General features: G+C 37.0%; 7 protein-coding genes and 1 long non-coding RNA gene across 12 annotated transcripts; 5 read left to right on the forward strand and 3 right to left on the reverse strand.

Moving 5' to 3' along the window:
- Nucleotides 1–10,954: 10,954 nt before the first annotated feature.
- LOC121378443 lies at nt 10,955–16,216 on the forward strand. 3 transcript variants are annotated; one of them, XM_041506614.1, is made up of 4 exons: nt 10,965–11,415; nt 12,677–12,754; nt 13,866–14,138; nt 14,822–16,216. In XM_041506614.1, exons 1-4 carry the CDS (start codon nt 11,193–11,195, stop codon nt 15,004–15,006), a joined length of 759 nt encoding a protein of 252 aa, XP_041362548.1. In that variant the 5' UTR covers nt 10,965–11,192; the 3' UTR covers nt 15,007–16,216. The 3 variants fall into 3 exon arrangements, with proteins under 3 accessions (XP_041362549.1, XP_041362548.1, XP_041362550.1); XM_041506616.1 differs by having other exon boundaries at nt 10,966–11,415; nt 14,010–14,138; XM_041506615.1 differs by lacking the exon at nt 12,677–12,754 and having other exon boundaries at nt 10,955–11,415.
- Nucleotides 16,217–17,228: 1,012 nt separating this feature from the next.
- LOC121378445 lies at nt 17,229–24,088 on the forward strand. Of its 2 annotated transcripts, none has more exons than XM_041506618.1 (4): nt 17,229–18,573; nt 19,537–19,614; nt 20,600–20,728; nt 21,907–24,088. In XM_041506618.1, the coding sequence occupies exons 1-4, from the start codon at nt 18,351–18,353 to the stop codon at nt 22,089–22,091; spliced, it is 615 nt and encodes a 204-aa protein (XP_041362552.1). In that variant the 5' UTR covers nt 17,229–18,350; the 3' UTR covers nt 22,092–24,088. The 2 variants fall into 2 exon arrangements, with proteins under 2 accessions (XP_041362552.1, XP_041362551.1); XM_041506617.1 differs by having other exon boundaries at nt 17,230–18,573; nt 20,456–20,728.
- Nucleotides 24,089–26,705: 2,617 nt separating this feature from the next.
- Nucleotides 26,706–30,054, reverse strand: LOC121379104. The gene is made up of 2 exons (XR_005958805.1): nt 29,113–30,054; nt 26,706–28,300 (listed from the first exon to the last, which is right to left on the reverse strand). It is a non-coding gene; the product is annotated as an uncharacterized LOC121379104 (long non-coding RNA).
- A 5,500-nt stretch (nt 30,055–35,554) lies between these two features.
- LOC121378852 (BUB3-interacting and GLEBS motif-containing protein ZNF207-like) lies at nt 35,555–49,599 on the reverse strand. The gene is made up of 10 exons (XM_041507194.1): nt 49,457–49,599; nt 45,929–46,055; nt 44,438–44,576; nt 42,562–42,747; nt 41,617–41,635; nt 41,181–41,307; nt 39,316–39,531; nt 37,972–38,026; nt 36,715–36,756; nt 35,555–35,971 (listed from the first exon to the last, which is right to left on the reverse strand). Exons 1-10 carry the CDS (start codon nt 49,495–49,497, stop codon nt 35,853–35,855), a joined length of 1,071 nt encoding a protein of 356 aa, XP_041363128.1. The 5' UTR covers nt 49,498–49,599; the 3' UTR covers nt 35,555–35,852.
- Nucleotides 49,600–51,878: 2,279 nt separating this feature from the next.
- Nucleotides 51,879–127,832, forward strand: LOC121379112 (myosin-2 heavy chain-like). 2 transcript variants are annotated; one of them, XM_041507587.1, is made up of 23 exons: nt 51,879–52,091; nt 58,344–58,529; nt 59,713–59,841; nt 61,557–61,702; nt 62,632–62,734; nt 71,204–71,362; nt 71,974–72,059; nt 73,298–73,447; nt 77,069–77,194; nt 79,750–79,905; nt 81,124–81,208; nt 85,915–86,196; nt 90,942–91,071; nt 91,756–91,811; nt 94,202–94,253; nt 94,843–95,013; nt 95,981–96,069; nt 98,087–98,119; nt 106,522–106,626; nt 107,846–107,883; nt 111,456–111,571; nt 115,408–115,514; nt 117,254–127,832. In XM_041507587.1, the coding sequence occupies exons 2-23, from the start codon at nt 58,358–58,360 to the stop codon at nt 117,370–117,372; spliced, it is 2,610 nt and encodes an 869-aa protein (XP_041363521.1). In that variant the 5' UTR covers nt 51,879–52,091; nt 58,344–58,357; the 3' UTR covers nt 117,373–127,832. The 2 variants fall into 2 exon arrangements, with proteins under 2 accessions (XP_041363521.1, XP_041363522.1); XM_041507588.1 differs by lacking the exon at nt 85,915–86,196.
- Nucleotides 127,833–132,234: 4,402 nt separating this feature from the next.
- LOC121379068 (retinoid-inducible serine carboxypeptidase-like) lies at nt 132,235–158,537 on the reverse strand. The gene is made up of 12 exons (XM_041507532.1): nt 158,342–158,537; nt 156,200–156,348; nt 146,368–146,457; nt 145,588–145,743; nt 142,784–142,858; nt 141,766–141,876; nt 139,251–139,470; nt 137,152–137,265; nt 135,809–135,871; nt 135,159–135,236; nt 132,713–132,861; nt 132,235–132,493 (listed from the first exon to the last, which is right to left on the reverse strand). The coding sequence occupies exons 1-12, from the start codon at nt 158,409–158,411 to the stop codon at nt 132,431–132,433; spliced, it is 1,338 nt and encodes a 445-aa protein (XP_041363466.1). The 5' UTR covers nt 158,412–158,537; the 3' UTR covers nt 132,235–132,430.
- A 6,929-nt stretch (nt 158,538–165,466) lies between these two features.
- On the forward strand, nt 165,467–185,063 carry LOC121378968. Its single transcript, XM_041507378.1, has 3 exons — nt 165,467–165,552; nt 176,142–176,215; nt 181,046–185,063. Exons 2-3 carry the CDS (start codon nt 176,200–176,202, stop codon nt 183,973–183,975), a joined length of 2,946 nt encoding a protein of 981 aa, XP_041363312.1. The 5' UTR covers nt 165,467–165,552; nt 176,142–176,199; the 3' UTR covers nt 183,976–185,063.
- An 18,729-nt stretch (nt 185,064–203,792) lies between these two features.
- Nucleotides 203,793–204,899, forward strand: LOC121379784. Its single transcript, XM_041508436.1, has one exon. It carries the CDS (start codon nt 203,793–203,795, stop codon nt 204,897–204,899), a length of 1,107 nt encoding a protein of 368 aa, XP_041364370.1.
- The last annotated feature ends 1,172 nt before the right edge of the window (nt 204,900–206,071 follow it).

Below are 206,071 nucleotides of genomic sequence, written 5' to 3' on the forward strand. Positions count from 1 at the left end.
TATATAATTTGGAGCATTTTAGAAGGACAGTCCAAAAATAAATAAGAGAAAGAAGAGAGGATCGGACTATTTAATAATATTTAAAAAAAAGTAATTTCGACATAAAATTTTGAACGAAGGTCTAAATGTTTAAAGTCCAATCTATATGTCCACGTGAGTGGCCTCGTTAAGGCCGTTAGGGTGTGGAGGTTGGCCTACGGCGAACTGATGCGCGGAGAACCGGCAAAGGCGGGGATGAAGTGCTTCCATCTCTGGTCGGCGAGGATGGTTATACCACTCCGGTAGTCGTTGTCGAAAAGGGCTTTGACGATCCTGTGGATGGTATGGCTATCCATCTCTCTAACTAGGACCGCTTGTCGGTAGACTCCTTCTCGGCGCTGAGTTAGTACCAACCCCGTCTTGCCGGCTGTAGACTTGATGGTGTGTAGCTCGTAAGCGCTTCCATCAGGCAGTTGTTTCAGCTCTGGTTCCACTAGTCCGCCCATCAGTAATGCCGGATCCGAGGTGTCCCCCTGCACGAACTTCAGGAAGCCGGACCTGATTTTCCCGATCTGAACTTTCCAGACGGCTTCTGAGTCGGAGGGGGACGGTGCCTGTGAAGGTGGAGGCCTTGCCTTGTCGGTTGAGCGACGGCCTTCCTCTTCGCAACGGCTTCTGCCCGGACCGCCGCCTTCCGAACTGGCAAGACTGGTGACAGTGGCCAGTTACGTGTAGGCGGTGGCGTAGAGGGAGATGGAGGTCCGTCTGCGGGCGTCTCGCACATCGGCGCGTTGAGAGCATCCCTCGGTGTTGACGGCGGGTCCGGATGAGCTGGTCCTTTCGTCTTAGGCCGCGCCGGGGGCGGCGACGCAGTAGGGACCGCCGCTGGCGGTTGAGCCGCCAGTTTTGTCCCCCCCCCCCCCGAGCCGCTCCTGGCGCACGTTTCTTCTTCCTCCGTCCTCTTCCCTTCGTCTTCTGCGAGTCCGAGTTGCCGTACACCAATGTCAAGGTTGCCCGTGACCCGGTGTATGCGACGCGAAACTCCAGCAGCGATCCAAAGCTTGCAATCAAGCCTCCCAGGTGAGGGGAGGGGGGTGGGGGAGGGGGGGGGGGGGGGGGCAAGTCGAGAGCACAGGCGACAACGTCCAGCTTCATCGAGAGTTAGCTTGGAAGTGAATAACATCCATCCTTTTGAAGGTACAGTCCACTTTCTGTTCTGTCTTTGTATGATCATATTCGCCCAACCATGTTCTTTTATAACAGAGGCTTCGACATTAAAGCAGTGCTTTTTGGAAATAAGGATTATCCTTCTGAATTGAACATAAATATAGTACAACCTGTGCACAATTTAACAAAGCGATTCACTTTATAATTATACATTACCTAGTATATATATATATATATATATATATATATATATATATATATATATATATATATATATATATATTATATTAGTCTGGTGCACCATTTGCATGTTTCGCTTAAAATTTGTATTATATATGGTTTACACACGTACCTCATGTATATTTATGAATGCGAGTTCTATATCTAACACAGTATTTGTAGTTTGTATGCAATGGCTGAAATGTTATTTATGTAATGTTATCTTTCATGTTCATCATTTATTTCAATTAATGTATTATGTCAAATTATATCGTGGAGAGGCATTTACATAGGCCTACAGCCTGTTTGCCGATCCATTTCATTTATTTTAAATGAATAAATATTGTTTGAAAAAACAAAACAAAACAATTAAAGTGCACGTGTATGCACACGCTTACGCACATACACATGCTTTTTTGGAATTGAAAACGCGGTGACGTTGAACTGATACATCCACGGTATCTCAACAAACTATACAGGAGCAGAACACTTGTTAATTTACAAGGGGTAGCCCAATGATAAAGCGCTCGGCTGATGCGCAGTCGGTGTAGGATCGATCCCCGTCGCCGGCTCATTGGACTATTTCTCCATCTAGATAGTCCACCACGACTGATATAATATATATTATCAACGATCGCGTTATTTGCTATCTCGTCTCTGGGGTGGTGCATATAAAAAATCCCTGAAAAAAAATGTAGCGACTTTTCTCTAAGACTGTATTTCAAAATTACCAAATATTTGACACGCAACAGCAGGTGGTAATTAAATCAATGTGCTCTAGTAGTGTCGTTAATCAAAACAAACTTAATTAAAACACTATGTAAACATCCAAGTGAACATTTAGGCGGAGGGTGTGAAGTTATGCAAACTCCTAAACTTCGAAAAAAATGTGGGCCTGCCGATTTTTCGGTTTTTTTCTTCTTTTATTTACATTTCAAAGCAATACCGGTAGTTAAATAATTTTGGTGGAAAGCCACCATAATGCAACTTTACGACTACACCTTTAAGTCAGAGCAACCTGTATTGTAGTGTCTACAAGTAAAATACACAAATTTCCTAAATCTGACGCTTCAACTGTGATAATTCTTTTTTAAATACTTATAAACAGCATACTTACTTGTTGGTGACTACATAATAGTACAAACTCCGAAAGAAGAAACCAACACTCGTTTCTAAAAAAGTCGGTTTCATATAGTGGGTACAGAATATTCTTAACATCTAGCATTTGCAATAAGAAGTTTGTTTAGTATAACCGACACCACTAGAGCACATTGATTTATTAATCATCGACTACTAGATGTGAACTATTTAATTCTGACATATAGTCATTGAGGAAACCAACCACTTTTTTCCATTCAAATAACGTTTTGTTGTACCACCTTGGTGTTTCAAATCACCTAAAATTGTATTTGATCTTGCGCGTCTCTAGAAAGATCGTACAGATGCTCTTGTATACAAACAATTTTTTCATGGAAATTCTAGACAGAAAGAAAAAGAGATGTTTTAACAACGCACTCAACACATTTTATTTACGGTTATATGGCGTCAGACATATGGTAAAGGACCACACAGATATTGAGAGAGGAAACCCACTGTCGCCACTTCATGGGCTACTCTTTTCGATTAGCAGCAAGGGATCTTTTATATAGACAGGGTAGTACATACCAATGGGCCAACCGACGGGGATCGACCCCAGACTGACCGCGCATCAATCTTTAGTGCTGGAATTTGGGCAGTCAGCCAGGGAAGAAATAAAGGATTCTATTGCATCCAAATTTATTATTTTCACGGACTCATTTTTGTGTCTCCAAGCTTTACGAAATGTGAAGCTGGAACACCCGTTACTGATACGAAAGTGTGTCTTTTTATCCATTGCCAATAAATTATTTTGTTGTGTGCCTAGCCATGTTGGCATCAGGGGTAATGAAAAGGTTGATTCAGCTGTCAAGTCTGTTTTGGAATTGCCCCAGGCCAGGGTTGGCATACCTTATATCGATTTTAAACATAGCAGTAACCAATTTATCTTTTCAACTTAACAAGATAATTGGAACAATGCGGTTACGAACAAGCTTCATTCTGTCAAGGCAGTCCTGGGAGGTGCAGTCCTCCTATAGGCGGCGCAGGAAGGATGAAATAGTCTTGTGTCGTTTTCGTACAGTACACCACATTCTGGTGGAGTGCAATCATCTGAAGTAAAGTATCTTTTATCGCGGACCAGGCGAGCGCTTTACCACTGGGCTACGTCCCGCCCCACACGTTTGTACTATACCAACAGGTAAGCTTAATGGGGAGAACAGGGACAGGACGTAGCTCAGTGGTGGCGCAGGAAGGATGAAATAGTCTTGTGTCGTTCTCGTATCGGTCATACATACTTGACCCATTCATTTATTTTGACGAAGGATCCTCCACTCAGTGTTCTCTGACGGTACGCCACATTCTGGTGGAGTGCAATCATCTGAAGTAAAGTATCTTTTATCGCGGATTAGGCGCCCCAGTTCTGGGTCAGGTATAAGATTTAACGTGCGTATATACCACTAAGGTTTCACACACGCTTGTCCTGGGCTTAATCTCTGGCCTTTGCCAGTGACTAAGTCCAGGACAAAGGGCGCGGGGGGGGGGGGGGGGGGGGGGATTGAGTTTGAAATGGTCGGAATTTGGAATAAGTATTTAGTAACGTCCAGCGACTGCGCGGACCAAATAGTAGACACCGAATATGGGCCATGCTCTGATTGGCTGAATTTCGATTCCTTCGGTTTTACCTAAGAAAAATAAAGTCTACGGAGAATAACTGCACCTAACATCATGTCCGGACTAAGAATTTAAACCCAAAAATAAGTTTGACTGCTCGGCCGAAAAGCTTTTAAGGTGATTTGAGCAATTGAACGGGCGCCAAAGTAAAATGCGTTGGACTATTTATAAAAAAATAAACATAAGAATTTTGAAGCTCGATCGAAAACGTTTAAAGTCCAACTAAGCCCAAAAAGGAGGGTACCTGTCCTAGATACGGTTGGCGTCTACGGGGAGGAGATGATGTACTCTTCGTTGAAGTGGGGCACCAACTTCCTGAAGTTGTGGCCCCATAGGCATTGAGCCAGTGGGAGGTACTGGGCGCCGGCGATGATCTTGATGATCCTGTGGACAGTGTGGTTGTCCATCTCTTTGTAGAGGATCCCCTGTCTGTACAAGCCATCCCGACGCGAGGTGATGACCAGGACCTGCCCGATTCCCCGTAGATCTCCAGGATGGATGGCGATCTGGTTGCCGTCCGGGAAGGTCTTAAACTATTCCTCTTGGATCCCGCCTGGCAGTGTGTAGGGATCCGAGACGTCACCAATCAAGTACTTAGCGTACTGACTTTTGATTTTCCTTTTCGCAAGCTACCATTCGTCCCTGGCGGAAGCAGAAGGCCGCGTCTTGGCTGGTTGGTCCCCCCGGGGGGGGGGGGGGGGGGGTCACGGCCTTCCGCTTGGCAACTCCAACATCCAATGTCGCTATCGCGGAGTCCCCCGTGGGTGGGGGTCTCGACGCTGATGAGCGACGGGCGAGAACAGGTGATGCAGGCTGTGGTGCACTGGTTAGTTGCTCCTCTTTCTGCCTCTGTACAGTCGGTGCGGTTGGTTGACGATTCGCCTCCTTCTGCTCCGTCTGGATTGGTCGTGGTGGGGGCAGCGACGCAGACGGGACCGCCGCCGGCGGTTGAGCCACCGGCTTTGTCCCCGCCTGAGCTGTCCCTGGCGCACGTTTCTTCTTTCTTGTCCTCTTCCTCTTGGCTGTAGCCGCGTCACCATACACCAAGGTCACGGTTGCCCGTGACCCGGTGTACGCGACGCGGTATTCTAACAGCAAGCCGTAGCTAGCCATCAATCCCCCCAGGTGGGGGGGGGGGGGGGGGGGCAACTAGAGAGCGCACGTTGACACGTCTACCTTCATCGAGAGACAGATGGAGAAAAAAAGTTCTCCCTATTAAGCTTACCTGTTGGTATAGTACAAACGCGTGGGGCGGGACGTAGCCCAGTGGTAAAGCGCTCGCTCGATGCGCGGTCGGTCTGGGATCGAACCCCATCGGTTGGCCCATTGGGCTATTATGCGTTTCAGCCAGTGCACCACGATTGGTATATCAAAGGCCGTGGTATGTGGGATAGTTCATATAAACGATCCCTTGCTGCTAATCGAAAGAGTAGCCCATGAAGTGGCGACAGCGGGATTCCTCTCTCAATATCTGTGTAGTCTTTAATCATATGGGTGACGCCATATAACCGTAAATAAAATGTGTTGAGTGCGTCGAGGGAAGAGCTGATAAACCACATTCCTGATCCCTGTCAGATTTAGACCTAATTTTTAAAATTACTGAGTTAGTACGCTCTAGTCGTATTCTCGTAATAGTTATAGTATGGTTTTGACGAGTTAAATATTACATAGACATACTTGTGCTATTTTTAAGCATATGTTTTTCCCAAATTTGACAGGCGTGGTTGAATACTGGCACTATGATCATCTCTATTTTAAGACTGGGTTTCTCCAAACAAATACTATTATTAGAGGTATATGATTATCTATACTGAACTCCACTGGAAATATACCACTCAATAGACCTAGTTCACATTCTGCTGTAAATTTCAGTCGGCCGTGTTTCACGGATATTATACCATCTGATACGAAACATGTACACGTTAGTAGCCAAAATTTGACAGACTTTGAGAATCGAAATCCATTGTCAGTTGTCTATTGTTGAAGTTTATTCAAACAAAGCTGCAACTGATGTTCAGCGATACTCAAATCTTAAAAACTGAGTGATGCTGTTACTGACATGTTTTTTGCAAGGTGCTACTTTGAGGCACATCCATGTCTTGAGAGTGGGTTTCAGATAACTTAGATCCCACTCGTACCTCGAACGACCTGCTTTTAAAAAAGAAATTACAGATGAAGTTAGGCATATGACATCTTAGGCTCATGCTCTGGAGGTCTTTCAAAATCCCATACTTCCAGTGGTATCATAAGCTTTGTCCATGTCAAATAAGTTCGATACCAAATGCTGGTTATGGATGAAAGCAATCTAATTAAAATTAGCTCCACATTATCTAATTAAAATTAGCTCCACATTATCTAATTAAAATTAGCTCCACTATTACATGTGGATCTAACAGCAGCCCGTTGGAGCTCATGTCCAGTTGACCTTTCATTCGACCAATCAAAGCCTTACTTGCAAATTCATGCCAGTGATTTGAAAAGAATTTGAAAACATTCGAGATTATGCCGAGGGTATACGAAATAATTCGGGTGAATTATGAAGTATGCCGGAAACTAATTGCAATATAAAATTTTATATAAAATTCGTTTAAAGACAAAAAAATAAACCGTGATGGTATAGCCATAAAATCTGTTTATACTAGTATACAATCCAAAGTTTATTATTGCACTTTTCCCCCGGTTTTTTAAATGTTGAAATAGACCAACAGGTCAGGTCAGGTCATAGGGCTTTACGTGCACATTCAGAGCAAGCTGTTGTAGCGCACGCCTGTCTTGGGCTCCTCCGCCCAGGACAGGAAAGGTGGGGGGGGGGGGGGGGGTGGAGGGATAGACCAACAAGTTCGCCTATTGCATAAATAGTCTCGCCCGATATTTTTAGAATTTGTATGCTCCCGAATAACACTATAAAAGGCGAAGTGTAATTGGTCGATATTTAAATTGTTATTTATAGATGAAATGTCACCTGGACATGGGAGTCCACACGATGCTGTTAGATCTACTGGTTAGACCCAGTAGAGCTAATTTTAATCAGATTGGGATGAAAGAATCCCTACAAAACGTTTAAAATCTAACAAGATTATCGACCGTGCTACGTCAAGACCTGAACCCACATTGAACGTCAGTAAGCAATTTGTTTCAATGCTTTTACACATGCAACTTGTCAAAGCGATAGGGCAATAACTGGCAGGATTTGTTGTATCCTAACCCGGCTTAGGAATAGGACTAATAATTGCTTTTCTCTAGGTTTTGTTAAAGATATTTAATAGAACACCAAGGATGATTCGGGTAAATGTTTTAATCGTCGATTGTGTATTTCATCTGGTTCTACTGAAGTATCAGATAAATTGTCTGCCAGTGCACTGGCAATGTCACGATGAGATGTCACATCTGTGTCATTGACAAAAAGTGTTTTTGTTTAACGACACCACTAGAGCACATTGATTATTAAAGGTAGACTAAACTCCAACAAGAGCCTTATGTGTTGGAAAGATGCATACCTGGACCAAAACATACTGACACTTTAACAAATGAAAAACGCGTAATTTTAGAATTAATAAAAAACCATGATTATTCCTGCTAACTGGGGGCAGCAATTTTGTTTCGTTTTTGTGACGTCCGGTGGTATAGCTTGGGGCGAAGTGACGTCAGCTCAGGTCCAACTTCTCTGTTATGCACAGTGTAAACAAACGCTCTAATTTACGACAAGGCGCTTCGCTTTCATCAACCTGACTTGTAAAACAACATAAATGACTTGATAGTATAATAAACTATTGAACTAATTGCATCAATATAACGAAATGGAGTTATAGTATTTTTTTCTTTTAAAAAATCCAAAGACAAAATGCATATTATTAGGCCTATTGGCATGGGCGTATGGGGACTCTTTGATTTAGGGGGGCTGGACGGGTTGATTTGCCCGAAATGTTACCCAGATAAAAACTGCCAGAATTCCCCCCCCCCCCCCCCCCTGCCCCCCGGGTCGTACGCCCATGCCTATTGGTAGGATACGTTCGAGCAAAAACGACCACTCACGATACCCAAGTGATAATTTTCTTTTCTTTGGGACTGCGTAATTGGTCAGTTTTGTGATTTTAGATGGGAAAGTCTACTTAATCAAGGGTTTTACAGAATTACTTACAGTAATAAAGCTGGACGGCTTATAAAGTCCATTACGATTTGAGGTTATCACACAATACCCTGTGATCTTAATAATAGAGGCGCGTCTTTTTAGTGGGTCTAGACACAGTGTCTGGGGGCCGTCTAAATATACACCTGCCAATCAAGAACCACAGGTACAGGCTACGGAAAGAAAAGACCAATTAACCAAGAAAACACTCCAACTATTATTTCAGTACGTGGGTTAATTTATATACACAATATAATAGTTATATTCAACACTTTGACAATGGTGGTTTATTTTGTATTGAAAAATAAACCACATATACACGTTGCTGTGTTACTGGGATGTATATTATTACAGAACATTGCGATGCATCCGCAAAAATCAGGTATGTTTTGTTTCTTCAGTTCGAAGACTAATTCCTGACGTGACACGTTACAGCTCGCCAGATGGCGTATTCACTGGGATGGTACAAAATGGCTGCGCCCGTTATATATAATAGCCGTCACATTTAACCGTTGTTATTAACTATACGATTATATTTGTTGATATTAAGCAATAATGTGCATTATGTATCGTTGAATATGCATACCAGTACAAAAGCCTTGCTTTAGCATTCCTTTAATCATCGGCTACTGGATGTCAAACACTTGGTAATTTTGACATATAGTCTTAGAGAGGAAACCCGCTACATTTGTCCATTAGTAACAAGGGATATTTTATATGCACAGACAGGATAGCATATACCACGGTCTTTGATATACCAGTCGTGGTGCACCGGCTGGAACAAGAAATAGCCCAATGGGCTCATCGACGAGAATCGATCCCACATCGATCGCGCATAAAGCCAGCGCTTTACCACCTGGCTACATCCCGCCCGTGTCATTGACAAATGGCGAAATGTATTATTGGATTCTTTTCGCTTGATTTTACGTATCTTTAGTAGTGTTGGCTCATCGAGTAAAAAGCTTTGGCGCTTTCCTTCGCTCAACAGCATATTCGCTGAAGAGCAGAATTGAAACAACTTCAAACGACCTACTTGCCCACCTGCGGTGTACAACTGTGTACATCAAATCTGTATGTGTAAATCGCTTCCACAAGCTGCTGTATATTATGTAATCAGTTTTGTATGTGATGTTTATACATGTTCTATGGATCTCTGATCTGAAATAAAAATCTATTATTATTATTATTTACGAGTCTTTGTCCGAGCAAGGCGATAAGTATTCAGGTTATCACCGGTAGTTTTGCGTTTGAACCTCTCGAGGGTCCTGTTCGTTCTTTGATTGCATTTTTGCAAGTTTCATTGAACTATGGTTTATTGGAACGTTTCGATACTGCCGAAGTCTTGGGAATAGTTTCCTCTGCAATATCTTTCAAGATGGAGGTAAACAAAGACATGGGATCACGGCATCAGTAATGGCAGATTGATCCCAATTTTCCTGTGCAAACTTTCATCTTTGAATCCTTTGAAGTGATGGAGGTCCATCATTCTCCAAAATAATTTGAAAGTGGTCACTGCCACAACGGTCTGGACAAGCTTTCCAGGAGAAATCTAGAAAAGTGATTGACTACAAAGGGTTAAGTCAATGGATGTGCAGGATGAACGAACGTGTGGCATAATCAAATAGTACTAAATCAGTTTTGAGAATTACGTCTTCCAATTGTTTACCTCTATTCATTATATTCTCGTATTCCCACATAATGTAGTATGCAGTAAACTCGGTCATGATAACAAAGGGAGTAAGGAGCTGATAAAGATCCCAAGGGTTAACATTATACTTGTTTCCAGGGGTATATAAACTCAACAGAGTAATAGTTTTATGAGCCGTGACTTTTACAACCATAACTTTTAAATTTGTATTTAATGTAACTTTACTCTGGGAAATGGTTTCATTTACAAGTATGGAAACGCCCCCATACACTCTATTTTCAGTTTCTTTGACATTTATGGTAGAGATTAAATCCTCTGATGGTAATATACTGTCAGTATTCTTCAGGAAGGTTTCCTGAAGACACTCTGCAAGAGGATTAAAACTTTTGATTTAGAAGACTTAAGTCTTCAAAAAGTTGGCCTAAGCCCACAACAGTTCCACTGGATGAATTTATTTTCCATCGGGAGGATGTATGGGTTTTATCTTTGGCTTTGCTGGTGGTCTTTTGGATCGGCAATGATCTGGAGATAAAATTTCCACATCATCATCAGTTAGTTTCATAAATATTGTCAGCATGACAACTGTCGGTCCCGCCCCCTAAAGTGGTAAATCGACTGGATGTTGTCCAATTCGGCAAGGGACGTTACTATTCGCGCGCATGTGCGGATTTAATGTAAAATAAGTCTATTATCGCATGTGTGAGGTTGCTATAAAACATGCAATAACCCTAATATAATCCTTTTGGGTTATTCATTGCCTACCAGAATGTATCCAATTATACGAAATCAGTTAAATGTATTTTCACATATCAGTTTTAGAACTACGATCCGTCCTAAGCGTTTTTAGTGGCCTTCAGTATAGTACATGCATGTACTACACGTATGTATATCATCTCGACCGTGTCAAATTGGGAAAACCCATGCTATTAATAGTATATATTTGCGTTACTTATGAATGAAATATAAATATGTTGGACAATATTCTGAGCCGTTCAATTACATTTTAATAACCATATTTTCTTTTCAAAAATAAAATCCAATTATTTAAACCAGTCAAAAGACTCACACTAGTAAATTGTGTTTTATAACGATAGAAGGGCGTGTTGTAAAACGCAGTATACGGTCTATTAATAGATCATAGGGCAACCCCGATTAGTAGAATACTTATTTTTAGACGTGACAGTTGTGCATGTCTAAATTTATTACAAAATCGGGAAAAATTCAAGACGTCAACGATATTCATATCCTTCGGTTTACTAGTTAGCAGTTATTCTTCGCAACAAACACATCAAGGAGTTTAAGAACATGATGACTGGAAGTGGAATAGTGTTCTTTTTTCCCATCGTTTTGTTTGTATCGTGGTTTTCTCAGACTTGTTCGGTTCAGTACAAATGCTACAGAGATATATGCGACTCGTCTCGGCAATTTTGTAACGACGACGAACAGCGGTGTGAAGCTTGTGGGGAGTTTGAGTGCAGCGGACAGAACAGTTACGTCAAACTGGACCAGTGTAACGATGCCTGTAAACGTAAGTTAATTGGTTTATACTCTACGTTTAGTTATAACAGTATTGATAATTTTATCGTAGACCTACATGTTACTTGGACACTGATGGACATGGTTTTATAATGTTTAATACACGAATTGGAAAAATGATCTGGCAAATAAAACAAAAATGTGTCTCAGAAGCCCCCTCCCTCTCTCTCACACATAAGAGTAGAAACACACCTTTAAAAAGTTAAACGTTTGTTTTGTTTCACACCACCACTAGAGCACATTGAATTATTAATCATCAGCTACTGGATGTCAAAACAGTTGGTAATTCTGACAGCCTTCGAGAGGAAACCTTCAACATTTTTATATTAGAAGAAAGGGATTTTTTTTATATGCACCATTCCATATACAGGATAGCACATACCATGCACTTTGATATACCAGTCGAGAAATAGCCCAGTTAACTGACTGTGATCAATCCTAGACTGATCACACAAGTGCTTTACCACTTGCCCCCAGTCCAAAGACATATGCCTTTAATGTATGTACCATGCACTAGATGGTATATGATATCCATCTAATAGTATCAGTTTGACCGTCATTAAAACAAAACCCCTGCGTGTGCTGTAACCTCACCGTGGTGCAGGGGTGTAACATTTTCTTTGAGAATGGCCAATACAGCACAAAATTGAAGTTTTGAGTAAAATTCAGTATCCGTAAAATTCTGTGATATTTGTGTTTTTGCACAGTTCTTTACACTGTTTTTGTTTAAGTCTTGAATTTTTATAATGATGTTGATCATCACTTTATTTATTTGCATTACCATAGTTTGACACCCAATAGCCGATGTATGTTTCGTGCTGAGGTGTCGTTAAACATTCATTCATTCATTCATTCATTCATTAAAACAACAATTTTTAAATGTAAATTTAATTATGAAGCAAAATGTCGTAAATAATGAATGAACATCCAAGATGATTGTTACTAAACAAGCTTTAATAGATTCCTTAGTTAAATCCCTTATTTAATTTATAAAAAAAAAAAAAAAATACAAAACCCCCAAAAAACCCAAACATCACAGGATCTTTTAGGACCAACATCCAATACTTAAAAGGGTAATACATGAAGTTATGAATAACATTTCGAAAATGTAGAACACTTTCTGCCAACAATGATATCCTCATCTCTGGTAGATGTATTTTTAACTAAAACTATTTTAGCACAAGGGGTCAATGTGTGACCTAAAATATACACAAATGATTAATTGAAATGTGTTTTGGGTTTTTTCGATTTAGGTCTGGGTCTTGTGACAACCATCAGTCCAAAGGTGCTGAACGCCACACCACCACCAAAAGAAACCCAATCCACAAACGGTGAGTGTTCACTTGTAAATGACTATTATGTTATTAAATGGGCCTTTTTATATTGGCCTTGTTGGATGTCCGAGGACTGCTGTATTAGTCCTCAGGCCAATACAGCCAGCCTTGGGCCAATACAAGTCCTCAAACCTACAAGACCAATATGAAAAGGCACAGCCTAGTTTCAGAGGTACTTGTACCATTTCTGTTTTATATAAAATAATGCATTTAGATCTTAGTACAAACACATTATGACTAAAAACAATGGATTTGACAAAATTTAATATTTAATTTTAAAACGTTGAAAGTAATATTAAGTCGTCAGTTGAAAATATTTTACACCACTTAAAAACAAAGAACAGCCACTTTAATTACTAGTATGTTAAAAGTTATTTTGAACAATCAAGGGGCAGGACGTAGCACAGTGGTACAGCGCTCGCTCGATGTGCGGTCGGTCTGGGATCGATCCCCGTCGGTGGGCCCGTTGGGCTATTTCTCGTCACAGCCAGTGCACCACGACTGGTATATCAAAGGCCGTGGTATGTGCTATCCTGTCTGTGGGATGGTGCATATAAAAGATCCCTTGCTGCTAATCGAAAAGAGTAGCCCATGAAGTGGCGACAGCGGGTTTCCTCTCTCAATATCTGTGTGGTCCTTAGCCATATGTCTGACGCCATATAACCATAATTAAAATGTGTTGAGTGCGTCGTTAAATAAAACATTTCTTTCTTTCTTTTTTTGAACAATCACCCTTTTTTGTCCACATATGAAAGTCCTTCACTCTTTAACTATATTGGTCACATGTTCATGAAATTACGTGGAAGTCTTTAATATAAAATAAAAAAATAAGGTGCATTCCTTTAAAACTGAAATATATAATAGTGTGATCTTGTCAACTGGTACAATTAGTTCTTTATAAGACAAGTCTTTTTCTTTTCTTTAATGTCCTTCATTCTTTTATTCTTATTTTTAGGCATAATTTTAAATGCTGACATATTATGTATTGGGATTTCTACCTGTACCCCATAGTTGGCATTACATATGCTTCTTGGTCAAATAACTGAATGCACGAGTGTGTAGATTTTATTCCAATTTGTACCATGATGATTTTCTGTTTTTGCTGCAGGAATATCCACAGAATTGATTATTTCCTGTGTAATCCTGTGCTTCGTGATCATAATTTTCGTAGTGCTCATAACTGCTGTAATTTGCTGGTATAGAAAATGCACCAAAATACAATTTGATCGGAAATATATGTTCAAACATCCAGCTGAGGAACCTCTTCTGAAACAACCAAATGGGGATATTGAAATGGGGCCCATTCGACCTCAGAAACTGCCAACGAACTGCACAGAGGACAGGGAAAATCATAAGGACCCTTCAGCTCCACCTTCATATGGTAAGCCAATACTGTTTTGAACAATATTAAATATGAATAATTTAAAATAGTGATTATAAAATATGGGTTAGGTCATCAGTGAATAGTAAATTAAAATATGCAACCTCTATTAAAATATAGTTTTCGGTAATCTAAGCTATTAATCAAAAAGCATTGCTCACTTCATCTCTACCCAATTTTGATTTTTAATATCACACCATTGTTTACCAGTATTAATATATGAAAGTTCTTTCTCTATGCCTGTCTGTCTGTCTGTCTATCCATCCATCCATCCACACAACTTGTAGTTATTAATTACCTAAACCCAGTCACCATACTCTAGAGCTTTATATTAAAGTGTTGACTACAGTGAGTGAATTATCCCAAGCCATTTCTTAATGTGTGTGTGTGTGTGTGAGAGAGAGAGAGAGAGAGAGAGAGAGAGAGAGAGAGAGAGAGAGAGAGAGAGAGAGAGAGAGAGAGAGAGATATTGGAAGAGAAAAAAAAGATTTCACATTAAATACAAAAAGAGTCCTGTATAGTATTGTTTTCAACAGAGTCTAATTCCTATTTACATGCCTTGGGGCAAGAGCACAGACTCCCAAATCTGAAGATTATACTTTGGTTCCTCCTCCCAACTTGAAAGGAGACTTAATATACAAATGCTCCTATGTATGCAATAGCATCTGATACTTTATTTTCAGAATCAGAATCACCGATTTGCCAAGCTACATCATCATTTCATGGGACAACTGAATCACATCCGGCTAATGCTGATTTCCTAGCGGAGGACCAGAGATATGAGCAGGCAGAGAGGGATGAGCGAAACTCACTAAAAGACACTGAACTACACGAGGTCACTCCAAAATCAGTCGTTATTACAATCTGATTTTAGAGAGTACCATCTCGGCAATAATCTCATTCAGATATGTCCTCTGGAATTGTTCTGATGGAATGAATGAATGTTTGTTTAACGACACCCCAGCAAGTGGTGGCAGTCCCTTGTGATAATTGTATTTATATTATTTAAAATGGTCCGTTTCCTCTGCCCACAGCACATACCTGTACTTGACTCTGAATGTGATTCTGAATGGCATTACCGGTATTCAGCAAGTTGATGTTCAGCACGTGGAGTTCAGAGATCATCCCCTCCAATATGACCCAGACAGTTGACCTTAGTAAGGTTGTAATAACAATACTTTTATCCTACCACCCATCAATGAAACTGCCACTCTGGATCAGACATGTTTTGTTCATTGTATTATCATGTGTTTGCTATTTATTGAATATTAACGGTTACAGTCATACAATATTAGTTAAACTAGGGCCCTGCGAATCTCAATTTTCCTATCGAATCGAATTTCGAATCTCGAATACCTTGGAGAATAACCAAGTGTATCAGATGCAGTTCACAAAGGAATATTCAGCTCAGTGAAGGAAATTAGACAGATAATATCAATATCCACTGCATTGGGTGTACGTACGGTGATTAACATGATTACACAAGGTTGAAGTTTAAATAATAAAGCGCCCTAAATAGAAAACCAGTACTAATGTGTACATAGGTTGAACAGTTGAACTAACACGAGATAATATCTTGGAAGTGATCATTTATTGGCTTTTAATTAGATCACAAAATAATTCAAGTAAACATGTGAAAATTAACACTCATCATCAATTTTTATATAAAAAGGTTCATTTAAATAGTCTGTTAATAAAGTAATATTCATCTCGTACTTAAAATAAGAAAAAAGAAAACATCATTCAATTAGAGTATGTAGTAGTGTTGATAGAAAGTGCTCCTACTGGCAGTAGCCAGTGGGAATTTCCCCATAAGCTCAGTTGGTAGAGCCCTGGTCTCTCGTACTGAGAGTATGTGGTTCGAATCCCCTCAGTGGAGGTTGATTTTTCTGTTTCATATATTATTCCAGACAGATTTCACGATGTTTGAGAACTCAACTTGGAAACAGTTTTTCCAAGATGATTTCTTACTGTCCGACAACTTTACTGGATAAAAACATTAAACGACAGTATAGAGCCCTTTGTGTACGTGCAAACATGTTGTTGCGGCGATTTGCAAAATGTTCAGAATCTGTGAAAACACAATTATTTGTGAGTTATTGTAGTAATTTGTACGCGGGTGCATTATGGGTGGAATCTACACAGGATACCATGAAGGATTTTAACATATGTTATAATAATGCATACCGATGGATGATCGGACAACGACGACCATACAGTGCCAGCAAGATGTTTGTCAGTCATCGAGTAAAAAGCTTTGGCGCTTTCCTTCGCTCAACAGCATATTCGCTGAAGAGCAGAATCGAAACAACTTCAAACGACCTACTTGCCCACCTGCGGTGTACAACTGTGTACATCAAATCTGTATGTGTAAATCGCTTCCACAAGCTGCTGTATATTATGTAATCAGTTTTGTATGTGATGTTTATACATGTTCTATGGATCTCTGATCTGAAATAAAAATCTATTATTATTATTATTTACGAGTCTTTGTCCGAGCAAGGCGATAAGTATTCAGGTTATCACCGGTAGTTTTGCGTTTGAACCTCTCGAGGGTCCTGTTCGTTCTTTGATTGCATTTTTGCAAGTTTCATTGAACTATGGTTTATTGGAACGTTTCGATACTGCCGAAGTCTTGGGAATAGTTTCCTCTGCAATATCTTTCAAGATGGAGGTAAACAAAGACATGGGATCACGGCATCAGTAATGGCAGATTGATCCCAATTTTCCTGTGCAAACTTTCATCTTTGAATCCTTTGAAGTGATGGAGGTCCATCATTCTCCAAAATAATTTGAAAGTGGTCACTGCCACAACGGTCTGGACAAGCTTTCCAGGAGAAATCTAGAAAAGTGATCGACTACAAAGGGTTAAGTCAATGGATGTGCAGGATGAACGTACGTATGGCATAATGAAATAGTACTAAATCAGTTTTGAGAATTACGTCTTCTAATTGTTTACCTCTATTCGTTATATTCTTGTATTCCCACATAATGTAGTATGCAGTAAACTCGACCATGATAACAAATGGACTAGAGAGCTGATAAACATCCCAAGGGTTAAAATTATACTTGTTTCGAGGGGTATATAAACTCAACAGAGTAATAGTTTTATGAGCCGTGACTTTTAAATTTGTATTTAATGTAACTTTACTCTGGGGAATGTTTTCATTTACAAGTATGGAAACGCCCCAATACACTCTATTTTCAGTTTCTTTGACATTTATGGTAGAGATTAAATCAGTATTCTTCAGGAAGACACTGCAAGAGGATTAAAACTTTTGATTTAGAAGACTTCAAAAGTGGGCCTAAACCGACAGCAGTTCCATTGGATGAATTTATTTTCCATCGGGGGGATGTATGGGTTTTATCTTTGGCTTTGCTGGTGGTCTTTTGGATCGGCAATGATCTGGAGATAAAATTTCCACATCATCATCACCGAAATCAGTCAGTTTCATAAATATTGTCAGCATGACAACTGTCGGTCCCGCCCCCAAAAGTGGTAAATCGACTGGATGTTGTCCAATTCGGCAAGGGACGTTACTCTTCGCGCGCATGTGCGGATGGAATGTGAGATAAGTCTATTATCGCATGTGTGAGGTTGCTATAAAACATGCAATAACCCTAATATAATCCTTTTGGGTTATTCATTGCCTGCCAGAATGTATCCAATTATACGAAATCAGTTAAATGTATTTTCACATATCAGTTTTAGAACTACGATCCGTCCTAAGCGTTTTAAGTGGTCTTCAGTATAGTACATGTATGTACTACACGTATGTATATCATCTCGACCACGTGTCACATTGGGAAAACCCATGCTATTAATAGTATATATTTTGCGTTACGTATGAATGAAATATAAATATGTCGGACAATATTCTGAGCCGTTCAATTGTGGCCCAAGTACATTTTAATAACCATATTTTCTTTTTAAAGATAAAATCCAATTATTTAAACCAGTCAAGACTCACACTAGTAAATTGTGTTTTATAACGATAGAAGGGCGTGTTGTAAAACGCAGTATACGGTCTATTAATAGATCATAGGGCAACCCCGATTAGTAGAACTTATTTTTAGACGTGACACAGTTGTGCATGTTTCTAAATTTATTACAAAATCGGGAAACATTCAAGACGTCCACGATATTCGTATCCTTCGGTTTACTAGTTAGCAGTTATTCTTCGCAACAAACACATCAAGGAATTTAAGAACATGATGACTGGGAGTGGAATAGTGTTATTTTTTCCCATCCTTTTGTTTGTATCGTGGTTTTCTCAGACTTGTTCGGTTCAGTACAAATGCTACAGAGATATATGCGACTCGTCTCGGCAATTTTGTAACGACGACGAACAGCGGTGTGAAGCTTGTGGGGAGTTTGAGTGCAGCGGGCAGAACAGTTACGTCAAACTGGACCAGTGTAACGATGCCTGTAAACGTAAGTTACTTGGTTTATATTCTACGTTTAGTTATAACAGTATTGATAATTTTATCGTAGGCCTACATGTTACTTGGATACTAATGGACATGGTTTTATAATGGTGTGTGACCTAATATGTTTAATACAGGAATTGGAAAAATGATCTGGCAAATAAAACAAAAAATGTGTCTCAGAACCCCCCTCCCCCAAAAAAGCCAGACAGAGTAGAAAGACACCTTTAAAAAGTTAAACGTCTGTTTTGTTTCACAACAGCACTAGGGCACGTTGAATTATTAATCATCAGCTACTGGATGTCAAAACAGTTGGTAATTCTGACAGTCTTTGAGAGGAAACATCCAACATTTTTATATTAGAAGAAAAGGATTTTTTATATGCACCATTCCATATACAGGATAGCACATGCCCTTTGATATACCAGTCGAGAAATAGCCCAGATGACTGCCTGATCAATCCTAGACTGATCACACAAGTGCTTTACCACTTGCCCCCAGTCCAAAGACATACCTTTAATGTAAGTACCATGTACTAGATGGTACATGATATCCATCTAATAGTATCAGTTTGACTGTTATTAAAACAATTTTTAAATATAAATTTAATTATGAAGCAAATTGTCATAAATAATAAATGAACATCCAAGATGATTGTTGCTAAACAAGCTTTAATAGATTCCTTAGTTAAATCCCTTATTTAATTTATAAAAAAAAACAAAAAAAAAACAAAAAAAACAAAACATCACAGGACCTTTTAGGACCAACATCCAAGACTTAAAAGGGTAATACATGAAGTTATGAATAACATTTCGACAATGTTGTAGAACACTTTCTACCAACAATGATATCCTCATCTCTGGTAGGTGTATTTTTAACTAAAACTATTTTAACACAAGGGGTCAATGTGTGACCTAAAATATACACAAATGATTAATTGAAATGTTTTTTTGTTTTTTTTTCGTTTTAGGTCTGGGTCTTGTGACAACCATCAGTCCAAAGGTGCTGAACTCCACACCACCACCAAATGAAACCCAATCTACAAACGGTGAGTGTTCACTTGTAAATGACTATTATGTTATTAAATGGGCCTTTTTATATTGGCCTTGTTGGATGTCCGAGGACTGCTGTATTAGTCCTCAGGCCAATACAGCCAGCCTTGGGCCAATACAAGTCCTCAGACCTACAAGACCAATATGAAAAGGCACAGCCTAGTTTCAGAGGTACTTGTACCATTTCTGTTTTATATAAAATAATACATTTAGGTCTTAGTACAAACACCATTATGACTAAAAACAATGGATTTGACAAAATTTAATATTTAAAAGTTCAAAGTAATATTAAGTCGTCGTAATAAAAACCCTAACAGTTTAAAATATTTTACACCACTTAAAAAAACAAAGACCAGCAGCTTTAATTACTAGTATGTTAAAAGTTATTTTAAACAATCACCCTTTTTTGTCCACAGCATATGAAAGTCCTTCACTCTTTAACTATATTGGTCGTCACATGTTCATGAAATTACTTGGAAGTCTTTACATTTTGGATACAAATATTTGGTCACTGTTATCAACTCAGTAACGTCTACAACTAATATAAAATTTAAAAAATAAGGTGCATTCCTTTAAAACTGAAATATATAATAGTGTGATCTTGTCAACTGGTACAATTAGTTCTTTATATGACAAGTCTTTTTCTTTTCTTTAATGTCCTTCATTCTTTTATTCTTATTTTTAGGCATAATTTTAAATGCTGACATATTATGTATTGGGATTTCTACCTGTACCCCATAGTTGGCATTACATATGCTTCTTGGTCAAATAACTGAATGCACGAGTGTGTATATTTTATTCCAATTTGTACCATGATGATTTCTGTTTTTGCTGCAGGAATGTCCACAGAATTGATTATTTCCTGTGTAATCCTGTGCTTCGTGATGATAATTTTCGTAGTGCTCATAACTGCTGTAATTTGCTGGTATAGAAAATGCACCAAAATACAATTTGATTGGAAATATATGTTCAAACATCCAGCTGAGGAACCTCTTCTGAAACAACCAAATGGGGATATTGAAATGGGGCCCATTCGACCTCAGAAACTGCCAACGAACTGCACAGAGGACAGGGAAAATCATAAGGACCCTTCAGCTCCACCTTCATATGGTAAGCCAATACTGTTTTGAACAATATTAAATATGAATAATTTAAAATAGTGATTATAAAACATGGGTTAGGTCATCAGTGAATAGTAAATTAAAATATGCAACCTCTATTAAAATATAGTTTTCGGTAATCTAAGCTATTAATCAAAAAGCATTGCTCACTTCATCTCTACCCAATTTTGTTTTCTAATATCACACCATTGTTTTCCAGTATTAATATATGAAAGTTCTCTCTCTATGCCTGTCTGTCTGTCTGTCTGTCTGTCTATCCATCCATCCATCCACACAACTTGTAGTTATTAATTACCTAAACCCAGTCACCATACTCTAGAGCTTTATATTAAAGTGTTGACTGTAGTGAGTGAAAGAAAGAAATGTTTTATTTAACGACGCACTCAACACATTTTATTTACGGTTATATGGCGTCAGACATATGGTTAAGGACCACACAGATTTTGAGAGGAAACCTGCTGTCGCCATTACATGGGCTACTCTTCCGATTGGCAGCAAGGGATCTTTTATTTGCGCTTCCCACAGGCAGGATAGCACAAACCATGGCCTTTGTTGAACCAGTTATGGATCACTGGTCAGTGCAAGTGGTTTACACCTACCCACTGAACCTTGCGGAGCACTCACACAGGGTTTGGAGTCGGTATCTGGATTAAAAATCCCATGCCTCGACTGGGATCCGAACCCAGTACCTACCAGCCTGTAGACCGATGGCCTGCCACGACGCCAGTGCAGTGAGTGAATTATCCCAAGCCATTTGTTAATGTGAGAGAGAGGGTGAGGGTGATAGTGAGAGTGAGAGAGTGTGAGGGAGTGTGAGTGAGTGAGTGTGAGAGTGAGAGTGAGTGAGTGAGAGAGAGATTGGAAGAGGAAAAAAAGATTTCACTTTAAATACAAACAGAAAGAAATGTTTTATTTAACGACGCACTCAACACATTTTATTTACGGTTATATGGCGTCAGACATATGGTTAAGGACCACACATTAAATACAAAAAGAGTCCTGTATAGTATTGTTTTCAACAGAGTCTAATTCCTATTTACATGCCTTGGGGCAAGAGCACAGACTCCCAAATCTGAAGATTATACTTTGGTTCCTCCTCCCAACTTGAAAGGAGACAATATACAACTGCTCCTGTGTGTGCAATAGCATCCGATACTTTATTTTCAGAATCAGAATCACCGATTTGCCAAGCTACATCATCATTTCATGGGACAACTGAATCACATCCGGCTAATGCTGATTTCCTAGCGGAGGACCAGAGATATGAGCAGGCAGAGAGGGCTGAGCGAAACTCACTAAAAGACACTGATCTACACGCGGTCACTCCAAAATCAGTTGTTAATTCAATCTGACTGCAGAGAGTACCATCTCAGCAATAATCTCATTCAGAAATGTCCTCTGGAATTGTTCTGATGGAAATGGTGGCAGTCACTTGTGATAAATGTATTTATATTATTTAAAATGATCCGTTTCCTCTGCCCACAGCACATACATGTACTTGACTCTGAATGTGATTACCGGTATTCAGCAAGTTGATGTTCAGCACGTGGAGTTCAGAGATCATAGCCTCTAATATGACCCAGACAGTTGACCTCAGTAAGGTTGTAATAACAATACATTTATCCTACCACCCATCAATGAAACTGCCACTCTGGATCAGACATGTTTTGTTCATCGTATTATCATGTGTTTGCTATTTATTGAATATTAATGGTTACAGTCATACAATATTAGTTACACCACATGAATTTCTGAAGACCAACATCAGCTGGTGGCTGGTAGTAACAGAAATGATTTAATTTAATAAAATCCAGAGCAAGTTGAATAAGAAGTGTCCATGTTGTAATTAAAAAGAAAAGATGGAACGAAATTCAAAATTAATCAAATTTCCTGCATTAAAATGACAATGTGGCATACATGCAAGAAAAATATGCTCTTTTTTGTTCGTTTTGTTTACCATGTTACTAATACAGTAGTCTGTATCCACTTAGTAGTTAGGTAGTTCTTATAGGTGTTACAATTACATGTACCACTTAAGCAGTTATAGATTAGTCACAAAGAAGTTCAACAGTGTGTAAAAAAACCTCAAATCTTAAAAGGAATAACTAAAACTGAATACCACCAAATCCATTTCATCCTACTGTATGTAATTGTCTTTTACTGCACCACATACTTTACATTAGTGTATATTATCATTGCTTATTGATGTTATTGGCTTTTATTTATTTACAACCCAGAAATATATTATTTTGGCATAATATAGATGTACCTCGGTATGGGTAAAATACATTTGTTTGTTGTATACATATATTGCTACTGAAACATGTTTTTGTGTGTGTTTTGTATGTTTTCCCCCCATATTTGTTTGTAGTGTTCATAAGAAAAAACAGAAGAAAAATTTGAGATCCAAGAACTGTAATTTAACCATACAGTATTTTGTACATATACAGCCGACATTGAAAATACCATTCTGACTAACATGTTGCCATATGGTGTGTATTCAAAACTGTTTTGGTGCAGGGAACATATTCCTAAACGTTTAGTGCAACAAGAATGTGTTATGTAATTTACACCGATGAAGCTGAACCGTTTGTCATTGTGTCACAATCAATTGATTGTAAAAATATTCACTTTGTAGCATGTGACAATTTGAAACAGGTTACCTAGTACACACCTTAGTAGGTATTTCAGCAGGCAATTGAAGAGTTTAGGCGCAAAACGCGATATATCCATTTTTCATTTTCAGTTTTGCGCCTGAACTCTTCAATTGTACCTACCCTCCACAATGGGCATATGCATCATCTGTCCATAGACCATGCAAATTAGGATATTATTTTCTCCCATCCCTAGCCATGCAAGACAGGGTGTATTCCATGACGTCAGCCCATGCGGAATAAATCAGTCTTGCATGACCACGTGACTTCTATTGCTTTAGCTGATATTAACACTGGGTGATGTCACGTAAATGGCAAAATAATGCAAGAAATGCTTTTTACATTTCATAAAAACAAGGAAACCTACTGTCATAATGAAATTATACTATCACTTTCGGTTTATACTTTTGGTATAAACTATTTTTGGGTACAATCTTTTCAATGGTTATGATTATTTTATTGCAAGATAAAAAATAAAAAAATGTAGGTTTTTCACGTTTTCCCCAAATGCTCGTTTTTCATCTACTGGATGGGAGAAAAATAATCCTCGTCCCTAGCAACAAATTATGTACCTTCAGGTGGAATAGCCGTGTGCCACATGGACACACATGAAGGATTCTTTTAATCCACATGGTATTTAATAAATGGTTGTATAAATATTGTATTTGACAGTATCTTTATGTCAAACTACTTTATGAAGACTTGTTTGTTGTGTTTTGTAAACATTGGCTCATCAATGTCTGATATAGCATTGCAAACCAGGAGAAAAAAAAAACCCCAACCTTTGAAACAAAATACATTGTAGTCATTGTATTATGGTTGTGATTTGATGACCTAGTAACCGACTTGATTCAATGTGATCAAGATCAACTGTATGGTGAACACATTTGTTTGCAACAACAAACGTGGCCCAGTGCAGTGGACCTAAGGGAGAAATTGTGGGGACCGGCGACGTCGCTAAGGCTGATTGCGGACTTCGTCCACAATACCTGGACTACCCATCTAACATGGCCGGGATCGCAGAAGAAGAAGAAGTAGTTAATAAATTGTTTGTGAATAAAGTATTGTAACACTACCTTAAAGGGACAGACCCTAGTTTCAACCCGTGAAAATTAACACTAAGTTTAGTTTATCTACAAACCTGTAACACATTTGGATAAAGTTACAATTGAGTAAAACATGAGTCTGCGACTTTGAAATGGTGAAATACCATCTAAAATAGACTAAAACTCGACTCCATAACTGTTACTTCTCAGACGCACGTACATTTTTAAAAATATGAGAAATGCATTTTGTAATATTAAAAACACCAGGATGACCAAAAACACTTTGAATGTATGGAAATGAATAATCTAAACAATAAAATCTAAGTAAAGTATGATTTCAGTTATCAAAAACAGCTCTAATAGTCAAAAATAGACCTTAAAGTTTTTTAAAACTCAGGTATGTCCCTTTAAGTACAATACAAAATTTATTGATCTCATATGAGAATTGTACAGGAGCACACATTGCTTGGAGAATAAAACAATTCCCAAACTCATTCCATAAATTCTGTATAACCCTTGTACTCATGTATACATTTTAGCTCATAAGACACTGCATACTATGGTATATTACTTGGGTGTTATAATTGTAAAACTGCATGGCTTACCATAAATAAATTTAATTAAAAATGTGTGATTTTAAAGCTGACAAGTCTTCTTTTTTATTACTGGTCCAGCAGAAACGGGTGTAAAGCATTCACCTGAGATGCTATGGACCACCTACTATGGCAGACCCACTGGTTTATTTTTTATTCCATTGAGGTGGTATGTACTGTTAAGTCTGTTGGAAAGGTTGAATAAAAGATCTCAAGTTATTTACACAGATCTAAAAGCAGCAGATTTAATCTAAGATCTGCTTTCCATTAACGTTAATGTTTGTGCTAGTTTATCAATATGGCACTTATACACTACCCTTTCCATATACTTTGTCATACGCGAAAAAATAATAATCTATTAACAAATGTTTTTTTGCACAAAAATGCAGATATGAAAATGCACATTTCTACGCAAAGAATTAAATTAATGAAAACCAGTTGTATGTTCTAAACTATTCTGGAGCAGGGAACATATTCTGAAAAGTTATGAAGAGGCACCATTGAGCACCTTCACATTCTTAAATTCCATCGGCTATTGGGTGTCAAACATTTGGTAATTTTGACATAGTCTTGTAAAGGAAACATTCTAAATTTTTTCCATCAGTAGCAAGGGAACTTTTATATGCACCATCCAGACAGAACAGCACATACCATAGCCTTTGATATATACCAGTCGTGGTGGAAAGAGAAATAGCTTAATAGGGCCTCAAAAACGGGGATCGATCCCATACCGACCATGCATCAAGCAAGTGCTTTATGTCCCACCCCAGTGGTGGTGGGATGAGAAAGATTCTCAGCCATACAAAGTAATGATCACAAGAACTATGTTTAACACCCAACAACCCTGCACTTTTAAAACTATAGTTTAGATTCTGAGGCTTTAACAGCTCTTGTTCATAACAGCAGCATGTAGTTTAAAAGTCTGGAAAATTTGCTCAAATCGTAAGTGTGGACTTTATAGTTGTATAAAGACAATATGCTAAGGTATTATTAAAGGCATATTGTCACAGACCACTGACCTATTTACATGACCTAACAAAGTATTACTTAAAAATATATATATTTGATTTGTCCCTAAACATACTTTATTCAACCATCTACGTAACCACCATACTCCACTTATTAATATTTTGTAAAAATAGTTGAATTATGGCAATGGTCCATAATTCAAAAAATGATATTGCTGAGAGGGTTGACATGGATTTCACTCCATCATGGTGTAGTTAAAGTGATGCAATAGCTAGGTTTTGTCTATAAAAATTAATGTATACCTTTAAATGCTTGTTCAGTTTCCAGTAAAAAGTTAGTTTGTCTTGTTTGAAGACATCACTAGAGCAAATTACCAGTAAAGTCTTGTAAAAAAAAAAAAAAAAAAACCCTAAGAAATAACTGAATATATTATTAGTGGTTATCATTTTAATTTGGTTATCAAATGATTAAATTCACCAAATAATTAGGTAGATAAACAAAAGCCAATACACAGAAATTAAGCAGTGACAGCAGCACTTTCTCACATACAGGACAGTACATACCACCTCATTAGATTTGCCAGTCCTGAAGTACTGGTTGGAACAAGTAATTACTCAACAGATCTACAGAAAAGAATCTATCCTATGATTATCACACTAAAGGTAGGTGGCTCTGCCATTCAACAAATAAAAACAACTGTGATACCAATCTGATAGTGGTTTAATTATGTTATGTTATGTTTAACATAAGACATTCACATTAATACTTGGTAAACAATTACATTTAGTACACAATTGGGATAATTTTATACACTACGAATCCCAATGTTTTATTTGTTTAAAAAAAGAAAGAAGAAAATACCCGCCCCTACAAACACACATGAATACAACAATATGCTGTATTTCGGATTTGCACTGTGCAACTTGTGTCCTATAAGTATTAGTAATACTGCTAGCCTAACAGCTGGTATTGTTTTGAAATTACTTCCAAACATTTATCCAGCAAACACTTTTAATCAGAAAATATTCTAACTACAATACACTATGTAAACTATTGTCATCTAATGCAACAACAACCGGACTAATAAATTTTAAAATACATATCCCAGTGAGAACAGCTAAGTCACACACATTTATATTCACTTCATAGTTTAACCCCTGCACTTTCTTTTTCGTAAATGCAGATAGTAGCTGCTTACTATTTGATTTCAGACATTTCTGTTACACTCTAAGTAAATATTAGGTACAGAATATTCTGTAGTCCATCCTATCCTCCTAGAAAAATGTTTTTTGTAAATAATTTTAGTTTATTTGACGTAAGAAGAAAAATAAAAGTGTTTTAGAAATAATAAAAAATTACTATTTTTGTGTGCAATTTAGAAAACAATCGGGCTCAGAAATAAATTACTAGTAGTAAATGCCATAGTAAGAAAAAAGTTGTTGCCTGTGGGATGGACTATAAGTCAAACTGCAGCGGATAAAACAACATAATGAATTTAAAGTACAATGATATGTACAAACACAATCAATAACATAAAAATATTTTTCAATAAAATACATTTTTAACTTTTGAAAAAAAAATTCGGGATGTAGAAGATGACACAAAGAATTTTTCCTCTTCTTTTCTGTAGCTCCAAACAAGTATGGTGATACACATTCCAAGTTTTACTTCATGCCTCAATCTGTGAATCTGGTAAACTGTTCCATCACTTAATGCGTCCAAACATACAATATCCAAGGTCAATAAGAGCAGCTGGGGTCTACATTCACTAGAACATTTATCAGGGGTTGGAACTGGTAAACTGTAAGAAAGAGGAAATCTAGATGGGGTCCCGGAAATTCTTGAAATCCTAGGTTAAAATCTGTGCCATCGGACACATTTTGGAGGAAAGGACGATTAAAATGCGAGGAAACGCAATGTTCCATGAGAAGGAAACAGCTGATCAGAGGAGAATTCCCACCCCTGATTTATTATCAAACATGTACAATATGCACATGAAATACCTCCAAAGCACACAAACAAAACTCTATCGACACATTATTTAATATGTTTGGCTAACCCAAAAATGTCTGCTAAGCCAAAGCTGTTAAAAAAAAAAAAATAATAATAATAACATCCTGCAATAAAGAGCATATGGAAATTAAAAAAAACAAGAAAACAAATTTGTAAAAAAATAGGTGTCACCAACAAATAGTTGGGGGTTATAAGAACCCAACAGCAACATGTTGCTGTGACCAACTTGCCTTTGATTGGCCGCTGATTCCCACTGCCTACCGCTTCATGTTACGTCCTCAACTCACTGGACAAAGTGAAAAAAAAAAAGAGAGAGAAAACTTTGTCAGTTTTTAAATATTTACCTGTCAATGTGAAAATTAAATTATTTTAAAAAATTAAAATTAAACCCATCTTATTTACACAACCATTTTATATTATATTTTAGATTAATAAAATTATCTGGATTTTTCTCTTTCATTTTCCTATGAATTGTCGAATTTCTGAGAAACAAAAATTATATCAAGAGTTGGAGCATTTTACACCTATAAAAAAACATTTTAAAAGCTTTTAGTACTAACATATGAGGCAATATATTGATTTTGCAATGTTTATTTCTTAAAATGCAATTACGAAGAATGTACAAGATGTATTTTGTATACAGGTACCTGCATTGTGTAATGAGGTTAATATGTATGTGTACAACAAGATATGATAAAACTTTCACAAAGACATGGTTCTGACGAGGACATTTTTTTATATTAAAGTTTAAGGTCATCTGTAATAAAATAAGATCAATCTGCCAACATTTAACTGGTATATCAAAGGCCGTGGTATGTGCTATCATGTCTGTGGGAAAGTGCATATAAAAAGACCCCGTGCTTCTAATGGAAAAATGTAGCAGGTTTCCTCTCTTAAGACTACATGTCAGAATTACCAAATGTTTGACATCCAATAACTGATGATTAATAAATCAATGTGCCCTATGGAGTCGTTAAAGAAGTTACACAAGGCTATTCCAATAATAATAAAAAATTAAAAAAATTGCAATAGACAATAGTTAAAAGATCATAATGGTAAAAACAGGATTAAATTTTATAAATATGTGAAAACACTAACATAACAGCTCATAGTGTAGTTAAACTTCACTTTAACACAGTAATCTGTTGGTGTGGCCTGAAATAAAACTTACAAAGGTGAAGAAAAAAAAAGCCATTCACATGCAAGTCTTTACACCATTTTCAGATAATTAAATATATATACATATATTTTTAAAAATTTACAAACCAGTGTATATTTAAAAAAGTCACTCAAAACTTTAAAAGTTTTGTTATCCAGTTGTTAAAAAATGGCAGTACTTTATTCAAATTATGAAACAAGTTTCAAATAGATTATTTCGTAAAATGTTTGCCTAAAAATGGCCTTTTGTTCTTTTTGCCTGCCAGTATAAATTTAGTTTACTTAACGAGTAGAAGACCACAGTTCATGGGTGTTAAGACGACCAGTCAGCACAATTTTTCTCGACGGCCAACACACAGATCACATCAGATGGCTCTACCTCACCTGACCACTCAGCAGATAGTTGGAGATGTTTGTATGTCGATACCCATTCTTCATCATCCCCCACTTTACATAAAAAACACTGCCCTCTATTTGGCAGTAATCAAATTTAAAATGTATGAAAGGCTGGTAAAGTCTAATTAGCATTTTCAGATGCTGCGGTTACTTGCCTGATAATCCAACCAAACAAACCAACAGATTGTACCCTCAAACACACCACACAAAATCGGGAACATGATATGGTTTGTCCGAAAATTATATACCCGTAAGTAAAAAATACATGTACATATATCTATAGTACATATACATATATAGTCAGACCTCGCTATAATGGCCACCTTTGATTCATGGTCTGTCATTACCAAATTTCATGTTTGATGTTGTAACTGATTTATCACCCCTGTGTTAATCGTGTGAAAAATGTATTGTCTATACTACAGTAAAATACCAATCTAATTAAAATTAGCTCCACTATTACATGTGGATCTAACACCAGCCAGTTGGAGCTCATGTCCACCAATCAAAACCTTACTTGCAGAATCCTGCCAGTGATTTAAAAATAATTTGAAAACATTCCGAATTATCCTGAGGGTATACGACATGTTTCGTGTGAATTACGAATGCCGTAAAACATGTTTTATTTTATAAAATAAATAATTTGTAATGTAAAACTGAAGACTGATTTAGTTTTTTTTAATAGTTTTTATAAATAAATAAATAATTTTTAATGTAAAATTGAAGACTGATAACCCACCCTGTACGTATTGGTATGGTTCGCTGTAATGCGGCCACTAAAATAGACTCGCCCGATATTTTTAGAATTTGTATGCTCCCAAATAACGTTATAAAAGGCGAAGTGTGATTGGTCAATATTTAAATTATTATTTACAGACGAAATGTTACCTGGACATTGGGGACTACGCAGTGTTGTTAGTTTTAAATCACTGGCAGGATTCTGCAAGTAAGGTTTTGATTGGTGGACATGAGCTCCATCTGGCTGGTGTTAGATCCACATGTAATAATGGAGCTAATTTTAATTAGATTGAGTAAAATACAGAGGACAATTTGCTCAGTATTGCGTTGTGATTTGCTGTGCAAAATTTAGAAATCGCTACACAATTCTAAAATGTTAAATAGTAGATGCTACTTAATTTTTAACCAATTGCCAATTGCTACTAATCAAAACTTTTAAATGTTCCCTCACATATCCAAAACAAATAAAGAAACATCAAACACTATATGAAAAAATTGAAGTTTTGTTGTTTTGTTTTTAATTGCACGGTCATAAACAATGATTGAAACATATCACGATTAAAAATGCAGTCACACACCAAACATTAAAGTATTAACCAATGAAGAAATACATTTACTGCCAAACGTTGTTAAAAACTGTCATTGTTCACTGGCTTTATCTGCCAAATATCGCAAGTTGCATGACTGGTAATTAATTTGTAGCACAATACCCAACACCGGGTTCAGTACACACAGACAACTTGGAAGTTGTATGACAGCCAAGGTATATAATGGCCACCTGTACCGGCCTTGGTGGTGTCGTGGTTAAACCAATAGACATAAGGCTGGTAGGTACTGGGTTCGCAGCCCGGTACAGGCTTCCACACATAGCAACTCCATGGGTAGGTGTAAGACCACAACACCCTCTTCTTTCTCACTAACCACTAAACCAGTACTGAACAGACAGCCCAGATAGCTAATGTTTGTGCCCAGGACAGTGTGATTGAAATTTAGATACCTTAAGCACTAACATAAGTTGAAATGAAAATGGCCACTTGTGTACATTAGACCATCACCAGACTGCGCCACTAGGAGTAATTAAAGGCTGATCTGCTGATCATTCTTTGATTTTGTTTTGTCATTAACAAGAAACACTTTTAGTGGCTATTTTTACCTTGTTTTTAATTTTTCACTTTTGATGTCAAAAGGTGAATTCAGTTATACGACATTAATGTGTACTTTTTTGTTTGTAAAACTTCAGTCACTCTTTTACATGGTGTAAATATTGTTGCAATGACAGTAAAGTGTAATGAGGTCTGACTGTATATATGGTGAAAACTGGGTAAACATTATGAAAACACATAACAGATGATGTGCATCATATACTGGAAAGGAAAAAAAAAAGAAGAAGAAAAAAAAAAGATGCCTTAAAATCTAAATTACAAAAAGAGAAAAAAACATTGGCAAATACTGAACATCTTTAGTAAACCATTGCCATGAAAACAAAATCTGTCATACCCAAGAGATATAATAATATGACAATACAGTATCGTATTTCGATACCAGGTCTACGAAACAATTCCACGCATATGTGCTGGGGAGTTTTGGAGGTCAGAACCCCCCCTGCCCTTAATTTGTGTTTTTTTCAATACATTCTGCAAGGGAGCACAACTCAACCCCCCACCACCGACTCTGGATTCATGGAATTAGGGCAGCTGAGCTTTCATGTGATATATACGATACATGTTTTATTAAGTATGGAGCAAAATGATGATATAAAAGATTTACTAATTTGCAAACAAGCCTGAGGAATAAAACTAGATTAATATAATGCCACGGTTGAGTTAAGTTGTTTGCATGTATAATAATTTGCTCTCAACGTTGGTTGCAATGTCATGTATAAAAGTATTTCTTTATGAAATGTACAGAAAACCTATCCAAGGATATGTAAAGTTAAGAATCGTGATATGTACTGTATCACAACCCACATATCTGGATATGTGTCGTATTGTGACCCACTTGAATCATTACACCTCTATTGTACACCAAATTCTGAACATAACCGAATAAGAGATGGATCTGGCAGTTTAGGTTATTGTGAACTAAATGTAAATGAAACTGCCAGTGTTTGGTATTGAATGGCCAATATATGGTTTTATGAAGAAAAAAGTTTTATTTAATGATGCACTCCACACATTTTATTGACGGTTATATGGTGTCAGACATATGGTTAAGAACCACACAAATATTGAGAGATACCCACTGCCGCCACTTCATGGGCTACTCTCTTCGATTAGCAGCAAGGGATCTTTTATATGCACCATCCCAGAGACAGGATAGTACATATCACAGCCTTTGTTACACCAGTCGTGGAGCACTGGCTGGAATGAGAAATAGCCCAATGGACGTGTTTGGTACTGAATGGCCAATATATGGTTTTGTGGTACAGGGTGGAGTCTTGTGGCTGATCTAGACTGTTTTCCAAGACCTACTCAAGATACACAGCCGAGTAATTCATGCATTTCAGTTTTGGACCGGGGTGGTGGTGTGTGTGTTTGTGTGTGTGTGGTTATTCAGATTTCACCCTGTGTATGGCCGAATAATCCAATTGCTATTTTTTTATTAAAAGTGGCTACATTTAGTTTTTGGCTAATAAAACGTTGTTTTTTAATTAAACACATTTTAATAATTTTCAAGGAAATACTTAACATGCATGTACATATCTGAAAATTGGGCATACCCAAATTTGAGCCATGGATTTCCTACAATCTAATACATCATTTACTTAACCATAAAACCATTAAAACATAACAATCTGAAAAATTCCATTGCCCAATTTAAGAGTAAGTACCGGAACACAATTCACATGTCAAAATTCAAATGTATTTTTACTATCACTCTATGACAAAGTATCAAAATGACTCTTGCGTGGATGCAATATTATTGAAAACTTTGATCAAAGGAGAAACGAGGAATCTTCTATCAGGAAGCAGAAGACTCAATGGAAGATTTTAAGCCATCCCATTGGCTGTTGGGATATTCGGACCAGACTACTACCATAGGGGGAAACTCATTAGTTTGAGAGGTCAGATTAAGTTGAGAAGAAAGTTTCAGAGAGTTTGACTGAAAATAAACAAGATGCTACCTACACTTCTGAATTGTTTACTGGTATACATTATTCCCAAATCTGGACTTAACATTATAATAAAATATTAAAACTTGTTCCGTGAATGTGAAGGAGTGATCATTTTCTCTTCTTTAAAACCCCCCCCCCCCCCCCCCCCCCCCCACATGCAACACCAAAACGTGCTGACCATACTTAAAACACAAATTAAAACAAATATGTCACCAACACATGTTGGGGGCTAATGTAGCCCAACAGCAACTATAAATGCTGTGACAACTTGCCTGTTTGTCATGTTCCACCGAACAGTCAATTAACATTGATAAAAAAAAAAATGTCACCAACATAAGTTGGGCGCTATACAGCTCAACAGCATTTGTAGATGCTGTGACAACTTGCCTGTTGTTAATTTTATATCAATTTGTTGTCAAGTTTTCACTGTCTGGGACCGACTTCGGATATTGCTACTGTCATAGCAACACATCTTTCCAACACCACTAGAGAAATTCAGTATTAAATGTTGTTTTGCATTTTAAGTTTTTGGAGTCACTTAACAATCTTCTTACAGGTATTTGTAGAAGTTCAAGTAAAACTAGAAAATATTTTACATTTCTTTCCTTGCATTTAAATCTCATCAGTATACAGTGAAATGCTACAAATGTTTTTGGGCTTTTTACAATATTGCTTACTTATTAGCCATTGGATAAATTTGTTTGTCATAAGTCTTAAATATAGGTTATAATTACTAAATTATCAGACAATTTTAAGTTATCTATTAAAACTACTTGGTTTTACCATAATCAAGTTGTGGTACCAAAATATGATGCTACCATAATAGCAACATCTAGGGTCATTCCCAGACAATGACATTTTGCAAACCAAAAAATTTAAAACAAAAAAATAATGTCACCAACATATGTTGGGCGCTGTACAGCTCAACAGCAAGTTTATTTTTGCTGTGACAACTTGCCTTGTTGGGTTTTTTAATCCGACACCAGAGTATTTAAAAAAAAACGAAATAATAAAATACTGTCACCAACACACGTTGGGCGCTATATAGCTCAACAGCATTTTTATAGATGCTGTGACAACTTGCCTGTATCATGTTACACCGTAAGATTAGATTATTTAGATAAAACATTCAATGCAGAAGAATGTTTTTGGGTCTCTTCCCACTGCTGCTAACATACCTTTTTCAGTTTCTAAATTCAAGTGATGGAACCATCAACACAAAAAAAATCTTATTTTAAGCAAGAAAATAGATTTCAGACCCACCAAGTAATTTTAATTTAATATAAATACCAATTTAAAAGTTGTGCTGAATTTTTTTTAAAGGAATGTTTAACAAAATTTTAGTATGATCTGAATAAAAGGACCATTAAGACTATGTATTAGAATGGTCCAGAGGGTTGAATTTAGAATTTGGTACCTAAGCAATTTTGAAAGGTTGTTGCTGTAGGCAAAATGCCCACCTAGAACAATTTGGAGCCTGCTCACAGTAATTTTAAACTAGACACTTTTACAATAAATATAAAATTGAAAACCAAAAGTGATACTTTAACCAGCGTCAAAAATTGCCATCCGTGCCACCCTTAAGTTCAAGCTCTGGGGCTGTCACATCAAGTAAGCAATGATATAACATTTCATTTTATAATTGACAATTCTAGTTTGATATATATCAACAACAAAATGTAGGGTTGTCACATCAAGTAAGCAAAGATGTCACATTTCGTTTCATAATTGACGATTCTAACTTGATAAGAAAAATTTAAAATGTATCCATTGTTACATCACTATATCTTTTGATGCATCTTCTAATTTAAATGTGTCAATTCACACATTGAGTAATAAAAAAATAATGATGTAGCTTTAGTAGTATTAATGACAAGCAAAAAGCTTCATGAGATTGTTATCATCATCATCTCAAATATAAGTGGGTTTTTTTTTATGCAGCCAGTAACTTATGGGGGGGGGGGGGGGGGAGGGGAGAGGAGAAACCCACCACCCAAACAGGTATCACTCCCGTCAAAAATGTATATCACCACTCACTTGCCTTAATAACTGGTCACAGCTAGATCCATATATAAACAAACAAACAAACAAGACTAGGTATTGAAACAGAAATTAAACAAAAAAAACCTGAAGCACACTTGACACATTTTATTCTTATTTTTTGTTTAAACACATCAGTAAAATGACAAACCTTGTTAAATGTCTTCTTGGATGGGTGGGACTGCACTATAACGACAGTAGTTGGGTCGAACATTTAACATCACTTACCGCGAGGTTTTTTTTCCTTTTTAAAAATTACGTGCCAGTTACCTAGCTTACCTTTGCCGAAAAACGGAAACAAGTGAACTGAACACAGCAAAGGCTAGGAGATGAAAATGTACAATGAACAGTTAAAAATGGCTAATTTAAACAGTGATGACTTCCCGCCCACTCAGAAACGACCTCCCTGGGACATGTGTTGTGGCCGCATGCCCGGCTGAAATCCCATGTGATAGCCACCCGGTCCTGTCCGTGGGCCCATGGCCATATTCGACATCCCCATCATCGGACCTGTCAAAAATACAAGAAATATTTCATTTAGGACAGGCATACTATTGTCTGTCACATCCCCTACAAACATTTTTATGTATTATTTTAGTTTGGTTTACATAAGAAGAAAGTAAAAGTGTTTTGGAAATAAAAAAATACTATTTTTGTGTGCAATTTAAAAAACAATCAGTTCAGAAATAAATAATTTGTAGTAAATTCCATGGTATGAAAAATAGGCGTTCCCTGTAGGATGGATTATAGATGGTTTTAAATGTTTGACATTTAATAGTCAATGACTAATAAATGAATGTGTTTTAATGGTGTCATTAAACAAAATAGCTTTAACCAAATGGTTTTACTTTTAAACATTTGAAGGCCATGATTTCTTTCCAAATATACAATGATGTGGAAATTTCTAAAATGTCATATAAAACAAATTACTAATTTGAACCCCCCCCCCCCCCCCCCCCCCCAAAAAAAAAACCCAAACCCTTTATTAATAGGACTTAAGTATTTAAAAACTGTCTGTGACAAAAAACAAAACAGAACATTATAGTAATAATGAGAACCTTTTGTAGACGGATGGATGTAGTTTGAAACTGTTTCTAAACACTATTAAAAAAATTGTGTTTTCTTTATATCTTGAAAAAAAAAAAGCTGGGTTAATAAATAAAGGATAATAAATGAGTTATTAGTTATTATAAAATTTATAAAATAAACATATTTATTATCCTCAATACAGCCATAGATGGATAGTGGCATACCTTGAGTCATTGGACCTGGCATCGTCCTTTGTGGAACATGACCTGAAGATTAAAAATGAAATTATTAATTATTATACTGTTAGCTCGTGTGTAAATAAAAACAAAACATAAGATATATGATAAAATGGCATCAATGACAATGATACTTTATGTGCAGTTATCCGTAAAAAGTAGGTCACAATGACCTAGTTATGGTATGCAACATACCACCCTCCCAAGTTGTACTTGTAAGAAAGGTTTAATGATCTTATTTGAATTGATAAGATATGGCTCACACAAGGATTTCCGTAACCTTCTGAGTACTGCAGACGAGATATCTCGCACGACGTCATGTCAGTCGACATACTGCACACTGTATACAGTGCATTCCTCAATTCATATTTCCTGCCGTTTTACACACGACACTCACCGGAAACGGAAATATAATTTAAAAATTTTTTTTTTTTTTTTTTTTTTTTAAATGATGGCTTTTGTTTTTATTTTTTCAATTGAGAATACCTTGAAATTTTGAGTTAAAAAAGTGGATTTCAGCAAGTATTTTCGCTTGACAACAATGGCGGCACGTCGCGGTCATTTTCAGGGATCGACAGCTAATTTGATAATAAATTTGATCGTTTTACCCACAACGAAAATTACCAAATATTGCAATATGAATCGTAGTTTGGGTCTAAAAAAAAAATTCTGGTCAGGAAACCATTGTTATCGGGAATAATGGACATAAATACTGGACAGCTGGCCACAAATGCCCGTAAGTAAACACAACTTTTTAGATTTTTTGCCTAATTTTAATCACTGTTAGCTGATCTAAAAATAATAAAAATTACAAAACAAACACGAAAATAATACTTACCGATTCATATATGAACTTTATTTCATGTATTTATAAAACATTTAAGTGAATATATGTGAGTAAAAATTATAAACTTGTACCCACTCAATGTGGTTTTTGTTAAAAATTAATCCAGTAGTCTAAAGGTTAAATGTGCAGAAATTAGTGAAATGTGGGTGGTGGGGATCTAGTTATGGTATGCAACACATTGTCATTCCATGTTGTACTTGCATGGAAGATTTGATGATCCTGTATGAATTGATAAGATACGCTCTGGAAACGAAAACTTTTTGGATAGACATACGGACAATGCCATATGACCCATCAAAGACAGCGTATAAAAATATGTAACTTTATTGTTAATCTATTTAAGAATCACAAAAATAAAATTAAAAATCCCAAGAACAAGAACAAAAAAAAAAAAGTACCTGCAGTCATTCCGAAATTTTTCTTGTATTTGGGTAACTGTGCACGCCTTTCTTCCTGTGAAAGAGAATATTAGAAAAATATAATAAATTTAGTTTTATTTTAAATAATATGCATTATGCATTAAACAATGAAACGTGAGTTAGCGCTAAAGTTACGAATCACCCTTTGTCTTCAAGTAAGACCCCCAAAAAAGGAACACAGCATTTAGAACCTGTATGTGATTGTTCAAGTGTACACCAGCACGTTTTCAATATTTTTGTTTTGTTTTAAACATGCTTTGAAAAAGATTTTTTTTTTTTAAAGCAATTTTATGTCAGATGTCAGGAATTAATGTGCTTATGTACTTTTGTGGGGTATGTCTGTTAATACTGAATTTCATATACACCAAATCTTACATCTACAATGATTGCTATCGTCTGTTCCGACAGACTTTATCTATAACTTCATACAAATTTATTAATGGTGACCAAATGCTCATTCAATCTTTCAAAGAGCCTCAAAAAGATGTAAATTAAACATTACATGTGATATCCTGTCTTTAATTAACAAGCATTCAGAGAGTACTGCTAAAGCAATACATGTTCCCTAACGGGCCAAACAAATATTCGTATCTCTTAAGTTAAAAGAAAAAATAAGTAAATCATGATAAAGTTGTACAAAAAATTTCTGCTCAATATCTTGAAGCATTGTAAAAAAAAAAAAAAGTCTAAAAAACTAATTTTCGAATCTCCTAAGTTCAAAAACCATAACTATCAAAAGTAAGAACAGTACATGATAAAGCTATATATAAAATTTCAGCTCAATAAATTGAGGCATTTTGAACAAAAATGTCTGGAAAACTATGTGAGACAAACGGACATGAAATCTTTAGTCCCCTCTGGTTGGACCAGTAGGGGACTAATAATAACTAACTGCACAAATTTGTGAGATATTAAAAAGACAAACATTTCAAGACCTAACAGGACAATAACTACTGTCAGAGATATCAAATTCCAATGATAACATAAACGTGCACAGAAAAGCAATTAAATATCATCAAACAAAAAACAATTCAGGTTACTATTTTGAATATATAGAAATCTGAAGAGAGGTTTTATGTCATTAACCAAAAATTATTATTAATTTTAATTTTTAATTTTTTGACACGCTGTAGCCTGAATGAAGAAACGATTACAGAAAAAGAAACTATTGATTACGAAAAAAATAAAAAGTCGGTCTGGATTACTTCCGCTCAAAATGTCGCCTTCAGTATTCACTTTCTGATGGGCAAAAAGAAGATAACTGACCTGTATAAATAGCACCAGAATGACCAGAGAATCGTTATGAACACGCGGTTCACTTACCAAGGAGATGTCCTCATCAGGGTGCATTAACCTAGAGGTCAAACCTGAGCTAGACTCTGGTTTTTTAATCATGGGCGCGCCAGTGATCGTGGCGTTCGACATGTTGTTGTTTGCCGTGGACACCGCTGCGGCCGCTGGGAATGTGGGTTTCACCTGGCTCACAGACATCACAGGCTTGAAGTCGAGGCCGGAACTCGCTGTGCTCATGGGTTGAGACTATAAAGAAGAGGAAGGAAATGTTTTATTTAACGACACATTCAATACATTTTATTTACAATTATATGGTAATGAATATATGGTTAAGGACCACACAGATATTGAGAGAGGAAACCTGCTGTCGCCACTTTATGGGCTACTCTTTTCGATTAGCAGAAAAGGATCTTTTATATACACCATCCCACAGACAGTATAGTACATACCACGGCCTTTGATATACCAGTTGTGGAGCACTGGCTGGAACATAAAGAGGAATGTCTGGTCAGCATACTGTTTTGTCAGTGGCCATGGTATAAACACAGGGCATAAAATTTGGCACGAACGATTTTGTCGTTCATCTATCGGTTATGCAAAACCAATATCGACATGAACGACGGATCGTTCGTGCAAAAACTATAATCGCTCATCAGAAAATGTAAACTGACGTGTTTTGGCTAATATAACTATTTTTGGAATAAAACAATAAGAGAAAGGGCCTAGCATTGCAGGTGTGAAAAAAAAAAAACCAATGTATCCATTTGAACTCGACATTGCGGTCAATTACAAAGTCGGCACTGTCATTAGAAGTGTCAGTAACATTTAGTAACATAGTTGCACGTTCACTTTGATCATTTCGCTGTGTGTGGAAACCAATACACGGTTTGGAAATTAAAGTGGTTTATGAGTATTTATTAAACGTGACATCACCTTAGCCCGGCATTTAGTACCCTTGCTAAATCAATTTATTAAAACATACACAGCAAAGAAAATAGTACGTTTAATAAGGGACTTTAAAATAACGAAGTGAAAATTAGAACATGAGTTGCAGCATCGATTGGACTGATCAAGGATTCGCAGAACTTCGGGTCTTTCCGTTCAGACCCGGAAGCTCAAAGCTTCTGGGAAATCCCCGTTTTGTTCAGACTATTGTTTGGTGCCAACAAGTACTCCCCTGTAACAGAACCAATGGGGTAGTGTACTGAAATGTAAATGGCAGCTTTCAAGTTAGTCCCAGCATACCAAATAATAATAATTTAGTATTTATGATAAGAATTTGGAGAAAAGCTACGAAAATCGCCCATCTTAGATTCTCATTTGATTACCATTGCCAGTTAACCTTTTCATTTGTATCTGAACCACTGGAGAAAATAGTTTGTGCAAACACTAAAACCACACGAATGACATATCGTTTGTCTGAAAAAAAAATCAAATTTTATGTCCTGTAAACCTATTTTAATTGTGACATGATCCAGTGTTTAAAAATACACACAAAAAAACCCTCAAAGTTTCCCACATATACACTACTTCTTCCAAATAGCAACAACGTAAGATTTTCTACAACACAAAAACCACTCTAAACTGGACACCCACTGTTTGCAATTGGCAAACTTAGCGAGTGCCAAAGCTTGGTTAGATAGATATAAACAGGAAGTGTGAGGGGTACTGTTTTAAACATGTCCCAAGCCATGTTTCATTTGAAGAATGGATAAAAATTATATTGTCTGAAAATACATATATTCATTACTCCGCTGGAGTTGTCATAATGAGGTGGTGCTTCAGGTCCGAGACAAAAACATTAAAATTAACTGTCTTTGTCAAGACAATGAAGCAACATTTTAAAAATGTTTAATATTTTATTATCTCTGTGAGTCTGCTGAAAAAAACCTTACCTGAATTGCTGCCGGAAAAAGCGGTTTTTGTGGCCCCATGTTGCCAACTGGCATCCGGGGAGGCATTCCCATTGGTCCAGGGCCTCTCATGGGACCTCCCATTTGAGGTGGCATGGCTGGCGGCATTCTATCAAATAATGTGTTACATTATTAAAACCGAAATACAGTTAACATATTTCATATAAATTAACATCAGTGTTAAATTTCATTTTATCAAATGTGTTATATCATTTTTTTTTTTAAATAGTTGAAATATATCATCAGTCTTGTTTTAAGAATTAAACAAATAACAAATTGCAAAAGCAATAATTAAAAAAATAAAATTAACAAACAAGACTAACATCCTTTTCTTTTGGCAGGAATTGCACATTTAATTCCTGTAAAAAAATATTTCATACAAGACCATTCCAAATTGTTTGTATAACTTAAAACTTACCCCATCTGTCCCATGTTTTCTGGAAAATAAAAGGGAAAAGAAACATTTATCATTCATATGTTATAAAATATAGAATGACAAAACAATTATATGATAAATTTGAAGCTCCATGGACACATTAATTTTGGAAATGTCTTACATGTCTATAAAATTCACAAAGAGGAAAGATACTCTGATTGAGTACAGCATAAGAACCACAACTATTGCCGTTTTTAAAAGAAAAGTATTTATTTAACATTAACATAAAATTCATGTCAATGAAAATAAATAAAGTGGATTTTCCTGTTAAAGATCAGAGAAGGGCTTCTAGAATACGGTAGCCCGACGCTTGTGGCGAGTGTTTTTGATGATAGGGCTAGTGAAAAGTTTATTCTACCAAGTCCGAAAGGGATTATAAAACAAAAACAAAAACCCAAAAACCCTCAAAAACATCCCCAATGTCCAGCAAAAATGTCACCACTTTTGTTCACCTATTTCAAATCAAAATATAACGCAAGTACCGGTGAGGTACATGATACGCCCGTCAGGAGTTTGATGGAAAACCATAGTTAATGGTATTTACACTTGTAAATAAATATAATACAAACTGCATGTTAACTATTATTAATAGTGATTATAAAGTACTCTGGACATATTTAGGTGTTTTTTTCCCCCTTTCTAGTATCTTTGGTACAAATTTACAATACATACAGGTAGGGCTAGTAGATTTTTAACCATGGCTAGTGGATTTTGAAAATCACTGATCCCATGGCTAATGGATTTCTACAAGCTCTGTCAGAGTAAATATTACTTCATTATTAATGTAAGTGTTATTAGTTTTTCCTCATATTGATATTACAACTCATTTCCTCTTGAAGACCATTTTAAAACTGATGTTAAAAAAAGAAGAAGTTTTAAATCTATCACATTACATTAATCAATGCAGCAAATAACTGCAATACTCACGCATAGGGGGTACTTGCCCCATTTGGCCCATAGGGCCCATTCCCCCAACAGGCCGCATAGGTCCCATTGGTCCTGGTGGGACCGGGGGCATCACTGGAGGAACAAATGGCATGCTTGGGCCAGGAATAAACTGCTGACTCGGCAATGGCGTGTCATCGTCTGAATCCTTGCCTTCGCCACCACCACCTGAAATACATTATTAATTCATTGTCAAAAACAAAAAGAAGATGTTAACAAGTAAAGAAATTAATGTCACCTAAGCTAAAGTTTGTTTTGTTTACTAACACCACTAGAGCACATTGATTTATTAATCAACTGCTATTGGATGTCAAATAGATGATAATTTTTATTAAATGAAGTCTTAGACGAAACCCCCTATATTTTTCAATTAACAGTGGTACTTTCCCAGACAGGACAGCACCATTAATATACCAGTTGTGGAACACTACAGTAGTGTCGGAAGTAGAATAAAACTGATTTTCGTCGATTTTGTCTTTCAAATTAAATTGACAAATAAATATTTTGTAAATATCTATTTAATGATACTCCACCTAATTTAGCATTTACTTGTTTTGGCTCTCATTGATGTACAAGGTGGTGTTTACTCTTGAAATTAAAAGAAAGATGTCAGTAAACGGGTGATTTGTGCTCTTTATTGGAACAGATTATAAAAAGAAAAATGATCGACGTTTTAATTTCATTGCTGTTGCAGTATGTGAGGGACTGTCTCTGATGACAGTTTACCCCTATCCCTCTCCAAAACTAAATATTTGTAGACATTTCTAAGTAACTTTTGAGCAAAACTGTCAAGAACCATTCTGAGTGTGTGATCTATTATACCGCTATTAAAGGTGCTATGTACATGTATTAAATGTGTTATCTCCAGGTTGCATAATCACAGCTATTGCAAATATTTTTTTTTAATTAAATTTTGCTTTAAAATTTAAAGACTACACCTTCAACTATATGCCCACAAATGATTCTAACAATATAATTTTATCTACTTGTAGAAAATACATTTTTACTGGAGAATCTTTATCACAAACAAATGCTCAGATACAACTATGAATATGATATAGCACCTTTAAGTGGTTGCAAGATTGTGTAAATTTCTAATGTACTTATTGAATTTATATTCAATAAATATGCTGATCATAATTAATAATTTATGCTGCAATTCAAAATACTCAGTTAACTTGCAGTTTTAAATTAAAAGATTGTTTAAGGGTAAATGAAATTGACACTTGTCAATCAAAATTAGTTATAGTCTATTCCAATAAAGTACACAAATCACCTGTTCACCGACATTTTTCTTTTAATTTCAAGAGTAAACACCACCTTGTACATCAATGAAAACCCAAACAAGTAAATTAGGTAGAGTATCATTAAATAGATATTTACAAAATATTTACTTGTCAGTTTAATATGAAAGACATAATCGACGAAAATCAGTTTTATTCTATTTCCGACACTACTTTAGTACTGATGTGAAACAAGTGGCCTATGGGCCTAAACAGTCACCTGAGTAAATTATTGATACCACCTGTCAGAATCATGGGAGTCCATAATAGGGGTCAGAATAACCAAATTCATACCTTACTTTCTCCATAGATCAAGGAAGCTACTCACCAAATTTAGTTGAAAATGGTGTAGTAATTGTGAAGAAATTGCAGTTTAAATGCATTTCTGACAATATACAAACAGGGAATCCAACATTAATGAAATTCACAACTTTGATAAACCATCTTTAGAATGACCTTTACACACACACACACACACACACACACACACACACACACACACACACACACACCACATCAAATGCCAAAACAAGCACTCCGTTTCATAATTCTCAGTGCCTGACAAATATACTCACCTCCTGGCCTCCCCGCTCGCATCTTCTCATGTTCCTTTGCATCTTGTTCGGGGATGCCCTCCATACCATATATTTCAATTTCAATGTTATATCGACCTGGTAAAGAATTTGGAACCTTGTCTACCTTTTCTTTGTGTACCTAGAAGAAAAAAACTTAGTATAGAGGTTTATATTTATTTTTAAAAATAAAAATAATAATAATAATTTTTTTAAATGCCCTGACCATTTGAAATTTTATTTGGGACCACAAATACACTGCATCTAGTCAGAATAAATGAATGCTGCACTTTCCTTGCCAACAGTAGTCACCATCCATTCAAAATTCAAGCTTCATTACTGTAATCAGAGTTCCTGCCAGAAATAAATGTTGGGGTATGGTGCTATGAAACTGAATATAAAAATATTACAATGTGTGTGCTGAATGCAACCACAGTCAACAGTATGGGGACCTCCCCCAGAAAGAAAATGGGTTAGGTATAGGGTTAAGTTTAAGAAAATCATACAGTAATGATAAGAGTAATTAATTCTGTCAAAATCTGCAACACATTTGGTTATGGTGGCTTGGTGCCATACCTGTTTTACCCACTGGCAGAAACTATGTTACTCAATAAAAAAAATTAATATTAAGGTGGCACTTTTTTACTTCACAATTACCACAGCTGATGAAACTTGCTTATTTAAACCAACACAAATCAAACAACAAATGGAAGTGTGGTTACAAGTGTAACTATATACAGCCCTTAAAATTCAGACAATTTTACAACGGCACTACAGCTGCAATTTTAAAGAAAAGATGAATGCTGTCAAAATTATTCAAATTATATGATCCACTGCAGTAATAATACGCTATAATATGACATCTCAAAAACAAAAAAGCAGCTCTATATAACAGAAAGTTAACTCATTAATGGAGTTTTATTGAACATAAAGATTCGACTAACATATCAAATGTTTATACCTGTAGTGTTACCTGTAGTTAGAACTTGTCAACCCCATCTACAATAGGATAAAGCACATGTACATCGCTTTTAAGAGTGACCAACACTGGTGTATAAGAGTTTGACAATAACCAGTGTCAAGCTGTCTCCACTTTGAAATATTCATGTAAAATAGTTAGTTTTTTTAAAACCTGTTGATCACCGGCATTGCATTTCTTTATCACAGCAGTTCATGTCACCCATTTTCCCACCTGGGCAGCTTCTATATTGGAATAAGCCAATTTATATTAAATGGAAAAAAATTGAGCCACATTCGATAATAAATGTTTTTATCTGGCATCTGTAATTGAACAGAGTTCAGAGTAAAATGCCAAAGACTTTTCATAACTCTCAGATTTGCAACTGCATTAAAAAATGTCGTCGCAAATCAATTTTGCAATAGCTTTTGCGATAGCAAATTTCAAGGGCTGTATATATATATATATATATATATATATATATATATATATATATATATGTATATTGTCGTTTAGAATGCTGCTGCTAAACTCACCTGCATACAGTGGATTGAAAGACCAGGGCCTGTGTAGAGCTTCTTGTGACATATATGACATTTAAAATGTTTCGCCTTTTGGTGCTGTATGAGAATCTTTTCATCATCAAATTCACGATTACAATACCTAAGATCTGTGTTAAGGAAAAAACTATCATATATATATATTCAGGGGTGCAGAAAGCCCGCTCGCCAAATGCGACTAAAAACCCCAAGTTAAACATGTAAACACCAGTCAATGTGCAATCTCTCTTTTTGTAACAGACTAATTTTATTATTTTTATTTTTTTTTGGAAAGAATTCAACCCGTACCCCTCTATCACAAGCACTTTAGTTTTAGATCCCTACTATATAAAAGATACTATATAGTATATATATAGTATATATCGAAATTTTTGGTATATGTAAATACACGTTAGCATAGTACGCCCTATTATCGCGGGGCTTATTGGAAAATGGGATTCTGAATAAAAACATTTATCTAACATAACAATTTTTTTGTGCTGTTTTGTTATTCATCCTTTCATACATACAGTAAAATAAAAAGATTCCCACCCAAGTTATCGATTTCCAGTTAGAAACACGTACCAGTTTTGATGCAGTGACGTACATACACAAAGGGAAGGAACTCTCAGTTACTGCAGGTGTTATGATAGTTTAGTATGGAGGCCCGTTATGGACAAAATATTACCTTAATATCGAGTGCAAACATCAAGCAAGTCCTGGTGTGACTCACCAGAATTTGTCTTTTTAATGTCCTGTTATTAAGGTTAAAGGTACCTAAAACCAATAACTTCAAAATTCTTGTTACAAATAATCTGAACACAAATCCTGGAATGCAAGACATTTTAAACTGGAACATATCATACACTTCAATATACAGAACAGTAACACTGTAGACATTTGCTGAGTATATTCTGCATGCAGTGAGAAGGCACAGACACGTGCTGTTTCTCTACAACCTTGGTATCACTGGAGAATATAAAATATTTCTAGTGATCACCTTTATCACATTGTACCCACTTGACACTCACAAGGTTTACACATTCTGTGTGTGCTGGTAGAGAAACTGTTTACAAACTATACAGCATTTCAATTCCTCTATATCAGACCTTTCACTTTCCTCATGGGAAATGGAATTACTTTCAATGAGGTGGATGGTCCAGGCTTGAGTGATGAAGGTAAGTTTTTGTGTTCTTTCCAAATATCATCTTTTCAGTGCTTTGTTTATTTTAATTTAATTTATTTATTTTTAAAATATGATCAGTACCCCTTATTATTTATATCTGTGTTCAGTTTATAATTTTTACAAATAATATGTTTAAAGTAACAAATATGTTGACGATCTTGCTCATTCTCTACGTGATTCAGTCAACCAACAATGTGTGACGTCACAGATTTGTGTTAATATTATGTGGCCTTTATGGGCCTCCATACAAGCCGTAACACGCAGGGGTTAAAAAATCCCATCGCCCAACACCCGTGCCAAGTGGAATTTTCATGCCGGGCAAGTAATTATGTTAACTGTATATGCCCGATGACAAGTGACTAATGTAACACCTAAAACCTTTCTAAAATTTTGTTACAAATCTCGGTAAATCCTTTGGAAAGAGTTCCGATCATGCGAGCATTTACATAGCTCTAAGGAAAACTAACCCTCAATGCTGGAACGATCTGAACTCTCTCTTGCCAATGTGTTGACATACCAAAACGGAAAACAATGTGTTGAAAAGTTTGATAACAACTTTTTAGTTATTCGTCCACTGGACAATTCGTCCACTGAAAATTCGTCCACTACACAAAATCAGTTCCGGACGATTCGTCCACTGGGTTTTTATTTCCCTAGTACATTTCGTCCACGGCCTAAATAATGTGTACTACATGTACATGGGGGCTAAATAAATTATTAGATATATTTTACCCCTTATTTTTTTTGCTGTGTCATAAATTTACAAAGGTGAAAATAAATGATATTGCATTAGATTACACTTGGTAGATGTTTTTGTAACAATGCTCTGCAGACATAATTCTTTGGTGTTTCCATTTATTCGGTTATTGTTTGTTTCTATAATGTACGCCTTTCACACTACATGTCGTAGGATGTTTTTAGTACAATATGCCCAGTAAAGATAATCTTTAGCCCTTCCCTTTCAACTTGTTTGGTTTCTGTTTGCTTTACCAATTAAGTGTACAGGTGTACTCTATTGTGATATCGTGAAGTAATTAGCAATGCAGGATCATTACTGCTTAAGCTTGTTTCACCAAGTTGGATCCAGTAGCGTCTAAAACAACACGCCTTATTTCAAAGCAGCACCGCTAACTACCTGTATGGACAGAATGAATGAATGAATGTTTAACGACACCCCAGCACGAAAAATACATCGGCTATTGGGTGTCAAACTATGGTAATGCAAACAAATACGGTGATGACCAACATCAATATAAAAATTCAAGATTTAAATAAAAACACTGTAAAGAATTGTGCAAAAATAAAATATCACAGATACTGAGATAGATACTGACTTACTCAAAATTTCAATTTGTGTTGTATTGGCCATTCTCAAAGAGAATGTTACACCCCTGCACCACAGTGAAGTTACAGCACGCTCAGGGGTGTATGGACGGATGCAACGGCTGAAGCATAGGACCCGGCAGGGAGAATTCTTTGCCATTTGGAGACGCTACACCAATGACGAAATTACTGCCAAAGAATTGATTCGTGCTATTACGAGATTATCCATTCATTAGTCGGCTGACTGTTGGACGTTTCTCTTCCAGTGATATTTGAATGGACAATCTCCTACAGTGATTTGTGCAGTTAACAACGACGAAATGCCATTCATCGATTCTACACTGATTTAATTGACCAAAAACATTCGCTTGTGCATTTCTACTATTGTCAAATATGTTAACTTTTGAATGACATTTGTTGTTTTGTTGAATTGTTTTGTAATGTACATTTAATTAAATTGGAATAGAAGACAAGTTTTAATTTTATTTTGAGGTTATTAGGCATATGGGGATAACGTGACGAGGGAGGGTACAGTGGATAGAATTTACGCCATTGAAGGAGAACATGACGGGAGGGGGGCGGGGGGTAATAAAGTCTTCCGACGCGGAGGCTTGCATTACCTATTTACCACATCGTGTACGAGCGAGTGGACGAATCGTCCGTGGACGAATCATCCGTGGACGAATCATCCGCATGATAATAAATACAAACAGTTAATAAAAACTGGATAGTTACATAGTAATGTTGAATTCTAACTCTATTTTACTTTTTTGGTTATAGTACACCACAAAATAATGTTAAGAAAAGATTACAATGTCAAAGAAATAACTATTAATATGTTTGAAAAAAATGCAGTCGAGTGGACGAATCGTCCGGTTGACGAATTGTCCAGTGGACGAACCGTCTGGAAAGCGCTATGCAACCGAATTGGTTTTGTTTGTCCGATTTTCGCTGGAGCCGTTTTAGTACGGTTATGTTTTCACTATAATCTCATAAATGATTACTTCAAAGGATACCAACACCATGGCTTGCTCTGTTTCTTCTTTTTCCTTCCCATTGTTTGATGTGACTAAACAAACTGAAATAATTTTACCAAATTTCCAATACGTAAAAAAAAAATGGCGCACTTCCTGGCGTTCTTATTTCTTTCTTTTTTAACTTCCCCCATTTGTTATCGCGACCTACAGCGAACTGTTTAACAACACATTAATAGCATATAATATTGTAGTTAGTACTACATAGAACAACAGGATTTTCTAAATAGTGTTTTTGTTGCAATGCGACATGAAAGGACATGGTTCATTCCTAACTTGTGTCAAAACATCTTACTATGCGGTGCGGACAAGGACATGCTTTTTGTGTATCCATTTAAATGTGGTTACCAGTAGGCCTACAATTTTGTACCCACTTTTATGTTTTCAGACACCTTTTCCTATCAAATGGATACAGTACCGTAATAGTAACCGCATAAATGTTTTCGGACACGTTTTTCTATCGAGGGTGGGACGTAGCCCAGTGACTCAGGGGCCAGTGGTAAAGCGCCGCTCGCTTAATGCGCGGTCGGTCTAGGATCGATCCTCATCGGTGGGCCCATTGGGGTTATTTCTCGTTCATGCCAGTGCACCATGACACATTTTATTTACGGTTATATGGCGTCGGACATATGGTTATGGACCATACATATATTGAGAGAGGAAACCCGCTGTCGCCACTTCATGGGCTACTTTTTTCGATAAGCAGCAAGGGATCTTTTATATGCACCATCCCACAGACAGGGTAGCACATACCACGACCTTTGATATACCAGTTCTTGCCTAAAGTGCTTGCGTCGCAGGATCGAACCACCCTGGTGGATCTATTCAACTGATTGGTCTTTTCCTCGTTCCAACCAGTGCACCACAACTGGTCAAAGGCCATATGGTATGTGCTGTCATGTCTGTGGGAAAGTGCATACAAATGATCCCTTGCTACGTACTAATCGAAAAATGTTACCAAATGTTTGACATCCAATAGCCGATGACTGATTAATCAATGTGCTCTAGCGGTGTCGTTAAACAAAACAAACGTTAACTTTTGTTTGACGTAAGAAGAAAAGTAAAAGTGTTTCGGACCTCCCCCCAAAAACAACAACAACAAAAACCCCACAAAAACCCCCAACACAACAACAACAAACAAAAAGAAAGAAAAACCCCAACAAACAAACAAACAAACAAAACCCACACACAAAAAACCTCCACTATTTTTGTGTCCAATTTAAAAAATAATCGGCTCAGAAATAATTAATTTGTAGTAATTTCCATAGCATGAAAAAAAGGCGTTCTCCGTGGGACGATCTCTAAGAGAGCAAACCCGCTACGTTTCCATTAATAGCATTAATATGCACAGACAGGATAGCACATACCACGACATTTCATATATCAGTCGTGGTGCATTGGCAGGGACGATAAATAGCCCAATGTGCCCATCGACGGGGATCGATCCCAGACCGACCACACACCAAGCAAACGCTTTACCACTGGGCTACGACCCGCCCCTGAGCTCCGAATTTGGACAATACCAGCTTTTTGTAAACAATTTTTAATTAATTATACTTTTTTTCTCTCCTCCCTACTTATTTTAAAGCACGTCGATTTATTAATTATCGGCTGTTGGATGTCAAACATTTAGTAATTCTGACACACAGAGAGGAAACCCGTCACAGTTTTCCATTAGTAACAAGGAATATTTTATATGCACCATCCCACAGACAGGATAGCACATACCACGGCCTTTGTTATACCAGTCGTGGTGTACTAGCTGGAAAGAGAAGTAGCCCAATGGGCCCACCCGTGACCGACGAGGATCGATCCCAGACCGACCTCGTATCAAACGAACGCTTTACCACTGAGCTACGACCCGCCCCTGAGGACTGAATATTGACAATACCAGCTTTTTGTTAAAAAAATAAATACATATTTAATTATAATACAGAAATACTTTTTGTTTCACTCCTAGCTCCCTTATTTTAAGCTAGGAATAGTCTGAATCGGACGGGGCTACAAACAAAAATCAGTTAGTTTTACGTTCACCCTAGATTTTGGCTAGGTCCATATATATGGGTGTAAAATCATATTCCAATGAGATTATAAATTATAGACCAAAGTACGGAACAAGGAAAAAAACAGAGGTGGGAAATCTGTGAAGGCTCAAAATCGGGTGTGCCCAGAAATCGCCTACCCATTGAATAGGCTGACCGTTCTATTTCAATACCAAGCTTCTTTCATAAGTCACGGGACTTTTTAAGTGCCCTTATCCCAGGCTACCCGAACAAGGAAGTTTAACTGTCACGAGTAGCACACATTTTTGTTTCTTTTGTTATTGATACACAAAAAGCTATATTCAGTGCTACACGGGATTCTGGGAGCAAAACCAGCCAAATGGATGACTAAACTTAAAAACTTTTCTACTTGTTTTTTTATGACATGCGCAAAAAAGCAGTGTGCGAACGTGCGAATCATCGAATGCAGTTTAAAACTAGTTTCAATGTCAACTTAAATTGAAACAGCGATTTGCCGTGTCACGCGTGTGGAGCCAGTGACAAAATGTGCGAGTTACGGTAAAAAATTGTCATCACCGTTGGAACCTGCTACGAAGTATCATATATTTCATTCTGTAAGTAAAATGCGTTGTGTACAATATCAAGGGCGGGATCGAGCTCAGTCACAACTGTGCTGGCTTGAGGTGCTTCAGTCGGAGGATCGAACCCCCTCAGTTGACCCATTAAGTGATTGTCCAGCCAGTGCACCACAACTGGTATATCAAAGGCCGTGGTATGTGCTATCCTGCCTGTGGGATGGTGTATATAAAAGCAGGTTTCCTCTCAAAGACTCAAAATTACGAAATGTTTGACATCCAATAACTGATTAATAAATTGGTGTGCTCTAGTGGTGTTGTTAAACAAAACACTACTTCCATTCACTGATTGTCCCCTGCTCCATTCCAACTAATGACATGATTGGTATATTAAATACCATGGTATGTGCTGTCCTGTCTGCGAGAAAGTGCATTTTGGGGATCCCATGCTGCTAATGGAAAAATATAGTGGGTGGTACATGTCAGAATTATAAAATGTTTGACATCTAATAGCCGATCAATAATCAATCAAATCGGTTTGACTACTATACAAGATCTGACTTGAGCCACACCATTTTATATAGCCTTTTGCCATGAACTGTTAAGTAGTGGCCTTGGTGTTGTAGTTTTTCCCTTTTCCCAATTAGGTCGACACGACAAAGAGGATGGTATTTGCTGTTCTGTAGGTAAGTACCTATAAGAGATCCCTTGCTGCTAATAGAAGTGTTGGAATTATCAAATGTTTGACATTATGGCCAATGATTAGTAAATCTGTGTTCTCTAGTGGTGACATGAGACAAAACAAACACTTTTGTACAATATCAAAGTCCGTCAAATGCATGTTCTGTAGATAATCTATAGATATGAAATTGTGGTTTTGGTAGAAGACCAAGTATGCAGTGTTTATTTTCGTAAATTGTAACATGTACCAATACTCCACATGTGGCTACCCACCCCTTGCTGGCATCTTCAAACGTCTATGCATTGGGGTCTTTATTATTCTTAAGAATAGATATTTGGGCATAAATATAATTATTTTTCTGCTGGTTCAAACAATGTGCTGGGGTATTGGATGTCAAACGTTTGGTAATTTTAACATAGTCTTTGAGAGGAAACCTGCTCTATTAGTAGATAGGGATCGTTTATATTCACCATCCCACAGATAGGATAGCATGTGCCATAGCCTGACTGGAGGAAGGAAATGTTTTATTTAATGACGCACTGAACACATTTTATTTACATTATATGGCATCAGGCATGGTTAAGGACAACACAGATATTGAGAGAGGAATTCTGCTGTCGCCACTTCATGGGCTACTCTTTTCAGTTAGCAGCAAGGGATCTTTTATTTCCCTTATGCGGGGTGGGGTGGCAGGACGCAGCCCAGTGCTAAAGCTTGATGCGCTGTCGGTCTGGGATCGATTCCTGTCGGTGGGCTCATTGGGCTATTTCTCGCTCCAGCCAGTGCACTACGACTGGTATATTGAAGGCCATGTTATGTGTTATCTTGTCTGTGGGATGGTGCATATAAAAAATCCCTTGCTGCTAATAGAAAAGAGTAACCCATGAAAGTGCCGACAGCAGGTTTCCTCTCTCAATATCTGTGTTGTTCGTAACCATATGTCTGACGCCATATAACTGTAAATAAAATGTGTTGAGTGCCTCGTTAAATAAAACATTTCTTTCCTTCTTTTCCTTACCAGGGTTTCTGCTAGAGGGTATAGGTAGTATTAAACCAAATAACTTCCGGCTGGGTCAAAGTTCGAGGTGCACCCAACTTTTGATAGAGAAGTGAACACCACAATTCCTGTGATTGGTTATAAATGTGAGTGTGTTGGTTGTAAAAAATAATTGTTTCATCTGGGTAAAAAAAAATATGCAATTTTATTTCATCTAGTACCAATGTGTCGAGTAGCCTTGTGCTTGAAACATGTAGCCTACGGGGTACCTGTAAAAAAAAGTACTCTAATTTTGTGCGGAACTAGGGTAGTCATAGACGATACCCGTTATCTCAGAAACAAGCAGCTTGACCCCCAGTTTTTTCTGATTCACTTGTAAGTGTGAGGGGTGGTAGTATTTATATCTGTGGCGTTTATGTTGATTGATACGCTGCAGGTAGGAGTTTTAGCCACATATGTTACTATTGTCGTCTATGGGATTTGATCTGGTAGTATACACCCTAAAACAGGTGTAGCACCATAGCCAAAGATGTTTCGCAGATTTTATTTTTCTAAGTTAACCTTTTGACAAACCCTAACCCTAAATTTAACCCTTTTTTTGGGGGGGGGGGGCGGAAGGCCCCCCATAACCCCTGTTGACTGTGGTTGCATTCAGTTCCATAGCACCATACCCAAAAAATTAATTCTGGCAGAAATACTGCTTACTGCTTACTAAAGTACTAATCAAAATTATACCCAGGTGATTTTCCAGTCTTATATATTAGTTATGAAAATCTCTGGAATAAAAACCATAAAAATGTGTCAGTTTTATAATGACCTGTTACGGTATTCAAACAACCAGTACAAAAAATTACAATAGACAGAAATATGAGATGTATTTGGCCTCAGATTACAGTTATCTTCCCATTTGGTTGTCCAAAATCCGGAAGTTGCACCGCGCAAGTAAGTCTGCTGTTTGACTGTGATTATTTCATGGCAGACAGCTATGAAGTGGCAACTGTTTGACTGAAGTGACAGGGGATAGCATGTAGTTTGTAAACATGTGTAACTTGCTGACATTGAAGACTTGTTTGTGGTAATTCCGGCCCATGCAAAAGTAGTGCTTTTTGTGTAAAATGGGTGTACTCCGGCCTGGTTTAGAGGGTGTGTCTGTTTAAACCAATATGCTGGGAGAAAGAGCTGGACAACAGGGGTTGTCCTTTTCAGGGTATGTGTCCCCCATGCAGGCAAAGGTACATACAAAACTTCACGGGCCTGCTGATATTAATAAAAATGTTATAGCCACTAAGGCTATATAGAAACATATAGCGAAATTAATTGTGGTCTGAGGCCTGATATAGTTCACACATTACACCGGTTAAATGCTTGATTCTGATGAAAGTATTATAACCAGAGAGGTGAAATTACACAGACTGATTGTGAATACCACAAGGAATATGAAAACTAATTTATTTATTTTCTAAATATTTTATTAAATTAAAAATATTTTTTTTGAATTTATTAAAAATTAAAATTAAAATTTTCAACTTTTAAATTTCAATATCCTCCAAAATAGCATAAAATGACCTCTGATGTTACTACAGGTTGTTGCAATATATTTTAACAGTTTTGAGCTAATAATTTGGTAAAAAAGAGCAAAAGTTGGATTTTGTTAGTCAATATTGAGATTTAATTTTTTTTTTACATATTGAATTTTAATGAGTTTCTCAATTATTGCAATTGGACAGAAGATCTAAATATAATGAATATATCACTACTAAATGTAATTAAACACTTTAAATAAATAGTATACAGTTTTTAACAAGATTAAGTACTCTAATAATACATTTCACCTACATTTATGTAAATTACACACTTCAGTCATTTTTCAAAAATGGTCTTTCATCCTTAGAAAATCTAATAGGCTAATATTCTATGCTGTCTGAATGTATTTATTGTGTTCAGTAATCAGATGCTGGTATACTTGTCAAGTTTATTGCAGAAAATGTGCCAAAAAGGTTAACATTTGGCTTGTAATACATATGGCAGAATAATCCATAATGCATATTCAGTGGTCATTACTACAAACATCCTTCCAATCAAGAAATACTACACTGAGGTATCCAATACACTGGCACATGACTACACTTGTTGACAGTTATCACTGGAAACTGAAAAATATGGTGCAAGTACCTCTTGGTAGGATTTATATCAGCATTTTGTGACAAAATCTTCATTTTCAAAGTTGTCGTCAACAAAAAACATATTATGGTGTATACCTAAGTAATATCTGTAGGGCATATTCATATTAATATGCATTTATATGGACTGTTTTGCCTTTTACAAAGTGGCTACATGTCTAATACAGTAAATTAAGTAGATCAAGTAAATATAGCAGGTCAAAATTGAATCTGAGGCCTATCATGTCTAATTTCCCCTGAAATTAGTGTGTAAAAATTTGTTGCAAATGGCCCCAATTTTGTGACTTTCACCATCCCTCTGACACATTTCTAATAATGTATCATGAATTCAGTCACCATATCTTTACTAAGCCTCCACTTATCATATCTAAAATGCAAAATGTTAGTTTTAGATTTTATTTTTTGTCAAAAATTTAAATTTAAGTTTAATATTTCATTAAAAATGAAGTAAAATCTAATGATTGATTTTTTTTCCTTTAAATATTTCAAAATCTTTCCAAGACAACACTGTGCAGATAGAACATATGTAGAAGAAAAAATAGCTGCTCATTGTATGAAGAAATTCCAAAATTTGATAAAGTTATTACATTTTGAAGTTGGTGTCCCTCAAGTTTCCATTGCTAAAATTGGCCATGGCAAGGCACTGTGGTAGGTGTTTTAACACAGCCTCTATATACTCTCAGTTTAAAGGTGACATCCCGGTACTTACTGAGCATTGCTTTAATATGTATATCATTGGAATGCATTAGTGTGGGCCAGTTTATAGGGGGAAAAATGGACTGATAGGCCTCAGATTACAGTTATCTTCCCATTTGGTTGTCCAAAATCCGGAAGTTTCACCGCGCAAGTAGTCTGCTGTTTCACTGTGATTATTTCATGGCAGACAGCTATGAAGTGGCAACTGTTTGACTGAAGTGACAGGGGATAGCATGTAGTTTGTAAACATGTGTAACTTGCTGACATTGAAGACTTGTTTGTGGTAATTCCGGCCCATGCAAAAGTAGTGCTTTTTGTGTAAAATGGGTGTACTCCGGCCTGGTTTAGAGGGTGTGTCTGTTTAAACCAATATGCTGGGAGAAAGAGCTGGACAACAGGGGTTGTCCTTTTCAGGGTATGTGTCCCCCATGCAGGCAAAGGTACATACAAAACTTCACGGGCCTGCTGATATTAATAAAAATGTTATAGCCACTAAGGCTATATAGAAACATATAGCGAAATTAATTGTGGTCTGAGGCCTGATTTACAATTGTACTTCAAAACATATGTAATTTGAAACAGAGTATAGTTTTTTTAGTAGGCAGACAGCTGCCACCACACTGATTTTCAAATCTGTTTGACAGCAGATGTATAGGACAACTTTACTAGAGGTGACTTAAACCACACCATGTCTTGTAGGCCTTTTGACTTGTTTTTTCCCCCTTCCCAACTAGTTCCCCACGACTAGTATATCAACGGCCATAGTATGACCTGTCTGGGAAAGTGCATGTAAAAGATTCTATGCTGCTAAATTAAAAAAATGTGGCGGTTTTTTTCTTTAGGATTCATGATCAAATGTTTGATATACAATAGTCTAGATGATTGATTAATCAATGTACGAAAGTGGTGGTGTTAAACGAAACAAAACTTTAAAAACTTTGCAAGGTGATACATGTACTACTTTTGTGTCCATTAGATACCATTTATCTTGCAACTCATTTAAAACCTGCTTCCACTCATAATTAAGATATGTTTTTAGACAACATGTTATTAATAGCAAAAACAAATAATGATGATACACATTTAACACGTAAGCAAGGGAGTATCAAAAGTGGTCTGTTAAGACAGGTGGTTGCTTAATATAGGTCAGTTTATACTCGGATGATTTGGGATAATACAAATGTAGCCTTTTAAAAAATGTTTCTGCTTAATTAATATGTACAGGTGGCCGCTAGAACAGGTTTATCTGTACATACACCAACCGGCCTCAGTGGTGCAGTGGTTAAGCCATCAGACTACAGGCGGGTAGGTACAGTGTTCGCTGCACGGTACCGCCTCCAACCCAGAGCGAGTTCTTAAAGGCTCAATGCTTAGCTTTAAGACCACTACACCCTCTTCCCTCTCACTAACTAACAACTAACCCACTGTCCTTGGATAGACAGCCCAGATAGCTCAGGTTTGTGAACAGGACAGCGTGCTTGAACCTTAATTGGATATAAGCATGAAAATAAGTTGAAAAAAAAAAGATGTACATAACACCCAGGGCTCGAAACAGCCTGTGGCCAGGTCGCCAAATTCGACCAATGTCCTGTTTTGGCGACTTAATTATTAAAAAATAATGGCGTTAGTCACCCAAATAATATCTTCTTTAGAGCTATAACATATGAGCCACTATTAATATTTATATTTGACATTAAAATCTTGCTCATGGTCCCCTGACACCATTGTTATTATAGATATACAACTAGCCATGGATGAAGAGAAGTATGCAGACATCTTGGAGGAGCATAGGTTCACACTGGTCAGCAAGATTAAGTCTGAGGTTTTCCTCGATTACATGAGGTGTCACCAGTTTCTCGACCAAGAAGACTGCGAAACAATTCGCAATAATTACATCTACCAAACAAGACGACAAAAAGCAGGTAAAATCATTCAAATAAAATTAAGTCTGAGCAGGGAACAATGTTTTGTTTTAAAAATTTAGATTAGCAATGTTTCTAGTCAATTAAAAATGGATTAGCAACTACTGTTTAATGTTTTAAAAATTGTGTAGTAATCTTTGAAACTGTGCCCAGCTGAGGTTTTCCTTGGTTACAAGAGGTATTTAACCAGTTCCTTGACCTAATAATAGGCTGTGAAACCATGTGCATCCGGCCTCGGTGCTGTCGTGGCTAAGCCATGAGACATAAAGCTGGTAGGAACTGGGTTCGCAACCCAATGTTTGCTCCCAACCAGAGTGAGTTTTAACAACTCAATGGGTAGGTGTAAGGCCACTACACCGTCTTCTCTCCGACTAATGATTAACAACTAACCCTCTGTCCTGGACAAATAGCCCAGATAGATGGTGTATGCCCAGGACAGTGATATAAGCACGGAAATAAGTTGAAATGAAATGAATTAACCATATGCAATAATTACATCTACCAAACCAGACATGTTTGACTCTCACGTTTGTGCAGTGAGACTTAAGTGTTTTTGTCAAAAATCATGCTCTCACATTCAAGATGTCAAATCTCATGTCAAAAATTATCTCTACACCAATTTTTGTTTTAGCAAAATATCGGGACCTTAGTACATTCTGAAAATTCTCGTCCAAATGTTTTCATTACATTGTGAAATGAATTCTCATGGATACTTAACTAACGTGTCAAAACATCTAAGAAATGTTGATAAAAAATATCATAAATGTCATTTGAGAAACATTGAACACTACCAGAAGCCTTAAAATGTATTTAATAAATGGTAATAATCGTTATTCGATGGGGTGGAGGTGGAGGCTTTGTTCCCATACAACCACCTGGCACTAATAAAAATGAAACCTTAGGAATGTAATTTGTTTTACAAGTCATTATTACCCCAGTCACTTGATCATGATTCTGGAGTGTAATTTTACCCTCAACATTTCAAATGGATTTCCAACTAGTCTTCTGGATGTTTCAAAAATGAAAGTCTGCATGTATAGTTCTAATAATAATAATTGTAATTAAAATTGGAAGTCTGTACCGACTAACTCATTACTAACATGGTGAATTGGATTGTAGGACATATATGTATTTGCTGTTTAAAAAACAATAACAACTAAACTTTGAATTACATTATTTCCAGGGGCTTTTATTGACATCCTGCTGACAAAAGGACCAGATGCATTCAAGGTGTTTGTGGACCTGCTTCAGTGGGAGTATCCACATGTCTATCAGAAAATCTTCAACGTTCGAGCAAAAGCACCACCTCCAGGTTTGAGACTCTAAATTTACACGTTTTTTTGTCATGATGTTCAAGGGGAGTAACTCTGTAGGGCTGGAAATCGAACAAATAACAATGTTATTCTAAAAGTCAAGAAACCACCTCTAGGTTTGTGTGTCTTCATAGTGGACCATGACTGGTATATCAAAGGTCATGGCATGTGCTGTCCTGTCAGTGGATGGTGTATATAAAAGATCCCTTGCTCCTAATGGAAAAATGTAGTGGGTTTTTTCTCTAGGACTATATATGTAAAAATTACCAAATGTTTGACATCCAATAGCCTATTATTAATAAATGAATGTGTTTTAGTGGTGTTGTATCATTAAACAAAAGAAACAAATCATAGAGTGGAGGGGGAGTTAACTCTGTAATGTTGGAAATCAAACCAATGGCAATGTTCAATGTAAAAGCCAAGAAACCGCCTCCAGGTTTGAATTTCTCCAAATTTACAAGGTTTTCTTCATACCATGCAGGGGAAATAACTGTAAGGTTGGAAATCCAAAATTAATCTTCAATATTAAAGCCAAGGCACCACCTTCATGTTGTGAGTCTTTCCTGGTTCACAGTATTTTCTTAACTGTACAGGATTGGGGGGTGGGAAATGAGTGAAACTCTGCAATTACTAGTTTTGGAAATCGGGCTTATGATTTTCGAAGCTATCTTAGTGCTATGATATCATAAAATTGCCGTAGTCTATGATGCCATTACGACACTTGGCACTAATATAGTTTTGAAAATATGAGCCCAGGTGAATCTGGGGTGGTGTGGGTGGAAAGTAGCCCAATGGTACAGCGCTTGCTCGATGCGCGGTCGGTGTTGGATCGATCCCCGCCGGTGGGCCCATTGGGCTATTTCTTGTTCCAGCCAGTGCACCATGACTGGTATATCAAAGGCCGTGGTATGTACTACCCTGTCTGTGGGATGATGCATATAAAAGATCCCTTGCTGCTAATCGAAAAGAGTAGTTCATGAAGTGGCGACAGCGGGTTTCCTCTCTCAATATCTGTGTGGTCCATAACCATATGTCTGACGCCATATAACCATAAATAAAATGTGTTGAGTGTGTCATTAAATAAAACATTTCTTTCTTTCTTTCTTTTTTCTGAGGAAGGGGGTGGTGGGAAAGTAACTGTAGTTAGTGTTAGAATATCATAAAAGAGATGACAATCTTTAATGTTAAATCCGAAGAATTACCACCAGATTTGAAAATATCTACTAATTTACAAATTTTCTTAACAGTTTGGAGGGGGAGGTAACTCTGTAGTTAATGGTGTTAAAAACTGGATGAATCAAGACAACCTCTCAAGTTTGACATTTTGTCTTAATACCAAGAGAAGTGTGGAGGGGGAGGTAACTCTGCAGTCAGTAATGTTGGAATGCAAACAGCATTCTAAGATTGATCACCAGCTTGTACAAAAATGCAGATCTGTTTGCTACCAAACCCTTTGAAGGTGTATTTTTGTATCCTATATAAAACTTATTTAATATGTTTTAACATAGCGCAATGTGCCCTACCCCCTCACCAATATTTACATAAAACGATATATACATTTTTCTCTGTGTTCTTTGTGAACAAAATATATCATATTCAATACAAAATAAAATAGGAAGGTTTACTACCATTTTCAGTAGATTGGAATACATGTTTTAATGAATATAATTTGTTTTAATTAGTTTTTAAATGTACATACAAAATTAATTTCTAGGCTACAATCGACACAGTGATGGGCGACTTTCCCAGGCACTGCACGACTTTGTGAACATGGGATTCCGAGAGCGAGATCTCATGGAACAAAACGACAGACTTCAGAATGTGCTCGAGTATGCACAAAAAGAACTGAGGGACCTTGAGGTCAGTGTAATTGTTTAATTAACTGGTTCAACGTTAAAGTTTTGTGTTTAGCTACATTTCTCACCAACTATAAGTCCGAGATGAATGACACTTGGTTCATAGTGGCATCTATGGATGTTCATCATCATCATCATCATCATCATCATCATCATCATTTCCTGTCATGCCTAGTGGCATTTAGGGCAGCGACGAAGTTCCTCCACGCCGGTCTATCCCTTGCCAATCTCTCGATGGTGCCCCAACTGTGTCCTGGATATTCATTACCCAATAATTGTGACAAAAGTAAAATGTTACTTAAATTAAAGTTTTAATTGAATTTATATTTAGCTGAATTTTATTTTTTAAATTGAGATGAACATCTTATGGATGCAACTATTAGTGATTCTGAATACCTTTTTAATTTAATTTCGATACATTTAATTCTGCAGAATTCTTGTTTAACATTCTGACTATTGGATTAATTTTTGACAAAAATCATATTGAGGGGGTACAATTATTTTACCTTTACTCACATATTCTTTTATTATTTTAGTCAGTGCCATGTGCAAAATGGTATACATGTATAGTGTGTCAGCTTGCATGATGTTGGGCGAGATATCTGTCCTGCAGTAGTCAGAATGCACCAGCTTCTCTCACTAACCGCTGGCAACTAACAACTAACCCACTGTCGTGGACAAACAGTCCAGATACTTGAGATGTGTGTTTAAACCGTAATTGGATATAACAACGAAAATAACTATAATTAATTCATTTATTCATTCATTCATTCATTCATTCATTCATTCATTCATTCATTCATAATAGTTTTGAATTATTTGTATATATATATATATATATATATATATATATATATATATATATATATATATATATATATATATATATATATATATATATACATACATGTGTATATATCATTTCTTTGACAGAGGGAAAATTTAGTACTTCGAGAGAAGGAAATGGTGGTGCGACAACTTGAGGAAAAGCTGGATGATTCTCAAACTCAAGTTCGAAATCTCAAGGAGGAAAACAGTAAGTGAAACCAGATCTTTGTTAGGTCATCATGATAGCTTTTAAAATGTTTTTCTCAAAGAATATTTCTTAACTGCCATGTTCAGCGATAGAAATAAGCAGAATTTTACATTTGTCCACTGGACAAGTACATCGAGAAATCTACTTATCCAGCAATATTTTCACTTGTCCAAATAAATGTTTTGTGTTATTCACGTACAAGGACCGTATTTTTGATTTCTCAAAATGAAACTGCATTGAACATTTTTACCATTGAGGTACATTTTGCTTGTCTGAGCAGATTTGCATTTGTCAGGACAAAGGAACAAGTGTTTATTTTGAACCCCGATGGCGGTGGATATACCATCATGTTTTAATATATTGGGTAAAGGCTCGTAATTAACGGGGAGCATGATGCGTCTGCCACTCATAATGCACAATATGCTTTCTGATAATCAAGTTTGAATTATTTTTTTTTATTGAATTTTAAATAGTTTATAATATGCATTGAGAGGAACATCTTATGGATGCAGCTATCGGTGACACTGAATAAGTTTATGATAAACAAGACATTTAATTAATGAATTCTTGTCATATGTTGACATTATTTCATTTCAACTTATTTTCATGCATATATCCAGTTAAGGTTCAAGCACAGTATCCTGGGCCCACCCCTCAGCTATCTGGGCTGTCTGTCCAGGACAGTAAGTTAGTTGTTAATTTTTAGTGGTTAGTGAGAGAGAAGAGGGTGTAGTGGTCGTACACCTACCCATTGAGTCATTTCCATGGCTGCCAGTCATGCCAGTCATGCTGGCTTGAGCTCCAGTAAAATGTGGAGATTCACTAGTCATCTGTGGTTCCTGCTTTACAAAACTTGTTCTGTGGAAATTGTTATATTTGGATATTTGATTCTGTGTTAATATGTCAAGAGTTGTTCTAGAATAGAACTTACAGTGAGTATTTTATTGTTATATGTTGTTTTCACAACAAAACTCATCTTTAAACTGTCATGGCCGACTTGTGTGGCAAACTTACAGAGCCAGATTCTGATATATGTAATGACAATTATTCAGGTGATGACAATTCCATTGACCAAATTTCATCTACATTCTCTTCCTTTAATGGTTTTACACAGGCTGACATTGATGAGACATCTACCAATATTGATTTTGCAAGCAGAATCATAACTGATAACCTGCCTGCTTGTGAATTTCAAAATGATTCTGTGTACAATGATTTCTGGCCAAATGGTGATGTAACAATAAAACATAACAGTGGGTGTATTACTGTGCACTTTCATAACCCAGGTATTCTACAAATTTTTTGTGATATTATTTGTGAAAAATATGGAAAATTCAATTTTGTCAGTAATGGAAATGGGAAAATGCTAAAACTAACTCATCATCATGATGGGAGTGTTTACAATCTAACCCTTACAACATATGAATCTACATCCATACTACATCTCCAAGGCAACTCAAATGGATTTCATTCATGGCTCATGGAGGACTTTTCCAAAATGCTAAAGATTGTAAACTTTGATAAAATTCAGTTAACATCTACCCCACAAAAAGAGCAGACAAAAGCAATAACAGATGTGGGAACTGAAACAGAAGCCTGTCTTATGCAACAGAACTGCCATGGATCTTGTGTAAATAAGACCAGCATCAGTGATGTAGAGGTACCACATGACCAAGACCTGGAAACTCAGCAAACAATGCCTAAAACAATAATTATGTCTCAGCAGGCTAATTACATGATCTCAGAAGAGGAACTTATAAAAACAAAGGAGAAATTACACTTTCTGAAACAAAAACACTCAGACCAAGTTAAGATACTCCGTGACACTATTCTTCATCTTGAAGAAGAAAATTCTTGTTTAAAACAAGAGTTCAAAGCCAGTGCAATAAACTCTCAAAAAGAGCAACAAAATAACAAAACTGAAATTGAGAAACTAAATTTCAACAACAGAGAATTGAGTGAATCATTGAGTCATGCAATGAAACAAAATAAAAAATGTGCAGATGAACTCAAAGAGGCCAAATCAAAACTACAGAAAGAATCTGAAGAATCATTATTGCTAAATGCAAAGGTGAAAGCTCTGAAAAACTAAAAGTTAAAAGTTACTGCAAAAAAAGATGAAATAGTAAAAGCAATTCTACAGAAAAATGAGCTGACAACTGATTTGGAAACAAAAATTGATGACATTAAAACATGCTTTGTCAAATTTATTAGTACAACAAAAAATTCATCAGGCATTTCAACAAAAATTGACAATCTCAAAACACATTTCACCAGCTTTTCATGTGCAAACAAAACAAATGAACTAGAAGCAAAAATAGATGACATGAAGTCATGTTTAAATGAACTAACCAACACATATGACAACTGTACCAATGCATCTGAACATTTTTCCACCGATATTAACACAGTGACAAAAATAAACATTGAAAATCAAAATACCAACAATGTCCAGAAAATAAATGAAAGCATGGACCATGAATCAGTCCCAAAAAAAGTATTCATCATCGGCAGCAGCACTGTGAGACATTTAAGTGCAAGAATGATGTCAAGTCAAAATGTTAATGTCAGGGTGAAAACCCTACCTGGTGCCAAAATTGCTGGTGTATACAAGTATTTGGAAACCAATGAAACTGATATACTAGGCAAATATGACAGCATTGTTTTACATGTTGGTACCAATAATATTTCATCATTCAGCAAAGACAGTATCATTGAACAGTTCAAAAATCTACTAACAAGATCTCAAACTTTAGTCAAACCAAATGGTCACGTGTTTTTGTCAACAATACTGCCACGTCCTACAAATGAGTCAGTAACAAACAACATTGAAGAGATCAATGAATCACTAAAACATCTTGCTGACACCATGCATGTTGAGATTATTGACAGCCATGAACAATTTGTAACTCAACATGGAGACATAAAGAGAAACTTGTTCTTTGACCATATTCATCCAAACAGAGAAGGAATTATAATTCTTTCAAACACAATTCTGAGAAGTGTACACGATGTGCTGGGATTACCACTACATAAGAAACATGCTAATTTTCAACAGGAGAGACATATGGGAGGAGAAAGTTAGTAAAACCACTCATCAGTCGACCACAAATGGTACCAATGACACCACCCATCAATCAACCGCAACCGGCACCAATGTTTCTTTCTCGCATGCCACTGTATCAAGGACAGACATTCTCACCAGTGCATCCTTATCATTTCCCTCCTCATACTGGACTGTACGGCCCACGACCCAACCAACCATGGTTTCCCCAGTGGCTACCACCTCCACCACCACCAGGATGGGTCAACAGAGCACCCATAAGATAGTTCTTACACTGGCAAATAGATATTCTGTGTTGGATAGCTTGTGTGGACATTGTGACAGTAATGTGCAAAACTGTTCATGTACGAAACATATTACTAAACAAAATAGGCCTAACCCTATCACAATAAAAAATAGTTTTAATATTGTCCAACCAGTCATTTCTGCTACTACTGATGATTCACAACCCATGAAATGCAACTATTATAATTCCCCTGATAAATATCAAGCAAATTGTTGTACTGAGAAATCTGTTAACAAATGTAAAATATTTTTGTCCACTATAGATTCCCATGTCACTGTAGACAAATGTCTACAAACTGCTCCTGCAGTAGATATACCAGTGAAAAGCTTGGATAAACACTGTATTAATAGCAAGGACACTTTAGGAGTTACAAATACTCCTCTCATGTTTTTATTACCAGTTGGTTTTATGAATGTTAACATGTGTCTTCATTATTTACATATTATTTCATATATTGAAAATGATGCATTTGAAAAGCTAGGAGATAAATATACTCTTCTGCCTGATCCATTCAAGTTTACTCAGATAAATGTTGTTCCTGATGTTTCCTGGATATACAATGACGACACTATATGTTTTGGTTTTGAATCTGCAAAAGGGTTAACAATAGCACATCTTAACATCCAAGGTATAAGATCAAAATTTTATCAAGTTAGTCTACTTGCTCAAGATGTCAGTATTCTAGGTCTAACAGAAAGCAAACTAAACAACATAATGCCAGACAGCATATTAAATATCAATGGGTTTCATAAACCAGAAAGACGCGAGAGAACTCACAAACATGGCGGTGGTGTTATTGCTTATATAGCTATGCATCTTGCCTACACCAGAAGAGTGGATTTAGAAAGCGATGAACTTGAAGTAATATGGTTGGAAATACTTCCATATAAATCTAAATCTATTCTTGTGGCTTTTCTTTATCGACCACCAAATGCCAAGATTATATGGTTTGAACAATTTCATGCCAATATAGAAAAAGCTATCACACTTAACAAAGAACTGATTATAATGGGTGATTTTAATATAGACCTGCTAACATCAAAACATTCTGAATTTATTAATATCTGTAAAGCATATAATCTAGAGCAAATAATTAATGAGCCAACAAGAGTTACGGAAAATTCTTCAACACTTATTGATCATGTTTATGTTACAAGAAAAGCAAAGGTTAATCGCTGCTTTGTACCCAAACTTGGAATAAGTGACCACTTCCCTGTCTGCATTGTTTATAAATCGAAGGCTGCACCTATTAAAAAGAATCATCACATCACGCTTCAATATCGATGCCTGAAGCATTTTGACCAGAGTCACTTTTTGAATGACTTATCAAATACTCTTGAACCAGTAAGTAATGTATCTGACCCCAGTACTGCTCTCAATACTCTCTGTGCCTGTTTAACTGAAGTAGTGAATAACCATGCACCACTCACTGAACATAGGGTTAAGCATACCAAACTTAAACCATGGCATACAGATCAAATTATAGGTGCTATGAAAATGAGAGACCTTTGCAAAAAACAAAAGAACGGCAATTCAAATATTGGCGTAATACAGTCAACTCATTGATTGACAAAGCTAAAACAAACTACCTGCGAAATGCTGTTAAAGAAAACACATCAAACCCAGCTGCCATTCACAAAATTCTTCGAAATCTTAATCCCAAAGATAACACTTCCATAGCCTCCATTAAGGATGACAGCAACCACCAAGTAATAAACAAACAAAACATATGTAATCACTTTAATCATTATTTTATCAATGTAATTGAACAGGCAAAATCAACCATTACACCTTCCAATAACAACACCTTTAAACAATTATCAGATTTTGTTGATAGTAAAATACCAAGTACTGCCAAGTACTGTCAAGTTCACCATTCCACTAGTCTCAAGTGCATTTGTATTTGAACAACTTCAGAACTGTGATGTAAAAAAATCAATGGGATTGGATGACATAGGACCACACTTTGTTAAATTGGCTTCAGCTGTTATAACCCCATCACTTGTAACCATCTTCAACAACAGCATAACATCAGGGATATTTCCTGAGCAATGGAAACATGCAAAAATAACTCCATTATTTAAAACTGGGGATAGACAAAAGTGTGAAAACTTTAGACCAATTTCTATATTGCCATTAATGTCTAAAATAATGGAAAAACATGTGCATAAAGCATTATCTGAATTCTTCGAAGAATACAAACTCCTTTATGAATACCAATCTGGATTTAGAACCAAACATTCCTGTGAAACAGCTCTACTTAGAATTGTTAATAATTGGCAAAAGTCAGTAGATGATGGTAAATTTGTCTCAGCTACATTCATTGATTTTAAAAAAGCATTTGACATGATAGATCATGATATACTCATGAAGAAACTAAGCATCTATCACTTTGATTCAAAATCTCTAAAATGGTTTGAATCATATCTCTCGGGTAGAAAACAAACTGTTGTTCTTGGCAAAGCCCGATCTGATCCTCTTAATCTCTCATATGGCATCCCACAGGGATCAGTACTTGGCCCCACTTTGTTTGCATTATATATCAATGATCTGCCACTCTATGCAAAGCATTGTGTCATGGATCTGTTTGCTGATGATGTAAGCTCCACATCTGTAGCTGATGACATATCTCTGTTAGAAAAACATGTCCAGTTAGATTTGAATGAGGTGAGTCTTTGGTGCAACCATAATAAGATGTCTCTTAACTTAAATAAAACTAAAATCATGCTTATTGGTTCTTCTAAAAAACTGACCTCGATTGCAGAAACCTCAACAGCATTGACTGTATATGTAGATCACATACCAGTGCAATGTTCCACTTCTGAAAAACTTCTTGGTGTACACATTGACCCAACACTGACATGGGCTAACCACATAAATGCCATTATTAAAAAATCTTCTTATTTATTATACATTTTTCGACAAAACAGAAAATATCTTGACCAAAAGACCAGATTAATATTCTACAGCTCTTACATATTACCTCACTTAGACTATTGCTCCACAATTTGGGGAACCTGTTCAAAACATTCTATAGGAAAACTTCAAAAAATCCAAAATCAAGCTGCAAGACTTATTACTGAAAAGAGCAAAGAAATGTCCACTGCAGAAATAATTAGCTCTCTCAAATGGCTTAAAATCAAAGAGAGAATTGACTTTAGAACCTGCCAGTTTGTCTACAAAGTCCTCAACAAACTATCTCCATCATATCTAGAAACAATGTTTCAAACAACTTCAGAAATTCACTCCTTAAATCTGAGGTCAACTCAACATAATCACCTTTATGAATTAAAACCAAGAACAGAATTTTATCGCCATAGTTTTTCATGCAGGGGAGCTAAACTGTGGAACACACTACCTTCAAAGATAAAATATTCTCAATCCCTCGCCTCATTCAAATCCAGTTATTTTAAGCACTATTCAAATAATAATCAATTTTAAGATATACCTTTGTTGTTGATTTTGTGTTTGTTAAAATAATTATGATGTATTGAGTTATCACTGACTCAAGTTTCTTAACAAATTGATTTAAATATTATTTATATATTCATAATATGTGCTATTGTTCCTCATGCTATACATATTACATGTATGTTGATGTTGTTTCTTTGAATGTATGTATGTATAATATCATGTATAGATTAGAGAGGGCCTCATGGGAGACCAGTCACCTTGTACTGAATGTGTTTACCCTCTGAAAATAAAGAATTTTATTATTATTATTATTATTATTATTTAAACTTGCTCTGGGTGGGAGCCAGTACCAGGCTGCGAACACTATCTACCATTTTTATGTCCAGTGTCTTGATTCCTGTTGTGTGCTGGGAACATTTTATAAAAAAACTACGGAAGTAAACAAAAATGGTTTGGATTGGATTGCAAAAATTACAGCTTTCAGTCACGTGACACATTGGGAGGGACTATGTTGAGGCCACGAAAAAGTAATTAAATGGGTACTAACAGAGTTGGAGATCTTATCAAATAAACAGCAAATAAAGAACTGACAGATTATTTGAGAGTGGGTTATAATATCAGAAATTCTGCTTTTAATGTACTGCACCAAAGAAAGAGTATCAGGAGAGATGATCGATTCGTTTGCCCTCACTATAGGTCCAATAGTCAAAACAATGCACACTAAATTACATTTTCCACAGTTGTCACCATTTAAAATTTTATGATGTTTCATTATTCATTGTTTTATGAATTCTACTGTCCTTTTTATCAGTTGGTTAAAAAAAGGAGGTTTTTCAAATACAAAAGAAATGTAATAAAATGGTCCAGAAAGAAAACATTTCTTTTAAGTGACTTCAGTTGAATGTGGCATCATAGACATAAACGCGGTTTACTCTCGACTTTACAATACTCTAACCGGACACCATTGGTTTTAGGGGTAGTGTGTTTTGAACAGTGTTTATTATATTAGCAGTGTTCCAGTGGACTTTTTCATTTGACATTACTATAAACATATTTATGTACAGGTAAGTGACATTTTTATTGTTATTAGTGTTTTCCCTAGCTTGTTTTAGCATGGTGCGGCACCATGCCTCAATAGTCTAGCACCATCTTGCCTTCATCAGCACCATGCTGCCCTGAGATTAAACAAGCCTTTTTCAGTAATTAATTCTAAAATTGCCTTTATAAAACACAAAAAAGGTGTTATTAATTAATAAAATATGTCTTTTATATCTTTTGCCATTCATTTATTAAAGCAAGCACATGAATTACATTAATGTTTATTGCAATTAATTTTTGTGTATTTTGAATGAAATACAAATGCCCCAAAAATGGTGAAAATGCCCGAAAAGTGTTTGGTCTACCATGCCTTGCGAAATTTCTAGGGAAATCACTAGTTATCAATTTCAAAGTATGGTCCTTCCGATCAAATCAAAACTTAGGGTCTCGAAATTACAATACTCAACTGTATATAAAAAATACAAGTAAGCGCCATCTGGCTCCTAGATGGAAAAGTTAATGCAGAGGGCTTATTAGTGATATTTGTTGTCAATTGAAAATTGATTAGCAACTACTGTTTAATGTTTTAAAATTGTGTAGTGATCTCTGAAACTTGCATAGCGAATTGCGATGCGATACTGAACAAAATGTTCACTGGTGTTTGCAGGAGGTTTCATGAAAAAGAATATCCAGCTACTTGAGGAGATTGACGGTCTGAACAAGAAGATGCAGGCGATCGACAAGGAACACGAATCTCTGCTCAAGACAGTTGGAGTGAAAGATGTCGAGATACAGAGAATGAAGGAATCAAAGGATCAGCTTAAAGGTGGGTGTTACTTTTAATTAAAGTGATATTTGTATGCTCTGGTCACACATCCAAAACCATCCACCCAACCCATCACTTTAAAACCGTTTCTCATAAAACCTTCGATGTTCCTCCTGTCCATCATTTGTTTTGAAATGATTGTTATATTGTGCTGAGCCAAGATGGTTTTATCAGTTTGTCAATATATGTGTCGTGCGTTTACAAAGTAAAATGGCGAGATATAAGTATTACTATTCCAACGGTGGTGTTGGTGGTGGCAGTGGTGGTGAAAGCATCAACTTTTTGCATTGAAGTTGTTAAAGTTTCATATTTAGATCGGTTGCTCACAAACTGTAAGTCCATAGTCAATGAAACCAGGCCTGTTGCTTATAAAACCTTTAGAGTGGACACTCGAGACTCTAATAGAGCCTGAGACAGTAATGTCATGATAATGCCATACAAATTGTATGCGTGTGACATCATTAGAGATTGAGTCTGGACTTTTAACTGTTTTATAAGCATGGGGCCCAGGTTGTCAAAGTGCACTGGAACATATTATGGTAGGCGAGACATTTTATTGTTTTAATATTGTGTTTAATTTACTTAATACTTGAAATTTGTATTTTGAACAGAGAGTGTTGAACAGGCGCGAAGAGAATCTCAGAGAATCGTTCGACTTGCAACATTGAAAGATCGCAGCACACGGAAAGTAGAAACAGTAAGTTTATTCCTACAGTCCGACTGGAGGAGATGGTAGATTTCGTCTCTGTCTGTTGGGTGGGCGGGACGTAGCCCAGTGGTAAGGTGCTCGCTCGATGCGCGGTCGGTGTGGGATCGATCCCCGTCGGTGGGCCCATTGGGCTATTTCTTGTTCCAGCCAGTGCACCACGACTGGTATATCAAAGGCTGTGGTATGTACTGCCCTGTCTGGGATGGTGCATATAAAAGATCCCTTGCTGCTAATTGAAAAGAGTAACATATGAAGTGGCGACAGCGGGTTTCCTCTCTCAGTATCTGTGTGGTCCTTAACCATATGTCTGACGCCATATAACCGTAAATAAAATGAGTTGAGTGCGTCATTAAATAAAACATTTCTTTCTTTCTTTCTGTCTATCTGTGTCCCACATACAGTTGTCTGGACTTTTTTTAACAATGCCTCAAGATATTGAGCTGAAATTTTTTATGTAGCTTTATCATATACTGCTACAGATCAAGTTTCATGGTAATTTAACTTTTTTTTTTTTTTTTTTACAGAGTTATTGTCCTTGAACTTGCAGTACTCCCAGAATGTTTATTGCTAGTATAGTACAAATTAAAGTTTACTGTGTTCCTCATGGTAAAAGCTTGTCATTAACTGTTATGTTGTAGTGATTAAGAGATCACAAATAGGTTTTCCAGTTATTGCCGTCACAGGATAAGGAATATAAATATTGGAGTTCTGATCATTTCACAGTATGTTCTACACATTAATACATTATTGGTACTTCAGTGTTACATTTCTTAATGCGAGCTTTTATGGCGGGTGTTTTCTTGGGTCTGTGCAATGGTTCTTTAATATGCAAACGTTTTTCAAAAATGCTTCACATTATATTGTTGTCAAATATTTGCCAGATCATGAAGAATTGAGATGGAATTCAAAGGAGAGAAAGGAAAGGGGGCAGTGGGATAAAAAAAAATATACATGTATATTATTTTCAGTCTTCTCCTGATAAAAATTACCACATGGTCGCCTATCTAGAAATACTGCAGTCAGACCTGGATGCAGATAGGACTAAAACATGTGTTCCTTCTTACTGTATTGAATTTATATAAAAAATAGTTTTTCAGTCTTCTTCTGATCAAAATCAGCACGTGGTCGCCCAGCTGGAAATACTGCGTTCAGACCTAGATGCAGATAGGACTAAAACATGTGTTCCTTCTTACTGTATTGAATTTATATTAAAAATTGTTTTTCAGTCTTCTTCTGATAAAAATCGGCACGTGGTCGCCCAGCTGGAGATACTGCGGTGTGACCTGGAGGCGGAGAGAACGAAGAATGAGGAACTCTGTCAGGAGCTCAGCTGTGTCCAGAATGACCTTTTCACAGAGAGGCGCAAAATAGAAACTGTGAGCTCCATTTTTCTCTCTCCTTTCAGGGGTGCAGAAAGTACTCGCCCGCTCGCCAAATGAGAGTTAAAAAATGCAACTACCAGTCCGACGGGCGATCTGTCTTTTTTATTTTGTTTGCCACATGATGTTGATCACTTACCAGGTGTTCTTAATAATGTTTTGTCAATATATCTATAAATATATATATCTTTTGAAGTGAAGACACTGTATATTATATTATTATTAATAATATATTATTCTATAGACTGGCGGACTAGTAGAAATTATTGCGGGCTAGTAAATTTTAGTTGGTTCTGGTCCGGCGGGCTAGTGAAATATGTTCCATTTCTGCACCCCTGCCTTCACAGAGTAAAAAGGCAAAGATGTAGGTAATACGTTTCCAAAGGCAGTGGCTATAATGGCTTTGAGTTCTGTTTTAAAGTTAATGTTTGTGTTGTTCAACGACACCACTTGAGCACATTAATTAATTAATTATCAGCTATTGGATGTCAAACATTTGGTAATTCTGACATATAGTCTTATATAGAAAACTCGCTACATTTGTTTTCCATTAGTAGCAAGGGATCTTTTATATGCACCATCCCACAGACAGGATAGCACATACCATGGCCTTTCATATACCAGTCGTGGTGTACTGGATGGAACTTTTGTTTTAAAGTTTTAACGTTAAAGATTTGCGTTAAGATCAGTTTCTCACAAACGTTTTAAGTCCTATTAATCAAACTTGGTTTATAGTTGCACGTATAGATGTTTACCACAGTGGACTGAACGCGTTTATGGTAGTCTAGATATTTAATTCTATACAATTCTTGTGTCCTGCTTAATATACTTCAAACACTAGTATAACCAGAAACAGGTTGGCTTTTCCAAACTTGATACTTGAAGTAAAATGCTTTAAGTAATGTATACTACAACAGTAAAATAATACAATATTATAATAGCTGGAAACATCTTACTCTGCCTAATAACTAGCGTCAGTGGGTATTGAGCTAAGTAGCAGTGACAACAGCGTCAACTTTTGCATTAAAAGTTTAACATTAAAGCTTTCCCTTTAGATCAGTTTCTTACGAACTATAAGTCCTAGGTCGATTATCAATGTTCATACGGTGTACTGAGTCGGGTCCATTGAGCTATTTCTCGTCCCAGCCAGTGCACCATGACTGATATACAAAAGGCTGTGGTATGTGCTATCATGTCTGTGGTATGGTGCATATAAAAGAAAAAAAAAGTAGCGGGTTTCCTCTCAAAATTACCAAATGTTTGACGTCCAATAGCTGATGATTAATAAATCAAGGTGCTCTAGTGGTGGTGTTAAGCAAAAACAAACCAACTTTTCACGGTGTACTGAAAACTTTTATGGGAGGCGAGACATTTCAGAATTAATATTACAGATTCAGTGTATAAACTCTGTATTAATTTTGGGTTCTCAATATTTTTCTTTCACATATCATATGGAAACAATACATACAGTCAAATGTCATTAATCCGATTTCTGTTGTCTACCCAGGGTATCTTCTTTAAAAATAACGAGATTTACTTTATTTGTTTTGACTGGTCAACTGGAAAAGAAGCTAATGTTAAAACCGATAGTGTTACTTTTATGAATGTGTTGACGGTGGTGTTGTCACTGAATAGCTATAACATGATAAAACCCTGAAAACGTTAATGAATGAAAGATTACACTGATATTTAGCCAAGTAACTGGAGAACAAGCTAATTTGAAAATTGAGTGTGTCTCTCTAACAAAAGTGGTGATGTATTTCTTTCCATACTATAATCTAACCTCTCAACCTTTGTTCATTTCCCTGTCTCTCTATTTCTGTATTCATAGTCAGACAGTTGTCATATATATCTCTTTTCCATCTCTTTGAGGGAAGAAGGAAGAGGGGATCACATAACCTAAAACAGAATTATCAGGTTACAACAGAATGATTGGCTGTCAGGACGTCTGAACCAGTTCATTGTCATTGGGGGTTGGGTGGGGGGTGGGTGGTGGGGATGGAATGAGAGGAATGCACTAAACTTGAGAAGTCCGGTTAAAAAATTCATGAAAAGAAAAGTAACAAATAAACTTCTGTTGTGTGGGTGTGGGTAATTTTTGGCATGCTTCCATCAGAGAACTGTTCAAGCACGCCTGTCTTGGGCACAACCTCTGACTTCACCAGAGTTCCAGCCAAGACAGGGAGGTGGTGGGGGGGGGGGATTTCAAGCTATGGCTTTAACTTTCTGTTTAGTAATGGCTAATTGATAGATAACAAAATATATATATCTGTATACATACATGTATAACAAAATACATAGATAGAAAAACAATCAAACCCCCACCCAACTAAAAAAACAACCCCAAAAACCAAACCAACAAACAATAGTTCTTAATAATTTAGATGGGCAAGCTGAAAAAGTTAAAGGTAAATTGTGCCATTTTGTGTGGGATGTCAAAATACAAAATACAAGTTTGGATAACCAATGGAGATTTGAAGCCAATTCTAAAAGTGGTATCCAACAAATCGTAATGATAGCTCATAAAGCAAAATAAGAAGAGGAGTGATCTTCATACTCAGCTAGATTGCATGAATGAAGTGTTTGATCTCCATATATGGACTGCCACACCCCCCGTAATAAGGGGAGGGGAGGAATGCAATTGGGGCAACCTATTACAAAAACCTAACTTGCCATGGTCATGGACATAGGGTTTTACATGCACATTCAGAACATGCTGTTGTAATGCACATTCAGAACACGCTGTTGTAGTGCACATCTGTCTTAGGCGCAGGTGCCAGTCTCAGTCAGCTCCTCTACCCAGGACAGGAAAGGATTGGGGGGTGGGGGGTGGGTGGGATAAGGGACCGCCTGCACTGACATGTGCAAGAGAGCACTAACAGCCTGACCAGGGTCGGTAGCGGGCAGGGGCAATTTTGGTGCTGTTGAATTTTGAATGTCCTGTTGGATTAAGTCAAAAGAGAGAGTATTGCACAATTTCTTGAAGGAATTTTGGCGCATTTTGGTTCATCAAAAGGTAAAAGGGAGCTACATGTTATTTTTGAACTTAGTTTGCCAAGAGTAGCTCGTATTGGAACCTGCCTATTGGTGGCTGTCGTCGTAGGCCTCCCGTGGTTACCCTAAGTTTTTAGCCCTTAAAAGGAGTTAATCTGTTGGGATCATGTCGATTCTGTCCTTAAAAGGACATGGCCAGTAGGCAGGGCAACTCATAGGAGACTTGTTTTTAGCCCTTATAAGGGCTTGCAATTTGTGTATACCTAACTTGCCAAAACACCCTACACTTAAGTTTACCGGCCCATTTAACCCATCTCCATCCTCATCCCCAGGCAGCCCCCCCCCCCCCCCAATGTTTTAGAATGATCAGGTTACAAGAGAATGATTGGCTGTTGAAACGTCACAACCAGTTCATTGTTATTGGGGTGGGGTGGGGGTGCACAAAACTTAGAGAGGTCAGTTTAAAAGAATTCAGGAAAGAGAAATTACAAAAAAAAAAATTGTTCATTGTTATTGTGGGGGGAGGGAATGCACACATTTGAGAGAGAGTTCAGGTTAAGGAATTGAAAAAAAGCTGAAAAACACTTAAGTGTTTTGTGTTGTTTTTTTCAACATCCGTTTTAGCTGAACAATGAGATGCTGAAAGTGCAGAGAGACCGAGACCAGCATCAGCTTTGGCTGATACACGCCGAGCGCAAGATAGCCCAGTACTTCAACAACATCCAAGAACTGGAGAGGGAGAAGAAGAAGGTTTATACTTTTTCTACTTATTCGCATACACATTCTTGGTTTGAATCATGAGTTAACGGCATACTGTCATGGATTTAAGGACCTTATTTCTCTAAAAATGGATAATAAATACAAATTACATTAATTGTTGGAAACCAAATCTAGCTATCGCATCACCATAACTGAACCATGATTGAGTGAAATCTATGTCAACCTTCTCGGCAATTTTAGTTTTTGAATTATGGACCATTGCCATTATTAATTATTTTGACAAAATATCAATAATAAATGGAGTATGGTGGTTATGAACATGGTTGAATAAAGTACATTTAGATACAAATCAAATTATTTTTGTTCAGGTAATACTTTGTTAGACCATTAAATAGGTCAGTGGTTTGTGACAATATGCCTTTAAGATGTTTCCAAGTAACAAAGCATTTTTATGAAAAGGCCGTTTATTCCAAACGACAGAGTTAGTTACATGATATGTCAGTATGTAACACTGAGTATACAAAACGTATGTTTATACTCCAATCTTTGTGATGAGTAAAGAATAGTCTTAGGTGGGGTTCAGAACAAACGCCTACCCACAACTAAATTGCATACACACATTATTACCTTCAGACATAATATAACATGGTTAAAACAATATTGCATACACATAGTTACATTCATACATAGATTAACATGCTTTAAGACAATGCATAAATGACCATTACTATACATGTACATCACAAACTTACATCATATAAACTGCAATAGGTTAAAGGCGGTGAAGTGAGGGAAGGTAGTAGGTCAAAAATAAGAATGGTTTGATAAATAACAATGTACCTCGTGTAGCTTGACTTGAATGGTACCAGCGGGATTAATGCACCTTAGGGGCTTTTTACCTCATAACCCATTGTCCCCTTGCTCAATAACCAGGAACATTCTTTTGTGGAAATAGTTCCATTCTGGCCAAATTATTAAATTGTAGCAAAATCGTACCTGTATAAAAGGCATTAAAATAAGTTTTAATTTACATACAATGACTACAAACTTGAAATAATTTCTTTAAAAAATGCTACATTAGACGAAATCACTTTACAGTGGCTATACTTACACAGGGTAATCTCTTTTGAAAAGTATCATTTAGCTAAAAACATATTAAATTAGTTAGACTGAGGAAAGACCCTTTGAAAAAGGCTGAATGTGATTTCTTAAACATCCATTGGTGAGAACACCATTCATTATGATAACACACACCAATAACACACATATGTGTAATATCAATTTAAAGGCTCCTGGCAGTACTAAACCAAATAACATACGGCTGAGTCAAAGTTCGAGGTGCACCTAACATTTGATAGAGCAGTTAATAGCACAAGTCCTGCTATTGTTGATAAATGTGAGTGTTTGTGAGAACTAGGGTAGACACAGACGCTACCTGTTATGTCTGAAATGAGCAGCTTAAACCCAATTGTTTTCTCATTTACTTTAAAGCTGAGAGGTTTGTAGTATTAATATGTCAATGTATACACTGCAGGTATACACCCTCTGAGGTGATAACCTGGTCACCACAGCCATATCATCTAAATACCCCAATTTCAAAATTGCTTGCTTTGTGACATGAAAAAGTTAAGCTAAAATTGACAAGTTAACTGTAGTGTGCAAGTGCCATAAATAAGTTTTAGTTGAAAAAGACATTTATATTTGTTTTAAACTTGTTTTTCCGAGGATATGTAAGAAATGGAATACTACACTGTGACCAAAAGGTACCATATACCTTACAACTCGTTTAAAAATGTATCCAACTCACTTTTGCTTGTTAAATAAATTTTAAAACAACTCATAGTAAGATAAAATGGTATCTTATGGCCATTGTTATAATGGCTACAAACTGAGGCTGGTCCCTGCATTCATTTGGTGCTTGTGAATATCATGAATTCACAAGTTCCAAATCGCAAACACGACTTCACCAAGTCGAGAATGTTCAGGCTGTTTATAGACAAATGCACTTTCACTGCAGTCCCGAATAATTTGAGTTTGTTTCGCCATTTTTTCTATGAATTGTTAGGATTGAGACCAAAAATTCTACCCCTGTTCACAAGTTGTGTTCACGGGTTATTTCGCCAAACGAACGCTCTTCACAACTTGTGAATTTGGGAAATATGATATTCACAACTTCTAATTGATGAATGCAGCATAATCTCCACAGTGATTTGTATTTACCATTCACCATTGTTATTTGCAGGGGCGAGACGTAGCCCAGTGGTAAAGCACTCGCTTGATGCGCAGTCGGTTTGGGATCGATCCCTGTCAGTGGGCCCATTGGTCTATTTCTCGCTCCAGCCAGTACTCCACGACTGGTACATCAAAGGCTGTGGTATGTGCTATCCTGTCTAGGATTGTGCATATAAAAGATCCCTTGCTGCTAATCGAAAAGAGTAGCCCATGAAATGGCGACAGAGGGTTTCCTCCCTCAATATCTGTGTGGTCCTTAACCATATGTCCGGTGCCATATAACTGTAAATAAAATGTGTTGAGTGTGTCGTTAAATAAACCATTTCCTTCCTTCCTTCCATTGTTATTTGCAGTCTGAGGAGGAGAAGATCGTGCTGCAGACCAAGTCCTGGGACGTTCTCGAGCAGAAGCAGCGACTGTTTGCCCAGAAACACGAGATGGAGAGACGCTTCGACAAACTGCAGCAGAACTATGAGAAACTCAAACTCAAATTCGACTTCAACCAAATGGTACCTATCAGATTTATTTTTACTAGTTTATCACCAAGAACCTGTCTTATTTATCTCTTTGAAATCCAGGGGTGGGACATAGCTCAGTGGTACAACGCTCGCTTGCTGAACGGTCGGTCAGTAATCGATCCCCATTGGTGGGCCCATTGGGCTATTTCTCGTTCCAGCAAGTGTACCATGACTGGTATTTCAAAGGCCATGGTATGTGCTATCTTGTCTGTGGAATGGTGCATATAAAAAATCCCTTACTGCTCAACGAAAAGTGGTGACAGCGGGTTTCCTCTCAATATCTGTGTGGTCCTGAACCATATGTCAGACGCCATATAACCGTAAATAAAATGTGTTGAGTGCATCGTTAAACAAAACATTTCCTTTCCTCTTCGAAATCCAAAAAACCCAAAATCAGATTGATTTAAGGATTTAAGGATTTAAGTGTTGTCTGTTATTGTTTTTTACATTCATCTGGGTATGAACAAAACAAATTATTCGCAAACTGTGTGAAACTAAGTTTGCGTATGCTTTTTTCTGTCCATACCAAGATGAACATAAAACAAATAACAGACAATCCTTATAATTAAATTTAAAACATACCTACTAATAATAACGTTAAAAGTGCATATTTTATTTTGAATTATTTTTGGTCCATTAACAATAACGCTCAATAAGACAACTTAACAATATAAAATGACGTCATCAGATATATGATGATTGTCATTCATCGAGAAATGAACAAACTCCCATTGCTACGGCTGAACGGGATGATGTTATATTGTAATGAATGTAAGGGATATTGAATTATTCAATTTTAGATCTCTTGCATCCAGTGTTAAAATCGAAAAACGTTTCCAAAGTAAAATTTGTCATTTTGAACATGTATTTTGCAGCCTCAAGTTCTAAAGAAACAATTATCATGCTTTTGTTTTATTAATATTTTAGAGGTCATCCTTGTAAACCTAATTACCATAATAAAAATTTATATTAAGCTTAGAACTGAATTTTATGTTTAAAAAAGAGCCTACAGCACAAATTTTGACTTTTATTGGTTATGACCAAGTTTATTTCCACTTTCACTCAACGTATTATTCCAGTCATCATCTTCAAAGTCATAAAATTAAATTGATTAAGCTTTTTGCATTGCAGTAAGCATCCTTAAGTGTAGCTTATCAGTTTATGGAAGACGAGATTTGTCATTCCATTTGACATTCTTGGTTTTTTCAGCAGACGATTGTATACCCAGTTGAACAGAAAAGGTTTGCTCAGTACTCCCCAGACACCAGTCTGGCTGACCCATTCCTAGACAAGGGTAAGTCGGTTTCATTTGTTCACGTAGTACCTGCAAAATATTGGAACCTATTTTTGTTGAAAATCTGACCATTTAGTTTTTCCGTTGGTATGGCCCATCTTTTCAAAATACTGCTTGCTGTACCGAGGACTGATTTATAAATTTCATCCTGAATCACGTGTTTTCTGCAATTTACTTACTTTTTCCTTTTGTTTGAGTCTGGGGTTTTCTTTCAAACTTGTGTGTGATGTTTGCCTGAGTGTTAGGATCTGTTGCATGAGGGAGACTTATGGTATCCCTAAAGAATTTAGTCGTCTTCAGGTGTTTAGGGGTGAGATGTAGCCCAGTGGTAAAATGCTCGCTTGATGCACAGTCGGTCTAGGATTGATCCCAGTCAGTGGGCCCATTGGGCTATCTGTAATTCCAGCCAGTGCACCACGTATGTGGTATGTGCTATCGTGCACCATGTATGTGGTATGTGCTATCCTGTCTGTGGAATAGTGCATATACAAGATCCCTTGTTGCTAATAGAAAAGAGTAGTCTATGAAGTGGCGACAGCGGGTTTCCTCTCTCATTATCTGTGTGGTCTTTAACCATATGTCCGACGCCAAATAACCGTAAATAAAATGTGTTGAGTGTGTCGTTAAATAAAACATTTCCTTTCTTCGTTTCAAGTTAAAAAAAAAATATATTTGTTTGTTAAAGGGACATACCCTTGTTTTTAAAAACTAAGGTATATTTTTTACTATTGGAGCTGTTTTTGATAACTGAAAACATACTTTACATAGATTTTATTGTTTAGATTATCCATCTCCATACATTCGAAGTGTTTTTGGTCATCCCGGTGTTTTTAATATCACAAAATGCATTTCTCATATTTTTAAAAACGCACGTGCGTCTTGAGAAGTAACAGTTATGGAGTCGAGTTTTAGTCTATTTGTAGAGGATATTTCACCATGTCAGAATCACACACTCATGTTTAACTCAATTGTAACTTTATTCAAATGTGTTACAGGTTTGTAGATTAACTAAACTTAGTGTTAATTTTCACGAGTTGAAACTAGGGTCTGTCCCTTTAAAGCAAATACTGTGAAACCTGCTTAGTCTCCACCTGCATTACACCACTTTTTGACACTGCACCATAGGTGGATGCTTAACACAGGTTTGACTGTGCTGAATTTAGATCATGTGGGTGTGGGCAAGTTTTGACATGCTTCCAACATACAACTGTTTAAGCATGCCTGTTGTGGACACAACCCCTTAATCTCGTTAACTTGTGGCAAAGCCTTCAGATACATTGTATTTTATGATGTGTTTTATTTCTTGAGTCTCGTTCCAGCCAGTGCATGACTGGTATATCAAAGGCAGTGGTATGTGCTATCCTGTCTGTGGGAAAGTGCATATAAAAGATCCCTTGCTTCATTAGAAAAAATGTAGCGGGTTTCCTCTGATGACTATATGTCAAAATTACCAAATGTTTGGCATCCAATAGTCAATGATTAATGAATCAATGTGCTCTAGTGGTGTTGTTAAACAAACAAAACTTTTTTTCTTGTTTTTTCTTGAGAGGACACATTCTCTGATTGGGTGTATTCCTGTCACAGCTGGTATATCAAAGGCTGTGGTATGTGCTGTTCATTCTGTGCATATTAAAGATCCCTTTCTACTAATGGAAAAATGTAGCACGATTCCGCTGAAGACCGTGTGTCAGAATTAACAAATGTGCTCTAGTGGTGTCATAAAAAGAAACAACTTTATTGCTTTATTGAATATTAAGTGCATGCTACTATATATATGTGAGTGATTATGGAGAAATTAAGGCACCTTTAAAAAAAGTCATGTCAGTTTCTCCAAGTACCAAACCCAGCTTTGGTGTGTGTCAGTGTGGGCGTAATAAATACTGATTAAACATTGTGTTAAATTATCATTAAACCATTCCATACCATTCCATTTAGCTATGCTTTTTAAGGAGTTCTATGAGGTATGTTTTTTTATTTTATCGCGTGGGATTGTGTTTACTGCACTTTGTTTGATGTCATGTCATAGATAGTTGACCATTTAACATTTGTATTGTTTGCCATGGTTACACACTGCTAAATGAACTAGGGTGGTAGTGGGGTGGGGAGAAGAGGAATTGGGGCACAAAGTGTTAGGGTCTAAATTATTGATGATGAAGATTTACAAAGTGGGTACCAAATGCACATAGCTCATTGCAGATAATTGGGGTGGGGTTGGGGGTATGGGAAAGCGTGTTTTCCCTAGAAACTTACAAAAATGTACCTGTTTTGGGGACAGTCTAGCAGTTAAGAGGACAATTCTAAAGAATTGGGATGAGGGCACTTTTTCGTATTTTGTCAATCCGGTCTCCTCCTTCCTTCTAGTTATGACCATGGCTGCATGTGTTACATTTGTCATTGCATGTTATATTTGTTGTTACATGTTACATTTGTCATTGCATGTTATATTTGTTGTTACATGTTACATTTGTCATTGCATGTTACATTTGTTGTTACATGTTAAATTTGTCATTGCATTTTACATTTGTTGTTACATGTTACATTTGTCATTGCATGTTACATTTGTTTTTACATTTGTTGTTGCATGTTATGTTTGTTATGTATATTAATTTTGGTGTACATTGTTACAAATATTTAGCATGTCTGTGAAAGACAAGCAGATTAATAATGGAAGGAAGAAGAAAGAGATTTGCCTTTGTTGATATATCCCTGGCAGGCCACTGTATTTTCTATTCAAACCAATGGCCCACTATAACTATTGCTTTACAGCTAGTATTAAAAGTCACGATAATGTGCTGTCGATCTATGAGAGAAAAAAAAGAAAAAAGAGAGTTTGTTTTGTTTAAATAACACCACTAGAACACAATGATTTATTAATCATCGGCTATTGGATGTCAAACATTGGGTAATTTTGACATAGTCTTACAGGGAAAACCTGTTACATTTTTCCATTAGTAAGTGGTCTTTTATATGCACCCCCCCCCCACAGACAGGATAGCACATACCATGACCTTATATATATATATATATACTCTTCAAAAAAAGAAACGCAAAAGGGTACAAATGGGTTATAACTCCGATTTTATGTTTCCTACTGGTTCATGCTTTGTGAATATAAGGTCATTGCATGTCCCAAACACATTCCCACGGTTACATTCGATAAAACGCAGCTACTGTAAAATAAAGTTTCAAAATGTGAATATTCGCAAAAACACAGCCACGTGCAAACCATGTCACCACTGCACGTGCGTTGTCTGCACGTGCAACATGAACACCGACAGTATAAAAGTGCAGGGTGTTCGCTTGCCTGGCCTCTGTATCTGGCCGACAGTTGACAATCCAGGACATGCCACGTCTCAGTGAACCGCAGAGAAACAATGCCATCGGCCGACTAGACGCAGGCGAATCCAGAACGGCCGTTGCCAGGGCATTCCATGTGTCCCCAAGCACCATCTCCAGACTGTGGGACCGTTACCAGCAACATGGATCAACACGTGACCTCCCTAGATCCGGTCGACCACGGGTCACTACCCCCGGGCAGGACCGCTACATCCGGGTACGCCACCTTCGGGAACGATTGACTACTGCCACCTCCACAGCCGCAGCAATACCAGGTTTGCGCAGGATATCCGACCAGACCGTACGGAACCACCTACGTGAGGTAGGAATTCGTGCCAGACGTCCAGTTCGAGGTGTCATCTTAACACCACAACACCGTCGACTCCGACTGCAGTGGTGCCAGATTCATCGACAATGGCCTCAACTGCGATGGAGACAGGTGTGGTTCAGTGACGAGTCCCGATTTCTGCTCCGACATCATGATGGAAGATGTCGCGTGTATAGGCGTCGTGGTGAACATTATGCGGCAAACTGCGTGCAGGAAGTGGACAGATTCGGCGGGGGTAGTGTCATGGTGTGGGCAGCCATCTCACATACTGGCAGAACTGACCTGGTCCACGTGCAGGGCAACCTGAATGCACAGGGCTACATTGACCAGATCCTCCGGCCACACATCGTTCCAGTTATGGCCAACGCCAACGCAGTGTTCCAACATGACAACGCCAGGCCTCACACAGCACGTCTCACAACGGCTTTCCTACAGAACAACAACATTAATGTCCTTCCTTGGCCATCGATATCACCGGATTTGAACCCAATTGAGCATCTATGGGACGAGTTGGACCGACACCTCCGACAGCGACAACCACAGCCCCAGACCCTGCCCGAGCTGGCAGCAGCCTTGCAGGCCGAGTGGGCCACCATCCCCCGGGACGTCATCCGTACTCTGGTTGCTTCAATGGGCAGGCGGTGCCAGACAGTTGTCAACACACGCGGAGGCCACACCCGGTATTGACTCCAGATGACCTTGACCTTGGTGGTGTGTCCTATCACTTACTCACAATGGACTAGAGTGAATTGTGAACAATCCTGCAACATTTGGTAATTATCGGACTCACCATTCAATAATTAAATCAATTCTCCAAATGTTACGACAATGTGGTTTTGCATTTCTTCTTTTGAAGAGTATATATATATAATATATATATATATATATATATATATATATATATATATATATATATATATATCCCATTATAAATTATTTTTTTCTTCTCATGATTTTTACATCTTCAATTGTGACTTGTGTGTTTTTAGTGGAGGTCAGTATATATATAAAAAAAAAAAACCTGTTTTTTTTATCCTGACAGAATTTCCAGCAGATGGAATATCTATGCCACCAAATTGGCAAACAAAAAATCTGCCTAATAATACGCGACAGAACACAACATCCACGATAAGAAAAGAAAAATTACCACGATCCCCGATACCCACATATCTCAAGCCTCCTTTCAAAAGTATACGTGAATCACATGACAAGTGTCATCAAATGGAAAATCCGGCATCTGAACAGGATGATTCATGGATGATTGTTGACAGAGAGGACACCAAGGATGAAACTCATCCCAATCAAAGTCTGAAGCAAAAATTTGGTACAGCTGTGCAAATCACTTGTATATCACCTAGCACCATATATATATATGTATATATCATGTTTATATCACCTACTCACCCTCCCTGCACGATTCACATTATTGCCATGTTCAGAAAAAATACAGACTATGAGGTATTTTAATTTTACCTTAACATTTCAACATCTGTTTTCTTTATGTAGCACCAGAAGATGCTTGGTTGAGGTGGTAGCTTCAATACCAATAGATTAGCAATAGCAGATACTTGGTTGAGGTGTTAGCTTCATCAACCAATAGATTGGCAACAGCAGATACTTGGTTGAGGTGTTAGCTTCATCAACCAATAGATTAGCAATAGCAGATACTTGGTTGAGGTGTTAGCTTCATCAACCAATATATTAGCAACAGCAGATACTTGGTTGAGGTGTTAGCTTCCTCAACCAATAGATTAGCAACAGCAGATACTTGGTTGAGGTGTTAGCTTCCTCAACCAATAGATTAGCAACAGCAGATACTTGGTTGAGGTGTTAGCTTCCTCAACCAATAGATTAGCAATAGCAGATACTTGGTTGAGGAAGCACCTCAACCAATAGATTAGCAACAGCAGATACTTGGTTGAGGTGTTAGCTTCATCAACCAATAGATTTGCAACAGCAGATACTTGGTTGAGGTGTTAGCTTCCTCAACCAATAGATTAGCAATAGCAGATACTTGGTTGAGGAAGCACCTCAACCAATAGATTAGCAACAGCAGATACTTGGTTGAGGTGTTAGCTTCATCAACCAATAGATTTGCAACAGCAGATACTTGGTTGAGGTGTTAGCTTCATCAACCAATAGATTAGCAACAGCAGATACTTGGTTGAGGTGTTAGCTTCATCAACCAATAGATTAGCAACAGCAGATACTTGGTTGAGGTGTTAGCTTCCTCAACCAATAGATTAGCAATAGCAGATACTTGGTTGAGGTGTTAGCTTTATCAATACTTAAAGGTGCATAATTGCAAGTACTATATTTAGTTATTTTCACATTAGTTTGAGATGAATAACTACAGATGTCCTATACAAATATGTGTATAGTTAACTCAATATCAAGACTGTAATATGCAGTGGCTTAACAGTGGCTTTCTAAACAATTTCGGGTAAAGAAAACTAAAACTAAACATAAAACTCAACATCACATACATAATAAAACAGCAGGCGGATCTTCACCCTGAAACAATTATGGCTGTAAAAAACCCCAGGTAAAAAGTAGAAATAAGCAAAATAAAAAAAACATCTCGTACATACCAACACAGGTTTTTTATGTACAATTTCAAGAAACATGTATTATTTGTTTGTTACAATATTTGTTTAATAAAATTTACATTAGAAATTACTAAAAATTGAATATACCGACAGACTGATTGGTAACTATGCTGTGTTTTTACTTGCTTAACTTGTTACCCTCTAAAAATATCACAATCTCAAAATTTTGTTCTGCTAGTACTTGTTATTCACAGTTTTACTTTTACAATTATTTAATAATCTTTTTTTGCCATTTTGCACCTTTGGTACATCCCCTTTAATAGCTGTGCATTAAACTATACTTATGCTAGACTCAGAGTATGACAAAGAAGTTACCCAACTAGACCGTCGTGTTGTAATTTCCCCAACTCAGACTTATGACAGGTGCACTCAGATTAACCACTAATCGGCTGTAGGAGTTGTATATCATGAGAATAGAGTTGTAACTCCTCAGACTAGCAACTGGACGGTCATAGAAGTTGAGAGATTGACAAGTTTGCCAACTTCGTCATGACAGTTAGTAGTTTGAACCTAGCATTAGTGGATTGTTATTAAACATTCCTTTCCTTGTCCATTTTCCCATTTATCCCCTGTGCTTATAGCTGACCTTTTATTCATGCCATAATAAATCTTTGATTTTCATCACTAACCACCCTGAGGATAAAGGCTTAATGTTTTTTACTGACTCAAAAGAAAATGTATTTTTTTGTCCTTTAAACACTCTTGATGTGTGAATTTTCTATTGTCCTGAAAATATAACATAAAAAATAAAATTCCACACCCCTGCCCCCCATTGAAAAGAAAATTGAATGAAAATCTAGCATTTTTTTATTTTTTATTATAGCCTAATGGAGATTTGCAATATTGGTTTTCCAGAATTTAATTAGTAATTAGTATTAAGTTACAAAAATACAAAATATTTATGCCTGAACCACAAGTTACACAACAAGAACCATTGATGTAGCATCATTATTTCACTGATATTTTCAAATAATTCAATGTATGTTGTTTAGTAATTATTATATTTTTATCATTTTTAATCTTTTGTATTACCGGTAACTGTTCAAGAATAAACAAGGTATAATATGTTATTACCAAGTTATTATTGTTACCATTGGCAGTATGTATCTGCTATATTTTCTTTGCAAATATGTATTGACATAAGCACAATTGTTTAGTTTTTTTTGTTTTGTTTTTTTAGCACAAGGTACCTGTATACAGAATTTTAATCATTTTGATATAAATTAACACATTTTGAACCATTTTAAAAATAAATTTCCTTATACAAAACCTAGTTTAGAGATAAGACCATGTTCTTAATGAAATGAACTGCCATAACTTATAATTTATATATATTTACCTGTAACTAATACAAAGTAAACACCATAAGAAGCAAGTATTTCTTTTCTGAAAAATATAATTAAAATAAATCACTTTCAAATTACAAGGTAAAAGTCTCATTGTTTCATCAAGTTGACATAGTCAGTGAAACAACCCCCAAAAATGAAAAAATAAGTCTGATATAGCTTTTTAACTGTTGTATTAAAATACTTTTTGACGATAGACAAAAATTTGTAATATAATGTAATATTATATTTGTAATATAATGACAAAAAATGTTTTTTTGTGGGGGTTTTTTCACAAATGAAAGCTGTTGGCCAGTCCCAAAACTGATGGTCAGTGCATATTGTTTAATCCAAAACTCATTGACCTGAACAACTACAGTGAATCCCCTCAAGACCGGACCCTCTCTAAATTATCTCAAAACCAGATGTTTTTCATGGTCCCTTTTTAAAAATTGGATACAAAACATAACCTCTCTAAAAAACCAGATACCCCTTAAAACTGGATTTGTTTCTTGGTCCCAAGTAGGGCCTCCACGAGTCAAAAATATTGGACTCAAGTACTCGAGGGTCAAATCCGACCCGGACCCGAGTACCCGACACTAGATGATAATGAGACTTAGGAATAAAGTAAAACATAGTATTATGCATCTTAATTCCAGCACTGAACATGGATGCCAAATCTTGCCATTGTATTGCATTGCAGACATTCTCATAGCCCTCTAATGTAACCGGCTGCAAGCATATGGCAAAAATGATGTATGAATTATGATTAAATGAGAATGCTCTTCCTTACACAGTGCTTGAACCTTAATTGAATATAGGTATGTTCAAATATCATCCTATCCTATTCCTTGCATGGGTACTCGAGTTCTGTAAATGGACTCAAGTCTTGCTAGACTCGACCCGTGCCCGGGTACTCAAGTACTTATGGAGGTCCTAGTCTCACGGTTGTCTGGTTTAGAGGAGTTTCACAGTAGTTTGTAAAATTCCACGTTTTATAAGTACCTTTTAAAAATGTAAGTATATTCTAGCATGTCTGACAATTCAAACCACTGGGACTGATCATAAGCAGTTACTCACCTCTTGATAATTGGGAGAATTTTGGTTTACATTCTGACTATAGATGTGAAGAACTTAAATTCGCAAACCCAATTTTTTTTATACACTACTGCATATTTTGTTCAATATTAGATCCTTTTTATAACTGAAATTAGACATTATACTTACATTTTATTGTTTAGATTATCCATTTTCAAACATCAGATGTGTTTCTGCTCATCTTGGTGTTTGTGATGCTACCAACTGTATTCTTCATAATTCTAAAAATGTACATACCTCTGAGAAGTAATGGTTATGGAGATGAGCTCTAGTCTATTTATAGAGGGTAGTTACCCATTTCAACGTCACACTCTTGTTCCACTCTATTATAACTTTATCCAAATATGTTACAGGTTTGTAGATTAACCAAACTTGGTGTTCATTTTCAGGAGTTAAGACTAGGGTCTGTCACTTTAATAAAAATCAAGAAGCTAATGTTTAGATAAAAATACTATATATCATTGTAAAAGGACCACAAAATTTGTACTGCTCAACTTTTGGTAGAGATATATCAAAAATATGTCATGATAAACAAATTTTGAACTTCATAAAATTACAGACTCCCATTTCTGTGGGAGGGTGGGATGAGCAGGCTGATTTTTGCTCTAAGTATTAATGAAAATGCCAGAATCTGGATAACAGCATTTTATTTTTATTGGTATTACTGCCAAACATCTATATAGGGTTAATGAATCACTACACATTTTGACATGGATTATACTAATATTGTGGTTAGAATGATAGAAATGCATGGTGAAAACATTTCAGGCTAGCTCATTTTGCCTGAATATCTCTATCATTTTTGCTTGAAATGGATAATAACCATTACTTCTCAGATGCTTGTGCGTTTTTAAAAATATGGTATTAAAAAACACTTGATGACCAGAAACACGTCGGTTGTATGGAAATGGATATTCTAAACAATAAAATATAAGTAATGTTTGATTTCAGTGATCATAAACGGCTCTAATAGTGAAAAATACGCCTTAGTGTTTAAAAACTAGGGTCTGTCACTTTAAATGTGTTTATTTGTGTAGGTACTGCTGAAGAAGGAAAGAGCAGTATCAAGTCGACGTCATCGTGTGAATCCCTTGACATAAACCCAGACTTTGAGGTCTTTACCCTGTGTTTAGAAGTCCTAGAAAAGGACTCACCTATTCAACAGTGGTAAGTGGTATCACATTTTGATGTGTCTTTTCTTTATGTGGATTTCCTAGAAAGTACTCGTCTGTTCATCAGTAGTAAGTGATGTGAATAACTGCACAGTTTGACATGTCCTTTTATTGTTTAGATTTCCTAGAAATGACTCACCTGTTCATCATTGGTAAGTAGGGCCTCCACGAGTCCAAAATATAGGGTCAAACTCGACCTGGATCCGAGTACCCGACACTTACACTAGATGATGAGACTAAGGAATAAAGTAAAATAGTATTATGTATTGTAATTCCAGCATTGAACTAAATGCTATTATATTGCATTTGTAAACCAACTGATATGTTCAGTGTTGTGATGAACGGCCAGTTTATAAAGAGAAACTAGTGCATGGTCATATACTAATTGTATAACTTATATTGTTGATTATTTACTGCTGAAATGATTGTCCTACATTGTCCCATTATAGTTGATCATTATATTCCACCTTGTATGGGTACTCGAGTCCTGTGATCAGACTCGAGTCTTGCTAGACTATGCCCGTGCCCGAGTACTCGAGTACTCGAGTACTCTTGGAGATCCTTGTGGTAAGTGGGGTGACATGTCTTTTCTTTGTTTAGATTTCCTAGAAAGGACTCGCGTGTTCATCAGTGGTAAGTAGGGTGTCGTTTAACAAGGATGTGTTTGTTTTTTCCCCAGGATCAGCTCTATACGTTTAGATAACACAACGTCAGAAAACGCAGAGCCTAAAAGTGGTAATGTATTGAAATGATTTGCTATTGTTTTATTGTCACACTATTTTCATAAGAGTTCCATTTCTTTCCACTCTTAACAGCATGCACACTTTGTCATCCAGCTCCACATTAACATATAATGGTACAACGAACAGTCTAAACAAGAATGAATGGGGACTAACAATGTCTAAACAAGGTTTAATGAGGACTGACAATGTCTAAACAAGCTTTAATGGGGACTGACAATGTCTAAACAAGAATGAATGGGGACTAACAATGTCTAAACAAGGTTTAATGGGGACTGATGATGTCTCCTCCAGATTTAATATGGACTGATGTCTCATCCAGATTAATGGGGACTGATGGGTGTCTAAATTGATTTAATGGGGACTGATGATATGTCAACCAGATTTAATAGGAACTGTTGATGACTCAACCAGATTTAATGAAAACTGACAATTTCTAAACCAGATTTAATGGGGACTAATAATATGGCAACTGGGATTTTATAGGGACAGTTAAGGTCTCAACCAGATTTAACTGGGACTGACAATGTCGAATATAATTTAATTGAAACTGATAATGTCTCATCCAGATTTAATGGAGACTGACAATGTCTAAACTGATTTAATGGGGACTGACAATGTCTAAACTGATTTAATGGGGACTGATGATGTCTGAAGTGATTTAATGGGGACTGCATGACAATGTCTAAATCAAATGTAATGGGAACTGACAATATCCAAACTAGATTTACTGGGGATTGACAATGTCTAATGCAGATTTAATGGGGACTGACAGTGCATAAACTGATTTAATTGGCCTGACAGTCTCAACCAGTCATGATTGGGGTGGGGAAACCAAATCAGAGTATGGGTCTACTGATGATGTTTGATGATCCTACGACTCAACTTCAGGTAACTAAGCTAAATCCCACCCCCTATATCCATCAAGCATGTAGGCACAAAATGCAGATGCAATGTTTATTTTTCAAATAGTCTGAATATATCTGACCTAATTCACGAAGATCTCTTAGGCTCTGCTAGACAACAAAGCATCCTCTTTGCAAGTCTTAACATTGCACTGCGAGATCGCAAAGTTACAAGAGTTTAGTGAATTAGGCCCCAGGTCTGCAGAAAAAGAATATAGATGATCGAGGCATGATATTATTCACAGAAAATGTTTGAAATGATGTCATATGAAATATTATTATGGAAGATGTTTGACACCTACTGGCTAGAAATGTTTATCAACACACAAGCATCTGATACATCATGGGGCAGGACGTAGCCCAGTGGTAAGGTGGTCGCTTGATGCATGATCGACAGGGATCAATCCTAGACCGATCATTTAAACAATATTTATTAACGTTTAACGTTTTCGCCTGTTGGTCAATCCCAAACGTTAAACGTTAATAAATATTGTTTAAATGATCGGTCTAGGATTGATCCCTGTCGGTGGACTCATTGGGCTATTTCTTGTTCCAACTAGTGTAACAAAGGCCATGGTATGTACTATCCTGTCTGTTGGATGGTGCATATAAAAGATCCCTTGCTGCTAATCGAAGAGTAGCCCATTAAGTGGCAACAGCAGGTTTCCTCTCTCAATATCTGTGTGGCCCTTAACCCTATGTCTGACGCCATATAACCGTAAATAAAATGTGTTGAGTGCGTCGTTAAATAAACCATTTCCTTACTTCCTTCCTGATGTATGAGATAAAACGTAAAGCATGCTACTGTCAGTTCATCTATTTATTACATTTTAACACTGAAATACTTCCTTTAACCTCTTGGCACTGTGACGTTTTTACAGATGGAGACAACTTCCATCATGATTACATGTTCAAGATTCCAGTTGTGATGTCTATCTTTGAGCTCTGTGGGTGCGATGTAGCCCAGTGGAAAAGCACTCGCTTTATGTGCGGTCGGTTTGGGATCAATCACCGTTAGTGGGCCCATTGGGCTATTTCTTGTTTCAGCCAGTACACCACGACTGGCATATCAAAGGCCGTGGTATGTGCTATCCTGTCTGGGATGGTGCATATAAAAGATCCCTCGCTGCATTAGGAAAAATGTAGCAGGTTTCCTCTATGACTGTGTCAAAATGACCATATGTTTGACATCCAATAGCTGATGATTAACAAATCAATGTGCTCTAGTGGTGTTGTTAAACAAAACAAACTTCTTCTTCCATCTTTGAGCTGAAATATGTCAACATACTTGTATGACCAGTGGCTATCAAAGAATACAAAACAACCCCCACATTTTGCCACATTTGTTTCCTCACCTGTGCCCTTTTTAACAGACATGGTCATATATTAAAAACTAAATTACGATTTTAAAACTATTTGTGCCTGGTTACTTAACGAAATGTCTTCCCTGATGACAGTTGTGACTTTGTTTATTTTATAGACGTCCAGGTGTTTGGGGACGCAGTCACTTCGCTTCAATCCATGTTTATCAGGTTAGTCATGATTGATCTTGGAACCCATATCATTATTTTAGTTTTCTTACCTTCGTATCACCCAATACAGGCCTCTGAAAATTGTGAGAGCGATTGTTTTGTTCGCGCGTTGCTTGCGCAAATCTAATTTTGTGTAACCTATTTTTTGTTCGCGCAAAAATTTGGAGCACAATTTACTTGAATATGACGGGTTACGCAAAAAAGAAATGGGTTACCTGGATTTATTTGTGCGTGACTGATAAATGGGTCACGCAGATTTTCAATTCTCGGAGGCCTGCAATAGCCAATCTATTTTTCATGCTGGAGTGTCGTTAAACATTGATTGATTGATAGATGTTGATAATTAATTCATAGAATAATATGTACTTCCTTTGTTTGCCTATGTATTTTTTGTGCTAGGGTGTCGTTGAACAATTAATTAATTAATTAAATTCATTCGTTCATTCATTCATTCATGCATTAGTTTGTTTGTTTGTTCGTTCGTTTACTTGTTCGTTCGTTCGTTCATTCATTCATTCATTCATTCATTCATTCATTCATTCATTCATTCATTCATTTATTTGTTTCTGTTTGTTTTTTTGACTCTAAGGTCTAAGATATCATGGGAGAACCGGAAGCTGGAGTGCTCAATCCCTGTGAAGGAAGGCGACATCTTGTTTGTGAACGAGGAGATTGATGAACAGATGCTGCGGGTAACCAGGGTGGAACCGTTAAGCGGCCATCGCATGAAAGCTGTGGGAGCAATTCCAAACTACAAAGAGTAAGACATTAAGCATAATGTGTTGTTTTAATGAGCAGTGAGAAATAAAATATCACTTGTAGGTATAGTAAAATTTAGAATAAAAATCAATATCGCTTAAAAACTTCATGATAAGTTCTGGGTGGAATCTGAATGATTCTATGACATATCTTTCTTTGTCGATCCAGAATGATTACACTCCACCAAAATATGGCAGCCAGTGCATCACGGCTGGCATATCAAAGGCTGTGGTATATACTACCCTGTCTGTGGGATGGTGCATATAAAAGATCCCTTGCTGCTAATCGAAAACAGTAGCCCATGAAGTGGTGACAGCGGGTTTCCTCTCTCAATATCTGTGTGGTTCTTAACCATATGTCTGATGCCATATAACCATAAATAAAATGTGTTGAATGCGTTGTTAAATAAAACATTTTCTTCCTTCCACCAAAATATGGTGAACAGTCAGTATACACTGACAATGCTTGTAAAGGTGAGTTAAACAGAAGTACATTTTATTCATACAATAAAACTTGGGGTGAGTTAAAAAAACTTACAACAGTTTTAAACCAGTTTTTTTTTGTTGCAACAAATAAACACAAAAAATTGAAAACCAAAAGTTATCCCTTGGCAATATTTTTTATCCAGTGGCAAAACTCTGCTGTTGGTAAAGTCCCTTTGGCAATTCAATATCCCAGCTGTTTGTGCCACTGCTATGTTTGAGACCTGTATTCTACTCTTGTTCCCTTCTGCAGGTGGAACTCGGCAATTATTCTTGATTTCTGGTTTTCTACATGTGAAATCTCTCTAAACCAGATACCCACTGGACCAAGTTAAATATCTGTTTTTAAAGGGTATCCAGGTTAGAAAGGTATGTTCTGTTCTGATATTTTAAAAGTGACCATGAAAAACATTCTCTTTTGAGAGAATTCCACTATCTACAGAGGGTTTGATTTTAAAGGGATTGCTGTATGTTATGTGTTTGCAGAGCCCGGAAGTTCTTCCACACGCCATGCTACTCGGAGGAGAGGGTCCAGTGTGGATTGTCCAGGAGAGCAGCGATCAGGAGGAATGAAGGTAATGGTCAATTGTATCTTGACCGTCATAATGTTAACAACAGCAGCCATTTTTTTATTAATTTTTTTTTGTGCTTGCCAAAAAATAAACAAACACAAAACAGTAAATGAATTAAACCTTGACCATCATAATAAGAGCAGCAGCAGCAGCAGCAGCAGCAGCAGCCGCCGCCACCGCCGCCGCCATTTTGAATTTTATAGAACCTTTAAAAATTCAATAATAAAACTAAATGAATTATATGGCGACCAGCATCATGTTAACAACAGTATCTATTTTGAATGTTTGGGAACCATACAAGATTCAGTGAAAAACAGAACATTAATTTTATCCTGCACCCATTGTTTCTACTGACCGATTAAAGCAAAGTTGTAAACATATACTAAAAGAATATGACTTGTAAACCGGACTCAGTGGTGTCATGGTTAAGCTATCAGACATAAAGCTGGTAGGTACTGTGTTTGGAGCCCGGTACCAGATCCCACCCAGAGCGAGTTTTAACGACTCAATGGATAGGTGTAAGACCACTACACCCTCTTCTCTCTCACTAACCACTAGCAACTAACTGACTGTCCTGGACAGACAGCCCAGATAGCTAAGGTGTGTGCCTAGGACAGCGTGCTTGAACCTTAATTGGATTATAAGCATCAAAATAAGTTGAAATGAAATGAATGACTGACTTATGATATCATGTTCACGAGGATGTCATATCCACAGATACATCGCAAAACTGTTCAGTTGACTAAAACAGCTGACAATTTACAGAAATGTGCTTTGCATATATTTTATGTAATAATCAAATGCTGACATTTTAATGACATTTTTCAACAAAACAGGTGCCCAAGCATGGCTTCATGAAATTCCGCACATAACATATAATTATACACACACAGACAGACAGACAGACAGACACACACACAGACACAGACACACGGGCACAGACACAGACACAGACACAGACACACACATGCACAGACACAGGCACAGACACAGACAGACACACACAGACACAGACACACACACACGCACAGACACAGACACACACACACACACACACACACACACACACACACACAGACACAGACACACAGACACACACACACACACACACACACACAGACACACACACACACACACACACACACACACACACACACACACACACACACACACACACACAGACACACACACAGACACACACACGCACAGACCGACACACACACACACAGACAGACACACACACACACACACACACACACACACACACACACACACACACACACACACACACACACACACACACACACACACACACACACACACACACACACACACACACACACACACACACACACACACACACACACACACACACACACACACACACACAGACACACACAGACACACACACACAGACACACACAGACACACACACACACACACACACACACAGACACGGACACACACACACACACACACACACACAGACACACAGACACACATGTATATGTATATCATTTTAACTCTTTGGTCACATGGAGTGGGATGTAGCCCAGTGGTAAAGCATTCGCTTGATGTGCGGTCGGTCTGGGATCGATCCCCGTCAGTGGGCCCATTGGGCTATTTCTCACTCCAGCCAGTGCACCACAACTGGTATATCAAAGGCTGTGGTATGTGTTATCCTGTATGTGGGATGGCGCATATAAAAGATCCCTTGCTGCTAATTGGAAAGAGTAGCCCATGAAGTGGCGACGGCGGGTTTTCTCTCTCAATATCTATGTGGTCCTTAATCATATGTCTGACGCCATATAACCGTAAATAAAATGTGTTGAGTGCGTCGTTAAATAAAACAGTTCCTTCCTTCCTTTGGTCACATATAATATGACACTGATATATGTGTGGGATGTGTATACAGTTTCTAAAACTTGTTTGAGAATTATATTAGTAACACCAATCTTCATCTTAAATTGTTTTTTAAATCTGTGACAATCTCTGTATATTGATGTTAATTATGTTTCAGGTATTCCATATGAAATTGTGCTTCCATTGAAAGGTATGTCATTTAGCAATATCATATTTATAATACATATTAACTTCACTCATAATATGTCTACATAAATTCAGTGACATATAGATATACTAAACAACCAAAGCTTGCATCTCTTGGGGCCATTCAACAATTATAAATGCTATGGGGGGGGATGCGGTATCATGAGATAAATTATGAAATGTTATTAGGGAGAGGGGAATGGGGTTGTTTGTCAAGAGTTATGTAACATTTTCAAAACAGTAGTCTCATTTTTATTTGTAAAATAAAACACAACCAGACACTATTTAGTTTTTTAACATATTTTTATATCTAGTTACTTAATTGAGCCTCTTTTATCATAATGATAACAAAGAAAATATCTATGATATAATTACTTTTAGTTGGTAGTTATTATTATTAAGGGAGTAGTACACTTTTCTAATGGAATTTTTTTATTATTATTATTTTTTTAATATATTTTAATCCTGAATCGCAAATTATTTCTTTGGTCAACAAATAAGTTTACATTAGATGAGACATTTAATTCCTTGGAATTCTTGTTAAAAATACCTCAAGAGTTGTTTACCTGGGCCCCGTTCCAAGAAAGAATTGTAGCTAAGGTTAATTGTAGTGACTTACGGTGAACTTTACAATTGGCACCATAAACTTTACAGCTGTTCCACAAAGCAACCTTATGGTAGTCGTAAGTGCCCCTTTAATGATTCAAATATTCTTTACGAAGAAGTACGAATTAGTTAAATAATGAATTGGTTACCGATTTTTCGGAACATCTTATTCATTGGTATCGGACATCCATGAAGTAACTTTGTCAGTTTATTTGCTAAGCGATAATTGCCGAATGCATAAGACATGAGAGTTATCTCCTGTATTTTCGTGTGAAAGTCTATGGCCTAGAATGTTTTTTCATCGAACGCAACGTTTTATAACCTGCTTGGTAGAGGTATGGTAATATGCTAGAGAGATGGAGAGAAAGGAAAGGGAGCAAAGGATTAATTAAAACAAAAATGTATTGAGTAAATGTTCTTGTTTTTATCAAAGCGTCATCCTACCTGCCTGTGTTGCTGTATTGAGTAAAGGATGGGAGAAGCTATACATGTTCTTGTTTTTATAACAGCGTCATCCTACCTGCCTGTGTTGCTGTATTGAGTAAAGGATGGAAGAAGCTATAAATGTTATTGTTTTTATAACAGCGTCATCCTACCTGCCTGTGTTGCTGTATTGAGTAAAGGATGGAAGAAGCTATAAATGTTCTTGTTTTTATAACAGCGTCATCCTACCTGCCTGTGTTGCTGTATTGAGTAAAGGATGGGAGAAGCTATATATGTTCTTGTTTTTATAAAAGCGTCATCCTACCTGCCTGTGTTGCTGTATTGAGTAAAGGATGGGAGAAGCTATAAATGTTCTTGTTTTTATAACAGCGTCATCCTACCTGCCTGTGTTGCTGTATTGCTGTAAAGGATGGAAGAAGCTATAAATGTTCTTGTTTTTATAACAGCGTCATCCTACCTGCCTGTGTTGCTGTATTGCTGTAAAGGATGGAAGAAGCTATAAATGTTCTTGTTTTTATAACAGCGTCATCCTACCTGCCTGTGTTGCTGTATTGAGTAAAGGATGGGAGAAGCTATAAATGTTCTTGTTTTTATAACAGCGTCATCCTACCTGCCTGTGTTGCTGTATTGCTGTAAAGGATGGAAGAAGCTATAAATGTTCTTGTTTTTATAACAGCGTCATCCTACCTGCCTGTGTTGCTGTATTGCTGTAAAGGATGGGAGAAGCTATAAATGTTCTTGTTTTTATAAAAGCGTCATCCTACCTGCCTGTGTTGCTGTATTGAGTAAAGGATGGAAGAAGCTATAAATGTTCTTGTTTTTATAACAGCGTCATCCTACCTGCCTGTGTTGCTGTATTGAGTAAAGGATGGAAGAAGCTATAAATGTTCTTGTTTTTATAACAGCGTCATCCTACCTGCCTGTGTTGCTGTATTGAGTAAAGGATGGAAGAAGCTATAAATGTTCTTGTTTTTATAACAGCGTCATCCTACCTGCCTGTGTTGCTGTATTGCTGTAAAGGATGGAAGAAGCTATAAATGTTCTTGTTTTTATAACAGCGTCATCCTACCTGCCTGTGTTGCTGTATTGCTGTAAAGGATGGAAGAAGCTATAAATGTTCTTGTTTTTATAACAGCGTCATCCTACCTGCCTGTGTTGCTGTATTGAGTAAAGGATGGGAGAAGCTATAAATGTTCTTGTTTTTATAACCGCGTCATCCTACCTGCCTGTGTTGCTGTATTGAGTAAAGGATGGGAGAAGCTATAAATGTTCTTGTTTTTATAAAAGCGTCATCCTACCTGCCTGTGTTGCTGTATTGCTGTAAAGGATGGGAGAAGCTATAAATGTTCTTGTTTTTATAACAGCGTCATCCTACCTGCCTGTGTTGCTGTATTGCTGTAAAGGATGGAAGAAGCTATAAATGTTCTTGTTTTTATAACAGCGTCATCCTACCTGCCTGTGTTGCTGTATTGCTGTAAAGGATGGAAGAAGCTATAAATGTTCTTGTTTTTATAACAGCGTCATCCTACCTGCCTGTGTTGCTGTATTGAGTAAAGGATGGGAGAAGCTATAAATGTTCTTGTTTTTATAACCGCGTCATCCTACCTGCCTGTGTTGCTGTATTGAGTAAAGGATGGGAGAAGCTATAAATGTTCTTGTTTTTATAAAAGCGTCATCCTACCTGCCTGTGTTGCTGTATTGCTGTAAAGGATGGAAGAAGCTATAAATGTTCTTGTTTTTATAACAGCGTCATCCTACCTGCCTGTGTTGCTGTATTGCTGTAAAGGATGGAAGAAGCTATAAATGTTCTTGTTTTTATAACAGCGTCATCCTACCTGCCTGTGTTGCTGTATTGCTGTAAAGGATGGAAGAAGCTATAAATGTTCTTGTTTTTATAACAGCGTCATCCTACCTGCCTGTGTTGCTGTATTGCTGTAAAGGATGGGAGAAGCTATAAATGTTCTTGTTTTTATAAAAGCGTCATCCTACCTGCCTGTGTTGCTGTATTGAGTAAAGGATGGAAGAAGCTATAAATGTTCTTGTTTTTATAACAGCGTCATCCTACCTGCCTGTGTTGCTGTATTGAGTAAAGGATGGAAGAAGCTATAAATGTTCTTGTTTTTATAACAGCGTCATCCTACCTGCCTGTGTTGCTGTATTGCTGTAAAGGATGGAAGAAGCTATAAATGTTCTTGTTTTTATAACAGCGTCATCCTACCTGCCTGTGTTGCTGTATTGCTGTAAAGGATGGAAGAAGCTATAAATGTTCTTGTTTTTATAACAGCGTCATCCTACCTGCCTGTGTTGCTGTATTGCTGTAAAGGATGGAAGAAGCTATAAATGTTCTTGTTTTTATAACAGCGTCATCCTACCTGCCTGTGTTGCTGTATTGAGTAAAGGATGGGAGAAGCTATAAATGTTCTTGTTTTTATAACCGCGTCATCCTACCTGCCTGTGTTGCTGTATTGAGTAAAGGATGGGAGAAGCTATAAATGTTCTTGTTTTTATAAAAGCGTCATCCTACCTGCCTGTGTTGCTGTATTGAGTAAAGGATGGAAGAAGCTATAAATGTTCTTGTTTTTATAACAGCGTCATCCTACCTGCCTGTGTTGCTGTATTGCTGTAAAGGATGGAAGAAGCTATAAATGTTCTTGTTTTTATAACAGCGTCATCCTACCTGCCTGTGTTGCTGTATTGAGTAAAGGATGGGAGAAGCTATAAATGTTCTTGTTTTTATAACAGCGTCATCCTACCTGCCTGTGTTGCTGTATTGAGTAAAGGATGGAAGAAGCTATAAATGTTCTTGTTTTTATAACAGCGTCATCCTACCTGCCTGTGTTGCTGTATTGCTGTAAAGGATGGAAGAAGCTATAAATGTTCTTGTTTTTATAACAGCGTCATCCTACCTGCCTGTGTTGCTGTATTGCTGTAAAGGATGGAAGAAGCTATAAATGTTCTTGTTTTTATAACAGCGTCATCCTACCTGCCTGTGTTGCTGTATTGAGTAAAGGATGGGAGAAGCTATAAATGTTCTTGTTTTTATAACCGCGTCATCCTACCTGCCTGTGTTGCTGTATTGAGTAAAGGATGGGAGAAGCTATAAATGTTCTTGTTTTTATAAAAGCGTCATCCTACCTGCCTGTGTTGCTGTATTGCTGTAAAGGATGGAAGAAGCTATAAATGTTCTTGTTTTTATAACAGCGTCATCCTACCTGCCTGTGTTGCTGTATTGAGTAAAGGATGGGAGAAGCTATAAATGTTCTTGTTTTTATAACCGCGTCATCCTACCTGCCTGTGTTGCTGTATTGAGTAAAGGATGGGAGAAGCTATAAATGTTCTTGTTTTTATAAAAGCGTCATCCTACCTGCCTGTGTTGCTGTATTGCTGTAAAGGATGGAAGAAGCTATAAATGTTCTTGTTTTTATAACAGCGTCATCCTACCTGCCTGTGTTGCTGTATTGCTGTAAAGGATGGAAGAAGCTATAAATGTTCTTGTTTTTATAACAGCGTCATCCTACCTGCCTGTGTTGCTGTATTGCTGTAAAGGATGGGAGAAGCTATAAATGTTCTTGTTTTTATAAAAGCGTCATCCTACCTGCCTGTGTTGCTGTATTGAGTAAAGGATGGAAGAAGCTATAAATGTTCTTGTTTTTATAACAGCGTCATCCTACCTGCCTGTGTTGCTGTATTGAGTAAAGGATGGAAGAAGCTATAAATGTTCTTGTTTTTATAACAGCGTCATCCTACCTGCCTGTGTTGCTGTATTGCTGTAAAGGATGGAAGAAGCTATAAATGTTCTTGTTTTTATAACAGCGTCATCCTACCTGCCTGTGTTGCTGTATTGCTGTAAAGGATGGAAGAAGCTATAAATGTTCTTGTTTTTATAACAGCGTCATCCTACCTGCCTGTGTTGCTGTATTGCTGTAAAGGATGGAAGAAGCTATAAATGTTCTTGTTTTTATAACAGCGTCATCCTACCTGCCTGTGTTGCTGTATTGCTGTAAAGGATGGAAGAAGCTATAAATGTTCTTGTTTTTATAACAGCGTCATCCTACCTGCCTGTGTTGCTGTATTGCTGTAAAGGATGGAAGAAGCTATAAATGTTCTTGTTTTTATAACAGCGTCATCCTACCTGCCTGTGTTGCTGTATTGAGTAAAGGATGGGAGAAGCTATAAATGTTCTTGTTTTTATAACCGCGTCATCCTACCTGCCTGTGTTGCTGTATTGAGTAAAGGATGGGAGAAGCTATAAATGTTCTTGTTTTTATAAAAGCGTCATCCTACCTGCCTGTGTTGCTGTATTGAGTAAAGGATGGAAGAAGCTATAAATGTTCTTGTTTTTATAACAGCGTCATCCTACCTGCCTGTGTTGCTGTATTGCTGTAAAGGATGGAAGAAGCTATAAATGTTCTTGTTTTTATAACAGCGTCATCCTACCTGCCTGTGTTGCTGTATTGAGTAAAGGATGGGAGAAGCTATAAATGTTCTTGTTTTTATAACAGCGTCATCCTACCTGCCTGTGTTGCTGTATTGCTGTAAAGGATGGAAGAAGCTATAAATGTTCTTGTTTTTATAACAGCGTCATCCTACCTGCCTGTGTTGCTGTATTGCTGTAAAGGATGGAAGAAGCTATAAATGTTCTTGTTTTTATAACAGCGTCATCCTACCTGCCTGTGTTGCTGTATTGCTGTAAAGGATGGAAGAAGCTATAAATGTTCTTGTTTTTATAACAGCGTCATCCTACCTGCCTGTGTTGCTGTATTGAGTAAAGGATGGAAGAAGCTATAAATGTTCTTGTTTTTATAACAGCGTCATCCTACCTGCCTGTGTTGCTGTATTGAGTAAAGGATGGAAGAAGCTATAAATGTTCTTGTTTTTATAACAGCGTCATCCTACCTGCCTGTGTTGCTGTATTGAGTAAAGGATGGAAGAAGCTATAAATGTTCTTGTTTTTATAAAAGCGTCATCCTACCTGCCTGTGTTGCTGTATTGAGTAAAGGATGGGAGAAGCTATAAATGTTCTTGTTTTTATAACAGCGTCATCCTACCTGCCTGTGTTGCTGTATTGCTGTAAAGGATGGAAGAAGCTATAAATGTTCTTGTTTTTATAACAGCGTCATCCTACCTGCCTGTGTTGCTGTATTGAGTAAAGGATGGGAGAAGCTATAAATGTTCTTGTTTTTATAACAGCGTCATCCTACCTGCCTGTGTTGCTGTATTGAGTAAAGGATGGAAGAAGCTATAAATGTTCTTGTTTTTATAACAGCGTCATCCTACCTGCCTGTGTTGCTGTATTGCTGTAAAGGATGGGAGAAGCTATAAATGTTCTTGTTTTTATAACAGCGTCATCCTACCTGCCTGTGTTGCTGTATTGAGTAAAGGATGGGAGAAGCTATAAATGTTCTTGTTTTTATAACAGCGTCATCCTACCTGCCTGTGTTGCTGTATTGAGTAAAGGATGGAAGAAGCTATAAATGTTCTTGTTTTTATAACAGCGTCATCCTACCTGCCTGTGTTGCTGTATTGCTGTAAAGGATGGAAGCTGTATTGCTGTAAAGGATGGAAGAAGCTATAAATGTTCTTGTTTTTATAACAGCGTCATCCTACCTGCCTGTGTTGCTGTATTGCTGTAAAGGATGGAAGAAGCTATAAATGTTCTTGTTTTTATAACAGCGTCATCCTACCTGCCTGTGTTGCTGTATTGCTGTAAAGGATGGAAGAAGCTATAAATGTTCTTGTTTTTATAACAGCGTCATCCTACCTGCCTGTGTTGCTGTATTGCTGTAAAGGATGGAAGAAGCTATAAATGTTCTTGTTTTTATAACAGCGTCATCCTACCTGCCTGTGTTGCTGTATTGAGTAAAGGATGGGAGAAGCTATAAATGTTCTTGTTTTTATAACAGCGTCATCCTACCTGCCTGTGTTGCTGTATTGAGTAAAGGATGGAAGAAGCTATAAATGTTCTTGTTTTTATAACAGCGTCATCCTACCTGCCTGTGTTGCTGTATTGCTGTAAAGGATGGGAGAAGCTATAAATGTTCTTGTTTTTATAACAGCGTCATCCTACCTGCCTGTGTTGCTGTATTGAGTAAAGGATGGGAGAAGCTATAAATGTTCTTGTTTTTATAACAGCGTCATCCTACCTGCCTGTGTTGCTGTATTGAGTAAAGGATGGAAGAAGCTATAAATGTTCTTGTTTTTATAACAGCGTCATCCTACCTGCCTGTGTTGCTGTATTGCTGTAAAGGATGGAAGAAGCTATAAATGTTCTTGTTTTTATAACAGCGTCATCCTACCTGCCTGTGTTGCTGTATTGCTGTAAAGGATGGAAGAAGCTATAAATGTTCTTGTTTTTATAACAGCGTCATCCTACCTGCCTGTGTTGCTGTATTGCTGTAAAGGATGGAAGAAGCTATAAATGTTCTTGTTTTTATAACAGCGTCATCCTACCTGCCTGTGTTGCTGTATTGAGTAAAGGATGGAAGAAGCTATAAATGTTCTTGTTTTTATAACAAAGGTATATCAAAGGTCGTGGTATGTACTACCCTGTCTGTGGGATGGTGCATATAAAAGAACCATTTGTCATTAACATCTGTTTATATTAGTCCCCTACTGGTCCAACTGAGTATATAGGTTTCATCTCCGTCCGTCCATCCGTCTGTCTGTCTGTCTGTCCCACATGTAGTTTTCCGGATTTTTGTTTTCAGAATACCTTGAGATAATGAGCTAAACATTTTTTTTTAGCTTTATCAATGTTCTGCTACAGGTAAAAGTTTGACGTTCATGCCAATTTACTCATTGTTCGCAGAGTTATGCCCCTTGAATTTTAGCAGTACTCTCAGAATACTTGTTAAGTAATAAGTGAAGCATGAAAGCAGCTATAAATGTTTTTGTTTTATTTCACAGGGGTGGGAATTCTCCCCGGATCAGCTGTTTTCCTTTCATGGATATTGAGTTTCCTCACTTTTTAATCATGCTTTCCTCCAAAATGTGTCAGATGGCACATATTTTAATCTAGGATTTCAAGAATTTCTGGGGCCCCTCTAGATTTCCTCTTTTTTACAGTTCACCAATTCCCACCCTTGATTTCAGCGACATCCTGCCTACCCATGTTACTGTACCACAATGAACTAAACGTTGTTGTCTGTGTATATATCACTGTTGATTGAAATAGTGAGTGAAGGATGAAAGCAACTATTATTGTGGTGTTTGTTTTATTTCAGCGACATCCTTCCTACCCATGTTACTGTACCATAATGAACTAAACATTGTTGTCTGTGTATATATATCACTGTTGATTGAAATAGTGAGTGAAGGATGAAAGCAACTATTATTGTGGTGTTTGTTTTATTTCAGCGACGTCCTGCCTGCCTGTGTTACTATGTGGGAATGAAGCAATCCTTCTTCCTCTTCTCGATCTACTAGAGACCAGGTGTCAGGACTGGGCCAGAGTTTGTACAGGTAAATCTCACCACCTGGCCTTTTCCACGGTGACCAATGACAATACATTTAAAGTCTGGGTCACACAGTAGGTATACTGATGGATGTATAGCTCAGTCAGTAGAGTGCTCGTCTTAAGAGCTTTGTTCATGTGATCGAAGCCCCTCAGTGGAGTCATTCTCTCATTTATTATTTTTCAAATTTAATTAACAGTTTCTTTGATACTTAGAATAGTGACCTTCAGAACAAGCAATGATTCACCACGTAACTGGTTGACGGGTCAAGTGAATTTACATTTGTGTAACTGATACGCGAACAGAATGATGGTTCATGTGAAATATTGTGCCCTGATTAAGCGCTGTGAATGTACTGTCTATGGGAAAGAGCATATGAAAGATCCCTTGCTGGTATTCTATTAGACATATAGCCTTAGCATGTGACTTTTAAACAAGTATTTATACCCAACAGCCAAGGTGTATTTTTGTGCTGGGGTGTCGATAAACATTTATTCAAACAAGTACAACTACATAACAAGACTGAGTCCGTGTTTATATTGGTGACTTTCATATTTCAAATACTTGATATATATAGAGGTTATTACCAGAGTGTTTTTCGGTATCGTCATTATCATATATTAGGAATAAAAATTGTATTATGTGAGCCTCAGGCGAGCATAATACATTATTTTTATTCCTAATATTTGCTATTGACGATACCGAAATACACAAGGGTAATAATCTCTTTATCATATAAGTTCAAGCTTAATACAACATGTTTTTGTAAACTGTACACGCAACTTTAATTCCAGTCCACCATTACTAGATATTCAAATGACGTAAGAATATGTGGCGCGGTGTGTTTTTGAATGGAAATGACGTCAAACTCGAATGACGTCATTTTGGATGTCCTTACATCAAAATAAAGTTATGCCTAACATTTTTTGTTTTCTGAATGCTGGACAGCTTTCAGTGTCAAATTGCCATTGAAATGTTTTTATTTGATGACTATGAATGCATACGTCAATCATGGAGTATCACCCATGTACCTTTGCTTAAATGTCAATAAACCTAGTGCCGAGACCTCAACTAATTTACATCTAATTTGCAAAGTTATCAAATTCTTAAAGTATGTGATCTGAAAAATATCACATACTTTGATTGCACTGAAAATGTAAGATATTATATATTGTAAAATCATTTACATATGAAGCATTCTATCCTGCTGCATTTCTATGTTCTAGAACCAGAAGCTCCAGAATGGAAAGACATGGTGGATGATGTGAGTATATACATGTATTTTCAAATGTCTCAAGCAAAGATAAGTGGTATACATGAATATACGGTGAAACTGGCTAAAGCAGCCACTTGTCTTATGAGGCCACCCCAGCGGAAAATTCAGGGGGCGGGGGACCAGGGAGACGCATCCCCCCAAGATGTTTTCAAGTTCCCTCAAAATGTTCAAGTGCCCTTTTTGTTTGTATAAAATTGTTTTGCACGTAAGCATTTTTAGTTGCATGAAGTTAAATGTATTGCTTAATAATAAGTATAATCGTATAGTTAATTAATAAAATGCTTAAATGTGATGGCTATTATATATAACAGGCGCAGCCATTTTGTACCATCCCAGTGAATACACCCTCTGGTGTCATGTCAGGAATTAGTCTTCGAACTGAAGAAACAAAACATACCTGATTTTTGTGGATCCATTGCAATGTTCTGTAATAATATCCATCCCAGTAAGTCAGCACCAAGTATATATTATTTTTCAATACAAAATAAACCACCATTGTCAAAGTGTTGAAATAACTATCTTATGTTTTGTGCATAAATTAAGCCCACGTACTGAAATAATAATCGGAATGTTTTCTTGGTTAATTGGTCTTTTCTTTCCATGGCATGTACCTGTGGTTCCTGATTGGCAGGTGTATATTCAGATGGTCCCCAGACACTGTGTCTAGACACACTAAAAAAACGTGCCTCTTTTATTAAGATCACAGGGTATTGTGTGATAACCGCGCAGACACCCCTCAAATCGTAATGTAAATTATCAGCCGTCCTGCTTTATTACTGTAAGTAATTCTGTAAAACCCTTGATTAAGTAGACTTTCCCATCTAAAATCACAAAACTGACCAATCACGTAGTCCCAAAGAAAAGAAAATTATCATTTAGGTATCGTGAGTGGTAGTTTTTGCTCGAACGTACCCTACCAATAGGCCTAATAATATGCATTGTTTTCTTTGGATTTTTTAAGAGTAAAATACTATAACTCCATTTTGTTCTATTGATGCAAATTGAAATATATTTAGTTAAATAGTTTATTATACTATCAAGTCATTTGTTGTTTTACAAGTCAGGTTGATGAAAGCGAAGCGTCTTGTCATAAATTTGAACGTTTGTTTAAACTGTGCATAGAGGCATTGGACGGAGCTGACAAGCTATACCACCGGATGTCACAAAAACGAAACAAAATGGCTGCCCCCAGTTAGCAGGAATAATCATGGGTTTTTTTATTAACTCTAAAATTACGCATTTTTCATTTCTTATAGTGTCAGTATGTGTTAGTCGTCCGGGTATGCATTTTCCAGCACATCAGGCTCATATTTGAGTTGATCCTCCCTTTACGTTTTGCAAGTATGAGCAAACTTGGAGATGTGTGTCTGTGTTACTGATTCTCAATGGAGTTCAGTGTTCACCACATTGTTTAATGTGAATAATGAACAATAGGCTCTGTCATTTTTATGTATATCAACCCTACCTAGACCAAGCCCTCCTGATAATAGTGCCCTTTAAAGCTATAATTTACATGTGTCCCTTTGTATCATTTTTAAAAAATGTATAACTGCCCTACCTAAACCGAGCCATCCCTAGAATAAAGCCCTTTAAAGCTATAATTTACAAGTGCCGCTTTGTATTGTTTTTATGTATAACTGCTCAAGTTAGACTGAGCCATCCCTAGAATAGTACTTTTTAAAGTTTTAAGTTCTTACAAGTGGCCCCTTTGTATCGTTTTTATGTATAACTGCTCAACTTAGACTGAGCCATCCCTAGAATAGTACCTTTTAAAGTTTTAATTTACAAGTTCTTACAAGTGCCCCTTTGTATCGTTTTCATGTATATCTGCCCTCTGCTGTGCGCCCTCTGGCAAGACACATCGTACCATGCTTAACAACGACCCTGCTCATTAGCCCACTCCACTTTAAAAAAAATGCTCCAACGGACCTGCAATCTCATATAATAATATTTATTAATCCCAGCCAGCGGTCCAGAAAACTGCAGCTAGTCATTTAATGTACACGTCCATTCATATATTGTGATATATACACAAACACATTCATATTAACTTCAAATATTAAAGCTTTTATTAAAATGCCCTTTTAGCGAGTCAATGTGCCCCTTTTTTCTTGGTCCCCCCCCCCCCCCCCCCCCCCCCCAAATATATTACCTGGATCTGCCTATGCACAATAAAATAGATTTAAACCATATAGCTCATAGTTCATAATTTTATTATACATGTACACTACGATAGATATAAACCATACAGCTTATGGTTAATTTAGAGAATAACTAATGGGCTATGAGGAATTACGGATTATCTGTCCTGAGTGAATTAATGTTGTAAACACGAGCCTCTGTCGAGGGTTGTACAACATTAATTCACGAGGGACAGATAATCTGTATTTCCTCGTAGTGAGTTGGTTATTCTCTTTATTACCCATTGTTAATCTTTAACAATTTTAAAAGTCTATTTACGTTCCCACTGCTGTAACAAGCTTACCAGCCATAACAGTATATTCATACGTGCACCGTTACCGGTGCACACATAAAAGTATCCACAGAAGAATAGTTCCAAAAACACTCAAAATAAAATAAAAACCTGTTTTTTTTTAATATTGGTACATATATAGTGTTTATTAGTTTTTGAAAATGATCACAGTAATATTGTCATATAAATGCATGAGCACACGAGTACACACACACACACACACACTCACACTCACACTCACACTCACACTCACACTCACACTCACACTCACACTCACACTCACACTCACACTCACACTCACACTCACTCACACAAACTAACCTAAAACCAACTAACCTAAAACCAGTCATTTTGTGACATCAACCAAGAAACCGCCAGTCGTAAGCAGGGCATACAGTGCAAAAACATTTTTAGTTCAAAACATCCAGATTAGTTCTTTTCAAATTGTTATGGACTCTGCGTTATAAAAAAACCGAATACAGAAAATGTGGTAACAACAAAAGAACCATTTAAGTTAGAAAGGTATTGGTCGCAAGAAAAAAAACAGAAACAGCTCGAAAATGACACGTCTTAGTTTGAGCCACTTTGTTGCACATGGCTTACATGTGATTGCATGCTGTACAATTTAATCCGAATCCGAATCGGACAGTATATGTCGCCGTTTAGCCGGATTTTTGGAAGTGTTTTGATGTTCGTGATTGTTTTCATTGTTGCTTTTGGCGTTGATGGTAATGTTGAAATTACATATATATATATCCTCTCCCCCCCCCGTGAATGTTCGTATCGTAACAAAATATGTATAGTTTGTAGTAATAGTTTGACAGATGAATGAAAGCATGAATGAACAAAAAGTAGTCCCTGCAGTACATAATTACGAATCAAATCTTGTCTTTATAAAGCCAGCCAATCAGTGGCTGTAGAAGCAATCTGCACACTATGCAGAGATCGAACAAATATTACCCCGTATATTTGAGCCCATATGGGTAATTATTTGTTATACAGAGTACCAGTAGACAGTGAAATAGATTTATATCATACAAGTTCATGGTTAATAAATTTTATTAAACAGTTAACATTTACATTTCAGAAAAACCACAGCATTGTGTCACGGTGTTGCACTCATTCCAAGGACAGAGACCTTTACAAGTTCATCATCATCGGAGTGAAGCCGCTGGTCTCGGAAAACTACGAAGAATCCATTGAGTTCGTAACATTCAGCCTGTTAACTATTGCATTAAAGTTATAATTATACTGTTCAAACTGCTAATAACAGTTGTGCCATAATGAGAGATGTAAATATATGCCACATGATTTGCATAACCTAGAATTTACATTGGCATCTCTACGGCAGATCCAAGAAATATTTGAGGGAGGGGACCAAGGGCAAAAAGGCACATGTGAACATAGACTAACTACTGAAAAAGGCACCCCGGTAAAAGTTTGTCTGTGTAATGAAAATTGAACCTGTAAATGGGCACCACTCCAGGCATGGATCTGTAAACTTCATACATAAACTAGAAAATGGGTGTGATATACATGTACTTAAAATGTACATAAGATATATGCTTAGTTACAAAATGGGCATGATATACTTAAAATATACGTAAGATATATGCTTAGTTACAAAATGGGTGTGATATACTTAAAATATATGCTTACCGGTAGTTACAAAATAGGCATGATATATACTTAAAATATACATAAGATATATGCTTAGTTACAAAATGGGCATGATATACTTAAATATACATATGATATATGCTTAGTTACGAAATGGAAGTGATATACTAAGATAAACTAACAGGCAAAAGAAACTTATCACTTTTAAAATAAGTTTATCTGAATTAAAGATACTGCAATAAGTTTGAAAGTAATGAGAAAACATTCGCCAAAACACACCCTGTGGTTCCGAAAAGTCACGGTTTCTGGATTTAGTGAATTTCGTGCAGTCATGAAAAATGTGAAAAACAGCATAATTTGAACTTGTTAAAATGCTTGTGTATGATTGTTGCATAAATACCGGTGTGGGACAAAGCAAGGAAGCAGTATCAAAAAGAACATCAGAGAGATGCCGAGACTTACCCAAGCAGAACGCAACAGAGCTATCGGTATGGCCGATATGGGGGCCTCTCAACGGCAGATTGCAAGAACCTGCAACTGCAGTCAAGCTGCCATCAGCAACTTGTTGAGTCGTTATCAGCAGACAGGCCAGACACACGACCATGCAAGATCGGGAAGACCAAGGGTCACAACGCCAGCTGAAGACCGCTACATCCGGACAATCCACCTGAGGAACCGATTGGTGACGGCGATGACACTGGGACACCCCATCAGCAGACGAACAGTCTTACGACGACTCCGCAAGGCTGGTATCAAACTTTCGCCCCTTCCGTGGAATGGCCTTGACACCTCTACACCGTCAACGCAGATTACAATGGGCGCGAACTGTACGTCGGTGGCAGCGGCGTGATTGGAAAATGGTGCTGTTCACAGATGAAAGTCGCTTCAACATGTTCCGAAATGATGGCCGAGTTCGTGTTTATTGACGTAGGGAAGAGCGACTGGCACCGAATTGCATCCAAGATGTGCACCCTTTTGGTGGAGGCGGCATCATGGTATGGGGCGGTATTTGCAGTCAACGGACAACAAGGCTTCTCATCATCCGTGGAAATCTGACTAGTCAAAAATACAGGGATGAAGTGTTGTGACCTGTTGTGACCCTTTTGCAGCATGACAATGCACGACCTCATACAGCCAGACTTGTTCAGGATTATCTCAACAACGTTAACGTCAACGTATTGCCTTGGCCATCATGTTCTCCAGACATGAATCCCATAGAGCATCTCTGGGATCATCCTGATCGACAGTTGAGACAACGCGTGCCTCCCCCAGCAAATCGACAGCAGCTTGAACAGGTTTTGTTGGATGTTTGACGTCATCCGGCGACTGAGGACACACTTGAGGAGACGTGTTTTGGTGTGTATTGATGCCAAGGGGTGGTCACACATGCTACTGAGGACATGTCTTGTCCCATGATTTGACTTTAGTAGCACCTTTTGAAGGGACTCTGATTGTGTAATTTTTAATTTTGACCCCATGTCTCTTTCGCTCGGCCTTATGGCAAGTGCACTATCGATATGGCAATGCTTTATTGTAAAGACTTTGGGAAATGATTCCTTTCAGTAAAATAATCATCATATAGATCACATCTGTCTTGGTTTTTCTTTATGGACCTACTGAACAAAGTGATAAGTTTCTTTTGGCTGTTAGTTTATATGCTTAGTTACAAAATGGGTGTGATTCACTTAAAATATACATATGATATATGCTTAGTTACAAAATAGGTGTAATATACTTAAAATAATACATAAGATATATGTTTAGTTATTCACCAGCAATATTTGTTTGTGATTAGTATATACATTGGCAAGATATGACTACCAGATATATTTCTATATTTTTAGTCACTGACCAAAATATAGGTCACATGATAATAGTCGAGTTAACTTGAGTGTTTCAGACTAGGTTTTCAATAACATACTCTTTAAATCATTTGTTTCAGTACAGTACAGTACAGTATATACATATAACATTTTACAAAAGATACAAAACATATATATTTCTTTATGAATTAAGAGCTTAGAAATGTTTTTTGAATGTGGTAAAATGTAGCTAGGGTCCACCTGACAATGAGGTCATGTATCATGTATGATGTCATACTTCAAATGCCTTGAAAGGATGATGGTACTCAATTTGTGTACCAAAAAACCTGGAATAAATATGATTTTCTGACTATTCTTGTGGGAATGCAGTAGAAATAAAATAACAGGTTCCTACCTTAAGATATTGGCTTTATCCTACTCAGGCCTTGTGCTTATAAAACTTTTAGAATCTAGACTCAAGACTCGAGTCAGAGGGTCCAATGCCAATACAATACCATACAAATTGAAGTGTGTGACATCATTAGATATTGGAGTCTAAAGTTTTATAAGCACTGGCCCAGGTCAAATGGCGAATGCCGCTTGGCAGAGCCTCACAACATTAGCCATTCTAATCTTCGTGCGATAAAGATACATAGTAACACAAAAACAAATATATAAAGAACATAACTGGTTACTGCCTTAAGATATTTAAGGCAGTAACCGGTTATTCTTTCTATATACATAGTTCAGTGGTAAAGCGCTCACTTGAGGCGAGGTCAGTCTAGGGTCGATCCCTGTCAGTGGGCCAACTGGGCTATTTCTCATTCCAGCCAGTGCACCAAAGAAAGACATGTTTTATTTAATGACGCACTCAACACATTTTACTTACGGTTATATGGCATCAGACATATGGTTAAGGACCACACACATATTGAGAGAGGAAACCTGCTGTCGCCACTTCGTGGGCTGCTCTTTCCGATTAGCAACAAGGGATCTTTTATATGCACCATTCCACAGACAGGGTAGTACATACCACGACCTTTGATATACCAGTAGTGGTGCATTGGCTGGAACGAGAAATAGCCGAATGGGCCCACCAACTCCAGTGCATGGTATATCAAAGGCCGTGGTATGTGCTGTCCTATCTATGGGATGGTGCATATAAAAGATCCCTTGCTAAAATTGGAAACATATAGAAGCTTTCCTCTCAAAGACTCAGAATTACCAAATGTTTGACACCCAGTAGCCGATTATAAATAAATCAATGTGCTGTAGTGGTGTCATTAAACAAAACAAACTTTAAACTTTTTACCTCTATATATTAACTTTTATGTTACTATGGACTACAGGTATCTCTCTCTCTCTCTCTCTCTCTCTCTCTCTCTCTCTCTCTCTCTCTCTCTCTCTCTCTCTCTCTCTCTCTCTCTTCCCCCCCCCCCCCCTCCCATTAGCTGGTATTTATTATATATGGCAAGCCTACTATTAGCACATGATTGCGTAACAGCTGCTGTAGTGTACTTCAGTGTATATTATTGTTCATAGTTTGATACTGATCAATATGCTTTAACTGGTTAAGTCTAATTCCATTAATATATTACCATTATCTTGTGCTTTCAGAAAAATCTTTGGTAAAGAGCTGGTAGATAAATACGATTTGTCTCAGAAGAAAAAGGATTGTGTTCAGGAAAAAGAAACATTCTATCATAAACATGGATTTCACTTTGGTGAGAGTCATTCTATAGTAGACTTTCCACAAATCTAAATTTCTCTTTGTTTTGATTCAAAATCAGCATTAGTAGACATTCCACAAATCCCAATATCTTTGTTGTGATTCAAAATCAATGTTAGTAGACATTCCACAAATCTAAATATCTTTGTTGTGATTCAAAGTCAAATGTTTGTAGATATTTGTGAAAATCTAAACATCTGCTTTTTTATTCAAAATCAGCAATAGTAGACATTCCACAAATCTAAATATTTCTTTGTTGTGATTCCACAAATCTAAATATCTCTTTTTGATTTAAAATCAATGTTAGTAAACATTCCACAATTATGTAAATATCTCTTTATGTCAATGTTAGACATTTCACAAATCAAATATCTCTTTGCTTTTTTTTAATTCAAAATTAATGTTGGTAAACATTTCACAAATCTAAAATATTTTTATGTTTTGATTCAAAATCAATGTTGGTAAACTTTCCACAAATATAAATATCTCTTTGTTTTTATTAAAAATCAGCAGTAGTAGACATTCCACAAATCTAAATGTCTCACAATGTTTTGATTCAAAATCAAGGTTAGTAGACATTCCACAAATGTGGATCATTCTTTTGCGTGTTTTAACTCAAAATAAGGTTATTAGACATTGTACAAATTTGGATAACCCTTTGGTATGGTTTCATTCAAAACCAACGTTAATACACATTTCACAAATTTGGATAACATTTTGGTATGTTTTCATTCAAAACTAAGGTTAGTAGACATTCCACAAATCTGAACATCTTTTTGTTATGTTACCCTTCAGAAAGAATGTTAGTTACAGACAAAATTGTAATTGAATACCGTAATACAGTGAAACCCCTCTAAATCGGACACCTGTGGGACCAATAAAAATGTCTGGTATTGAGAGGGATCCGCTTTAGAGAGGTTAAGTTCTGTACTGGTTTTTAAAAAGGGACTCTGTAAAATGTCCAGTTTTGATGGAATTCCAGTTTACAGAGGGTCCGGTCTTGAGAGGTTTCACTGTGTATCTGATGTTACTATATACACACCACAAATATGGATATCTCTATAGTTGCAGTGTAATAACTGTTTTCTCTCTCTCTCTTATTTTCAAACACTCAATAGGCTTAAATGAAGTGAATGTTTCACCTCTTTAAATGACACATACGTTTCTGTGTTGACTATAAAACTCTTTAAATGACACATACGTTTCTGTGTTGACTATAAAACTCTTTAAATGACACATACGTTTCTGTGTTGACTATATTTATAAAACTCTTTAAATGACACATACTTTTCTGTGTTGACTATATTTATAAAACTCATTAAATGCTGTTAAAAAAAAATATTAGCTATATTTAAAAAACATTATTACGATATGAGATTATTTTTCTCAGTATTCCCACAGAAACTTATTAATGATGTATATATATTTTTTTCAGAAACTATTATTACATTGTGTATTTTTGTGTCATATATATATTTTTAAGAAACTAATTAAATGAAGTACTTCTATCATATATTGTAAAATGATGTCATTATTTTTGTAGGGTTTTTCTTCTTCAGAAACTATTAAATTATTATATTATATATTTATATATGTTTTAGAAACTATCATTAAAATATTTAGTTATTTCTGTATGTTTTTTTTTAGAAAACATGATTAAATTATGCATTTATATATTGTCTTAGAAACTATCATTACAATGTTTTTTTCTTCATCTTGTATATAATTTTTCAGACACTCTGGCTCTAAATGACCCCAACATATCGGACACTTCTTCCATGCTGGCAATCTTCAAACAGAAAGTGGACAAGGTGCAAGACAGTATATTCTGGCTGAATGTTCATTTTAAATAAAACCACCAGGTCTGTACCTGGTTATAGCTGTAAACATTATAATATAACTGTCTCAAAGTTCAAGACAGTATATTCTGGCTGAATGTTCATTTTAAATAAAACCACTTGGCACGTATCCTGGGTATAGCTGTCAACAATAGTTATTATATAATTGTCTCTTAAGTGTAAGACAGTATATTCTGGCTGAATGTTCATTTTAAATAAAACCACTTGTCACGTATCCTGGGTATAGCTGTCAACAATAGTTATTATATAACTGTCTCTAAGTGTAAGACAGTATATTCTGGCTGAATGTTCATTTTAAATAAAACCACCAGGGGCCTAATTCACAAAGGTCTTTTAGGCTCTGTTAGATAACAAAGCATTCTCTTTGTAAGTCTTTTAGCATTGCACTGCGAGATCGCAAAGTTGCGAGAGTTTAGTGAATTAGGCCTCTGGTCTGTACCTGGGTATAGCTGTAAACATTATAATATAACCGTCTCAAAGTTCAAGACAGTATATTCTGGCTGAATGTTCATTTTAAATAAAACCACTAGCCATGTATCCTGGGTATAGCTGTAAACAATGATTATTATATAACTGTCTCAAAGATTATTTTAAATCATTTAAAATAAAATCCATACTTAGGACTATTGACATTTGCTATATATACATGAATTTTTTATTTTTTTTTGCAGAAGGTGTATTTTAAATAAAAGCCATATTTGAGAATACTGATATATGCTATACAATGAAACTCCTCAAGACCGGACCCTCTCTAAACCGGAATTCTCTCAAAACTGGACATTTTCCATGGTCCCATGATTTATGCATCTTTTAACACTAAAGTTTACCTCTCTTAACTTCTCTTAAACTGAACACCGGATGAATAATTCAGTCCCAAAACCCTTATTTAGTGCAAATTGCACCTCGGAAAACTGGAAGATCAGACTGTTATCAATCAATATGGTGCCACTAATTGTGGTGTTTATTGTCACTTCACCATGTCTGGCCAGATTATCTAACCGCAAACATAGCTAGTGCAATATGCACACGCTCAGGATGATCATTAGGTGTGTAATCACCGCTACATATGACTGGGTACGGTTGGCAAATAACAATTAATCAATGAAAGATCAAGTGGCAGCTTATGTATTCTTCACAAACATGTTTAAAGTTTGTTTTGAGGATTAACAAAATAACAATGCATTTAATCCACTGTCCTTTGATTTTGTTTTTAAAAAACCTATTTAGTAAAATAAAGAGTAGGCAAAAGTAATGTTGGTTTTGCGGTGTCAAAAAAATGTCAGTAACATTTCATTACCCTCTCAATTTTCAACATGGAACGTCCAGCTAAATGTCACAGTAGGCTACTGAACTATCACTCAATAATAAACTTAGTCATTAAAAGTATATAGGCAAATGTTAAAATATCTTAAGTTTAAGTTTCTTCATTGCAACATTATTTGTTTCATCTTCATTACATATATAAGGCCGAATATGAATAGGACACCTGTGGAAACATACAACAAAGTACAACAAAAGCTTTTGTATCAATACAAACCCCTGAAAACAGGACACCTCTGAACACCGGATAAAAAACTTGGTCCAGAGGATGTCCGGTTTAGTAAAGGGGTTTCACTGTGTATTCAAATATGTGCTAATGTATTCAGTATTATATTGCAACTGATATTTCATTTTAATTAAAACCCATGACATTTGAGAATGCTAACATATGCTGTTTTTACTATTACAATGTTTTTCTAATAATAGAGCAATTCATGACATTTACTGGCAGATTAACATAGCCAATTTAATGACCATTTATCCTAATCTTATAGAAACACACATTTACGTAGCTACCTCAATGCTATTTAATATATATACAAGGCAAATAGAACTATTTTACACTAAACTATATTTTTAGCTCATACGTAAATTTTTCATTGTGAAAAAACCTTTTGTACACTTGTGCTACGTTTGGGCCATGCATGTCTCTGACTGAATTTACAAAAGTGTTTTTCTACATAATGACCACATTAATGTTAAAACCTCTCAGAGTATATGGAAGCACAGATATTAATAAATATTTGTTTAACAACAACAAAGAAGCAATAGCTATCATGTGTTTTCTAGAATACTATACTACAAATTGAATAAGACTTTCATAAAAATTGAAGATTTTGCTGTTCTCTATCTAAAAGTTGGAGGATTTTAGAAATAATGTGCAAGCCTTTTTTCGTGCCCCTGGCTATCCAGGGACAAGACACGGGAGAGAGTCTTGAGAGACATGCCTGAAACCTTAGTGGTATATGGGCATGTTAAAATAATTCAAAGTCTAAAGGCAAGCATTTTTAAGATGTTCTGTACTTGGTACTTGGCTGGAGTAATTTTCAGTTTCTGCAGAAGGAATTGTGTGACCTGTAGATTATTACATGAGTGTCAAAAAAAACATTTAAGGGAGTAAGTTTGGCAATCAGGGGAACGAAAATTCAGGGGCGGATTATGCTTTAGGTAAGTGGTGGGGGGGGGGGGGGGGGGGGGGGTTCCGAAACAATATGTAAATGTTTATAATTTAAAATGATAAATTTTACATGTTCATCAATTTAGATCTACAAGGTGGGGTTGGTATTTTTAGGCGAGGGGGGAGTTTCTGTGCAACTGGGAACCCCCCCCCCCCCCCCCCCCCCCCCCCATAATCCACCCCTGAAATTCTCAAATGAGTTTTACAAATGTTGTATGAAACTTGGCCTTCTCCAGGAAAGGTGAGTGATCACTCCCAACCCCGTCCACACTCGCCTGGAATGTTTTAGGAGAATGGCAAATAAAAAATTTAATAAATTTTATTTGAAACTTCTTGCGATTGTGCTTCTAATGAGAAAAAGTAGACTGCTGCATGGTGGCAGTGGGTTTCCTCTATCATCATCAGTGTGGTCCTTAACCTTACGTCCGACACCATATAACCATAATTAAAGTGTGTTGAGGGCGTCGTTAAATAATACTTTCGTTCGTTCCTTTTTATGACTGCTCATCTAAGCATCATTTCATGAGTGATCTGCAGTTCGTCTTGGCTAAGACCGAAACTAGCAAGAATGTGTTTGTTGATTACATATGAATTTTTTTCTTACAAATAAAGTATAGTATTTTCTTTCTTGTATTGAATTTGCCATCAGAAATACATTGATAACGTTATGTTCACAAAACCATAAGCTTACGATTCTGATATACTAGTGACATCACAAGTATGCCATAACAATATTGCCATACCATGTGTCATAAATATAGTACAGTGGAACCTCGTTAGTCCGGACAGTATGGTTATTTAAAAAAATGTCCGGATTAGCGAATTTCCGGATTACTGAAATGTACGTGATGAGTAACCTCCCTTGATTCACAAACAAAATGAAAATGAAAAACCTTTATTTTTTGTCAGAACTATATACATGTGCCGAACGGCAAACGTTTACATCAATGGTTCACAAAGTACTTCGTAATAGCTTGTTGTCTGATTGAACAGTTTGGTGCAAACGAGTTTTGCATTCTGAGAACTATAGTAGTAACATAATAGTATTTTGTATGTAACTATTTACTGGTGTTATTAACCCTGTGGTTAATAAATATTGTTATAACATAGTGTCGATAAAGACTACATCAAACTCTCAATATCGGGTTTAAACCTCGTCAGCACGGGCAACTACTGGGCACCTTTTTTAGCTGCAATTCAATTCAGGTGGTGTTTAATTTCCAGGTGTATTTAATGGACCACTAATGTTAAGAATTTGTGAACAATAACACATCTGGTTTTTTTTTTTTTTTTACTACTGTTTAATTTTTAGAGTATATGGTTGTTTCAAGTCGTTAAAGATGGTTTTCAGATTAGTGTCCAATGTATACTATAGTTTGCAAACAATATAAAAAATTTCATGTTTTGATGTTAAAACTATTTGTTTTTTTAAAAGGACTGTCCAAAGTGCTTTCCAGATGATTCATCCTCTGGACGTTTCGTCCATTTCATCCACAGACAATTCGTCCACCCACCTCGGACAATTTGTCCATTCAATTACAACATTTAGACCAATAAATCTAAAATGTTATTTCTTAGCCACTGAAATGGTTAATTATTTTCGTTTTGTGGTAAACTTACTAGTATATGAAACAAACTAAATTTTAGTGGCACTATCAACTTATTGTCTGTCTGTGTCCATTAATGTACTTTATTGATATGCTGTCATTCAAATTGCTCCCGTCAATTAGACCTATAATTGTGACATACTATTTAGAAAACAAAACTAGTAACTAAACTCTTGCTAAATTACCAGTTCTACATTGCGATTGCTGTATTACCGTACACATTTCACCCATAGGCGCGTATTTGTCCACACGCTCGTACATAATTTTTGTTGTTTCTACTAGGAAGTTTGCATCGGAAGATAATAGTCAATGCGCACCGGATGAAAATTTTGTCATTTATGTCAAAAATATCATAACGTGACGTCGTTCGAAGTAACCAACCAATAAACAATGATATTATCTCCATTTTGCTGCTGGGTTCCAGCCAAGTTCTATCATCTGTTACATCCATAAAATCACAAGACATCCTTAAGGGGTGCGTATTGCCCCGCCCTCCCCTACATGTATGCATGTGCCTTGTGGCCAAAAATAAACAAATAAAAAATAAAATAAAATAAATTTGTTGTCTTCTATTTCATTTTATTAAGCATCAACATCAAATGTGCATTCAGCTGTAAATGTCATTTATTCCGATTTCATTCCAATCTTGAAATGGCTGGAATCAGCTGCTTTGCGGAGATATCACCCTGGTGGTATTGTTCCCAGATCTGAAACACTTCGCCTTGCCCTGCCTAGTCCTCTGCTTTGCCCTTTGCATCCGACCCAGTCTTCCGTCGCTCACCCTCTCCATGGTTATTTCAACCAACTTGGCTTCCCGCAGAAGCAGAGGTACCAGCAGGTAAAAATGGATACCTTCCCTTGTAGCTCTGGCATTGATGCTTCTGTTACAACCTTCAGTGTTGTTGTTGGTCCGGATCTGAAAAGTGCAAGAAATAAATTTAAAAACACTACCGGGTATGTGGACAATCATATTATAAGCAAGAAACAAGTAAATAATAATTTTAGTAATTATAAATTATGACAATAACTAATTCATAATAGAAACAAGACAGTTATGACACCATGTCCCGATCACCTACGGTTGACAAACAATTGCGGATTTGTTTTTATGAACTTGGTCACACTGTAACTTTAATTCAGCACCCAAAGCGTAATTTTAATTAACATTTTAATTAACGACAACTTCCGTTGATTTTATAAGCTGTGATATATAAAAGAAAATCAAAGATTCAAACCATTACTTAATTATAGCATATTAAACAACTGAAATCATTTCCAGTGACTAATTAACTCTGCCAATGACGGCGACATATCACACGGCAATCGGTAATCTGCTCTAGCTCCGTCAAATATTATAACTATAATAGACTATATCTATCAAATTGTCCCCATCATACTTGGTAACCCCCCTTCTGGCAATGTCAGAGATATTGGCATGGCAAAGCTGGTAGGTTAAGTTGCAATCTGCACTTCTCTGGCAGATATTCCACTAGAATAAAAAGTGTCCGTATATTTATTTAATCAGTGGACGAAATATACGGTAAATAACTAATACCCAAAAAATTATAGTCCAAGAACAATTTGTGGATGTGGAAAGTCGTCTCGAGTTCAACAGTGGACAAATTTGTTTTAGTGGACGAATTGTCTGTGGACAAAACGAATCATCTGCATCCCTCCAAAGTTTGCGATTAATAAAGCCACTTTATTGACTGAAATTGTATATATATATTTAGATATCTGTTCTTGTTTAATTTAGGGCAGGCATTGAATTTGGGAATTTTGAATTAGGAATCTGCTGGAATCGAAAAATGAAGTGTGGTAGTATAGATATCTTTGGATTCCATCTCATAATTTTATGTTTCTGACCCCAAAATAAGAGATTCATGGAGGTGTGTTCATTTTGCTGCTTATATGCATGATACTCACATTTTGAGGGTGTTTTGGCACTTCCATGTTAGTATAATATATTACATGTATAAATATATACTGTATATACATGTGTATTGTTAAAATAGATGATTTATGAGAAAAACTTTTAACTTTTGGTTAGGATCTTCACATTGTTTTTATTTTTGTGAAATATCTTTACATTGTACATGTATTTGTTTTTGTTTGATACGTTCACATTATACATTGATTTCCTGTTGTTTTCACATTGCACATGTATTTTTTATGATATATCTTCACATTTTACATGTATTTGTTTCTGTTATATGCCTTCACATTGTACATCTTGTTATTTTTGTTAAATGTCTTCGCACTGTATGCTTTTGTGAAGTCTTCATAGTGAATTTATTTTTATTATCCCTTCCAATTTTGTTTTAGTTTGCTGTATTAACTTGTTTTTCAATCTGCTAGTTGCCCTCCACACCACTCCTCCCAACTATATTAATATCCAAAACAAACTGTACAAGGCTTGAAATTGTATTATAGAAAACCAACAAACGGTACGGTGGGATATGAAAGTATCATAAAGTTCAATATTTAAACATCACAATGCACTTCGTGATACATGCAAAAGTGTTTGTAAGGTGGTTTTTAAATTTGGTTCTCTTCCATTAGCAACAATATTTATCAAATTAACATTTTATGAATGTAAAGTTTCTTTTGGACGTCGGTGTATATTAACTAGCCACATTGATGCATATTCAGTAGCTTCATTTGTAGCCAGTTAGTTTTTTTGTGTGTGTTTTTTGTGCAGTTTTGAAAAGCTTGATATTTTGAATCTTCTTAACTTGCTAGATGGAACATCAAGCTTTGACAAATGTTGACAAATGTTGACAATCTCAAACCCAGTAGTTCCAAGCCATGTTTACACAGGAATATGGCAGATCTTTATGGGCTGATGGACTGAAAGGGACCTGAGCTTTACCTTTTAATCAGTTTTATTTTTTTCAGTTTGATGGACAAAATTTCACCATCATTTGAAATACCAAAGATTTCTATAAATTGTGAAAAATAAAAAGGGGCTGTTCAAATATTTTTTGTCAAAATTAGACAACCATCCACCCCCTTGTAATGCCCCGTAACGCTAGACCATACACCCCCCAAAATATTACATAACACTCGGAGATACCCTCCCCCCCCCCCCCCCCCCCAACACACAGACAAAGCAACGTGGCAATGTTTATTTATACCCATGTGTACTACGATGATGTCATTAAAGTGACGTATTGCTGTACGATGGGAAAAAAAACCCGCGGGTTTTCATCATGGTTTGACAAAGACAAATTTTGGGTTTTAATTTACCTCTAAAAACCTACATTATATATTGTTGTCATGGCATGGCACGTTTAAGAGAAAACAAAATTGTGTTACGTAATGCTGTTCAATACACCCCCCACCCCTTGTAACACTTGGACTTACACCCCCACCCCCAAGCATTACGTAATATTTGAATGGCCCCAAAATAATGTGACATTAATTTTGTTCCAAAGCTTTAACATTATTCTTTGATTTGAACATTTTATTATTTTTATTTTTATTATTTTTATTATTCTTTATTATTTTATGTAGATTCATATTTAGGACAACAATGTAAGATGTTAAGTTTAAATACATGTAAATATGATAATTATTGAGGGTTTTGCAAACTAACCAAATGTTTGGCAAATTTGTTTTTTGTTAATTAAATTGATATTTGGGATTCCACAGTAATAAGCGCAATTTAAGTACATGTGCATATGACAATTGTGCCTGTAGATTTTATAGCAGACAGCTTGTAATCAAATAATAATATATTTAAGCTTTTTTGCCCATTGTGTTCATGATGGGGATAATTTTTGTCAGTTATCTCCCCCTTTCGAATGTCCAGTCTTGTGATGCCATGTTCCATTGAGCCTAGATCATACGATGCGACTCAACTGGACTGTCACATTGTGTCTTGAGCCACAACTGGTTGACACCATACGACAGCCGTTGACTGCAACCGAACATCTTCGGTTGTGTCAAATGCTGTCGGGCAGACTAAAAATCAGTATGCTGTGTTGTAACTTTTATTTATTCCAAACGATTTACATTGAATTCCACAAGTTATAAAGTAACATCATTTGTAACATACCGTAATATTTTACTTCCTGCTTTACTGGTAGTGGGCATTTATAATGGGGTGACAAAACAAATAGTAAATTAGCACATAACCCATTAGTTGTTAATCTGGAGCACATGACCAAAAATTCACACAAAGCGTGAATAGCACCTGGAATTGACAGAACACCTCTGTCTTACTATTCCTTTCAATATTTCAATCATTTTATGACATTTTCATAACCAGAATTCAATTATATGCAATTATTCATTTGGTGCACATGGACATTTTCCAGTAGTATATTACATATATACTGAAGGTTTTAGGCTATTTGAGTAATCATAATATTAATAAAGTAGATGAAGTAGATGAAATATTAAACTGAACTGATCTACAGACTGCTGATGTTATGTTATATTAGGACTTTTAAAAAAAATTTTTATCACAGATGTTATTTGTAAACAATGAGTAACTTTTAACCAGGAAAAAAGCTTTGTATGCAGTGTAAAACCAAAACCAAAAATATTACATAAAGAGAAATGTTGAAAATATCTACTTACTGACTTAATCAATGTGATTGCCTATAGATGTGCCTGCATAATAATCAAACAAATATGTGTTCACCAAAGGATACAATGCAATTATGTAGACTGTTAATTTCAGTAGATGTAAGTAACCTAAGGGCCAATAGACTTTTTGTTGATTCTTTACTAATAACATATTAAATTAACAAGTTTTGATCACATATGTATTCTATACACTGTTTCAATAAAATGTGACATGTAATGTGTGTAAAAATTGTGCAAACAGGATGGCTTTTTTTTTTTTTTTTGGTGCGTTTAATTTTTCATTACTGAAATGGCATTTCATTAGGATACATTACACACTGGTTCATACCAATACTTGTAATTTTGTTTGTCCTGAAGTGTTGTTTAAACCATTAAGATTAACATGTCACAACATTGACATCTAATACTAGGCTCAGGCTGTCCACGGTCGTTACAAAGTTGGCCGACTGACGGTTGTGTTGTAATTTCCCCAACTCTCGACTTAGACAGGAGCGCTCAGATTAACAACTAATTGGTTACCCAGTATATAACGAGAATCGAGTTGTATGAGTGCTCGCTCGGACTAGCAACTGGACAGTTGTAGAAGTCGTAAGAGCAGAAAGTAGACCAACTTTGTGCTGGGAGTTTGTATTATGAGACTAGCAATATAATAGAAATAGCTGTAAGGTGGTTGGTTTTTTAATTTTTTTAATGAAAAATGCTGAAAAAGTCTACTGGCCCCAATTTGTTTTGCCGAGTACGTTTGGGTTTTAATTTTTTTTTTTATCTTTTGATCATATTCATATAATATACTTTTGTTTGACACCCAATAGCTGATGTGTATTTTTGTATTGGGATGTGTCATTAAACAATCAATCATTCATTGGTACATAGTTTTGAACAAGGTTCGAAGGCTTTCTATGCTCAACTGTTGGAAACAAGGGGAGATAAACCTCACTTATTATCCCCATAGTGATGTATTGTTTTGTGTACTTGTCTTGGTGAAGGCTTTATATAATTTGTGTAGTTTTAAAATTATATTATGTAACATTTTGCAAACCAAATGTTTTTCTCAATCTTTTGAGACTTGCACAAAACTAACAATCATATTAAAAAAGATATATATTTTATAGATGAAACTGTTTTTATTGTTTTATTGAGATTTGTTTTATTGGACTGATTGTGTGGAAAATAATGTGCAACTTGTATACAATTACTTAGTATGTTTTTATAAATGGGTGTGGGTGATTCGCTTGCATTATACTGTAGACATACATGTATATAAAACTTTGAATACCATTTAATTTTAGTGTTTATTTAAAAGGATTCTAAATTTTAAATTCATTCCTGTAGGGTAAAAAGATTATTATAAAATTATTGTCCAATTACAAGTACATACATAGGTTGTTAAAAAACCCCACAAAAATCTCCCCACCAAAACCATAAACACAATTTTTCATTTTTTGTTTGTTTACAATATTTATTTTTGTTGCTACAAAAAAACATTAGTGATGTCAATATTATTTTTATTACAATTATTTTACTTAACACATAATACTGGATCAAGAATTTGTAAGAGTTTAATTGCCTTACTTCAGTAGTAGATCTATAAATAATACATATATTTTACAAATAAACACTTATGAATCAAGAATGTTCAACAGTTTGTTTAATTGCCTTACGTCAGTAATAGATAAAATAATTATACCGGTGTTGTATACATGTATTTTACAGATGAACACTTGTGTTAACGGGTAAATAAAGTTCCACCTGTATCTGTAACATGTTTGTTTTATTTGTATTGATCTAATGTATATTTTTATCCTGCAACCACCGTTTCTGATAACCAATTATGATCACTATTTAAAGTCAATTAGGAAAATCATTGAATTTCGCATATATCATGACTATTCAGTTATAGCATTTCTGGAAGTAGAGAAATTTAAAAATTGGCTTAATTTTCCTCATGCCCTTGGAGTGGGGGGGGGGGGGGGGGGGGGGGGGGGGGGGGGGGGGGGGGGGAGGAGAGAATTCAGAATGACCACATTCAAATATTTGTTTCTCCATGTGCCAAGGAAGCTTACCACACAATTTGGTTAGAATTGGTAAAGTAGTTTTGGAGAAGTTGAAAATGTAAAATATCTATGCATGATGACAGATGAAAACCAATCACAACAGGAAGAATGTTGACAACCAGTCTAGCAAAGGGCGGGATGTAGCCCAGTGGTAAAGCACTGGCTTGATGCGCGGTCGGTCTAGGATTGATCCCAGTCGGTGGGCACATTGAGCTATTTCTCATTCCAGCCAGTGCACCACGACTGGTATATCAAAAGCCGTGATATGTGCTTATCCTGTCTGTGGAATGGTGCATATAAAAAATCCCTTGCTGCTAATGGAAAAATGTTTGGGGTTAAAAGGAGTACCGTATGTTTGACATCCATTAGCCGATTATTAATAAATTGATGTGCTCTAGTGGTGTCGTTAAACAAAACCAAACCAGTCTAGCAAAATCGGTGATGACATCCTTTTAAGTTGAACTAAAAATAATAAACCCACACTGTAGTACAATAATAATTTTTTTATACAAAACAAATACAATGACATTCAAGACTTTTTCAATTACTAAATATAAATAATTGTGAAACATTAACTGGACAATAAGGTCTTCAAAGTAGTAAAAAAAACAAACAAAAACAAATATGTTCAATGACTTATCAATCTCCTCAGGATGTCATAGTGTAGAACATAAAATATAGATTTAAGTACATATGAATCTATATGAATCTATATAAGTACATATGAAGAGTTTCATCGCAAAGCGTGATAAACGCCACTACACACACCCAATCCTAAAAATGTTTTATTCCAAACCACCATAAACACTACACCAGTTTCTCTGCAATCTGAGATATATCCTCAGACAATCGTATCATGTTTTGCTTAAAACTGAATTTGAACTTGTGTTTGTCTACATTTGAACAGTCCGAGTGGTGTTCGCACAATGATTTTTAATATGGCATTTATCTCGTTTTGCACCACAAACTAACACTCATAGTGTGGACTCGTCACAGTCTAATAATAAGTTACCCTATAACTCTAAAGGCCTGGTGTCTAATTCACTAAACTCTCGCAACTTTGCGATCTCGTAGTGCAATGCTAAAAGATTGGCAAAGAGGATGCTTTGTTGTCTAATGGAGCCTAAGAGACATTTGTGAATTAGACCCCAAGTTATACATTTGGAACCAGGAAGCAGAAACACCATCTTAAGACTTTGTTTGAAAATGTGCAATGTGTAACAAAATGCCAGTGTTAAACATTTCATTCCAGTGCCAGGAAGTCCCAGCACTGAGGCCTAATCCACAAAGGTCTCTTAGGCTCTGCTAGACAACAAAGCATCCTCTTTGCCAGTCTTTTAGCATTGCACTGCGAGATCGCAAAGTTGCGAGAGTTTAGTGAATTAGGTCCCAGGGTCACTAATGCACTTTGACAGTTTCCATTCCTATCATGGGCAAAGCACTAGCTAATTCCAGTTTTGTTGGAATAGTAGAGCTTAAAATGTGTTGGCAAAATACTTTGTTTGCTATAAAGAAAGGACGCACTCAACACAATAGCAAACAAAGGACGCACTCAACACAATAGCAAACAAAGGACGCACTCAACAAGGACGCACTCAACACATAAGGCCACACAGATATTGAGGGAGGAAACCCGCCGTTGCTACTTCATGGGCTACTCTTTTCAATTAGCAGCAAGGGATCTTTTATATGCACCATCCCACAGACAGGGTAATACATACCACAGCCGTTGTTATACCAGTCGTGGTGCACTGGCTGGAACGAGAAATAGCCCAATGGGCCCACCGATGGGGATCGATCCCACACTGACAGCACATCAAGTGAGTGCTGTACCACTGGGCTACATCTCGTCCATTGTTTGCTACAACAGATGTATAATGAGAAGGTTCCCACTACAGTATGGTACTTTCTTTGTTGAGCCAATGGGGATTCTTGTATTTCAGGTAGACCATCTGTGTTTACCGCGAAGATGGAAACGGCTAACTAGAACACTGACCACATGACGCTTAAAAACATGATGTAAAATGCTTGAGTGTAAACCGACCTTAAGACTGGTAATTACTGGGTTTGTTGAATTTCCGTACTTGAAGTGCCAGTGGCGGATCCAGAAAATCCATTTAGAGGGGCCCCAATTACGAGGTGGAATGCCAAGGGAACTTTTGGGGAAGTTTGGAGGGGGATCGTAAAAAAATGAAAATTAATAAATAATAAAATTATAACTATCGCAAAATTTAGGGGAGGTCCCCTAGATCAGCCTCTGAGTGCCCACCCAAAGTGAGTTTTTAATTATTGCTCAAGGGAGAGTTTAGGGCCCAGCTGCACTAACTTCTCTCTCAAAACCATTAACCCATCCGAGATAAGCCATGGAACCCTGCATCATCCCATGCTTTTACATCTTTGTCTAAACTCGAATAGAAAGTTTGTTTTGTTTAATGACACTACTAGAGCACACTTATTTATTAATCATCAGCCATTGGATGCCAAACATTTGGCAATTTTGAAGTATAGACTGAAGTTAAGAGTCCAAGACTTTAAAAGTTAAATTTTAACATCATAAGAATGCCATACAGATTGCATGCATGTGATGTCATTAGACATTTGAGTCTAGACTTTAAAGGTTTTATAATGATAGGACCTGATAGCTGAAGTCTGCCAAGGACAGTGTGCTTAAACATTAATTGGATAAAAACCAAATATATCAAGATCAAAGAATGTAATGTCACGGCCATGATTCTTAATATTGGAGGATCACATGTTAAAGTTATATAATTAAATTTCCGTTACATTCATTACAAATTGACGTCATCCCATTGGTCAGACCGTGGCACCGCAAATTTGTTTTTCTCGATGGACGTAAAAAAATAATGTCAGGGAACGTCATACCTGATGACGTCACTTTGCACTGGTATTTTTCTTACTAAGCGTTATTATTTAGAACCAAAAAATAATTCTAAATAAAATAGAAACTTTTAATATCATTATTTGTAAGTATGTTCGAAATTTAATTATAAGGATTGTCAGTTATTTCTTTTACATTCATCTGCGGATGATTTGTTTTTTTAGTTCATACCCTGATGAACGTAAAAGAAATAACAGACAATCCTTAAAAAAAGAAATGTTTTATTTACCGATGCACTCAACACATTTTATTTACGGTTATATGGCGTCAGACATGTGGTTAAGGACCACACAGATTTTGAGAGGAAACCCGCTGTCACCACTACATGGGCTACTCTTTCTGATTAGCAGCAAGGGATCTTTTATTTGCTCTTCCTACAGGCAGGATAGCACAAACCATGGCCTTTGTTGAACCAGTTATGGATCACTGGTTGGTGCAAGTGGTTTACACCTACCCATCGAGCCTTGAGGAGCACTCGGGGTTTGGAGTCGGTATCTGGATTAAAAATCCCATGCCTCGACTGGGATCCGAACCCAGTACCTACCAGCCTGTAAAGCGATGGCCTACCACGACGCCACCGAGGCCAGTTAGACAATCCTTAAATGAATCTTGCTAATGTAATGAGCCAATCTTCAGTCCTATTTATCAAATTATCACAATAATCAGGTGATCTCTTAAAATGTGCTTCTTTAATGCTAGTTCACCTTTTGAAGGGACTATCCTGAGTTTTTAAACACTGTAACATTTCCGAATAGTTGTAATAGCTCAAATTTTATTTCCAAATATAAATTATTTTTTGGTACGACAAAAACTATTTTGAGGTCAAATATAGTTTGAGTTACTAGAAAGATTAGGATAATAAGAAACACACTGCATAAACAGACACCGACATTTTAAACAAGAAAATGTATTTAATATGTAATTTTTATTGTTAAAAATATTTCATTCATTTATTTATACTTATTTTCGTGCTTATATCCAATTAAGGGTTAAACACGCTGTCCTGGGCACACACCTCAGCTATCCGGGCTGTCTGTCCAGGACAGTGAGTTAGTGGTTAGTTGTTAGTGAGAAAGAAGTCGGTGTAGTGACCTTACACCTACCTATTGAGTTGTTAAACTCGCTCTGGGTGGGAGCTGGGGTGCGAACCCAGTACCTAGCAGCCTTGTGCCTGATGGCTTAACCACTACTATACCACTGAGGCTAGTTTAAAAATGTTTTATTAGTTTAAACCTGTCAAAATGACAGCAAACTCTAAATGAAGTCCTTAATAAATTAGATAATAGAGGATAAATATTCAAGATATTTGTTTTTCTTTGAGACAGGCTGTTGCTTGAACTGCTCTGACTTCACCGTGTGGTTGTGGAATAAGTCATGATGAATCACATACAGCAGCTCTTCACTTGCTCTTAGTAATCCTCATCAACATATCCAGAGCTGCCGGTCCATTGTCTGCAGGAACCTGAAATAATAACAAGCATTCTGAGAGTACCGCTAAAGCAATTCATGTCCCCTACAGGCCTGAACACATTTTCATATCACCTAAATTCAAGAGACATTACTCTGTAAACAAGCATTCTGAGTACTGCTAAAGCAATACATGTTCCCTACCTGGCCCAAGAAATTTTGTATTGTTATGTGATAAATAATTTTTAAAAAGCCATTTTGAAATTTCTGTTACCATGTGGCCTGCACTGAGAATCCAGTAGAAGGAGAAGTTCTTCGTCTTCTTCACATAGCCGTTGTTAATAACGCCCACCTTCATATCGTCTCTTTTCGCTTTACGGAATTCATCGGCCACCTTTAGGCGATACACCCAAGCTTCGGTGCCTACAACAAAACAAGAAATAATGTCAACACATTCTCCATTTAGTCAATTGTTACACAAATTGTGAGTTTCAAAATTATTTCCTATATATACTAGTTGGTATGTCTTATTTATTCACAATCTTTAACTCTCTAAATGTCTCTTAAGGTTGACGACAGTCACTTTTTGCACCCTTGTTTTGGCTTCGTACACAATAAATATAGCATATCTTACCGTAATTTCACTTGAAATCCATATTTCGTAAAAGGTACAATTTCTTTTTATTTCAAGATTTTTTCCAAACAGATTCAGGTGCATTAGTAATGTTCAAACAAAATGTTTTCAATAGCAATTTTTTCCGCATTCTTAAAACGGAAACATTGTGTACCCAGTTTATGGTTATTGTAAGGAGATTCAAAGTGATGTCATTGGAATACTGACGTCATTCAAATTCAAAATTAGCTATATTCTTAAAATGCTTTGCCACATTAAAATGAAAATTGGTCTACTAACCTTGACCCCTGTCAAATTTCTATAAAAAGCAGACAACGCTGTTTACAAGTCGGTATTTTAAAATGTTTTATAATTCTGGACAAAATATTAATTTTAAGTTTAAAAAAATTAAAGCAATAAAAAGTACCTTTTGTCAAATATATCATATAAAAAATTACCATTTAATATGTTTTATTTATTGTGAACGAAGCCAAAACAAGGGTCTGAAAAGAAACTGCCGTCGACCGTAATGCATTTTACTTTTCAAATAATGTTACAGGATGTACCAGCTATTTTGTTATATATAATTAACTATAAATGTATAACCCTATTATAACATAAAGTTACTCCCATAGTGATAAACATTTTCAAACACAGTTCACCAAGTTATCTGCACTATTTGTTTTATCCAGTTCAAATCATGTATAATGTATGAGTTGATACTAGGGAGATTACATGGTATACCCCTTTTAATGCCTTTGACACAAACAAAAACATGTCACTGAGCAATATCCAGAACTTAACACACTAAACAGGTCACCTAAACCCTTTCCAAATTCCTGCATACAACCATGTTGGCTATATATTTCTACTTTACTTAGCGTGTCAACAAAATGTATGGTGCATTTACAGAGAGTTATCCAGGCATTATGTGGGTCCCAAAAGAAAATGACACTGAAAGTTCCTAATTTCTGTACTAAAAATGCCCAATATATCTATATATATTTATTTATTTACAGCAATCACTGTATACATTGGCAAGATATGATGACTAGATAAATCTCTATATGTTCGGTCACTGACCAAAAATATAGGTCACGTGACATAAGCCCAACTCGACTCGAATATTTCAGAGTAGATTTTCAATAAACATACTCTTTAAATCATTTGTTGAAGTGCAGTAAATACAAATAACTTTAAGTTTTGCGATAACAACACAAAACTTTAGAAACACTTTTTTAATGTGACAGAATGTAGCTAGCGTCTTACAATAATGACGTCATGCCTCTTGCATGACGTCATACGGCAAAAACCTTGCTAGGTTGACAATACGCGATTTGCGTACACAAAACTGGAATAAATAATGATTTTCCGAATATTCCTGTAGGATTGCAAAATAAAAGAAATAACGGGTTACTGTCTTAAGATATCGGCTTTATCCTGCTCGGCAGAGCCTCGCTGCATTCACCATTCTAACCTTCACAGGATAAAGCTGATATCTTAAGACAGTAACCGGTTATTCCCTATTTAACAGAAGTGTCCTGTATCGTTAAGTGGCCTGAAAACAGATCCCAAGTATGATTTACTTGTGCTAATTTCCCAATCCCATCGGATATGTGACACTGGTGAAAAATCCTGGATAAATCGCCGATTTAAATTTCTAGTATGTGGACAATGTATAGTGTATAAACGTTTTTATCCAGCAATCACTGTATACATTGGCAAGATATGATGACTAGATAAATCTCTATATTTTCGGTCACTGACAAAAAATATAGGTCACGTGACATAAGCCAGACTCGACTCTAATATTTCAGAGTAGATTTTCAATAAACATACTCGTTAAATCATTTGTTGAAGTGCAGTAAATAAAAATAACTTTTAGTTTTGCGATAACAATACAAAACTTGTATATTTATTTATGAATTAGAGTTTAGAAACGCTTTTTTAATGTGACAGAATTATAGCGTCTTGCAAATAATGACGTCATGCTCAGGTCGAATGATGAATGCAGCTCGGCAGAGCCTCGCTGCATTAGCCATTCTAACCTTCACAGGATAAAGCCGATATCTTAAGACAGTAACCAGTTATTCCCTATTTACGTTACCGAATGTGTCGACAATCAGATCAAGCTGCCCGCTGTACACCACTACTGACAGAGGTGTGTTCTCTATCAGATCATTGACTGGAAAATAAAACAAACAAACGTGTACAATATTTACTCCAGGAGTTCAGTTCAATGAGGAATGTTACCCCATAGAACATGTTGAAAATTCAATTGCTTATAGATGCATTCTGAGAGGGAGAGGGAGAGGGAGACAGAGACAGAGACAGAGACAGAGACAGAGAGAGAGAGAGAGAGAGAGAGAGAGAGTGAGTGTGAGTGTGAGTGTGAGAGACAGTGTGAGAGAGAGTGTGAGTGAGTGAGTGAGGGAGAGAGAGAGTGAGTGATTGTGAGTGTTTCTGCCAGAAAGAAATGGAACTGAATGCAACCAGTATGGGCCTCTCTCAGAAAGAAAATGTGTAAAGTTTAGGGTTAGGGTTAAGAAAATCATACAGTAATGATAACAGTAATTAATTTTGTCAAAATGTTAACTTGTACAAAAAAATCTGGAAAAACATTTGGGCATGGCGTCATATCCATTTTACCCTATGGTAGAAACCATCCAATGAAATTAACAAGACTGAAACCAATTGCTGTCTATAAATTAACTGTAAATGCAATGTAAATGTAAAATTACGGTACTCAACACATACCTATTTGTGTGACAGGCTTCATAAAATCCATTTGTTGATGCTGAAAGACTTCGCCTGATTGACCTGGCAATGACAAGATGGTTATTATGAAAGGTAGTGATCTTCCAGTTAATAATTTTTTTTGGACACATATGATCAATTAACTAAGTTACTTCTCTTCAGTTCCATCGGTAAACGAATGATACTAAGTCTTAAAGAAATAAAATAACATTGGAACTGTATATCAAGTTAAAACATGTAATTATTTAAAATAATTAGTCAACAAAAATTATTTTAATAGTTGTAACATAGAAAAATATAGAGAGTAACAGATTTAACACCTCATAGTACAATACATTTGATGTAACTAAGGAAGAAATTGTTTTATTTAACAACGCACTCAACACATTTTATTTATGGTTATATGGCATCAGACATATGGTTAAGGACCACACAAATATAGAGAGAGGAAACCCGCTGTTGCCACTTCATGGGCTACTCTTTTCGATCAGCAGCAAGGGATCTTTTATATGCACCATCCCACAGACAGGATAGTACATATCACAGCCTTTGCTACACCAGTTGTGGAGCACTGGCTGGAACGAGAAATAGCCCAATGAGGCCACCGACAGGGATTGATCCTAAACCGAGCGCGTATCAAGCGAGCACTTTACCACTGGGCTACATCCTGCCCTTTAATGTAATGAAGTAATTTTCTGAGTTTTATCAAAGGATAACATTTTTTCCTTTTTTTAGTGACATTGTTCAATCAGGTAAAGCACTCGCCTCATATGTGGTCAGTCTGGGATCAATCGGTGGGCCCACTGGACTATTTATAATTCCAGACAGTGCACCACGACTGGTATATCAAAGGCCTTGGTATGTACTATCCGATTGTGGGATGGTGCATAAAAAAGATCCCTTGCTACTAATAAAAAAAAATGTAGCGGGTTTCCTCTCCAAGACCATATGTCAAAATTACCAAATAGCCGATGATTAATAAATCAAGGTGCTCTAGTGGTGTCATTAAACAAAATAAACTTTCTTTGTTTTCGAACCCTGTCGGTGGACCCATTGGGCTATTTCTCGTTCCAGTCAGTGCTCCACAACTGGTGTAACAAAGGCTGTGGTATGTACTATCCTGCCTGTGGGATGGTGCATATAAAAGATCCCTTGCTGCTAATCGAAAAGAGTAGCCCATGAAGTAGCAACAGCGGGTTTCCTTTCTCAATATTTGTGTGGTCCTTAACCATATGTCTGACGCCATATAACTGTAAATAAAATGTGTTGAGTGCATCGTTAAATAAAACATTTCCTTCCTTTCCTTTCTCTAAATAACAGTATTTTATCAAATATTATTATACCTCCCCATGTGACATTTTTTGGGATAATCTTTAGCTTTTCTCTGATTGGTCCATTCATCAGTGCAGATAGGTCATCATTCTGGAATGGTGCAACGTGCCGTGCATATAATTTTTCTACAAAAACATAAAACAAAAAGTAACAAAAAAATTACCAACTTCAATGACATACTGGCAATGTTATTAGCCCAAAGATTGGAAAGTTCTTAGTTGTATCTGATGCAGTACGGTGTGTATGTATGTATGCACCTACGTACGCCCAAATGTTACAATCAGATCACATATTAGAATTTAAAGTGTTTATATAAGAATCGTTTGTATAAAATCGCACAGCTTAGCGAAGTGATTTTATACTAAATTTGTGACTGTTATACATCGATAAATTCACAAAAAATGTCAAACAATTTTTATAATTAAAAACAAAATAACTTATTTAGTTAAAAAATACACATAAATCCATTTCTAACGTCTTTTCCATGACCTGTTTTACGTAATGACGCCCCAGTCAAATAATGGTTTATTGAAGAATAACACTCATTTGTTTTAGTGACATCATGCAAGAATTAAGAACAGAGTAAATCGTACAATGGCGGGAAGTTTGTAATTATATCAAATTAATGTTCAGTCATGCTCACTAAGGGTACAGGCACTAAATTATGCCACCAAATGTGCCCCAAATGAGAAAAGACTTGGATAGAAGGTAAAACGATACATCTGAAATTTTGAAAAAAATCATTAATCGGTCTGAAATTTTATAATTAATAGCCAAATGTAAATTGGTTTACATTCACTAAATTTTGTTTGAACGTGTGTGCATTTTAGACAGCTCTCTAAATATAATATAAATTGTAAGCCCTTTTCTACATCTCAAACAAAATTAAATATACATGTAGTCGACATATTTGAACAAAATGTTTAACCTCTAGTCTTTCTTTCCCATCATATATCTTTTTTTAATGCAAAATACCAAAATAACTTCAGTTTTAATAAACTTTTGAGTTCTTGCTATCAGCAGATGTTGTCATTTGCCTATGTGAACCAGAGCCTAATTCACACAGCTCTTGTAAGCAACACTGCTTTGTTTCTGCAAGTCTTTTTTTTACTGCATTGTGAGATAATATAGTTACGAGGCAGTTGTAACCACTAACATAGACGTTAATTAGCAGTTAAATGAAGATTTGATAATTGTTTTAAAGAAGGGTACAATTTTTTAAAAATTTGAATGGGTCTAATATACACATACCTGGTAATACCTTTTGTGAAATTCAGTGTTCAGTGAAAAACATTTTAGGACATTCATTTCATTTCAACTTATTTTCATGTCTGTCCAGGACAGTGAGTTAATAGTTGGTTAGTGAGAGAGAAGAGAGTATAGTGACCTTACACCTACCCACTGAGCCCTTAAGAATTCGCTCTGGGTTGGAGCTGATACCGGGCTGTGAACCCTGTACCTACCAGCCTGTAGTCTGATGGCTTAACCACAACGCCATCGAGGCTGGTTACACCGATATACAATCTTCATACGAAAATATGGGAGATAACTCTTATGCATTCTGCAGTTATTGCTTCACAAATAAACTGGCAAAGTTACTTAATGGATGCCCGATGCCATCAAATACATTTGAGATGTTCCAAATAGTTGGTAACAAATGTATTATTTAAATTATTCATACAGAACATTTTAAATGTTAGAGGGACACTTACGGCTACCATAAGGTTGCTTTGTGGAACGGTTGTAAATCTTACATGTGCCAGCCGTAAATCTCACCGTAAGTCACTACAATTAACCTTAACTATGATTTTTTCGTGAAACGAGGCCCTGGACCGTAAACAAGTTCTAAAAGAAATTGAAGAATGGCTCGTCATGAGAAGAAAACAAAAGTTGATCATCTATTGTAAATGCCTGTTTGCCAATCCACTTCATTTATTTGAATAAACATTGTTTAAAAAAGAAGAAAAAAACCACCTAAATATTAAAATATACAACAGAAGAAAACAGTGGCCTGCATATAATGACAGTTATCTCCAAAATATTTAATTTTCAAATGATCTTCTTGGGACACTTTTGTACTGATTTTAACGTATGTAACATTCTCACTCACCTATTATGCTGAGGTCCTGCCGGTGAGCAAGCCGGACGTTTTCTGGAGCTCCCCACTTGAGAATGTTGTAGAAGTTGACACCATATGTGGTCATCTCGACAACGTCCTCGGTGGTTGCCCACTCGGCAGTGGCCTTGACCCAGTCCTCCTGGTGTACATACATCGCTGTCTTCGAGGCAGATGCATTCACAAGTTCCCGGCCAGCTTGATCGACCAATGACTGGCAAAGGAGTAAGGAAAAATAACATTGTAATGAATTAATAGAATCAATCACTGTTGTGAGGTGTAGATAAGGCAATTCTAACCCGAGGGACAAAATGTTTTTTTGTCCGGGCCAAGGTTTACAGGATGTATACTACCAAATCAAATCCCATAAACGACAATAGTAACATATGTGGCTAAAACTCCTACCTACAACGTATCAATCGACATAAATGCTACGGATATAAATACTACCACCCCTTACCCTTAAAGTGAATCAGAAAAAATTGGGGGTCAAGCTGCTCATTTCTGAGATAACGGGTAGCGTCTATGACTACCCTATTTCCGCACAAAATTCTAGTACTTTTTTTTACAGGTACCCCATACATGTTTCAAGAACAAGGCTACTTGACACAGTGGTACTAGATGAAATAAAATTGCAAATTTTTTTTACCCAGATGAAACTATTTTTTTTTTTACAACCAACACACTCACATTTATCACCAATCACAGGACTTGTGCACCTCGAACTTTGACCCAGCCAGAAGTTATTTGGTTCAGTACTACCTACATAGGCCCTTACAAAAACATTTTGTCCTGAGGGTTGGAATTGCCTTACCTAAACCTCACAACGATGACTGATTCTTTTTCTTGCGCATTTAATTACAGTAGCAAAACATTAATTTTGTAAGCAATGGTTTGTTTATTGTAGAATATTTGTAAACATTTCACCTACAAACTTTTTTAATCATATGCGAAAAAATATAGTCCACATTATGCAATGTCACAGAAATGTAATAACTTAATAATAAATATAAAAGTTAAAAATATTAATGTTTAAATACTTTTAAAACAATGATACAACGTGAAATGGCAAACAGAATTCTGAAAACCATGAGTTATGATGTCAATCGTTGTAAAACATGAGTTATGACGTCATGCGTATGTAGAAATCATCTAGCCCTCGGGTCGGACAGATTTATCTAGCCCTAGGGTCAGATAGATTTTTCTAGGACCGTGCAAAAGCTGGATAACCCTGTTCAGTGGGCAAGAAAGTGCATTATTATCAAATATTATTTAGAAACTATTACCAGAAGTGGGACAATAGCAGGTGCCCTGAGAGCATCCTGGGAATGGCCTGGCCAAGCAGATGATAAGTTTATGTTTCCCAATTTCAAATAAAGCTTCTTTTATTTTCCTTCAAAGTTTATTGAGCCAGAACATTACAAGTATTAACATGCAGATGTCTGTTTTCTATCCAAAAATGTAATCAGATTACAGCTATAATCAACAGTTTATCCCATGTTTTATTATAAAAATGGTTTAAATGTTTAGCTGAATGGTTATATTTTCCAATACCTCAAAAACACCCCAGCTTGTATACCCATGGCAGTAATGCTTTATAAATCAAGTCAACAACCACCTAAATTTATAAAGTTTAATACTATTATTGACTTTTCCCAAGTAGTTACAAGTCTTTCTTACTGTAAAATAATTCTATTACAAAATTAAGAATCTTAAAAAACACATTGTGGCCATCTAAAAATTATGAAATGCCAAAATCTGGCTATTATTAAGCTATATACATGTTTTGTAAGGTGAAGACCACTCATTCTTTTTTAAATTACATAATGCTCTTGTCTACACCTCACTCCACATAATTTGATCAAGATTTCTAACTGTAAATTTTTTGTTTTTTTATTTTAATAAATGAGTGTACTCGATTTAAAAAATCACCAGTAACTGAACAAATGGATTGTGACTGGTTACACTGACTTGATGAATAAAATGGAGACAGTTTTGAACATGTTACACAATTCCTGCAATAGTCCATAGCAATCAGCAAAGATGTGGAGATTGCTGTGGAGTTTTTAATTGTCCATAGCACCTTTTTTTGCTGTGGACTATCTTCAATTTTCTTTCCAAGGCATGTCTTATTTTTTTGCCATAGATATTTTATTAAATGCAAGGGATGGTTATGTAACTTTTGACAAAACCCCCACTCCCAGACCTTCCCTCGATAACATTTTGTAACTCATTCTCTCTGAGCATTTTGTAGCGTCAGGGGTAGTGAAAAACATTTGTGAAATGTTGCGGTTAGTCATTTTGTAAATATGAATATCCACCCCCCCCAGCCAACCCCCCAATGTTAGTGTTTTCTAAGCTCTCTCTCCCTCTTTAGGTGACATATCTGATTATTATTATTATTTAGTAAAATTGTATTAACTTAAAGTAAAGTAGGGCTAGTGAATTTTTAATTTTTTTTAGAAGCCCTCTGAGTGCTGAAAAGCCCCACACTCTTTAACAAGCTTACATTAACATAGAGGTAATGTGACCAGGACAGAGTAGAATCGACAGGAGAAATCCACGAGTCGCCCATTGCCAGTCCTCGGAAATCGCAGTTCAATTCACCACGCTGGATAGCCTGAAAAAACAAGAGTACCCGTGAGGTACATGATACGCTCGCCAGGAATTTGATGGAAGACCATAGTATACATCTGTATGCAAGATATGGTCCAGACAAGGATTTACTGTTATGTGCAGTACACCGTGAAAAATAGGTCACAGTGACCTAGTAATAGTACGCGACACACCACCATTCCAAGTTGTTCCTACATGTGAGGTTTGATGGTCCTATATGTATCTGTATGCAAGATATGGTCCGGACAAGGATTTACTGTTATGTGCAGTACACCATGAAAAATAGGTCACAGTGACCTAGTAATAGTATGCGACACACCGCCATTCCAAGTTGTTCCTACATGTGAGGTTTGATGGTCCTGTATGTATCTGTATGCAAGATATGGTCCGGACAAGGATTTACTGTTATGTGCAGTACACCGTGAAAAATAGGTCACAGTGACCTAGTAATAGTACGCGACACACCGCCATTCCAAGTTGTTCCTACATGTGAGGTTTGATGGTCCTGTATGTATCTGTATGCCAGATGTGGTCTGGACAAGGATTTACTGTTATGTGCAGTACACCACCGTCCCAAGTTGTTTCTATATGTGAGGTCTGATGGTCTTGTATGCATCTATGTGGATTTTCAAGGATTTTATTTTGTCACATTAAGTCGAACATAATCTAATAACAATAAAATGTGTTATTTTAAATGAGAACAATTGTATTATCAACTAATTTTCATTTTCTACATAATATGTCTTTTCAGCCTGAAACTAGCAGTTTGGATTAGATGGCTGAGGTGTGTGCATGCTTTGACCTCAATTGGACTCTTTAAAAGCATAAGCATAAAAATAAAAACATTTAAAAGAGAAAACATACCAAAAGGAGCAAGTTTATTACTCAAATGTGAGATTTTAATAACTTACAGAATAGAGAACTTGAGAAAAAGCAGCTGTCATTTTGCCTCCATACGATTCTGAGAAAATGTAAAAAGGTACTTTCTGCAACAAAAAAACAACAAAATGTAATGTTAATTAAACTTAGTATCAATATAAAAGCACTCTAACATTAACAGGGTAATGGGGCATTCTCACTGTGGGACTTGTATTAACAATTTGTAGCAGGCTTAAATTAAATAATGTTAAATTCAGAAATGTATCCATTATGAGTTAGTGTGTGTGTGTGTGTGTGTGGACTGTGTGTGTGTATGGACTGTGTGTGGGGAATGTGTGTGTGTGCGTGGACTGTGTGAGTGTGTATGTGTGTGGTCTGTGTGAGTGTGTATGTGTGTGTAGACTGTGAGTGTATGTGTGTGGACTGTGTGAGTGTATGTGTGTGTGTGTGTGTCTGGATTGTGAGAGTATGTGTGTGTGTGGACTGTGTGAGTATATTTGTGTGTCTGGACTGTGTGTGTGTCTGGGCTGTATGTGTGTGAGTATATGTGTGAGTATATGTCTGGACTGTGTGTGTGTGTGTCTGGACTGTGTGAGTATATGTGTGGACTGTGTGTGTGTCTGGACTGTGTGAGTATATGTGTGTGTCTGGACTGTGTGTGTGTCTGGACTGTGTGAGTATATGTGCGTGTGTGGACTGTGTGTGTGTGTGGACTGTGAGTATATGTGTGTGTGGACTGTGTGAGTATATGTGTGTGTCTGGACTGTGTGCGTGTGTGGACTGTGTGAGTATATGTGTGGACTGTGTGTGTGTCTGGACTGTGTGAGTATAGGTGTGTGTCTGGACTGTGTGTGTCTGGACTGTGTGAGTATATGTGTGTGTGTGGACTGTGAGTATATGTGCGTGTCTGGACTGTGTGTGTGTGTGTCTGGACTGCGCGAGTATATGTGTGTGTGTGGACTGTGAGTATACATGTGTGTGTGGACTGTGTGGATTGTGTGTGTGTGTGGACTGTGAGTATATGTGTGTGTGTGGACTGAGTATATATGTGTGTGTCTGGACTGTGTGTGTGTGGACTGCGAGTATATGTGTGTGTGTGTGGACTGTGTGTGTGTGTCTGGACTGTGTGAGTATATGTGTGTGTGTGTGTGGACTGTGTGAGTATATGTGTGTGTCTGGACTGTGTGTGTGTGTGTGGACTGAGTATATATGTGTGTGTGTGTGTGGACTGTGTGAGTATATGTGTGTGTCTGGACTGTGTGCGTGTGTGGACTGTGTGAGTATATGTGTGGACTGTGTGTGTGTCTGGACTGTGTGAGTATAGGTGTGTGTCTGGACTGTGTGTGTCTGGACTGTGTGAGTATATGTGTGTGTGTGGACTGTGTGAGTATATGTGCGTGTCTGGACTGTGTGTGTGTGTGTCTGGACTGCGCGAGTATATGTGTGTGTGTGGACTGTGAGTATACATGTGTGTGTGGACTGTGTGGACTGTGTGTGTGTGTGTGGACTGTGAGTATATGTGTGTGTGTGGACTGAGTATATATGTGTGTGTCTGGACTGTGTGTGTGTGGACTGCGAGTATATGTGTGTGTGTGTGGACTGTGTGTGTGTGTCTGGACTGTGTGAGTATATGTGTGTGTGTGTGTGGACTGTGTGAGTATATGTGTGTGTCTGGACTGTGTGTGTGTGTGTGTGGACTGAGTATATATGTGTGTGTGTGTGTGGACTGTGTGAGTATATGTGTGTGTATGTGTGTGGACTGTGAGTATATGTGTGTGTGTGGACTGTGAGTATATGTGTATGTGTGGACTGTGAGTATATGTGTGTGTGTGTGTGTGGACTGTGTGAGTATATGTGTGTGTGGACTGTGTGAGTATATGTGTGTGTGTGGACTGTGTGAGTATATGTGTGTGTGGACTGTGAGTATACGTGTGTGTGTGTGGACTGTGTGAGTATATGTGTGTGTGTGGACTGTGTGAGTATATGTGTGTGGACTGTGTGATTATATGTATGTGTGAGTGGACTGTGAGTATATGTGTGTGTCTGGACTGTGAGTATATGTGTGTACTGTGTGAGTATGTGTGTGTGGAATGTGAGTATATGTGTGTGTCTGGACTGTGTGTGTGTGTGGAATGTGAGAGTATATGTGTGTGTCTGGACTGTGTGTGTGTGTGTGTGTGGACTGTGTGAGTATATGTGTGGACTGTGTGTGTGTGGACTGAGTATGTGTGTGTGTGTGGACTGTGTGAGTATATGTGTGTGTGTGGACTGAGTATATGTGTGTGTGTGGACTGTGAGTATATGTGTGCGTGTGTGTGTGGACTGAGTATATGTGTGTGTCTGGACTGTGTGTGTGTGGACTGTGAGTATATGTGTGTGTCTGGACTGTGTGAGTATATGTGTGTGTCTGGACTGTGTGAGTATATGTGTGTGTCTGGACTGTGAGTATATGTGTGTGCGGACTGTGTGAGTATATGTGTGTGTCTGGACTGTGTGTCGGTGGACTGTGTGTGTATGTGTGTGTGTATGTGTATGTGTGTGCATGTGTATGTGTGTGAGTATGTGTCTGGACTGTGTGTGTGTGTGTGGACTGTGTGTGTGTGGACTGTGTGTGTGTGTGGACTGTGTGTGTGTGTGTCTAGACTGTGTGTGTGTGTGTGTTTGTGTGTGCATGCATGTGCAGATACACCCAGCACATTCGCCCTGGATCTGTATCTGCAAACCAGATATAAATTAAAATCTGTTGGTAAAAGCTTGTGACAATTGAAAATCATTTCACTTGGGACCTAACCATGATACGAAATGGAAGCTTGTTTAACATCCTATAAATATGCACCTGGAAATCCGGGGTATGTTTCATGAATGAGATAAACAGCGTTAGCAGGTCTTTAGCTATCTGGTCAACATTGGAGGTGTAGGCCGATGGTTTGTCAACATAGCTGTAGCCAGCCCCCACTGGGTTGTCAACGAATAACAGACTGGCAACACTCAGCTGTAATCATACAAAACGAAAATAAAATATCAATATTAAGAAATTAGTTTTTTAAAGGTGCACTTTTTTTATATTAGTGTTGTTTTTTGTTTTTTTATTAATGAGAAGACCCTACTTTTAACTTTAAAAATATAGAGCAGGGCCTTGTTCCACAAACGAACTGTAGCAAAGGTTAATTGTAGTGACTTATGACAGCCATTTCATAACGTAACCTTACGGTAGTCGTAAATGCCCCTTTAACAATTAAATCATTCTTTGGAAAGAAGTGCAATTTAGATAAATAATACACTAATTACCAACTATTTGGAACATCTTGGATGTATTCATTGGTATATCCACCAAGTAACTGTTAATTTATTTGCTAAGCGAATACATAACACATGAGAATTATCTCTCATATTCTCATGTGAAAGTCATATAGCCAAGAATTAACAATTTTTTAAATTACTAATTAGTTTTTTTCAATATAGATGCATAAAATTTCATAATCATAAAAAGTCACACAATTAAGACACTGAAAGTTTTCTTTGAAAGTAGGAACGAAAAGATAGAAATGTTTATAAATGATAGAAACGCAATTCACGTACAATGTATCTGTGAGAAAATCTACTGGTACTCACTCACCCATGTGTTATTTCTAGCATTCAATTTGACATCAAGAGGACCAATTTCTCCAAAGTTTCCAAATCCTGTCGACGATCCACCTGGACCACCCTAGAGAAACAACAACAACAAATAGTTGTTTAATATCACTTCAGAACATTTTAATTATACTAACTGGTCTTGCTGGTGTTGTGGTCAAGCCATTGGACAAAAGGCTGGTAGGTACTGGGTTCGCAGCCCAGTATCGGCTCCCACCCAGAGCGAGTTTTAACGACTCAATGGGTTGGTGTAAGACCACTACACACTCTTTGCTCTCACCAATCACTAACCTACTTAGCTGAGGTGTGTGCAAAGGACAGCGTGCTTGAACTTTAATTGGATATAAGCATGAAAATAAGTTGAAATGAAATAAAATTATACAAGACTTTTTCATGTAATTATACACTCAGAAATTCTCAATTAAACAAATGTTTTTAATTATATTTCTATGACAGGTTACAACACACCATGAATGGTAGAGACAGGGTAGCTGAATAAATAATTCTGAATAAAAAATATTATTGGTAGAAAATCTAAGAAAATGTAAATAGCATTTTATTCCATCGCCGAAGAAGTCTGCGTACCACCTGAAAATTCCAAGCTAGACCCCTAAATTGCATTTCAGAAACCCCTTAGAAACTTTGCTTTTCGCCCTCAATCTCGGTCACTCGCAATCAGTGTTTTTGCCCTCAATCTCGGTCACTCGCAATCAGTGTTTCTGCCAGAAAGACATTTTTGGGCAGCGCTCAAAGTTCTCGACCAACTGGTTGCATATTAAGGGCATAGGCTGAAGCAAATAGTCCGCTTTCAGAGCTAAAACATACAGGTTTATACATATGGAGTTTCTGGTAGTGCAAAAACAATATAGAAAAAGGGTACACTTGGTTCATATTCAACACACCCCCCCCCCCCCCCCCCCCGGTCCAGATCACGCTACGCCCCTGCATATGCGACTGGATTTTTCACGAGTTTGTTTTGTCTTTGTTGAGTGCGACCAAAAATTACTACCAAGTCGCACATGTGCGTCCAAACAAAATAACTAAAGTAGTGTCGGAAATAAAGAGCAGAAATCACTTGTTTACTGACATCTTTCTTTTAATTTCAAGAGTAAACACCACCTTGTGCATCATTGAGAGCCAAAACAAGTAAATGCTAAATTAGGTAGACTATCCTTAAATATTTACAAAATATTTACTTGTCTGGTTAATATGTAAGAAATAATTGACGAAAATAATTTTTATTTTATTTCCGACAGTACTTTAGTTTTTCTGGTTGGAAAGTGGCAACTGCATTGGCGCACAGACCTATGAAATTCGTAGTCTTAAGTTATAGCCAAGTGACCCAACGTTTTGTTAATCTGCACATGATTCACAACAGAATCACAATTCTAGGTCTGGCGACGTCATCAATTCTGAGAAAAATAGGTCACTTTGGCCTACTGCGTTATGGCTAAATTGAAACAGCTTTTGCTGAACATATTTTTCAAGCGGCAAGTTTAAAATTTGAGATGCACCTTAAATAGGATATTAACTCAGTTTGAAGAAAATTATAATTATGTATACCGATTTAATCGGTTTTATTAGGATTCTTGTCTAATAATAACTAAAAACAAAATAATGCCAAGCGACCACAAAATCACGGTAACGTGGTTCAAGAAGTTTCTTACAAATAGGCCGTATTTTCTACATGGCTCCATTTGCAAGTTGACTTTTAAACATGTTCACGATTCCAAAGACCTTTAGTTTAAAAGCAAGTGTAAGACAATACAAGTGGCATTGTTACATTTACTTTAATTTTAACACAAAGCCTGGACCGTAAAGTCTACACACGATCTGATTATCACGTCAATGTCTGGAAAGTTCTGACCCAGATACGTGTACTTTTCATCGATTGGCGACTGACGATTGGCCAATATTTATAATTCGGCATCATGTGACCGTCGTAGAAAGTGAAGGAGAGAACTGTTAGTTAGCGTCATTCTGATGGTCATGCAAGCGTTGTTGTTAATAAACTTGTATTTACTCAGATTTGTATTGTGATGTTTTATATCACTGATATCAAATAATAAATTAGCTATTAAGAAGTACTAGTAGAACTATAATCATTACATTCTTCTATAGCCTACAATTAACTACTATAGTATTCAGTGATGATCTGGGGCATCGGGAGTTGGCCTGACATGATTATGTTTCATTCATCATTGCAGGCCCGTACGCAGGACGGGTGCGTATGCACCCACCATAGTCTGCCGTGGTCCGTCCATGGATGTGTAAAAAAAAAAAATCCCTCGGACCCCCGTAGCAACTCCGGTCCTTTGGGCCGTCGATTACGCAATCCCCCATAGCCTATAAATTTCTGCGTACGGGCCTGCATTGATCTAACAATCATTCAGTATTCATTAACATATATTTTATTGTAATGAGATATTTCTTTATTCAGTTGTAAGTTCAAAGTTAATAGAACAATTCTGACATTATCATAATCACATTACCTTTTTCGTGCCTTTTAGTAGTAGCCTTTTCGCACTGTAGTAGCATACGTAGGGGGCATCCATAAAGTACATACGCTCAAAATCTAGGATTTTTGCCCACCCCCCATATATGCATTTTATACATACCACCAGTATCCCCCCCATGTACACCTGTAGTCTGTACATCGATTTGTTCCCATGCACACATGAACATGTACTCTATATAATAATCATCTGTACTATGAAACATAACTACTAATTTTGTACACATGAACATATTATTAAGCTTATACAATATCGATATGGGTACTTTTAAAACAATAAGCTTTATAATCAGGGCCATAGCTAGCAGGGTGGGTGGTGGGGTTGGGGGGGGGCATTTGCCCCCCCCCCCCCCGAAAAAAAACGGAAAGCATTATAGAAACTTAAAAAAGTTCTCTTCTTAACTGTTTAAGGAGTTTTAGACTATTAACTACTCAGTTGACCCCCCAAACAAAAAATCCTAGCTACGGCCCTGATAATGCAATGCATATACCTAACTACTGTTAACAAAACAATTGCAAAACAATCTGGGTATGGCACCATACCCGTTTTACCCTCTGGCAGAAACCCTGCCAGTGTCTACTTGCTTCCGCGGTGCCTGCACGTCAGGTCAGGTCAGGTCATAGGGTTTTACGTGCACATTCAGAGCAAGCTGTTGTAGCACACGCCTGTCCTGGGCACAAGAGCCGGCCTTGGCCAGCTACTCCGTCCAGGACAGGAAAGGTGGGGGTGGGTAGGAGGAGGGACCGCCTGCACTGGCAGGTGCAAGGGAGCACCAGCAGCCCGACCGCGGTCGGTAACAGGCGGGCCTACACGTTGGAGCTTATACTATTTATAGTGCCCCAGTCTTTGGTTAACAGGAACTGCTAACACCATGTGAAGTCTGCTTTGCAGATGCCCCCGCAGAAAAAATCCGGAAAGCATTACAGAAACTTTAAAAAGTTCTCTTCTTAACTGTTTAAGGAGTTTTAGACTATTAACTACTCAGTTGCCCCCCCCCACCCCCCAAACAAAAAATCCTAGCTACGGCCCTGATAATGCAATGTATATACCTAACTACTGTTAACTGTGCGCCTAAAATTAGAATGTTAGGAGCACAGTGCTCCTAAAAAAAGATTTCAAACTTTGAGCCCTGCATTGGGTATGGCGCTATGAAATGGAATGCAACCAGTCAACAGGAGGTATGGGGGGGGGGGGGGAAATCCCCCAAATAGATTACGTTTAGGGTTAGGGTTAAGAAGATCATACAGTAATGATAAGAGTAATTAATTTTGTCAAATGGTTAACTTAAAATAATAAAATCTGCAAAACAATCTGGGTATGGCACCATACCCGTTTTACCCTCAGGCAGAAACCCTGACAGTGTCTACTTGCTTCCGCGGTGCCTGCAGGTCAGGTCAGTTCATAGGGCTTTACGTGCACATTCAGAGCAAGCTGTTGTAGCGCAAGAGCCGGCCTTGGCCAGCTACTCCGTCCAGGACAGGAAAGGTGGGGGTGGGTAGGAGGACGGACCGCCTTCACTGGCAGGTGCAAGGGAGCACCAGCAGCCCGACCGTGGTCGGTAACAGGCGGGCCTGCACATTGGAGCTTATACTATTTATAGTGCCCCAGTCTTTGGTTAACAGGAACTGCTAACACCATGTGAAGTCTGCTGATTGGTGAAAATGATAATGATAGGAGGATGAGGTGTCGCTGATTGTCCGATAAACACAGGGACCAAGGTAAGAAAGCTTTGTTGGGTTTTAATTAGGAATTATAACAGCTGCTTAATTAAAGTCCGACTTAATAGAATAGATCACGGAAGTTAAAGTATCCATGTTGGGTCATACATGTAGCTATGATTTTGTGCAGACTCGAAACCTTCATAAATAGAAGGAATTCTGGATGAGTTTTGGTAAAATTTGTTGGTAACGGTGGCGGTCCAGTTAGAGATTCCACCATCCCACCCACCCCAAACCTGTTCCTGTCCTGGACAGAGGAGCCGATGCAAGCTGGTACCTGAGCCCATGACAGGCGTGTGCTACAACAGCTTATTCTGAATGTGCACGTCAAGCCCTATGACCTGACCTGTTAGAGATTAATTCAAGGACAGTCTGCCGAGCACGTGGCAACAAACTTGTAATTAAAAGAGTTAGTAAAAAAATATGATTATTCCTGCTAACCGGGGACAGCCATTTTGTTTCATTTTTGTGGCGTCCGGTGCTATAGCTTGGGGTGAAGTGACGTCAGCTCCGACCAACTCCTGTATGCACAGTGTAAACAAACGTTCTAATTTACGACAAGGTACTTCGCTTTCATCAACCTGACTTGTAAAACAACTGCAGTGTTCTCGCTGCTCCATTTAAGTGGGGCGGCCCTCCTTTATTTTTTTGCATCCCTCTTTATTTTCCAGCACCCTACTATATTTTACAGCACCTATCTCCACTATTTCCAAATTCATACTTTTTTCCACACATAAACCCCCCAACAAAACAACGAAACATTTACTACAGTTACCATAACGTAATTTAACAGTATTTTTAACAGCCTATATTTTGTTCTATATCTGTATCCATTTGTATGTTTAATACACACAATAAAAGTTATATTTTATTTAAGCAATGAAAATATTTTTATTTTTGGACGCCTCAAAAAGAAAAGAAAATGGCTTCCACCAGTTAGCAGGAATAATCACGGTTTTTTTATTAACACTAAAATTACGCGTTTTTTTATTTGTCAAAGCGGCAGTATCCGGAATATTTTTATTATTTAAGCATATAGAACAGAAAATCCAATTATGTTTGGTGCATATATGACGCCGCACTCCGTATTGGTTTCACTACGCTGGCTTATCCAGGTAAAAAACAAAGCCAGTATTTTGAAAGTGGGACACTTTTGATGGGCTCGTACCGATTTCGGTTTTCATTGGCTTATCACAAGTATAGAATTCCCCAACAAGAGATCATGTGAGATTTCGCAATTTTTAAACAAATTTAACTGTCTTGATTGAGGGGTCATCTCATATCTCCAAAACATATTTATATCCATAGAGGTATGGTACAACGCCTTTCAACGGGTCAGTGGGTGGGGGATTTGCCTTGAAATTTTGACAGTGGCCAGCTGTTGGCATACACGTTACATGTAAGGGGGTGTTACTAATTACGTAACGCTCTAGGGGTAGAGAAAGAGGGTACTGTGTTCGAATTACGTAACATTTTTCAAGACTATATGTTATTTTTATTCATTACTTAGATCTAAAAAGGTGGTTTTTTTAAATGTGCGGTCAGTCTAGGATCGATCCCCATCGGCGGGTATATAAAAGACCATGGTATGTGATACCCTGTCTGTGGGATGGTACATATAAACGATCCCTTGCTAAAAAAATAATGTAGCGGGTTTCCAAGGCGCGTGTGCAGGGATTTCAGCGGGGTTGGGGTTATAGACTGTGTTGAGCAAAGTTTATATGGGGCCATGATCCCCCCAAAAATACATTTCAATTTTTCTTAAGCTTGGGCAAGTAAGGGTTTCGACCTCCAATACCCTCCCCCTGCACATGCACCCGATTCCTCTCTAAGATTGTATGTCAAAATTACCAAATGTTAGACATCCAACAGCAGATGGAAGGAAGGATAGGATACGTTTTATTTAATGACGCACTCAACACATGTTATTTATGGTTGTATTTATGGTTGTATTAAATCAATATGCTTTATCTTTGATGTCGTTAAACCCTCCCCCCCAACTTTACCCTTTCCAAATGAAATAATATTTATTTGAATTTGTCAATTTTAACACGTAAAATTAAGAAGTGAAAACATTCATTGTCTACTTTAGTATATTTTATTTTAAAAATATATACATGATTAATGTGTTACTAGTATACAAACTAAACTTTGAAAGTTCTACTAACACTTTATAAAATATCAATTCTGAAATAGGAAGGTAAGACTGTCGATAATACGCTGTCAAGATCAAACCGGTTTTAACTAAAGACTCTAGTACCGTACCCTCAACCGAACGTTCTTCATACAGCGCAAGATTTCTCTTTTAATTTTTTGAGACGAACCCTACAATTTGAAATTGGCAAACGCATGTATTAACTGAAACTGACAACAGGCTGTCGTTTGTGCTTTGCCGAGCTATGGTGGCACAGGCGATGAATCAAGCGTAAGCCTATACTTTTGACGATCTCCGTTCATAGCGAATACACACAAGTTTTTTAAAAGTGCATTTGAGCTTGTATTTCATATTCGTACATGATGTTATAATATGGTAACCAGACACTGTAACTTTAAAGTGTCAGTATGTGTTGGTGATCCAGATATGCATCTTTCCAACACATAAGGCTCATGTTTTAGATAACTCTCCCTTTAAGTTTTAAACCCATACCAACTCAAATAACATTGTCTGAACAAGAAATTCAGTACAAATAAAAATGTTTCGTTATAAATTGCCATTAAATTATACAGATTAAATCTCATTTTTAATACAGGGGTGAAGACAAAATGCTAGAACAGTCAAGATGCATTATCACTGAAGTAAAAGATAATGCAATACCAAGAGCAAGAGACTAAACGTGGAACTCCGCATGCTTTAGTAAACAAATCTGAGAGTGGTAGTCCTCTTTGTGGCAATGCAAAAGGAATGAAATCGGCAGTAAAGGATTTCCTTGGAAGTGTCTGTCCTCCTATAGATGAGGCACTAGATAAAAATCCATGAAATCATCCACAATTTTGCCAAAAGCTCATTCGACTACATAATGCAGATATACTACCCTGATATTGTATTACGGTTTTGTCGTTCAGATTACCTTGGATGTTCCATCAATTGCATTAAAATCTGTATCAAAAAAGAAGATATAACCTATGCAGTTTGATTGTAATTTGTAAAAATATTTTTCAATTTACACTGAACTCCTCCCCCCCCCCCCCCCCCCCCAAAAAAAAGAAGACAAAAATTTATTTCAGATGGTATGGGTTTAAAACTTAATAATTACATTAATGTTTTTCTATGAATTTAATCTTCATTCAGTATGAAGTTACATGCCAATTCATCGGTTCCCTTTCGACTCAAACGTACAATAGCCTAAAAATGAATATTTTCTGCCTCAGTAAAATGTAACAATGCGTGAGCGTGTGTATACGCACACACGTGTGTTTAATTTAGATATTGTTACTGTAAATGCTACAGTAGTAGGCTACTAATAAAATAAATATTGAAAGAAAAATAACTGTACAAAAAAACACATTTTACCAAAATATACAATGTACTTTGTTATCCATAACCCAATATCCCGGCCCATAACCATATGGCGCTGACAAAATATAGAGCATGTTCTATGTCTTCTGCTGCCAGATTTGTAATTCGCACCAGCACAGACGCGGTGTGTTTTACCACATTCGATTCAGTTTCGGTACTTTTCTTTTTTCAAATGGTACCATACTCACCAGACCCTAAAATCAGTGGTCGCCCAACCTTTGTAAAATTCATAGTCGCCCATAGCCAATAAAGGTCGCCACAGGCAACTGGGTGACTGCTAGTTTTGAACCTTGGGTCAACAGGCATAGCCTAGATTCTATATAAAAAACATTTCCTACATTATACAATTGAAGTAATAATTGGTCAACATGTTGAGAAAAAAAGTATTGCATTTAGTGTTGATAAAAGTAAGACTATTGCAGTTTTAACCTGTCAGATATAAATTAGAACCAGAAAAACATGAAGAATAAAGGAGAAATGTTGCAATGCTTTCAAAAATGGTTGGAGCCAGTACTAGAAAGGAAAGAAGGAAATGTTTTATTTAACAACACACTCAACACATTTTACTTACGGTTATATGGCGTTGGATATATTGTTAAGGACCATACACAGATACTGAAAGAGGAAACCAGCTGTCGCCACTTCATTGGCTACTCTTTCCGATTAGCAGCAAGGGATCTTTTATATGCACCATCCCATCCCACAGACAGAATGGTACATACCACGGCCTTTGATATACCAGTTGTGGTGCACTGGCTGGAACAAGAAATAACCCAATGGGCCCACTGATGGGGATTGTTCCCACACCGACCACGCATCGAGCTGTTCCACTGGGCTACGTCCCGCCCCAGGAGAAAAAGATGAATTTTTTATCAGTCAAAACATTTGCTGTAAGCCATGAAATGTTGCAATGCTTTGAAAATGATTGGAGCCAGTACTAGGATGTGAACCACTAATTTACTAAGGCCGGTACAGTCTTGCTTCTTTAAATGTTAAAGTTTGTTTTGTTTAGCTCCACTACTAGAGCACGATGATTAAGTAATCATCAGCTATTGGATGTCAAACATCTGATAACTGCAACACGTACATGCACGTATAGTCTTCAGAGAAAACCCAATGGTGCATTTTTCCATTTGTAGCAAAGGATATTTTTAATATGCACTTTACAACAGACGGGACAGCACATACCACAGCCTTTAATTTAATATACCGGTTTAGGGGCACTGGTTGGGATGGAGTAAATGGATCCATTTATGTGATTTGATCCTCTGACCTAAGCAGCTCAAGTGAGCAACAGGGATCGAAATTAACGACAGCACAGATGGCAATTGCCATCGTTAAGATAAAAATTGCCGTAGGTAGAGAACAACAATGGCAAAATGTATACAATGAAGCGATCTTAGTGCTATCACCTTAGGTGCATGATGTTAGTTTGCTTTGTTTAACGGCACTACTAGAGCACATTGATTCATTAATCATCAGCTATTGGATGTCAAACATTTAGTAATTCTGCATGATCCAGGTATGCACTTAAGGTGTGTTCATTATGGGGGCTGGATTTTACTCAGTCGGTCGAATGCTCGCCTGAGGTGCTTGCATCACAGGAACGAACCACTTCAGTGGATTCATTAATTGTTTGGGGTTTTTTCTCATTCTAATCAGAGCACCACAACTGGTCAAAGGCCGTGGTATGTGCTTTCCTGTCTGTGGGAAGTACATATAAAAGATCCCTTGCTTCTAATGGAAAAATGTATCGGGTTTCATCTAATGACTACATGTCAAAATCACCAAATGTCTGACATCCAACAGCCGATGATTCATTAATTAATGTGCTCTAGTGGTGTCATTAAACAAAACAAACAAACTTTGGTGTTCATTATCTGCCAGTATTTAACATGAAATATTTGCACATTTGAAATATGTCTACAAAATAAACTTTTTCATGTTTACATGTATTTGTACAAATGTAACTTTTAAAAAATTGCAATAAGCAGGCTCAAAATTGCTGTTATTCATTAAAAAATTTCTGTCATATTGTGGGAAACATTCTCAAGCAAGGTTTACCTGTAGCCACATAACTAGAGGAGCATTCTTGTAGCCTGCAGCAGACGTCGTCTTGTACAGCCAGTAGAACATATGAGCAGACGGACGGACATTCACATACGCCCATTCCTCATCTTGTACGCCGTGTCGTACAGACTCAGCCTTGTGTTCTGAAACATATTTCAATACAGGGAACATTTGTTTTTTATAATAATCATTAGCAACTTTTTTCTCTTTTTTTTATAAAGAGTTTATTCCAGAATCCATGAAAAATAATTGCCACATTTACATTTGCTTTATACTCACATGGTTTCAGTGTGAATCCTCTGAAACACATTTCAATATAGGGAAAATCTTTTTATAAAATTTTCTTTAGCGACAGTTTTTTATTTTTTTAAAGAGCTTATTCCATGAAAAATAATTGCCACATTTATATTTGTTTTATATTCACAAGGTGGCTGGATGTAGCTCAGTGGTACAGTGCTCGCCTGATGCTCTATCGATTCCCATCAGTGGGCCCATTGGGTTATTTCTCATTCCAGCCAGTGTTCCACAGCTTAGACTGTAACAAAGGCTGTGGTATGTACTATCGTGTATGTGGGATGGTGTACATCAGGGTTGAAAAAAATCATGATTTGAAAAAAAAAAAAAAATCAAATTGGATTTTAAAAATTTAAATCAGATTTATTTGATTTTTTTAATTTTTACTTTAATTTGGAGCTTCTGAATTGAATACTTGCTCCCTATTAAATACACGATTTGGAAGCTTCACTGCATTCTGAAAGGAAATACCTCGAACATCTAGAAATGAGCCATCAAAATGCATTTTGGGGATTATTGAGTTAATGTTTAAGTACTTGGTGTTTAGGCAGGATGGCTATATAAGGTGATTTGATACATGAAATCAGTGACTTCAAGTCACATCTGTTAGATCTGACTCTAGAGCATCCCCAAATTCGTCCAATTTACCACATTGAAGCAGAGTGGCTTCACTTGACACCTTCTATTGTGTTGATCTCCCAGGATCATCCCAACCATAGATTTGGGGGAATTGTCACTGATCAGTATGACTTGTTAGACTACATGGTGTTGAAATCTAATTGCAATTCAATTATAAATATATGTAAAAATAATTATCTAGTGTAAGTAACAATTGATTTTAAATAACACTTCATTTTTTGTACTGCAAGTTAACTGATAAATCACATGTTTACAAAATAATCAATAAAAATAAATGCAATAATCATAAAAATCAAATGAAACATAATAAAAAAATAAATAATTGAAATGCATGATTTTTTTGCAGTGATTTAAATCAAACAACTCTGGTGCACATAAAAGAACCTTTGCTGCTAATTGAAAAGAAAAGAGTAGTTCATGAAGTGGCAACAGCGGATTTCCCCTCTCAATATCTATGTGGGTCATAACCGTATGTCCAATGCCATATAACAGTAAATAAAATGTGCTGAGTGCACCATTAAATAAAACATTTACTTCCTTCTTATACTCATGTGGCTAATTGAGTATATTTGGTAACATTGTTTATACAGATTATTTTCTACAAACCTTTATGCCATTACAATGTAGCAACTAAAAATTCATGGAGGATACACACTTTAGTCAGAAGTAAATAGTCAGTTATAACAGGAAAGAGGAAGGGTTTCTTTGGTTTATATTTGTGTTCTAGGTTTGCAATAGCTGAATAATAAAAAAGCACCTATAAAATTAATTTAATGTAATAATCGATATTATAATTGTAAAATACTCCATTTATCTGTGAAGTGATCTTAACAGTGTTTCTACCAGAACGAAATTTTTGGGTATGGCTCTATGAAACTAAATGCAACCAGTCAACAGGGGGTATGGGGAGCCTCCCACAGAAAGAAAATGGCTTTAATTTCGGGTTAGGATTAAGAAAATCGTACAGTAATAATAAGAGACTCTTATCATTACTGTACGATTTTTTTTTTTTTAAAGTAAACCTTTTGACAAAATTAATTACTCTTAAAGACTAATTAATTTTGTCAAAAGGTTAACTTTAAAAAAAAATCTGCCAAAACATTTGTGAGAGAGAGAGAGAGAGAGAGAGAGAGAGAGAGAGAGAGAGAGAGAGAGAGAGAGAGAGAGAGAGGAGGCGGTGATTTTTTGTGATTTAATGTTTACCTGTTTTATAAGTGTGTGACGTAACAATGCCAAAAAGAAAACATAACAGGGAAAATCGATTTGTTGTCATGTTTGATTTCACTTTCAAACCAGCCTCAACATGAACAGCACGAGATGGTGTTTTCCCTCCCACCTATCACGTGAATAACTATTTTTAAAACCGAACGAATTCTAGCAACCAATTCCTAGTAGCCAATTACGCTAGCAGACAATTTCAGCAGACACGCATGGCGACGTTCTAAACACCGGACTCATACGCCTTTCGATTGTTACCTGTATTGCCCACATTTTTAAACACACCGTTATGCTAATTATTAGTATTCACTATAACTTAAGAATTTTAGAGTTTTAAAGAGTATCTTTGTAGTAGTGTTGATATAAAGTGCTCCTACTGGCAGTAGCTAGTGGGAATTTTCCTATTAGCTCAGTTGGTAGAGCACTGGACTCTCGTACTGAGAGTCTCTGGTTCGAATCCTTTCAGTGAAGGTTGATATTTTTCTGTTACATCTTTATATAAAAAAACACAACACAAAAACAAAATAAAAAACAAGACTCATTTTCATAGTCTTCTTTTTACTAATATCCGTATAATTTATACAACATAACCGTTTTATTAAGCATTCTGTAACAAGAATCAAGTAGCGTTTCAAAACCTGTATGTTTATACTAAGATGGGTATCCCTACTACATATCCATATAGGCCACACCCTGTTAAAATCCACATATTTCTCGACAACTCTGTAACAAGAATCAAGTAGCGTTTTAAAAGACTGTATATTCTATACTAATATAGGTATTCCTAACACATACCTACATAGGCCACACCCCGTCAAAACCTTTATAACGGCTAGCAGACACAGGGTGAAGTTTTCCATATCGCAATTTCTATACAAAATACACATATCTATTATATAACATTTAGTGAAATATCTTAAAATATCAGTGAAATAAAATTGTTATCAGTCACTCAGTGATCATAACACATTTTAGAATGAAAATGTCACTATTTCACTCTAAAATGTGTTATCGTCACTGTAGAAAGTGTTATCTTCACTGTAAGAAAGCCGGAACTATTTTGCTGCTGGCATTTTAAAAATAAAGGTAAATTGCCAAAAGTTATATAGTAAATAGGACATTTCATGTTTTTTGTCAAATATGATTTATATCTCATCTCGTGAATTTGCAATCATATCACACTTGTCGCGCAAGCGCGACTCGTAAGATATGATTGCAAACTCGACAACAGATCGATCCACAGGATGCTCAAAGCGGTCTGCGGCCCCGACTATTCCCTGGTGGTCAAACATCTCCAGCAAATCAAGGAACAGCTGCCGTCACTCCGAGACACTCCAAGCTCCCCGAAGTAGAACAACCTTACCTAGGACAGGTATCCTCCTTTTTGGGCTTAGATGGACTTTAAACGTTTTCGATCGAGCTTCAAAATTCTTGTTTATTTTTTTATAAATAGTCCAACGCAATTTACTTTGGCGCCCGTTCAATTGCTCAAATCACCTTAAAACCTTTTCGGCCGAGCAGTCAAACTTATTTTTGGGTTTAAATTATTAGTCCGGACATGATGATAGGTGCAGTTATTCTCTGTAGACATAGGTTTTTCTAGTTAGACCCGAAGGAATCGAAATTCAGCCAGTCAGAACACGGCCCATTTTCGGTGTCTACTAGTCGGTCCGCGCAGCCGCTGGACACAACTAAATACGTATTCCAAATTCCGCCAACTTCAAACTCATTCCCCCCCCCCCCCCTTTCTGTCCTGGACTTAATCACTGGCAAAGGCCAGAGATTATGCCCAGGACAGACATGCTTGAAACCTTCGTGGTATATGAGCATGTAAATAAATATTGGAATGGAATGCAAACTTCACTCGATGAGATATAAATCATATTTGATAATGAAAAAAAAAAAAATATCCTCAATTTCTCGGCCGCTCTGTAATAAGAATCAAGTAGCCCTTTTTTTTTTTTTTTTTTTTTTTTTAGATAGGGTCGATTTCAAGAAAAAAAATTTTTTTACGTCTTAATGGGCACACCACATCTTCACTATTCTATGTCTATATTTTGCATGTATGTTATTTGCATGCCTCGAACAATTTTTCTTCTTCTTCAAATTGTGTATTAGGAGCTGCGGGAGAGTTGAGGGCCGATAGGGCCATGGTCTCCTCTTGTTTTTTCTTGTTACTGTGCTCAAAAGGCTGGAGATGCCATAGGCCCTGTGTCATCTGAAATTTAAACTTGTTTCTTAGCGCGCTCAGAATCTCAAACTTGCATACATATTGCTATTATAAACAAGACTGATTGATGCCAAAAATAAAATAAATAAATTGCAAAAACGATTTAATGAGCATATATCATTTTAAGTCTAGATTTTGCCCCATATTTGACTAAATAAGTTATAGGCCAAATGTTTTCAGTGTGACAGTTGTAAACCAAAAGTATAAATGTAATACAAAAACATGACAATTTGGTACATCTATAATGTGAAAATGAAATACAAGTATGTACTTAAGATATACACTAAATAAAAATGTTGCAATTTGTTCACATGAATATGTATAGTTCACATTCATTTACCTATAATTACCAAATCCACTGGTTACTTACTATTACCTGTCTCCAGTGTTGATTTTTCTGCTTTGGGTACACCGAACTGACCAAACGTTACGCTATTAATTTTGTACTAATCAACATATTGTACGGTAATATTTAAAAACACAAAGTGTCAAGTGTTTTTATTAGGCCATCATAAAATCAAATTATTTTCTGGCATAATGCAGACAAAATGTCAAGTGTTTTTATTAGGTCATCATACTCTCAAATTATTTTCTCACACAAGGCAGACAAAGTGTCAAGTGTTTTTATCAGGTCATCATACTCTCAAATTATTTTCTGGCACACGGCAGACAAAGTGTCAAGTGTTTTTATTAGGTCATCATACTCTCAAATTATTTTCTGGCACACGGCAGACAAAGTGTCAAGTGTTTTTATTAGGTCATCATACTCTCAAATTATGTTCTGGCACAAGGCAGACAAAGTGTCAAGTGTTTTTATTAGGTCATCATACTCTCAAATTATCTTCTGGCACAAGGCAGACAAAGTGTCAAGTGTTTTTATTAGGTCATCATACTCTCAAATTATGTTCTGGCACAAGGCAGACAAAGTGTCAAGTGTTTTTATTAGGTCATCATACTTTCAAATTATTTTCTGGCACAAGGCAGACAAAGTGTCAAGTGTTTTTATTAGGTCATCATACTTTCAAATTATTTTCTGGCACAAGACAGACAAAGTGTCAATTGGCAGGTTTCGAATCTACTGCACAGATATTAATTTTAGTTTAGAATTAACATGTTGATAGTATCTGTAAAATTGTGATATTGCATATCACAATAGTTGCACAAAATTGTTATTTACGTTCCAAATTTTAAATATTCTGAAAATAAATTAAACATTGCTTTGCATTGCATCAATTGTTCAGTTAAATTAAGTGGCTACAGTATTTTATTTATTTGACAAAACAAAAGCAAAATCTACCAATTGACTATACAGATACTTTTTTTGTTTTTTGTTTTTTTGCATTTTACGGATAAGGCCAACCCCCCCCCCCCCCCCCCAACCACGAATTGATGCGGCGATGCGGTTTTTAAAAATATATTTTCAAGCCCTAAATGGTATATTGTTAAAATTACAAACCATTTATATCACTGATCTTTTTACTATAGCCTACAAAATAAATGTAATTTTAAATAATAATAATAATAAGTTAACCGATGAAACGTCTTTATAAGAACAAGTGACTAATCGTCACTATACATAATCACGACTTCTTACTTACACACCCGTTGGGGAGAACATCATTCGTTAATTTTCGATAACACATCATGGGCGGATCCAGGAAATATTTTTAGGGGGGGACCAAAAAAGAAGGGCACATTGACTCGTCAAAAGGGCACCTTACTACAAGTTTTGATATTTACAATTAATATGAATTCCTACAGTTCTACGTCATAATATACTAGCAATAATGAAGTAAATTGGCGTCACTCGAGTTAGAACCTCAATGGGGCCCCATTGAGACTCAATAACACAGACACATATCTGCAAGCTTGCGCATGTACACGAAAATCTTGATTTCATTTATCTACAATATAATTATTGTTTACTTAAAAAAAAAATAATTCTACAAACAAAAAGGGCACTTGGACATTTTGAGGGCACTTGAACAATTTTTTGGGGGGACGCGTCCCCCTGGTCCCCCCCCCCCCCCCCCCCTTGGATCCGCCCATGCCACATACAGTGTTAACACACATACGTGCGATAACATTTTAAAGACATAAGACTAGCTGCTCCTATGTGATGACCAGGTTACCAATGCCATACCATCCAATGACAAAACAAAACAAAAGCAGAAAAAAAGCACGGTCGAATCGATCATTCTGTGATGTACAAAATTGACTTGTCTGTGACGCTCAAGTTAACTATAAGCGCTAGGGCCGTGCATAGGTTTTAGTTGGAAAAGGCGTTTAAATTTATTTTAAAACTGTTTTCTGAAGATATGTAAGAAATAGAATACTACATTCGTGTCCGTTAGAGCCGATCTATCTTACAACTCGTTGTTTAAAAAGTATCCATCTCGCTTTCGCTATATATATATACAGTGCCGTAACAGTAGCAAACATTAATGACATTTGTATTGTTTTGGGGGATTTTTTTTACTATGGCTTGCCAAAACCTATTTACGAAACACCATGTGAGAAGACAGACTGGCCGGACAAGCCTTGATGCATATTCACCGTTCTATAAAGACGTGTTCGTAAGTATTTCTGTTGAACACAAAACATATTGTACATTTTATTTTCTGTAAAAGAAGGAGATTGCACACAATCTGACATAATAGTAATATAAAACTTTATTAACGTCAAAAAATAAAAGAACAATTCGATGACTACTCCACAATTCAGTAGTAACAAAAGGCCTTTGTTGCAAGCAACTGGAGCGTGAACGCGCCAGAAGTCATTTAGTGGCTGATTGGGACTGCTTAGGGCTATGCAAGTCAAGGGCAGATAAGTATGTTTCTATGTTATATCCGTAATACGCATTATTCCCATGCGCAAAAAACTATAGCGTTTTATGAGTTCAGAGTCGGAAAACACATCCAAAGGGTTCTTACGATCCCTGAAAATACATTCCCGTCGCATTGCTTGTCGTAACTCCACCAACTGCAACATTCTACATGCCATCTTGACTGCATTACGTAACACAAACAAGTGACTTAGCAGCTTGCTAATGAGTTAGAGGTACTCCCGATCGACTCTAGACTTAGCAAGAAACTTAGAATCTTGCTATCATTAGAAGGGTTTTATGAATAACACTTAGCAACACACTGGAGTTAGAAGCCAGTTTAGCAAGTAACAGATATCACAATCTACAGCTTCCAGATCGATCCACCGTGTTTCCACTTCCCTAGCACACTAAACAGATGACTTTGTGAAATTTCTAAATAGCCTCTATTATGGGCTTCACGGAGACTCCATCTTGAATCATATCCAGGTACGCAAATTAAGTTCTTTTTTTCTTTTTTTTCAATCTTGTTTTAACATTACCAAAATCGTGGAAACTAAAATAAGACGTTGTCGCCGTGTGTTGTCTTAAGAACAGAGTATGTTGGTGATTGTTAAAGAAAGATTTTAGTTAAATCGGAAACAACTTTTATATGTGTGTGTTCAATTCTTTTTCGGTATGTGTGTTTGGTCGTCCTAAAGCCCGTAGTAGTAGTAGTAGTAGTAGTAGTAGTAGTGGTGGTGGTAGTGGTCGTGGCAGTGGTAGCAGCAGCGACAGTGGTAGCTGTAGCGGTAGCAGTAGCAATAGCAGTAGTAGTAGTAGCAGCAGCAGCAGTAGCAGCAGTAGTAGGAGCAGTGGCAGTAGCAGTAGCAGCAGTAGCAGTAGTAGTAGTAGCAGTAGTGGTAGTAGCAGCAGTAGCAGTAGCAGCAGTAGTAGTAACTGGTTGTAATAGTAGTAGTAGCAGCAGTAGTAGTTCTAGCAGCAGTAACAGTAGCAGTAGCAGTAGCAGCAGTATTAGTAGCAGTATTAGTAGTAGTAGTAGTAGTAGTAGTAGTAGTAGTAGTAGTAGTAGTAGTAGTAGTAGCAGCAGCAGTAGTAGTAGCAGTAGTAGTAGTAGTAGTTTTAGTAGTAGTAGTAGTTATAGTAGTAGCAGTAGTAGTAATATTTTTGTCATGTTCCCAGAAACAAGTCAGAATGTTTTCTCTTCATTTGTTAAAACTTTATATTAAATTTGATTATTCCTTTGTTAATCTGTCTATAGGGGGCCTACTAGTTGAGTATCTGTTTTGTAAGATGTAATATGTATGTAGGATGCATTTTCTTTTTATACTAAGCATATCTGAAATTACTGTCAAAAACACTACCAAAGGATGCTCTGATGGAGGTGTGAACAAATAACTCAAATGAAAGTGAAAATGCTGAAATTAAAGTAATCATGGGTAGGAGTAGCCTGTGTGGTGGTCATGGGTTTACCTTCTCAGTGAGTCAGTATTTAGGCCAAGTGTCAAAATGACCGTGGGCCAAATTTATGAAGGCTGTTTTTCTGAAACACAAATGTTTAGCACCAAATTTAAAATGTGCTGAGATGTTGTAATACTAATATTCATTTTCTTTTCATTGTTGGTTATTCTAAAAAGACTGAAGAGCTTGTTTTGCAATATGAAATTTAATTAAATACTTGAGTCATAACAAAACAAACTGTTTGGTTTTTGCTACTGATCCCCCCCCCCCAAAAAAAAAAAAAAAAAAAAAAAAAAAAAAAAAAAAAAAAAAAAGAAAAAAAAAAGAATTTGACCATAACAATAAAATGCAAAATATAATATAGAATTTATATACATAAACATCATGAAACTGGAAATTTTTATATTTGTTCAGTTTATTTATTACTTTTAAATTAAAAAAACCAAAACGTAATTTTTTTTTTTTGCGTCCCTGTGTAAGCTGCAAGGGTAGGGAAGACCGGGTACAGTGGGACATGGGGCACAGTGAGATAACCCAGTTTTCTCAAAAGTAGGTCGAGGGAATTCCCTGATTACGTCACCTACAATGCATTATGGGATTACCCACATGCTGGCTGAAATCTTAGGAAGCCATTTACATGGGTTTTTGTTTCAGATTTTTACCTCGCAAAGTAAATTTTAGGTAAGATATACAAAATGTGTTTGTACTGAGCACCTGTATGGTGCAAAGTTTAATTATGCATGACGCAATAGGCCTGGTTCTGAGCCTAAAATTTATCGTAGCAATCGGAGTGTATATGTACACAGCATTGTTGGTGAATTGATTTAAAAAAAAAAAACCCAGTTTGTGGCACAGTGGGACATTGCAGCCAGGGCACAGTGGGACATGTATAGTACAGTATAGTGTCCCAACATGATATACACCCTCCTTAGAATGGCATTTTTAACTAATCATTATTATAGTATTGAGCTTAAATTAACCTCCTGTCTGTATACCCGATAGCTTTTACCCCCCGAACATCACTGCTGGATTTAAAGTTTCCGGTATTGTTCCATTTGATTCAAATATATTCAATGATGAGGAATTTGCACCATCTTCTGTGACAGACCGTGAAGATGCAGGTGATGTTCACCCAGCAGCTCCCGATGACCGTGACGATGCAAGTGATTTGCGCCCAGGAAGTTCTGGAGGTAGGCCTACTGCTCCAGCAGAAGTAGGCCCAACACCTTCAACATCAACAGTTACTATCGACGCAGTTTCACCATTGCCAAAGGCACCACCCAGAAAGACAACAGGTGGACGAAAAAAGGGCAAAACACAAATCCTAACGGATACTCCTGTGAAGCAAGCAATTGAAGCTGATATTTTGAAAAGAGGTAGTAAAAATGGTAAGGGCACTGAAACTGGTAGGTCTGCCAAAGGGAAACGAAAATTGCTGACTGACAGTGAAAGTGTTTCAAAAATAAGTAAATTAGATTCTACGGCACATGCTGAAAGTGAGGATCATGATGTGGCAGAAGATCTAGGCCTGCCGAAGCTGACCTTGGGGCACAGTGAGCGCCTTAAGAAAGATGACTTTGCACTTGTCAGGTTCCAAACAGAGAAAAACAGAGAAATTCATTACATTGGTGAGGTCCAGGAAATTATCATTGTTGAAGATGATGTAGAATACGAAATCATGTTTATGAGGCGTTCATCAAAGCGATCTTACATATTCAAGATTCCAGGTTGATCTTTCACCATTCAACAAGTCACTGGCTTAGGCTAGACTGAGGACAAAACTGGTTGTGACAACATGGGACTAGAAGTAGTTTATAGTGTTCACAGTTCATTTGTTCATTCCAGTTCACGTTGATTAAGTACATTTGTTTTAAGTTAAGCATAATACTCAAGAGGTTGGGCAGTATGCCTATTATGTTTCATTATTTTGAACGTTTTATTTATTTACTGTTTCCAATTAATAAAAGCACTTTTTCAGCTATATTTTTGGTTCTGATGTTGTTGTACTGTACTCAGGAAGGTGTCCCACTGTACCCCATATGCTGTCTCACTGTACCCCTGGGTGGGGCAAAATGGGACACCTTGACACCCTCCTTAATATCGCCGTTTATGACATATTACAATAGAGCCCTGCCACTGTTCTTTGCATTATATGTAGCCAGCATCTATAGCTTTCACCACATAGCTTAAACATCTAGAGGATGTAAGAAGATTCAGAACTAGGAGTCATTAAGTGAAAAATGTCCCATTGTGCCCCGGTCTCCCCTACCGCAGGATAATCCTACGGACGGCACGGCAGTCGGACGCATATACACATACATACATACATATATATATATATATATATATATATATATTTTTTAAAATTGATTTTACATTTTATACATATAATATTTATTTGTGATACTGTAACCGTATTAATTTTGTTTGGGTTAGGCTTTTTTATTTTTATTCAAATAATCTATTAAAAATAAAATATTATGTTAAAAAATTTGATTGAATTTACACTACTCTACAAACAAATAATTTGTGGTTTTAAACACGTATATCTGTATATCTTCATATTAAATCACGATAACAAACATTGAATAGAACCCGGAAGTAAACGGCGAAGAATGGAACGTGGCGTTTTACAAATTAAAACTTTATTAAATGGTGTTACCGTTTTTTATTGCAAACACTCAAGTATTATCAGTCAAATATGTACACATTTAATGTTTTTAGCATGATGGATATTTGATAGAAAGTTGTGAGAACTGTAGGGAAACCCACGATTTGATTGAAATTTCTTCTTCTGTTTTTTTCTTCCATTATTATTAAAACATTTTTACCACCAACTGCGTAATTTAGTAGATTTTTATTATTTACTTTAATTTTTAGCCGTTCTACGCTTCAGTCACACACATGCTTATAATTAGGTCGGGAATAATAGAGTGGATATACCGATCGATGCGTTACGACAGTACAAATTTAGAAACCGGAATGGTGTATATTGCACGAGCGCCAGCTGTCGGAAAGTCTCTGACATTTTCCTATCGTGGGCAACTCGTTCGATGGTTTGTCACATGCTCACAATACCGACAGGACATTGATTTCAGATAGCACAATTCATATCTACTTTTAAAAATATTTTATTTATTTTAACACATAATATTAGGATAATCTCGACATATAGAGACATTTTTCCATATAAACGTCTACGTTGGGACCAAAAAAATATATCGACACAAACGTAGCCTAATATCGACTTAAACGTATCGACTCAATCCAGATAAAAAAAGAAGTTAAAGACGCTCTGTCACGGATGGTTGACCTAATTAATGATCTTACAAAATATGATCTGGAAAAATATACATTTGATTTGTCGCTAAACGTACTTTATTTAACCATCTACATAATTATCATAACTCTCTTATTACTGATATTTTGTAAAACTAATTGAATTATGTCAACGGTCCATAATTCGGAGAAAAATAACGGCAATTTGGAGAGCAGAGGTGTGACGTATTATTTTGAGTCACGTGACGGGCATCCCCCGAATAACCGCAGTGTCAAAACGATTTACCAAGTTCGTGTAACGAGAACGCTTTACCGTCCTCTGTGACGTAGGGTAAATAGAAAAAACAAACAAAAAACCCACAATGAAAATAAGTACTGAATGATAATAAGCTTATACATTAATTTATTTTAGTAACAGAGGCATGTTAAATGTCGACAATCCCGACTGGTTTGGCCTTTGCATCTATAGGTAAATTTATCGTTAGTAATACGCAAAAAACCTCTAAACATCATAATTACAAACATCTTCATTTTCCACCTTGTCAAATATATTTTATGCAAAATATGCCATAGCATCTGACTTGGGATAGGAATTGTTACATTTTAAAAGAATACTCTGAACTAGACAGTGTTTATATACGATGTGACTATATATACGACGGCCGCTAACGAGGGCTGGCTATATTCACGGCAAAAATGTATATAGGCGATAAATAAGTATTTGATTGATCCATATTACCGAACCATCTGAAACAGGAGGAATACATACCAAGTACTGTACGAACAGTGCGTTTTCTGAACAGGGAAGACGGGGTGGGGATGGGGGGGGGGGGATTATATGAATCTATGAATAGCGTAATATTGCCCCTACAGTACTAACAAAAAATTAATAATAAATAAATAAATAAATATAAAAATTACAAATGATCATTAGCTGAGGTAGATTATCTGAAAGAGAAACTTCGGACAGTACACAACCTAACAACAGGGCTTGAACTTAATAATTTTTCTCTGATTGCAATTTTGAGGCTCCTTACGTACAAACTTTAAAAAGTTAATTTTACCGCAAATAAATATGACTAAAGGTTATTTTGCTGTATTTAGTCATATTTCAAAAGCGCAAAATTGCAAGGGGCAATAAATCTCAAAATACATATTTTTTATACCAGTAACGCCGAGACCACTCCCGGTTCCTCCTCTAAATTTATGTAATGTTTCTGTACCAACCGCCCCCGCCCACCCCACCGCGACGTGATTTTTCTAACATTATAATACATGTAATAATAATAATAACAACAACAACAATAGTGTATTATTATTATTAGTTTACTACTACCTTTTTGGGGTCGATGGGGCGGTGTTTTATCGGGGGGGGGGGGGGGGGGTGGTCTATAAAAATGCATGATTAACGTGCATGCACACACGCACAAACGGCAGGCTGAACTTGTCCCAGCACGTAGAACTGGATTCAACTGGATTAAGTAATAATTTAGCCAGCCTTTGGACGGCAAAACATGCGACAGTAAGCCCCTATACTGTTTTGTTTTGTTGTTTGTTTGTTTGTTTGTTTGGGGTTTTTTGTTTTGTTTTGTTTGGGGGTTTTTTACGCTGTACATTAAACCGAACAACCACTTTGCAAATCAGTCAAAATAATTTGCAAACGTTTAACGGAAAACGACTGGCTGGTCGTATGCTACATTTATGACGCTGGAAAACATGTTATCCATTTTCGAACCAAGCACTATAGCGTTGTAACCGTCTAGACTCTCCCCTGCCAAATTCCATGCACACGTGTCTGATAATAATAATAATAATAATAATAATAAATGGTGAGTTCATGTTTCGACTGTTTATTATTTTATTTCAGCGTATTCGCAGTTATTTTCGTCATGAAATAATATATATACTACTCAAAAGGATTTAAGGGTCAAAAATTTATAACCAAATAAGTTTCAGAGTGTATTAGATTGATGATGTAAACTACACCACAAATTTAATTTATTGTTCCATATTTACAAAAACCCACAAATAAACGTCACTGTATACAAGAAAGTCACATGACATGCTGTCAAAGTTGAAGGTTGTCAAACATGGATTTTACACATTAGAACATTCGTTTAATAGTGTGTGAATCCACCCCTGGCGCGAATACACGACACATCGTTGCCTCATGCTGTTGATCAGACGTCTGAAGAACTCTTGGGGAATGGCCTGCCACTCTGCCATAAGAAGTTGACCCAGATCATGAAGGTTGGCCGGAGGGGCATGGCTATCCCGAACTCTCCTGCCTAATTCGTCCCAGGCGTACTCTATTGGGGCCAAGTCAGGCGAATATGCTGGCCAATCCATCCTGGCGATACCTTGTTGTCTGAGAAAGTCCGTTACCACCCTGGCGCGGTGGGGTCTGGCATTGTCATCCTGCAGAACTGCCCCGCCGCCAATCTGCTGAAGGCCTGGGAGAACCAACGGCCGGATAATCTCATTCAGATAGCGGATTCCATTCAGATTGCCATCCACCACATAGAGGGGGGTCCTGTGGTGGATAGAGATGCCGCCCCACACCATGACGCTGCCACCACCGAACCGGTGACGTTGTCTAACGTTAACGTCAGCGAAGCGCTCCCCAGGACGTCTGTAGACACGAACCCGACCGTCGTTGAACTGGAGACTAAACCTGGACTCATCAGTGAACATCACTCGACCCCACTGAACACGTTGCCACCGCAGATGAAGCGTGTACCAGTGACGTCTAGCCGTTCTGTGACGTGGTAGGAGTGGTGGTCGAACAGCCTGGCGACGGCAGCGTAGATTATTGGCTCTCAGACGATTGCGTATGGTTTGATCAGACACTCGAGTTCCAGTCGCAGTCCGCAGATTGTCACGTAATCGGCGTGCAGTGGTTGTGCGTTGACGTAGAGCCATATTGGTGATGTAGCGGTCCTCTCTATTTGTAGTGCTTCGGGGTCTTCCCGAACGTGGACGATTTCGAACAGAATTCGTTGCTTGGTACCGTTGCCACAGTCGGCCAAAGACACTCTGACTGACACCAAGTCTCAGAGCAACATTTCTTTGCGTATTGCCTTCCTGAAGCCAAGCAATAGCCCTTCCTCGATCTTCGATAGTCAGTTGACGTCGTACCATTGTCGAATTTGGAGTGTGCACCGTACATGAACGCAAGCTCCAATTATACGGAAATTCAGCATTGGGAACATGGAATACACATGCAAAGCGTGCAAATGAAGCACTTTGTGAAAAAGCAAGTTATGGGCACTTAGCAGACCTTTCGCTTTCGCCCTAAATTACGTGCAAATGTAAGCATGCTTTCGCCATTAGAACTAGTCGACAGTGTCAATGACAGTGGATTTTAATTCATTTATGGGTTGCTTAGACCCACTTTCGTCAAAATGGAACAATACCATGCGTGACATTATGGTCTAGCTAATATAATTGACATTCAGAAAATAATGTCGAAAATATCGTCTGACCCTTAAATTCTTTTGAGTAGTAAAAATATTTTATTATATAGCCGGCCCTCATTTGCCAAGTCTCGGCGGTCGTTTATATAAAATTCTAAAATATATTATACGGTTGTCGTATATACAGCCTCGTCACTACGAGTCTGTTTTGCCGTATTTTTGTGACTTTTCATAAGAAGACTTGCAAATTTTAAAAATTAAGCGTGTCATGGAATAACCTCAATCGTAGTTCAATTAAAATATTTGGATCATACAATAACTAGGTTTGGTATTCCAAATGAATGTAATTTCCATTTATAATCCGTATTTAGAGAAACAAGGCCCACTAAATCCGTGATTGAGCGCCTTTAATACACGTACTTGCCGAGACCAACCAGTCATATTGATACAAGCGATATATCGACTGAAGCAAGTTCGACACAACAGTGCTCGCGCGCGTGTGTGTGTGTGTGTGCGTGTACACACGAGACGTTTCCCGTAATTAGTAAATAATGTATGGTCATTTTTGTAAAATAGCCTCTTTGTAATGAGATTGCAATGCATTATGTTTATATTCTGTTTTTAGCAAACCTGCTGTTAGACTATCGAACCTAATACTGGTTATTAACAGTAGCCCTTAACCGAGTAAACGTTTACTGCGGTAGTAAAATTCAAATATTCTTTTATCAGGCGCGCCGACATCAAAAAATAAAAATAAGTAATAAAATAAAAACCTGTTAATATACCTAATATATCTAATTAAAATTAGCTCCACTATTACAGTGTCTGCGCTTAACTTTTTTTTTGAATTGTCATCCGGGCAAGTGGTGACAGCACTTTCACTTGCCCGGTTCTATTTGTACTTGCCCGGTTCTATTTTCACTTGCCCGAATAATATTTTCTAAAATCCCCCACAATATTGCAACAGATTATAAGAGAAAACACGAAGAAACAAAAAAAATAAAAAAATCGGTCGCCAGGCGGGCAACCTTACTGTGGGTTTTCAGTCGCCCGTCGTCGTTTTCAGTCGCCAGGGCCGATCGGACGACCGTTAAGTTCGAACCCTGCTATTACATGTGACTCTAACAGCAGCCCGTTGGAGCTCATGTCCAGTTGACCTTTCATTCGACCAATCAAAACCTTACTTGCAAAATCATGCCAGTGATTTGAAAAGAATTTGAAAACATTCAGGATTATGCCGAGGGTATACGAAATGATTCGGGTAAATTACGAAGTATGCCGGAAACTAATTCCAATATAACATTTTATATCAAATTCGTTTCAAGACGAAAAAAAAAACCCCGTGATGGTATAGCCATAAAATCTGTTTATACTAGTATACAATCCAGAGTTTATTACTGCACTTTTCCCCCTGTTTTTTAATGTTGAAATAGACCAGCAAATTCGCCTATTGCATAAATAGTCTCGCCCGATATTTTTAGAATTTGTATGCTCCCGAATAACGCTATAAACGGGGAAGTGTAATTGGTCGATATTTGAATTGTTATTTATAGATGAAATGTCACCTGGACATGAGAGTCCACGCAATGCTGTTAGATCTACCAGGGTAGACCTAGTAGAGCTAATTTTAATCAGATTGATATACCTCTTATCGTGTCCGTCCCCCTCCCACCCCACCCCCACTTTCCACAAAACCCCTGAATCCGCACCTGATTGTACTGGAACGGTTAAACACATTAGCACAAGCAGTACAGGTAACCTATGGTATACCCATCACAAATTGCAAAAGTAATTAAATTAAATGTGTTTGCTCAGAATTTAGTCAGGAATAATATATTAAACATGTAGAAAAATATAATTAGTGGAACAGGTAGTAATTTGGTTTTAACTTAGACTGAGCACTGACACATCAATAGTCCATATTTAAAAACAAAAGTACATGTACTTCTCAGGGCATTTTGTGCAACACAACTCATCTTACATAATTTGAGGATGCTCACTTAAAACACAAATGTTACCAACTAATACTTCCATGTAATGTCTACACTTCTAATTGAGGTGCATTCATAATATTAATAGTTATTCCTATATTTTATATGTCTAAGATTTGAAGTGTTTTAATTAGTTATATATGTATATAAAATAAATTTAATATGTCTATCAGTATAACCAACAAACTGTAACGAAATTCTACAAAACATGATTATTTCAGCTTCTAGCTGTCTAGGTGACATTGTTATTTTTAAGTGCACAGATCTCCGTTTCCTTGGATGAAGATATCTTTATTACGAATATGGGATCAATATATCTGTTCGATACAAACCACTCCATGGTACCTGATGAAAACAGACGAAATACTTGTACATGTTTGCTTGCTTCCGATTTCCTCATCCGAATGAATGACACACCAGCACGAAATATACATTGGCTATTAAATGTCAAACTTTGGTTAATGGAAACATGAAGTGATGACCAATATCAATATAAAAATTCAAGAATTAAATAAAAACACAGTGTAAAGAACTGTGCAAAAAATACCAATATCACAGTTAGATAAAAGTAAAATTTAGAATAAAATTGCAACAGAAGTTCAGGTTGGAATGGAAATGATTTCATCACCTTTCTTCATCGAAATGTATCTTTTCCAGTTTCCTTCAGATGATTGCACTCTGGCGTACCGTCAGAGTACACTGATAGTGCTCACACTGAGGTGGAGGATCCGTCTTCAGAATAAATTAAAGTATATATGTATGACCGATGCGAGCACGACTCCTCATCTGTTTCATTTTAATTTCTTACAACCATCGCATCTAAACCCATCTTCATGGTTATGGAAAAAACCCTGCGATGTCCTTGGAGATCACTCCGAGTTAATACACTCGTACACAGCTGTCCGCCTGGTCTGCCTTGATAGACAACCATATGTCTGGAGGACAGACCTTACAGAGTATAGTTGGCCGCAGTCTTCACACTGTTCTGAGTAGTGAGATTTTAAATTTTTTTTTAAATGGAACATACGATTAGACGTCCAACACACTTGGAGCAGACGAAGATGTGCCTTAACTATAAAACAGTTGTTGGATGGATAATTATAAAAGGTCTCTTTGGAAAGTATTTGCTTAATTTAGCTTCCAGGGTGTACAAACGTTCATCGTCACACTTTCCGCAGACATATTGTTGTCTATGACGGCAGACGAGGCGGACTGATATGACGAACAGATCCTTTTTGATGACTAAAATGACATATTAAAAGATAATTTATTGTATAGAATATCGATCAGCAGCTGTATAAACAAGCTGTTGTTGTCCTAATGTTTGTAGTAGCTCAAATCCGATTTCACCTTCCAGTAATGTTGTACGTAAAAAAATAAATATATTACGAAGTAAAATGAGCAACAGAATAGAATAGATGTTTAACGACACCCCAGCATGAAAAATACATAGGCTATTGGGTGTCAAACTATGGTAAATGCAAAACAATAAGTGATGATTAAAATGAGCAATAGAATAGAATAGATGTTTAACGACACCCCAGCATGAAACATACATAGGCTATTGGGTGTCAAACTATGGTAAATGCAAAACAATAAGTGATGATTAAAATGAGCAATAGAATAGAATAGATGTTTAACGACACCCCAGCATGAAACATACATCGGGTATTGGGTGTCGAACTATGGTAAATGCAAAACAATAAGTGATGATTAAAATGAACAATAGAATAGACTAGAATAGATGTTTAACGACACCCCAGCATGAAAAATACATAGGCTATTGGGTGTCAAACTATGGTAAATGCAAAACAATAAGTGATGATTAAAATGAACAATAGAATAGACTAGAATAGATGTTTAACGACACCCCAGCATGAAAAATACATAGGCTATTGGGTGTCAAACTATGGTAAATGCAAAACAATAAGTGATGATTAAAATGAACAATAGAATAGACTAGAATAGATGTTTAACGACACCCCAGCATGAAAAATACATAGGCTATTGGGTGTCAAACTATGGTAAATGCAAAACAATAAGTGATGATTAAAATGAGCAATAGAATATAATAGATGTTTAACGACACCCCAGTCTGAAAAATACATTGGCTATTGGGTGTCAAACTATGGTAAATGCAAAACAATAAGTGATGATTAAAATGAGCAATGACAGCTACAAAAAACATTAGTATACGATCGCAAAAATATTGGATATACAGACGCTGGTATTCTAAACAAGAAATGTATTAAATATGAAATTGTAGTCGCAAAAACGTCTGTCAGTCGGAAACATGTTACAATGGCTGCAAACTCAGGATAGTCCCTTTATATGTTAACTGTAGGATATTCTGTGTTAATAATATTGCATGTTCTTGTCATGTATGTTAAATATTATGTACTTGTATTGGCAATTTGTCTTCTTACACATTATAATGCGCCTGATTCTTTATTATATGCCTTGAAATCATGAACATAAGTACAGATAAACGTATTTCCTGATAGAGATTAAATAGTATCGTAACTTGCTTTTGTGCACTACTTGTTTATGCGCAATTATATTTCCTTCTGTATGTAATTTTTAGGTGTTCTGCAAGATAAAGAAAACAGCGCAATAATACTGGCAGGAAAGAAAATCTAAAGATGACGGAGAAAGACGGTATGTTAAGTGTTTGCAATAAACAACAGGTCTAGTTGACTTGATTGTTAAACCATTGTAAAGCTTATACGTACTGAGGTCGCACCCCAGTGGTACTTGGACCCCCTAGAATACCGATCGGAGGTCACTTTTCAAAGGCAAAAGAATCGGTATTCTCCGTAGAAAAATTACCCTCGGTCGAAAAAAACCCTACGACTTTCCTTTGGCACTGTAACGTATAAATACCATTATAAATACTTATAATAAATAGAGTTAGGGTTAGGGTTAGCGACAGTGCCAAAGGAAAGTCCTCCCAAACTGTACATGGCGTTTTATTGAATAAAGCCACCAAGACATATTGATAGCAAGTTATTAAACATATCCTCCAAATCTATGGTTTGGGATAGTATACTGAACTGCATAAGAAAATAAAGGAACACCATTTTTGTAAGATATACAAATGTATATAGAAAATAATACACGAGTGGCTGTTGTTAGATTCATCTGTCTTGGGCACATCCACCGGGGAATCTCGGAGATGTGACAAGACAGTCGTGCTTGAACCTTCATTGGGTGTAAGCACGAGTCAGATGGTTGATTGATTGACTGTTGGATACATTATCTAACGAGCTGTTTCAAAACGTAACAAGCGAATGGATGGATGAATGACTGTTTAACGATACCCCAGCACACAAATGTACCAATCAGGGGTCTAAATCTCTCTTAGGCTCTGCTAGACAACAAAACATCCTCTTTGCAAGTATTTTAGCATTGCACTGCGATATCGCAAAGTTGCGACAGTTTAGTGAATTGAGCCCCTGCACCAGGGTTCACAGAAAACGAGAACTGAAAGCATGGACCATCTTTTATGCAGTGAAAACGCGATAGCGATAACGACACTGTAATAAATACAACACAATATAATGTCTACTAAATATACACGTATAATAAAATCCAAATATATACACATCATATAAAATTACAATTCATAAAATCTCAAAGGGAAATGACACATATATTACTCAAAATCTATATATTATTCAAAATCATAATAATTACTTAAAATATATTTACTATTTATTAATTAACGTTACTGGCTTTAGAATATATAAAGCGAGATAATATTTAACTTTATAAATTGTTTTTATCCAATAGTCTTAAACATTACTTATAGTTAAAGTATACACGATACATATAAGAATAACGTCTTAATATAATACTAATCTCTTTTCACATACCCTGTGGATTTAACAAAGGCTCGGTTAGTCCAAAGCAACCTAAATACCTAAATAACAAATAAGCTATATAAATAACTTATTACATAACATGTAAAACCTATACATTCTTGTATGCTCTTATTACAACATACATTAACATTAAAGAAAAAGTTACTTATTTAAAATATCCATAGTTCAATGATAAAGAATATGGAAAAAGTAACCATGTGAATATCAGCTAAGTTACCAGCTGATATACATGTAAAAATATACAATATTTCTCCAGCTATACAAATAACCAGACTATCAACATATAATATCTTTCATTCAAACAATCACACCACTATATTATAATACAATTATAAATGGATTGAGTTTTATTTCTAACCTGTAAGAACTTCCAACTCCGACTTCACCCGCAGCTAACTATTGTCTGACTGTTAAATTCTGTGAAAGGAAAACAAATCTGCATGCACGTGCATTTAGTGGTAAGGTCATAAAAGGTTATTGAATGCTAGATTCTAAAGAATAGGACAAAAAGATGAACACATCACGCTGTTGTATATTACACTGTTTTGGGAAAACTTGAACTTTAAACTCAGTACATAGTACCTGCACTGAAATACAATTGATATGTTAAATACAAGAACAGCCTGTATTTTATGTGATCTGAAAACAAATTATTAATTACTTTAAAATATATTTGATCATTTAGCTACCAGTTAGCTTTTAGCACAAACAACCTGAAATAAAACATTAGTTACATAAAATAAATTATTTATATTTAAAACTTATTGATACGCTAAAACCCATGTGTATTACAAAAACACATCGGCTTTTGAGTGTTAAACAAATTTGTGTGTAAGTGTGTACCGGCCTCGGTGGCGCAGTGGTTAAGCCATCGGTCTCCAGGCTGGTAGGTACTGGGTTCAGATCCCAGTCGAGACATGAGCTTTTTAATCCAAATACTGACTCCAAACCCTGAGTGAGTGCTCTGCAAGTAGGTAGGTGTAAACCACTTGCACCGACCAGTGGTCCATAACTGGTTCAACAAAGGCCATGGTTTGTGCTATCCTGCCTGTGGGAAGCGCAAATAAAAGATCCCTTGCTGCCTATCGTAAAAGAGTAGCCTATGTGGCGACAGCGGGTTTACTCTAAAAAAAAAAAAACCCTGTGTCAGAATGACCATATGTTTGACGTCCAATAGATAAAAAATCAGTGTGCTCCAGTGGCGTCGTTAAATAAAACAAACTTTACATGTAAGTGTATGGATATAATTATTTACATTAAAGATACAATTATGTAAAACCACAGTGTAAGGAGATGTGGCGATACAATACAGTATAAATATCAAGGTAAATATGTTGTAATACTTCGGATATTTAAATCAAAATGTCTTTAAAACTTTAAAATTGATTCTGCGTGGAATCTAATACGTTTTACTACATTTCTGTTACCAAATATATCTTTTTCTCGACGGCTTCAGATAATTAAACTCCAGCAAAATATAGCGCACTGTCAATGTACACTGGCAATATTCACACCAAGGAGGCGTGTCCTTCTTTAAAATGAATGGAGAATTAGTTAAATGTGTGTGGCCGATGCAAGCATGTCACAAGACCACCTCATTCTTCCTGCACCGACTATAGGACTGCCACTCTGCCAGAACTGGCTTGACAGAATGAAGCTGATTAGAAAACACTGTATGTGACACCAACATTGGATAACCCGAGTACTTTGCTGTTTTCGAGAGCTAGGCGTATTTGGACGGTTACGGTCATAACCGTCCAAATAGCCATCTAGTCTGTTAAAGTTTATTTTGTTTAACAATGCCAAAACATCAGAGGAAACCAGCTACATGTTTCCTAATGCAACAGACAGGAAAGCACATACCATGGTCTTTGACCAGTTGTGGTACACTGGTTGGAACGAGAAAAAACCCCAATCAGTTGGATGGATGAACCAGGGTTATTTGATCCTACATAAGCACCTCAAGCGAGGACTTAACCAACTGAGCTATAGTCCGTCCCATCCTCCTAGAAAAAAAGTTTTTTTGTAAATAATTTCAGTTTGGTTTGACGTAAGAAGAAAAGTAAAAATGTTTTTGAAATAACAAAAAACAAATAATTTTAAAATGTGTGCAATATAGAAAACAATCGGCTGAGAAATAAATAACTTGTAATAAATTCCATAGTATGAAAAAAGACATACCCTGTGGGAAGGACTATAGCTCTCGAACGGCAGAGTACTCGGGCTACAAAACTGACATGGCTGGGGCTAACTCAAAGCAGACTTGTCAGCAAAAGCTGCCTTTTCATTGTCTTTAATGCCACCATGGCTAGGTACCCAACAAAATATAGCTGATTACCTAGTATATATATATATATATATATATATATATATATATATATATATATATAGAACGTAGACTTGATACAGTCTATTACAAAATTAAATTTGACTTTCATGGCGACTGACCCATTTTTGATGGAGTTATGGTCCTTAACCTTCGGAGATGTGAAAATTTGTTTTCTGGATTTTTGCAATGCCTGGAGATATCAAAATGAATTTTTTAATATTTGTATACAGCTTTACAGATCAAGTTGAAGTTTAATGGTGATTTACCCACTTTTCAGAGTTATGGACCTTGAATTTAAGAGATGGAAAAAATGTATGACGGCAATAGGTATATATGTGAGAGTAATTGTATTCAGTTGGTGGAGTTTTAATTTAATTTTTTTTTTTTTTATTATAAATATTTATTTACTTACTTACTTACAACTGTACTTATTCCAATGAGCCCTGTCCAGTGCTACGTTTGATTTAGTAAAACTAGTCTTGGGGTGGCAGTCCTCTTGGCGGTGCAAGAAGGATGTATTGTCCAGTAAAGGATCTCCTATAGACGAGGCACTAGATAGAGATTCATGAAATACAGGACCGTAGCTAGGATTTCTATAGGTGATTGAGCAGATGAATTCTTGCAACGAACAAGCATGGCAGGTGAAAGAAACTAGGGTGTCTGAAATTACATTTTGCAGCCATTTTAGGAACGTTACATACGAAAAACGTCAATATCAATAACCAGTAAATTGTAAATTGATTTCTGCTTGTTGTTTTTTTTGTTGTTTTTTGTTTTTTTTTTTTTTTTTTGGGGGGGGGGGGGACGACAGTGCTCCCCACCCCCGCTAGCTACGGTCCTGGAACCAACCACTATTTTGCCAGATGCCCATTCGACTGCTCTGAGATCACTTCGTAAAACGCTACTCTGGTCATAAGTTACGATTTCGTCGTTCAGAATTACTTACTGATTTCTTTATTTATATCCCCTGCGTGTGCTGTAACCTCACTGTGGTGCAGGGGTGTAACATTCTCTTTGAGAATGGCCAATACAGCACAAAATTGAAGTTTTGAGTAAAATTCAGTATCCGTAAAATTCTGTGATATTTGTGTTTTTGCACAGTTCTTTACACTGTTTTTGTTTAAGTCTTGAATTTTTATATTGATGTTGATCATCACTTTATTTATTTGCATTACCATAGTTTGACACCCAATAGCCGATGTATTTTTCGTGCTGGGGTGTCGTTAAACATTTATTCATTCATTCATTCATTCATTCTTTATTTATATATTCCAGGCGATGCACCAGGCTTGTCTCTACAGAGAAAGTTAGCAGATATAAAAAGTACATTTCTGTTCACCAATTGGTATGGAGTTGCAAAATGTCACATGGACGATATGGGATGGGTAACAATTTGTGGCGCTCAGAGATCCGGTAAAACTACGCATGCACTGATGCTGGCCGACCAGTACTATCAAGATGGATACGAGGTGCTGGTAGAAGAAAACGCAGACAGCTGTGGCCTCTTACAACCAGAGGAGTGGAGCAAACCGACTTGCCTTGTGCTAGATAATATTCTGCAGTCCGACAATGTGACAGCAGAGAGTCTGCAGAGATATTTCGAGACTCTCCGCAAACTAGAGAGTCGTGTATTCAACGCAGGTGCTTTTACCTCAGATTTCAAATTAGTGTTGACTGTGGGCATTTACGAATTCAATGCCCATGCTAAACAGTTGAGCGAGTTTGACAATACGTTTTTCAAGATACCATCGATTGTAAATTTGTCCGAAATTCATCTTACCGAAAACGAAGAAAAGGAAATGCTGTTTAAGCATTTGACGCATGCTGGAATAATGTATCCAGACCTCCTGCCACTTTACATATTACAGGAATTCCGTTGTGCCCCGTGGTATCCATACCTATGTCGTCGATTTGTTGAACTTTATCATGAGAATGAACGTTTTCGAGATCTATACGTTGCAGCCATGAGGTTAAAAAAAGATATTCATGCTCTTGTTGCAGACATCCGAAGACTGTTTTCTATCGATAACTACGAAACTGATATGAAAAAAGTGGCTCTGATATTCCTCATCCAGAAGGGTGGTCACATTGCTCTATGTGTGGATGAGAGCCAGAAGGAAGAATTTATAACTGGACATGACATGTTGGAGTCCAATACTACTGATGGCGAGGAGACGGCTCCTGAACTGATATATCGTGTGCCCAGATGTCCCGTGCCTAAACCTTCAGTGGATGTTAGCCTGTATGAAAAGGTTAGATTAGACAATGGGATTGAACAACACACCTACGATCCCACATGTGACTGTAATTTACAAAGCACTATGCTAGGACTTTCTGTGAATACATATGCACATGTTCTGCATACAGACACCGATTGGTTCAATAACATGATTGACAAAGACCGCATTAAATTCGCACATGAAGATTTGGACATTGTCCTGAAGGAGGCTGCATCGATTGTAGGGTTAAAGTCATTTAAAGATTCCCTGAAAACAGAAGTGTTAAAGGCATTCTTATTATTTGACGGAACTCTAGTTTCTGTAACAAACAAACACGTGCTATTCAACCACAATGTTTATGACGCCGTTGCTTACGTCATGGGTGAACTTGACCCGAAATTTGCTATCGATCACTGTTCGTTGCGGTTTATCAGTGACAGGCTGGCGATAGATCAGCGTACTGCCCCGTTGTACACACACATGTATAACATTGTACTCGAGGACGATTCTAGGTCCACTTTGATTGACAGACTTATTCGGGAGATAAAACAGGGTCATCTTGCTTCTCCAATGTCCCACCCAAGTTTGCTGAACAAACACATGTCTGATGATTTTCAGTACAAATTGATCGACATTTGTGATGAAGTAGTTCACTGTTGTGACAAGGGTACAGGCTATTACTTCTTGTTCTGGGCGGCACTAAGGCAACATGGGTTGTGTGTAAAGCTACTGCAGTCAGCACTGTTTGGTGAAACTGAACTTCTACAGGGCTGTCTAGCCTGCTGTCTTAACGGTGATATACATATATTGAATTTGTTGCTGGAACGAATCCCTGACGCAGAAACATCTCTGGAAGTCCCAGTCGGTGATTTTGCGACAGTTCATGATGCAGACGAAGTACTCAGTAGCCTGTCTCCAACTGACGTGAATAAGGTATTGTTCCCTATGGAGAATGTCCATTACCATGGATACCCAGGAAGTCGCATGATCCACATCGCCAGTGCATGTGGCCACGTCGATGTCGTCAGTTGCCTCATACAGAAAGGATGCGACGTAGATGCAGTCTGTCTGGAGACGGAGACGACGCCACTTATGTTCGCCAGCAACAGAGGTCACTTAAAGGTTGTAGAGCTGTTGGTAGAGAACGGGGCGGACATACTACGAGTGAACAAAGAAAATGATTATGGTCTCCACCTGGCATGCAGAGCCAACCACGAGCATATCGTGCGCTTCTTCCTAAACAGCGGTATGGACGTAGACTGCAGAGGGGAACATGGAAGAACGCCTATCATGTTTGCGTGTCGTTTCGGGTATGAACGTCTTGTAAGTTACCTGCTCAGCAAAAACCCAGATGTATATGCTATACCAAGAAAGGATTTTTACGAGAACTATAACCACAACTGTCTGCATCTGGCCTGCAAACATGGCAGTGTTACAATCGTACAGGCCTTGTTTGACTATGGCATGGACATCGATGTGATTTCCTATGACTACAGAAGGACTCCGGTAATGTTCGCATGCCGTCATGGACAACTACAAGTGGTTCAATTTCTTATGCACTGTAAAGCTAATATGACAACGGTTGACTTTGGTGGATTTACCTGCCTACATCTTGCAGCGATGAACGGCAATGTTGATTTGATAGAGTTGCTTGTGAGTACGGTAGGGATGCGTATCGACTGCCGATCTCATAGCGGAACCACGGCACTGATGTACGCTGCCAGTAAAGGTTTCGTTGAAGCTTTCTTTTTGCTGATCAAGCACGGGTCAAACCCCTATGCCATTAACCGAAAGAGGCAGACGCTCCTACACATGGCAGCACGAGGAGGCAGTGTTCAGATTAGCGATTGGCTCCTGCACAAAGGAAAAACACTACAAGTGAATGGGAAATGCAGACGTGGTAGCTTACCATTGGATATAGCTATGGAATTTAGTCGTTTGGAGTTGGCCGATTTATTTAAGAGCTGGAGTGGCCACATGTCTTGAATATTCAATTCACCACTTTGCTGTTCTGTAAATACCAAATGTTGGAAATGTTCTTAATATTAACGCATACAGAGTACACCATCGTGTCTTGTCTATAATAACCTTATGAATATATACGGACCTAACGTAGATGATCCTTAGTGTGTTTTTTTTTAATATTCTAGAATACATTGAAGATTCCTGAAACGAAAGTTATATATTATGTATATATTTTAACCTAGTATTAAACCAATCGTTATGATAGTATCAGACTGTCAACTGTTACGACGAAATTAGCCAACTGAACGGTTGCATTGTAATTGCCCCAACTCCCGACTTGGACGATATTCTGATATTTTTATATATAAAACCTTGATATTTTTAACTTTAAGACGTCAATTAAAACTGGATTAAAGCACTGTATAATACTTCCCGATCAAGTATAATACAAAATGCATTTCTCTCTTCACCACTTAAATTAGAAAGAGGTTGTAGGCACGTCGATCATTTATCTCCATATATATTTGTTTTAATGGGGTTTAAAACAGTTTACTTTATTGGGTATCAACTTAACAAAACATTATTAAGAATTATTGAACTAAACTATGAATATTTTTTTTTTTTACTATTGTACCAAATATTAATACCTAAAATGTCATCTATAAATTGTGGGTATTGTTTTTGTTGTATCTGTACCCAGCTGTATAGAGTATCTTTCCAAAATTTATTTAGTATTTGTTTCAGTTTAAAAGTAATGAAATAGTCACCATGTATAATTAAATCGATTGTAGATATACTTATAATAGATTTAAACATATTAGTCCACTTTTGGTTATTCATAAACATTCATCGAATTCATGCATTTTTAAGAGTCATTATAGTTTTGCGTTATTAAACTGCCTGCTAACTTTTCAGTACCACCGTGTCAAATATTTTTTTAATAATGTATTTAAATATTTGAGTAGTCTTTCACTTGGGTTAGGTAAAGCCATGCACAACTTAAAGGGACATTCCCGAGTTTGCTGCATTGTAAGATGTTTCCGACTAATTAAATATTTCTACGATTAAACTTACATATTAAATATATTTTCTTATTTAGAATATCGATGTCTGTATATTCAATGTGTTTCTGGTCATTTTAATATTTGTAAGAAGCCCAAACTGAATTTTATCTTCAAATAATTTCGTACATACGAAAAAAAAAATATTTTAGCAAATAAAATGAAATTTGACCTAGTACAAATATTAGAACGATCAGAAACACGGTTAATATACAGCCACTAATATTTTATGCAGAAAAATATATTTGATATGTAATTACAATTGTTAAAAAGTCTGTTAGTCGATAACATCTTAACAATTGCAGGAAACTCAGGAATGGCCCTTTAACGGATGACATTTTTACGTCATTAAAAAATCCCATTTTCCCATTTAAACTAAGCATGCCATCCTGCTAAAAGAGAAAATTGGCTACAAACATACGTACGATACACTAAATACTCGAATAATAATACCAAAAGTACAAATTAAATATGCAAATGAAGGATGTATATATAATATACAGCAATGGGAAACGTTTTATACTCTTCCTTTCCATAGCATGAAAGATATGCTACATCTTTAGCATGGTTTCAGAACAGAATTTTGTACAGAATCCTGGCGACTAACACATTCTTACATGTGATTCATTATATTGATTCTAATGCTTGTAGTAATTATCCAGAAACGCTACAACATTTATGTTTTAAGTGTGACAAAGTTCATTATTTATTGAACTGCGGTGGAGAAGTGTATGGTTTAGTGACGAGTCTCGTTTTTGGCTTCGTCACACTGATGGAAGATGACAAGTGCACAGACGTCGATGGAAGATGACAAGTGTACAGACGTCGTCATGAACGTTATGCTGCATACTGCATTCGGAAAGTGGATATATTCGTTGGTGGTGGTGTGATGGTGTGGGCAGCAATTCCACACACTGGCCGGACCAACCTGGTTCACATCCAAGACAACTTAACAGCACAGAGATATCGAGGTGAAATTTTGCAGTCACACGTCGTTCTAACGATGAATAACGCCAACGGTGTATTCCAGCGCGACAATGCAAGACCACATACACCTATACTAACAACAGCATACATACACAACATTCAGTTCCTGCTCTGGCGTGCTAGATATCCGGATTTGAACCCTATACAACATTAATGGGATGAGTTGGATAGACGACTGAGACAGCATCAACCACAGCCACATAATCACCCAGTAATCTTGTTACTTACATGGGAAGGAGATATTGGGCAGTTTTGGACTCACATGGTGGGCACACAAGAACTGCATAGAGTTATGACCTTGGACTTTTTAATGTCACGCCACCGACAACTGTCAACTGCGAATATATGTGTAATATGTGAACCTTCTGTTATTTTTCATTTTAACCATTAAATACACCTTTCCAGTGTAAACAAAATCTACTGATGTGTTTCTTTTTTGGGAGAGTATATAAACGAACAAATAATGCCATCACACCCAATGCCCTACTTTATCGATCCTGATAAACAAATATTTATACAAACAAACAAACACTTGCCTCTATTGATATACCCACTAAATATTTGCGGAAAATATTGCAACGAAATAGCACAGCAGTTGGATGTCGTGATTAGGTAGTAGTAATAGTAGTAGACATTTGAAATAAATATGCTTATAACTGTCAAAAAGCGATTCTGTTCGCACATTTCTGAAGTTAAACTATATTCAGTAGCATGCACGTAGTATCGCTTTGACATCAATAAGGATATTAAAACGTTAAAGCATTGTTGACGTCAGATCAAATAGGCGGGTCAATATACCACCTAACCTCAAACAAATTGCAACAAAACGTTTTATGATCGTTTATTGTATTATTCGATGTGGAGAACAACATATCAAAAGTTGGACAATTTTGACACATGGGAAAGTGTTTTAAAAATGACATAAAAAAACAAGATGGCCACCAGCAAAAAAAAAAACCCGTCAAAAATCTGATTGATAACCATCAAATTGCAAGTTTTTTTTAACCTGATGTGATAATGAATGCTATTTTCATTTATGTTTTTCAAATAACAGTAGTTCCTGGAATGGACATTGCATTTGTATTGACGTCATGACGTAATCAAGGCACAAGTCTGGGAATAAGCACTGACGTCATGACACATACTATACTATCTTATTGCTTCTCAGACGCAGTCTTGTTCATCATCCTGTTCTATCATGGCTCATTTGTCATATTGTCAGTTGCCATCTTGGCAATGCCCACTTATCGGCCACGGTGGCACAGTGGTTAAGCCATCGGACAACAAGCTGGTAGGTACAGGGTTTGCAGCCCGGTACCGGCTTCAACCCAGAGCGAGTTCTTAACGGCTCAATGGTTAGGTGTAAGGCCACTACACCCTCTTCTCTCACACTAACCACTAACCCACTGTCCTGGACAGACAGCCCAGATAGCTGAGGTGTGTGCCCAGGACAGTGTGCTTGAACCGTAATTGGATATAAGGAAAACAAATAAGTTGAAATGCCCACATGCACTGGTGCATTCCATCTCATGCTTTCTGCAGGTACACTTTTGAGTAGTGCACCCTCACGAACAGTTGCAGTGAATCATCTTTGGCCTAAGGTTCAGTGTAGGTTCTGGCCTCCCCTCTCCCCCGGCCTCCCGTCTGGTCACACCAAGGTTCGAGATATGATTGGTAATTCTTTTAAACTTTTCTAATATAACTTTTCTGTGGGCTGGGGCCAACCCTCCTACCATTCCTAACCTCTGGAGTATTAATTAATTATATATTTTTAATTTCATTTTATTTTAGACCACCATCTAAAAGTTTGTCAGACTATTTATTAATTAGTTATAGATTAAGTGTATATATGTTTAAGGACGCAGTTAAAATTTATTAACCTCATCTCACCGTTATTATTTGGGTTTTTTTGTCGTAATTTTCGAAATTTTTAAATCGTCCTTATATTTAAGTATTTTCTGTCCCGAGTCAGAACCCCGATTTTATCGGAAGCCGGACTCGAGATAGGCGTGTTCGAAACCATAGAGGTATATGAACACGTTAAAAACCTAGCCAAGTGAATGATCCGAATAAGTGCCTCTGGAGCAGGGCTTTTGTCTGTCATCACCGGAATTAGTTTTTCACCTTCTAACCTCCATCCCCCACTCAGACGGCTCCATTTCATTATTACAGCCCATCCACCCCATAATCTGATAGTAAGTCCACAAGTAGTGAAATATACAGGCCGAGGTGGTTGGTAGCAATCTCTTAGGCGTGACGAAAGACTTCGCTCTTGCAACTTTTTGCACAGCATATCGTCGCTGAACTAAGAAAACCGTGTATGTGCAGTTTTGGCGATTTTCACTTTTTTATTCTTTCAGAAGCAGAAATCTATTATCTTTTTGTTGTCAAAACCTCGTACATGTCCAGACAATGGAAAGTATGGAAAATGTCAAATAAGTAAAACACGTATTTGAAAACCACTGTTTATCTGTTATGAAAACCTCGTATCTTCCAATTGATTATGTTTATCCCTATCATATTTCAACCTTTTCTATCAGGTAAAGGTAAATTGTTAGTGCCAAAGTGTCTATATTGTATATATGTACATATTATGTATTCAATTGGTGGTCAAGAAAAAGCTATCATACCAAAAAAGAAGTGTAGGCTTAACAGGAATTTCCATATTTAAATAAAATACCATCTTGGAGAAGATAAAGGTTTATCTAAAGTTAAGCCTGGGACTCACATTAAGAAGCTGAAAAAAATGTATGCTATACATGGACATATAATAAAGGGGAAAAGTCCAAGTCACGGTAGTAGCAGACTACATACATGTAATATCATTCATTGACAAGGCAACACATGTTTCAATACCATTATGCAGCACAGGAGGAACAGTTATTAATTTTAATTTCATCTGATGAAGGGCAGTGCTTATATATATTCTAGACACCTAGCTGTTTCATAGTTGAGGAAAGGGGAAGAGGTACACCCGACACCTATATATATAACTGTCTGCTTTGGGATTCTTTGGGAAGCCACTGCACAGGTTTCATATTATCGAGTTATTAATTACGCAAAAATGATGTATAGTATAGATTAATATATAGGTTTATTTGTTTATTTTATTTCATTGTTATTGTTATTTATGTAATGAGAGCAAACATGATGATGAATCTTTACTAAATATTTTTTTTAAATCTCTCGTTATAACATTTCCTCCAGTTACACTGTAAATCAGATGTCATTTGTTAGCCCAGGGAACATTTCTATTAAGATATCTGAATTCATGTCAATAGTCTTAAATGCGGCGAATGTTCCTGTTTTTAAACCTTTGGGCTTCATTTCACGTGAATCTCAGTAATCTTGGGATGAAGTAAATGTTGCTGAACCTATGAATCATGTCCAAGATTTTAATTTTTTTAGTTTATTCCTAAAAACGTGAGACAAGTATGTTCAGCTAAAACGAAATGTATTATTTAGAAAATATTTATGAATAATTTCCTAAAAAGTAGCAGACAGCCACCCTATGGGAAACCTGCCATGTAACTTTTAAGGTCTAATATACAAGGTTTATTAAAACGTTGATACACCTAATCTATTGGTGACTAAGGGCCAGTTTCACAAAGGCATTTACTGTAATCATTGTTAAGCAATCGCTAGTGCAAATGTTTTCTTTGGTCATTTTTTGTAAATTCATCATTGTGCTACATTCTTGAATGTAGCAGACAATACCAATGAACATTACAAATTTCCAGAAAATACAATTTTAAAATTTGGCCCTTACATGTTGCAGCCTGGTCAAGAATGTGTGTGGGGTGGGGTGGAGAGGAGGGTTCGTTGAACTGCCCCCGACTTAAACGATTTAAAAACAAAATATTGTCCGGAGAACTGTTCTACTGAACTGAACTGAACTTTATTTACACTCAGGCCGTAGTCTACGGCATATAAACATCGCTTAGCACAGTCTACGCCCCCGCCCCTGTACCATGTCCTGCATACCTGCCTGTCACTTTCATTTTTATTTTTATTTTTGTACCAACAGCAGATTAACAGTCAGTTAAACTAAAGAACCTTTATGTTGTTGGCCCCTGACTGATTGGGCAAGACATGGTTTTTTAAATTAATTTTAATGAGGAATTCCTGGTCCAGCAATGGACACATGGCCATGTGCGAGGCTTAACTGTTGAAAATAAGTTCAAGTACACATGGCAAGTACGCTAACTGATTCAGGGCCTCGTTCCATGAAGCGATCTTAGCGTTAAAATCAACTTAAGTACATAATACATAATGTTACATTTAAAACCTCAAGGTAACGCGTTGGAAACAGTGAAATATAGCAAAATAAGGCACTGGCGGCTATTTGTTTTAACGTCAGATTTTTTGCTTTCCCATGCTCTATTTCTGTCCAACTTTTAATATGTTATTCAGTATGTCTGAAAGTACAAAAAATGGCAATAAAACGTTTTGTTGCAATTTATTTTGATGTATGGGAATTTTGGCGCTATATTGACCCGCCTAAAAGGAATGTTGGTATTTTTATGGTAACGTCTTCGGCAATGTTCGTAACTTAACGGAAAATGGTAAACTACTGTTGAAACACGCAGTCCCCACCCCCTGGATCCGCACCTGAAATATGCAGTTCCAGCTCCCCACCCCCTGCATCCGCTCCTGAAACATGCAGCTCCAGCTCCCCACCCCTGGATCCGCTCCTGAAACATGCAGCTCCAGCTCCCCACCACCTGGCACCACTCCTGAAACATGCAGCTCCAGCTCCCCATCCCCTGGATCCGCACCTGAAACATGCAGCTCCATCTCCCCACCCCCTGGATCCGCGCCTGAAACACGCAGTTCCAGCTCCCCATCCCACTGGATCCGCACCTGAAACATGCAGCTCCAGCTCCCCACCCCCTAGATCCTCGCCTAAAACACGCAGCTCCAGCTCCCCACCCCCTGGACCCGCTCCTGAAACATGCAGCTCCAGCTCTCCATCCCCTAGATCCGCACCTGAAACATGCAGCTCCAGCTCCCCACCCCCTGGATCCGCGCCTGACAAAGAATAAAGGTACCACAGGACTATGCACAGTAATAACCCATTGTTCGTTACCAGCAGGACTGGTGATGTAAAACATATAAAATACACAAAACTATTCATGTGTAATAATAGCAGCCAGTTGTTTGTCAAATCCAAAATGTAACGTCACGTCTTACCTGTGGGGCATCCTTGTTGAATGTTTCAATATGATAAATTTGAAGGGGTAAAAAAGGAGTACATAAAATTATTGGGATGTATTTTTTTTAGTCCCCTACCGGTCCAAATGGAGGGGACTATAGATTCCATATCCTCCTTGTCTGTCTGTCTGTCTGTATGCAATCGACCTAGGAGCAGCCAGTTGGATGTCTTTAAAATGTTAACGCACGTATATGTGTTAACAAGTATGTGGTGTCAAACACATGGAATGATGTTCTCACCAACGGGTGTGTAATGCTAGGCTCAGAATACCAACTGTCAGTACAGAGTTGGCCAACTTTCTGTTCTCACGATTTCTATGTCTGTCCAGTTGCTAGTCTGAGCGCTCTTACAACTCGATTGTCGTCGTATAACCCATTAGCTGTTAATCTGACCGACCGCGCATCAAGCTAACCACTGGGCTACGTCCTGCCCCGATTTAGGGATAAAGTATACATACTCGTATTGCATTGTTTTTCTTTTGAGGGGGGAGGGATTTGGGGTTGCTTTTATATACTCAACCATAAAAAATGTTTGTTTTGTTTAACGACACCACTAGATCACATTAATTAATCATCGGCTATTGGATGTCAAACATTTGGTAATTATGACTCGTAGTCATCAGAGGAAACCTGCTACATTTTTTCCTAATGCAGCAAGGGATATTTTATATGCACATTACCACAGACAGGAAAACACATACCACGACCTTTGTCCAGTTGTGGTGCACTGGTTGGAACGGGGAAAAAACCCAATCAGCTGAATGGATATACCGAGGTGGTTCGATCCTGCGATGCATGCACCTAAAACGAGCACTCAACCGACTGAGCTAAATCCCGCCCCACTCAACCATAAAAACTGGTCCACAGTTTGTGACCTTGCAGCCAACTGGTAACAGGTTTATACGGCTTAACAACTGGTCCACAGTTTGTGACCCTGCAGCCAACTGGTAACAGGTTTATACGGCTTAACAACTGGTCCACAGTTTGTGACCCTGCAGCCAACTGGTAACAGGTTTATACGGCTTAACAACTGATCTACAGTGTGTGACCCTGCAGCCAACTGGTAACAGGTTTATACTGCTTAACAACTGGTCCACAGTTTGTGACCCTGCAGCCAACTGGTAACAGGTTTATACGGCTTAACAACTGATCTACAGTGTGTGACCCTGCAGCCAACTGGTAACAGGTTTATACGGCTTAACAACTGATCTACAGTGTGTGACCCTGCAGCCAACTGGCAACAGGTTTATACGGCTTAACAACTGATCTACAGTGTGTGACCCTGCAGCCAACTGGTAACAGGTTTATACGCCATACCCAAACATTTCTTTCTAGCAGAGCCCCTGATAATGATACGGTCGGTCCAGGAAAAGACGGTCCGTGGGGGTTTTGTTGTTGTGTTTTTCAGCACGCAAAACCAAACAGGCGACAAAGATGCAGATACCGACTCCAAACCCTGAGTGAGTGCTCCACAATGCTCAATAGGTAGGTGTAAACCACTTGCACCGACCAGTGATCCATAACTGGTTCAAGAAAGGCCATGGTTTGTGCTATCCTGACTGTGGGAAGCGGAAATAAAAGATCCCTTGCTGCCTGTCGTAAAAGAGTAGCCTATGTGGCGACAGCGGGTTTCCTCTAAAAACAGTGTCAGAATTACCATATGTTTGACGTCCAATAGCCGATGATAAGATAAAAAATCAATGTGCTCTAGTGGCGTCATTAAATAAAACAAACTTTACTCTTTTTTTGTCCTAATGCAACAAGGGATCTTTTATATGCATTTTCCCACAGACAGGAAAGCACATACCACGACCTTTGACCAGTTGTGGTACACTGGTAGGAACGAGAGAAAACCAATCAGTTGAATGAATCCACTGAGGTGGTTCGATCCTGCGACGTAAGCACCCCAGGCGAGCACTCAACCGACTGAGCTAAATCCCGCCCCGGTTAATTCATTAAACCTATGTTTAAGAAAAGGGTCGGACAAGGGTTTAAATCAAGTCGGGATGTGGGCGACTGGAACAACATATAATTCCATTTTATAATTACTGTTTTGTAATAGGCGTTTGGATTGGTCAAAATGCTATTACGTGATCTAAAAAAACAAAAAAACGTTGATTCTCCCATGAATGTGAAAAATGCACTTTTGCGATAAACAAAAACCCCAACAACCCAACAACAACAGAATGTTATTACCGGAACTACCGTGTATTCTTATCCCAATATCGTCTGCACCGTGAGTGACAGTGACAAACTGACAGACGACAATCACATTGTCGGATTACAATCACGAAAGGTTTTGTGGATACTTTACATTAAGCCACCACAATTCAGGCTTTAAACGACTCCGGTTTTGAACTGAGACACATAATGTATATGACAGGCCACAAAAACGAAGCTTCTATTAGAAGTTATAGCAGAGAATGCTCAACAAATCAAAAGAGAGACATGAGCGCAGCTCTGTCACATTTGACAAAAACACCAAATTGACAACTTACACGCGCGAAAACACATACGCCTTCGCGCACAATTACGCGACCTGTCCTTTCCGAGAATAATATCACACAATCACAAACTTCCTCTGAAATCCACATACATGGTCCCACACACACAGTAACACTGAAACCACTTTATCCCTTTCAAGTCAGTCTTCACATTCACTTTTCACCAATTCAACTTTTGACAACTGCAATTTTAATATATATATTCTTTATTCCTCTTATAGAGAGTTGTAACAACAAAACAACAGATATACAGATATACATACAAAGAAATAATTACAGGACGGAGACAAACAAGTATACATATTAATGATAACTACAGAGAAGAAAGAAAAGAAAACGATTTACAAAATAAACATATAATATTAAATGTATTTTACAATTGTACGTGCACAATAATTTGACGTTCTCCTTTATGTTAAGTACTTCAAAATTCTTCTATAACATCTCTGTCAGACCAGCAACTTCCCATTCTTTGTAATCCAATTTGGAATCTTTTACATTGGTATTGATGGGTTCTTCATCCAGTTTGGCTCGTTTCCTTAAAGGTTGACCCCCATTTTCGGGGCACCAGGTTCTTACATGGCGTTGAAGATCATGGTTGTTCTCAAACAAAATACCGCATTCGTCACAGGAAGGCATGTTGACAACTGTATCAATATCTTCAGTATCACTATAATTAAATTCTCTACCAACTTCAGAAGTTTCTGTCACGTCGTCTAAAGTGTTGTGTTTGATGTTCACAGGAGGAGTGTTACTATTCAACTGAGGCGACTCTTGAATTGATGGTTCTTTTATAGGTTGTTGAGAAACACTGTCACTAGTAGTTATATCATTGGATTTAAGTCTCTCATTCTCAGAGGTAGAAGGTCGTAAATCAAGTCAGATTACCATAAGGTTGTTGAACAGCTGCTTCATACACAGACATAAAACGATCAGTACTGTTGGGATAAATTCTTCTTGCAAACAAGTTCACTTGTTGCCTGTCCACAGGTGAATTGATCAGAGTCACAAAATGTGAATTCAGAGCAATGTCACGTGACTCCTTGCCTCTCGGAAACAAATTTTGTAACAGCAAAAAATTAATGACATTCTTGTGATGTGAAGTACGAGTAAACAGTTGAGAAATACGTTTATCATGCTTGGCCTCGGTCATGTGATCATCCAGAATTAAAACATTATTGTTGCGTGCATCAAAGTAGTTGTCGTCCTGCAGGTTGTAAGGGATACAAACTGAACTTGAGGCATGGTCTCACGAATAGTATCATAAAGGGGTTGCCACTCGTTGTAACACGATACAATGCTGTTAGGTGTTGGCTTGATGAGTCCTTTCTAAAGTATATGATACGTAAACATTGTCTTCCCACATCCACTAGGGCCCACGAAAAGGACATTGGAAGGTATAGTAAAGTAAAACGGTTCTTCATCTGGTACCTGCTGAGCTTGCATTCCTGGTGGTCGTGGTGGTGGTGGTGGTGGTGGTGGTGGTGGTGAATGACTGGTCTGTCTATGTCTGAGCATGGCATCCCTCCTCGAAAACAGTTTCTGATAATCTGGACACGATGTTGGTCCCATGATGTTCAGGTATAAACTAACTCAAATACAACAATCGCTATTATTTATACTAACTGGAGATTTGCTTCTGGAATCCAGCTGTTAAACTTCTTAGGATAGCCCATCCACTTAACAAACACCAGTTTCTCACCTCTCCTCTTTCTTCTCTTAAGCACTTTCTCCACCTTCCAAATGTTATCGTCCGTTTTGAAGACTTGCTGTAACTCATTTTCGTAGAAGCTACCTTCAGTGGGGTCATCTGCATAATGTTTCAGTTGATATATAGGAAAACCATCTCTGTAGTATCTTCTCTTAATTATAAATATTTCTTCAGTCCATTTTTTCTTGATAATCTCGTTGAAAAGTATACCTCAAATGAGAAATTCTGACTTGATCCCCAACCTTAAATTTAAAAAGTTTCTTTTTGGGTTTTGACTTTGTTTTTAACGGATAAATGTACTGTTCTTTCCATACAACAGCTTCATTTTCCTCGTCTATTTCTGAAGGCGACCGCTGATTTAACGACCTGTGTGGTCTATTATTGTAACCATCCACTAGATCTTGCAGAATATCCAAGTAATGATAAGTCTGTTTGAAAGTAAAATATCTGTACATAGCAACCTTTAGAGTTCGTATGACTCTCTCGGCATATGAAGCTTTGGTCTCATTCTGAGTGACGTAATAATCTATGCCCTTGTCTTTCAAATAGGATTTCACTTTATTGTTATTAAATTCACGGTCTTTATCTGATCTAATAATCCCTGGTAAAGGTGCAGTGGTAAATATTTTCTTCAGTGCTTTAAAGACAGATTCTGGTTGTTTGTTTTTCATGGGTTCCACCCATAGATATCTTGTAAACACGTTAATAGCTATCAGCAGGAATTTCACACTGTCGTTGGCTGAAGCAAGATTAGACACATCGGCTAAGTCAATATCCCAGCGTGCATTCAGTCCACTGGCCACAAGCCTGTTTCTTTTGAACTTGTAGCGTAACGCTCGCTGAAGTGAATAAGCATCTTGTGAAGCAAGCCACTGTTTGATATGATTTAAACCAATGTAAAATTTACCTTCCTTTTTCACAGTATAATACAATTTATTTACCCCCGAATAGGAAGCTGGATGTTTTGGATTGAAATAAATATCAGATAAATATTGTGTCCATCCTTCTGTGGGCATGGTTTTAGATTAAATAAAGTAAAAACGAAATGTTGACAATATTTATATTGAATGTAGACTGTCGCCTACAATATAATGTTTTCATATCAACGAGTGACCTTTCAAGTTGTTCATAATACGAAAATACCTATCATTCGTGGGACTTTGTATTTGCGACACGCTTAAATGGGTGTATAAAAAAGTAGGTAGGCTACACGTCTGGGTGTGACCTTATTTTCTGTGAAGCCATTGCCAAACAACATCAATACGATACGCAGGTGCAAGCACCTGTCATCCGATTTAAAAGGGTATCGTGTATTTACAATAAACGACTCTAATAATGAGAAATATGCCTTAGTGTTTAAAAACTAGGATCTGTCCCTTTAACTTTTGTCCTGAGTCAAGTCCCTGGCTATCCAGAAACATGACCAGACATGCCTGAAACTTTAGTGATATATGAGCAGGTTAAAACACTTTAACATGAAGCTCTCGGACTAAGTACGGCCATGCGTACCATCAGCTCGGGTGGAGTTTTACTACAGGCTTCACGAAGACTCCATCTTGAATCATATCCAGGTACGCAAATTAACACTTTATTTATTTCATTTTTTTCAAACTTGTTTTAACATTACCAAAATCGTGGAAACTAAAATTAGACGTTGTCGCCGTGTGATGTCTTAAGAACAGAGTATGTTGGTGATTGTTAAAGAAAGATTTTAGTTAAATCGGAAACAACTTTTATAAGTGTGTGTGCGCGTGTGTGTGTGTAGTTGTGTGTGTGCATGCGTGCGTGCGTGCGTGCGTGCGTGTCTATATGTGTCTGTGTGTGTTTGTGTGTGTGTATGTGTGTGTGTGTGTACGCGTGTGTGTATGTATGTGCATGTAATTGCGTGTATGTGTGTGTGCATGTGTTAGAGCCTCCACGAGTACTCAATGCTCGGGTACGGGCCGAGCCTAACAAGACTCCCGAGTCCGTTCACGGGAGACGAGTACCCGTGCAAGGAAGAGCACTCTCATTTAATTATTATTATTATTGTTTTACGTCATTTTGCCATATGCTTGCCGCCAGTTACATTATAGGTCTATGAGACATGGATGGAAAACAAAGTCGAATATGTGGAATGCAATACAATGGCATGATTTAGCATCCATGTTCAGCGCTGGAATTAAGATGTATAATGCTATTTTACTTTAGTTCTTAGTCTCATTATCATCCAATGTAAGTGTCGGGCATATTTTAAAACAACTCGTAAGATAAATGGTATCTAACGGCCACTAATGTACGTTACATGTTCAATTCTGTGTCGGTATATTTAATGTGTGTTTGGTCGTCCTAAAGCCCGTAGTAGTAGTAGTAGTAGTAATAGTAGTAGTGGTAGTGGTAGTGGTCGTGGCAGTGGTAGCAGCAGCGGCAGTGGTAGCAGTAGCAGTAGTAGTAGAGTAGTAGTAGCAGTAGCAGTAGTAGAGTAGTAGTAGCAGTGTTACTGTAGCCTAACCGTAATATTTTGTTTTGCTTGAGCTTTTTTTTTTATTCAAATAATTTATTAGAAATAAAACATAATATTGAAAAATTTGATTGAATTTACACTACTCTGCAAACAAATAAGTTGTGGTTTTAAACACGTATATCTGTATATCTTCATTTTAAATCACTATAACAAACATTGAATAGAACTCGGAAGTAAACAGCAAAGAATGGAACGTGGCGTTTTTCAAATTAAAGCTTTATTACATGGTGTTAGCGTTATTGCAAACACTCAAGTATTTTATCAGTCAAATATGTACACATTTAATGTTTTTAGCATGATGGATATTTAATAAAAAGTTGTGAGCACTGTAGGGAAACCCACGATTTGACTGACCTTTCTTTCTTTTTTTTCTTCCATTATTATTAATTTTTTGTTTACCACCAACTGCGTAATTTAGTAGATTTTTATTATTTACTTTAATTTTAGCCGTTCTACGCTTCAGTCACATACATGCTCACAATTAGGTCGGGAATAATAGAATGGATATACCGATCGGTGCGTTACGACAATACAAATTTAGAAATCGGAATTGTGTATAGTGCACGAGCGCCACCTGTCGGAAAGTCTCTGATAGTTTCCTATTGTGGGCAACTCGTTCGATGGTTTGTTACATGCTCACGATACCGACAGGACATTGATTTTAAATAGCACAATTCATATCTACTTTTAAAAATATTTTATTTATTTTAACACATAATAGGATAATATCGACATATAGAGACATTTTCCCATATAAACGTCTACGTTGGGACCCAAAAGATATATCGACACAAACGTAGCCTAATATTGACTTAAACGTATCGACTCAATCGAGATAAAAAAAAAAGAAAGAAGCTAGTTAATACACGTACTTGCCGAGACCAAGCAGTCATATTGACACAAGCGATATATCGACTGAAGCAAGTTCGACACAACGGTGTTCGTGTGTGTGTGTGTGTGTGTGTGTGTGTGTGACACACAGGAGACGTTTCCCTTAATTAGTAAATAATGTATGGTCATTTTTGTAAAATAGCCTCTATGTAATGAGATTGCAATGCATTATGTTTATATTCTATTTTAGCAAACCTGCTGTTAGACTATCGAACACAAATAACATCAGTTACTTCCTTTCTGACTTTCCTTCCATCTTTCTCTCTTTCAATAATATTCATTTGTGTTCATATTTAAATTGCATAAATATATTACTGTTGTGATTATGTATGTATTATGAAGAAGGCCTTGTAAGTTGGAAAAAAACTTGTGCCTAATCTATTTGGTTTTTTTTTTAAAGCAATAAAACATGTTTCATTTAATCAATATATTGGCATGGAATTTGAATTTTAAAACATTGAAGTAGGAAACCAGTACTATTAAATCATCTACCTGACAGTTATCCCTAAAGGCCAACCATGTCCTTGAGTTATGTTATATCAAAATGGTACGACCAAAGAAAAACAATCGTGCACTTTTAAATGCAATTTTTGAATGAATATGAATTAATATACTGATTATTAACAGTAGCCCTTAAACGAGTAAAATTTTACTGCGATAGTAAAATTGAAATATTATTTTATCAGGCGCGCCAACATCAAAAAATAAAAATAAGTAATAAAATTAAAATCTGTTTATATACCTCTTATCGTGTCCGTCCCCCCCCCCCCCCCCCCCCGTGGCCCAGGCCCCCCACCCCACCCCAACTTTCCACAAAACCCCTGAATCCGCACCTGATTGTACTGGAACGGTTAAACACATATTAGCACAAGTAGTGCAGATAACCTATGGTATACCCATCACAAATTGCAAAAGTAATTAAATTAAATGTGTTTGCTCAGAATTTAGTAAGGAATAACATTAAAAATGTAGAAAAAATTATAATTAGTGGAACAGGTAGTAATTTGGTTTTAACTTAGTCTGAGCACTGACGCATCAGTAGTCCATATTTAAAAACAAAAGTACTTCCCAGGGCATTTTGTGCCTAAAGTGGCAACTCAACTCATCGTACATAATTTGAGGATGTTCATTTAAAACACAAATGTTACCAACTAATACTTCCATGTAATGTCTAGACTTCTAATTGATGTGCATGCATAATATTAATAGTTATTCCTATATTTTATATGTCTAAGATTTGAAGTGTTTTAGTTAGTTATACATGTATATAAAATAAATTTAATATGTCTATCAGTATAACCAACAAACTGTAACGAAATTCTACAAAACATGATTATTTCAGCTTCTAGCTGTCTAGGTGACATTGTTATTTTTAAGTGCACAAATCTCCGTTTCCTTAGATGAAGATAGCTTTATTACGAATATGCGATCAATATATCTGTTCGATACAAACCACTCCATGTTACCTGATGAAAACAGACAAACTACTTGATGTTTGCTTGCTTCCGATTTCATCATCCGAATGAATGACACCCCAGCACGAAATATACATTGGCTACTGAATGTCAAACTTTGGTTAATGCAAACATGAAGTGATGATCAATATCAATATAAAAATTCAAGAATTAAATAAAAACACAGTGTAAAGAACTGTGCAAGAAATACCAATATCACAGTTAGATAAAATTAAAATTTAGAATAAAATTGCAACAGAAGTTCAGGATGGAATCGAAATGATTTCATCACCTTTCTTCATCGAAATATATCTTTTCCAGTTTCCTTCAGATGATTGCGCTCCAACAAAATATGGCGTACTGTCAGAGTACACTGATAGTGCTCACACTGAGGTGGAGGATCCGTCTTCAGAATAAATTAAAGTATATATGTATGACCGATGCTAGCACGACTCCTCATCTGTTTCATTTTAATTTCTTAACCATCGCATCTAAACCCATCTTCATGGTTATGGAAAAACCCCGCGGTGTCCTTGGAGATGACTCCGAGTTAAAACACTCGTCCACAGCTTTCCGCCTGGTCTTGTTTAATAGACAACCATATGTCTGGAGGACAGACCTTACAGAGTATATTTGGCCGCAGTCTTCACAGATTGTTCTGAGCAGTGAGGCGTTTGTTTGTTTGTTTGTTTTTTGTTTTTTGTGGGGTTTTTTTAATGGAACACACGATTAGACGTCCAACATCCGGGGAGCAGACGAAGATGTGCCTTAGCTATAAAAAAAAGTTGTTGGATGGATAATTATAAAAGGATTCTTCGGAAAGTATTTGCTTAATTTAGCTTCCAGGGTGTAGAAACGTTCATCGTGACAGCATGAATTCAGATAAAATATTGGTTTGTGAATAAACATAGCATCATTTAAAAACACGTTTGAGTATATTTGAAATAAATATTTATTTTTTATTTGTTTTTAAATGTACTCATATGAGTACATGGGGCTGTACTCGTATGAGTACAAAAGTAATTATTACATCAGATTTTAAAAATATTTGTTGCAATCAGAAAAAAACATATCAAATTTATTTAACACACCATAAGAACAATGTAGCAGATCTATAAGTGCAGAGAAAAGACTACAAGATAAACATGTTGCCGTAGGTGCTTATTGTACTCAAACGAGTACACATTTAAATGTTTGGCTCTGTTCAAATATAAGTTTAATCATTCAAGTAAATTGCACTCATTTTGAGAATATTAGACATATATGGAAATTCTCAGTACTTCTTCATTAGAAATATTTCATTTTTGCAAATAGTGTTTGTGCTTATAAAGTATGCATTCATTTGAGTACACTGGGTTTTAAAGGGTTAAAAGATAATTTATTGTATAGAATATCGATCAGCATCTGTATAAACAAGCTGTTGTTGTCCTAATGTCTGTAGGAGCTCATATCCGATTTCATCTTCCAATAATGTTGTACGTACAAAAACAATATATATTACGAAGTAAAATGAGCAACAGAATAGATGTCTAACGACACGAAAAATACATCGGCTATTGGGTGTCAAACTATGGTAAATGCAAAACAATAAGTGATGATTAAAATGAGCAATAAAATAGAATAGAATAGATGTTTAACGACACCCCAGACACTGGTATTCTAAACAAGAAAATGTATTAAATATGAAATTGTAGTCGCAAAAACGTCTGCTGCAAACTCAGGATAGTCCCTTTATATGTTAACTGTAGGATATTCTGTGTTAATAATATTGCATGTTCTTGTCATGAGTAGTAAGGAGGCCTGTTGAGAGTCATGACCTACTTTCCGTGACCTTGACCTTGATGACGTCACGTGACCTCGTCCTACTGGCCCTGACCTACTTAGACTGGCCTTGACCTTGATGACGTCACGGACTACTGTACCGTGTGCAACGTCCTACTGGCCCCGACCTACTTAGACTAACCTTGACCTACTTAGACTGGCCTACTGTGCCGCGTGCAACGTCCTACTGACCCGGCCCTGACCTATTTAGACCGGCCCCTGACCTACTTAGACTAACACGAAAGAGTATAAAAAGGCTAGATACGGTTTCATTGTCATTCGCTCGCCGAAAACGATCAGATCTACGTTCAATCCAGAGATGGCCTGTTCCACAAGTGATGAAGCGAGATGTCGTCTAGAACTTGGAACTAACGTCTACGTGGTGGCCAAGTTATGGAAAGGGGACACTGCTATTCAGATAAGGAAATTTGACAGTGACAAGGGGAAAACTTTCCCCACCAAGCGAGGTATTGTCCTTAGTCTTAAACAGTGGATCGAACTGTCTGGATGTAAAAGCCAAATTGACGAAACGATTTCAGCATTAAACCAGGGGAAAGACGAAACATTGTTCAGACACCTTGGTGTCAACGTCCATGTCAGCGTCGACAAGAACTTTGCTGGGGTGGACCTGCGTCAGTGGTGGTGGTGTGAAGAAACTAAATCCGTGAAACCTTCGAAGAAGGGAATATTCCTTTCTCTACAACAATGGGAGAAACTGAAAGGCTGTTTCACAGTCATGTGTAACTTTGTACCAGAGCTGAACTCGATTGTGCCCTGAGCCATGCAAGACGACCATCAAAACCAGATGGGATTTCTTCAGTGTAACTTCTGCAACCCTAACGAGTGTCACCAGTGGTGAACGAGTTTTGTTTTGGATGAAGGTATAAAAGAATGGATTTATGGTTTACACTTCATTTGCTTTGTGACTGTGCTAGAGAACAGACGTGTTTTATGATTCTGACATTCTTGTGTCTTGTTGCACTCTATCTGGAACGAAGAAGATGGCATCGGGATATTCGAGCAGTCTTAGTATCAGCAGCAGTAGCGACGAGGACGACGTCTTGGTCTGCAAATGTTCAGAAAGACATACAATCAAAAGAGTGGCTACCAAACCAGATGAGAAGAAGAGTACTCATTGTGTGGATCAAACGGATGCTGCCTGTGACACTATGGATGAAGATGGTGAAATCAAAGAAGCCGTGGATCAAACAGATGCAGCCCGTGACACAGACGCTTCCTGGGATCAAGAAGACTGCTGTTCGAGACGTTACCTGTTCTGCCATCGTCCCGAAATGCGCCACATCTACACACGGATGCAGACATTTGGGTGGTGGCCCATACAGTTACGCCAGAAACCGAGGGAGCTCGCCAAGGCCGGTTTCTTCTACTCGGGGGATCACGATGCCGTCGTCTGTTACTGTTGTGGACTACGTGCCTACCGATGGCAGAGAATGGACGACCCAGTGATGGAACATTACAGACTGTCCCCGAGATGTCCCTATGTGAATAACGTGTTCAGACATTAACTGTTTCAAACACGTGTGAGACACTTGAATGTTTTTGACATAACTGTATGTTTTGTCATATATTTTATGTACTACATTTTTGTTGTTTAGTAATAAAATTTTGCGTTGTATCCTTCCGTTATTTATAAATAGCATGACTTTGTGACATGTATGTCAGTTGAGAACCATGTCTCAGTGGGAAAGGTACCTAGAGTCTATTTACTACGATGTAAAACATCCTGGGAGTTATGCAGGTCCTAGTAAACTGTATCAAGCTGTTAAAGCAGAGGGTAAATTTAAAATTCCTCTGACACGTATTAAATCATGGTTGAAAGGTCAAGAGACCTATACCATGACACATCAAGTGAGGCGAAAGTTTCCACGTAATACCTATGTTGTGGAAGAGTTAGACAGTCACTGGCAATCCGATCTAATGGATATGGTCAGTTTGGCTAAATACAATGACGGGGTGAGATACCTCATGATGATCATTGATCTGTTCTCCAGGTACTTGTGGGTGTTACCACTCAAGTCGAAAACGGGGAACGACGTGGTAGAGACTTTGACAGAATTCTGGAAATCAGAGTCCAGAAAACCCAAACTGTTTCAGTCCGATTCAGGGTCAGAATACAAGAACCATAAGGTCAAAGCATTGCTGAAGTCGCATGGCATAACACAGCTGTTTGCTCTCAATGAAACCAAAGCAAGTTATGCCGAACGGGTCATTAAAACCATTAAAATGCGTCTCTATCGCTACATGTTAAGAAACTTTACTTACAAGTACATGGATGTCCTAGAGAAAGTCGTCTATAGTTATAACCACACCAAACATCGAATGTTAGGTCAAACACCAGCCAGTGTCAACCAAACGAACGAAGGAGAGGTCCGTCTGTCTCAGTACCTGATCAAACCTAAAAAGGCAATCCACAAAAAGAAGTTTACATTTAATATAGGTGATAAAGTACGAGTCAGTCATCTTCGGGGCACCTTTGATCGGGAATACCAAGAGAAATGGTCTGGCGAAATATTTACCATTGAGAAAAGGTACTGGTCTCACGGTAAAGACTTGTACAAATTAAAGGACTGGGGTGGTGATGCCATCGAAGGGACATTCTATGCAGCTGAACTTCAAAAGGTGACTGAGAATCCTGATCAACTGTACCGTATCCAAGACATTGTGAAAAGGAGAATACGGAACAAACAGAAAGAAGTGTTGGTGAAATGGCTTCACTGGCCTAAGAAGTACAATTCGTGGATTCCAGAAGCAGACGTTGTTCGATATCAGACAGTATAAAAGACCTCAGCACATGTTTGACTTTTCATTATCATGGAAGAAATTGTAGAGACACAACCTCTGTCAAGAAGTCATTCGGGTGATACCTGGACATTTTTTGGTAAACGTGTGGCCAAATCGGAAACGGTATTTTTCTCTCAAATCATCATCATATATGTGGTGGTGATTACGTGTATCATCAACTTGTCTCTTCATCAAGGTAATTCTAACTTGTGGACAGCACTACTCAGCAGTAGCTTGGGTTATTTGCTGCCAAATCCCAAGATCAAAACGAATAAGCACCATGGATAAGTACATTACCATTCGAAGTACAGACAGCCACGTCTTACTTTCCCGACAACACACACTGGTCTTTAGAGTCAATCTGTATGACGACTACATCTCGGTAAAAAGTGGGTGGTAGCAGCCACCGAAATCACCATTCAGAACTGGGAAGTTTCGAGAAAATCAGACAGCGTGACATTTACGTGTGTTCCAACATCTGCTACAGCTCACACGTTGGAGAAAGAAAGGAGCCCTTGCTGGTTTTGAAACATGGTGAATGTTCTTAAAACATTACAATTATTTAAAATGAGCAATATTCCCGATTACCATGCCTTTTGGGTTAGAATTTATGAACAAGAACAAGTTTGGTTTGGTGGCGATTCTTCAATTGCTGGCCCGCGATTTCGTTTCCCGGCGAAATCATTTTACAGGTCTAACAAATAAGCAGGGAAAATTCCTGTACATTTTACAAGCTAAAAAAGGGTTTTGCCCCCCCCTTTGTTTCCCTTATTTAACAACTTACTGGTCCTAAAGAAAACCTTGGTTGTGGCCGGATTTTCCAGGCCCAAAAAGTATTTGCAAAAACACCCTTTGGTTAGAACCTTCAGAAAATCCTTGGACCAATGAAAGCCAAAAACAAGGTGGCCCGTTTTCCGGGACCAGGAAACTCGGCCTCATTAAATTCAAGTTGGAAAAAATTCATTTGGGATGACCTAAACCAGGCCCCACCTGGTCAAAAAAACAGCAAGTTCCCCACACCCCCCCCCCCCCAAGTGAAAAAGTGGGCCCGTTTCTAAAAGGGAAAGGCCAACGGCCCCTTCCAAAAGCCGGGCCCCCCGAATCAATTTGGGAAAAGCTCCGTTTGTGTGTGGTTCCCCGGCTTGGGCCCTCAAACTTTCTAGAACCCC

Source organism: Gigantopelta aegis, chromosome 8 (assembly GCF_016097555.1).
Source record: "Gigantopelta aegis isolate Gae_Host chromosome 8, Gae_host_genome, whole genome shotgun sequence".
In the NCBI taxonomy this organism is placed as follows: domain Eukaryota; kingdom Metazoa; phylum Mollusca; class Gastropoda; order Neomphalida; family Peltospiridae; genus Gigantopelta; species Gigantopelta aegis.

Coding starts and splice junctions, on each gene's coding strand:
- LOC121378443 (XM_041506614.1), top strand. CDS start 11,193: ATGATGACTGGAAGTGGAATAGTGTTCTTTTTTCCCATCGTTTTGTTT. Junction 11,416..12,676: donor GTGTAACGATGCCTGTAAAC/GTAAGTTAATTG, acceptor TTTTCGATTTAG/GTCTGGGTCTTGTGACAACC. Junction 12,755..13,865: donor AGAAACCCAATCCACAAACG/GTGAGTGTTCAC, acceptor TTTTTGCTGCAG/GAATATCCACAGAATTGATT.
- LOC121378445 (XM_041506617.1), top strand. CDS start 18,351: ATGATGACTGGGAGTGGAATAGTGTTATTTTTTCCCATCCTTTTGTTT. Junction 19,615..20,455: donor TGAAACCCAATCTACAAACG/GTGAGTGTTCAC, acceptor TTTTTGCTGCAG/GAATGTCCACAGAATTGATT. Junction 20,729..21,906: donor TTCAGCTCCACCTTCATATG/GTAAGCCAATAC, acceptor CTTTATTTTCAG/AATCAGAATCACCGATTTGC.
- LOC121378852 (XM_041507194.1), bottom strand. CDS start 49,497: ATGGGAAGGAAAAAGAAGAAACAGAGCAAGCCATGGTGTTG. Junction 39,532..41,180: donor TTTTTCCGGCAGCAATTCAG/GTAAGGTTTTTT, acceptor TCTTCTTTATAG/TCTCAACCCATGAGCACAGC. Junction 36,757..37,971: donor AAATTTCGGAATGACTGCAG/GTACTTTTTTTT, acceptor TTTAATCTTCAG/GTCATGTTCCACAAAGGACG.
- LOC121379112 (XM_041507587.1), top strand. CDS start 58,358: ATGGATGAAGAGAAGTATGCAGACATCTTGGAGGAGCATAGGTTCACA. Junction 58,530..59,712: donor AACAAGACGACAAAAAGCAG/GTAAAATCATTC, acceptor CATTATTTCCAG/GGGCTTTTATTGACATCCTG. Junction 77,195..79,749: donor TGGAGAGGGAGAAGAAGAAG/GTTTATACTTTT, acceptor TGTTATTTGCAG/TCTGAGGAGGAGAAGATCGT.
- LOC121379068 (XM_041507532.1), bottom strand. CDS start 158,411: ATGACAACAAATCGATTTTCCCTGTTATGTTTTCTTTTTGGCATTGTT. Junction 146,458..156,199: donor CTCTAGTTATGTGGCTACAG/GTAAACCTTGCT, acceptor TTGTTTCTCTAG/GGTGGTCCAGGTGGATCGTC. Junction 132,494..132,712: donor TTCTCAGTGCAGGCCACATG/GTAACAGAAATT, acceptor TTATTATTTCAG/GTTCCTGCAGACAATGGACC.
- LOC121379784 (XM_041508436.1), top strand. CDS start 203,793: ATGTCTCAGTGGGAAAGGTACCTAGAGTCTATTTACTACGATGTAAAA.